This window comes from Balaenoptera borealis (assembly GCF_965194805.1).
Source record: "Balaenoptera borealis genome assembly, chromosome: 10".
In the NCBI taxonomy this organism is placed as follows: Eukaryota; Metazoa; Chordata; class Mammalia; order Artiodactyla; family Balaenopteridae; genus Balaenoptera; species Balaenoptera borealis.
This window is the reverse complement of record NC_138874.1, coordinates 98,910,009-99,144,011: the sequence shown is the minus strand read 5'-3', so window position 1 is coordinate 99,144,011 and position 234,003 is coordinate 98,910,009. Positions and strand designations below refer to the sequence as shown.

Here is a 234,003-nt window from a genome sequence, read left to right as displayed (position 1 = left end):
AAGACATAAACTACTGATTCAAGAAGCTGAGTGAATCCAAGACAATAAATCCAAAGACATCTGTGACAAGACACACTGTTATTAAACTTCTGACAACTAAAAACAAAGAAAAAGTCTTGAAAGCAGCCAGAGAAAAGTGTAGATATAAACAAGATTATTCTAAAATTTATATGGAAAGGCAAGTGAATTAGAATAGCTAAAACAATTTTGACTCCATCTGCTTGATATTAACACTTAGCATGAACTCTATCTTATACAACTCACAAAAATTAACTTGAAATGGATTAAGGACTTACATGTAAGAGCCAAAAACATTAAAATCCTAGAAGAAAACATAGGGAAAATGTTCCTTGACTTTGGTCTTGGCAATGATTTTTTTGACTATGACACCGAAAGTGCAAGCAACAAAAGCAAAAATAAACAAGTAGAACTATATCAAACTAAAAAACTTCTGCATAACAAAGGAAACAATCAACAAAATGAAAAGGCAACCTATAGAATAGGAGAATATATTTACAAATTGTATATCTGTAAGGGATTAATATCCAAAATATATAAAGAACTCATATATCTCAATAGCAAAAAAAAAAAAAAGAATTAATCTAATTTTAAAATGGGCAAATGTCCTGAATAAACATTTTTCCAAAGAAGATAACCAACAGGTACTTAAAAAGTACTCAACATCACTAATCGTCAGGGAAATGCAAATCAAAGCTGCAATGAGATACCATCTCACACCTTTTAGAACAGCTACTATCAAAAAGATAAGAAGTGCTGGTGAGGATGTGAAAAAAAGAGAATCCATGTGCACTGCTGATGGAAATGTAAATTGGTACAGCCACTATAGAAAATGGTATGGAAGTTCCTTAAGAAATTAAAAATAGAACTACCATAGAATCTAGCAATTCTATTCCTTGGTACGTATCTGAAGGAAATGAAATCACTATCTCAAAGAGATATCTGCACCCCATGTTCATTTCAACATTATTTGCAATAGCCAAGACATGAAAACAACCTAAGTGTTCATCAACAGATGAATGGATCAAGAAAATGTGATATATACGCATATATAATGGAATATTACTCAGCCATAAAAGGAAGGGAATCCTGCTATCTGCAACAACATGGGTGAACCTTGAGAGCTTTATACTAAGTGAAAGAAGTCAGTCAGAGAAACACAAATACTGTATAATCTCACTACATGTGGAATCAAAAAAAAAGAAAAAACAACCACCTGAACCCATAGAAACAGAGAGTAGATTGGTGGTTGCCAGAGGCAAGGTTGGGGAAAATGGGTGAAGGTGGTCAAAGAGTGCAAACTTCCAGTTATAAAATGAATAAGTTCTGGGGATCTAATGTACAGCATGGTGACTATAGTTAATAATACTGTATTACATACTTGAAAGTTTCTGAGAGTAGATCTAAGAGGTACTTACCAAACATACATACAAAAAGATAACTATGTGAGGTGATGATGTGTTAATTAACCTGATTGTGGCAACCATTTCACAATATACATGTATATCAAATCATCACACTATATGCCTTAAATTTACAGTGTTATATGTCAATTATATCTCAATAAAGCTGGGAAAAAATAACTATAAACATATACACACTCACAAGTTTCTTGTAAGATGTTATCATTGGGAGAAACCAGGTAAAGGGTAGACAGGATCTATAATTATATTAAAGTAAAATATTTACTTAAAAAATAGGTCAGGGGGAAAAAAAGGAATCAGAGCTACCCTTGGAAGACACAACTGTGTTCCCCATTCATAAGTGCAGAATATTTTATGTCAAATGAGTGGGCCACATGGCAGTATGGCTGAGGTGACTGTGTCTGCCCAGAAACAGAATCTAGCACATGTCTACACGATTGCCCTAAGGAAACATGATTAAAGAAAAGAGGGCCCAGCAATTGGTAGCATGTGTCCCAGGGGCCCAGGTAAGGTCATGGGCATTGTCCTTAGGAGACCAGACTGCAGATGAGGTTCGGAAGCAACTGGGGTTTGCCTGTTGCTCTCTCAACAACCCTCTCCTCCCTCCCAGCTCTCGTGGTCCTCCAGCCATCTAGCTTGGATTTCTTTTAATCCTTTTTTTTCCCCAATAACTTAAAAAAGTTTAAATAAGTAAAGAATTAACACAAAATACAGAGGAGAAAAAAAAAAATAAAAACCATCCAAATCCCAGCTGCTACTTATAATACCTTGGTTGATATATACACACAAATACACCTACTCTACCCACTTCAGGCCCTTAATTTGTACTACCCTCCCCTCTAGGGTGAAGTCAAAGCATGTCAAGTGAAAAAGTATATTATCATAATGCAGAAACCTCCTGCATAAGGTCCTATATCACATGTGCCTCTAGCAAAGAATATTCTCCCAAGCTACATTTTATATATATATATATACTTTTTTTTTTAATAAAAAATGAGACCATACTGAACAGGCTGTTTTGTAACCTCTTTTTCACTCAATAGTGAATCATGAACATCTTTCCAGGTCAATAAATATGCTTTTACAATATTTTAATGGCTACACAATATTCCACTGTATGACTGTACCATAATTTATTTAACCAGCGTCCCAAAGGTACGCATTTAAATTGTTTCCAAATATTTTTTGCTGCTGTAAGCAATGTTACAATAAACATCCTGGAGCAAAATCTTAGCACATCCTTAATTATTTCCTTAGGATACCTTCCTGGAAGGGAATAGCTGGGTATACGTTTGCACATTTTTAAGGTTATAAAAAGGTTTTGTCACATTGTCCTGCAGTTAATTTGCTCCCTTTCTCTGTATATGAAAATGTCCCACCTCCTCTCCCCAACACACAAGCAGCAGCCGAGTCCCCAACACTTGGGTGCCATTCTAATTTTCAAGGAGCTGCCAACTAATTCCTGATTGGTTCTTAACTGATGCTAAAGGTTTAGGCTAATGACAAATTTCGGACCTTTCCATGGCAATTTGCATTTTAGATGTGGGTGTCTAGGAGGGTGGTGTGTCTCTTTTAATGGACTCTGCCTCTGTAACATCTGCTGCTGGCACTCAGAGATTAGAGGAGGTACTTTTGGGGTGTCCCCAACTATTACCCACCACGTTGGAGGGCAGTTTGCTGAGAGCACCCCTGTCTCCACCCCTTTTGGGAAGGAGTGATTCCATTAAAAAACAGCAGAGGGCTTCCCTGGTGGCACAGTGGTTAAGAATCTGACTGCCAGTGCAGGGGACACGGGTTCGAGCCCTGGTCCGGGAAGATCCCTCATGCCGCGGAGCAACTAAGTCCATGAGCCACAACTACTGAGCCTGCACGCCACAACTACTGAAATCCGTGTACCTAGAGCCCGTGCTCCGCAACAAGAGAAGCCACCGCAATGAGAAGCCGGCTCACCGCAACCAAGAGTAGCCCCCGCTCACCCCAACTAGAGAAAGCTCACGTGCAGCAACGAAGACCCCATGGAGCCAAAAATAAATAAACTTAAAAAATAAAATAAATAAATAGAAAAACAGCAGAGCCTAAGTCTCTCAAGGTACCCACCCACCAGGACAGACGCATACCACCTCTACTTCCAGGATCACCAACTTCAGTGGTGGCAGCACCCCCTTCTAGGCCATCTCTAGAAGGCACAGGATCTGTTCAAATTCTGCACAGGATCTGCACCTTGCCATCCTTCCTCCAAGTAGACACGTGGTCCAGGTCCCTGATTGGCCAGGCTGCCTTTGAGCCACATGTAGAGAAAAGAGCACTGGTTCTGAAACCAAGGAAGTAGGGGTCTTGGATCTCAACTCTTCAGCAGGGCAGCCAGGGATGTGGAGTAAAACCTCTTTCTTCTGTGTCATTCATCCTGGCAACAGGGAGAAGGGATGTCCTGTTCCATGTCTCATGCAACCTAGCAGGATTGGACAATGGGAAAATGTCTGGTGAGAGAGCAGACTTTGAGCCCTCAGGACATGCTTGCCTTGCGTTTATTATCAGTGTTCTTGTTAATAGTCCCTAACACGTACCAAGTGCAGACCACCATGGGCCAGGCACGTATTGCTTAACAGGTATTAGCTTACTTAATCTTAACAAACTCTATGAGGTAGGTGCTAGCATTATCCCTGTTTTACTGGTAAGCAAATTAAGGCCCGTAGAGGTCAAGAGATTGACCAAGTCCCACAGCTGGTAAGTGAGGGAGCTGGAAATCTGACCCAGGTGGTCTGACCCCAGAGCCCACGTTCTTAGCTACTATGCAAAACTGTCTGTATAGTAATCACAGTGCCATCACCCACCAGCCACTGAACACAGATAAACTGGGTGTCTGGCATGGTGCTGAGAACTTGAAATGCAGAGTCTCACTTAATCTCCTCCACCCCTGATGAACTGGGGATTACAGTCCCTGGTTTACAGATGAATAAACTGAGGTCTGGATAGAGCTGATGGCTTGTCCCAGGGCCAGGAGAGCCCTGATCACAGTCGCTCACACACCACTTCTCCAGTGGCCCGCAAAGCCCTGATAAGCAGTGACCATGGGACGCCAGGACAGCATCTGTGTACTCGCTCCCCAGGACCCCTGGCAAACAATACCCCTCCCACTGCTCCCTGGCTTATCTCCTAATTAAGCATTTTGTCAGGGCAAGTGGCTTTTTGTCCTTGAAACAGAACTCCTCTTTCCTACAGAAGAAAGCAATTTCCTCCATGTCAAAGTTGCCAGTTCCTGGAGTGGGGGCCTGGGTGACACCATCAACAACGTGACTGTGGCAGGGCCCATGGCCTTCCTACCCCTTCAGCCTTCCTGAGGGCTCCCGTCTTATCTGCAGGTAGAGCACTATCAGTTTCCAAAGCCAGCAGGCTTTCTCTATTTCCAGAGAAGAGAAGGGACAGCTTTCAGGCCCTGGCTCCATTTGGGAGGCTAGTCCAAACTTGCAGCTGGATCAGCCTTCAAGGGCCGATGGACTCTCCCTTCCACGGGGATCTGTGTTCTGAGACCACCTATGGCCTCAGGGTCTCAGGGTCCTTTTTTAATCTAAAAAGTTCTATATTTTTACACATAAACACATTTGAAATGACACAGAAGCAAATAGCGTAAAAAGTACAATTCTCATTCATCACACCCGCCCATCGCTCGCCGCAATCCTTCCAGGTTTTCCTTCAAACATTTGCATTCATCTGTGCAAACATAAATATATTGTTTTGTAGATGTATACTTTTCATGCACAAAAATCGTATAGTATAAATTGTGATTATTTTTCACATAAAAAATATATCTTGGTGTTCTTTCCATCTTTTTGAATAGGTGTATAGTATTCGATGGTATGAATGTGATTTCCCCCCCTCTATGTTATTTAAATGGTTGTTTTTAGTTTGAAAGGGGAATATATGCATGGATAAATTAAAACAGTTCAAAGGGGTGTGTATGGTGTCTGTCTTGTCCACTGATGTATACCCAGTACCTAAAATGGTATTTGACACATGGCGACCCAGTAAACAAAGGGTGCCTCCCTCCTGCTCCTGGACAGTCACCACAGTCACTTGGTCTCCGGTATATCTTGAAGATATTCCGTGCACACACAAGCACAGCTGCCAATACAGTCTGTGATTTAAATACAGCCCCTCATCGCCTCCTTTATTCCCTCCTCCTACCCCCATGCAAGTTGGCAGGGGGCAGAGCTTTGAGGGAGAAAACAGTCCACGTGAATGCGGGTCATCCCACAAGCAATAAGACTGGGTGGAAGGAGTCATGGCTTTGGCGTTAGTAGATGTGGATTGGATTTCAGCCTCCAAGGCTGACTTCACAGTTGCTTCATGGGTAAGGGTGGGTGACAGCCACATGGACCACGCAGGGGTGTTCTGCAGAAGCTGTGAGAGACATGTGTGTGGAAGCAACAGGCACATGGTAAGCACACAATCAGTTGGAACAGGTGACAGGACGCCGAGCCAGCTGCTCTGTGTACTGCCCTGATGTGGAGGAGTCCACTTTTTCCAGGAAGTAGGGGAGAAGTCAAAGTTTTACTTCTCTGAAATCAGATGAGCCTTTAGAGCAATCTGTTTTTAAACCATGGTTTACTGCCATTAATTTGTCAGTTAAGACTATATTTGAGGAGTTACCAGGTACCGGGCGTTGTACTAGATGCTTGAGATACAAAGAAGGAAAAGTTTAGGTGCCAGGATCCCCTGTTCTATCAGGGAAGAAAGACACAGCCATTAACCTGTATTTCTTGAGAGCCTACTCCAGGTATAAAGCATACAGCAGTGAACAAAATGGACAAAAATGCATAGAACCTACCTCAGAGGCTCAAACAAATGCAGATAGACACACAGTGGGTGGGAGAGGGTGCAGCTAGCCCAGCCTGATGGGGCAGGGAACGGCTGCACATAGAGACAACACTTGAGATCAGTCTTGAAGGACAAGGGGAAATTCACAAGCAACCAAAAGGGGAAGAGCATTTGAGTCAGAGGGAACAGCCTTTGCAAAGGCACAGAGGTGTGAAAGAGAACGGCACGTTTAAAGGAAGTCTGAGTGACTGGAGAGCTGAGAGGCTGGGCAGGTGTGGGAAGGGGCCGTCACCAGGAGATGAGGTTGGCAAAGTAGGTCAGGAAAAACTATGAAGGGCCCTGTTTTAGTTTCCTATTGCACTTAGCACTTAGTGGCTTAAAACAATACAAATTTATTATCTTACAGATCTCAAGGTCAGAAATCTAAAATGATCTTACTGGGCTAAAATCAAGGTGCCCACAGGACTATGTTTCTTCTGGGGGCTCTAGGGGGCAATCCATTTCCTTGACTCTTCCAGCTTCTAGAGGCTGCCTACATTTCTTGGCCTGTAGCCCCTTTCTCCATCTTCAAAGCCAGAAGTGTAGCGTCTTCAAGTCATTTTCTCTTTGGCTCTCTCTCTTGCCTCCCTTTTTCATATATAGGAACCCCTGTGGTTATATTGGGTCCAGCTGGATAATCCAGGATACTCTCCCATCTCAGGATCCCCAGCTTCATCACATCTGCAAAGTCCCTTTTGCCATGTAAGGTAACTTATTCACAGGTCCCAGGGATTAGGAGGCAGACATTTTAGGATGTATCCTGTATTCTGCCCACCACAGGCCTTTGAATTAAACCATGTCAGAGACTTGGACCTGGCTGAGTTGTGGACGGAGCCCTGTTTGCAACGTGGGTTTTGGAGAGCTCATCTTGGTGGGCAGTGGGGAGGATGGGCCTAAGTCCCGAGAGGCTAAATAGGGGAAACCTGTCAGGAGGCTGACTTGATGGTCCAGGAGAAAGAAAGGGACCAAATGAAGTGAGTGGAGGGGATAGTGGACTTGAGAGGAGATGTGAAGAACTTGAGAAAGATCTTTCTAGAAGTCAAGACAGAAAGGGAAGATAGAGCTGAAGGAAGATGTTTCTTGTATTTGCTTGTTGGTTGATACTGTTTTATCTTTTAAGATAAAATAAAGTGCCTAAGTGTGATTTTTGGCTGAGGGCACAAGACAATGAATGAGAAGGGAGATTTTGAGAAATTAAAGATTGAAATAAATGTTATGTAATTTTTTAACTCGAAAACTTGTGTCTGCCAGGTCTCTCAGCTGGGGAACCGCCTTCATTTTCTTTCATTCTGCTCAAAACTTCTGGCTCTAAGATAAAAATTCACTAGAGGATATTTCTAAAAAACGTTCACCCAATATCAGTTTCAGAAGAGGCACGCTCTTCCTGTATATATTATTTTAAATCTTTTTATATTGGCTTCTTCAAAAATTTTGAGGTAGGGGTAACTTAAGCCCTCTAGTTCCAGTGCTTTGATGACATAAGAGCCTTATGACAAGTTTACTTTATGAAACCACCTCTGACACTTTCCATATCAGTGAGAAGAGTTCTGGAATCGGAATTGAAGACCCGGGTTTGAGTCTCAGCTACACGCACCTATGTGACCTTGGACAGGTCACTTATTCTTGCTTCCTCTCTGTGAAACGAGAATAATTATAATACCTGCCCACTTCACGGTGTTGTTATATGAGAATCAGTTGCAACAGTCCACAAAGAGCACTGTAATTGGTAAAGCACCATATAATTTGGGGGCACTATTGTTATTTTCTTCATGCCCAGACTTCTTCTGTTATTTTTCCTGAAGATTACATTCTATTCCATCTAAAAGTAGGGAAAGGAGCTTTGGGCAAAGCCAGGTAAGTCTCACCTGGCCATAGGGGAGATGGAGAGGGATGAGCCATTTGCTCTGGCTCCCTTTTCGCAGAAGGGGCTCCTGCTCACCTCACAGGGCTCTCTGCCCTCGGGGGGCTTACAGTCCAGTGGGGGAGTGGAGAAGCGAAGTGACAATTACCACCTGTTGTGGTAAGTGTTGCAGATGTCATCTGAATCTTTGGAGAGCAGATTCTCCCAGAATAGGAAATCTGATGCTGGGGACTGGTGGCCAGGGGTGGCTTCTAGGGAGGTGATCATATACTGAGTTCAGACAAACAAACAGGCAGGCAAAGGAAGGGGAAAGGGCATTCCAAGTGGAAGAAACAGCATGTGCAAAGGCATGGAGGTTTTCAACAGTATCATAGGTTCAGGAGCCTTTGATGGGACAGCCAAATTCACAAGGTTGTTGCCAGCTCATACTTTTATCTTACGGGCCTCCCAAAGCCCAAAGTCCATCTCACTTTGTTCTGATCTGGCCTGACCATCCTGTAGGCTGCATCTCTGCCCTGGAACAACTGCACACAGTTATGGAACTCAAGGAGCTCTCAGCTGGCCAATCAACCTTGACTCCTTTACCATAGAAGTCTTAGGTTGCAGCTTCATCTCCTGGAATACATTCGCCTTGTAAAGAGCCAGTCAGCGGCCATGAGTTTCTCACTGAAGGCAATTTTGCTATTAGGAAGAAAAAAAGCCTCTGACCCCACCCCCGTCCATCCTCTCCCAACTCCCTGACGTGAGTCCGTGTCATTAGTTACTGCTTTGGCAGTTTTATTATGGAAATGACATATTGAAATACAAATTGGGACGCGTACAGTATAATTACTAATACTGCATATTCATTTCCTCCCTTTGTTACTGTTGAGTCCCCATAAAGCCCTCTTACCAGCCATATCCCGATCCTGTGTGCAGTTGGTTCTTGTCTCTTTTTTTCTGAGGGCAAGGCACGGCTGAGAGGGGAAATGCAGCCAGAGGAAGTACCTGCCTTCCCTGAGAAGGGCTATTTTTGTGACAATGCTGAGCTGACGCGGCAGTCGGGGCCTCCGAGGTCCAAGGGCTTCCCAGCTCTTCCCAGACAAACAGCTTGCAGACTGAGCCAGACACGGGAAGTCCCAGACAGGGGACCTTTCAAAAAAATTGAATGCAACAAAACAAACATCTTCAGTGACATGGGGTCCGATGGTCCAGGCTGGACTCTGCCACCCTCCAGGGCCCCTGACCTCTCTTCCCTCAGGAGCTTCTCAGGAAAAGGACGTCACATAAGTTGGTTAAAATGACCACCTGCTAGAGCTGCACAGTCGGGCATTCAGTGCTGTGTAGCCTGCCCCATCTCCCTTCATGGCCTTGGTGTCTGCCCCTCCCCAGAGGAGCACTGTGTTGCAAACACACCTCATTGTAACACACAGTCACTTAGCAGATGCACCACTTTGGGCAAATTTGCTTAATCCATCTGTACCTCAGTGTCTCCATCTGTAAAGTGGGGCTACTAGTAGTGTCCATCTCACAGAGGTGTTATGAGGATGAAATGCCTTAATACAGATAAAGCATGTAGAACAGAACTATTGTACTATAGATTTATTGCACAGATGACCTCAATTAAACCCTTTGCAAAGTGGCTTTGAGAAGTGACAGTGGGCCAGTTCTAGGCCCCAAGAGGTCTTACCCACTTCTGTTCTGTTGGAACCCTGCCTCTGCCATGAGAACAAGCTCAGTCCAGCCTGCTGGACGATAAGAGACTCAGAGCTGAGTTAGCCTTCTTTTCCCAGCTGAGGCCCCAGGCATGGGAGAAAGCCCAGCCATGAGCAGCCCACAGGTGACCCACGACTGACCACAGGAGCATAAATGTGGCCATCTTAGACCAGAAGAACCACCTAGTCAAGACATAGACTCGTGTGCTATTTATTTGTTTCTTATATTAAGCCACTGAAGTTGGAGGTGGTTAGTTATGCAGCCATAGCTAACTAATGCAAATAGTAAGCTAGTAGTGTACTTTCTCCCTCCCCTCATACTCACTGTCTGTATACCTTGATCTATTGCCCATTTAGACTAGAGTCCCCAGGGACAGAAAGGTAGTAAGGTACCAGGGCAAGAACATAGGCCCTGGAGTCGGACAGAGTTCAAATTCCAGCTGTGGCATGGACAGAGTTTGGAGTTGTAGCAAGTAAATTTTGCTCTATTACACGGGAGTAATAACATCTATCATATGAGGCTGTAGTAGGGATTGAATCAAGTAGTGGACAGGGAAGAGTCTGGCACCCGGACTCTCCTTCTCTTTCCACAGGAAGCTCAGTGTCTTGCGCATAAAATAACATTCAATACATGATGACTGAAGTCATAACTTTCTTGACTAGGTTGAGCTGTTAAGCTCAGTTACCTGATGCTCAAAGAGAAGGCACAGGTCATAGCCCCATTCAAAAGCATAACGGGAGTGTTCTCCAATTAGCCAATGATGATAATCCAAATACCAAAAATAACAGAAATCCATGGCATTTGCTTAGTGCTTACAAAGCACTTTCACATATATTACATTGTTGAATTTCACATTCACTTTGTGGAGCCCCTGAGGATCAGCATTGTCCCCATTGTACAGCTTCCAGGAGTATCACTGGGGGTCAGTGCTTTGCCCTTTGATACATAGCTCCGAAGTGGCAGGACTGGGACTCCAAGGGCCCACGCTGCCCCTAGTAAACCAGCTGTTGCAGCACTGAGGGCCCATGAAGAGTCCCGCTAATGGTACATTAACCTCTGCTTTTCTGTTTATTGAATGCAGATAGCTTAAAGTGAAATGTTCCTCATCTCCTGGAAACACAACTCAGATCTCACCTTGGCTCAGCACCAAGGTCTTAGGCTTTTTCAGTCCAGGAGCCTTTTTTTTCTGGGGCGAAGAAACTCTCATTGTCCTCATCACTCACTGCCAGGAAAAAAAAAAGGACCCACAACAGTTCGCAAGGAGAACTATCCAAGTCAAACTCTGCAGCTGACATGCAGGCAGCCAGCCGATTGCACTGAGGGCCCTTCCTCCACCATTACTGGGAGCATCCTCTCCAGCCACATTGCTGGACAATGTGTCCCAACAGCTGAACTCTCCAAGGATTAGGGTGTTTCTTGAATAAAGATGAACTCCTTTCTAGAAGGACTGTAGGAAAGATAAGACTACCCCCTGCAATGTCAGTCAGCGCACATACAGAGCCCTCCCCGTGAGTAGATTTCTGTCCTTGGTGAGATGAGGGGTTGAGAGGTAGGGATAGGGGATATGAAATGTCAGCGAAACAGTAAGGTTGGTTTCTGCCTTCCAGGAGCTCGAAATCCAAATGGGTCCTGGGAAATGCCCTTCTGGGGAAGCCATCTCCCGGAAATTGGTCAAAAGTGAAAAAGCTATTTGGACAAAGATATTTATAGCAGTGATTCAGAGTGACGAAAATCTACGAATTGCCCAAATGCCCAATAAAAGAGAGCTGGTTAAGCAAACTTTGCATTATCAAATTGATGAAATATTACTTTATCATTAAAAAGGATAATAATGAAGTTTAAGTAGCTCCATGGAAAAGTGCATATAAAATAATATTGCTTAGAAGAAAAGTGCAAAACAGTTTCTAAGCAGTCACACTTGTGTAAAATCATATATGCACAGCAACAATGATTGTAGGAAGATGTCATAAAATAAAAATAGTTGTTTTAAGGTAAATGGGACTGATTGTAATTTTTTGGTTATGTAAGCTTAATACGCAGTGAGAAATCTAGAATGTAGCAAGAGAGAGACACATGCTGCCTGGCTTTTAGAACACTGTGCAAAACACCAATAGTGCAAATGAGAAGAAAACAAGCGGATAGTAGTGGGGGGATTATTGTGGACTTTGAGTGGCTTAATGATAGATCGCTGCTGAGTTGGCGTTCCCAGGGGTATTTCTGGGGACCCCCTGAAATACAAAGCCATACCCACTGAACATACAGCAGTATCTATGATGGGATTTCAGATACAAGGCCAGCATATTAGGAAAGAGTTTTGGAGTTCAGGGAGGTCTATTTAGTGCCCTTCAAATCACATCAGTAACATATTTCTCATCCATCACTTGGAAGACTGGCCTCAACCTGCATTCAAGTTCTTTTGTTTCGTTTTTTAATATAAATAGCAAGCACTGCATAAAGATGAGAAAGAACAAAGATGAGCAGTGAGAAGGTGAGCTGTGCATCCAATTTCCTTTGAAGAAGCCAGGTTTTATTATCAGGATGCTCAATGTAGGATGTTTCTGGGGTCAAAAGGAGGTCAGTGCATGTATCCCCTCTAAATAGCTTCTCTAACTCAATGGTTGGTGCCCCACATTGCACAGCTTGAGACTCAACCCATCTGTTCTCAAACTTTAGTCTGAGATGGACTTCAGATGCTTGATAAATAAACAGATTCAGGGTCCCACCTCCTGATTTAGACTACAAACTATTTGTCAACAAGCCTGTCAGGTGACACTAATGCATGTGGTCCTAGGACTATACTCCAAGAAGTATGGAGCTTAAAGATTTATTTTATTTATTTTTTTTTTATAAATTTATTTAGTTTAGTTATTTTATTTTTTGGCTGCGTTGGGTCTTCGTTGGGCTTTCTCTAGTTGCGGCGAGTGGGAGCTACTCTTCGTTGCGGTGCGCTGGCTTCTCATTGCGGTGGCTTCTCTTGTTGTGGAGCAAGGGCTCTAGGCGCGCGGGCTTCATTAGTTGTGGCACGTGGGCTCAGTAGTTGTGGATCACGGGCTCTAGAGTGCAGGCTCAGTAGCTGTGGCGCACAGGCTTAGTTGCTCCACGGCATGTGGGATCTTCCCAGACCAGGGCTCGAACCCGTGTCCCCTGCATTGGCAGGCAGATTCTTAACTCCTGCGCCACCAGGGAAGTCCAAGATTTAGTTTATTTTAAAGTGCAAATCCTAACCCAGACTTACCACCCCATTTGCCTCCTTGAAGCCATATGGGTCATTTTCACTTTTTAATGAGGAAACAGGAGGGAGAAGGAAGGAAGAACCCAAGAGCATAGGATGCTGAGGAAAAGGGGGGAGGTCTCCCTCCCCCAGAGGGGAGGCCAAGACAGGGAAACCAAGGCCCTTGCACCCAACTTTACTGATGTCATCTCTGCCACCATTGGCCAATGGTGTATGACGTCTACCATCTTGTTATGAATGGATTGGGGTGTGAGTTTTGGAGCTCAGGCTGGGGCAGGCACAGGAATGGAATGGGGCTCTGGTTGCCTCTTTGATCCTCTAACTTTCTCAAGGTGCTTACAGATAGAAAGAGAGAGACTGATTTAAATCAATTATTATATTAAAAAACACCCCCAAAACTCAAGAGGGAATAATACAAGTATTGCAGGAACTGTGGCAGAAAAGGGAATGACTAAAGCTGCTTGGGGGCAGGGGGAAGGTGGGGCTCGTGGATGATTAGTTGATGGCCTATTAAGGGCCAGGCATCATATAAGACAGTAATTTCATCCTCATAACAACTCTGCAAAAGGAGGTAGTCTTTTATGTGGATGAACCTATATCTCAGAAAGATCATTTGTACATACAACATCGTACAGTAGTGATTTGGATGCAAATCTGTTTAACTCTGAAACATGAGGTGTGATCTTCCCCTAGGATTCATTTGACTGTGATCTTGGGTGAGTCATTTCCCCTCAGGTTCCTCATCTATGACAACAGGGTTGGGCTCCCTGTGTGCCGTCAAGGTCCTCCCAGTTCAGACCCTTGAGGAGCCTACCAAGACCTCAAGTGGGGAATCACTGGACCCGAAAGAAAAGGAAGATCTTGCTCTCCAAGAGGGATCATTGCCTTCCAAAGAGGAGTCATCATGAGACTGGACACCTGCCCCACCTCCACCCACGCTGCCAGGCTTTAGAGCAACCGCTCTTAGACCTGGGTGAGAGGTGAGCATGGACGGTCCAAAGCCAGGAATATTTCAGCAAGTTGCAGCAAAACCACCAGGGAAACAGGATGAGGTTTTTTTTTTTTCTGGTTTCACATTTTGATCCTGATCTCCCATCTCTTTTTGAAACTTTACTGATCCTCAGTGCAGTGTGGGATAGAGGAAGTCTCTTTGTTAGCCAGTAAAAAAATATTTTTGGCCACTGGTGGCCTCAGCAACCCCCAGTGGCTACACAATAAATGGGCTGGGAGGAAGGCAGAAAGGTGGGGATCCTCTCTGGGAAGGACCACACATCAGGCTTAACCTCCCATAGCTCAAATGCAAACAGAAGGAAAATCAACCCTGGGCGGTGTCAAACCTCTGGCTCAAGGCTGTTAGGAAAAGAAGAGATCCCCACCCTCTATGCCTGCCACCGCCCCCCCCCCAAAAAAAGCCTCCTAGGTCACCAGAAAACAACTCTTCTGCTGCAAAGCCACACCCATTCCTGCCCCAGCAAAAGGACTGCACATGAGCCCCCAAAGTGCCTGCCACAAGCTCAGAGAAAAGGACATGGAGACTGATCCTCCCCTTCCTGGGGCAGCAGCCATGGACAGAGCCCAGGTCACAGAGGGCTCAAGGGCAGCTCCAGGAACAGCCCCGGGCGTCCTCACTTCAGCTGCCTCACACAAGCAGCTGTTCAGGGTTGGTGACGTTGGTGGCAGAGCCCCTCCCCTTGGCCCAGATTATTTCTCTCTCTCCATGGACAAACAGGCGCTCTAGGGGACCCCATATGATGCTTTGACACCCAGAACCTTAGACCAAACATTTCCCAGCTGTGGAAACAAGCAGACCGGCTGTGGCTCATCAAACCATGGGGAGCAAAGCAAAAGACACCTCACATTTGGACCATTCTAACACAGCTGGAGAGTAGCCTTAGCTTCTTCTACTAGTAACAGTAGCGAAGGCTTGCTAGAGACATTCATATGGGTAATCTTATTTATTTCTCAAAGTAGCCAGGTGAGGTGGATAATAGTTACTATTCCTATTTTTTTTTTTTTTTTTTGGTAGATGAACAAATTGAGGCTACGAGACTTTAAGAGGTAGAAGCAAGACAAGCACCAAGGCAGTCTGGTTCCAGAGCCTAAGCTCTCAACCACTACGCCGAAGGGAACTCTGGGTTCCTCTCGGAGGTGGAAGAAATCCACGATGTCCTCCATTCCATGATGACCAGTTAATGGGAAGCTTTTAGAGGCCCCTCTCCCTCCTGAGAAAAGAGGGAGCGGTTATCTCAGAGTTCAGGGGGCACATGTTCATGTCGGGAGGGGGAGTGGGCATGGGTGGGAGGTCGTGTGTTCAGGACCCTTGGGGTCGGCAGCCTTGGCTTGCCAGGGGCTACTGGCCCCTGGACTGCTGATCAGAGGCAGAATCTAGGCCCTGGGGCCCTTTCCCCTCAACACCTAGCTCTCCTCCTCCAACACATTCTAAAGCTTAGCTGTGTGAATGGGCTATTGGCTGCTAGGGTCACCTGTTCCCTCCTTTGGGTCCCAAACATTTCTCCAGAGGCCTTCTAGAAGTAAAATGGGAAGTGTTAGGGATCTGGGGCACCACAGCAGGTCTGAGGGGGAGATCTCTATCTTTTTCTCAAATCCAACCCGAGAGGTTGCCACCCAGCCTTGAGGTCCTCCCATTCAAGGGCAGAAAAAAATCTTGTCGGGGAGAGGGGAATTAAGTGGGGTGTGGCCAAGATATGGAAGCAATCTAAGTGTTGGCAACAGGTGAACGGATAAAGAAAATGTGGTGGCTTGTGTATATGTGTGTATATATGTATGTATATATACACATACATATATACATGCAATGGAATATTATTCAGCCTTAAAAAAAAAAAAGGAAATCCTGCCATTTGTGACAACATGCATGAACCTGGAGGGTATTATGCTAAGTGAAATAAGCCAGACATAGAAAGACAAATGCTGCATGATCTTACTTATGTATGGAATCTAAAAAATAGTCAAACTCATAGTAACAGAGAGTAGAATGACAGTTACCAGGAGCTGGGTGGTGGGGGAATGGGAGAGATTTTGGTCAAAGGGTCCATCTTTCAGTTATAAGATGAATAAGTTCTGGAGACCTAACGTGCAGCTTGGTGCCTGTGGTTAATGATACGGCTGTATAGTTGAAATTTGCTAAGAGAGTAGATCTTAAGTGTTCACACACACACACACACACACACACGGTAACTGTGTTAATTAGCTTGATTGTGGTAATCATTTCACCATGTCCATGTATATCAAAACGTCACTTTGTACACTTTATACAATTTATATTTGTCAATCAAACCTCAGTAAAGCTGGAAGGAAAAAAAAAAGGGGGGATTGTGGCATCAGCCACTGCCAGATACCTGAAAGCCTATCACAAAAAAGAGATTAGAAGTAGGGCTTCAGAAGGCACAGAGAGTGCGGTGGATGTGCATCCTAGGCAGGCGGGTATCAGCTTAACATAAGAAAGAAGGTAGACTACTTTCTTGTTGTTGTTATTATTACTCTCGCAGCTGCCTTTATTGAAGACAGCGTTAAGCTTTATGCTAAGCACTTTTATCTACACTGCCTTAAGTAAACCTCCTGACCACCTGGGAGGTAGACGCCTACAATTAATTAGTGTCCCTACATCATGGGTGAGGAGTTAAGCTCAGTGAAGATCAGTAACTGGTTGAATGTGGCTGAGTTAGCAATTGGGAAAGCTGAGCTCCCTATCCACACCTGGCTCCAAGTCCACACTCCTTTTTTTTTTTTTTAATTTTGTTTATTTTAAATTCATTTATTTTTGGCTACGTTGGGTCTTCGTTTCTGCGCGCGGGCTTTCTCTAGTTGCAGTGAGCAGGGGCTACTTTTCATTGCAGTGTGCGGGCTTCTCATTGCAGTGGCTTCTCTTGTTGCGGAGCACGGGCTCTAGGCACGCGGGCTTCAGTAGTTGTGGCATGCGGGCTCAGTAGTTGTGGCTCGTGGGCTCTAGAGCGCAGGCTCAGTAGTTGTGGCACACGGGCTTAGTTGCTCTGCAGCATGTGGGATCTTCCTGGACCAGGGATCAAACCCGTGTCCCCTGTATTGGCAGGCGGATTCTTAACCACTGCGCCACCAGGGAAGCCCCAAGTCCACACTCTTAACCTTTAAGCCCGTCCTCTTCCCCACCCTCTAGAGGTGATGGTGTGCTCCCCGTTCTCAGAGGTATTCCAGAGATGCTGTAACTTGCCTGATCACAGGAATCATCCTAGATGTTCCTCAACATACAGCCGCCCAGGCCTCACCCTGGAACCACAGCTGAACCTCCGGGGAGGGCCCCAGAGTTTGTTTTTAACAGGCACTAAGCCAGCACTGAGGAAGCTGGACCAGATGCCCCTCAGGGCTCCCAACTCCTGTGTGGGCTGAGATTTTGTGATTCTATTTTTAGGCAGGTCTTTCCTGAATCAAAGTGTCAGACTTTCTGGCACCTTGTGATGGCTCTAGGGCACCTGAGCTGTCTTCAGAGCTGCCCTGATGCCCCAGAGATACAAGGAGCCGGGCTGGGAGGAACTCTGGGCGCCAGGAGAAAGCAGAGGGAAGCCACATTTGCCGAGTGGAAGGGGGGTGGGGGAGGTGAGAGGGAGAAGACCTTTCATTTCCAGCTCTGAGGGGGATTCTTGGTTCTTTCCACACTGAGGCCAACAGTTGAGAGCCTGTCCTTGCTGTAACCCTCCCTTGCAGAGAAGCTATCCCTTATCCGAAAGCGTGGATGGAGGGAGGGAGGTTTCCATGGACCGTTTTCCTGACTGCTTTGGTGGGATGGAAGATGGCTTTTGGGAAATGAGTAGAAGGGACATTGTAGAGAAGTCCTGTTTCTAGGAGCTTCTGCAGCACCAAAATGATGGGCGGGGATGGTTGCTGAGCCTCCCTGAGTGCTTGTTTTGTGCCAGACACTATGCTGATCACCCTATAGGGCAGCCTCTCAGTTAACCCTCATGAAAGTCTCAGGAAGTAAGTACCATGACTGCTCCCATTTTACAGATGAGTTAATAAGCTTAGAGAGGTAAGATTACTTGTCCCCAGCCCCCAGTACCTGGCAGAGCCTTCAGATTTCACTGATAGGGATACTGCACTCCTAACCACACCACATGCTGCCTCTCAGGCCCCCAGAGAACCTCAATGTTTCTTAACCTACATTTGGATCACTGACTTTTGAAGATGTGCCAAAAGCTATTATTTTGTTGTCACAGCTAGTGATCAGTAATATTTGCCATGGCCCAAGTACTATTCTAGGTGCTTTGCACTGATTCATTTCATCCTGGCAACAACCCTACAGGGTATCCCCATTTAACAGATGAGAAAACAGAGCCTCAGAGAGGTTGAGTAGCTTGTGTCAACAGTTGTAAACTGGCATAGCCAGGCTTCAAATTCGGTGAGTTTGACCCCAAAGTCTATACCATTAATCATTATTCTATACTGCTTTACTCCAGGAAAGCACACGCTCCCCCGCCATGCAATACACACACTACTGTGTACTTAATTTCAAGGGATATAAGGCTCTTCTGAAATCCTCTGTTGGGGTCCAATTCTAGGGGGTCCAATTAATTGGGGTCCAATTAACAATAACTATGGATGAATTTTACCTGTCCAGGAAGACCACGTACTGGAGGAGGGGCGCACAGGCCTAGAGTCTTCGGCCCGGCTGCTCTGAAGCTCTCTTTCCCCATTCACCAATCCTAGATCCTGGAGTCTACCTCCAGCCTGGTGAAAAGGTCAGCTCTAGCCATGCCTTTCTTTCTGAGAGGCCATGCTATTGGGCAACTCCGTCTCACGCCTGTCCCCTTGCCCTGAAACTGCTGGGCCTACATTTGCCTTCCTGCAAGGGTATGAGCCAGTGGTCAAGTCCAGGAAGGTGGGGCAGGTGAAGAAAGTTCTACAACTAGATCACAGGTATCTTAAATTTTAGTTTATATCAGAATCACCTGTTCAAAAGCAGATTCCTGGGCTCCACCCCCCCAAAGATTCTGATTGAGTCCATCTGAGACGTTTTTAATAAAGGCCTCGAGTATTTCTGACGAGATGGCCCAGTGACCAAACCTCTGATCAAGGCCAGAGTCCACATTATCCTCCCTGTCGGCAGTTGCACTTAAGAGGAGGACTCTTGGTTAATTCTACTCATGCTTGGGGCAGGGCAGGGGCTCCTGGGTTTGTACACTGAGCAGGGAGGGAAGGAAGGGGCGGTCCTAGAACTTCTTCCTGGTTCTGCCTCCCAGAGTCCCTGCGGGTTGCCCCACATCAGTCACTCTCCCTTTCTTCCTCTCTCCCCGTCACCAGTGGCTGGCCTTTACCAGGCCTCCACCTGAGTCCCTGCTCTGAGCTGTGAAAGCTGCTGAGGGTTACAAGACTGAATCTGATAGGATGAGACATAGTTCCTGGCCTCAAGGGACCAAAGTCTCATTGAGAAGGTGAATAAGTCAAGCGAGAAATGTCAGTGAACCTGGGGCTTTTGAAATCAGGGGACTGTGGGAGCCAGAGCCCAGCCCAGGGGCAGGGAAGCAGAGTGTTAGAGAAGGGAGGTGATTCCCAGTGAGAGGCTGCAGTGAACACTGGTTGGGGGCATAGAGGCGAACGGTGGGGAACCTGGGAAGTAGGGTAAATAACTGACTCTTTTTTTCTGGGGATGGAGGTGCTTCCCAGGACGCAGAACTTTCAGTGGAAAGTCCTGGGCAGACTCTATAGGGAAGGCAGGTTGAGATCACCTTCAGAAGGCCCCAAGTGTTCCCCCAAGACACACGAGAGCCCACCTGAACTCTTCATGACACTCTCCATCCAGGGAGGAGGTGAAAGAAAGCTGGGGTATCTGGAGATTTGGGGACCCACTTCTGAATATGCCAGACTGTTTTACAAACCTTGAAAGGTCCCTTGAAAGACACAGAGGCTGGACCAGTTCACCTCAAGTTTCAAGTAAACAGATGAATTACACTCCAAGAAACAGGAGGAGGAGTGACAACTAAATTAGTTCTTTTTTTTTTTTAAATTAGTTCTTAATTGAGCTCTTACTATGCGTCAGGACTGTTATAAGTGTCTAATAGGTGCTGTCCCATCTAATCCCCATAACTTCCTGGTGAGGCAGGTTCCGTTACCCCCATTGGACAGATGAGGAGAAAGAGGCACAAAGGGAGCAGGTCACCTGCCCAAAGTCACACAGCTGGCCAATTGCTGAGCTGGGACTTGGACAAAGCACACCTTAACTGAGGAATAAATAAAGATCCACAGGATATTTGCTCTAATTGGTCAATGTGAAACGCCCCAACATTTTAAACGATACTCACCTGTCACAGAGGTTTAGAACCAGCATGAAGAAATGACTTAGGCCAAGGCACAGCATTTTTTAAAAAAAGGAAAATCTAACAACTAGAGACATCAAAGTGAGTCTTCAGAGTTTAAGCTGCATTCTGAATGGCTAAGTTGAAGCAAGAAGCGAGAGCTTCAATAAACCTGTTTTTCTAAACAGAAAGTTGCTTTCTGGTTGGGGCGGATAGGCAGCACTTGAAAAACGAACGAAAGATCGGTTGAATTTCTGGAGCACGGTGAATAACAAAAGGGGCCTCTGTCATTCTCTGGGTCCGGCAAGGTGACACTGCTAATCCTAAAATCGATCCCACAATCGCACAGCCAGGGAGAGGCCCCTGTCCCAGGAGTCCTCACCAGATAGTCAAACAGTCTGAGTCAGGAGATGAGGCTACATCTCACACGACAGTTTCCTTCTATCGGGAAGAGGAGGAACTCTATAGCAGTGTTTTTCAAACTTTCTGACCACAACCCACAGTAAGAAATATATTTTCTGGTATAACCCAGCATGTACATATGTGTACCTGTGTTTCAGAAAAACATTACTCACCCATATTAAATGCAGTGTGCTCTGTTATTTTCCGTTGTAACCAGATTCATTTGTTTGAAAGCTGGTTGCAACCCACTAAACTGATTTCACTACCCACAAATTGTTTATGACCCACAGTTTAAAAAAAACTCCTCGCATTGTGAGCAGGGCCAGGGAAACTGAATAGGGGGTGTTAATGACAGGAATTTATACTGGAGTCATTATCTCTACCATTGTGCCTATGAATAGTGTTTTGTGTTTACCCTACTTTTATCTAAACAGCATTTGTCAAACTGTGTCCCATGGATTACCTTTATTCCGGGAGATTTTAATAGATATTTTCCTCCAAAGTGGTTCTGTGGTCAGAAAAGTTTGGGAAATGATACATACTGTAGCCACATGTGAATGTCACAATGTAGTTAGCATGTTCAAGGCTCTGAGAAGGTCTGCAGTGAAGGACCTGATTAACTCTGTTTACCCAGGCTTTCCTAGACTTTTTTTTTTTTTTAACCACGCAGAGCCCTTTATTCCTTCCAGGAGCACTGGTGTCCTCAGAAACCAGTCAGGGTCAGGCTGCTTCACACTCTCCTTTGTGATCCTTACCCTGTCCCTGTGAAGCTGGGGAGACAGGTATTATGGGATACTGTTGGAACAGTCAGTTTGCCTACTTATCTGCTCTCCCACATCAAGTTGGGGCCAGAGTTGGGCCAGAGCCAGACCTCCTGACTCTCAATCAGATGGGGGAGCCCTGGGGCAGCCCTATGGCTCCTGAAGGGCCGCTTTCCCGAAGGGCCACCCTGAGCTGCATCCAGGGCCAGTGGAAGGGTGCCGAGTGACCCAGGAGTTCAAAGCTCAGCCTGAAGAACCTAGAGCTGCTCAGCATCCCTAAACAACAGGAGCTAAAAGTCAGGAGTGGGTGGCTAATCTGCCTGCATATTTGCTGTGTGAGTTACTTAACCCCTGTTCAGGGGTGAAGGGGAGGTGAGGACAAGACTCACATCCCCTTCTTGTCTTCAGGGCAAAATGAACATACTCTGCACCCTGTCTGCACCTTACTTTTTAACTTAATGATGGATCTTGGAAATTGTTCCCTATTAGTACGCAAAGAGGTTTCTAACTCTTTTTACTGCAATATATATTATGGCCCTTTATGGGTGCATCATAATGTATTTAACTAGCCTCCCACTGATGAACATGGATCAATTCCAGTGCTTTCTATCAGAAGCGATGCTGCAGTGGATACTTGTGTACCTAAGTTGTGCACACCTGTGTGAGCGTGTGTGGGATAAACTCCTAGAAGTGGAACTGTTGGCTCAAGATACAGAGGCTTCTTTAGGTGATGTTGGAGGCTGCCTTGTGACGCTGCTCTGGCAGGGGGATCCCAGGAGGAGACTTGGGGTTTCCTTTTCTCATGTTTAATGTTTAATCCTGGCCAACTTCACACATTGACACTGGACTTAGGAAACATGCAGTGTTAGTTCTGTTCTGTCCTAAACCAGCTGTGTGATCTTAGGTCAGTCACATGCCTAACCCAAGTCTTTCCCCTCCTTTGTAAAATCAAGTTGTTGGAGCACATGATATGAGGACCTACCAGCTCCTTATTCTTTGTGATTCTGGTAGGTGTTCTTGCTGAGTTTTCCAGGAATGGGTAAGGGCAGCACGAACTGTTCTTACCTTCTTGTCTTATCTCTGTTCTGAAGACATTTCTCATTTATAAAATGGCTGGTTGGGACCAGGTTTTTGGCCTTATTCTTTGGAAGAAGCCAACTAGGCTGTCCTTCAGTAGGTAAATGGATCCATAAACAGTGGTACATTCAGACAGTGGAATATTATTCAACACTAAAAAGAAATGACCTGTCAAGCCACGAAAAGACATGGGGGAACCTTAAATGCACATTACCAAGTGGAATAAGACAATTTGAAAAGGCTACGTACTGTAGTATTTCAACTATATGACATACTGGAAAAGGCAAAACCATGGAGATAGTGAAAAGATCAGTGGTTGCCAGGGGTGAGGGGGATGGGAAGGATGAGTAGGTGGAGCACGGAGGATTTTTAGCGCAGTGAAACTATTCTGTATGATACGATAATGGTGGGTACATGTCATTATGCATTTGTCAAAGCTGACAGAATGTACCACATCAAGAATGAACGAAACCTGATGTAAACTATGGATTTGGGGTGATAATGATTTGTCAGCATGGGTTCATCAGTTTTAACAAATGCACCATTCTGCTGTGGGATATTTGTAGCGGGGGAGGTTGTGGGGGGCACAGAGTATATGGGAATCCTCTGCACCTTCCATTCAATTTTACTCTGAACCTAAAACACTCTAAAAAATAAAGTCCATTAAAAAATGTGAGCCACGTATGTATTTTTTTCCATCAAAAAGTTAAGATATAATTCACATAACAGAAAATTAATTCCTTTAGCGGGTACAGTTCAGTGGTTTTTAGTATATTCAAATGGTTGTGTAGCCATCACCACTATTTAATTCTAGAACATTCTAGTCATCCCCCAAAAGTTTGAAACCCTATATCTGTGAGCAGTTGCTCTCCATTCCTCCCTCTCCCCAGTGCCCTTACAACCTCTAACCTACTTTCTTTCTTTCTTTTTTTTTTAATTTATTTATTTTATTTATTTATTTTTGGCTGCGTTGGGTCTTCATTGCTGCGCGCGGGCTTTCTCTAGCTGCGGCGAGCGGGGGCTACTCTTTGTTGCGGTGCGCGGGCTTCTCATTGCAGTGGTTTCTCTTGTTGCGGAGCACGGGCTCCAGGCTCATGGGCTTCAGTAGTTGTAGCACGCAGGCTCAGTAGTTGTGGCTCACGGGCTTAGTTGCTCCGCAGCATGTGGGATCTTCCTGGACCAGGGCTCAAACCCATGTCCCCTGCGTTGGCAGGCGGATTCTTAACCACTGTGCCACCAGGGACGCCCCTAACCTACTTTCTGTCTCCATAGATTTTATATGCTTTCATTTGTCTTGGGTGTATACCTAGAACTGACATCGTTGGATCATATGGTAACTATATTTAACTTTTTGAGGAACTGCCATACTGTTTTCCAAAGTGGCTGCACCATGTTATTATTTCTACCAGCAGTGTATGAACTTCTCCATATCCTTGCCAACACTCACCTGCTTTGCTTTTGTTTTTGTTTTGTTTTGTTTTTAGTAGTCATCCTACCAATGTGAAGTGGTATCTCATTGTGGTTTTGATGTGTATTTCCCTGATGATTAATGATGTTGAACATCTTTTCATGTGCTTTCATGTGCATTGGCCATTTGTATATCTTCTATGGATAACTTCTGTTCAGATCCTTTGCTCATTTAAAAAAATGGGTTACTTATCTTTTTATTATTGAGTTGTGATAGTTCTTTATATGTATTTAGAGACAAGTCCTTGATTGATAAGATACATAATTTGAAAAACCTTTCTCCTGTTTGTGGGTTGTCTTTTCACTGTCTTGATTGTGTCCTCTGCAGCACAACAGTTCTTAATTTTGATGATGTACAGTTTATCTATTTTTGTTTTGTTTCTTGCTCTTTTGGTGCCATATCTAAGAAACCCCTGCCAAATTCAAGGTCACAAAGATTTATCCCTATGTTTTCTTTTGAGGGTTTTTAGAGTTTTAGCTCTTACATTTAGATCTTTTGTCCATATTTGAGTCAAATTTTGTAGATGGTGCAAGGTTAGAGGACAATTTCATTCTTTTGCATGTGAGTCTCTATTTGCATCAGCACCATTTAAAAAATTTTTTTTACTTTATATTGGAGTATAGCCGATTAACAATGTTGTGATAGTTTCAGGATCAGTACTATATGACTATATGACTTCTTTTCCCCACTGAATGGTCTTGGCACCCTTCTTGAATCAATTGACTATAAGTGTGAGGGTTTCTTTCTGGACTTTCAGTTCTATTCCATTGATTTATATGCTTATCTTTAGGCCAGTACTACACTGTCTTCATTTCTGTAGCTTTGTAACAAGTTTTGAAACTGGGAAGTGTGAGTCCTCCAACTTTGTTTTTCTTTTTAAAATTGTTTTGGCAATTCTGAATCACTTGCATTTCCATATGAATTTTAGGATCAGCTTACCAACTTCTGAAAAGAAGCCATATGGGATTCTGATAGGGAATGCACTGAATCTGCAGATCAATTTAGGAAATATTGCTGTCTTCACAACATTAAGTCTTCCAATTCATAAATATAAGCTGTCTTTCCATTTATTTAGGTGTTCTTTAATTTCTTTCAACAAGGGATTGCAGGGACTTCCCTGGTGGCGCAGTGGTTAAGAATCTGCCTGCCAATTCAGGGGACACAGGTTCAGGTCCTGGTCTGCGAAGATCCCACATGCCGCGGAGGAATTAAGCCCGTGCTCTGCAACGAGAGAAGCCACTGCAATGAGAAATCGACACACCGCAAGGAGGACCCAACGCAGCCAGAAAATAAATAAATAATTTTTTTAAAAAGTTAAAAAAAAATGTATTGCAGTTTCAATGTACAAATCTTGCACTCCTTCTGTTAAACTTATTCCTGAGTGTTTTATTTTTGACACTATTGTAAATGCAACTGCTTCTAAATTTCATTTTCAGACTGTTCATTGCTAGTGCATAGAAATACAATTGATTTTTGTATATAGATCTTTTTAAAATTTAATTAATTAATTAATATTTTATCTGTTTTGGGTCTTCGTTGCTGCACGTGGGCTTTCTCCAGTAGCGGCGAGCAGGGACCACTCCTTGCTGCGGTACGTGGGCCTCTCGTTGCAGTGGCCTCTCTTGTTGCGGAGCACGGGCTCTAGGCGTGTGGGTTTCAGTGGCTGTGGCACGCGGGCTCAGCAGCTGTGGCTCATGGGCTCTAGAGCACAGGCTCAGCAGTTGTGGCGCACAGGCCCAGTTTCTCCGCGTCATGTGGGATCTTCCTGGACCAGGGCTCGAACCCGCGTCCCCTGCACGGGCAGGCGGATTCCCAACCACTGCACCCCCAGGGAAGTCCCTGTATACAGATCTTATATTCTGAAAACTTAATTTGTTTATTAGCTCTAATAGTAATTTTTTGTAGCTTCCATAGAACTTTCTGTGTAAAAGATCTGCCAGTAGAGATAGTTTTACCTCTTCCTTTCCAATCTGGATGTCTTTTATTTCTTTTTCCTCCTAATTTCTCTGGCTAGAACCTCCAGCACAATGTTGAACAATGGTAAGAATGGACATCCTCGTCTCACCCTTGATCTTAGGGGGAAGCATTCAGTCTTTTATCACTGATTATGATGTGAGTTGTGCACTAATTTAAAATTGGTGGCCTAGTAGCCACATTTTAAAAAGAAAAAGGCAAAATTAATTTTACTAATCTATTTCATTCAACCCAATATATAAAAAATTTCAGGAGTTCCCTGGTGGCCTAGTGTTTGGGATTACGGGCTTCCACTGCCATGGCCTGGGTTCAGTCCCTGGTCAGGGAACAGATCCTGCAAGCTGCGTGACGTGGACAAAAAAAAACAAACATGTTATTTCAACATGGAATCAATATCAAAATTATTAATGAGATATTTTATTTTGTTTGCATACTAAGCCTTTGAAATCTGGTATGTATTTTATATGTTTAGCGCATCTCAATTCAGAGTGGCTAAATTTTAAGTGCTAGTAGCTACCACAGTGAGCAGCACAGGTCTAGAATATGCCTGGATCAAAGCAATAATAGCTAATAGTTGCTGGCCACTTACCACAGGCCAGATACTCTTCTGAGATATTTCATGTATTAACTCAATTTATCTTTACAATAACCATATGAGTTAATGAAGGCAGAGAGAGGTTATGTTACTTGTCCCAAATTGCCTAGCTGGAGAATGACAGAGATGGGATTCCAACCTGGGAAGTTAGATTTTTTATTTTTTATATCAGATTTACCATGATCTGATTCATATACTATAGAATTCACTCACTTCAAAGTGTAAGACTGGACGGTTTTTAGTACATTCACAGAGTTCTGCAATCATCACAATCAATTTTAGAACATTTCATCACCCCTGAAAGAAAGCCCATACCCATTAGCAGTCATTCCCTAGGTAACCACCAATTTACTTTCTATCTCTATAGATTTGCCTATTCTGGACATTCCATATAACTGGAATCATACAATATGTGGTCCTCTGTGACTGGTTTCTTTTATTTAGCATAATGTTTTCAAGGTTCATCTGTGTTGTAATATGTATCAGTACTTCATTTCCTTTTATTGCCAAATAATATTCCACTGCATATGTATACCACATTTTATTTACTCTTTCATCTGTTGATGGACATTTGAGTTGTTTTCACTTTTTGGGTATCACTTTTTGGGATAATGCTGCTCTGACCATTCATGAGCAAGTGTTTGTGTGGACATATGTTTTCATTTCTCTTGGGCATATATCTAAGAGTGGAATTAATGGACCATATGGTAACTCTGTATTTAACTTTTTGAGGAACTGCCAGATGATTTTCCAAAGTGACTGCACCATGTTACATTCCCACCAGCAGTGTATGAGGGGTCCAGTTTCTCTATATCCTCACCGATATTTGTTATTATCTTTTTGTTTCTAATCATCCTAATGGGTGTGAAGTGGCCCAGTGCCTAAACTCTTAATTATTATTCTACACAGGAGAAAGTCAGTGAATATTTTTTAAATTAATGAAGAAATAAACACATCTTGTCATTGTCAATTATGTGTTCTGAATAATAGAACAAATGGCTCAAAGCTTACTAAAAAGGAGCTTTAACAGAAGAGAAGAGTGTTTTCCTCTAAAATAGTGATCTCCTGGTTATATCTGAGTCACCCGAGGAGAGGTTTAAATGTGCTGATTCCCAGGCCCCATTCTCACAGATTGATTTGGTAGGTAAGATGAGGGCCCTGGGAATCTGTATTTTTAAAAAGCTTCTGCAGGTGATTCTGAATGCAGCCAGGTTTGGGTGGGACCCAGTAAGCCTAGAGGCCATTTAGAGTATAGGGTTAGCCTAGAGGCCATTTAGAGTATAGGGTTTACATTTGCAATAAGCTAGTCACTGGAGTGCCTTTCAGAAAGGCAAGGCTGTGGGAAGGGCAGGAATCGACCTGGCTGAGGTTTGGAAGCTGATGCCCCACTCAGGGCTGTATCGCATATGCCAGAGGAAGAAAGAAAAGCAATAACGAAGGCTCATTGAAAGCTTACCTCGTTCTGCCTAAGCCTTGACGTGGAACACCTCATTTAATCTTCCAAGCAAGATCTTAGGAGGAAGGTACTTTTAATTATTCCTCCGTTATAGATGAACGAACTGAGACTCAGAGGGATTGAGATGCCTGAGGTCTCACAGCTCAGTAGAACCAGGCTTCAAGCAACGTCTGTTTGTCTCCACTCTGCCAGCTTCCCTCCCAGGCCATTTCTCTACCCTGGATGCACTCCAGCATTCTGGCGGAGTCAGGACACAAATTCAAACACGTGGTAGCTAGACAGGCCAACAAAGAAAGGAGCGAGATGCTTGGGGGGGGGGGCGGTGTATGGAGTGGTTCTGGGTGACATGTCAGTGTGAGGAAGGGCAGGGGGGTAACAAACAGGAAAAAGAAGTGGTTCTTTGTGGCAGTGCCTCTGTACAGTTTATGAGCCCTACAACCGACCCCATTCCTTCCTGCAGCATTGCATGCTTGCCCCAGAACGCCCTCCCACCTCTCCAGAGAGACTTGGATACAGCAAATATTCCTTAGCATCTAAGAATCAGTAGCAGATGCTTTCAAATGCTATAGCTCACTTAGACATCACTTCTAGATGAGGAAACCAAGGCTCAGAAACATTAAATCATTTGCCTAAACTCGCACAGCAAGTAAGTTTGCAAAGCAGAGGTTCAGACTTTGTTTTCGACCCCCAGTTCATGCTCTTTTCCTTTTAGTAGTGATTCTTTTTTTTTTTTAATTGAGTTATAGTTGATGTATTACATTATATTAGTTTCAGGTGTACAGGATAATGATTCCATATTTGTACACACTGCAAAATGATCACCACAATAAGTCTAGTTAACATCTGTCTCCATATATAGTTACAAAACAATTGTTTTTTCTTGTGATGAGAACTTTTAAGATCTACTCTCTTAGCAACTTGCAAATATGCAGTACAGTATTATTAACTATAGTCACCATGCAGTGGTTCTTAATTTGGGGCAGATTGTGAGTCCCTTGGAGAGTCTGATGAAAGCTTATCTTCCCAATGTTGTGAGTGATCATCCTGCATGAGTGTGTGTACTGGGGGCTCATTCACAATGCTTCGGTTCTAGGACAATACCCAGACCCTGGTTAACATGCTCTGCTTTGCTCATGCTTTGAGGGACCCCCTCCCAGGAGCAGCAGTTTCACAAGAACATATTAATGCCTCTCAAAGACAAAGGCAACTTAAAAGAGCTGGTTCATCACAGAGCTGAGTCCCTTCTTCACAGACCCAAGGAGACCCGGAAACCATCAAAAGCTGAGGCTGGGAAACCCGGCTTCCTGCTTCTGGCCTCAATTTCTCACCACCATTACCACCATGACCACTAAAAATAAGACTAAACCCTACACACGCCCTCCCCAAGTCATTCTCCTTGTGATTTATCTCCTTGCTTCCTGTTGATCTTGAAGGTTGTTTTATTTCACAGCCTCTGACTTCTGTTCACAGCCCACTGGGCACTCCCCCAGCTTGAGAAGAAACAGTATTTAAAAAAAAAAAGGCCGAGAGAAGGAGAAAGGTGGGAAACAGCAGGGTAGTGAGTGTCGATGTCCTGCCTCTGTTCATCCACTTTGCTGGGAAAGTGGGAATCCCCCTCCGACCTGCCAGTGTGGATGCCCCCGGGAACCCTGGTCCAGACCCAACTCAAAGGCTGCCAGGGCCAACCTGGACGAATCTTGCTTACTGGTTTGACAAATGTCCCCACTGTCCCACCGGTGGTTGTGGAGACATGGAAGGCATGAACTCTAAGTGAAATTATTACACAAGCTTAGGGGAGGACTATGTTACAAGACATATGATTTTGGGGACAGTTGATGAAAAATGCCCTTTGCCCCTCTCCATTTGTCCCCTAGAAAACCACGGACCATTGGCCGAGTTTTCTGATTTGCCCCCCAAATACTTCTTCCAGCCATGATTTCAAAGTCCGTCCCCTCCAGGAGATGTCCCTGAGGCCCCTCAGTAAGATTTAACTCCACCCTCTCCCAATCTCTTAGCCTCCCCTTTGCAACGTTCGTATCTGTCTCCCTTGCTGGATCGTGAGCACTTGCAAGGGCATGCATGACCTCTTAATCACTCTTTTTAGAAATTACACAGCTAGTAAATGTTTACTGTGTGGAAATATCAGAAAATCCAGAGAGACTTCGTCTCCAAAAAAAAAAAAAAAAAGACAAAATTTATCCACAAAGGCTTGTAACATTTTGGTGATCTTTCCATTTTCCTATGCAGACACACACACACATACACCCCACATTTACTCAGAGCTTAGAATGGAATCATATATTCTATTTCGAGTTCTGCAACTCCTTTTATGCCCGCTCAATAATCTTAAGACATTTTCATATCAACATTTTATATTATTGGAAATCACTGCAGAGTGTTCTATCCGACAGTTGTAACACAGTTTTCTCAACCAGTCTTATATTGCTGGACATTTAAGTTGTATCTAGTTTTTTTTAACAGCTTTATTAAGATATAATCCACATGCCATAAAATTCATCCTTGTAAGGTGAACAATTCAGTGGTTTTTAGTACACTTACAGGGTTCTGCAACCATTACCACTAACTAATTTTGAACATTCTTATCACCCCCAAAAGAAACTCCATAGCCATTAGCAGTCACTAGACCCCTAGACCCTGGAAACCTCTAATTTACATTCTGTCTTTATGGATTTGACTATTCTCAACATTTCATATAAATGGAATCATACAATATGTGGCTTCCTTCATTTAGCATGGTGTTACCAAGGTTCATCTGTATTGTGTCGTGTATCAGTACTGCCTTTCTGCTGCTGCCGAATAATATCCCATTGTACATATAATACCACATTTTGTTTATGCATTCATCAGTTGACGGACATTTGAGTTGTTATACTTTTTGGCTATTATGAATAATGCTGCTCTGAACATTTGTGTACAAGTTTTTATGGGCAAGTATTTTTCAGTTATCTGGGGGATATACTGAGGAGTGGTATTGCTGGCTCATAGGTTCACTCTATGTTTAACTTTTTGAAAAACTCCAGACTGTTTTCCAAAGTGGTTGTACCGTTTTACATTCCCATTAGCAACGTATGGAGACTCAGATTTCTCCACATCCTTGCCAGCACTTGTTTTTGTTTACCAATTTTTTTTTAACCAATTGGTTTTTAACCCCACACAGCACCCAGACCTGTCCCTTGACTATAGGAACTGCTGAATCCATGTTTGCTTGGCTGATCATGTGCTTTTCCTGAACCAATTTTTGCTTCTTTGAAACTCATCTACACACTTTGTCCCCCAAACGCTAAGCCAGATCCAGCTTCCATCCTTGGAGATGGGGAAGGCTTTGTGGAGGAGGAAGAGTTTAATCTGGAAGACAGTTGTAACAAAGAGCATGGATTTGGGAGCAGGATCAACTGCTTGAGACTTTAGTTGTATCACCTGTTAAGTGGGGGATGATAACAGCATCCTACCTCATCCTACCTGTTATCATGATAACAGCATGATAACCTACCTCATGAGATGATGCAAATCAAATGCTCAGCAGAGTGCCTGGGAGGATGAGGAGCTGGTTCTCCGATGAGCTGGGGAAGGACACGCCACTCTGAGGAAAGAGCACTTGCAGTGACCCGTGTGTGAAAGCAAGTGTCTGGAGCCAGGGGAGCAGCTGAAGTGTGGAAATAAAACCAGGCTGGTTCCCCAGTGGGCTCCTTGAACGCAAAGGAAGTTGGATTTCATCTTTGCCATAAGTCATAGATTCTGGGCAGCGTGTGACAGGACCACGATTTGCATTTGAACGAGCTCCCTCTCCAGGAGTGTGAGGTTGGAGCAGAGAAACCAGTAAGGGCACTGTTTAAATGAATTTAGGTGAAAAATGAAGAGCTTAGACTAGGGCCAAGACAATGGGGATAGAAAAAGGGGCCAAAATGGGGAGAGATTTAGGAGGTAGCACCAATGGATACGATGGCCATGTGGCCTCTGTTATGGCAGAGCGTTCTACAGATCTCACCTTACTAAACCCTCACAAATCTGCAAGGAGGTACCCACTTTCCCAGTTACAGATTAGGAAACTGAGGCTTGAAGAAATTAAGTGACTTGCTCAAAGTCATAGCACAGGTATAAAATCTGAACCCAGGTCTGCCTGCTCTCTTTGTCTTGGTGTCTCTCTGGGCAGGACTTAGCTGTATGGGGCACATTGGAAGGGTTGGGAGAGCAGCGGGAGGACAGTTCTTCTCCTTGAGAGGCTTGGCTTGATTGGCAGCTCAGAACTCAGGTGGGGCAGGCTGAGGGCTGGAAGGCCTCTCCGAGGAGCAAGACAGAGGGTGAAATAAGAGGATTTGCCCAAAAGGAATTGAGATGTTTCTGATCCTCTCTCTTCCCCTGGGGGCTGGGCACAGCATGAAGCCTTGGAAACGAAGTGTGTTCAAGGCAGACCATGACCCAGCTCGCCCACGTCTGGAGTAAGGGTGATGACGTGTGGGCCCGGGAGGAGGGCAGGCAGCCCCTACTTCCTCCCTCGTTTAGAACCCCATCCTGGAGTGAGACCTAGATCCTCCGGGCTTGGGGCCATGCTGGGAAGTCACAGGGCTGGTGGCTGAGGCCAGGCTCTCCCAGATAGCCTGGGGCCTCTTCCTGAATGCTGCCAGCAGCGGTGGGGGCGGGGGGTGGGGGCGGAGACCCCATCCCCTTGCAGGAAAAATGAACACTCCCAGCAGGTGAGCTGAGGGGCGGTGTGGACGTGGCACAAGATGCCCCACCGACTGAGTCGGGGATGAGGGAGGGGCACCTGGAGGGGGGTCCCAAGCTGTCAGGCCTCACACAGAACGGGGCAGCCCTTTGCTTCCACTTTCCCCCAGGCCCTGCTCCCCACGGCCCCCTTCATGTGTGCATCAGCCTTTGTCCACGAGGCCCTGCTCACTCAGCCTAAAGTTAGCGGAGGCCCAGAGGGGGACATGGCAGGGAGCCATCTGGTCTTCTCCCAAGACCCTCAGACCCCACCCCCAGTGCCTCGCCTGCCTCATCCCAACCACCCCCTGCTTCTCTGCCCCAGGGTCTTTATCCCTGTTTACTATCTTTCAACTAGGCGGCCTCAATACCCTGCACACAGAAAGCCAGCCAGCCAAGCGTGGCGATCCCAGGGCCCCCTCTCCTGCCTCTCTTTTCCTCTGGGTTCAGGGACTGGGGCGGCGGGGGGAGAGAGAAAGGCAGTCTGCAGTCTCCCCTCCAGCTAAAAGTGACCATGGCCGTGGTCTCTTTGCAGTCAGCTGTTTCCGCTGGACCATAGCTGGAACTCCTGGGATGGCAGTCGGTGGCAAGCAGGTGCCTGTGAGTGAGGGGCGGGGTGGTGGGTCGGAGGCCCGGGGTATGGCTGTCATGGGACACGTGTTCTCTGATTGACTCTGGGCCTGGCTCAGTTAACCCTTCTGCTTGGAAGTGTTCTAGGTCACCAACAGGTGTGTCCAGTGACCCCTCCCAGAGCGTCACTGGACACTCAGCCACATCTCTCTGGCCACACGGAGGCCCCCAGCCACAAAGAAGGGAGGGGGAGGCAAAGAGTGAAGAAGGAGGAAGAGGAGGGAGACAGGAGTAGGAGGGGTACAGTCGGGGTGGGCCGGGGGTCCCAGGAGGAGCCTTACAAGCCCTTCAGTGACACGCGGACGCCTGGGGCGGGCCAGCGCCAGTGCAGGCGCTGGGCTCACACTTGCTTAACCCCCAGCATCAACCCTACAAGGCAAACATGCTCACGCTCACTTTAGAGCTGAGAAAACTGAGCTTGGTGAAGAAATCTGCCCAAGGTCACTCAGCTGGTCCTCGGCAGAGCTTCCGGCTCCAGAGTTCACATGTTTGCTTCCTTCTGGGCCGCTCAGCCTCTGCCTCGCCTTGTTCCCTCCCCCAGAGTGGAGTCCACAATCACGGCCCTGCACACCCACGACCCGGCGCCTCCTCACCAGGCTGGGCCCTGCCTTCTCCAGGGACGCACTTGGCCCGGTTTCAGGCCCCAGATCTGTTCTGGAAAAGCCTGCCTCACAGCAGGGATCACGGGAGCTTCCCAGCGTGACAGGGCCCAGCCTCCGTCCTCGGAGGAAGCTAGAGCAGAACAGATGGCTTCAGAGAGGCAAGACTTGGGGGTCCCACGCAAGGAAGAGGCGACTTCTCTCAGGAGAGACCTAGGAGCTCGAAAGGATCGGGAGTCAGAGACACCAGCCTTTGAATCCTGACCCCCACTTACCACTGTCTTGGACAAGTAGTTTAGCCTCCACGGGTCTGAGGTTCCTCACTCAGAACAGGGTGAGTAATATTGCAGTCTGTCCCCAGGGGCATTGCTGGGAACACAACCGGCTTTAAAAAGCACCCAGAGCACTGCCTTGGACATGGCAGGGGCACCATGCATACTAGCAGAGGTTATCATTCCTGTACTTTCTACCCCCAGACTGACCTCTCCCGGGGCCACACCACACACTCGTGGGCTCTCAGGACAACATGGCAGAGTTTTGTTCACCTGCACACAACATGGTCTGGCACTGACCTGAAGCTGCCCTCCTGGCAGGGTTGTGGGCTCACCTGCTTCATTCATCAGTGTCAGATGTCCTGGGGGCTTCCACGTGAGGGATCAGCCTTAGCTATAAAGAAAGGGGAACTTCAACCTAATTGCTGACCAAGGTGGACAGCCAGCAGCTAGTTTATGGGTTCGGTCCCTCCCAGTCTCCCTCTATCCCAGCGAGGGCAGCTCTGGTCCTCTGCAGAGGCCCTGCTCTGTGTCCCATGCACACACTGCTCCGACCAGGGCAGACAAGCCCTGGGTCCTTGTCCATGAGCCGACAGCTTGGTGACGGTTCCCTGCCCATAACCTCTCAGTATTTGTTGCTCCTTTTCTTGGAGAGGAGGCTGAGCACAGAGAGAAGGGTGGAGAACCAAGCGGGGTGGGGTGGGAGCAGCCACGAGCTTCAAATGCACAGACCACACCCAGCGAAAAAGTCCTGCTGTTCACCAGATCTTCACCTTTGGCAATAAATTGATGCGAGAGATCTCAATGCCTTCCCCTACCTCGAAGTATTTCCTCACAGTATTCTTTCAGTCACAAATGGTTGAAAGATACTTCCTAAGAAGTTGACATTCTTCTTCCTTTTTATCTGAAAGGATGGTTTTGAGTGCCCCTATGGACTGGAGCCCCGCTTAACGGCCCAGCTGACCTACCTCTCACTCCAGCTCTGCCTCTGATGACAGCACTGGTTCCTTAGCTTCCAAACCAAGGAGAATTCTCTATACAAGGAAATGTGCCTTAGGAGATGAGATACCCATGGAGCAGAGTTCCAGGGATTCCCCAGGCATGAATTCTCAGCAGAAAGGACAGTGTTGACCAGAGAATCCATCAGAAGTTTGTTTCCTAAGAGGAATGGAGCGGCCAAGGCTGAAAAGGAAAGTGGGGTAGGGGAGTTAGGGATTCAGTGCTTTCTCCTCTAACCCCAGCCGGTAAACCTGGCATGCCAAAGAGCTGGTCCTGCCCTGGATCAGGTCCCATCTCGCAGCAGTGAGGAGGCCACCAGCTACCTTTGGAGAAAAGTACTCATGTGACAATCAACGGCTGGGAGGGCAGCATCAGGAGAAATCTATATTTGGAAGAGGACACTGAACTGGGTGGGTGACTCCCTGGCTTATCAGGCCCCCGCAGTCCAGCGTGGCACCAGGGCAGATGGGCTGTCCGATCTCCACCCTATTGGGCTTGGTTCAGTCCCCATAAGAAGGAGGGCCTTGTCCTCACACACTCCTGTGCTGTGTCATACTACTCCATTGACCCCACTGGCCTCCGTATCACAGCCAGCTGCAATGGGAAGAGAAGTTGGCTGGCTTTCAAAGTCAGGGGTGAGCAGAGGCATGGCCCTGCCTGGACTGGGCACATACTGGCCATGGCAGAAGGCAGGGGAGGTGTTTCTGAAGGAGCATTAACACATTTGATTCCAGGGGATTTAAAAGTGAGTTAAACAGCTCTGTAAGAATTCATTCAACTTGGAGTATTAATCACATTTCTCTCTGGTGGCGAAATAGCCATGGCTTAGATAAGTCCAGGTAGCAAATAGTTGAGAAAGCTTTCCATTTCCCATGGAGATGGCACAGCTGTGACCTCAGGCTGACATGTGCTTGACATGCACCTCTGACACTTACTAGCTACTACGTGACCTTGGACAAGTTATACATCCTCCTTGGGTCTCACTTTGCTCATCTGTAAAACGGAGAATAAGTTTTGATGAAATTAAACACAATCATGTATGTGAAGGACAGAACCTAGGACATAGCAGGTGCTGAATGGCTGTGTCCTTCTTCTAAAAACGACCTTCCCTTATTTCTCATTGTCTTTATCATCTCATTTAACTAATTTGATATTAATTGACTAATTCTGATTATTTATTATACCCTGTGGTGGTTTTTAAATATGACTACAAATTCTTTGACACCTCTCTCTTCAAAAGGTGAAGCTGAATAGCCCTCCCCCTGAAGACTGGCTGGACTTGGTGACTCACTTCTAATGAAGAGGCTATGGCAGAAGTGAAGGTGTATGACTTCCCGGGCAAAGTCATAAAAGGCATTGTGTCTTCTGCCTTGTTCTCTCTTGGATTGTCTGCTCCATGGGCCACCCTGTCCTGAGGCAGCCTGTGGAGAGGCCCATGTGGGGAGGATCGAAGGCCTCCCACCAATAGCCAGCACCAGCTTGCCGACCCTCCTGGAAGCAGGGTCTCCAGTCCCAGTCAAGCCCTCAGAAGACGGCAGCTCTGGCTGACATCTTAGCTGCAACCTCTTGAAAGATCCCAAGCCAGAATGCTCCTGAATTTCTGACCCAAAGAAATATAATCTGCGAGATACAATAAATGTATATCGTTGTTTTAAGCCTCTACACTTTAGAGTAACTTGTTACCTAGCAATAGCTAACTAATACATATCCATTGCCTTCCAAAGAGGTTTTGAAACTGCATCTAGGGAAAGGCATAGTTATAACTAAATGGAAAGCTATTAGAACAAGATTTGAAAGATGAGAGTGGACTAATAAATGAGGTGGATTTAGTTACGAGTCTGACTGTCCCTTTAACCAGACAATCTGGTTGAAGACAAAACATAGCTCAAGGCTTCTTGGAAGCCAAGGCAAAAGTAGAAATTTGATGGGTCATATTAAGACTAATTTTTTTTTCTTTTGGCTCTAAATGAGGATCCGCATTTCACATGTGGGCCTTTAGATAAACAGCCCCACACAGTGTGGTGGATGGTATCGTGGTATCTTGCAGACATTCTACCTACTGTAGATCACACAGAGCATGTTTGAAATGGTGAGCATACAGTTCACTTATAATGATGTGCTTTCTGACAGTTTTCAGGAACTCTTGACATTACAAAAATAGGGGAAAATATACTGTATTTAAAAAATTTTTTACAAAAAAAAATATATAAAAGGGTTTATAGTGAAAAGTCTCCCATCCCTGTCTCCTACAGGGCAGTTCCCCTTCCCATGGTCAATCTTCTGTGACTGATTTCTGGCTTAATTTTCCTGGGATATTTTATATATATACAAATAATATATATTGTTTGCTTCCTTTATTACATGAATGGTAGCATAAAATAGGCACTGTTCTGCTCTGTGCTTGTCATTCAATATTGATATATGACTTAAAAATAACATTTACCCTAATTATCATAATTTTTTATTTTCTGAGTTTTTAATATTTTACTCAAAATTTGGAAATATAAAAGAGTCAAAAAAAAAATAAAAAGCACATGTAATCCCAGTACCAAGATATCACCACTGTTAGACTCACAGTTATAGAGAACAGATTTGTGGTTGCCAAGGGGGAGCAGGAGTGGGGGAGGGATGGATTGGAAGTTTGGGCTTAGCAGATACAAACCATTATATATAGAATGGATAAACAACAAGGTCCTACTGTATAGCATAGGGAACTATATTCAATATCCTGTGAAAAACCATAATGGAAAAGAATATGAAAAAGAATGTATATATGTGTATAACTGAATCACCTTGCTGTACAGCAGAAATTAACACAACATTGTAAATCAATTATACTTCAATAAGATAAATTAAAAAAAAAAAGATATCACCACTGTTAAATATACTCTGTTTGGGTGTATTCTTTCCTGTCTTTCCCCTATGAATATGAAAGTGTATAATGTGTTTTATTATTCAAACTGTAGAAAGAATTTTACTTTCTGGGCTCCCTTCCCATTTACTTTTACATAACCCCTTTCCTTCTCCCCCACTGTTAACAATTATATTGTGAGCATATGCAGGTTTTTCTCATGAAGCATCTTTATTTTCTTACTAATGTTTTGCCCAGCCCAGGACTGATATGAACCTGTCTTTTCTGGGACTTCTCCATGGTGCTCTGAGAACAGTTCAGACTAACCTCTGACACCAGAGCATCCCCAAGATGGAAAACTGAAACTGTGAAGCATCATTTAAGCTTGTTCATAAAGGACTTTCTTAGATTTCCAAGGTCAGACAGTTAGGGCCACAAAGGCTGCAGATGACCAACCCCCTATGTGATGGCACTCAGCTTTCAAGGGACAAAGAGAGCTAGGAAATGTAGTCCTTTCCAGCAAGAGCCCCAAAGTTAGTTGCTTCCACGAATACACCTTAGAACCTACAGGATTCTCCAGGAAGCTGCCTTAAGTCTAGGCATTCCCACTGATCTTGAAGTTGCTGCTCTGGAGTAGCCTTGTCTGGGAGGAATCAATGGAACAGTTCCTTCAACCATCACCTTCCCAGGGCACAAACCACACCTTCCAACAACAAAGTTTCTTACTGGAAAAGAGCAAGTTACATATGGTTATGTGTTCATTCCTTGTCATCTTCTGCCCTTCTTTTTCAAAGACTGGAAATCTGGTCATAGTTGTACAAAGAATTCTGAAAAGAACAGGAATGACAACATTTCAAATGGATAACAGTGAAAGGGATAAACCATCTATAGTTTCATCTTTTTTTCTAATATGTATTCTCTTCTGGCAGATAAAGGAGACCAAAGAAAGTGATAATACTAACAATACCAACATTAATTGAGGGCTTACTGATACTGAGCTCCATGCTAAGTTTTGTGTATATTACAATTTCACTTAATTCTTATAATCATCCTAAGAGGTGAGTACAATTATTATACCCATTTTAGAGAAAAGTAAAGAGCCAGGAATCAAACTCAGGTCTCTATGACTCCAGAGCATAAGCTCTTAATTATTAGACTATCATGTTCTATTACTGGACAAAGAAAAAAATGCTACAACAATTTTAGATGTGGAAATTTCAGGGTATTATTGGTACAATTGTTTAATTAGATAATATGTACCACATCATGTGCCATAGATAGAGTATTCTAGCACCAAAGTGACTGAGAGGGAAAGAAAACATGAACCCTGTATAATGTAATAGTTTCTTTAACTGATGTCTGTTGCCCCCAGAAAGTCATGTAAATGAAGAAGATGAATAAGATAGCAGTTATCCTTGGGAATCAAAGACAGTAGAAGTATGAGCTCTCAAGTTTGATTACGTAGGTTTCAACCCCAGCTTTTGCCACCTTAGGCACCTTCTCTAAAACTTTAGTTTTCTCATCTGTAAAATGGGGGATAATACTATCTATCTTGGAGGTTTGTTGTATTAAATTAATGCATCCATTTAAAGCCCATGGTGCTCAGTAAATCCTAGCTATTACACTTCATCCATGGAGTTATAATGTGCCAACAACTTCTGTCAATGATAGCAGTCTTCAATTAAATAAACAATTAGCAAAGATCCAATGGGCAATACAGGAATTAAAAAAAACTGCACTGCTCATCAGGATGTAGTGGCTGTATCACTGTTAATTTAATATCACACCTGTAGTGGTGTTTGCTGAGAAAAGACCAACACCCAGTCTTCTATTCTTTTTAGATCCTCTAAGTTGTCCTTGGGTTCCCAGCCAAAACTACATTGTGTACGTGCACAGGAAGCCCTCCCCCACTGTAGATTAGTGATTGCAGTGGGGCTGCCCAGGCAGTCTGCCCTGGGTAAACTCTTAGTCACTTAGAAGCCACTCTAGCCATGAGACAGATAGGTTGGGGAAGGCTCCTCTGACATTGCTGCAAGTTCTAACGCTTGATTTTTCTACCAACTGACAAGAGGGTTGCATTTGGTGAATAACCTGGCGAACAGTAAGAAACAGACTTGGAGTTTGAATCTTGGATTTACCACTTATTATGTAGCGATATGATGCAATTTATTAGCTTCTCCCTTAACCTCAGGCTCCTGTCACTGCGGGAATGGGGATCAAATGAGATAATGTAATTCAAACATGTAATACAATGCCTACGAGTGGTAGGCACGTGATAAACTGTAGCAATTATTATTATTATTTGCTGTGCAGATCAAACTAGGAACTCCAATCAGGATTTTCACCTCAAGCCACTTCCTGACTTTGGCCATTTAAGGTATATGAGAACATCTTTTTGCTATGTACATATCGTTAACTTGTCATCAACATGTACAGTAGCGTCCATCATAAGCAACAAAAATGCAGCCTCTATGTTTGACCAAGCATGGTGGAAGACAAAAGGATGAACAAGGTGTAGTCTTTGCCTTCCCAGAGTTCACAATCTTGTAGGGGGGACAGATAATCAACAATGGTAATTTAAGACAGGCTGAGAGAAGTTTGACCCTAAAGTGCCACTGGAGTTTGGTAAAGAAGGAAGTCATTTTGGTGAGAGTAACATCTTTCATCAATGGGGCCAGGTGGAGGGTGCCTGGAGAGCTGGGAAGCTACCTGAGAGGCTGCAAGCCCTCTGCGGGGTAAGCAGGTTACGGGAGATGGGTGCAAAGAGGTTCTGTTTGCCAGGGAGTGGGAACAGGTGTTCTGTGGACAGCTACTGGAGCAGAGGACAGAATGATTCAAAGAGAAGATGATGACCAACCTGAGCTTTGACAGGTAAGGGCCCGAGGAAGCCATCCTCTCAGGTAGCAGGCTGGAGGAGTGGACTGAGGGGTCATTATGCGGGCAAGTGTGGTGAGACAAATCAGTGAGGCCTTCTGACTCGGGGGCAAAAGGCTGTTACCACAGCCGGAGGGTCTGGAGGACGTGCCATGTGGAATCAAAGCTGTTTCGCCAGCCTAAAGTCAGAGCCTCACTTATTCCAGCAGCAGCAGCAGGAGGGGGAGGAAACGCAGACCACGTGCTGATCCTCTCCTTTCCAGGTAGTACTCTTGAGGAGCATCTCCTAGTGAGCCCCAGAAGAGGGGCCAGACTCGTCACTAGAGCTCATTTTTCTGAGTGAAGCTGTGCCTTCAGATAGAGACAATGAGTTCCCAAGGAACACAGGGCCATTTTCACAGCTAGTGTTTCAGTAGCACTTGGCCCTTGTCCTCCCAGGTAGGTTCTGGTGTGAAATATTAATAACCCATTCTGGCTGCCCTGCTGAGTCTTGCTGTCACATGGGGCTGCCTCCATTGTGAGAGTCAGGCCAGGCCCCTGCCTGTCTCTGCAGCACTCCCCTCCCCCACATCGGCCGGAGCCACTGGACCCCCTCATGTGGGTGTGGGCTCCAGGACGAGTCCTGATGAGGCAGGAGGAACTAAGGTGGCTCTAGCTCCAGGCTCTGGGACTCACTCAGCAAGAAGCCACACCTGTCTCCAGGCCCCTCATGACCTTGTATCTTGGCTCCGAACCCTGCTTTGCTCCTGGGATCCTGAGCAGTATCACGTGCCTCAGCTCTGATAACAGGATCCCCATCTGTCATTCTCCTTCCATCTGAGTTTCTGTCCTGAAGTCTGAACTGTACTCAGGCCCCGTAAGCCCGAGGTCCTGCCTTGATCTTGCCCTTGCCCCACAGGAAGTGGAGGAAGCGTTGCTCTTGAAGCTTAGCCTGGGGCTGGGGCTCCTACACGTGCTAAAAGACTTCTGCAGTCCTGCTCTCCTGCTCCGGTGTCTGACGGACACTTACATTTCCCAGATGCAGACCGCTTTACCGGATTGTGCTCTTGGTTGACTGCCACGTCTCCAGATTCCATGCTTCACCTGCTGGGCTGGACTTCCTACTAGCCGCTTCAGCTTAAGCTGTTGCCCCAGCGCCTGACTTGGCTCAGTGACTGGGTAGAATTCCAGAGCTTGCCCCACCCAGTCTGCCCTGTTCTTCTGCAGTTAACTGAGCCATGCTTGGCTTGACTTTAGCAAGCGTATGGGCATGTACTCTTGCTCAATATCCACCTAAAGGTCAAAATGGAGACATGAGACCATACTTATACAAAATCATTTCCCACGCATGGTTCTACAATATAAAATTACTTAAAAGATATTTTAAAAATGAACCATCTCAATTACCACAAAACTCATTTTAAAGGGCTTAATACAGCCAAACATCCAGATGCAGTGGGAGCCTCGCCCCTCCCTCTCCCCCTCTTCCTCTCAGCACCGAGGCCCGGTAGATAATATTTGGAATACATTTTTGGTTGTCTGAATAGCCTCAAATGACCTTTATTTCAGTTGAGACAATTGAAGCCAACATTTCCAAAATAGAAATCAGGTAGGAAGTAATGTTTAACCTTAACTTGTTAGTCCAGTGAACACCTTTGGAAGAGTAGGCCTGTGCCAGCCAGCAAGTTGTCTGTATCTCCATGTTGTCTCATAAAACCGAGGAGGTCATCTACTCTGAAGTCAAAGTCTACCTAACCAGTCACCGCTGAAATCCAGCGCCTAGAGCGTTACTCAACAGGAAAGGGCTGAGTTATAGAGTGCAGCAACGACTTCCTCCATAGCTCCTGCTCAGTAAGAATCTTCAGAAGCTATTGCTTTTGGAAAAAACAATTAGTTTAGATCCTGCCTATGAAAGAAAGTGCCCTTACATTAAGGAAGGACACATGCTAGTCTGGTAAATCGTTGAAAGGCGTCTAGCAGCACTGCAGCTCCAGGTCCAGGCTGGGACTGTCACTACCACTTTTTTTTTAAACCCAGAAAATATCATTTAAGTCAAGAGGACCAGTGGGAAATCCACAGAACAGTCTACCTCTTATAACCAAACCACTTCCTCATTTCCATCCCCATCGGTTAGGATATTACTGCTTTGGGAAATCCAAGTTTTTTCTCGAAAAATCTCAAGTCTAAATATCAACCTGATAGGACATTCTTTGGTCTAAGAAGTCCAGTAATTAACACAACAAATTGGTCCTTCCATAGGGCTCACATACTTACTGGCCTTTTGAGGGAGTCTAATATAAGTAGACAAATAATGAGGAAAAATCTTGTCTACAAGATTTTGTGCTACATATTGTTATTTCAAAAGCATATTAAAAAATTTAGAATCATTTCTTAGAAATTTATTATTATTTTTGTGTGTGTGAAAGCAAGTTTATTTAGACAGATACACATTCCACAGGCAGAATGCGGTCCGTCTCAGAAGGCAAGAGACTGAATGATTTCTTAGAAATTTGATATTCTTCAGTGAACATCCAAATTGGATTAATAAAATCAATACTATTAATTTTAAGGTATAGTGAGGAACTAGTATTTTGTCTAGTGACAGGAGTTACCTGGGACTGAAAATAAGGAATTTTTTTTTTTTTACTATTATAAGCAAGGTCAATGCTGGCCTGAGAATGACAAAACCTAAAGTAGTTTGTGTAGGAATAAAACAAAAGCTAGCTTAATCAATAACCTTCACCATTGCTTCAACATCAAGACTTAACCAACCAGAAATTATATAGGCCTTAAAAATAATTGTTGACTGGAGACATATCCATCTATCTGCTGGATAAGACATATAACATTTTTTGCTATGGAAGGAATATCTAAAGGTATCAGTTTGTCATTTAAGGTATAAATGGCATTTAAAATATTACAGGCTGTAGCACTAAAGAAACCATCATCTTGAGGGGAAACATAGAAGACTGTCACAGAGCATCTAACAGACTTGAAATTTTAGGAAAAACAATTATTGATAAATAATATACAGGCTCCGTTCCGCAATATGTTTCTCTTAACTATTCCCATAATAAAGTTCTAAACATTAATTTGCAGGGAATTTTAGATAATTGTGTATCTGTTCCTAGGTTACGATCCAATGGGCTTCCAAGGGAGACTGTAGCATAGCAGACAAGTGTGAGACGCAGACTTGAAGACCTTTGCTTGAATCCTGGCTAAGCCATCTCTGAACTGTATGTCAGGCAAGCACAACTTCTCTGGAGGACTGATTCTTCCTAAGTCAGAACAAGATAACTAGGCTGTAAGGCATGAATGAAGTAATTTGGTATTTATAAACTTTCCCCAACCTTATTTTGCATCTAGTAATGCTTAATCAGAAAAAAGTTGCAAATCCAAGCTCATAGATATTTTGAAGGAATTTCCCTCAATTAACTAAAACTAAATAGAGACCCAGGGTTGCCCCCTAATGGTCATCTCTTTGAAAACTACTGAATTTGCAAATTGTTTTTTCTATCCAGATTTCTCCCAAAGGCTTGCTTATCCGTGTTCTGATCTCCAGCATGTACACTAGATTTTTCTCCAAGAAAGATCATCTCCAAGTATGTTCATTTAAATAAAATTGTAAGTAGGTACAGTATATTTATCTTTAAAACTGCTTCTGTAACTAGATTAAGCAGCCTTTTCAGATTTTTAAAATAACTTTCCTTAGAATATCTCTCCTTGCCCCCAACATTGGGAATTTTAAAAAAAGCAAAGATAAAGAGCGTCTACCCAAGCCTTTTTTGCATCTTAAGCAAAAGTATGGATATCTTATCTTCCAGGTATTATGGTGAAGGTTAGCTGGTTCTTTATCCTAAAGGATGATGTTACCGCAGGTTGTTCCCACTTTCCAGGTATTCATCAATTTCTTCATTCTTGGGGTAATTTGTTAAAAAAAAGTCTTCCAAATCAAAAGTTAATGTTTTATCCCAAATCTATATCCCATCTTATATCAAAACATAAATTCACCACGGCTGGACTTAATAGTCCACATTAAGTAAACTGCCTCTCCCCCCAGAAAACATACACTGGAGGCACATAGGGTCTGGCACTAGCAATTTTAGAAATCTGAATCTCTGAGTGAAATACTAGCACCCCCTTTTTGTTTTCTGCAAGCCTTAGTCTCTATCTACAAAATGAGGATAATATCATCTACTTTCTTAGGATGTTGGGAAGGCCAAATGAGGTAATACATGAAAAGCATTTAGCATAATCTTTGATAAACAGAAGGCACCAAAAAATGACAGATATTATGTTATCTCCCCCCAAAATGTCAGTTATTGAAGCAGGCATTATATTACCACTCACAGGCACGAAAACTCCTCTGAGGAGTTATATTCTACAGTGGTTTCTTTTTGAGACCACACCTCAACAATTTTCAGTGTGTTCTCCATAGGCACTGAGTCCCTGCTGGTGGTATTCGTATTGGTGAAATGGGACCTGCTGAGACAACTAGGTTGAGAACAGTCTAGAGAGGAGAATGATAAGCAACAAAGTCTTCTAAGTTCTGGGTATTTCACAACAAACATGGTGGTGCCTCGCAATCAAGAAAAGGGAAGTTAAGTTCAAGTAGAAATATACAGGATTGTTAGGTCTATTGCACCCTCTAGTGGCCACAAAGAAGATTGTTCTTTTTAAAATCCTAGTTTGGTCAAGACTGCAACTTTGATACTTCACCCTGGAGTTTAAAAAATAACCCACTTGCCTCTATGTGTTTTCTGCCTATGTCAAAAAAAAAAAGAAATGCTGATGTTAAGAAAAACCAATGCTGTCACAATACGATCCATTTGGTTCTCTTTATTCCCTGCTGAACGAAAATACTAATCAATAGAGGAAAAGGCACAGGCAACATTACCTTTCATGCTATATGGACTCTCAAGTGAGAACTGAAGATAATTGCCTTTGTTGCTTTCTGAAAGGGAATTTTGAAATGAGCATCTTTCTAAAACAGCAGTTTTTCACCAAAGGATTATTTACAAGCCAAGGTAATAATTAAATATGCCCAAGACTATGAATCTATCCTCTGCCCAAACCCTTCATTTTAATAATGGGTAATTATAGCAAAAACTTCAATTAACCAGAACCCTCAATTAACATGACTTCCCCTCTTGCACTTTATTTTTAGGACAAAATGGTAGAAAAAAATCACAAGAAATCACTCATGTGAGGGATTTGGTTTGAAAATCTTCTAGGACAGATTATGCTATGTTTAAGTAGAAAAAAAAATCTTGAATACAATTACACTCACCCCATGATAACCAATACACAGGAAATACATACATAGCTGAACAAGAGCTAGAAGGGAGTAAAATATTTTGTTGAATGTTAATGTGGTGGAATTGTAACCTCTCTACTCTACTATCTTCTTTATTGTTACATTGTTACATAAATAAAAATCAAAGAGAAGTAATATATAAACTCAACACATATTCTGCAACATTTTCTATTCTACATCCATAGATTCTGAGACTGAGAATCAGAATCCTAAGTCCTTCAAAGATCTCTAGATGTCAGAGAAATAGTTAAGGTTGCCATATCCTATCAAGAAAAAAAATAGGTCACTTGGGGAATATTTCCTCCAAAATGAGTTGAAACAAGAAGGGTTTTGTATAGTTGATTTTCAACTAATTTGAAAATAAATGTATTAGGACATTCCTTATTCAGAAGTGTCAGTCTTACTCAAAATCTCACTGCAGTACAAAACTCAACAGCCCACAAAGTAATTCAGGATAAGTAACCACCCTTGAATTGAAAGCTCTTGATACCAAGTCCATCTATTTAAAATACTGTTTATTTGTGATTTTACATTAATTAGCATTACATCTAAGAGCAATATCAGATAACATTTATACATTTTCCACATGACACAGAGGTTCACTGGCTCATTCTTTATGCCAAAGCAAGTAAATAGAGGCATTAGCAAAAGGTGCAAATAGTTCACTGTTGCATTTAAAAAATATTTATGCACATTGCATTCATTTTATATATATTTTTAAAAAGTAATGGAAAAGCATAGTTCACAGGTTACTGTTTCTACATACGTTGTAATACAACATAAATGATGTAGAACATAAAAGAATCCTCAAATACAGAATTAAGCAACTGAAAGTTTCCACTAAGATTAAAACACTGATTCCAGTAGTTAGTGAGATCTAGAATGAACTTTCCAGGCTCCGTTTCAACTTTGCATCATCATACACTCACAGTCAAACAGAACCAGCCCCAGAACACACTATAATCAGTGTAATTTTTTACACACCAACTCACCCTTCAGAAATACTTTGGATTATTTTTACCCACTGACTATTTTGGATCATTGATTTTACATTGATTTGTGACATGACTTGGGTGAAAGGGAAAAAAAACTATATTAAGCCTAGGTTTAAATTTGTATTTACATTAGAAAGAAAGTTAACTGAAAAGATAAGAAAAATTGGTAAAAATTAAGAAGTGGTAGTTTTCTCACAGTGGGGGTGGGATTAGACCCACTGATTTCTTCTTGTGCTGCCTTCTGAAGATACACAAGTTAAAAGGAGGATTTGACCCTTTTAAAACTCAAATATCAACTAAGAAATACAATGATTTTGGCAGAGAAGCAGAATTTTAGAAATTTGGGACACACGTCAAATAAATGACACTTCAAATCCTATCATGACTATGAATCATTATCGAACTAGAATTCTTCTTCTCATGACACCTCTCTTGTTCCCTTCATTTTTCACTTTCTCTCTCATTCTTTTCCTTTCCACTTGGTTACTTTATGAGGGCTTCTTCATTCATTAGCGATACTAAGAGAAAAATACATTATAAGGTTCAAATATGAATCCTGTTATGCCTTTAAATGCTCTAATCCCCTTTTGATACCAAGTCGCTGGATTCTTTAATTATATTTAAGTATACTTAGTACCAAGCAGCCTCAAATGTGCTCTACTGTTAAATGATTGGCTAATATGCTTAGACACTTTTATACTGAATGGTATACAAACATCTCAACATACAAAAATCTTTTTTGCCAGAGTTAAACTAAATAACCCATGTTATGTGTATAAAATCCCCTCTGTTGAAAAATAAGGGGCTTTCTAAACTAATAAAAAAGGAATTTTTCAAAAATTATAGTTTACTAAAATGACGTGTTTTTTTTGCAAACAAAGTTACTTCAGGTGAGGAAATTTTATACTATGAATAAAATTCCAAATGAATCTTTTCTTAAATTTAAAAAAACAATTATGTGCCAGTGTATACTAATGCTATAGATTCTTATCTTAGAAGCTTTTAAAGCATTCTGTTAATGCCCATTTTAACAATGGGAACCCAAAAGGGACAGTCAATAATCATGATAAAAAACTATAATCTGCTTACCAAGTGAAGCAGGTTTTGAGAAACAAAAATTCTCTCACTTGTTCACTGGTAATTTCTTTCCAACAGATATTACGTAGAAGGCCTGAAGTAATTCAGACAGATATCTGTTTGTGGTGATTATAATAATACTTCATGAGGGCAGAGCTAATCAAAACTAGCAATTGTTTAAAAATTCAAAACCTTTTTTGGACATACGAAATGAGAGATGAATTTGAAAGTGTTTTTCATAATATGTTTTTCTTTTAGTAAAACCTCTTTCCAGTTCTTAAAGTCCAGTTTGCTACATACCCCCAATCTAATCTACCACTGCATATTAATGATCAACTTAAATGTGGTTTTTAAATGTGCAACATCACATTGTAATAATAATAATTACAAAAAAGACTTTATTTAGGCTTCAACTTTCTCCTTTTTTTTGTTCTTTTTCAGAAAAGAAGGAGTGCGGAATTTCTTCTTTTTCTTGGATGGTGATTTTGAAGGTGAGCCTTCAGGTGACAGGACTTCTTCAATTTTTTCTGGAGACTTAATGGTAATCTCGATGTTTTCTATGGTGGTGCTTGTAGTTAACCTGCTCACTCGCTCAGCAAGCTCGTCTTCAACACCATGCACATCATCCTTGCCGTTCACTATCAGGACAGGCATGTCCATGGAGATGAAGCTCTTGGAAAACAGCTCATGGTTTTCTACAAAAGGGGAGGATTTTTAAATTTTATATAGTCAACATCCTTGTTTTATTTTACAAAACTGACATGTTTAAGCAATGTACTTTAATTCCAATAAAGATAGATCATTATTTTAATAGACTATGGGCCTATTAGCATAAAGTTAATGCTCTTAAGTGGTATAAAGAGGACAAAGTTGTTAGACCAAAGAATGAAGGCTGGATAAGTCCAGTTTGATGACTTGACAGTTTCACTGTAAAGCAAGTCAGTATAAATGAGGAAGACAACATACGTACATTTTTCTTTAATTTTGGGGTCACTGGGCAATCAAAATTGAAAAAGATTTCATGCTTCTGATTGGAAGACATATGACAAACCAATTTTAATTTCACAAATTCTTAAGAACTATAGGTTCCCAATATCCAGATTAAGGTAAGTCAATATAAATGTTGAACAAAAGTAGCACCCCATTTAATAAAAAATATAAAATTATTGGGAGCTTTAAGTAAAATCCATGGTAAACTTACTGTATCAGGTGTTCAATTTCTTTATATGAAGACAAATGACAGAGGGACAGACTCTAAAGATTAAGTCGGTGAAGGCTATGGGAAAGTACATTGAATACCTTCTAATTTTTCAGGGATATTTTGCGGTGACTGAGTTTGAGACTGAATTTGTGAAACAGATGAAGCGTCATCTGAGAGTAATTCCTGCTCAGCATCTGTTGGATAAGAGTTTAGTTAAAAGCCATGCAAAACAAAGAAGCATAAGATTTCAGCGAGGTTAGTGCATACGTCAAATACCTGCATACACAGGGATGATAAACTCCTCAGCAATGAGCTGAGCATGCTAACAGTTATCCCACGTATCGATAATTATGCAGTAAGAGGAGGTTAATGTGTTAACATTTCTGGCTGCTACTGGTAATTTTATACACATGCTTTAAGGAAGCATGGCTATTGGAAGCCCGGGCAAATGATATGTATGCATTTAACTTTTGCTAGAGTGTTAGAAAACCAAAATACATTGAGCAGCCAAATGAAAAGAAATATGAAAGCTTCACCAATGATGCTACATTAATGAGGCAGAATGCCTCACTGAATTTTTGATCAATATCCAATTAGTGATTCCTGTCAGCAATATTAGTGAGCTAATTCAGGTCATAATGAACGTGGAAGAAACTATAAAGTTATATATAAAAGGTGATGGTTCTATTGTGCAATATTTGTTACCTGGCATCTTTAGGCTTTCAAAAAATAAGAGATTAAAGAGGGACATTTTACAAAATACAAAAACAGAGAAAGTTTCCAACCTTATGTTAGAATAAACAAGTTGAATAGTATCACCTAACATTTAGTGTAATTACATTAATGAGTCAGGATGACTTCCTTTTGTGACAAAGACACTAACACACTGATAAAAACTGTTCCCTGGATGATCCAGATGTCATTAGTTCTTTCTACATGATATCTAACTGGGACAAAGATTCTTTAACTATTGGTTCTGTTTTGCATAAAAATTTCAACTGCATGTTGAAGATGCTCTAAAGCAGAGGCTCTTACCCTCTTTTGGGGTTACAGACTTCTTGCCCTCCACCTTGCACCCTTGCCTTCCTCAAATCTGTATTGTACAAAATTAAGCATATATTTTTCAGATGGCTCATGGACTGTCTGAAGCTTATCCAAAGACCCAAGATTGAGAACCCTTGCTATAAAGAATCTCTTATTCTTGAGAAAAAGGGAGCTAATATTCAATTGGCATTTTCATGAACAATTCTTAAATACAAGCCTTGCTTAGGGTTCTGAAGTCAGATAAAAGCAACCTCACTAGAGTGCCCATGTACTTAAGGAAAGTCACATAAAAATTCTAGCAGTTTGCTTTATATTTTGATTTTGAAATTAAATATTGACATCTTAAGACATCCAGTAACAATAGAGATTTTACAAAGCATTAAAGCCACATACTTATTAATCTATAATTATGTCAAAGTAGAAAGTTTTTTTAAAAAGCCACATATTCTGAATGTTTAAATCTATTAATGTATCTACATTTACTCTAGCTAGTGATTCTTTACTCATCCGGGGATTTCACTTTACTATAGAAGACTTTTTGCTAGCAATCAGATTGCTTTCTGAGGAAAACAGTCTTCTCTACATGTTAACATAGATGGTGTGTGGTAGCTACTTGCATTTCAGTCCTACTTCTACTCAAGTAAGGACTGGGAGAGAGGATATGGAAAAACTGATTGTAAAAGGAACATTAAAAAAAACCCCTGACTGCTCTCTATCATCCAACTCAAGAGGCTCTGTCAGCAGTGTGGCTATCCTGGGCTTAATCTCAAAACGAACTAACCTTCCAGTCCTTGCTGTTTACGTTCAACTGCCTTCTTATACTCTTCAAGTTCTCCTTCTGTGAGATGACTGAAGGGGTTGGGAGGAGCTGGTGGGGCATGATCGTCATCTTCAAACTGCATGGTCTTGCAAAGAAAAACAATGGCTTGTTACCAAGAGCTTTACTTATATCTATATATTTATTTATATATATTTACATATATACACAACTTCATACACACACACTTAAATGTATATATGATGTTTGTGACGCCCCATCTCACAACAATCATAAGAAATGATAAAGTAACGTGCTTTGTTTAAAATATTCATATCAGATTAATGCTTTTAGACTACTGATCCAATAGACTAAAATTGCCAGTGATGTTTCCTCAATAAGCCTGCATAGGTCAATTTTAATAACTCTGAAAAAAAACTAAGCCAAGTTCTAGAAAGCTTCATATAACTAAGAAATATCTTAAAAACCAAGAATTTCAAAAAGCCTTTGAAAAAAGTCTTAGAAAAATGAAACTATACCAAAAGAACTTTAAATGTGCTATGAAAATAAACTTGTACCTATTTGCTCTAGAAAAGAAATTAATGAGACTTACAGCTAAACCTGGCAGATTGAACCCATGCATTTAAAAAAATTCCTCCCAAAACCCCACTAAAATGATAGTAAACGAACAACAACAAAAAAGTATAAACTTTTAAGGACAAAAGAATGGAAGATGAGACAACAGAGGATGAGAAGTCGTAACACATTGTTGGAAGATGGAAAGCAGGTGGAAGAATGGGTGGAAGAGCTGAGAAAGTTGAAGCCTTAGCCTTGCAAAGGAACAACCTGCTCATTTGCCCTGTGGAGGCCTGGTAAGGCTCAGGTATCACAGAAGGTGCGGTGAAGAAAAGCGGGGACAAGTTAGAAGTGTAAATAAGGAACAGACAGACTCTCAGGTCCCCTTTCCTGCTCCACACAGCTGAGCATTTACTTCTTTCTCATCTCTGCAGAAGATCAGAGGCTTATTCTTCAGAACAACTGATTAGGGGACACAAAACATAGCTGAGGGTTCCCAGGATGATGGTGGGAGACTGGCAAGAGACTAGAGAATTCTCTGGATAAATTAAATGACCCCAGATAAACAACTACAGATACTAACATTTGGGCATTCCTGAAAGAATCAACCTGGTCCACATCCAGTCACCCTACAGTGGAGCTTGCCAGTTCCCAAGCCCTGCACACACCTGAAGCTTCTGACTAGCTTTCAGTGTCTCATTCTTAAATACAGACAGACTACCACGGATTTCCAGACACTTGAGGAAAGTTTCCAACATGGAGGAAACCAGAATTAAGAAGAAAAAGGGAACTCAGAAGAAACAGACAATAAAGGCAGCCGAAGAAAATTTAAAATTGATTCCCTTAGAGCAATAAGAGAAAATACTGTATCCAGAAAGACCAGGATGTTATTTAAAAAGGAAAAAAAAAAAAAGGAACATTCAGGGAATAAGAAGTCTTAAAAAGTAAAAAAAAAAAAAAAAAATCAAAATAGAAAATTAAATAGAAGGCTTAGAAAATAAAGTCAAGCAAATCTCCCAGGAAGTAGGATTAAAAGACAAAGAGATATAAAATAGGAAAGAAAAAAATCAGAGGCTTAGTCAAAGAGATCCAACTAACAGTATATATATATCCTGACAGAAAAAGAAATTGAAGGGAAAAGGACTACTTACTGAAGAAATACTTTAAAAAATTCCCAGAACTGAAGGACATGACTTTGCAGACTGAAAAGGGTTACTACATGCTAAAAGTGGAGACTAAATAAAAATTACTACAAAGCACACCATCATAAAATTTCAGAACAGCAGGAATGTAGAAAAGGTCTTAAAAAAAAAAGCCTACACAAAGGTACACGAATCACAATACTCTCCTACTTCTTAACAATGATGGAGTTAGGGGATAATATGGTGATGCTTTTCATTTTATCTGTAAACTAGAATTCTGTATCCATTACATGCACATTTGAAGGTAGAATACAGGTTTTCAGACTGTTACCTCCTATGTATCCTTTCCCAGAAAGCTATTAGAGGATGCGCTCAATGATAAAAGAGTAAGAAAGGAGTCTCCTTTCTTAAGTAGGAGACATACGATGCAGGAAACAGGACTACATGGTGAGAAGCACAGGAATCCTCAGGATGGGCCTGTACATCTGGCTTGAAGAGCACCTAGTCCAGATCTGGACCAGAATGACAATGACAAAGGGCTAGAACTGAGAGATTACCTGTTACCTCTGACCCTATGGAAAATAATATTAAGAAAAGTTTGGGAAGAACTAAGCCCAATGTATCCTAAGTACTAAGCCAATGAAAAAAGGAGGCAACTTTTTCTCCAAGGGGAGAAAAGTTGTATAAGAAAGGAAATGTCATCATGGGATACTACCTGGCTCAGCAGTAAGCGTTTAAAAATATAAACACTGAAAGCTGACTAGACAAAACATTGTGGTATGACCTTACTGGGAGAATGAAAAAGGGAAGCCTTGTGTAAACAGGCTAAGTCCTCATAGTCCATAAAAGAAGTCACTACTGTCTTTCATTAATTCTAAGATGCACTTTTCTCCCACATTTTCTGATCCTGAAATTGGGATTCATCTTATAATTGGTTTCTTACAATTAGGTTTTTTCTCTTTTAGTGATACATAAAATAATGGTACTTCTCATAGTTGATGAAATAGATTTGATGAAATACAGCTGACGTCTAAAACTGATAAACCAAGAAAAAGCAGAATAAAGATGCTCTTTAGAAACAAAGGTATATGCTAGAATAAAGTCCTTGCCCCTAGAAATTGGGAACTGAAGGTGACATTTTAAGTCTTGGGGATTATTTGACTTTTTAACTTGTGTTTACATTAACTTTAGTAAAGACAGATATTCATATTTAAAAAGCAAAGAAATTAATGTGAAAACAAAGATCATATTGCTTTATGGACTTACAGAAGGAGGCTTATCCACAACAATTCCAGCAAGCAACTGAGATTGTGGTCCTGCTGTTTTCAAGTCATATCGATTTTGTTCTCGAATCTGAATTGAAAAACAGTAACAAGTTCTTGGGGGCAACTCTGCAGGTGACCTTTGGCTTACTATTTGACCCCCCCCAGGGTAAGAGCCTCTTTAATTCCCACCTCCACAAAGCCCTCTTTTACCATCATAACAACTCACATTAATCTCCTCCACTCTTCTTGATGTGTGATTTCCTATTGTCTTACATTGTTAGAGGACTACATTTTTCACTAATACAGCAGAAATATGTCTAATACTTCTTCCCTGTACAGCCCGCTCACCAGAAACTAGAACAGAGCTGGAGGTATTCAATACAACCTAAAATTATACAGAATTAAATTTCAAATTCTTCTGTATTTAAACCTCTAAGCTTAGCATTAATCAGATTCAGTCACCAGTGATTTAAACATAAAACAGCATAAAAAGGCCTCCTCTAGTCACAGAAGATCGACCATGTCTTACCTTATTTCTCTTTTCTAGTACTTCATTCGGGTTTGTGTTTAAAGGAACAAACTGATTTGGATCTTCAATTTTGATAGGTGTTCCACTACTAACTTTTGAAGAGTCCTCTGCTTTCATCCACTAAAGAATCAAAAATTTTCTAGAATGAAGCTTTGTGTTAAGGAAATATGGTAGGTTCTTGACAACTGTTTATTGACTCCAGTGGGTGGGTGCATACACTGTTAATATTTTAAAGAATTTCACTGAGTAGTTTTTAGTGGTCAATTAGTGTATCTCCCATACTAGTTAGAATCAGCATTCACTTAAAAACAAACAAATGTCATTACTATTCACATGAATACTAAATTATGCCTATTTAAATTTTTTTCTTTTGGCATTTTAAATATGTTGGTGAAAATATTTCAAGCATATAGAGCTTGATCTCACATTAACTCACATTCAGAGTTGCCACCTGCATTCAAGTTTTAAGTGATGATGGCTAAGAAGTCATCAAAAAGGACTCAAGAAATCTCTTAAGATTTAGTTTTCCAGATTTCATTTTTATTTTTGGCTGACAGAATGGGCCAAGCCCCTGACCAGCATTTTACAAAGGGGATAATCTTGTAGTAATCTATAGTATAATGGCACCACAGGGGTGGAAGAGCCTTAAATAATTCTTCTCATTTACCCATTATATCCCTTAAAGAAAGCTAATATTCATCAAGATTAATGATAACTGGCCATTAGTTTCTGTCAATAAAATTAATTCTGGGAAACTTATGTTCTTTTACTAGAAGATAAGAAATCAATATAGACTAGGGGAAAAAAAAACTTTGACGCCTAGGTATTTCCATATTAAATACTACTGATTTATATGATAGGATGAACCAATTTTGAGTATCTATAGAATATTTAGTGATAAGCACTCCAAAATTAAACCAAATCTGAGACAAAATGCTGAAAAATTTAAGATAACCTGTATCTTTATCTACAAGATCTTGCCTATGTGCAGTAATTCGCAAAATCTGGCACCGTTAGGTGTTGATAACTTTTATAGTTCTGATTCACAAGTACAATATAAACTACAAAGCAGTATCATGCAATGGGTAACACTGGGCTCCAGAGTCAGACTGCCTGCATTCAAACCCTGATTCTACCATTCACAAATGATTAGTTAATCCCTCTGTGCCTCAGTTTTCTCATCTATAAAATGGAGGAGAAAAACAGCATCCTTTCCATATTAGGAGAAGTAAATGAGATAATTCATGTACGGCACTTAGAACAAAGTGCCTTGCACAAAGGTTACCTGATAAGTTATAGCGATATTATTGTTAATGTTATATTCTACTTCCCCAATATTTTCAACATAGACCATTCAATTCATCAGTAACTAGGCAAAATATTTAGTAAAGGCAAACCACGTAAAGTAGGGGCATACTGTGATTTTGGTCCTGGGACTGGTCTCCCCATTCCGAGACTCCTCAGGCACATTCACTTTCATGTAGGTATTTGGTGAGTTCAGCCATCTTGTTTTTTCACGCTGCTGCCTCTGTGCCATGTATTTGAGAGGAGAGAGTGGCACTGTATCATCTTCAAAGGAAAAGGCAGTCACAGTTGCTGGGATCTCCACATCACTCTTGTGCCTAGGCTTTTCTCGAATGAGAGGATGCCTGTAAGCATAGCCTGTTCTATATCCCTAGGGGAGGGAAAGACCACATTTGAAGCTATCAAACTTGTACCAAACACAGCATTTAGAGTCTAATTCTTTAAACAAATGATTCAATAAGACCCTTTTACAGAAAAACAAATAAAGGGAAGATCCTTCCAAACTCCATATAACCTCCACATAACACTAGAGTTGAAAATTAAGCAAATTTCAAGATCTGGTTAAAACTGATTTCAGCTGACAAAGCAATTTCCACTCACACAACTGTTCCTGACAAAGGTAATTTCAAAACTGCTCACCAGAAACATTTTCCTAGATATAAACTGGTTTTCTGGAGGCCAAATCTCAGTGCTCATTTAAGTATTTGTTCCTGGGTCTGAAGGCAATCTGCCTTCTGACTCTTAGTGCAAGAGGCTAATAACTAAGATAAGATGACAGTTGCATGTTTCACTGATTCTTAAAATACACTGAATTCCTTCCTAGGGTCACACTCTGGAGCAAGGAGCGTGTTCCAAAACCAAAGGGAGATGGAAACATCTGCTCTTGAATCTGGAAACATGAAATCAAGGTTATGTTCAATTTTTCACCTACCAAATTGTCCAGAGTCCTCATCAGCCCTTCAAACTCAATCTCGCCAACCTTCCATTTTTGATGGGAACCCATATTCACTCCTCCTCCTCCAGATGCTGCCACAGTGTGAGTGGAAGCTTTATACTTCTGAAGATCCAGTACAAGCAGATTGTCTACTCCACCTGCCCCTGCTAATGCCCGCACCTGTAATCAATGGCAAAATATAGAGGCACAGGACTGTAAAGACTAGAATGAGTATTTCACTTTTAAAGAGGCATAAGGTTGATTCAGCAAATATCTGTAACACTTCCCTCTGGGCTGCCAACAAAGAAATACACTTGTGAAAGCAGGCAGCTGAAGTATCTTTTCCATCTATCTATACCTTCCAGGACTCTGACCCTCCCTGATGGGAAACACATTTAGAGCCATACCTTTTAATATACTTGAAGAAACTGAATTCTCTTGCCAAATTTTAAAGTTCTTTCCTTGTAGTTTTCCCATGGCAATCCAGTTAATACTTTTGTTGACAGTTATAATTTTAAAGGAATATAAACACTATACTGTGAATTTAAGAATATTTAGGCAGAAGTCAGCTCATTATCTCAATATAATTAAGTTTTTCATACCCTCATTTGAGAAGAAGAGCGACCATTAAAGCAAAAAAGAAAAAAAAAAAGGTGGTTGTTAAGACAAGTTGGTAGAAAAAGTTTTTTCCCCCTTTTTTGCGGTCTTTCCAATAAATTCAGATTATTACCATTTACTTCAAGAGAATCTGCTTGATTTTTCTTTCTTTTTTTTTTTGAAAGACTTTTTAAAAATTAATTAATTAATTAATTTATTTATTTATTTATTTATGGCTGGTTGTGTTGGGTCCTCGTTTCTGTGCAAGGGCTTTCTCTAGTTGTGGCAAGCGGGGGCCACTCTTCATCGCGGTGCGTGGGCCTCTCACTATCACGGCCTCTCTTGTTGTGGAGCACAGGCTCCAGACGCGCAGGCTCAGTAATTGTGGCTCACGGGCCCAGTTGCTCCACAGCATGTGGGATCTTCCCAGACCAGGGCTCGAACCCGTGTCCCCTGCATTGGCAGGCAAACTCTCAACCACTGCGCCACCAGGGAAGCCCCTGATTTTTCTTAAAGGGGGAAATTAGGGCCATTAAATGCATTCAGCTTCTCTGGGGAAAAAGTGGCTAATAAGTAATCCATTATAATAATGAGGCTGAGGCTGTGGCATCGCTGGAAACTTCATGAGTTCATAAAACTTCTGGCACTGCTCTTACACTTTTTATAAAAGTGGCCACAGCACAGCTGATCTCTGATAACTGGTAGTCACCTTTGTTTCTCAATTAGCACCACATCACTAGAGGGTGAAAATGGAGAAATGTGCAACTATACCATCTTAAAAAGTAGGATTATGAGGAAAATGATGTTTATGAAGAACTTAGATTTGGTGTGTGTGTCTGTATATGAATTTTAATTTTCTTTCCTCCTGTTTTCAATTCAAGAGATACCTCAGTTGACCCTTTTTTACTCAAGTGAAGCAGAACTTCTCTTAAAAGACAAAACAAAAAGCCACCAACTGATAGAACTCTGGAAATAAGTAAACACAATACCCAACACAACAAATAACAAAGCAAAAAACAAAAAAAGAGGGGGGTAAACAGTTTTTCTTACCTGAATCTCACAGGCTATCTGCACATTAAAAATGTAATGAAAAGCCTCCTCAACTGTTTCTCCAAGTGCTACCACACCATGATTTCTGAGTACCAGCACCTAAAATAGAATCCCAAAGCAATCACTTTAAATAACTGGCATAGCTCACACTGCTTTCATCAACAGTAACAGCAACAAAAATAGCTCCTTAGATAGAAACTCTACTACATACCTTACAACTTGGCCCCAGAACTTTCTGCAGTTGAATTCTCTCCTCCTGTTCATCAAGTGATCCTTGGTAGTCATAATAGGCGACATCTCCCAAGATCAGGGACTCTTGAGAAATTGGAAGGATCCCGCACTTCATGGAGGATACCTATTTGGTTGGGTTCATGCCAAGATAACACACTTAGTTACTAACTACACCTTCATAGGAACTGGATTCTTCAGTCAGCTCAGGAAGCGCTGGCCTATTCACTGTGTTCACCATTCCAGCCCACCTCCCACTTTAGTTCTTCACTTCTTCAAGAGAAAAAAAAAAAGACCTTTTGGGGATACTACTCAATTTACATGCTGTGCCAGATATTAGGAAAGAAGCCTTGCTCTAAAGAACTCAATGACCCCATTATTAAACTGATGAGTTCAAAAATGCAAATGCTATCTCTCCAGTTGTTTCCTAGAACAGTAGCATTTACTCCAAAGGGCCTTTGGCTTTCTGGATATGCAGAGGATTAATACTTTGAAAATAACTTCAAACGGTGGGGTCTGAAAGAATGAAGATTATAAAGTATCATGTAATGAAAGCCATGAAAAACTACACTTCCCAGGGTCATTGTTGATTTTGGCCCTTCAGTGACTTACAGCTGCCGTTGCAAGGGTATGGATGTGTATCACACACTTAACATCAGGACGTGTTGAATAGATTGCGGCATGGGGACTGAAGCCTGTGTGGTCAATTTTCAAATTAGTACTTCCCTGATCAACCACTTCTCCTATTATATTGACTTTCACCTGGAAAAATCAGAAAGACACAGTTAACTGGCACACGTGCATCAAAGTTTCCTGTGTTTCATGAGCTAAACCAGGGGGTGGCAAACTTTTTGTCAAAAGCCAGATAGCAAATATTTTAGATTTTGTGGGCCTCTGTTGCAACTACTCAACTCTGCCACTGTAGTATAAAAGCAGCCACAAACTACTGTAAAAGAATGGGTGTGGCTTTGTTCCCATAAAATTTTATTTACAAAAACAGGTAGTCTGCAAGAAAACTTAGCATTTAGCAAGAAGCACAGTTTCCAAGAAACTGAATAACTTAAGCTCTTCACTGAAGGTCTGGATAAGTCTGGCATTTACTGAACTGGCTGGAAAATGTTCATTTGCTAATTAACACTATAGCACCAGAACCAATGTAGTTCCTACTTTTCTAGAGGCCAATGACAGTGGCTCGGGGTACAATCATGGACAAATAAAATACTAGAATGTCAGACCCTATACTCACACCAACTGAACTTTGTTTAAATCTAGCTATAAAATATACAGACTTGTGTGTGTGTAGTTTTTTTATTTTTTGTTTTTTTTAAAGAAACAAATTACAGAGAGTTCAGGGTGAAAAAAATCAAGATTCTCTTCAAAACAAGAATAGGTTAACTGATTAGACCAATTCATTTATTAGGCTCTTCAACTACCCTGTTTTCTTGAACACTAAAGCTTTTCTTAAAAATCAACATTAGCTTTCCAAATTCTTCCCTGTTCACTAGTAAATGTTCTTCCATCCATACCTTTTCTTGTTCTGTCCTGTATTAAAAGCTAAAATCTGTCAGAAAAGTACAAGGAATCACAGAAAAAGTAACATAGGAATGAAAATTGTACCAAATTGGAGGCTGTGGCTTCAGAAAAAGACAGGCCTCTGGGAATTATTATTATGTGGTCTTGCTCCTTACTTATTCTTACCTGGGAGAAAGAAAAAAAACCAAAACAATACAGATTTACTATGAGGTGTTCATATTTTGCAGTGTAAACATGACTAGGAATATATTTACAATGAATAACTGTAAGATATCTGGGGGGAAAAACAAAGCAGAAATTAAAGCTGTGCAACATGAAACTTTCCTTGAAAAGTTTTCTTCCCTCAAGCCCTCAAGTGCTTGCTAAAAAATTCTGACATTAGTTTCTCATGTACTGGACTTACCTAAAAGTGTTATTTTGGGGGTTCTAAGGTTATTTAGGGTCAGCTACATGCAGGAGAAACGAATGCCAGCATTGTTCAACCCAATACAATATGGAAATTAAGGGGAAATGGGCAAAGGAAAGAGAATAGATTCTCTTCCTAGGAACGAATTAAGGTGGAAATGGAAGGGGAAACCAAGGAATAGCTGGAGGAAGGGACGAAAAGTTGTAGGAAGACTGCACCTCACATCTGTGCCATTTTCATCACACAATATTTTCATACTTTTTGCTTCCAAATATTGTCTTGTGTCCAAGTGTGGCAACATGAAAACAAGATGATGATGAATGGGAAAAATATATTAAAAAAATAAAGATGAGAGAGGAAACTTCCCTGGCCCCCTCTATTTTCCCTGCCCCAAGTGCTTTTTAAAGCATTTTTTAACATCACTGACTCCCAGATATAATTAACACAGAGAGAGAAAATTCTGCCAGGAGGATTTCTTCCTGGATAGGTTCTGTGACTGGTCTGAATTAAGGAAACAACGCAGATAACAAATGGAGAAGAACGCTGGGGTAACTGCAGCCTCTCCCTTAAACATAAGGTTTATATCAGGATGAGGTTGTGGTCCAGCGTGCTAGGTTCAGAGAATAAGGCCTGAAAACCAGACTTCTGAGTAAAGGTGAGGAGAGTATAGCTGCCTTTAAGTTGGGATTTTAGAAAAAGGAACTGAAAGACGAAGGACTCACTGAGATGTATGTATTTGCCAGGTGGGCCCATCCAAACAAATCTGCAAGTCTGTATAGGCTGGCAAGTTTACAGCGAGTAAGCTTTTCTCCCTTCATGTACGAGGATGTATCCGTCCCAGGAAGGTCATTGATAGGTGTGACCATGCCGAGACCTAAAAGAGGAAAAATTGTGGAGAAAGATTCAGGTCAAATAATTCCTTACCTGAAAATTAGTTGCCAGGAAGCAGCCTGAGTCCGAGAGTGTCCCAGCCTGTAAATGATGATCTGAACCTTATCAGCCCACACAATGTTGCATTAGCTTATCTTCCTTCAGAGAAGTACACTGAGAGTAAAAATACGTATCAGCTATCGCCTTGCTGTTTCATCTAGTACTTGTTCGAGAGTGATGTTAGGGAGTCAGGCTCACACCACTGGGGAAAAATGGTCACAGGATCCCAATGGTAAAAGCGTTACTAATACTGAGGTTATTGCTAATTTTATGATGAAAAGATCTCAACAGAAAGCTATTGTACCTTTCTAATACCTCTTCTGACTTTTATTCAAACAAAAAATATTTAAGAATGCAGTCAAACAGCAGTCTGGTTTCTGCCCTCACCAAACAACAAAAACTAGTCTTGATCTCTAATGACACAATTGCTGAATTCAACTTTCGCTCAGTCTTCATTCTCCTGGATCCCATTTCCCACCTCTTTCCTAGACTTCTTTTCCAGGCCTGTGTGGTACTATCATGGACCTCTTCTCCCTTAGCCCTTATGGACTCTTGTTAGGATGCATGGCACATGACAGATAATCAATGTTACAGAAAAAGTGAACCAAACTAGCTCAACATTTCCTGTTGCTTCTGATAGAATGTTTCTCCCAAGCTGGAAGAGTGAGTGATTTTGGAACTCATCGTTCTCACCATCCATCCGCCACCCCCGCCATCACCACATTCAAACCTGTTGCTAAGTCTTCTCTCCTCTTCCTTGGCTATGCCCTTCTCACTGATCTCTTCCTTCTTTTACCCGCAACTACTACTTTAGTTCAAGCACTTATAATTCACTCTGGGACTCTTTCAAAGATTCTTTAACCAGTATGTATGTCCCAACATACTGATCCACTTAGGAGTTCTACCCTCACCTTGCACGTTCCCACCATCATGTCTCTTTTCATACCATTCCTCTATTTGTGAAGTATTTGAATTTGTTGAATTCCTGTTTGTAAATCTTTAACCAAAAAGAAAAAAAAGGAAGTAACAAAGGAAGAAAGAGAAGGAAAAGAAAAGTCCCTGACGGTCTGGGACTCTGTGTACCTGCCCTGGTACAGCAGTGAGTTCTGTGCATGTCTCTCTGAGATGTAAAGTGCTTGGACTCAACGCCTTATGATTCTTGGTATCCTTAGTGTTCAGTCCACCAAATTGGTGCTCTCGCTAAAGAACTGTTGAATGAATAAAATGGCCTAAACCCTTTTACACCAAGTTCTAACTGCTCCATCCTTTAAAGTCTGGTTAGTTGAGGCCTCTCTTCTTCCACAAAGTTCTCTCAGTCCACTTCAGCCAACAATCAATTCCAACTCTGAGTTCATGGCAAGATGACTTAGAAAAGGTCATTAGACAATTTCTTACGAGCTGCTTTGTAATTTTTTCCTCTACAGTTACCTTGCAGTTTTAATCTTTTGTGCATTCACTGTATGTCTCCTCAATTCAAATATGCATTTATCTGGGGCAGGGACCACATTTTATAACTATTTTGTAATCCTCACAAAGTTTAATAAATGTCTGGTTGGTATGAAAAAGTAAGAGATCCTAACACTATGTCACTCTAACTATTAGATGTTATCAACTTAAGGTCTGAACCAGATCAGAATATGCTGCTAGAAATGTGCAGTGTACAAAGTAGAGATGAAATTACGGTCTTTTAAACTTTACGAAACTGACGTACTGAGGGGAGGTGAAGTAAAGCCCGAGAAAGAATTGGCCATGATGTAATCTGCAATCTGTTGTAATGCTAGTAATCCAGTTGGATTGTGGCCTTTCTTCATCTGTTCTTGAATAAGGCATTCCAGGTCTTCCCGAAAGGCCTGTAATACACAAAAATAATCACTGAGCACATGCATCTCGCTTGGAGCAGAACGACCCAAACATAACTTGCTCTGATGTAATCAGTCTTCTTCCCCCATCCCTCTCTTGAATAGCTTTTATGTACATTATTTTAAAACAAATATAAAACACAAAACAATAAAATTAAAACACTGGAAGAAGAAGCAAGAAGCTTGCTTTCAGGGGAGGGAAAATCATTAGGCATTCTTAATCTCAAAGCAAATGAGCTATTACAACATCTATAATAGACAGGTATAGGTAAAAGCAACTTTGTTAATAATATGCAACTAGAGCACCAAGTACAGACTGATGTAAAAAGAGACCCATTCCTTGCCTAGCAGCTCATTATCTAGGTTAGGATAGAGTTCTTATCTGAATGGGGCATGACTCTGACTATAGCAACTCCCAGCAAAAGTTTTCACTAAGACATAGTAAATCATGGCTTCCATTTTACGGTTTCCATGGCAATTCCGTAGCTCTATAAACTCTGCAAGCAAACTTATAAAAGCTGAGAGCTGATTACTCCCCTTATGCAACACTGTGCTAAAGAAAGAACTTTTCCCCCCAACTTTGGGTACTGTATGTTCCTGTTCTGGAGCGCTGCTTCTCTTTCTTTTCTTTTTTTTTTTTTGTTTTTTGCGGGGGGCGGGGTATGTGTGGCAGAAGCAGTATTTATATAAATAAAAATACTGAACATTAAGAGAAAATTTTCTATTCCAGTAACCCTTGAGTTGCTAATATGATTCATCATTTGAAACATCTCCCAATCCTTCACATTAGTTGAAATAGCTGGTTTTGTATTTCTATCACACCCATCCAACACTTATTTTATTAAATTCATCATTTATTCTCTTGCTCATGTTTATATTCATTCATCTTAAACATGAAGACTCTTGCAATATAAACCATCTAGACCTTGCTCTTCCATTTGAGATTGGTTACATGTATAACAGAATGCCCTGCTGGAAATTAAATTCAGTTTGTTCCCACTTCACCTAAGAGGGAGAAGGCAGAAAACTGCTTTGGAAACATTACCTCCAAGAGGGGTAGATATAAACACCATGGAGATCACTGGGAAATCCTCCTTAGAAGAGTGACTCTCCTTCAAGTCGCTGAGAGTAGCCCTCCTCTATAAGGCTGGAAATAAGATCTCCTGGAGCAGTTGCTTAGACGTAGCTTTGCTTAGAGGATGGCTGAATACCTCTGAGGTTTTCAGAAGGAAGAACTTTTAAAAAAAATTCAAATAATGGCAGAGAAGCCCATGGTGAAAGTGGAAATGTGGTTGTGAGGCTATGAGGTAGTAGTACATATTAGAACCAGTACTGACTCATGCTCGTGTTGCTTTTAGAAAACTTTCAGCTCATACAGCAAATGGATGTTTGAATGATTAATTTTAAAAATACTAGTTGTGACCATATTTGAATTCTGAGTTCATAGAGCAGTTTATACCAGTTAAACATGGTTTTTCTTTTACAAATTCAAGGTTTATTAAATGTAAATCCTTAGCATAATTATAAAAAAATTCTAAACATCTAATTCCATTGACTTTTATCTAGTTCACTTAAATACATGATTTAAACCGGAGAAACTATCGTATAAAATATTCTCTACAAAGACACATTACATTTATCAGAAAACTCCATTAATACATGTCTAAGACCTTGTGAACATAAAATGGTTGTGAGCTGCATATAAGATGGATGGACGCATTCATACTGATGAATAACATGAGTGTTTTACCATGTTTAAGGCTGAAAGGAAAAGAATCTTCCAGATATACTCATTTATCTTTATATAAACTACAGAAAACTTCTAGATACCTGGCAATGGGCCAAAATGCTCTTCTGAAACTTCATCTTCCCTTCAAAACCAAACTCTATTTAAACCTTCCACAGTTCAAAGCAGCTATAACCAATATTCTTTGATTCAGTGCAAAAAAAAAATTTATACCTACTGTATGTATCACAATAGCTCTGAGAAGTAGGCATAATTTATTTTATTGAATGCACCTTATGTTATTCCAGGAAGAATTTAAGGCAGATTCCATAGATTAACATGACACAAAAATAAATTAAATATAGGTAAGAAAAATCAAGCTAACGAGAAAATAGGCATATGAAGGTAAGATAGAGCCAGGAATGAGGTTAAGATACAAAGAGCATACTATAAAATTGTATCATTTGCTAGAGATGGGCCAACTTTTATCTAAAGTCTCCAGCAGCCAACATGAATCAACACAATCGCTCAATATGCTGGTTTACAAGGGTTTTAAGAAAAAAAAAACAAAACCCAACTAGTTGCTCAAGAGAATCACGACTATTTATGACCCTGATGAGAAATTTTTGCTGGGTGGATTGAGAAAGCTAAATAAGAGAGGTTGAAAAATTCGTTCACAGAGGTCACAGAGCTGGTAAATGTCAGAGGCAAGGACTCAGGTCAAATGCTTTTTTTATCAGTGAAAATGCTTTTTTTACTTCCATTTATCCCATAGTATGGTGAGTACCATCCTAAAGCTTTGAGATGATCCATGGTGTCACAGAGGAATGTATAAGCCCTTCTGAAATTAATTAAGAAAAAAGTATGAATTTCCCCTTTAAGGCTAGTGAATTGCTTCTATGCAGTATAGGAGAAGAAAATAATTTTCAAAGTAAATGAAATGTCCCCAGCCTTTTTATATAGTTGACAGTGCTTCAACAGATATGAATTCTTCTATTCCAAAAGATTTAATATTTTTTTGTCATGAACATTTATAACTCAGTTATTATGTTTCAAATATTTCTGAAATATTGTTCAGATAATTACCTAAGCCATAAAACAGTCAGTATAAAATTTACTAATGATATAAAATTGTTTCAGCTGGTTTTTAAAATTTATCAGTAAACTTAAGCTTTCGTTAAAATAATAAAAATTTTGCTTGTCTTTATGGTGGATAGTTAATCATATTCCTACTAAAATTCAATGATAATAAAATAGTCCTTTACAGTTGATTCATTTGAATCTCACAACAAAGTCCTGAAATAGGCAATGACTTGCTCACGGTTACACAGCTAACAAGTAAATGGAATAAAGATTCAAATCTCGAATTCTCAGTTGGGCACAGATATTTGCCTAATTTTATCAGAGATGGGTTCTATCACTGAAACCAAACACAGGCATACCTTGTTTTATTGCACTTCAGTTTATTGCACTTTGCAGATATTGTGTTTTTTACAAATTGAAGGTTTGTGGCAACTCTGAGCCGAGCAAGTCTATCAGTGCCATTTTTCCAATAGCATTATTTTAAAATTAAGGTATGTACATTGTTTTTTTAGACACAATGCTACTGCACACTTAATAGACTACAGCATAGTGTAAATATAACTTTAACATGCACTGGGAAACCAAAAAATTCGTGTGACTCACTTTATTGCAACGTTTGTCTTATTACAGTGGTCTGCAACTGAACCTGAAATATCTCTTAGGTATGCCTGTACAACTAATAAGGCAGCAGGTGTGCTGTGATCAGAAATATGAGTAAACCTCTTAGGCTAGATTAGAGCATTAGGTTATAATGATAGATAAAGCAAAAAAAATTATACAGCAGATCTTGGAGTACCAAAACTTGCCCTCTTATAGCTAGGAATCCTCCCACCAAAGCAGAATGAGAAACTCACTTATAAGCAGGGCAGCAAGATCACATGCTGGGGCTTCTGAAGTCAGATTAAACCAACAATTCCCTAGGGTCTCTACTAGAGAAGAGTCAGGTTAAAATATCAAACAACACATACACATATGTGGTTTTACAGCATAAACCGTCTTCCTTCTCAGATAGAGAAGAACAGAGAAGAGAAGGCAGTTCCTGAATACATGAATACATGAACATGAATAAGGCAGAGTGCCATCGGGGTGATAGATTCTTTAAGGCCTTCAAAAACCAAAATATAGTCTAATGAATTATGATTATAATCTTCAAAGTGTTGTCACAAAAGCATAAAAATGCTTTAAGTTAGTGATATTGTATTTAACCCTATGTATACATTTCCACAAAAACAGTTGTCTACTATGTGCTAGGCACTGCACCACATGCTTTTATGTTATTCCATTAAACTGTCACAACCACCATGTGAGGTCCATTTTTACCAACAAGGAAAAGTGAAGCTCAAGTTAAGTGAGTTTCCTAATGTCACATAGCTATTAAGTGGTGGTGAGCCAAGATCCAAAACAAACACTATATGCATATATGCATGTATAAAACATTTATATAAACAGATTAAAACTGGAAATGATGAGAAAATGGGCTGACCTCTAACTTAGGTCACAATAGTCTGGTACTCCAGGATCTCTACAATCAGTTAGGTCAATTTTTGGCTGTATCTCCCATTACTACCTCATGCTCTGGTAGCCTATGAGGTTTGCTGAGTATTCTCTGATCACAACTTGTACTTTTCTATCCTTGCTCACTGTATTTCATCAAATGGAAATGCTGGCTTCTACTGTTCCTCTACCAGATGAATTCTTACCCTTTACTCAACACTCGTCTTAAAATGTCACCTTCTCCTTGAAGTCTCTCCTTTAATCACCACAGTTAGGAGGGATCTCCATACTTCTTCTCTTCTCACCCCACTTTGAATTATTTTAACATTTGCCTATACTACAATTAGGGTAGCTACCATGATTGTGATTTATTTTTCATACTCTACTATACAGTAATATCTGATGGCTGGGACTGTGTCTTTCACACTTCTAGAGTCTCCTGGACACAGTTATTCAGTGCTCAATTATTATAATCGTAAGTTAGAGCTTCTCTTCTATATTTTCCTAGATATAAGGAAAGAATGCAAAGAATCTGATCTCCTCTTGAGTTAATGATAGCAAAGATCCATTTCATAGGTTATTAGCACTGGAATCTGAAGTTCTAGAAAACAGTCTTAACAGTCTGTCACTTGAATGAGAAACTCCTCCTGTGTAATAAGGCTTGTCCATCACCTAATGGGAGAAATTCAGTTTTTTAAAATAAGAAATGAATCTTCACAGAAGGTTATACATTTTTGAAAAGTCATTTAATTCTTCAACTCAAAGAAAATCCTACTTGAAAACTTGGTTTGTCCCCAGAACATTATAGTTTGGACAGCTCTCTCATCAAACACATGTCCAAAAAAGTGTGGTTAAAAAAAAAAAAATCACTAGGTGAAAAACAAAATGTTTAAGTTAGAGAGAGGGTGCCTGCCTTTAAAGCCTTCTCTGAATCTCACCCGTTTCATTTGATACTTCTCCTGTCAATGTTGAAGGAGTGATCCTGTAAACTTTGAATTCATAAAGGTATGGATAAAAATAAACTTGCAAAAACACAAAAGATTCAGAGATTTGAGATTCACGTAAGGTCAGAGTATACTTTAAGTATACTCTTAAAGTATATACTTTAAGTATATACATATTCATGTATACTATACACCAAAAGTAGGAGTAATTTGAAACATCAGATCTTAAGGCTTCTGCATCTAAGATCAGAACTTTCAGGAGAAAGTGGCAATAGATGAAAGATTTTTTATTTTTAAATCACAGAAAAGAGAACCAATTTGATAAAAGAAACTGACTTGATGTGATTATTTTGGTTAAGGCTAAAAAAAATTACATAGACTGACCTATAAGTAATGTCTAACTTACGAAAATCAGTTAACAGAATACTGATAAGTATCAGAACTGGATTTTAAATATCCGCATCTGGATGTTCTACCTCATAATAATTACTAGAAAGAAAAACTGGAGCAAAAAGAAAAACAGATTACGGACTTGCTGCTCCCAAGGCACCCTGCAATTATGTTCTTAGATCTCTCCTAAAGTGAGATTAGGAGCATAACAAACTTACTTAGAATTTCTCCATTAAGAAATGTATTCATTTGGAAATAGATTACCACTGGTCCTGTTGAAAGGAGAAAACACAAATAAACCCATTTTTCTTCTGGATGATCTTTCTCCTCTATCTATGTGTCTCAAGTAATATAAAGCTAAAGGTTAGAATAATATCTTTTCTTAAAGCTGGTATGAAATAAAAATGCAAACAAAGTTAATAAAGAATACTTGCATCTGCAGCTTCCGAAGTGACCAGATAAATCATGGTAATTTTGACCAACTATTCTAACTGAGGTGATCTGTTAACATTTTAGGCCTTGATTACAGTGATATTCTAACATGTATATGGCTTTGAAGTTTCTGCTACCTTTAAAATAAGTTTGAAGCATTACACACTGCCCTTTTATTAAGAAATGTTAGTGTGTCATGTGCCTGAGCAATCACCACCTACACTCCTATTGTCCTATCTTTCAGAGTAACATTACACACTTCTGTTAACAAGTCTAAATTGCTTCTTATAGTGATATGGCTTAAGAACGTTCATTCTTTTTCTGAAACCCACCAACTGATTGTCATTTAAGCAGTCAAGTTCAGTAGGAGCTTGTTGGACAACATTCAAGTGTTTAATGACTCAAAGCCCACTCAGCTATTCATATATCCATCCATCCATGTATTCAGAATTTACTAAATATCTACTATGCACAATGTGCTGTTAGTTTTCAACTTACATGATTCTTTAACTTTGATGAGGTCCATCATTTAATTCTAACAGTTTGCCCTGGACACTTCATTCCGAGACAAGGGCAATCATATATATGTCATCAGAGACATATATATGAGGAATATATTGGTCAAAGAAAACTTATGGATTCTCCCTAGTGCATTAACAAAATCTCTAGCTAAACAAGTTTACTCGCCAGCCCTTAATTTCTAAGACAAATACTTTCTTAAATTAAAAAAAAAAAAAAAAGACAAAAGGCCGTGAAATTCCTAGAAAGAAGTAATAACTTGGAGTTAGGATGAGACAAATTGCTCGTATTTTCTCAGCTCAAGGCAATAAGGTGTCACGCTTGTTATCCAAATTTACAGACACCAAAATGTCTTATGATTCGAAACTCATCTTGAGTTGGGTTGAATTAACTTGAGCAAGAGAATTTGAAGAAGAATGAAACAATAATATATGAGTGGAATTTTTTCATAGTTATTGAATGCTTTAAGTGGTACAGCCTAGTGGGTAAGGGTGTGAGCTTTGGAGTTTACATACAGACCCCACCATTTAACTAAGCTTGTAAAAACTTCTGCAAGGTGTTTAATGCCTCTAAGTTTCAGTTTATTCCACTGTAAACTAGGGATAGTAATACTTCTTTGATTGAGTTGCTTTGAGGATTAAATAGGATTTGATACATAATAGGTGCCTGGTACATAGTAAGTGCTTTAAAAAAAAGTATTATACTTTGCTTTTATTAGTTTCTCTCCTGATTTCCTTTCTTCCCAAATGAACTCAGCAATTAAAATAGAAGGATTACAAATTTGTTTCTTACAAACATGAATTAGTAATACCTTTGATTTTGATCTTTATTGGTTATGGGTTTTGTCTAACAGAATGAACCCCAATATCCACAGGAGACACACAAAGGTTTTAAGAAGATTATATTCACAGAAACATTACAAGCTTGGACTTAAAGAAACAAAGAGAGTACAAAAAGGAAAGAGGTCTTTGAACTCTAAAACCTCTACAAGAAGGAAACAGGGTGAGAAAAATACACAGTTGCAAACACAGGCTACCTTTTAAGGAAAAGGAAGGATGATTCAGAGAGTGGAACCAAAAGCTCAGAGGGCAGAGCCAAGAACTAGGGAGACTGATTCCTACTAAGTAGAAGGACTGAGTCTTCATCAAGGGAACTGCCGAACATTTGCCCAGACGAATTTCAGAATTGCTATGGACCAGTGACTTCTTTGTACTCCCAATTTTCTCCCTTTTTGAACAGGAATGTCTATAGCAGTTATCTTTGCCTGTCCTACCACTGGGTGTGTGTGGGGCAGATAACTTGTCTCTTTAGTTCTCCGGTCTATAGACTGAGAGGAACTGTACTTAAGAAATTACACTTGAGTATCATCTATACCTGGACCATATTTAGATGATGATATTCTGGATTCAGGCTAATGTTGTAATGGGATGAAACTTTTGCAGGGGTGTTAGGAGATGGTGAGTGTATTTTGCATGTGGAAGGAAGGTAAATAAATTGTGGCAGACTGTGATACTTTTAAAATACATTATGATCAGACAGTGGACAATCCTCCCCTCAAAAGGTGGAGCTTAATTCCTCTCCCCTTGAGTATGGGTTGAACTTAGTGACTCACTTCTAACTAATAAATATGGTGGAAGTGATGGTGTTCAATGTCTGAGATTAGGTCATAAAAGGCATTGCAGGCTCCTCTTTGCTCTCAGATACTTCCTCTGGGGGAGAACACTCAAACAGCCTCAGGTTAAGGTCCATGTGGCAAGGAACTGTAGCCTTTTGCTGACAGTCTTGTGAGTGACCCATCTTAAGACCAGAAACTTCCACCCCAGTCAAGCCTTCAGATGCAGCAGCCCTGACTGATGTCTTGACTGCAACTTTATGAGAAACCTTAAGCCAGATCCACTCAGCTAAGCTGCTCCTGAATTCCTGACCCACAGAAATGACAAGCTATTAAAAGCTTGTTGTTTTAAGCTGCTAGGTTTTGTTATTCAGCAATACAGGCCACCATATATCATCTCCTGTGGTGAAAAGTTTGTTGTATTAAAAGAAATTTGAAAGTCATTGTCCTAAAACATGGCTGAAAGACAAAATGTATATACTTTTCCAAGTCTTTCACAAACAAGATTTTAAATTCACTAGCAAAGATCTAGGAAAAAAATGATCAATCCACAATTCTTTTAAATTTTCTTTGTTTCTCTCTGGGCTAAAAGTTATCACTCTTGCTATATGAACATGGAAATGACAATCTATATACCTGCCCTTTCCCATTCTTTCATTAAGTTCCCCTGGGCATAAGTAAAATTGATACTCTTAAGCCAATCTACAAGTAGCAATACACAAGTAAAAACATTAGGTAATCTCCTCACTGTTATACTGTCCTTAGTTTAGTGGAGAAATTATTTTTTAAAAACCCTGGCATAGAAATGTAGTTTGGTACTTTTTCCTTTTAAACTTTAGTTAGAATTGAATGGTCCTCTTTGGAGCACTTTCCAAAGAAGTCTCAATATGTAATAATCTTGAACAAAATATGAACTTCATCTCTTTCTTTCAGTTACTTTATTCTATATATCACCATAATCCTTTGGCTAATGAGTTTGTTCTTCAAGTGGAGTTTCTTTATAGAAGGAAATATATCTATATAATTAGCATGCTCTTCAAGTATTTATAAACATAGAAACTAGTCTGCATAAAAGAAGGCACTGAACTTTTAGTCCCTCATGATGAATTTTCTGGTTAGTCTCCTTTTCATTGGGAAAAGGGTTCTTTAAGGGTTTATTTAAAGGATAGCTTTACATTTAAGCTATACTTAAATTCCTCAAAGCTTGCCTTGCTTTTATAACTTGTACTTGCTTTTATCTAGGCCACTGATATAGGAGAATTACTCAGGAGTGGAATTCCCCTTTGGCTTTGGACTCAGCCTCTGTGATTAAATCCACAAGGACACAACAAAAATGATTCACCAGGGCCACCTCAGGCAGTTCTATGTCTTGGTGTTTATTTCAGTGCCTAAGTTGGAAATCTAATATAACCCCAACCTGGGCATCGTGTGTCTATGTATGCTGAACTCTGTCTTAAGGGGCCCATGATCTTCATTATACATAAAGCTATGAATTCATTTTGCATGTTAAATCAAGCTGTTCACTCATTTTCTAAAACTTATATGTGACCTTTACAATTCCACTAAAGGTTTGTAAGAAACTTAACAAATCACTTGAATATGATTTACAAAGTCTGGATATTACTGTGCGGACAGAATTTTCAGCTTGAGTTAAGGTTAGAATCCATGTTTAATCTAGTTAGTTTGGTGCGTATGCACATATGTGTGCCTACATTAGGTGTATGTAACATTAGGCTGCCAAATCACAGACATCCTCATGAACCTTAAGTCTTCCTATGCTGCTCTGAGTGTCAAGATACCCAAAGGAAGAAGAAAGTATGTTCATGGGGTGTATCTATTTCTTGGTTCCTAACACTTCACTCATACCTTTATTTTCTTCACAGATATTCAGTCTGTAATGGGCATCCTTGAGTTCAGTAGCATCTTTTGCCCCCCTTTAATGAAACATTACACTCAGAAATCACTCAAGAAAATTTATCCCACCAAGACGATACTAGTTTATTATTGAAGCCTTGCAAATTATATTTATAAATTAGGTGCTTATTTTGCCTCTGAAAGATTGGGGACAACTAGTCATTCTTCCTCCACCCCTCTTCTAACCTGAGAGTATCATTGTATTAAGGTTTCCAAAGAGGAAGAAAAATTATAGCCTTCAAATTATTTTGACTCACCGGACTTTGCAAGATCTGAGTAACTCGTTTCCTCTGCTCCATCATATTGAAGTCTTGCCGTAGATCAGGAGACATGTTCCTCTCCCTTATGTATTCTGGGTCATTTTCATTGATGCGGTCAAAATACCTCTCTTTGTGAGGCGCGCTGGGAGGAGGAGGAGTAGTGACCACGCCTTGGCTAGCATCTGAACTCATGCTTCAAGTCTGCAATTCTCCTTGCTATCTGCATTAATAAACAGAAAGTAGGACATTCATAATAAATTCATTATTAAATTCAAATTTTACATAGGTCATGCAGCACTTTTTTTTTTTTTTTGCCCTCAGAGTAACAGTGGCAACTTTCTTTAAAAAGTAGCTTTTCAAAAAATATTAGAACAATTTTTTAAGGTAAAAATATCTTAGATTACAATGCTAAATTGGAAATTGATATTTTCAGAGCTAGTGGAAACTTGTGGTTCAATTATAATAATGTCATCAACTGCTATATGAATTTTTTAAAGGAGCAATGATCAAAATATCCAAAAGTAAAATGTCACACCTAAGACAGCAAATTTTCACAATTAGTGATTACTGTTAGTGGAGATTCTCTTTCCTCTCTTACTCATGCTTTTACGTTAGACCAAACTCTGGCTATATTTAATGATCACTATTTTATAGTGAATGTAGTTTTAGTTTATTAACACATGAGAGAAACACAGTTGTAAGCTTTTCAAATGATTCAATAAGTTCCAGGGAAAATGTAGGAATTACTAAGTTTGCCAGACTATATAACTTTAGCAGATAGTGCTTCAAATCCAAGTAAGAAAAAATAAAAAGCCATTCAGAAACCACAGGAACAGCTGATTCATTTAATTATTACTGACACTTAGGATAATCCTTGACTTTATGCCAGGGAAACAAATTCATTTGGGCTTTGCTACAGCTGAGCACCTAATCAACCAACTGTAGCTAGATCAACAGGACAGTTATTTAACATCCATCCCCAGCCCCAGGCTGTGATGGCTTGTGCTAGAAGTTGATGAAGTCATCTAACCTGGTGCTTCTCAGATTGTCTGTGGTGAAGGACTTTCTCCAATTTGCTGTAAACCAGTATTTTTGTAAAATACAAAATAATGCATTTAGATATCACGGCAACGTCAAACTGCACGAAGTTTCTAAACACTTAATATTATATTCTGTACTTGTCACGGACTGCAGTCTGCAGACTGGCACCGGATCCTGGACCACATTTAGAGTATCACTGACCTAGCAGAGAGTAACAGACACTGCACACTGAAGGAATGCTTCCTCTAACTTTTAGATGTGATTTGGCAAAAGCCTAAATCAAGAGAACAGGACACCACTGATTAGTGTATCCCTTTACCTAGTTGTTCTTTTGAACTGAATGTAGAAAGTGCAAAAAATGTGCAACAAGGAAGAATAAAAGGAAACAAATTTTAAAAAAGAAATTGTAAAGACGGTTTTGCTTAACACAATTTTCTCTACAGGTGGTAACAAATGCAACCTGTTCAATATAAATGACTGGGTAACAGAAAAAAACATTCTCACTACAAAATGGTATTTATTCAACTGATTATTTGCCTAGTAAGAAGAATCACTTCATAATAAGGGAAATTAAATGTGAAAAATTCCAAGTATTTTTTTTCTATTTATGTAGAAAACTAAGGGGAGAGAAATATCTGTGGACCTGAAACTCTGCAGATTCTTCACAGTCTTGGATTCCCTCTCAGCAGAATAGTTTCTAGGTAGATCCAGAAGGGAAAAGGCAAGGGCCACCTTTTTCTTAGGGATCTGAATCCCTGATAAAGACCAGAGATACCTGATCTCATCTTTTAAGCACAATAACAACCAGTGAGGTTACTGTATTTATCTCTAATAATAGTCTTCTCTGATAGAATTCATTTCTAAAGCTGCCTTGACTCAACTTAGCCCAAGTAAACTCACTGCAAAACATTAAACATTCTTGCATTAATTCTGGTCCTGGAAATGTAAACTTATTCTGTTAAATAATTTTTGCAAAACAATGTTAAAACTGTTTTCTCTTACTTGCCAACATCAATCTCATGCAGAACATTCTAAAAGCTACCTAAATTATTTTAGTGTACTACCCCAAAAATTCATGAAATATGGTTAAAAACACTTTATATCATATGGCTTTAATGAAATTCTGATTTTTTGACTAGAAAGCAACTAATCAGTGAAGGAAATGTGAAAAATAAGCTTTTCTATAACTGAGTCTCCCACATCCTAATTCATTAATGTAAAAATTGGGAGAAAACACTCAACTAAAGAATGAATATCTGATCATTATATGTGTTCTCCACAGGATACATGGCCATTTTTTCTTCTTTTTAGTATAACATCCACTATTAATGGAATGATCCTGGCCATATTATATTCTTCCAAAAATTAGGTTTTTCTACACTGTTATTAGACTGGCACTAGCCTATGGTATTTTATTTATTTATTTATTTATGGCTGTGTTGGGTCTTTGTTGCTGTGCGCGGGCTTTCTCTAGTTGCAGGGAGCGGGGGCTACTCTTCGTTGCTGTGCGCGGGCTTCTCATTGGGATGACTTCTCTTGTTGCGGAGCGTGGGCTCTAGGCGCACGGGCTTCAGTAGCTGCGGCTCAAAGGCTCTAGAGCGCAGGCTCAGTTGTTGTAGTGCACGGACTTAGTTGCTTAGCGGCATGTGCGATCTTCCTGGACCAGGGCTCGAACCCGTGTCTCCTGCATTGGCAAGTGGATTCTTAACCACTGCGCCACCAAGGAAGCCCTAGCCTATGGTATTTATCATCATCTTGCTATTATCCAAAAATGTGGTGCACACAGCACCAACTGTAAGAAACTTATTTTCATATCCAGCTGGGTTATCAGCAGTCTAAAGGTCTAACCAATCTTTGGAACATAGTTTTCTTAGAAGCTTTTTATAATAAGGCCATTTGAGCTCCTTAAAATAGTTTACTGCTAGCAGATAAAACTTTCAAGGAGAATGAAAGTTTTTAAAAAAGCAAACAAACAAACTCACATATATTAGTAAATGTCATGCTGCTCTGGCCAAGTACAGACTAAGTGGGTACTCAATAAATGGGACATCAATTAATAAAGAAATCAATTCTGTTTAGTTTACCACACTAGGTCACTGGCTATGAATAAGTCATTTTTAAAAAAGAGACTCCACAAATATTGCCTTCAGTTGGATTTTAACCTATTCCTCAACCCCAAAAAGCTCTATTTAGCCTAATGGAGGAACAGAGTTAGATAATAAGCTTATGTCTAACTGAATTTGCTGATGCTTATAAACTAATTTTATTTTTAAAACACAGCAAAAAGCAAGGAACTGTTGTAGTAGATTCATTTTGTTGTCCCAGCACTGGTTTAAGAAACTGATAATAGAAACATTGATAAGTAAAAGCTTAGAGTTTAAAGAACTCTTGATGAATGCATTTTTAGATGAGTAAGGTAAAGAGGAAAATGTATCTAACCACCCGTTTTAATAATAAAAGAACGTATTATATACATGTAACATTTTATATGGTTTATACCATGCTCTTACACCTTTCTATCTTATTTTACCTTTGCAACTACACAATGAGATAGAGGTTAATAATCTGGAGGTTCAGGGGATTAAACATCCTGACAAAAATCACACTGCTTATGTCATAGGCAATATTCAAAGCCACAATTTCTGCCTCCTAGTCCACTTTACAATGAAACATATCATAAAACATAAGAGGGCTACAAAATTTTGAGACTTTTCGTCTACATTCTGTCCTAAATATTAAACAATTCAGAGTTTATAGAATCTGTCAAAATTGAGGAAATGACACCAAAAAGGGGAAATAGGATTAGAAATGACTCAAAACACTCTGACCTTTTTAAAACTTCAAAAGCTCATTATTGAACAGACTTGTGGTTGCCAAGGGGGAGAGGGGTGGGGGAGGGATGGATTAGGAGTCTGGGATTAGCAGATGCAAACTATTATATATAAAATGGATAAACAACAAGGTCCTACTATATAGCACAGGGAACTGTATTCAATGTCCTATGATAAACCATAACGGAAAAGAATATGAGAAAGAATGTATATATATATGTATAACTGAATCACTTTGCTGTACAGTAGAAATTAACACAACATTGTAAATCAACCATACTTCAATAAATTTTTTTTTTAAAAAGCTTATTTAGCATGGCTTTTTAATACAAGAAGTTTCAAAGTTTTATGTACTTGGAATAAGAATTGAGAATTTATAAGAAAGATATAGAAATAAAGAATAAGAACACTAGTTTGCCATTTTGGTGCTCTTCTATACCTAGATACTCAACACTAAGAGTTTTACACAGATTTTTAAGCCAATCATAAGCAACAACTGATTATTTGCAATTTTACATACCAAATACTACAGACTGAAGTGTTATTTCAAGCCTGGAAAAAACTTAGGATCCACAAGATTATCTGAAATAAACATAATTCAGAAAAAAAATAAGGGAAGCTTTCAGCATTATTTACAACAACCAAGACATGCAAACAACCTAAGTGTCCATCCACAGATGGATGGATAAAGAAAATGTGAAACACACACACAATGAAATATTACTCAGCCATAAAAAAGAAGGCAATTCTGCCACTTGAAACAACATGGATGGACCTAGATGGCATTATGCTAAGTCAAGTAAGTCATACAAAGAGAAATACCATATGATCTCACTTATATGTAGAATTTAAAAACATCAGACTTATAGAAACAGAGAGTATAATGGTGGTTGCCAAGGGCTGAGGGGTGGGGGAAATGGGGAGATGTAGGTCAAAGGGTACAAACTTTCAGTTATAAGTTCCAGGGATCTAAGGTACAGCAGGATGACTATAGTAACAATACTGTATTATATATTTGAAAGCTGTTATGAAAGTAGAACTTTAATGTTCTCACCATAACAACAACAAAATAAGTATGTGATGTAAGGCTGTGTTAACTAACCTTATTATGGTATTTCACTATACATGTATCAAATCATCACATTGTACACCTTAAACATATACAATGTTATGTCAATTATATCTCAATTATATAGTTACCCATAAGACACATATCACCAAATACCATTATGGAAGATTAGGATACCAAAAGGAAAAGACTAAAGAATTTTTACTCAACCTAATAAATTTGCTTATACAATATAAAAATAAGTGGTTTCTATGCTTAGAGAGAACTCCTAAATTAGTCTGAAATAATGATAAATGGGCCACAGTTAAATAACGTGCTGTATATAAATATATGTCAGAGGTCCTCCTTCCTTCCTTCAAAAATATTTATTGAGCATCTACTATGTGCCAGGCCTTGTACTAAAGGTATGGATGGAATGTTGAATCAAATCCTTCTGGGAGCTCCTAGAGTAGCTCAGAGGTGTCTATAACCCAATGAAAAGGATTCTATCCATCACAAGGGGAAGCTTCCTAGAGAACATAACATTTTCTCACACTAAGGAAGGTACAGGCCCAGGGAAACAGCAATGTGCCAGGGAATAAAGTTAGCAATGGGATAAACAGCACATCTTACAGAAGCAATTGCTTAAAGATTTGGTTAAAAATCAGTCCTACAGGTAACTTAAAGCATTTAAATACATTATTGTTATAATAAAAAGTTACATGAGTTTTAAAGAAACAGGTGAATTTCACACTTGCTTAGAAGGCAATGCAAACTTACTAACAGACTGATAAGGCAAGCCAAGTAGTAATTTCCTACCATTTCTCAGAATTTCGTACAATATCAAGTGAAAAATTGGGTTTCCAAAGTGAAAACTTTAAACTTAATGATTACTCTAGTAATCATTACTTATTAATGCATACACTCTATTCTCCTTCACTAAAAAGTTGACCCAGAAGTTTTTTCATAGTATTTTGTAATAAAGTTCAGTAGTTTTACTAAGACTAGGAAATCAAGTTATTTGATTTCCACTAATTCACCCACTAATGTTACTTTACCCACTAATGTTAAAATATTTCACCCACTAATGTTAAAATTTCACCCACTAATGTTAAAATATTCTTTTCTGGGAGGTGGGGAATAAAGTAGTCTAAGGAAAATAACAATATTAATAGGCCCCTAAAGATAGCAGCTAAGTAGACTTCTTTAAACAGAAGTTTTCTCCTCAAGCTAGTTTCAAGAGTAAGATTTTAGGTCCTTGAGCTTAAAAAAATTCAACAAAAACTAACAAGTCATAAGCAGTATATGTAAAATGGTACCAGTTTTATTAGTCTGAAGCTGATTTTTCTCAAGTTGTTTTTCAAGCTTCTAAGTCAGAAATGCCACAGATAATGCATGCGAGTTCACTTAAACCGGGTGTGAAAACCTTTCTACACATTTGTATCAGTCTTGCCTGACCAGAGCCCTTATTCCATCCTACCAAGAGTTATTGTTCTTAAATTCCATCTTTTAATTTGATCTGATTATGTGTCTTTCTTATAACCTTAAATGGCTTCCTGTCATCCATGGGATAAAACTATTCGTGGCTCACTTGTTTTATCTTTCCCTCATCACCTCAATACATAGAAAATACAATTGCTTTGTCTGTAATAGAAACATCCCAGCCTAAACTTTCACAAATATAATATAAAGAAAACCCCAGTAAAACCCACCAAACTATCTTTACAATGCTCCATTACAAATTCTTTTGCTTTTCTTCAAAATTACTGTATACATAAAGAAATTCTAGTGATTCTCCAAAAGCTTTACAATATTGTTTAAAATGGCCCTTGCAAGAGAGCCTTCTCAAAAAAAGGTGAAGAAAGTGTACATCCATAGGCAAAGAAAAAAAAAAGAAAGAGAACCTCAACCTAAGTCTTATACCTTATTAAAAAATTAACTCACTTCTAAATATTAACCCAAAAGAACTGAAGACAGGTATTCAAACAAAAACTTGTACGTGAAATGTTCATAGCTGCACTATTCACAAGAGCCAAAAGGTGGAAACAACCCAGATGTCCATCAACTGATGAATGGATAAACAATAAATATGGTGTTGCCACATAATGGAATATCGATCCATGAAAGAAATGAAGCATGGATACATCTACAACATGAATGAACCTCAAAAACATTAGCTAAGTGAAAGAAGCCAGACACAAAAGGCCACATATTATATGATTTCATTTATATGAAATATCCAGAACAGGTAAATCCATGGTACAGAAAGCAGATTGATGGTTGCCAGGGGCTGGGTTGTGTGGGGGGCAGAAATGGGGAGTGATTGCTTAATGGGTACTGGGTTTCTGTCTGAGATGATGAAAAAGTTCTGGATCTAGATAGTGGTGATGGCTGTACAGCATTGTGAATGTACTTAACGCCACTGAATCATACACTTCAAAATGGTAAATTTTATGTTATATGTATTTTACCATGATAAAAAATTAACTCAAACTAGATCAAATTAACTCAAAATAGAAACTATAAAGCTTTCAGAAAAAAAACAGAAACTCTTCAGGATTAAGGCCCAGGCAGTGTTTATAGATTTGACACCAAAACATGGTCCATAAAAGGAAAACTGATAAATTGAACTTCCCCCAAATTTTAAATGTTTACCTGCAAAAGACCCTGTTAAGAGGATGAAAAGACAAGCCAAAGACCATGAGAAAATATTTGCAAACCATACATCTGACAAAGGACTAGTATGTATAACATGTAACAAACTCTCAAAACTCAACAGTAAAAAGAAACCAAACAATTCAATTAGAAAATGGGCAAAAGACATGAACAGCCATTTCACTGAAAAGGATACATGGTAGAAAAGCATATGAAAAGATGTTTAACATCATTAGTCATTAGGGAAATGCAAATTAAAATCATGAGATACTACTACACAGGTGCCAGGATGGCTAAAACAAACAAAAAATAATGATAATCTCAGATGCTGGAGAGGATGCAGAGAAACTGGATCCCTCATACCTTGCTACTGGGAATGTAAAATGGTACAGCAACTCCTGCAAACAGTTCGGCATTTAAAAAAACTAAATACGCAACTATGAAATGACCCAACAATTGCTCTCCTGGTCATTTAATCCAGAAAAAAGAAAACATATGTTCACACAATCTGTATACAAATAAAGCTACTATGGACATTTGTAACAGTCAAACACTGGAAATAATCTAGATGTCCTTCAACAGGTGAATGATGAAACAAACTGTAGTATACCCACCCTATGGAACATTATAATAAAATGGAATGAATTACTGATACACAACAGCCTGAATAAATCTCCAGTGAATTACACTGAGTAAAAAAGCCAATACCAAAAGGTTACATACAGCATGATTCCATTTATATAATATTCTTCAAATGACAAAATTATAGAAGTGGGGAATAGATCAGTGGTTGCCAGGGGTTGGAAAGGAGTATGCTCTGGAGGGAGGGAGGGAGGGAAGCAGGTATGGTTCTAAAAGGAGGTATGGGGGCTTCCCTGGTGGCGCAGTGCTTGAGAATCTGCCTGCCAATGCAGGGGACACGGGTTCGAGCCCTGGTCTGGGAAGATCCCGCATGCCGCGAAGCAACTAGGCCCGTGAGCCACAATTACTGAGCCTGCGCGTCTGGAGCCTGTGCTCCGCAACAAGAGAGGCCGCGATAGTGAGAGGCCCGCGCACAGAGATGAAGAGTGGCCCCCGCTTGCCACAACTAGAGAAAGCCCTCGCACAGAAACAAAGACCCAACACAGCCATAAATAAATAAATAAATAAATAAAACCCAAAAGTTAAAAAAAAAAAAAAAAAAGGAGGTATGGTTATCCTTGTGGTGATGGAATTCTTCTATGTCTTGACTATGGTAGTGGATACATGAACATACACATGTGATAAAATTGCACAGAACTAAACACACAAACATACATACATACAAGTGACTTACAAGCAAAACTGGGAAAATCTGAATAAGACCAGTGGATTACCACAATGTCAATATCCTGACTGTGAAATTACACTATGGTTTTACAAGATGTTACCATTGGGGGAAAGTGGATGAAGGGTGCAGGATCTCTCTGTATTAATTCTTATAATTGCATGCAAATCTACGATTATCTCAAACTTTAAAAGTTTAATTTAAAAAAAGTCCATTCCATAAGAATGTGATCAACTCTACAGCAGAATAAAGCTTATATTGTAGTTATTTTTAGATATCTTTTGTACCAGAATGTATTTTAAAAGCAGTTCCATCAATACAACTAAATTGCATCTGAATAAAAATGCATACATTCTATTAGCATCAACTGGTCACTGCAAAATACTTCTCATGATGATTAGTCTAGAGCAACTTTGGAACTTAACATCTGCTTACATAGCAGTTTACACAAGTCAAGGACAGTTAGAATAAGAAGCCCCCGGGAGACAAAATAAAATACTGTAAAAAAGCATTTAACAGATACTGTTCAGATTTCAGTACTAGGCTTTATAAGCCAAGGGACACAGCAAGGGGAAACATTAACTCAACTGTTGGCTTTGTAAAGGAACTTTAAAAAATCTTGCTGTGGTCAGATCAATTTAAATATGATTGTTTTCTATCAGAAATTTTCACTTAGTTGAAAATAGTTAAAATGTTCTAGGAGCCTTAGCTGATTATCAGACTAAAAATCTTCTAATTATATTCTAAAAATTTCCTTGTATGTAATCCTGTCAAGAAGAAAGTAGAGTGGTGCAGAGTACTGGACTGAGGACAAAGAGACCAGGACTCAAGTCTTTGCACGTCCACCAAGTACTGTGTGACTTTAGAGTAGCCATGGCACATTCAATCAGTAAGTGTCTGAGCATCTACTACGTGCCAAGGTCCTACTATGTGGAGATAAAAATAGCAAATAAGACACAGTTCTTCCTGAGGTTTGCAGTCTAGTGAGGAATACGAAGAAGTAAGTAAGCAATTACATCATAAAGTTCCCAAGATTAACTGTAAAATAAAAGGGCTATCTCAAAAGACCCTTCAGATTTTCCTAGTTCTAACATCCTATGGTCCTACTGGTATCCCCTGATCTAGTGCCATAATGAGGCAGATAAGGAACCTTGATACAGCTCGGTATTCATAACAGCTAGAGATTTTCCAACAATAACTAGGTATTCCTTACTTTAGTGATGGGTCATCACAGCATTTAAAAACAACTGTCAGTTACTGAGCTCTTACTATGTGCTAGCCACTGGAATTTAAATACATTAGCTCATTTGCTCCTCATAATCCTATGAGGTAGGTGTTATTATCTCCATTTTACTGATGAGGAAATAAAGTCACTGAGAAGTAACTTGTTTCAGGTCCAAGAGCTAGCAAGTGGTGGACCAGGGATTTAAATCTAGTCTGTTGATCTCTAAAGCTCATGGACTTAATCACAACTCAGACCCAGGCAGGGGTAACTAGTAGTTTCTTTTCAAATGCCAATTCCAGCTATTCGGTGGCACTGAGGGGTTGAATAGGTTTTACTCAGGCCCCAGAAGAAAAAGTACCAGAATTGCCATGGCTTAGAAGGGAGTCAGGCATCTTCACTACTGCCCCCTAAGGAAAGATGTTTTAAGGGAAGTAAGTGGTAGATTCTAGTTTCTCTTAACCCTGAACAACTAATTCTAAGCATAAATATTCCTGCTTCCAGGTGACATTTGGAACAACTCAGTTCTAGGGCTCCTTCTCTTTAAAATTAACCAACCCTATTTTTTAATACCACATATACACAGTCATGCTTTCTACTAATTCCGAACAATATAAACACCAGTGCAAACAAGTATGAACTCCATTAGGGGAAAAAAATTAGTCTTTCAACAATGTTCTCTGAATTGAAAATGATGCAGAAGACAGATTTTTAAAAAAAATAATGTTATAAAACTTGTTAATACTATGGGTTTTCCTCTGGCCATGCAGATTAGAAACAAGATATCAAGCATAAACAAAATTCTAGCTTTAAAAATCTTATCCAAATATTTATGCAGTAACTATCCAATATGTATGTTTAAAGAACATTAGGTTGAAGACAAAATTAGATAAAACACTTTAGAATGATGGCTTTTGAACTTTTTAAAAATGGTAATCCACAATAAGAAATACATTTTATATTGTAATCACATACAAATACATGAGATGTATAACTGAAACAAATTCAGGACATGATACTTTCCTTTACTATGTAGTATATTCTGGTATTTTCTACTTTAATCTCTTCCTTTTTTAAAAAAAAATGCTCATCAAATTGATTTATGATCTATTAATAAGCTGTTGTAATCTACAGTTTGAAAAACACTGCCCTAGGAACTCTAAGTCATGATCAGATGGGAAATAGAAAGGAAAAGAAGAATGTGTGTGTGCATGTGTGTGTACGTGTGTGTGTGTGTGTGTGAGAGAGAGAGAGAGAGAGAGAGAGAGAGAGATGGGGGGAATAAATATGTGCTAGAGGGATGGAAGGGACTAAGAAATGATTCCTTGATTTTTTTTTTTTTTAATATTTATGGCAGATTATAGCAATAAGATCCTAGTGCTTTGTGGGATAACTAGATTTTCCTCCATCTGGGCACTTAGAAAGTGCCACCTGTACTACCCAATGTCAGGGTTTTTTTTTTTTTTTTTTTCTTCATTTTTCTTGACTCATATCTACTTCTAGTTCAATTTTCAAGACCTCTTTGCTTATGTTTGTAGTCCCCACAACAGCAGAATACTCCACAGCATCAGCTGAATTGAATTATTTTACTGTATCACAGCTCCTTCCAAAACAACCTTGTTTGTGTTACTTCTAGACTGGGAATGGTAAAAACAACCCTATGAAAAGTTATTACTTACAAAAAGTCTTTCCAAACTTGAAATTCTTGGTAGATTTAACAGCTTTCTCTAGAACATAAGCAAAAAGATGGCTGTACTTTCAAGTACCAGGCCCATTGTTTGGTATTTAAAACAATAATCAAAGATATGCCAAGACTTCAAAGCAGCATATTTGGTTAAAAACAACAACAAATGCTAGTTTATTTAGTTTTTCTTGATGAAAGTTACTATAAAACTGTGAAGGTATTTAAAGTTCTAGAAAACAACTTGGACTCTGCATAAACTATGACAAGCCACGTCAGATCGACCACTGAAATTTTGTTCATTTTAAACTGCAAAATACATGAACTACTTTCAACTGCTAGCCAAAATTTTATATACAGCTGACATAGAAATTGATAGATATGGAAAATTGAACAGAAGTAGGTAAAAGTCAAGAAAAATGAAAAAAGAAAAAAAGGCATTGAGTGGCACTGAGTAATACAGATGGCACTTTCTAAGTGCCCAAATGGAAGAAGATTTAATTACCCCACAAAGCACTAGAATCTCATTGCTATAATGGCTACTGATTCTATGAGAGCTCTCTTGGAATTTTTCAGACTAGATTCAAGGAACACATTTCACTGATGAGAGGAAACTATAATCAGAGGTGTTGAATAATTTTTCTAAAGCTACAATTTTTCTAAAGCTCAAGTATCAGATGTTGCTATAAAATCATAATAATGACATTTATTAGTATTACCATATCATTCACAGACTGCCCCATGGCCATAATTTACCCTCAAATGAAATATAAGAAAAAAAACAAGGCCCACCACACACAGTTTATGCAGGTAATTTATAAATAGTATTGACTGAGAAGAATAGACTATAAGGAAAGCCTAAAAATCCTAGTGCTTCTAAATGGATTTAATGTTATGATTGTCTGTCTGTCTAGCATGCACAGAAAAGTAGATGTACAAATGAGGTAGTTGCATAGTGGTGGTTTGCATGACTTAAATACCTAAGGAATACACTTTCTTTAAGTAACTAGATTTTTAATGATTAAGAAGTATCTACTAACATATTACCAGTAAATGAAGGATCTGTCTTTTCATTTAAATTCTTTGAAGGCTTTGAAGCAAAAATTAAGAGAACAACCAGTCCAAATCTCTTGTTTTCTAGGTTAGATAACTAATGAAAGAGGTCTTCATACAGAGACATGCCCAATATCATACACCTAACATCATCAGGGTGATCTAAGTTCTCCTAGCTCTTTATGCCACACAATATTGCCTCCTCATAATTGGCCTTGTTTTCTATCAGTACTTAGCAAACCAGATAAGTAAGATACACAAGGACAAGGAGTATTAGGACATGGGCAGACCAAGAAGCTTAATGAAGTAGGCAAAGATGAGTAGTATCATAAAATATCATGAGACATTCCATAAAATTTTGAGTTCCAAACAAAGAGGAACTAAATACATGCAGGGTAAGGGCCCTTAAACTGGTTCAAGTTCATCTGAAAACACCACCACATGGGCAATGATCAGTATGTTGGAAGTTGTAACTGTTAACCTAGCAGATGACTGCTATGTCTTAATTAGAAGTTATCAGAATGACATTGACTGTGCCCTGGGTAACAATAAATTATGTTCAAGTTCACATTTTTATCTCTAAAGTTAATTTAGCATCATTTTGAAAGAGTTGAGGGCCTTTAACTATTTATAATGAAACAAATCAACCCTCGGAAAAAGTTTATGTTGGCAATAATTCCACTGTATAGATTTAAAAAACTGAGATTTAATAATTTGCCTCAGACTACCAAATATTCTTCACCAAACAAGAAATTATTCACGGTTATAGATCTTAATTAGGTGTGGAAGAGTTGACCAAAAAAGATGGAACGGCTCAAAGGACTGTTATTTCCTAGAAGTATACACAGTTATTACAAACTTAATTACTGTCTTTCTTTACTGGGGCACCTGAAAATATATTATAGGATCACAATATTCAGCACCAAAACAGAAATGGTAAATATTATCAAGGTAGTAAAATAAAAAAATCTTGTATGGTTACCAAACTGGTATAAATGTGAAAATTTAACTCTCTGTGGTCTATTGCCAGAATCCTAAAATTGATCCAAATGGTCCTTAAATTTCTGAATACTATTTTTGCTCTTCTGAAATGACTTCTGCTGAGTATATCTTTAAAATAAAACTATAAACTCTAAGCTTCAATACAAAAGTCTAGGAAAAAATGAATCTATAGTTGATTAGCAAAAGATACCATTAATCTGGGCCTGAGTCAAAAATGCAACTTAACTCAAAAAACTAAAAGTAGAATAACAGGGCTTCCCTGGTGCCGCAGTGGTTGAGAGTCCGCCTGCCAATGCAGGGGACACGAGTTTGAGCCCTGGTCCGGGAGGATCCCACATGCCGCGGAGCAACTAAGCCCGGGCGCCACAACTACTGAGCCTGTGCTCTGGAGCCCATGAGCCACAACCACTGAAGCCCAAGCGCCGTACTCCGCAACAAGAGAAGCCACCGCATTGAGAAGCCCACGCACCGCAACGAAGAGTAGCCCCCGCTTGCCACAACTAGAGAAAGCCCGCGTGCAGCAATGAAGACCCAACGCAGCCAAAAAAAAAAAAAAAAAAGTAGAATACCATGTGATCCAGCAATTCTACTCCTGGGTATATATCCAGAAAAATGAAAACACTAACTTGAAAAGACACATGCACCCCAATGTTCATAGCAGCACTATTTATAATAGCCATGATATGGAAGCAACCCAAGTGCCCAGCAACAGACAAATGAATAAAGAAGATGTGGTATATATATATATATATATATATATATATATATATATATAATGAAATATTACTCAGCCATAAGAAAAAATGAAATTCTGCCATTCGCAGCAATGTGGATGGACCTAGAGAATATTATGCTTAGTGAAATAAGTCAGACAGAGAAAGACAAATATTGTGTGATATCACTTATATGTGGAATCTAAAAAAATACAAATGTATATGCAAAACAGAAACAGACTCAGATACAGAAAACAAACTAGTGCTTACCAAAGGGGAGAGGGAAGAGGAGAGGAGCAAATTAGGGGAATGGGATTAAGAGATATAAACTGCTATGTATAAAATAAACAACAAGGATATATTGTACAGCACAGGGAATTATAGCCATTATCTTGTAATAACTTTTAATGGGGTATAATCTGTAAAAATAGGGAATCACTATGTTCTACACCTGAAATTAATATAATATTGTAAATCAACTATACTTCAATTAAAAAAAAATCTGACAATGTCAAGGAAAAAATGCCAACAATAATAAAACAAACTAATAACAGTAACAGCAACCCTTTATATTTCTAAGGGTCTTGTACTTTTAATGGAAGTTGATAGCTGGCTCAGCATTTATTAAAAAAACATATAAGAAAAGCATCAACTGGAAGGCACAGCTATGAGAGTATTCTGGTCTCAAACTGTTTTAATAATAAAAGCTATACTGCTAATTAACATAAACTACTTTAGCAAACATGAAAAATACATCCTGTGCTTGTATAATTGGAACATAGTAGTAGTTCTGTATAACCATAATACACGTTGTTTAAGTAGGTGCTTGCTAGGTCACACTGAGCAGGGTGATCCAAAGACCAAAGGCATTCACTGCTGGATAAAGCAGAAAATGAATCTAACTTCTTTCTCACTAAGGTATCAGCAGTTGATGAAGAATATTTTATTGATCAACATTACCTGTTGCAAGCAACAGAGAGCTGGACTTCTGTACGTGAAGAGTAGGGGCTGGGGAGAAGAGAGTCAGTCACTTGCTTAGACATTGGTAGGACTGGAAATAATGTTCACTGGTAACTTGAAAAAAATTTTCATTATAAATAGGTCAAATTTACCAGTTGTAATGGCCATGCGAGGGGCAGAGTTATAAACTTGAAAACATGTACAAAAAGTTCAGAAGAAGTGTATTTTCTTGAAGCCTAAACTCTATCAATTTTTAGACTTAGCTCAAATTGTTCCCAACGTGAATCATTTGGAAAAGCAAATATAAGACTGATTATATATATATATATATATCTTATAAAATGATGAGTAAAACAATCAACCAATCAACCGTAGAGAGAGGCAGTCTCTCAAGTATCTTGCAGAATCCAAAAACACATGGCCTCAGTGCCTTTACCCTCCTTTCTACAAAACACGATGAACGTTCTGTATATATTCCCTCAGTCATCATTTGTCTTCAACATGGAGTGTATTGGAAATGGTTGGGAAAAAACCAAAAGGTGGGTTTGTTTTTTTTTTTTCCCTAAGAGAAAGTTGACGGAGACCAGTGGATTGATTACTCAGATGTGCCTCTAAGACATTTAGTTTCTGTTATTATGTCCCCTGGTATCAGTGAAAATTTTTAAATTGAGATCCAGGAAACTATCCAGAACTTGACAGCTCATGATAAATGAGAGGTTTAAAAAAGTGGAATCAGTGGAGATTATGATTTTTAAAGAAAGATTCATTGCTCTCAATTTCTGGAGATACCTTAAATCTTTGGCTCTTTACTATTTAGTAGTTCTGGAAAAAAGCTTTTTTTTAAAAAACAAAATTACATGTGCAGCACTGAGCTTGAAAAATTTAAAGCCATTGCTTTTGACATTTTCTTGAGAGCAATGTTTGAGGAAAAATCACTCTTACCTATTACTGCATATCTACTCTGAAACCTCAGGAAACATTTTCCAAAGTGAGTATCAGAATACAAGTAATATAGAAAACTTAATTCCCTCAAATTCCAATCTTACATATACCTATTTTTCAAAATTTCTGAACTCAAGAAATTCTAGTTCTTCATTCTGAAGAAATGCAAATGATCCTACAAAAGCTCATTATTAAAAATGAGTTGAGTTTGCAAAACAAAACATTCACCCAAAAGGCTGGTCTAGAAAACTGATTTGTTATAGTGGATGGTACTTCTAATGGTCCATTCCTAACGTGATTGTTGTGACCAGTGAGGGACAGAAGGGAGGCTGGCACAAAAAATATGAGGCAAAGTTCCTTATTTTAAAAATTGGAGGAAAATATACAAAAAAATCTTAAAGAACACAAGGTATGAGTAAGTTCCAAGAGTTCGTTTTGATCTACTATCAGGTATCCCAACTAAAGACTTCTGGCTTTCATGATTATTACTTATAACATACAGCTGCAAAAGTCAATCCAAAAGCTGTAGGTAACTCAGTACATCGTTACTGCAAAGAAGTCATTTGAAGGAGTTCCTACCTCTAGATTTGGCTGGTAAGGAGGATTTCAAGATCATCACAACCTCATCTGTTTTCTTTCTATGGAAAGTCTAATACTGAGTCATGAAAATGCAATTTATTAAGCATAGGTAATAGTACTTGAAAATTATTTCCAAAAATACTGGCCATAACCCACCATTTAGAACTCTGATAACAGTTTTAAGTGGAAGTCCATGCAAAGAGATGTTTATCAACCTTGAAAATCTGTTTTTATAATAAAAAAACTATTTTTGTGGAACTAGCTTTTTCAAATGAATTATCCTTTAAATCTAAAGTTTGATATTACATCCTGTACTGGGTTGAATAGTGTCCCCTAAAATTCCTATCATTACCTCAGAATATGACCTTATTTGAAAATAAGGTCTTGGGACTTCCCTGGCAGCGCAGCGGTTAAGAATCTACTGGTTCTATCATAGCTGAAACTCTACTGGTTCTATCATAGCTGAAACACTTAAAGCAGTTATCAAATTTTAAAATATTCCAGTCTGATGGAATGTCTTTTCATTAAGCAAGAGTGGATTTAAAAAGCCACTCACTCTGTTTATCAGGTTTCTTGCCATGTGTACATACAAGCTGCATTTCTGCCCTTCTCCCCACATTAGGGACCACTAAACCCTAACCTGCAGATTCAGCATCATGCCCGGCTCTGGGCCCCCAGGATTATGAGAAACCTTAAGAAACTAGTGTAGCAGCTCAGCATCAAGTTAGTCTTGCTGCTGCTGCTCCCACTCTGATGATTGACTTTCACCTTAGCCATACTTTTATCTGATTGTTAATAATCAAACTCTGTTAATCTCTTAGCCACTCCACTCACTCTAAAGCAGCCTAAATCCCTTTCTTGTTTTTCTATCAGGTAACTCCAAATACTTTCAAAATTGAAGATCTATGCCTGAACCCTCTTTCCCAGGTCTCAGTCTTAGACCCTTCTATCAGTTTCTACCATTCCCTAAGGTAACCTGATGGCTCACACCCTGGCTTACAGTAGAGGATTTCTGATGCCATGCAAACTTCCCTGGTATTAATTCCCCATCTAGGCTTCTACCAATTGCCACCCTTTGCCAAAACACCCTGTTCCTATGCACTGCCTACAGGTCAGGGTTTGAAACCTACTGTCCAACCTCCCTGACAGTCCATACACCTGGGCTTTTTCCTACTGCCTGTTGCTAGGAATCTGCCCTGTCCTCAAGGGTCTGCCTGGATTCCAAATCTTTGTCAGGCATTCAGCCACTCCGACTCTGTTACTGACACCATCCTTCTTAGTAATTTAGCTTTCGTGTTTTTCTATTAAACAAATTACACCAGAATTTTTAAAAACACAATTTTTGATGAAAATATGTTTTTATGGGGAGAGAGGGTTAATGGCCAGTAGTCAACATTTCCTGAGCATCTACTATTACCTAACATTGTTTTAAGAAGGCAGCATGTTTTAACTCATTTAATCCTCATAATAACCTTAGACAGGTAGGTGCTATTACCATACTCATTTTACAGACAAAGAAACAGCATACAGAAGTTACGTGTACAAGGTCACATACCAATATCTGTGCAGCTATGATATAAATTCAAGTAGATGGGCTCCAGAACCTGTGTTCTTAACCACTACACTATAATTGCTTCTCTACCTTCTACTACCCTATCCCCATCCCTAAACTCCAATGATGTTTTCAAATTTTGAGTCATTTCAAATTTATACCTGTTAACATCCTCTGGTAAATGTCTCCAACTCCTCCCCTACCCAGCCCCAAATCTAAGTCCCCACCTCTAATGTGAACTCTTTGACAAGATATATGTTTTCATAGGCTGTATTTTCTTACGATGAAATTTACCTGAATGTAAAAGCAAGAAGTACAGGGTGTGACACTCAGGAATTTGATGATTAAATCAATAATAAATATGTAAAATCCCCTGGTCATTCATCAAATTTCATCCTCTACAAAGTGTAATCTAAATTACAACTGTAATTGTGAGCTTTAGAAAGAGGTGAGGGGAGTCCTCTGGATCCTACTATCTAGATTATATATGCCCCATTATTTCATCTAGAACTGTGTTGGACATTTACTGCGATATAGGTTTGTCAATTCATTTAAAAAGGTCTAGGCTCTGACCTGGTATAAAATAAGACTTAGCCTTGCAAAGTAGGTCTAGTCAATATGAATAAGAATCCTGAAAATGTGTGCAGACATTTTGATATTTTATGACAATTCATATAAGAGAAACGAGATCGAGATTCTTTTCTGACATGAACATTGAGGAGACTGAAGATGATGGGAAGATAAAGAGACAACCACCCAAGCCTCTAAGCCACAGCTGGAAACTGGTCTTAATAAAAAGTAAAAGAAAATCTGAAAGAAGACCTAAAAAGGCTAACTGTCCAATTCACGGGAAAAGAGAAAGCATTAAAATAACTCATCGTTTAACTTATGGAGGAAAGTATATCAAAAACAGCGGGCTGAAAAATACCTTTGTAAGAATAACAGAGAAACAAAACATTTATAAGTCCATATAACAACTCTTCCAAGAAATAAATACTGCCTTCCTTAATATTATCTAATTACAGCCCAAAGAGGAATAGCATCTCTAGAATTTAAAGGGGTTAGAGCTCAATAGGATATAAGGTATTATTACATCTAGTACTACCCTCATTTCTCCATATGAAGAAACAGGTCCCAGGAGAGAATCTGACTTGCCCAAGTCCCTCAATTTATCTTACTCAAGATTTTTCATATTATCTGGAGCAGCATATGATACACAGAATGTAGATCATATGATCTATCAATGTAAGAAAAGATTTAAATATGAACTACATTTTAAAAATTCCTTTAACTAAAGGTTTTGGCAATAAACTAATTTCAAAAGCTACTGTACGTTAAATAAAATGTTAACTTTCATGAAAAAGGAAAATCACCTAATGCCTCAAGCACCAGTTTCTTGATTTTAAGGGGTTTGTAGGTATGCATTCAGGGTTAAAAACACACAAAACAAATTTTCTTGATGTGTGCTTTCATAAGAATTGAGTCATTTATACCATTTTAAAATAATGAGAACACTTCTCTTTTAAGCTTTCATGGTAATTCACTAGAGAGAGTAAATTTTATGACTCAGCTTTTTCTGCTCACTCACACATGCCTGAATGGTCCACTTAAATTGCTTGCTATATTTTAAATTCAGGCCTGGAGTAGGATTCTTGTTTCTCTGAGGCTCACGAAGACTAGACTCACAGCTTAGTTCTACAGTGCCTGTTTAGCTGGACTTAAAGCCTACATCAAGTAGTTTACTGTCAAAATAAAAAGCAATCTTCATGGAGCTTAGTAACTTAAGTAGCTCTCCAGAGTTTGGTAAATATTTTGTGTCTACTTTTTATATCTATTGTCAAGGAAGGGTTCTATAGAGTGGTGAAGTATTATTTTACACATCTAAAAGGTACTATGGATACTACAATCCTTCAGGTTCATGGTTACAACTGAGAAGCACAAAGCCCCCTACCATAATTTTCCAAACACACCATTTTCTTAGTCATTCCCAAGTTTGTTTGTTTGTTTGTGTTTTAAGCATCCTGGAGTCCCATCTTAATCAGGCTGGGGTTTTTTAAAATTCAGGCTCTGAAAATAGCATGGAAAAGGCTTTAAATATACCCCACAGACCTAGAGGAAAATGATGACCCTCCCAAACAAAAGCCATTTCTCTAACTAATGCTTTGCTCACCTTATTTCTCACACACTTGGACTGTTTTCCCTGCTCACCTCCATCCATTCAAATCTTCCACACTTTGTGGTGTGTTCAAAAATCAACTCCTTCCACGATGGCTTCCCAATCTCCTCTGTCAGAATTAGCGCCCCCCCCCCTTAGTGTTCCCAAAGCACTTTGTCATAGTCTGTGTTGCTTTTGAATTATTTGAGTATGTCTTTCTGCCCCAGTAACTAGGCCAACATCTTTTTCCTTTCTTCACTGTCTACTAACAGTTATACTCAATAAGGGTTTATTAAACTGAGTGAGGTGAGTAGGGCTATTGACTCATAATATCCCATTCTCTAGTCTTAGAGTAAACTAGGGCAGAGAATCTAGAGCAACTCTTGAAAAGTGGGCTAATCATGGTTTGATAAGAATGGCCAGCTACCCAAGATGGTTGAGGTAATGAAAAAGTAATCACAAAAAAGTATGAAGGTATAAAAAGAGCAATTAAAAAAAAACTATACCTACTGCTGTGTTCTGAGACCAGATACAAATGGTGCTACAAAATGTCATCTTAAAATAACCAAAAAACTACTTATTCAGTCAATCAGTAAACACTAATACAGCTGTTAGGTAAAGAGTATAAAGAGATATAAAGCACAGATCTAGGTTCTGCCCTTAAAGACTTCCCAGTTTTAACTATTGAGAACTAAAATTCTCTACTAAAATTCTCTATTGACCTCATGGAAAGAAAACTGATCATAAAAACCAGTTTATGACAAATGCCAAATGAAAGATAAATGTAAGATATCCAAGAGTTGCTGAGGATTGCTGATAAACAGAATTATGGATTAAGACAGTAAGGGAAGATTTCAATGAAGAGGTAAGGTCTGAGTTTCACAATGTATAAAATGAGGTGGTTTGAAATAGATGACCTCTGGGCTTACCTTCCAAATCTGAAATTTTATTGTAGTCTTATCACATAATTATATCAATAATAGTGACTTGATATTAACTAACCACCCCCTGAATAGAGTTTTCTTCTTAATCATTATGAAAGTAACAGCTTTTAAAAAGCTGTCAGTCCTCAAGTAAGCAGTATTATCAAATTATTTTAAATATAAATATCCAAAACCAAATGTGATATATCTCACAAGAAGTTTTGGTATTTTGTAAGAGAACTTGAGTTGGAGGCTTTTTTTCTTTATACCAGTTTCTTGGTGTGGCTTCCAAAATTCAAAACGGGCTTTTAAGTGCACACTTTTTCATACCCAAAAGTTGTATTTGAAATCATTTAAATTATTCTTGTCTCTCTGTGGATAGGAAGTGAATAGAGTAAACCTGCAAAAGTTCATCACCACTATTAAAGCACTTTTTTCTTTGTTCTTTTTAACTGTCATGGCTTTTGTACCCAGCAGTTACTGATGATCAAATGTATTCTGAAGCTCGGCCAAAGTTTTTTTTTTTTCTTTCTTTTTTTTTTTAGGGCAACACTCAAAACAAAGCAAATATTGGCTTAGTTATGACACTTGTTGTTCTAATACACTAATAGCCTATTGTCCACTGTGGTTGTCTCAACAAGATAATACATTGAAAAACAGCGTTTCCTGATAGGAAGTGAATTCCCACTGTGTGTCACAGGACCCTAGCCAAAAGCGGGGCTCTAAAGGAGAAAAAGCAGTCCCTTCTGAGATTGCATACATAACAGACCAGAGTAATGATTAGACTTTTTCTTCTCTCTTGTTTAAAAAGGCTTTCTGCTTCAGCTCAAACTACAGTCTATTTGACTGATTCTGCTATCATAGGACTGTTTTTCTAAAATGGTTTCAAATGTTTTAGACAAAGTTTGTTCAACATCCTGTAGGCAGCAGTATCCTGCATATTTCTGACTCTGGAGAATTTCCTTAGTCGTAAATGCCACAATGGATAAGGTGACATGACAAAGAAGATATTGGGATGTGTCATAAAGACACAGTGTGACCATTTTCAAGGTTAGTTTCATACAAGCAATTGTTTAAGCCATTATAACATACAAGGTACAATAATTGCAACGGTAGGCAAAAATTGGGGCTCAATTAATCCACACATCACAAATGTGCTTATTTCATTTAGAATTTGATTAGTGAGAAACTGATGTCACTAGCAGATCCAGACACAGAAGAGTAACTGACACTACCCTAACAAGACATTAGTACCCCTTTTTAAATACTGAAAATGTACTTTTTTTCCATCTATTTTCACAGACTCAAACTTGGAGAACTTTCTCTGCCCAGTTCCACTTACCAGTGGATATTGGAACACTCCAACAATAGAAGAACTAAGAACAGTTGTCATTTTGGTACAGTCCAGTGAGACTGTCTCTGTCATCTAGGTTCTCCCACCTTTTAATGCAGTGCTTGCCTCCTAGAAGGTCCTCAACACATTTTGCTAAACTGAACTATGTCAAACAATTGATATGAAAATTGACACAGAATTCTAGCATTATTTGGATAACAAATAATCTCTCAGGGTTTAGGGAAGTATACTTATTCAAGGTATGTCAAGCCTTCGGCTAAGAAGCTAGGGTGTCACCAGCATGAAAACACACAGACTCCCCTACCTCCAGGCCAAGAAAATGTCTTTTTATCTTCCTGTTGTAATTATATAAATCAAACGATGAATTCTTATTCCATTTTGCTTTCAGGACAGCTGTCGTTTGATGGAATTATAAGAATAAAATTGTGAAACAGGTAATGTTAAACATCCTACGTGTGATGCAGCAAAAATTCCTGCTTCGGTTACTTTATAACTTTGCTGTGTAACTTGATAACTCTGCTGGCAGGATGGTAGTGCACAGTTCACCTCTAAGGCTGCTTCCTCAGCACCAAGTCAGAAAACTTTAGCTATGTCAAGCAACATCAATTTTAGCATTCAGTGAAACAGAGAGATGGATTAGAGGGCTAGAATGTGAAAACAATTTAAACAAGCGGACCGAAGCCAAGTTTCAAAGCCCTCAGGATTAACTCTGAATGGCTGGATTCATTGAAAATTACAAAGATCCATTTTAAAAACAAACATCACCTCAGAATCTTCTCCTCAAGTATTCAAGCTTGATAAAAAGATTTGCTTTTACTTCTGGAATGGATTTTATACTTTTGAAAGTAATTTTTTAGAAAAGGAGAGTTTATGTAAAATATAGTATACAATTCGACTTCTCTCTCTCTCTCTTTTTTTTTTTCCACATTCTTAAACTTTCAAATAGCTTAGGCCATATGGCAGGTCAAACAAATTACAGACCACACAATACACACAAAAGATGTTTTTAATTTAAATAACAGAAACTTCATACAATTTGGGTTATACAGCTTAAGTCAATATTAAAAAAAATACTATGTAACTATTACAGCTGGAAGGGACACTAAAACTCATCTATTCCAATCTTTCATTTTATACTCAATAGATGGTAAAACTGAGGATCAAGGGGGTTAAGTGACAGGCTCACAACCTCACACTCCAGTTACCAGACTTTGAACCCAATGTTATTTCATTAATCTGCTGAAAAATGACTCCTAGGGCAGTCTTACCCACTCATGAATGGCTGGGACAGTGGGGCCTACTTTTGGTGTTCTAGCCAGAGGAAGTTAAGTTGGTGAGGGGTTTTTCCATTTCCACACAGCACTATCACCCCTTTCCAATAGCACCTAGGTTCTGGGTTCTGTCCCAAAATGGAGGTAGGAGAGAAGGCTGATAGCCTAAGTATATCTGATGGGGAGAAAGGGAACAACTTGGAAATAATCCATATACCTATCAAAAGATGAATGATTAAATATAGTATACCCATCCATACACTGAAGTACCATACAACCATTAAAAAGAATGAGGCAGATACATAATGGTGTGTGTAGTATAATTTTATTTGGATTTTTAAAATCCACTCATATTCACAGAAATTTTCTGGAAAAATAGAAAAGAAACTCCCCACTGGAGCACAGCGTTCAAAGATTAGGGTAAGAAAGAGCCGTTTTGTCATATGCCCTTTATATTGTTTCATCTTTTTACCATGTGCATTTTTTAAGTTATAAAATTAATACTTTTTAGAAGTACATTAAAGCAGAGAAGGGAACTTCTCTAGAGCCCTGGGAAAACTCTGAGGAAGACAAAGATGGGGTCTATCAAGGGTAATTTGATACTCTGTATCTAATCTACGTGATACACAGTTTATTTCTCTAGAAAAGACTTCCTAACCCTTTTCATGTCACGTTAGTTTTCACTAATACAGTGTGCATGAATAAAATTTGTATAGCATACTGGAGTAAAGAGGAGGGGGTTTGGGGGCAGCTATATAATAGGGCTAAGTAAAAAAAAAAACCCACTCCATTTTCTCTATATTACATAATTATTACAAGAAAAAAATAAGATAGAGTATTATTAGATATTAGCTATTGACTATCTACAAAATTTCCAAATAAAAATCTATCTAGAAAATCTTCTAATTTCAGTATTTAACAGCAAACTAGTTGGCAAGCTTTGCTCTGGAGCAACTATAAAAGTCTAGGAGTAACTATATTCTCCTAGAGTTCAAAGGGACAGTAGAGGTCATCTAGCTCAGTGGATTGAAACACATTTTTTAAAAATAAATCAGAACAGAAAATATAGCAGTGTGTGTTTTGCACTGTTAAGAGAAATTTATTTTAGAGATTAAGTGGTGTGTATGTGGTACATGTATTGGGTCGTGATGCAAAATATATTAAAAAAAAAAAAAAGATTGAAAGCCACTTACCCAAGGCTATACAACTAATAATTGTACACTGAGTATAACAGGCAATGTTTAATAAATGTCTACATGACACCTGTGGCAAGAGGTTCACCTAGTTCCTGCTTGAAAATTTATTTTCTTGTTGAGGACATCACTTATATACTAATTCTACTGCTCAGATATTAAACAGTAAATTTCCAAAATTTCTGATATATACAATTTATTTGAAGCAAAGCTTTAGTTTTCATGTCATTTGTAAGAATGACAAATGCCTTGGTGCCTCTTAATTCCCAGCCTAGTGCTTTTTTGTATGATATCAGGCTTTTACTTTATTCTTACATCCTTGTGATGTTAGAAAATAGCTAAACACATTACTACTACCAAAGAGTAGTAATTCAGCCAAGAAGAAGCTGAAGCAAGGAAATCCTAGGAAGTTTAAGTCCAGAAAGGATGACACAATGCCACCCCTGCAAGCTTTACAGAAATCTGCCGTTTTCAACCCGCAGCTTTAGATTTCAACTAAGGCAAATGATTCAACTTGCTTGTACTGAATGGGTGTGTTTGCCCCACAAGGGGACACAATGAACACGCAAGAGAGGAAGACAACAGTACAGACATCACAAAGCACAACCTCTCTCCCAACGTGCCCACTTTGATCAGTGCGTAATTAAACACTTCACAGGCATTTAAAACCCAACTACAAAGAGAACTCCAGTATGCGAGAAGAAAGGTTAGACCCATTTGCAAAGAAATATTGCTGAATGTGGACCTCACTGAATAACAATCAATCTCCTATAGTTCAACTTACCGTTCACGTCACAAACTCTAGAAAGAACACAGAGGCACAGACAAGGCACAGAGCAGAACTTTGGGCTGCAGCCTTCCCCAACTCCTCTGACAAATACCCAACAGCAGGAGGACAAAGCATCATTATGACAGAAATAAAGGCTCTTTAGATGCTGCCTTTTTTTAATTCAATGAACCCACTCTTACACACAGAGTTCATGCCACGATGTCTCGAAATACAGTATTGCCAGATTATGCTATTAATGAGTCCAATAAATTCAGTGAAATATTTTTAAGCATTTTTATCTTAAATAACTAGCACATTTGAGAGACTACCAGTATTTTCCTTAAACAGTCAATGTCATCCCCCAAACAATTAAGAACAATTCAGTAAACAGTTCAAGGGGGGTAAAAAGCGAACTAACAGGGAAAAATTTAAGTGAGTGATAAAGCCACAGGCTCCTCCCCAAGAAGAATATTGCACGTTGCTAGCAGCTGGCACAAAATTAACCATCTATCTTATCTATGCTTCCCCCTAAGCTGTGAGCTATCGGTATTACAATAGACAATTTTGTACTTACTTATTAAGAAGAATGGAAGCTGCCGCACATATCTTAAGCTGGTTTTTGTGTGGCAATTCTGATGCAACGCTGCCCTAAAAATGAACTTTGTTTTAAACAGTGAGATATCCACACGGTGCGGTTAGAGCAGGGGTGGAGCCCACTCTGGGGGAAACAACACACCCAGGCCGACTTCAGTGAGAGCAAACGGCACGTTAATGTTGCCACAACGTTTTTCAGTGCCTCAGAGTCAAAATTAATTGGGTTAAACCCTCTTCATAGAAATGGGGGGAAAGTTCAGCTTTCCTGCCATGGAATGAAATATAGACATTTCTTTTTCGTGAGGAAAGTAAAGATAAAATGCAAGGTGGATCACGCAGCTCAGCCAACAAAATGTTAGGTGGAAGTGGACTACTGTAAAGGAAGTCCAACCATGCCAACTGCTAAGTTTAGCAACAGCAGCTTCTGCATATCTCAAGGTGTCAGCAACACTGCTCTAGAACTTGACTTTGGCCTAGATGGCCAAGACAGGGGACCTGAACATTATCAAGCATTACCTATCCTTCTCTACCAATGCTCTAGTTCTCCTGGCAATACAGAAACAATAAAAGCATTTTCTTATCAACTAATTAGCAAGAATTGCCTTCAAAAATAAGGGATTTGACTGATGCTTTAATATTGAAATAAACACATAAAAGGGGAAATCATTTTGATGAAAATCATTAATACGCATACTATGCTTTAAAAAATTTGCAATCACCCACTTTTGCAAATAATTCCATAAGTTTTGATTTTTAATTTTTTTCTGATTTATTTCCAAATAAGATATTCAGGAGGATGTATACGTACTGTCTAAAAATCTTTCATAGCGTTTAAAATTTCAGTTATTGAAACTATTATTAAACATCCGATTATTGTTCAAAATGATTTTAATCAATACTACTTTCTGTATGCACATTCAGAGACGCACCAACAGTTACTTTTAACTGAACTCCTATAACCCATGAAATAAAAAAATAGGTTTCTCAGTAGAATACCCAAGCATGTAAAAAATAAGCTATATAATCATTTACATAGAATTTAAAACAAACAATGGAAAAAGCTTTGGGAGAAGACCAGGAAAATATTTTTAATGATACATGTTGTCACATTACCCTCTCCAACTGCTACTCCCTCACACTGGAACAATAAATCAGTCTGGAGTATTGAATATTTCAATATTTTGAGAGATGGCCTAGAACACCCTCTTTCAGCATCCTGCGGGTAGGTGCTGACTGATTTCGTCTGTTGTTGGATTATGAGGTCACTCTTGCCATGATAAGTTAACCCGTTCCAAAATCCTCCTTTCATAGTCCAAGTGCCTGATATAATTATTTTTTTCATCCATATATATAATTATGAATTGCCTGCTGCCATCCCTTGCTCTTCCCCACCTAACCCCCAAACTGAACAACTCAAAGGTAGCAGTTGGATATTACATTTGAAGAATCCCATCTTGATACTTTCTGGATTTGCACTGCTGGAAATGTCTGTTTTCAAGTCAAACTTCACTTTCACAGCTGCAAAGGAAATGACAAGAGAAGAAAAACACAGCCAATACATATCAGCAATTAATTCCATCCACAACTGCCCAGCTGTTTGTGCATGGAAGAATCAGTCTGTTTCCTTTTGGGGCTTTCACCACTGAAAATTGATACTGCATATTCAGAGACACAAGCTGTTTGTAACATGTCAGGAATGTGCACAAGATCACACAGAGTTGAAGAGACAAAATGAAATCCAGATCTAGTTTTCTTGGGACTTGCCAGTATTATTTCATAGCTTAAAAAAAAAAGAAAGAAAGAAAGAAAAGAAAAAGAAACCATAAAAACACCTCAATCACAGAGAGAGGAAAATACACACAAAAATATTATCCTGTCTGAATATCACCCTACCAATAAGGAGGAAAATCTGCCAATGACATCAGATTTAGTATCAAGAACAGACACTCTGATTTATTGGCATAGACAAGGTGTGACACTGCTCGGAATCCGCATGTCCCTAGTACACTAAATCCAGCCAATACTTTCTGGACTACACAGCTGCCTGCCCAATGTGTAGTTAGTCCTCAAAACAAAATCCTTATAAACGTGAGAGTTGTTGGGAACCAATGCTTTCACCAGTCATGTAGAAAAGCAAGTTTTTCTTGGTTAGTTCTGACATTATTTGGCACCTACAAATACCTGCCCGTTTCAGGGATTCAGGTAAATTTACAGATCCAATCTTCTAGTGTAACAGTCAAGTAATCAAATTTCTCCTTTCCTCTCCCATTCAGTTTTGTGGGTTTTAAATAAAAATACTCTCTACTGAGTGCCAGAGACTCGTGTGCAACTCAAGAGGTATTCTATCCCCTTCTCTCCCTGCACTCCAACTCCAATTTTATCTCAAAATGTCTGTTTCACTTAAGTCTTGTAAAATGTCGTTTTGTTACATTGTATTTTCAAATATACAGTGAGTCAAATAACTGTGTTTTCAGTATGTAAAATGACTTGTGGTTAATTATTGTCCTGAAAGTTAGAGAAAAGAAAAAGATGACATTTTTAGAACAAAATAATTCAAAACATATTTAAGCTATTTTACTGTTTTTTTTTTTATATGACACTAGGTATCCCATGATTGAATTCATTGTTCTAAGCACCTCCCCTCTCCCCTTTTGCTGCACAAGAGTTCACGTACTCCTAATGCCAGTATATTTTCAAGCACAACTTGGATGGCACACTCAATTTGGGCACCACTAGGGGATAGGGCTTAACCAGTGAAAAGAAGAAAAGCTCTCTGCTCCAAGTATGAGAGAGACATTCTGTAATCTTCAGAATGAAGATGCTCTCAAGTGCCAGAACTCAAACCAGCACAATGAGAAGCTGTCTCCAACTAAAGTGCTGTGAAAGCACGAAGTGTGATTTGTTAAAGAAATAGAAGGCATCTCAAACAAGTGGTAGACTGAAAACAAAGCACAAAACCAAAAAAGGGTTTTTTCCATAACAAACACCATCTGATCGAGGATATATCTGGGGTAGGAAAGGGGAGGAGAAGAAAAGTTTAACCTTTGGCTGATGGTGACACTAACTTATAGAAATATGGTATAACTATTAGTGACTCAAACAGCCACAGAGACGAGCTTTGCTTGGCAAACTTCAGCTCTGTGGGACACAGACTAGTTTGAAATGTCTAAGGGAAGGAACTTCCCCACCTACAAGGTTGGCTGAGGAAAGAAAAGGTCTCTCTGAGCTGTTGAAATCAGGTCACTTAAACTCATGATAGTCTAACTAGAGCCTTGGGTAGCATTAACAAAGACCATTCAGGAGAGGAGGCTGGAGATACGAAATTGTCAGCTCATATTTAAAGTGATTTTTTTCCCTCAACAATTTATTATGATAATATTTAATACTAATATATATGGATTTACTATTTTATTCTTAAACATTTTACATATACAGCAAATTTGAAAGAATTTTACAGTAAGCACCATGTATGCACTAGCTAGATTCTATCAGTAACACTGTACTATACTTATTTTATCACATATCTCTTCAACTACCCATTCATCTTACCATCCATTAATCTATCTCACCTTTCGTGCATTTAAAGTAAATTACAAGCATTAGTATACTTCCCCCAAATACTTCAGCACACATATCATTACCTAGAGTTCAGTATTTGCTTATCGCTTTTTTCTTTTGATGTAAAATGTACATACAATGAAATACAGAAATCGAAGTGTACACTTGTATAACCCCAACTCCTGTCAAGATATAGAACATTACCTTCACCCCAGAAAAGTTCTCTCATGCCTCTTCCCAGGCAATCCCCTTCTCCCACATTCCCAGAGGCAATCACTATTTTGATTTTAAAAGTGATTTTAAACAACTCCAAGTAGTCATGCCTTCGCAACCTGTGCATCAGAACATTCTCCACTACGTCACATAACTTATACTTGGCTGAACAAAATGATCAGATATGAACCAAATAGATGGAAGGAGCCAAAGAAGAAATCATAAAGTTAAAAAGAAGTGTAGACTCATCTGCTCCAATTACTCAATTTCTTAGGTGAAGGAAACAAAACTTACAAAGTTTTGGCTGCCTGTACCAGTCATCCAACTACTCAGTAATTTATTGGGTGGACCTAGTCTAAGGCTCTTAGGCAGCAGCCCTACACTTCATTTTAGGGTGAAGAGAACAAACTTTGGAGATAATGCTGGTTCAGAGGAAGAGCTCAACCACTTACAGGCTATACATCTTAAACAAGTTTTTTGGTTTTGTTTTTTTTAAACTCCTTTGAGTCTCAGTTTTCTCATCTGCAAAACAAGGAAAATCTTAATTCATAAAGTTTTATGGATTAAAAGAGATAACATTTGTAAAGTGCCCGGCATATTGTAAGTGATCAAAGGAAGGAAACACAGGAAGTGGAGGGAAGATTGACAATACGAAGCACAGTTCAAGAATATGCACTTTCACATATTGTTTCTAAGTCCTTGTGCTACCCCGACATTTGCTCTCATTTTGCATATATATGCAAAGAAAATAACAGCACTGCGGCAAGCCGTTTTTCACATCTAAAAAAAAAACAAAGGCTACTCCTTTTCTGTTTGCCTTTATGACAGAACTGGAGTGGTGGGGGGAGAGACGCACAGACTTTTGACTTCATGGTGACTATATGTACCTTATATCCTTACCTGTCTTTGCATAAACAGCTCCCTTTGCCTGGACTGATCTTCCTTTTATCCACCAAATGAGACGGTACAGTTAAAATCTAACCTACTTTCCTGATTTACTCAGAACAAATTTAAAGCTCCTTCATCTGTGTTTCCATAATGCTTTAAATAACAGCATTACAGAACTCCTCATCCCAGCAGGCTGCTTCCATGTGTTTCCCCTACTTGAATGGGAGCGCCTCTGTATCCCAAAGCCTAGCACAGAGCTTAGCACACTGAAACCATCCGTAAGTATCTGCTGAATGGATATGCCTGGGTAAATCCGTATTCGGTTACGGTCAAAGTAGCAAAACAACTAAGTCTGAACACTCACCAAAAAAGGAAAGCAAAGTGCCAGAAAAATGGGGGGCAGGGAGATGATCACAGGGCATATTAAAAGGCATGAAATTTAGAAAAGATTAAAAGCCAACTGTGGACTTCCCTGGTGGCGCAGTGGTTAAGAATCCGCCTGCCAATGCAGGGGACACGGGTTCGAGCCCTGGTCCGGGAAGATCCCACATGCCGCGGAGCAACTAAGCCCATGTGCCACAACTACTGAGCCTGCGCTCTACAGCCTGAGAGCCACAACTACTGAAGCCTGTGCATGCCTAGAGCCCGTACTCCGCAACAATAGAAGCCACCGCAATGAGAAGCCCCCACTAGCCGCAACTAGAGAAAGCCTGCGTACAGCAACGAAGACCCAAGGCAGCCCAAAATGAATGAATGAATGAATGAATAAAATAAAATAAAAAAATAAAAGCCAACTGTGTGTAAACTTTTGTGTTCTCAAAGAAGTGACTGCCACTAAGCAGCTGAAGTGACACTGGAATAATTCAGTGTGCTGTGTGCTTTATATACTTATCCCATGCACCACCCACGACAACCCTATCAGGCAGTACTATTATGCTCCTTTTATAGATGAGAATACTGAGACTCAAGCAGGTTAAGCAAATAAGGTCACACAACTAGTGGCAATGGAGATAAAAAGCAGAGTAGTGATGTTTCATTACAAGTCATTTTCATATTAGGCCTATTTTACACACAGCGTGGGGAGGCTCTGCATTAAAGAAGACCCAAACAGTTGAGGGGTAACCAAACCGTGCAAGAGATTCAACAGAGGGAGCAAAACTCAATGGCAGAAAAAAAGGCCTAGACAAAAAACAAACCAAAGCTGAGGTGATAAGAGGTGTGTGACTTCTACGTAGGAGTTATTTTCACAGAACAGTTCGCCGCCCGGAGTTATGAAACATAAGCCAGAGATGGCCCGAGAACATGCAGGAGTGCGAAAGAGTAGCTCTTACTCTCGGCATGGCTTTTTTTCCCCAAACTAATTGTTCTCAGAAGTGATAATACAACATGGATAACTCCTTGATAAAAATGCTGACCATGGTGTTCATGCTTCAGAAGATAATGAGAGCCTTGCCAAGTTGGTGAAATGAACTCTTCTCTGCAGGCATCTCTGGCTACATTCTGTAGTTTCTCCTTTAGGAATACCCTGGTTTTGCCTCCCTTGCAAAGATGGATTTATGAAGGAAAGCTTCCTAGAAGCCTCCACCTTGAAGTTTAAAGCCTCAAGTCCCACAGCCCTCTGGCTTACCTCCAACATAGCACTCATTACACTGACTCACAATTGGCTGTTCACGGATATAGCTCTCACATGTGCTGTGGGAACCTGCAAGGCAGGGTCCCTCAGGACCTAGCACAGGGCAAGTTCAAAAAATATTATGGACGGTAAATGAACAATGTCCTTTGCCTATTTAATATTTGATAGATGGTTATCTGTCAAAAGAGGTAATACAGGCTTTAAAGAGGAAGCAATTATAAAAAAGTCATATTATAGAAAAGGTTGGGGATAACTCAGACTTGGTTAATGTTCAAAACAGGTCTTTTTTTCTGGATTTAAAAGAAATGTATTCAACATAACATACAATGATTGGCGAGTTAAGTCTAATGGAGCTGAGGCTGAAATTCAGTAAAACACTGGGTCTAAGATTAGGCATGATCCCAATTTAAGACAAAAATTAACCGAACTAGTGAGCTTATATTGTATCTGAAGGTTGCCAAACTCCAAGTGGAAAAAAATGTGACTTTGACTCAACTATGGCATAATACTTCCAAAAACAATGCATTTCATTAACCACCCCTTAAAAGATGGCAAAGACTACACGAAAAGAAAAAAACACAGAAAAAAGTGAAGAATAAATATTTACGTGCTATTAAAAAACCTGCATTCACAAATAATTTTTGCTTTGAGAAAAAGTCCAAAAACAGAACAGAAAACAAGCAAAAATAAAATGTAATATGGCCATGCAACATATGAAACATTCATGACACGTGCAATTTCTTGTTAAAAGTATTACTTTTGTTTTGATCTGCACCATCTAAGGGTATGGGACTATGCAGCCATTTTTTAATTGTTGCTTTTTCTAAGTATGAGGAAAAAACTCTTTAGTTGGAAAAATATGTGTCATATTTCAAATGACTTACCCAGTAAAAAAAGACATACCAAATTAGTTTTTTAATCTTGGGGAATTTAAGTATTCTCTTCCTTCCAGATTCAAGTACTTAGCTTCAAAGACTTCTAATAAGACAGGTAGGAGGCCAAGCTGACAAATCACAGGATTTACAGGACTAACAATCTTACTTCTCCAGGATCAAGCTCTGGAGCAGGGGTCTAGCATCCGTGGCCTGTTAGGAACCAGGCCACACAGCAGGGGGTGAGAGGTGGGCGAGTGAGCAAAGCTTCATCTGCTGCTCCCCATCGCTGGCATTACTGCCTGAATCATCCCCCTCCCCCAACCCCACGGTCCGTGGAAAAACTGTCTTCCAGGAAACCAGTCCCTGGTGCCAAAAAGGTTGGGGACTGCTGCTCTAGAGCACGTGCTGCCCAACCATGACAAGAACCACATCCCATCCTCTAAAACTAAAACAGCTCTGAGTCACCAAATCCTATCATAAGCTCTTTCCAAGACAGGGCAAGAGACAGGTTTAGGAATTTTCTCCCCATCTTCACTCCCATTCCTCAACGCCTCAGTGAAAGTATCCATGGATGGTTGGTAGATTTGCCAACTTTCTATTTCCTCAGGCAAACTGACAGCATGCATGATAGGAGGTTTAATTAAAATAAAAACAAACACAAAAACAAAAGTAGTCTATAAACACATCTCTTCTTTGCATCTGGAGACACTTCAGTTTACTGCATCATACTTCCTGCCCCCAAATATTACTAAAGTTGGAGAATATCAACTTGTTCTGTGCCAAATCTATACTATACTGATTTTAATCTACTCTGATTTTAGATTTTAAAAAATTATCTGTAAATTCTAAGTAGGTTAGTCAATTCATCAACTAATTTCTCTACTTTTCTGCTTAAATTCATTTATTCTTTGAACAACAACTCATTCAACACCTATCATGTGCTACAACTGAGGAGGTGGTACAGTTGGAGAATGCAAGACATGAATGAGACATGATCCCTGATTCTAAAATACTAGCAACTTAGTGGGTTCGGGGAGGAAGAAGGGAGAGACAGTTTCTTAAAAATTTATATAGTATACTGTATTATTATAGATGTATTACAAACTCAGAAAGGAGCCAATATGAAAGATTCCTGAGAAGTTGCACTGGAGTCTGGTCTTAAAAGGATGAGTAGGTATGAGGGGTGGGGGGTAGACAGATATGCAAAGCAGCATACTTAATAAACCTGTCCTTTATCACATGGTTTTACTTTAAATAAAAGTATTACAGATTGCCATTAATACAAAAAGGAAATCAAAATTGTCACTAGTTAACAGCTTAACAGTGGTTCATATAATTTAAGCTAGAGGAACCCTACAATCTACTAGCAAACCATATAGTTTTGTACCATGTGCTTTTGCTTTCACCCTAATCTTTTGACTTGCATGCTAAGAAAAGAAACTCAAAAGCCATTTATATCCTTTCTTGGAACAATGCTTGTTCTTACACTGCACTAACCAATGACTTAGAAATAATTAAGACCAATTATCTTGAAGCCAGTCCAACTGCAATCTGCCACCGTATCATCATGAAAGGAGGCTTAAGAATGCCCTAGGTTAACACAAAGGTCAGTAAACAAAGACTTGGTCCACCTGGCACAGATATACCACACCCTATGAGCTCAAAGCCTTAATGGTATCAAGTATAAAGCATGGTTGATTCAATGGGAGGGGCTAGGAAAAAAAAAAGAAAAACACAACTGATCACAAGCATTGTGTTTGTAAGGCACCTAAATGCTCAAGTTCACTGGCCCAGAAAGATGCTGATACATACGAGAAAGATTACTTTTGTGGATTGGAAAATTTGGCTAAGCTGATGAAAGGTGAAAAGAATGCCATGTTAAATAGCTGAGAATAGACCACCCATTTTGATCAAGTTACTACTGATGTGAAGATGCCGTAAAGTTAAAATTTAAGATATGTTTCCACATCAAAGTACACATAAGTAACAAATCTCCCATTTTTATGGAGAATATTATGAAGATCATTTACAATGCACACTATATGACAACCTGAGTGAAAAAAATCTAAAACAGAAAAATTAAAGTAGGATTACTTACATTATGTGACTTCTTTATTCTAAAGATTCCTTTGCCAGGTTCTTTTAAATAGTAATCTCCCCTGCATTTAATATATTAGGATACAGCCAATTTTTTAGCGCACATATTTTACGTAAAGCAAGCACTATCTGTACTTTATATTCATGAATTCACACATATAATACCTAAGCTCTGACAAAAAAGAAAAAAAAGACCTCCTGCAAAATGTTTGAACTGAGAGGTTTAATCCTAGTGTAGGAATTTCTCAATGAAACATGTATCTTTGGACAGTGTATAAGTAACTTCCTCAAAATATTTAGAGAAAAGGGAAAAAAAAAAAACCTTATGAGAACTGCTCTTGAGCCTTTGAGAAGGGAGGTGACTAGAGCAGTATAAAAACTGGGTGGAAGAGGAAAAAGGAGGGGCTAAGACAGTAGATGAAGAGACAACTAAGGAGCCAAGAGATAAGGAGGATCAAGTAACTGCTGCAGCAGTCTGAGGCCGGCACACCCACACGGAGCTATGCGGCTTATTTCAAGGGGGTGGAACACTGAGCAAGTGAACAATTTTGGTTTTGTTTAACTGAAAGGTTGAGCAATCCTACAAATGGGAGAAGGAAAAAGGGGTGTTTTTCTAATATAGAAAAAGTTAGGATATAATAAATGGCTATCATGTTTAAAACTATTAAACGAAAAAGAGAAGTAAATACCTTATACATGAAAATGAAAAATTGAGACCTTTGAGGAAAAACACTATAAAGTCCATGTAAATCCAGAGCCACGTCATTTATTGATTGTCACGATAAAGCTTTTTATCCTGTGGACTACACCATCCTTCAAACAACAAGATGCCGGCAAAGTATACTGACAAGAATTTGGGGGGATGTGCATCAGTGTAGTTTTTCTTCAATCCAACTTTTGATTTGGCAGCTTATAGAAACAATTCTCAATGGCTGAGTTTCAAAAACTTACTCCAAGATAAGCAGGACTGTGACTCCAGTGGGCTATTTCCAAGTTGCCAAGCCATTAATCTAAAACAGCTCTCGAGTCCTTTAAACTGATTCCTGCTGGTCCAATATAATAAATGACATGATGTTTTAAATAAAAAGGGGAGAGGGAGGGGAAAAAGAAGGTCCAAACAGTACCTCTGAAGTTGCTGTTAAGTTAAAAAAAACCACAAAAAACTGGAAGTGGGAAGCAATAAGATAATACACATTTACTACTATATTTTTCAATCATGTGGCTAGAAATTACAGAACGGATTTTGGATAGGCCTTCTACCAGAAGCAAATTACTTTCTTCAATTTAAAGTTTAACAGCTATTTATTACATTTGCTACACTCTCAGAAATGAAAGCTGATGACAACCCCCCCCATAAGAGATATTTCAAGCTTTTTGCAGATGATTTACTACATTAATCACATCTCTTCATTCGTCTGGGCATTAATGAATACCTTCCTACAGGAATTGGAAAAGGGATACTGCATAGTCAAGTGTTTGCCTTTGTCATGACACAAAAGATGTACCTGATAAACCAGTAAATCAGTGCACCTAGATAACCAGTAAGCCATCAGTGCACCTAGACCTAGTGTTTTTAGTACAGTCAGAACAGAGCAACCAGCTGCAGCTTTAGCATTCTGACTCGTTGGTTTAACAACAAAAATCTGTAGGTAAGGCTCAAAGGAGCAAACCTCTCTCAATATAAAGTCATTACACAGATCATACCACTATTAAGAAATACTCATGGAACTATTCTTTTATTTCAGTAATTTCAAAAAAACTAGACATTTAATTACATCGCAAAGCAATATAAACAGCTTAAAACTTATGAAAGAATTCCTAATCAGAGTCAGTCAATTTACCAGGGTAAACTGGATCAAAAGGAAAAAGTAAAAGTTGCCTAGTCTTCTGAAAATGATGTTATGAAGAAAAAATTGCTAAATTAGAAATCAGGTTTTCTTCAAGTCACAACTTACAGGGGTAGACAGAAAGAGAGTTCTTTCCAGAAAGTAGGGAGTTGTTATTAGACCTCCCTGCCACCACCCTCCTCTCAAAAGTCAGAATCCTGAAGGGTAATACCCTCAGTTAAAAGGTAGACAAAAAAAAAAAAAAAAATCTGTCCACAAACAGAGGGAATTTAAAACACACACACACACAACCACCAAAAAGCCTTATCTGTCTTCTCCAGAGCACTGAGTGGGAAAAGAAAAATCTCTCCTGAGAATCTGTAACAACAGAGGTCTATCCTCCCAAGAACTCGGGATTTGAATTTACACACCATCATGGTCCACAAAACCCCACGCCAAGAGAATAACCTGAAGTGGTCTTACACCCCCACCAGACACCTGGCGAAAAGGAAACATATATTTCGAGAAAGGTGCTCTCAAAAGTGGGCTACCTAAGGATTCCCACAGATAAAATCCTGCCAAGTTCAAAATTCAGAATTACAAAGCACATGCGTAAACAAACCACATTAAACAAAAGTCAGCAGAAACAACAGAATAGAATTTGACACCTCCCCCAAGCCCAGAACTGCAGACAATAGAATACTGAGACATAGACTGTAAAATGAGTATTTTCACCATGTTCAAAATCCTTAAAGATAGAATTAGAAGCATGAGAAAGAAACAAGATGTTATAAAGACCAGTAGATTTGAAAAGTTACTGAATAATTGAAAAAAACGTAATGAATGGAATAAACAGTAGACTAGACCCAAGTGGAAAGAGAATAAGCTGGAATACAGATTTGAAAAAACTAGCCAGACTGAAGCACAGAGAGACGGAATATGTAAAAGAGAGGCTAAGAAACATAGAAAATAAAGAAGTCCAACATACTGGAATTCCTAAAGAGGAAATAGGACAGAGGTCATGTTCGAGGAGATCATGCCTAGAAGTTTTCCACAGCTGTCCAGAGACAAATCATCTGTAAAGGACTGACAATTAGATTTGCAGTAGACGTCAAAAGAAAAAATAAATATATGTCGTGAGACAAATAATATTTACAAAGCGCTGAGAGAAGATAACTGTCAGTCTAGAACTGCATATCGAACAAAACTATCAAGAGTAAGTAAAATAAATCACTGTCTCACTAAAGTGTTCGATAAGCTCATTAAAGGAACTTTCAATTTCAGAAAGAAATTAAAACTGGAAGGAAGAGCTGAGATGGAAGAAGGAGTGAGGGAAGAAATTGGTAAACAAGTGAGTAATTTCAAAAATGTTATATAAAACAATTCCAACAACAAATGTAGGGGGTTAAAACAAGAAAGAACTAAAACCCCATCACATAAGATTGGAATGGAGAATAAGAGTTAAACTGTTTTAAGATCCTTATATTGTTCAGAGGGGAGAGAGAGCTATTACCTTTGTCTAGAATATTTTCAAAACCACTAAAATCAGTACTAATAAAACATGACACCCTAATTCTGCCTATTAGTAAAAGATCTGAACAGGTACTTCGCAAAAGAGAGTATCTAAGTGACCAATAAATACATAAAGAAGTGCCCAACATCATTAGTCATCAGGGAAATACAAATTAGAATCATAATGAGATACTGCTATCTACCAATAAGGTTAAAATGAAAACAAACACAATAGACTGTTAATATCAAGTATTGGCAAGGATGTGGAGCATCTGGGACTCTTGAACACTACAAATCCTTGTGCAATTAGTACAAACATTTTAGAAAATTGTTTGGCATTATCTACAAAAGCTGGACACACACCTGCCCTGTAATCCAGCCACTCCTCTCCCAGGAACAGATTCAACAGAAAAACATACATATGAACACCAAAAACAACACAAAAATGTTCATGGCAGAATTGTTTTTAATAGCTAAAAACTGGAAGCAATCTGAATGGCCATCAACGAAATGGGTAGATTATTGTATGTTCATGTAATGGAATACACACAATGAGAATGAACTATTGTTACATGCAGCAACATGGGGAAAAAAATGTTGAGCAAAAGAAGCCAGATACAAAAGAGTAGACAGTAAGTGATTCCATTTATACAAAACTCAGAAGCAAGCAATGCTAAGCTATGGTACGTCAGGATTACAGCTACCTTGCAGGGAGGAGGAAATGCCTGAGAAGGCATATCAGGGTGTTCCTGGTGTTCCGTTTCTTGATCTAGGTGAGGTTACACAGGGTTCACTTTGTGTATATTCACCAAGCTGTAGTACCTTATGATTTGTGCATTTTTCTATGTTATGTTTAACTTATACCTGAAAAAATTAAAACAATTTAAAAGAGAGAAAAGCCTCCTCTCTATAGCAAAAAAAGCATATACAAATATTGAATCATTATGCTGTACACCTAAAAGTAACATACTGTTGTATGTTAATTATACCTCAATAAAATAAATAAATATATATTTTTTTAAAAAGCAAACAGTTCATCCTTCATTAATCCAGTCTATTTGTCATGGTAGATCTCCATACAAATGGATATTCCTTATTTCTCTACAAGCACCTGGATTTCATCTGTGTATTACAGCAACTATGTGCACTACAGGAAGTTTACTCTGTGTGAAGTATAGCACCAATTTGCTTCATTCCTTATAAAAATACTTCTTGAAGATGCTCTCATTCTGTGTTCCCAAAGGAAGGCTTAACTCCAGTCAATTCTCTCACTTAGACTTCCCCAAGGCCAACTAGCAGTAAGAGAAAAAGAAGACAATCCTTTTCTGCAATGTCCTACTCCAATAAAAGTGAGGGTCACTGAATAAGTCAATCCATTAGCCCCTACCACCAGTCCACTACCTACAGTGTCAGGAGGCCACCAGCCTTACCTGGGTCTACTTTGGCTGTAGTTTGTGGCTCTGCTGGATGAGCCTAACCATCTGTAACACTGTGGCTTCATCCTTCTAAATCAAAAAGCTCAACTGGCTTACCTTCTTTTCATCTTTTGTATTATATAGTGGGTGTTTGAAGAAATAGCCATTAATATAATGAGAGAGACACCTGCATTTTGTTCTAGCAGAGAACTCATGCTCCAAAAATGTAAAATACAGCTGAAGGGACCTTTAAGGTCATCTAGTCCAATTCTCTCTTTTCACCTGTGAGAATTCAGGGCCCTAAGGCTGCTACCTAAGGTCACACAGAGTACTCATCTCCTGACTTCAGGCCAGTACTCTTTCCACTCTTATCATAAAAGTTAAAGTTGCCATTAAGGAAAGAATGCTCAAATTGGAATCCTCTTTCCTATGGAACTTGTTGATTGTCATTCCGCTGAATCATCAATAAACCATTCCATCCCAACTGAGATGAGATACTGAAAAACATTTCCAAGCTATCTGTTTAATGTCAAAAAATGAATTTGCACTGTTGAGAGCAACTTATCGGTGTAACAGACATTAGAATATAAATCCCAAAGAAGGAAGGAGCTCTGGGTAATTAGTATTGTTCCAGTGGCAATCAAAGATTTTTAGGATGGTAAGATGAAAGACGTAATATCCTGAGGTTGTTCTGAAGCTTTAAGAGAGAATAAAGTGGTAGAATGGTTACAATACAGAGCAAGTATTTAGTTCTTTGTAAAGGAATTGTCTGGTTTATAAAAGAAATAGAACTGCTTCAATTATAGCATGAAAACTTCCAAATGTTCTTGGGACCTTCTTTAAAAAATTTATTCAGAAGGGGTTTCTCCTTGTCATTCAGTCTTTGCAGCACACATATTCCATATTTAATTCACTCTCTGCCTCTAACCCAGTATTTTACTAATGTTCACATTCTAACCTGGGCATATATCCAAGCCCTTGCTCCATGCAACACTGGAATAAACTTTAATATATTAGGAAATTAGAAAAATGAACAGGAGGGAAAGCAAATATATTTTCACACAAAGTACAGGATACAGCTGTGATCTGTCAAGCTTATGGGACTATCTCCTTAGCTAACAGCAAAGTTACAGGACACTCCTTAGCTGAACAGGAAGTAGCAACCTAAAAAGTATAAATGTTCCCAAGCCCCAATTCTATTCCCTTCCCTTCACATATTCAGCACACACTCACCCTTTGACCAGGCCTGTGTTGAACACACGCATTCAATTAGCCTTGATGAAGTGTCAGTAGTCTATGGATGACAAGTATTTTTGAGAGTCCACAAGAATAACCTTTAACCATGACGTCCCCAAATAAAAAAATCTATGTTGGTTGTACTCTTCTGAGGAAAGAGGTTGTAGTAAGAATGACAAAACCAGCCTTGGCTCTTAAGAAATTCATGTTTGTATGAATGATCTTTAGTTTCCCATTTCTGAAAGTTGTTTCCATGGCATCAAAATATAACTAAAAAAAAATAGAATTTCCTTTCATATCCTTTGCAGGACACTATGTAAGCTCACAAACAAGACACCTAACCCAGGCCCAGGGCAACAGAGGTGGAAAGGGAGCATTTCATAGTGGAGCCAACGTGTGATTGTAATATATAAAATTTATATGAGACTTATAAATTATATATATTTAATTTATAAATTATAATTTCAAAGGATAAGAGTTAGCCAAGCAAAGAAGCAGTGAGAGAGTGTTCCAGGCACTAGCAGCAGCATGAGCAAAAGCAACGGTGTATCTGGGACCAACGATAATTTAGCAGTAGTACAGCAGATCCTCCCTAGAGCTCCACTTTATTTATTTTTAATTATTTTTTTTGGAGTATAGTTGCTTTACAATGTTGTGTTAGTTTCTACTGTACAGCAAAATGAATTAGCCATACATATACATATATCCCCTCCCTTTTGGACTTCCTTCCCATTCAGGTCACCACAGTGCATTAAGTAGAGTTCCCTGTGCTATACAGTATGTTCTCATTAGTTATCTATTTTATACATAGCTCCACTTTAGAATGGGTTTGATACTGAAAAAGTCAGTTAGCTGGATACTTGGGTGCTGATTAGAGGTGCTCAAGTGAATCAACAGGAGATCATATTCCAAATGGTAATTCTGCGTATATAAATAAGAGAGGCTCAAAACAAAGGAAATAGGGATATGCTCAAATGGGTGTGCTTAGAGAAGGGAGGAAGCGGTGAGCATTTTAACCAAGAAAACACTATAGAATTACTTTCAAAAGAATACCCCTTTTAATTGCTTGATTTTCCCAGCTTACCTTTTAAATCAATAGGAGGAGAGCACACCAGTGTTGCCACAATCCTTACAAAGTGTTATCACCATGGGTCTGACTCACAAAAACAGAGCTCACTCTCAAACAGGAAGTCACCATCTTGTCAATTAGATGGTACACATTAGAAATGAAAAGATCAGCTGTATGAAAAAAACAATTAAAAAAACATGTGGAATGGAGAGAAGGAACTCTTTCTGAGATTTTGCTCTCTGCCACCACAGGCTCCACAATTTATGAACAGCTGGGAAATTTCCTTTTCACAGGAAAAGGATGAGTTCTTAGTTCACATTAAAGTGGAAATGACAAAAACTGACTGTATCACACAGAAAAAAAGGTGTTTCCTGAAGAAAGGAGACAGAGCACAGCCTTTATTAAAACACACACATGCACACACACACTCACACACACACACACATACGAAAAGCAAAATACATGAATACAGCAAGCAGAAAAAAATCTTTTTCAAGAGATAAAGGAGAAAACAACTAAACCAAGGAAATGTTTCACATGGTAGGAGTTAGCCTTAGTGGGATAATCATTTTGCCCCAGTGGGTTATCTCAAGTGCAAATAGGCTTAAGGGGAATGATAAGAACATATTTGCACTTTATATTCATGCAGGGATTTTTATATATATTTTAAAAAATAAATGTCTAGTTTCAGTTTTTCTTCCACACACACACACAAAAAGGATCCATGTTTCATCACTAACTTATCACAAGTTCTTATAGTTAAGATTATTTCAAAGAATTGATGCTTGAATGGTTTGTTCTTTAAATAAATTATACTAATTCTTAAGCATATTCTTTCATTCAGCAAAAAGTATTCTCTGAGTGCCTATCCTGCACTAGATACCAGTTTACATGTTTGAGACACAGTGGAGTACAAGCTTCCTGCCCTCTATGAACTTACACTACTCACAACGGTGAAGGGTATATTTTAAAAATTGCTTTGTCTAGTTTTGTTGTACTGAATAGTAGCAGTGATTTTAAAACTTTACTGCAAAACAGAATCACATGAGGAGTTTTTAAAAATCCCAGGCTGCATCCCATTCCATTTAAATCAGAATCTTGGGGGTGAGACCCAAACATCAGTATTCTTTTAAGCTTCCCAGATGACTTCAAAGAATAGTCATATTTGAGTACCGGTGAACTAGCACATTGGTTCTCACTGAAGAAATGAAGATAAAAATAAAGAATCCCTAGAAATAGATTCCTCTATGTTCTTCTCCTAATCCTACCAACCCAAAGTAAGAAGATTCACTGGGCATACAGGACAATTTTCTTAGTGGGGAGGTGAGATCTACTTGCTATCCACATCAGCAACTCCCCCACCCCTCACCCTAGTCAAAATATAATTCCTTTAGGGGGGGCTACCAAGCTTGCCGTTTCTGCCTTCTGCTAGGACATCTGGGATAAGTGGGGACAAAAGAGTCATCATGGAATATGCTGACATACATGAAGCATATAGGGGTGCTTCTATAATATGATAATCATAGCATAAGAATTTGTTTAAAAAATTCTGCTTATTGGATCATTTTTTTATATCTTAGGATCAAAAAGTCACACTGAGGTTCAAATTAGCAAGAAGGGTTTAGGCACCATTAACTCAAGTATACGTTTGAAAAAAACATAATCCAAAATCAAGATGTTTTGGTTCTCAATGGGAAGAATACAGGTAAAATCATTAGGAAATGCCCAAATCCAAAGGTAGGTATTATTAATAATGTTGTGGAATTAAAGGAAACAAAAGCCAAAAGACAGACAAAATTAAAGTCTTCTATAAAGCAAAATATAGTCCCTTTAATTTTCATATTTCTATATAAGTTTATTTAAAAAGCAATTTAAATTAACTAGTAAGAGCAAAATGGAACTAAATTTTTCACCATGAAAGGTCATTCCCTGCACTTAAATATCTCATAAAAGCTGATTTATAAAATTCTAAAGAGTTCCCATTCTAGACCTGCACAGATCTTTCTAGAGAATATACTTGATGATATCTTAAAAGTTGCATCTAGAAAGTCTGTCATTACCTAGTTTACAAACCCTTGTGCTCCTCCAGTTCACTATATCCATCAGACTTTACAGCCAAATCTTTCAGGCATGTCACTGATCCATTCCTGGTTGTTTTCATTTCACATGTGAGTCACAAGCATTTCTCAATATTTATGCCATGTGTTGTAATATCCACCATACTCAGTTTTTAGTATACATCTTTTCGAAGTAAATATTCTAAATGCTTTAAGCATGTCCCATTAGTATGTCCCAAGAATGTACTTGGTAATAGTCCATGATTTAAAAATAACTATTGGAAAAGTAACATCATACACAGACACCACAAAAATCACTATTTCTAAGATGGTAGAACCATTCATTACAGTATATTGCCTGTTAACCAAACAATACATTTAATCTCTTTTGACATGTTTATGTACAAAGTTCAACCCACGTTACAAAGAATACATTCCAAGTTGAAGACATCTTTCTTTCATCTATGAGTAGAGAGATAAAGAGATCTAGCGGCGAAAAACAAAGACACCTCTTGGTTAAGTAAAAATGCTTTCCCACATCTTTTCAAAGGAAGGAGAAGTTTCCAGAGCAAGCTATTAGGGAAAATTACTGGCAATTATTTTTGGATACATAGCAACAATGTAATACACAGAGAAAAGTTAGTTGTCACATAATAACCAATTAGAAAAGTGTTGGGTGGGATGGGGTAGTGAAGGGGAGAGCTAGGGGTGTGAGGGAAGAATATGCAAGTATCACAGATTTCTTAAGAGTCTGTGTCACTGAGTCGCTACCCTCACCCCACCTCTTATCAACAAAGGCATCAAAGGATTTTTCAGCCAAAGGAACTCTTGAGGAAATCATTGGAAATAACCTATTAACCACTGTTAATAACCTAGTGTTTCCTTATAACACTGACCACAGGAATCCAAACAACTTTCTAATAAAGACATGGGTCTGGAAAGAACCAAAATAATCTAATTATAATTTTATCTTCCCATTAGTATCGCCGCTGTCCAAACAGTCCTTTTGGAAGCTGAAGAAAACCAATCAAAAGAAACAGTTCTCCATTTGTTCTAGATACATGATGAGGGTACCTCTGAGGAAGGTGAGCTATAAAGTAACTTCAAGTTTCACTTGGGAGGGGTTGGAGGGTTGGATTTTAAATTTATGGCAGTGGTTTTAAATTCAATACTTTTGTGAATCTATTCAGTGTTGACTGGATGAAAAATCTGATTTGTCCATTTCCCACTGCCTCTGTTAACGCTTGGTCAGAACAAATTAACACCCTAAACCACAAAGTGCATTTTTCACTTTCTATACCAAATCCTGGAATTATTTTGCAAAAAATTCTATTTCTTCCCAAAGCATAAGGAAAGGTATTCTCCTACTTCTAAAAATTGTACCTACTATTGTTTGTGAAGGGGGAAAAAATCCTCAACTTCAGCTGGGCTGTAACCTTCAAAATAATTTTAATTCCCAATATAAAAGGAGGTCAAGACTAATTTTTTTAAACCTTGCTAGGTCTCACCTGTACTTTCCTGCTTTTTATAAGTATTACTGTTTGTGCCTGAAATTGATCATTAAAGGAACCAGCTGATTAGAAAACATACCATTCAATCCAGGAACAGAAAGTTTGCAAATGCAAAATGGAAGTCACTCTGGTATGCAATTTATTCATGGAACTAATTATTTGAGGCTCATCAGAACCCTTTTGAATTATGTCAGCTCAAGGATTAAGGCTTTCCCTCCAGGTCTAAGCCTTGGAACGGAGAGAGGGTGACAGTTATGCAGCTAGTTATCTCATTAAGAACACTTGGGATTGTGATGTGATTTTTGGATTAATGTCTTTGTTGATGTATAAAAACCTGTTTGCAATTCAACAGCCTTCAGGTCATAAGCTCCTATGCTACCACAGGCACTATAACTGTCTGCATGTTTAGCTAGGCCAAAAGATTTCATAGTGGTTAGCTTGGATTTACAATAAGTGTTCCATTTTACCATTACTGTCTAATTCCATTAAGAAAATTGGTATGATGAGCTTTTATGTCATCTAATAAAACATACTGTGCAAAGAAAGTCTAGATTGCAAAAAGATTACACAGCCCCTTTTATGCATAGTGCCTTCTAGTTTACAATACACTTTCATACCTATTGTTTCACTTTATGCTCAAAACAACTCTAAAATTATACCTCCATTACACAGATGAAAATCTATCAAGGACACAGAGTTAATAAATAGCATGATTAGGACTGGAATCCAAGTCTTCTGATGCTTGCCTCTTTATTCTTAGGCATACTTTAGAAACTTAAACTTTCAGCATATCAGTTTTTTATATTAAGGTTTCCTTAAACTTACAATATGAAAAATCAAGTAAAAATAATAAGTTATTAACATTGTAAATATTTATAAAGACTTGAACCTTAGATAATCCCATCACCCCAATAATTTATATTGTGAAATTTTTTCAGTTTTGTTTTATTGTGATAAAATACACATAACATATAATTCACCATCCTAGCCATTTTTAAGTGTACAGTTCACTGGTATTAAATACATTCATAATGTTATGCAACCATCACTACCATCCATCTCTATAGCCCTTTTTGTCTTATAAAACTGAAACTCTATCCCAATTAAGAAATAACTTCTCATTTCCCCTCCCAGCCCCTGGTAACCACCATTCTACTTTCTGTCACTTCAAGTGAAAATTGTAGAATCTCATATAAGTGGCGTCATAAAGTATTGGCCTTTTTTTGACTGGCTTATTTCACTTAGCATAATGCCCTTAAGGTTCATCCATGTTATAGCATATGTCAGAATTTTCTTCCTTTTAAAGGATGAATAATATTCTATTGTAAGAATATGCCATATTATGTTTGTCCATTCATCCATTGATGGACACTTCACTTAGGGGCAAACCCGATTTTTGATTGACTCTGCCAAACATGGACCACTGTACTCAGCACTTAGCCCAAAATACACGTATTTTAAAGCAAAGTAATGTTCAGGAAGTACCACATGTAGTAACTCTGAAATTAAGGGTAAGAGTGATAAGCAGCTGAGTGGTCTATGTAAAGACACTGATTTACCACTATTTTCTACATCCACACAATGCCAAAATAATTCAGAACACTTGGGCAAGAAGTTCAACAGTTCAATCAAATACTGTGAATACATCTGCCTGGATGTTTTTATCACTACAGCTTTCTCCTGTTTCTTGTCTTTCTGGGATTTTTTCCAGTTTGACATCACGTCAATCAAGGAAGATTTCAGCAGCATTATAACAATTAATACTATTGGGAACTCACTAGATGCTAAACACTTTACTTGGATTTCATTAAAGAATGAGAAAATTAGCTCCTCAAGACCGGCTTTCTTCAAAGTTTTGTCACAAGTTGGGTGGTAGTTCCAGAATATGAATCTAGGACCTCTAACTCTAAATCCAGTGCTCCATCCATTACACACAAATAATATTAGCATTATCTGATAGTACTAAAATAATTTGTGACTAAGAGTTACAGCTCTTACATTTTATACTACGTTCTTGAGTTCTGAAAATGTATTATTATAAAAACCATACTCATATTTACATACCATTCCCCAGAAATTTAATCACAGTTTCTGAGGTTTCCTTTCATACATTTTCTCAGCATATAGAAACAGAAACATTCTTGTTCACACTTTTTTAAAGAAAACCTCATATACTGTATATTCTGTTCTACACCTTAGTTTTTAAATTAATAATTATGTAATGGATATTTTATTCTAAATCAGTATAAACAGAATGATGCCATTCTTTAATAGTCACGGTGAATGATTATGCCATCGTCATCCCCCATTTTCAGGTTTTTTTTTTTTTTTTTAATCATAACCAACTCTGCAGTAACAGACATCCTTGTACATATAACTTTGCACACGTTTTGGAAGTAAAATGTAAGGTAAATTCCTAGAAATGTCATTGCTGGGTCCAGGGTTAGGGACATTTAACCTCTGATAAATATTGACAAATAACCTTCCGTGAAATTTGGACTTATTAACAGTCTCATCACCACTGTACACATTAGAATTAAAGTTTCACTTATAATTTCTGTTCCAGGGGAATCTTACTCATTTCTTTACTCAGTGAAAACATTAATGCTCAAGGAAAAGGAATCAGTGGTTCTATTAACTTTCCTGCAAGATTAGACTACTAATTATCAGTGAACGTTCCATTTACGGTTTTTAAGTTAAAAAAAAAATCAAGCTAAAAAAACAAATAATTCAAGTACATTCTGTGATATAAACTTTGCTACTTTAAATTTATAGAAAAAGAATAGTCTTGGTATTAGAGCATAGCACTTGATTCTAATAGAGTATTACTAGAAATGCTGACATAAAATACACCTAAACACCCAACAGTGACCTTATAGAATCCAGATAGACAGTTTCTAATAGCAATAACCAAAAAGATAGTATATTGAGGAGTGCTCATTGAAAAGTGAAAAGCTTTCATATTCCATATTATTTGCCATAAAAAAGAAATATTCACATTAAGTCCAAACAGAAACTGGCATTATTTAAATTCACCTACCTTAAAGTGAATCTAAAAGCATCCTTTTTATTACTATTGAACTAAACGGGAAAATGTAGAAAGACGACTAATGGTAAATTGTTGAGTTTAGTTTTCCCCCTTCTACTATGATCTTATGCTCTCAGCCATCTGGATTGTATTTACTGTCCTTCTGGGAAGCTACATTTGCTCACTAACAAAAGTAAAAGCTCTGTCTTTCCTATTGTGTTCGCACAGTTATTCCCATGTGCCAGGCCAGGTATTCTGCCCACCTCAGAATGGATTCTTTAAGGCCTCATGATTATTTATTAACGCACCAGAATATGCTATACTTCCTTACAATATTGTTGTTTCTGCACTACAGTTGAACAATGGTTTCTCTAAGCTGTAAGGAAATTCCTCTGTCCTACTCCAACTTCTCCAGCAACCCTGTCACTGTAAGGGCCTTAGTGCCTGTGATAGTTAATTTTATGTGTCAGCTTGACTGGCCACAGATGTCCAGATTAAATGTTATTTCTGGGTGTGCCTGTGAGGGTGTTTCTGGATGAGATTAGTATTTTAATCGGTGGATTTAGTAGACTGCCCTCCCCAATGTGGATGAGCATCATCCAATCCTTTGAAGGCCTGAATAGAACAAAAGGTGGAGGAAGGAGGAACTCGCTTTTCTTTCTGCCTTACTGTTTGAGCTGGGACATCTCATCTCACCTCCTGCTCTCAGACTGAGATTTACAGCATGGGCTACCCTGAGAATTTTAAAATTAAAAATTAACTTATTTTTAAAATAACTATACTTCAAGAACACTGCTCCTGCCATGAAATTCCATTCCCCAACACCCCTCTGTCTGGTCTCTGTATTTATGACTCTGTTTCTGTTTTATCTTTGTTCATTTGTTTTGTTTTTTAGAGTCCACATATAAGTGAAATCATTGGTATTTGTCTTTCTCTGTTTGACTTATTTCACTTAGCATAATACCCTCTAGGTCCATCCATGTTGCTACAAAGGCAAGATTTCATTCATTTTTATGGCTGAGTAATATTCCATTATATAAACATTATATATATAATATGTATAACATTATATATATATATGTGTGTGTGTGTGTACGTGTATATATATATATATATATGTATATATATATCAATATACCAATCACATCTTCTTTATCCATTCATCTATTGATGGGCACTTAGGCTTCTTCCATATTGGCTATTGTAAATAATGCTGCAATGAACATAGGGCTGTATATATATTTTGGAATTAGTGTTTTCATTTTCTTTGGGTAAAGACCCAGGATTCCACTGTCTTTAGGATGACAAATACTTCATCTCAGTAGTCACAATTTGTGACCTATGGACAAGCCTTATGGCATATGGTAAATAGTACTTCAGAATCATACCGGATCTCAGCAGTGCTTGGATACAAACCCCAAACAAACGAAAAAAGGGACACATTATCCTGGATTATGACAGTATTTCAGGTTTTACTCTTTTCCAATATTTTAAACCAATATTTTTCAAACCAGTATTTTATAATGCTTCATCAAGCATTATATGTATGAAGTTCTGGAAGCACAAACATAAAAATATATGATTCTTACTGTCAAGAAGCCAATGGTCTAATAGGCCAGAAGACACAATAATACAAAATGATAAATACCCGCATAAGGTCTCCCATAGGATATACTCAAACTATGAAGTCTAATTTCTATAACCATAAGTTTCCTTTTTCTACTAAGTATTTAGCAAATTTTCTTATAAAAGATACATAAGAATATCTTCCCTAATTCTCATTCCTTCTAAAACAGAAAAATCAATCCTTCCTTTGAACTACCACAGCTGTTGAGCTGTACCTTCTTACCACTTTGTACTTTATACCATAATTATTTAAGTACACAGCATGTCCTCTCCAAGCGACTTGATATTCCTTGAGGAAAGGATCTATTTCTGATTTATCTTTGTATCCTTTATCCTGTTTAAAATATTTAAAATATTTTAAAGAATTAAAATATTTATTGAATGAAGAATTCAGAACCCCATGAAATAATTTGAAAAAAACATCTTAGTTTCAAGGGATTATTGTAGCTTTTAAAATTTCCTAGTCTACTCTTGAGAGAACTTATTCAGGGGAAATATGTGGCTTCCAACGGTGATATTTTTTTCCCCCCTCAAAGAAAGATAGGTTCTTTTCACCATGTCATTCTTCCTTGGTTGAAACATAAAACATCGGACTAATTTAACCATAAAAGTAGAGTAACAGCAAATGGGTAAGTAAAATATATAAACACACTCAAATATAACTTACACAGTAAAGGTAGAACATCATAAGGAAAGACTAGCTATACTTTAGAAATAGGGTTGTTAGAAAATACTAAGGTGGGGGATCAATTTCTTTACATGATAATGTTATAGCTTTCTCTGAAAACATTAATTCAGATACAGTTGAAAATAAATCCTCCTTCTTTCAAAAATATACATGCACAGATTTGAAAAGTTTCTATTGCATGATTTTAAAATATCAAAAAACTTGATGAATATATTAATCTTATTTTTTTTAGTGCTTAAAGTTATTTAAAGAAAAAAAAATTCATCTGGATTTAAAGGCTAAGACAACCTCAAGTAAAGTTACAGCTACTACAAGAGCAGAAAGTGATGTCCACCTGTAAAGAGCAAGCAGATTGACTAAAAACTGAACTGGCCCAACAACCATACAGACCAAGGTCTCCAGCACACAACTGAAGTGCAAACAGAATTACTATGTCCTCCCTAGGCTATTCCACAGCCTGGAAATAAGTTTTTTAAATCAACATTCTTGACCACTGAACCAGGATTAATCATTACTGGCCCAGTGCATGTAATTTGCCGAAAAGCTGAAATACATAATAATTCATGAAAAACAAAATAAAAAGTGACCCATTAAAACTCTGAAGTAAAAAAACATGCATTCTACTTTTTTTCTCAAAGTTTTAATAACTAGTTTAGGTCAAATTAATTTAAATTTTCTTTGGTAGGTATATAATTTTAGACAAAGAACAAAATCAATTTGTTTTACCATTAGTGGAAACTTTCTTATGAAATAACCGGATGATGGAAATTGTTGAAGAAGTACTTACTTGTAATTACCAGGATAATTAGATTTGGTTCCTGAGTTTAAGACGTGAAAAAACTGATGGAAAAAATTACCAGACAAAATCAGTTATGAGTAAGATTATTATTAATATTGTATTACTGTGCTAAATCTAAACTAAAATCCACATTACATGTAATTCTAGAATATTCCCTGACTAATAATAGCATTATTTTAATTGAAATGAATTATTTTTTCTCCTTTTAAAACATGAGGTTTTTCTGTAAAAATATTTGTAGGATTATTTCTCACATAGGATTTCTCTTACAGGATTATTTTATTTATAGGATTTTTTTCTAGTTCACCTAACATATATTCCTAAACACCTCCAAGTCACTTGGGTCAAACCGAATTTGACAAACACGTTGCCATGAACAAGCAGAACACTTTTGTACTAGTCAAACCTCCTGAATGCCTGGGCTCTTTGTAACCTTCTGGCTCTGCCTCCCTCCCGAGATAATATAGAATGTTAGTATAAACTAACTAATAGTTATTTTAATATAGTTGTGTTTTAAATCACCTTATTCTTCTTAATGTTAATGTGGTTTCTAGTTTGCCCACAGAATAGGCAACTGTTTTCTAATTATGACAAGCTCCGATACAAACAGTAATAATGTCTTTAAGAAACAATGTTGTTTGAAAACTAGGACAGAATTCCTTACCTACAATTATCTAATCACAAAGTATATTTTCAAAAAGAATGAGGCCTCCTTTTGCAACATATAAAGTCATAAAATCTTCGAGGAGAAGATTTTTCTGAGATAAGGAATTTAATACAGGGCTCATGGATCCCAAGAGCTTCCATGGATAAACTTCAGAAAAATTAATTTGGATTCTTTCAATTTAAATACAAAAATTATATGTGTACTTTTCTGGGGAGAGTCCATAGCTTTCATCAGATTCTCAAAGTAGCCTGCGACCTCAGAAGAGTTTAGGAAGTGATCTAACTAGATTGGGAGTTTTAAGTATGGTTTCTTTGGTACATGCCTATCAGCTGTGAGGTTATCTATCACGAGTAACTTCTTGCTGATTTAAGTACTCAAGTTTGTGAAATATTTGCTTTTTGAAATATATAATGGAGCAGACCTAAAATTATCTTTATATTAACATAACTCTCATTTACTTGCATTTCTTATATGACAGAGCCTCAGAGCAATGAATTTGACCATAATTCTGAGCACACTTGTAGAAATGTGCTGTGCATGTGAACATCCTACGTTACACATAATCCTGCAGAAAAAAGCTTGAGAATATCTGATTTGAACCAACGTCCTCATTTTATAGATGAAGAAACTTAGGCTCAGAGATTTTAAGTGATTTGTTCAAAGTCACAGAGGAGTCCTGGCACTTCTACCTATGTAATCTCAAGTAGGGCTGGGATTAGAACGGATCCCTACAAAGGTACTTTTTAGTCTGGATTGTAGCTATAAAAAGAATGACTTTAGACCTTGATATCTGACAAAGTTCCATCCTGGGCATACTTCTTTCACTCTCACCTTCACCTTGGACAACCTCATCTGCCTCCCACGACTTCAACTATCACTCTCCTCTCTCATTCACAAATCTCTATTCCCAGTCCTGTCAAACTCCTTGCTTGCGCTCCAGATCTATATGTCCAACTGCTCACTTTATATCTCCTACTGCTGTCCAACTCTCAACCTTCACATGTTGAAAAATCAAACTCCTATTTCCCACACATCCTTCTACAGAGACAGAAGAGATCTTTGCCACAGTTTTCTTTCTCTATGCCAGAAACCCCAGAGTTTCTTTAACTGAACCTTTACCTCCTACATCTGGGTAATAACCAACTCCTTCTGATTTTACCATTTTTCCTCTCAGGGCTTTTCCTCTCTCTCTCTCTCTATCCCTGAGACTGCTGATTTATTTCAGGCACTCATTCTCTCTCTCCTGGAATACTGTAATAATTTCTTTGCCTTCAAACTTTCATTCCTCAATCTACTTTCAATATTGCTGCCAAAATGAGATTTTTTAAACCACTCTGACCACATCACTCCTTTTCCCATAAATTCTTCAATGGCTCCCCATTTTCCAAAGAATAAAATCCAAATTCCTTAACATGGTAAGTAAATTTCTCCATGATATAATCTTTGCTATAAATTACTATCTGCTTTATACTGCAATGAAATAATGAGTACTTAAATTTGCAATTAACTCCTAATTATGGATAACCATTAAAAAATTACTGTAGAAGTATACATATATCAACTGGTACATATATTAATTGGTTGTAGATGTGTGCTATATAATCCTGCCAGTGTGAATTTGTTCAATCATGTTTCAGATAAGCTGGCCTATTAATCACCTCCCAATCTTGGCAAAAGTGTTACATGATCTATCTTCACTAGGTAGAGAAAAAAGCTATATCACATTTTCCCACTGAGTGTATTCTCATCCAAAGCTCACTCAAACAAGCATCGCTGGCAATGTCTAACATCTCTTTATGAGATAAAGGTTGGAAATGTGTGAAAATATTAACTTCCCTAGTGATTTACCTAAAAACACCATTAGTATTTGTGGTGGGCAGCCTCTAAGATGGCCCCCAATGAGTTCACCCTCCTGGTGTGCACACTCTTGTGTAGTCCACTCTCACACTGTATTATGCTTGGCCTGAGAAAGCAATAATAGCATATGACAAGTGATGGTATGCCTGCAAGATTAGGTTATAAAAAGACTGTGGCTCCCATCTTAGATCCTCCCTGCCCCCGCTACACCCCACCCATTCCTTCTGGGGGAAGCCAGCTGCCATGTCTTAAGGACACTCAGACAGCCCTGTGGCAAGGCTCACGTGGCAAGGAACTGAGGCTCCGGTCTTGAGGAACTCAGGTGTGCCAACAACCAAGTGCATGAGGCTGGAAGGAGATTCTCCAGCCCCAGACAAGCCTTGAGATGGCTTAAGTCCCAGCCAGCAGCCTGACCGCAACCTCAAGAAAGAGCCTGAGACAGAACCACCCAGCTAAGCTGTTCTTGAATTCCTGACCCACAGAAACCATGAAATAATAAATGTTGTCTTGAACTGCTAAGTTTTGAGGCGATTTGTTACATGGCAGTAGGTAATTAATATATAGTATTTTGGGTTTGGGTCAGAGAGTGCTCATGTATGCTTTCCTCTTGGAAACAATGAGGCACACAAATTCTTTACCCATCTCTAATATTTTACCAGAAATTCCTTAAAGCAGCATTTGTCAAACTTGAATAATACACCAACTTTTAAAGGAAAAAACCCAAACACTAAAAAAACAGAACCAAACATGTGACCTTATGATTTTGTCCCATAATGATTAGAAGAATGTGTAACTTTCAGCATTGAGTAAATCAATATATAAATAACCCTGGCCATATTTTATCTTCTAATAATAACTTTACTAATTTTATTGATTTTATAAAAATGATTCATGCACAATGTTAAAATTAAAAACTACTAAAACATTTCTGAAAAGTTGATAAAAATCACAAATCTAACAACTCAGAGATAAATTACTGTTAACATTTTGGTAAACATCCTTCAAACACACATAAGGACATCTATCTCTTCTTATACACATACACATTCATATATTCAGTTTTACATACTATATATGCTACTCTGAAACCTAGCAGTCTCATTTGTTGTGACATCTTTCTAAGCAAATAAAGATCATCATTGTTAACAGCAGTACTGTATTCCAATGTCATATGTACTTATCAAAAGTTACTTGATCAGTTCTTTTCAAACAAATTCAGGTTTTTTTCCTAGTTTTTCACTAGTTTACAGAAATAATTTTCATCCTTATGCATACAACTTTTTACATGTTTGCTCTGCTCCTGAATTCTTTGGAGTAGGATTTAGTCAAAGAGCATAAAACATTTTAACACACATGCAAACCTTCAGAAAGGGTGCATCAAGACAATGTGCTTTTCAAGAGCATCTAGAGTACAGCAGCTGTCTTTCACATCTGTTTAAAAACAACACTTAATAATGGGATAGTTTGTAAGGGCTGCATAATATTCCAGTAGTACTTAATGACTAGGGGCAAATGATAAGCAAATGTTTTAACAAACAAGATACAAAATTGTTTTTACACTGCTGTCCCAGGTTTGAACACTAGTTCTTAAAAGCTACTATGGGTTCCTTCATTGTCTCTCTCTTCCCTCACTTACTGGCCAGTTGCAAAAGATCCAAGATCCAGTGCGGGATCCAAAGGCCCTGAGGGATGGAGCCACTGTTTGGATGGGCCTGGATCTCAGAACCACCCCTCTCCCCATTTACACTGAACTACACATAGTGAAAAGTAAACCACTGCATTAAGTCACTGAATTTTGGAGATGTTTATAAGCACCGATAGCCTACTGTAATATATTAGGCTCTTTCTGTGGGATGATTTATTCCTGGTTTTTATTTACTAACTTGTATCTGTATTTCCTAAACATTTTACAATGGGCTTGTATTATTTTTACAGTCAGAAACAAACATTATTTCAAAAAAATAAAATACACACATGCACACAATATATGTTATGATATGGCAGCAATTTCTTTGGATTTACATAATTTTTAAATCACCAAAAAATTATGATTTTAAAAATAAATATTATATGCCATTAATTTCTTAAGAGGCTGAACTATGTGGCTAGTTACTATCTCAGTATGCCACAAAATTTCTTCATTCCAGTGTCAAAGAGCAGCAGAAGCCCTGCAGCAGACGGAAACAGTGGTCAAGTGATTTGTAAATGGCTGGCTATATGACTATGACCTTGGGCAAGTCTGGGAAACATTCCACTTCCTACCATGTCAAGTGAGAAAGCTGAACCACATGACCTTTAACATCTATGAACAGTTCCTTGCACGTAGCATTTTCTTACTTTCTTATGATGCACCTAGTGCTCCTATAACTCTCCGTCCCCCAGAAACCCACCTGCTCATTCTCAGAACTCAGTACCTGGCCATTTCTGTAAAGCAAAAAAGCACTAGTCTGATTAACCACGGGCCAGGAAGGGGCTGGGATAACAAAAGAATCTGTATTGTTTGAGGCTAAAGCAACACTTGCTTGAAGAGGGATAGTCTGATTCTCCTTACCTAAATTCTCACTCCAGTAGGCTAGTCGTGACACTACTTTTGATTGCTGGGCAATGATCTGCACACCCCTCTATGAAACACTATCCTCCTGCCTTAAAATGCCAAAATGAATTTAGAAGATCACATATATGACAGTACCACAGAGAGTGGGAATCATCTATTTAAAAGCTGAAATGAATGGTAACTACACTAATGGTGATCACCTTGTAGTATATTCAGATGTCAAATTATAATGCTGTACACCTGAAACATATAAAAAAAGAAATATAGGTCTTTCTGGAAAGGACAAGCAGTATGGAGTTGAAGCAGCACAGGTGATCTGAAGCTGCTCACGAATTTCATGAAGTCTATGGTAGAAGTTAAGAATGACAAGGCTGGGGGCTTCCCTGGTGGCGCAGTGGTTGAGAGTCTGCCTGCCGGTGCAGGGGATGCAGGTTCAAGCCCTGGTCCGGGGGGATCCCACGTGCCGCGGAGCAAATAGGCCCGTGAGCCACAATTACTGAACCTGCGCGTCTGGAGCCTGTGCTCCGCAATGGGAGAGGCCACGATAGTAAGAGGCCCGCGCACCGTGGTGAGGAGCGGCCCCCGCTTGCCACAGCTAGAGAAAGCCCTCGCACAGAGACGAAGACCCAACACAGCCAAAATAAATAAATTAATTAATTAATTAATTAAAAAAAAAAAAGAATGACAAGGCTGTCCCTGAAGCTTGAAGCCTGGGCATGGCAGTGCAAGCTGAGGCCCCTGTGCCGGTGCTACAGAGCCCTTCCCTAGCAGTGAAAGTAACACCAATCTCCTTGGACACGCCCAGTGGCAACTGCCTAACAAGTCATTACTACAACTATTACTACAGCTCTATGAAATTACCTTTTGTTGCACACACAGTCACGCTTCCTGGCATGGCCCAACCCTGGAGGCTGAGCAGGATCCACTCCCGTCAACCACCTCATAGACCCAGAAGCTCAATCCCACCTCTCAACGACTAACTTTTTTGCCTTTTCTCAAGCAGGGGCAAAGCACCTTTCTTATTAATCTCTCTAAACCATAAAGGATGCTGTTGATGCTGCATATACATGACTCAGGAAGGCTACTTACATGGCTTTTGCCTAAAGACTTTCTGGTAGAGCCTACGCTGAGGAGCAGTCCGAGCCTTCTATGGGTGGAGCCTTCTCTGGGTTAAGCCTTCTCTGGCCAGGGGGGTTTTAACGTTCCCCTGAAATAAAGAGTCTGACCCCATTTTTGATGTTTGACTAATTTTTCCTCCCAGTTTTATTGCGGTATAATTCTTATTAAAAAAAACTGCACATAATTAATGAACACAATTAGATGAATTTGGATGTATGTATATACTCATTTTCCCCATAGCCAAGGCCTTTTTTTTTCTTTTTTCCTTTTTCCTTCATTTAGGTTGGGGTTCTGTTTTACCTTGCTGTTGTTGATTCATTTATATTTTTGAATTTTATTTTTTTTATAGAGCAGGTTCTTATTATCTATTTTATACATATTAGTGTATATGTCAATCCCAATCTCCCAATTCATCCCACCACCATCACCCCCTATATTTTTATGTTTTTCTAATAAATCTTTTATTTTTCTAATTTTATTTTATTCTTTATACTTTGTTATTGGTCTGCTCTTTTTGACTTGCTCCCCCCCCATTTTTTTTCTTTTTTCTATTGTGGTTTTGTTTTAGCTTGTTGCAGTTGTTTCAATTATATTTTTATTTTTCCTAATATATTTTTTTATCTCTCTAATTTTATTTTATTTTTTATTCTTTGTTATTGTACCGCTCCTTTTTCTTTCTTTCTTTTTTTTTTTTTTTTTTGCCATGCCACGCAGCTTGCAGGATCTTGGTTCCCAGGCTGGAGGTTGGGCCCGAGCTCCTGTGGTGGGAGCGCCGAGTCCAAACTGCTGGACTAACAGGGAACCTCAGACCCCAGGGAATATGAATCAGAGTGAGGCTTCCTGGAGGTCCTCATCTCAGCACCAAGACCCGGCTCTACCCAACTGCCTGCAAACTCCAGTGCTGGACGCCTCAGGCCAAACAACCAGTAAGACAGGAATACAGCCCCACCCACCACCAACAACAAAAAAATGAAATGACAAAAAGTATGTTACAGACGAAGGAGCAAGGTAAAAACCTACAAGACCAAATACATGAAGACGAAATAGGCAACCTACCTGAAAAAGAATTCACAGTAATGATAGTAAAGATGATCCAAAATCTCGGAAACAAAATGGAGAAAATACAAGAAACATTTAACAAGGATCTAGAAGAACTAACAAGCAAAGAAACAGTGATGAACAAAACAATAACTGAAATTAAAAATACTCTAGAAGGAATCAATAGCAGAATAACTGAGGCAAAAGAACAGATAAGTGAGCTGGAAGATAAAATGGGGGAAATAAGTGCCGGAGAGCAGAATAAAGAAAAAAGAATAAAAAGAATTGAGGACAGTCTCAGAGACCTCTGGGAAAACATTAGACGCACCAACATTCTAATTATAAGGGGTCCCAGAAGAAGAAAAAAAGAAAGGATCTGAGAAAATATTTGAAGAGATCATAGCTGAAAACTTCCCTAACGTGGGAAAGGAAATAGTCAATCAAGTCCAGGAAGTGCAAAGAGTCCCATACAGGATAAACCCAAAGAGAAACATGCCAAGACACATATTAATCAAACTATCAAAAATTAAATACAAAGAAAAATTATTAAAAGCAGCAAGGGAAAAGCAACAAATAACATACAAGGGAATTCCCATAAGGTTAACAGCTGATCTTTCAGCAGAAACTCTGCAAGCCAGAAGGGAGTGGCAGGACATATTCAAAGTGATGAAAGGGAAAAACGTACAACCAAGATTACTCTACCCGGCAAGGATCTCGTTCAGATTTGATGGAGAAATCAAAAGCTTTATAGACAAGCAAAAGCTATGAGAATTCAGCACCAGCTTTACAACAAATGCTAAAGGAACTTCTCTGAGCAGGAAACACAGAGAAGAAAAAGACCCACAAAAACAAACCCAAATCAATTAAGAAAATGGTAATAGGGGCTTCCCTGGTGGCGCAGTGGTTGAGAATCTGCCTGCCAATGCAGGGGACATGGGTTCGAGCCCTGGTCTGGGAAGATCCCACATGCCGCGGAGCAACAAGGCCCGTGAGCCACAATACTGAGCCTGTGCATCTGGAGCCTGTGCTCCGCGACAAGAGAGCCCACGATAATGAGAGACCCGTGCACCGCGATGAAGAGTGGCCCCCACTTGCCACAACTAGAGAAAGCCCTCGCACAGAAATGAAGACCCAACACAGCCATAAATAAATAAATAAATAAATAAATAAACCCAAAGTTAAAAAAATAAAATAAAATAAAGACTTAAAAAAAATGAAGAAAAAAAAAAAAGAAAATGGTAATAGGAACATACATATTGATAATCACATTGAATGTAAATAGATTAAATGCTCACCAAGACACAGACTGACTGAATGGATACAAAAACAAGACCCTTATATATGCTGTCTACAAGAAACCCACTTCAGAACCAGGGACACATACAGACTGAAAGTGAGGGGATGGAAAAAGATATTCCATGCAAATGGAAATCACAAGAAAGCTGGAGTAGCAATACTCATATCAGATAGAATAGACTTTAAAATAAAGACAGTTACAAGAGATAAGGAAGGACACTACATAATGATCAAGGGATCAATCAATCCAAGGAGAAAACATAACAATTATAAATATTTATGCACCCAAAATAGGAGCACCTCAATACATAAGGCAAATGCTAACAGCCATAAAAGGAGAAATTGACAGTAACACAATAATAGTGGGGGACTTTAACACCCCACTTACATCAACCAGACAGAAAAGAAATAAGGAAACACAAGTTTTAAATGACCCAATAGACCAGATAGACTTAATTGATATTTTTAGGACATTCCACCTGAAAGCGGAACAACACACTCTCTTCTCATGAAACGTTCTCCAGAATAGATCACATCTTGGGTCACAAATCAAGCCTTGGAAAATTTAAGAAAACTGAAATCATATCAAGCATCTTTTCTGACCACAACACTATGAGATTAGAAATCAATTACAGTAAAAAACACAAATACATGGAGGCTAAACAGTGCACTGCTAAATAACCAAGAGATCACTGAAGAAATCAAAGAAGAAATCAAAAAACACCTAGAAACAAATGACAACGAAAATACGACGTTCCAAAATCTATGGGACGCGGCAAAAGCAGTTCTCAGAGGGAAGTTCATAGCAATTCAAGCTCACCTCAAGAAACAAGAAAAATCTCAAATAAACAATCTAACCTTACACCTAAAGCAACTATAAAAAGAAGAACAAAGAAAACCCAAAGTTAGTAGAAGGAAAGAAATCATAAAGATCAGAGCAGAGATAAACGAAATAGAAATGAACAAAACAATAGCAAAGATCAATAAAACTAAAAGCTGGTTCTTTGAGAAGATAAGCAAAATTGATAAACCTTTAGCCAGACTCATCAAGAAAAAAAGGGAGAGGACTCAAATCAATAAAATTAGAAATGAAAAAGGAGAGATTACAACTGACACCGCAGAAATACAAAAGATTCTAAGAGACTACTACAAGCAACTAGACGCCAATAAAATGGACAACCTGGAAGAAATGGGCAAATTCTTGGAAAAGTACAACTTTGCAAAACTGAATCAGAAAGAATTAGAAAATATAAACAGACCACTCACAGGTAATGAAATTGAAACTGTAATAAAAAATCTTCCAACAAACAAAAGTCCAGGACCAGATGGCTTCACAGGTGAATTCTATCAAACATTTACAGAAGAGTTAACACCTATCCTTCTCAAACTCTTCCAAAAAATTGCAGAGGGAGGAACACTCCCAAACTCGTTCTACGAGGCACCATCACCCTGATACCAAAACCAGACAAAGATATCGCAAAAAAAGAAAATCATAGACCAATATTACTGATGAACATAGATGCAAAAATCCTCAACAAAATACTAGCAACCAGAATCCAACAACACATTAAAAGGATCATACACCATGATCAAGTGGGATTTATCCCAGGGATACAAGGATTCTTCAATATACACAAATCAATCAATGTGATACACCATATGAACAACTGAAGAAGAAAAACCACATGATCATCTCAATAGATGCAGAAAAAGCTTTTGACAAAATTCAACACCCATCTATGATAAAAACTCTCCAGAAAGTGGGCACAGAGGGAACCTACCTCAACATAATAAAAGCCATATATGACAAACCCACAGCAAACATCATTCTCAATGGTGAAAAACTGAAAGCATTTCCTCTAAGATCAGGAACAAAACAAGGATGTCCACTCTCGCCACTATTATTCAACACAGTACTGGAAGTCCTAGCCACGGCCATCAGAGAAGAAAAAGAAATAAAAAGACTACAAATTGGAAAAGAAAAAGTAAAACTGTCACTGTTTGCCGATGACATGATACTATACATAGAAAATCCTAAAGATGCCACCAGAAAACTACTAGAACTAATCAATTAATTTGGTAAGGTTGCAGGATACAAAATTAATGCACAGAAATCTCTTGCATTCTTATACACTAACAACAAAAGATCAGAAAGGGAAATTAAGGAAACAATCCCATATACCATCGCAACAAAAAGAATAAAATACCTAGGAACAAACCTACCTAAGGAGGCAAAAGACCTGTACTCTGAAAACTATAAAACACCGATGAAAGAAATCAAAGATAACATAAACAGATGAAGAGATATACCATGCTCCTGGATTGGAAGAATGAATATTGTGAAAATGACTATACTACCCAAAGCAATCTAGATTCAGTGCAATCCCTATCAAATTACCAATGGCATTTTTCACAGAACTAGAACAAGCAATTTTACAATTTGTATGGAAACACAAAAGACCCCGAATAGCCAAAGCAATCTTAAGAAAGAAAAACAGAGCTGGAGGAATCAGGCTCCCTGACTTCATACTATACTACAAAGCTACAGTAATCAAGACAATATGTTACTGGCACAAAAACAGAAATATATAGATCAACGGAGCAGGATAGAAAGCCCAGAGATAAACCCACGCACCTATGGTCACTTTATCTGTGACAAAGGAGGCAGGAATATAAAATGGAGAAAAGGCAGCCTCTTCTATAAGTGGTGCTGGGAAAAATGGATAGATAATGTAAAAGAATGAAATTAGAACACTTCCTAACACCATACACAAAAATAAACTCAAAATGGATTAAGACCTAAATGTAAGGTCGGATACTATAAAACTCTTAGAGGAAAACCTAGGCAGAACACTCTATGACATAAATCACGGCAAGATCTTTTTTGACCCACCTCCTAGAGTAAGGGAAATAAAAACAAAAACAAACAAATGGGACCTAATGAAACTTAAAAGCTTTTGCACAGCAAAGGAAACCATAAACAAGACGAAAAGACAAACCTCAGAATGGGAGAAAATATTTGCAAATGAAGCAACTAACAAAGGATCAATCTCCAAAATATAAAAGCAGCTCATGCAGCGCAATATCACAAAAACAAACCACCCAATCAAAAAATGGGCGGAAGACCTAAATAGACATTTCTCTAAAGAAGACACAGAGATGGCCAACAAATACATGAAAAGATGCTCAACATCACTAATCATTAGAGAAATGCTAATCAAAACCACAATGAGGTAACACCTCACACCAGTCAGAATGGCCATCATCAAAAAATCTAGAAACAATAAATGCTGGAGAGGGTGTGGAGAAAAGGGAATGCTCCTGCACTGTTGGTGGGAATGTAAATTGATACAGCCACTATGGAGAACAGTATGGAGGTTCCTTAAAAAACTAAAAATAGAACTACCATATGACCCAGCAATCCCACTACTGGGCATATATCCTGAGAAAACCATAATTCAGAAAGAGACATGTACTACAATATTCACTGCAGCACTATTTATAATTGCCAGGACATGGAAGCAACCTAAATGTCCGTCAACAGATGAATGGATAAAGAAGATGTGGCACATATGTACAATGGAATATTACTCAGCCATAAAAAGGAACGAAACTGAATTATTTGTAGTGAGGTGGATGGAGTTAGAATCTGTCATACAGAGTGAAGTAAGTCAGAAAGAGAAAAACAAATACTGTATGCTAACACATATATGGAATCTAAAAAAAAAAAAAAAAAAAGGTTCTGAAGAACCTAGGGGCAGGACAGGAATAAAGATGCAGACGTAGAGAATGGACTTGAGGACACGGGGAGGGGGAAGGGTAAGCTGGGACGAAGTGAGAGAGTGGCATGGACATAAATACACTACCAAATGTAAAATAGATAGTTAGTGGGAAGCAGCTGCATAACACAGGGATATCAGCTCGGTGCTTTGTGACCACCTAGAGGGGTGGGATAGGGAGGGTGGGAGGGAGATGCAAGAGGGAGGAGATATGGGGATGTATGTGTATGTATAGCTGACTCACTTTGTTATAAAGCAGAAACTAACACAGCATTGTAAAGCAATTATACTCCAATAAAGATGTGAAAAAAAAAATGTGGCTTCCAATGGTGATATTTTTTCCCCCTCAAAGAAAGATAGGTACTCCAATAAAGATGTGAAAAAAAACCCTGCACATAATTAATGAGTACAATTAGATGAATTTGGATGTATGTATATACTCGTTTTACCAGCTCCACTGTCCAGGTAATAAACACATCCATCACCTCCCCCCAAAAATGAAACAAGACTTTGAACTTTAAAAGGAAGATGTATTTTCTAAACTATGAAAGGGGATGTTTACATGAGAAATATCAAGGCTTGGAGAAAGTATAAAGAATTCCAAGACTGGTAAAAATATTGTACAGTTATAAATTGACTCCACTGTACAATGCTGTCTCACTGTAGATGGTTAAAAAAAATAAAGGAAACCAATATAAGAAAAGCTAATAAGAAAAGAGGGCTTCTGGAACAGTTCCATAACAGAAGACAGCTGGCTTTGTTGGGGACAGCGGGTGGCATGAGGGAGGAAAAAGAACAAAAGGAAAAGAGAAGATTCAGAAAGATTTCCTAGTCTAGGAAAAAAACAGTGGTTCTCAAATTTGGTCTCCGAACAGCAGCATCACCTGAAAATTTATTAGAAATTCAAATTATTGGGCCTTACTCCAAACTGCTGAACCAGGAAGTGTGGGGTGCAGCCCAGCAAGCTATGGCTTAAGCCCACCAGCTGCTTCCAATGCAGGCTGATGTCTGAGAACCATCAGTCTAAAAGGCTTCACACTATCACTGGCAGTAAGAGAGCCGGTCCCTCTACAGGTAACTGGGAAAGTTAGTTCCACACGTGCAGTTTCTCTTTCGTCAGCTCATCTAGCTTGGCTGTAAAATTTTTGATCCTGTTTCTGTTGCTGAGCAGCTCCTTTCTGGTGGAGTTAGTTATCACTACAATCTTTAGGCTTCCTCATTAAGCAATCCTATGGATGAAAGTAAACTGTGTGGATAAGATATTTACCTTATGTTCCATAAGAGAGTAAGTTTAAGGATCTTGTACTGTCTAACATAATACTAAAGGGAAAAAAAATTTTATATTTCAGTAAAAGAATGTCTCCCTCAATTCCATTTGGGGTTTGATGGTCTAGTCATTAAATACTACTTAGTTTTAAACATGCCATTTTTAGTTATTCAGCAAATGGCAAGCCAAAGCTAACAGAAACATGGTCTTCCAAATACAACTGAAAATAAAATATTGTCTCATGGTTTAGTTTGGTGGTTAATGGGTAAGACAGCTATTTCTTTTCTTGTAGGAGGTTATATTTATACATTACATATCCCAAAACCTGAAACATGGCTGGTTAAGCTTTTTTGGTTTAATTTAATGTATGCACTGGCTCACACTAAGCTTGAATATATTTAGTATTTTTTATTACTCACAATACGACACAACTTTCCAGTTTTCCAACCTGGGGATGATTCAAGATCCACATTTAGCTGTAACATTTTTTAAAATTCTCAGATGTCATTTTTAAGGAATTCATGAAAAGCAAGAAATGCTTAAAATCCATGATGTATATTCAGGTTAGAGAATATAAATAGTAGGTTTTGATATAGATAAGTAATTTGTTTATCTGTAGAGTGTCATTGTCTAAGTTGACAGTCTCAAAACCTCATTTCATAGAACAAATTTCATAGCAGTAACTTGGGTTACTGAAATCTTTGATTTTCCTTCCAGTTCAGGTAAAAACAATTACAGACTAGTTTAATTGCTACTAAAATGTCTCTTTACCTAATAGTTGAATTTAAAACAATTACATTTTATTTTATTCTTGAAAAAATATAAAATTAGAAAATAGCTTGCTAAAGAAATTATCTGGCCTATCAAAAGTAAATGCAAATTTTAAAGTATAAGAAAAATTACATTTACAAAAAACATCAAAATGCCCCTAAAATATGAATATCAATGTAAAGACATACCTCATAGAAATGAACATTTCTATGTAAAATTATAAAATTTATATGTAAAGTTGTCTTACAATTTTAAAACAAAAGTTTTAAACACAAGCATTCTATCCCCCAGGCTAAGATATCTATAACTGCCAAATATAATTTTAATTGTGATTTTAAAAAAAAAAGAGTAATCAGGGCTTCCCTGGTGGCGCAGTGGTTGAGAACCTGCCTGCCAATGCAGGGGACACGGGTTCGAGCCCTGGTCTGGGAAGATCCCACATGCCACGGAGCAACTAGGCCCATGAGCCACAATTACTGAGCCTGCGCGTCTGGAGCCTGTGCTCCGCAACAAGAGAGGTCGCGATAGTGAGAGGCCCGCGCACCGCGATGAAGAGTGGCCCCCACTTGCCGCAACTAGAGAAAGCCCTCGCACAGAAACGAAGACCCAACACAGCCATAAATAAATAAATAAATAAATAAATAATTTTTTTAAAAAAAAGAGTAATCACAAAAATAAGCTCTGAGATCTGCTAACACATTACTTAAGGGCATTATTTCCCCCCAGTATATTCTAAGAAACAAGAGTTCCATGGGATATTAATACATTTTATCAGAGAGACTGATTGATTTATTGATTTCCCTGGTCTATGTGACATATTTAATTTGCGATACACTGAGGTTTTTTTTTTTTTTTAAGGTAAACCCAGTACTTAGCAATACTTCTCAGTCTTTGCTATGCTAATGTTCATTATGAGCCTTTAAGAGAAAGAGTGCAGAAAATAGTTTCCCAAACATATTTGGAACTATTTTTCCTGGGAAATCTTTTAGAACTAACGATCTACAGAACATACTGTGGGAAATGCTACTCTGGGGCACGAGGTTTCTAATGTGAACATGAAAGTGTATATTAACACTTATACAGGTTAACTTTGAGGATAAAAAGGAGTCATATTAGTTCTTCAGGTCTAATCCCCATGTATGTTGTTTGAATTCTTTTTCATTTGTGCTAAGTTGTCTTTCACTAAGCCTATCTACCACCACACCTTAAACAGAGTATTAGTTTAAAGCTAATTCTACACAGAAAGTGAGTTGCCTACCTTTACTAGGTTTAACCCATCTGCACTTCAGTATCTTTCTTGTTCATAGAGATTAAGGGGAAGCAAGTTATGATCCCAGGAACTCAAAATAGAAATGAAAAACAAATGAATACAATACAATGAACCTACTGTTCCTGCTGTTTATTATTTATAAAAATGCATGAAGTATCTGCACTACATATAATACAATGTTTATACTATATACATTTCAATATAGCACATGAGAATTTTAAAATTAAAATTTAATTTATTTTAAAAATAACTATACTTCAAGGATACTGCTCCTGCTATGAAATTCCATTCCCCAGAAATGGGCTCATCTGATTAGCACAGCTGATCTGCCAGCTGGATGGATCCCAAGTAAATTTCAAACTGGCATTTGGCAAAATATCCCTGTAGCCAGCATTTTACATGGAATACAAACTAAAGATGCATTCCGGGATTGCCCTGAGAACCAAACAATTGTATGGTAAGATGAATACATTCAACTTATCCTCTTTATGCTAAATTTACAAGATGAGCAGTTTAAATAATACTTCAAATTCTTTGCTTCAATTCTGCTTACATTCATTCTGTGTAAGTCTGTTGATGTCTAACACTGGATTAAGAAAGACTGCCATCTGGTAGTTATAGCAACCCTTTACTAACTTGGTCAGAAGTTGAAGACCATGAGCCTCAAAGAAATGCAAACCAGGTTTATTACTATAAATATATCAAAATCTTTTTTAAAATAGTCATTGAATAGGGCTTTTCACTTAAAGAGAAACATCGTGTGTGGTTGCACACTCATGCATTACATAATCGACCTACAAAAGTCAAGTTTTAAAAGGGGTTAAAAGGATGAATGAATTAAATAAGCAATTAGGTCCACATTCCCTTCACCCACAAGGCTGCCACTGTCCCTTTTATAAAGCCTAGGGATGTGAGCCAAATTAGTCCTACTTGTTGGCCATTTAACTCTAACTTCCCTTTATCATGTGTGTTCTTGGGTACCCATTTTTTCCTCTCAATGAAGTTTCATAGGTAAGCAACACTTCAGATGAAGAGTTAATTACAGTATAAAAACACTAAAAACATGCATACAGCACATGAGCATACCCAAAGTGTTTCCAAACTCATCACAATCTTATTAAACCATGAAGGAAAGTCAGAGAGGTAGAAAGACAATGATTATCTCAGATTCTATAATTTCCTAGGGTTACACAGTTAGGGGTGGTAGAGCTGGGAAAATTGAATCTACACCACCTACTTAGAAATTTTATTTTCTTTCTAGTATATCACAGTTTCTTTCCGGAAATAACAGTATTTTACAGTTTACACAGCTTTTAGTATTATCAATATAATGTGTGTACATGTATAAAAGGGCTTTGCATTTTTGAATTTGCCCAAACCTCCCTGTGGCCCACCTCCAGTCTAGTTTCACTCCTTGAACCTCTTTGATCTTCCTTTTCTCCCCTTATTTTTTTCAAAAATTTGCTTGAGCCTAAGTGAAGGCAGCAGAGTAAATACAGCATCCAGCCTTCCAGAGCACTCATGAGTTATGACTATATCTACTCTAATTTATAGACAAGCATGCCAACACATGGACTATTTCCCCTTGCTCTCATTCTTAATGCAACAATGTCAAGGACACAGCCATTAAACGATGACCTAGGATTATACAAGACTTATCCAGCTCAATACGCTTATTCTATCCCATTATTTTACTTCACCCCCTTTGTCTATAAAAAGCCCCTTCCTTATACGGCCAGTCTCTGAAGTCTAAGATTTGATATTCCTGGCATTCAGAGTTCTCTTCTTGTACCTCTTCCTGAAGGCATCTGAAACATTCTTTGTTGATTGACTTTAAAGGTGGAAGGGATGCTCTTTCACAGGAGGCTTTTAGATTATCTGTCCTGCTCAACAAGCTGTCAATAAGCTTAAGTCTCTCCATTAATGTCTGGGCCACTCACTAGGTACTAGACAGGGAAGGAAAGCGACCTGGAGTCAGGAGCACTGAAGTCATTCACCAAGACAAAGGAAATCAACTTAAAGATCAGTCAACACCATTTGGCAAGAGATCCCTTTACATAGAGCACTCTGTTTCAGACTAAAGTACACACATAGTTAATGGAAAACATGAGTAGAGCATAATAAAGCAGAAAGAACAATGGCTCTGGAATCAGAGAGATTTGGGATGGAATCCTGATTTTGCCACATAGCTGCCACTAGCTGACCCAGGGCAAAGTCACAATGTATCTGAATCTCTTTTGCCATTTATAATTATCAATCTTGAAGAAGTGATGTTAGGATTCAAGATTTTATGTAAAGTATCTAGCACAGTATCTGGTACATGGCCAGTGCCCAATAAATAGTAGCTATAAATTTATCTTTTTAATCACCTACCTTCAAGAAGAAGCTAGTCAGGAGATAACAACCGTTAGAGGTTGTGGGCAGAGAAATTTTTTTTTTAATTCCTCATGAAAATAAATAAATACATAAATACATACATACATACATACTTACTTCAAGAATTGGGAGAGTTAGAGAACAAGGAGAGACAGTGGCTGCTTGTAGGCAACAGCTCTCAAAACAGCACTGTAATACAAAGTGGCCCAGCCAAGTCAGCTGGAATAGCTGTAGCTAAGGCATCCTGAGGGAGCATTTCCCTGAACCTCTGCAAGCTCCCAACAGTAAGAACACAACATAAACTCTCTTGTCCTTATAATAGCATTGTCCAATAGAAATAAAATGTGAGCCATAACTGCTTTTATTTTATTTTTTTAAAATAAATTTATATATTTATTTATTTTGGCTGCGTTGGGTCTTCGTTGCTGTGCGTGGGCTTTCTCTAGTTGCAGCGAGCAGGGGCTACTCTTCGTCGCGGTGCGCAGGCTTCTCACTGCGGTGGCTTCTCTTGTTGCGGAGCACGGGCTCTAGGCGCGTGGGTTTCAGTAGTTGTGGCTCACGGTCTCTAGAGCACAGGCTCAGCAGTTGTGGCGCACGGGCTTAGCTGCTCCACGGCATGTGGGATCTTCCTAGACCAGGGTTCGAACCCTTGTCCCCTGCGTTGGCAGGCGGATTCTTAACCACTGCACCACCAGGGAAGTCCCCATAACTGCTTTTAAATTTTCTAGTAGTCACATTAAAAACGTAAAAAGAAACAGGGTAAATTAATTTTAATAATATATTTTATTTAACCCAATATATCAAAATATCATCATTTCAACATGTCATAAATATAAAAATTGAGTTATTTTACAGTCTTTTTCTTGTACTAAGTCTTAGAAATCTAGTGTGTATTTTACACTTAACAGTACAGCTCAATTAATTCTAGCTACATTTCAGGTGGTCAGTAGCTACACGCAGCTAGTGCTTGCTGTATTGGACAGTGGGGCCCTACAATCCTGACACCAAGCCTGGGCCCAGTCCACAGAATCAACCCCAATACTTGTTACTCACTACCCCACTAGGGACCTTGAAAGCCTTGTTATTAAAAGATCTCACTTTTAAAATGTAAACATCTCTGGAAAAGCAGTGAACTAATTAACTAACATTTCAACAGAGATTATCTGATACAGGTTAGCCACCTGGAAACGCAAGAGGAAGAAAGCAAAAGAAAGCAAAAAAAGGGGGTGCTGAGAAGGGAATCTTAAGGAAACCAAGGACATATTTTGCCTAGTTCACAGGTTAGCCTAGATTCATGCCACTTAATACATGGCACAAATCTTCTCTAGGTTGCCTAGCCCTAGATTACTATTATTATATCAAAAGCTCACAATCAGTTATGACAAAGATCTACACAAGAGTGTAACTAGTAACACCTGTAGGGAGCTGTAAGAAATTGGTAGAGAAATGCCAATCACGTCAATTAACACCATTTCTTGATTGCCAATCAGCACAGTGTATTCCAACCAGGTCAGTGCCTTCAAAATTCCACAAACCTTTAAGAACTTTTATAGTAAATAAGACCTCTGTCAGGGGTCACTAGAATAATGAAAAAGTCTGGACAACTTGAAAAGCTGGTAACTATAAGAATCCCCTATCTCAGGTGTCAGTGACAACAATCCATGCATTTGGACAATTATGCCTTCAGTTACATTGTTTGTTAACGTTCACCTATAACTGTAAACAACTTTCAGTCAGGTAAGAAAATGTGTCATGTGGTTTGCTCTTTTGCAATTCAAAAACTGCTTTCAAAGTCTGTAATGCAAAGTGCAACCAGATGCTATTGGCAAAGAACTGAATCTTCAAACGTGACCGATTTCCAAGAACATTACCACAGATATGGGCTACACACTGGGTGCACACAAAGCTTTGAAAAGTTCATATCTAATCTAATCATCTATTCAGAACACTCCACGCTTTCCCACATTTCAATGAATTATAAATTTCTCAAAATGCATAGCAAATCAGAAATATATGTATGATTGAAAACTCCCTCCTAAATAGATTCAGAACATGCTATACAGCTAATGACACAGAAAGTCCCCGTTCTATCTAAAAATACAAATTGATGTTAATGTCTGAGCAAGAACAAAAGGTCATTTGCATTGTAACATAAAGCTTAGTCACCAAGTGGCAGCTTTCCTTCCATTTAGAAGTTTTCCTCAGTTCCAATTACTACACAAGTTTACAATCATCAGTATACTATTACTCTGAAGACAAGCCTTCTGAAGTAGATGCAAAACATAAATTCCAAATTGCAAAATCCCTTGCAGTAAAAAGATAAAGAGGTATCTTTAATAATTGAGATTTTTCTCTTAAATAATTGAAACAAATTTTAGAAATATTTGCAGGTGCTATTTTTACTGATTACTGAAATAAGTATACTGAAATAAAATTGGCAAAATTCATTTCTATTTCAACAATGTAGGGTACGAACTATTTCACATCATTACTTTGTGAATCTTTCAGATAATGGTCCTGAATTAAAATCTCAATTAACCACAATGCTTAGGGACTAGTTTGTTCTGGACAAACACTGAATCCCAATCAGTTTAATAAACGGGATAGGTTTCTTTACTCTATTTCAACATTTATTTTAGGCATACCTACCTCCTTCCTTATTCCTCTCACAAGCAGGGATTTGGGAGTGGGGGACATAAGCAAGCAACAATCATTTACTCAACACAAACTTATTGAGCACCTCATAGGTACCAGATACACAGGACATACTTCACATACATCATCTTATTTAATCTTCATAGCAACTCAAGAGATAGGTAATTTTATCCCAATTTTACACATGAATAAAGTAAAAAGGCTCAGAGAAGTGAAGTAACTTGCTCAAGGCCAGCAGGATTCAAAGTCAGATCTGTCCTATTTCCACTACGCAGTGCTGACTCTTCCTTTTCTACCCCAGCTCTCTTCACCTACGCACACCAACTGAAGCTGCCCTCTAAAGTTCTCATTCAGTAATACTGGCATTTCTTCAGCAGTACTAGTTTCTGTAAAGGCGAAAAATTGTTAAAACAAATATGATTGAGAATTGTTTTTTCTCTATGGAGTTTTTCATTTTCCACTCAATTATAGAAGAGCATACATAGAGATAGATGGCAAGACTGTAGTCCCCCCAAAATAAATTTCTAGTGGAAGAATCCTCAACACTGATGTGGGACAAAAGAGAAAGATGTTCTAGAGCCGTAATGTCCAATTTGGTAGCCACCAGCCACATGTGACCACTGAGTACTTGAAATGCAGCCAGTGTGAACTGAGATGTACTAAAATGTAAAATAAGTACAGGATTTCAAAGACTTGGTATATTGAAAAAAGAGCAAAATACTTCATTAATCTTTCACTAAATCAATATTTCAATTAATCAACACTTCATTAATATTGATTACATGTTGGATATTTTTAAATTGTGTTCAATAAAATTCACACGCTTCTTTTTATTTTTTTTCAACATGGCTACTAGAAAATTTTAAATTACACTTGTATTTTGGGGAAGGGGACAGCAGTAGTCTAGGGCCTTCATATGAGACTTCAAATCAAACTGTGTACAAAAGCCATCCCTGAACAGAAGGTCCAAACCCTTATGACTAAACCTCTTAAAAGAAAATGTAGTGGGCTATCAAAACACTTTGGAGAAACCCATAATTAATTATTCTGATCATAAATGGTAAATAAATGTCAATTCTTATAGTAACCAGCCAAACATGTGGCCTTCTCACTTATGTTCCTCCAAAATCTAAAAGCCATCATTCCAACTTCTGGTTTCATATACATTCGTGAATACATTTATCTTTATTGCTTAAGACTTGTGCAAAATATTACAGTTTTCCCTCTGAATGTTGATTGTAAGTACAGTAGACCAAAGAAGATACAGGAGTCAAAGTGCGCTGACTTTAGCACCCACCTAGAAGTCATTGCTTCCAATACATCCCTGAAACTCCCTTGTGTGCTTAATCATTTGGTTATCTTCCATTAAAGGACCCAAGGAATTTCAGGTAATTGAAGCGTCTATTTAAAAGACATTTTATTCTCTACAGACCAAAATCTCAGGGAGAAGCACCAATAGAAGCTTTTAAAAAATCAATAATTAACTTAAAAGAAACATGACATGGTTTTCATAAAATTGACCTATAAGGTTTTAAATACAAATACTGTCATCATGAAACACAGTTAGCCCCCAAATAGTTTAAATCAACTTAAACACTGAACTCAAAGTTCTCCAGAAAGTACTCTGACCTTGTACCTACTCCTATTAACATTGGCTTAAAATCAGATCAAAACACATCTTTTATACTCATAGTAAAATCAAAAGCAATTATATTTTATTTACACACCCACCATAATAATGAGTCTTTTCAGTTCCTGAGAAGGATGTATTACATAAGGCCATATGTAGTAAATATTTTGAAAAGACCAGGTTATCTTGAACACTGCCTACTGAAACTGTTGTCATGAAACCAAATGCTATACCAAAACACTGAAAAAAAAATCTGATAGATTCCATTCAAAGTCCTTGGTATGATGCAACATATGATGGCTAAAAATCTTATTTGATAAATGAGTTTAATCACAAAATTATACTAAAACATTAACATTTCTAATATGACCAATTTCTTCCTTCGCTGTGCCTTATGTAATGGGACACTTAGTTGAAAATAATGGAAAATTGGGGCCATAAATTCTATCATCTATTTTACTGAAACAAATGACCTAAAACTTTTTCTTTTCATCAGAGGGTGGAACTGTTTCTCATTTAAATATGTTCTTTTCCAGAAAGAAAAAAAAAAAAAAATCAAGGCAGCCAAACACATCTAGTTTGAGTTTTTAATATAATGTTCCTAAACATGTCAGTAACATTTACCATGTACATGACTTGCTTCAGTGGTGAGCATGCTTCAACTGGAACTATATATAGAAGATCAGCATAGCTTTTCGTCAAGATAACAAGAAAGTTCACGACATGGTCCAGATTTTTAGAAGAAAAACTTCTTTACAATACACTCCCTAATTCAATGAAAGATTAAAACAAAGAAAGGTACCAACTATTTCTTGAAAAGCAGCTTCAAATCCCTAAGAGATGAAGGTCTCCCATCCTGCCTAAACCCTGCTCTAAGGAAGGTCAAGTGGAATTCTGGTGAACTCCCTCACCCTAGAATTGCATGAATGGGTTAAGATGGCTGGTAATGTGATAAAGTAGAAAAAGCACTAGGCTGAGAGTCAGGAATCACAGTTGTGAGTCTAGATCAGCCACTCTGAACATGTCATTTCACTCAATCAAACCAAGTCCTTCGCCCATAAAAATGAGGTGAGGGTTTCCAAAATTCTATGAGTCTAGATTTCATCCTCCTCTTTACTCTCCCAAACTTTGCCTCTCCAAATGATAAAGTTTACAGAGAATTCCCACTTCTGCTCATAATAGAAAGTCTGAATGATTCAACAAAGGCAGAATTTTAGCATCCAATGAAACCTGCAAACCTGTGGAACCCCAATTTCTATTACTGGGGAAAATTCCTTTTTATTGGGTCATGGGGGCAGAGGTCAGCTAGCACCAGTTTGCTGATCCCTGCCTCTCCCATAATTATCACCCCCTCTCCCATCCACCAACATATAATTTACACAGCTGAGGGGTGAGGTCTCTTCCAATTATAATGCAGCTAAATTTTTCACTTTGAAATGTGTATCAAAGGCCATAGGTTCTGTGCCCCTTGTCTCAATTCCTGGGTCTTGAATGTCAATCATATATTCAAGATTGAATGTCAATCTTTGCTGCATAATACAGACCTGTATAGAGGGTTTCAAATTACAATCTTGATTAGGAACAGGAATAACAGATTTTGTATCACCCAAAATCTTGATCTTAATATTTCTGATCCAGGAATATAGGAGGGGGAATGGGAAGTTATTGTTGAATCGGTATAAAATTTCAGTGTTACAAGATGAAAACAGTTCTGGAAACTGATGTTGGTGATGTTTACCCAACATTATGAATGTATTTAATACCACTGAACTGTACACTTAAAAATGGCTAAAATGGTAAATTTTATATTATGTGTATTTTAGCACAATAAAAAGTATTGGCAGACACCCAGGACTCCAAGATGGCATCAGTTGCACCAGTGAAGAAGAAACTCATGGATGTTAAAATAGGGGAGCTGCCAAGTTGGATACTGAGGCAGGATTTTGCCCCTAAGGGCATTGCCGGAGTGTTCCAAAGAGGTTACCAGTGGTATGACAACAGGTATGTCAACGTGAAGAAAGGAAACACTGCTGGGGTTTCTACAGTACTGGCAGCTTAGGTGCTTTTCAACTACTGCCTTTCTTAGAAGGAACTCAAACATGAGCAGCTCTGCAAATACCACTGAAGAAGGCCCAGTGCAGAGGACACACGGTGCTTTCCTGACCATGACCTTTGCCCGACACTCCTCCTTGAGGAACCTGATCACTGCTGAATCTTTTCATATGTTAATTGAAAACAATGACCAATAAAAGATAACCAGTGCAAAAATTTAAAAATACATTGGAAAACTTTTTAAAAGGACCTTTCCACACATAGCACAAATATGAAACTATTATTTACAGTATCTCCATAGGAATGACATTCTATTAAATACCATCGAAAGAAGAAAAGAAACCAAGTCAGGTAATCCCAAGGCTTGGGAGAAAATCTTATGACTTGGTGGACAGCCAAAGGCAGAGTCAACAAAATAATGCCAAGCACTAAAAAACGAAAAGTAAAGTTTTAGAAGCAGTCCAGTCCAGCTGGCATATCAGGGTAGATGCACAAAGATGGGAAAGGCTGACCATTCTTTTTCTTAGGTACTAGAGAATGTTTTTGCATGGGAGCACTTCTCAGCTGGAATTTGCTTTGTTAGCATGTATCACTTCATAAAAGTTACTTGTCATTGCCTAGGGTAAAATATGAGTGAAAGATGATTACAATTACCACCTCCCACTTTCCATACCTTTGCCTTAAGTGGAGGGGAAGCTAGGAAAGCACACTCTTTAATAAAAAGAGACAATGAATCTAGAAACCACACCTATGAGAAGAACAGGGCTGGCTATTTCCCCAGGTTGTTTTGAGCCTAAAGCTATATTTCTTTTGCAGCAATTCAACCACCAGGTGTAGGCAGGCAAAGCATTGATTCAGGAATTTAAAAATAAAGAATGAAAAATATCTCTTGAATAATATACAAGGAAGAAAGAAAGTGTAGTAGTTCAGGGATGGAGTGACAACTTACTTTCACTTTATACTCTTTTGTGCCTTTTGGATTTTGTTTCATGTCCTCATATTTCATACTCAAAAGTTAATTTCAAATATTTTTAAATGAAATTGATTTCGTAAAAATGTGACCCAAATAGTAAGTTTACCTTAGAAATCAAGTTAATAAAATCATTCTTGCTTTAAAAACAAATCAGCGAGTGCTCTTGTTTCTGATTTTTAAACTCTCATTATATTGTAATGTCCATAAAATATTTTTTAATTTTATTGAGTTGTTTTTGAATAGGTTATTTTAAACATTACTTAATACTTAGAATTTTTAAGCACGAAAGCAAGTTTTATACTGCAATATTTTAGAAGTCAGTTCTGTCAAATCTGCTATCTTCTTTCAGCCATTTATAAAAGCACTGTGTCCTAATATAACACTCTCTTTGTAAATGTTTTATTAATGGGAATTACAAACAAACAAAAATGGCCCATCATGCCTGTAAATAAGCGATGAGAAACATCAGAGGAGCCAAATCGTATATTAGTTGTTTCATTAAACAAATGTGCAAAAAAGTCTTATTGGATTGGATTCTCCACTAAATTTACACAGAAAAAAACAAATGACTTTGCACGTACTTCTTTTGACATTTCTAATTGCTTCTTACAGGTGCTTACCATGTGTTACTTTAGAATTTACAAGATAAACCACTAAATGTAATAAAGGGGAAACTTCAAGATGGCACAATGACTTCCTGTAATGACAGCGTACAATACTTAATATTGCAATGCCCAATACTACCTTCAGTTCTTTTTTATTATTCCACTACACAAAAGTTTAAAACGAAACACAAAAGCACAGCATAGGGAGGCAGTTTCATTTGGAAACAAAAATACTATTCTTTTGCCAAAATGATGACTATTCAACCATTTCCAAATGCACAAATGAAAACATATCCAAAGATTGGAAAATTGAGTAATAGCTGACAAGCAGTAAAAATTAAAGAAGATTACGAAATAGTCACATTTCTAAAGTCTTTTATGTATAGTAAGGAAAAGATACATTCAAGACTTGCTGAATCCACCTAATTTCTAGTTTTACAGGTGCATCTTGCCTCTGTCATAAATCAGAGTATTCGAAATGGAGTAAAACACAATATTTAAATTTCTATCCCTGGTGATCAAATGTTCTCTCAACATCTGAACTGTTCAGCAAGTTGTATGGATTTCTGTCTCCAAAATGTCCCATTCCTCCCTTTCTAACCTCAAAGCCATTGCCTCAGTTCATTTGCTTATCTCTCAATGCTTCCTAACTTGCCTCTCTGCCAACACTCTATCACCACATTCTTCACAACAACAAATCTCAGACACATCTGATTATGCCTCTCTTTAGCTAAAATAAGTGCCACAGAATAAAACCTAAATTTCTTAAAATAGCACCCAAGGCCTTCATGATCTGGTGCTATCAACCTTACCTTCCTGTTTTCTCTCCCACCACATCCATCCACAGATCCACATGCCTTTGCATAGCCTATTATTTTGGTCAGTAATTTACTCTCCTCTTCAACATTTAAGAGATCCTCTAAAGCTCAACTCAAATTCCATCCTCCTCCATGAATTATTTCTTCCCATTGGAATAAACATTTCCCTTTTCTGTGCCCACCTGCACTTCCTTTAAACTGTTGCTATAGCATTGCTCTCAGGTTGGTGCTGGAGTCAGTTACATAAGTGTCTCTTTTTCCCACTATGGTTCCGGTCTGGTTCTCTCATATGCTTCCCTTAAAATGCTGAAAACATATCAAGCCACTCAAATAATATGGACCTCTGTTCTCCAGATGTTTTTATTCTAATAAAGGAATATATGAATATATGTATATTCATAATAAAATTAGGGGGTAAATTTTATGGTATGTGAATTATGTCTTAATAAAAAAATAACATTAGGGTAAGTGGTACATAAAAGTTAAAGACAATCCTTTCCTGTACTTCCTCAACAGGCAACTCTTTGATGGTAATAATGTTTTTAAGAAGGTAAATATCATCTTGGGTTGTCGAAAAAAATTGCTGGGAATTGAGTTCTCCATATTTTTTAATTACAGGCATGCAGAAAAAAATTAAGCCATCTTTAATGACTTAAGACCTAATAAACTTATTTATAAACTGGTTCCTGCTCTCTGAAACCCATAGAAATGATAATAATAGAGCCTTCTTTTGCTTATCTAGGTCATCTCCATGAAATTGGGTATTTAAAAACATTTAGATTCACCCATGACTTGCCACCAATAGGATCACAAACTGCTTCCTGATTTCTACCTGAATGATATAAGTATCTTAACTCTGCCTCTTTAAGCAAACCAAGCTAAACCAAGTTTAGTGTGGTAATTCTTGCTTCATCAACTTTCTACTGGGAAAACAGTTTGATTTTAGAAATAAGATCCATGTAAGTTGTTTCAGTTGTTCTTGTGTACATATGGGTGTGCACATATACTTTTTTTCCTGGTATCTTCCTCTAAAAATTGAGATATAATTCACACACCATAAAATTCACTTTTAAACTTACAATTCAGTGGTTTTTAGTATATTCACAATGTTGTGCAACCATCAACATTATCTAGTCCTAGAACTTTTTCATCACCCCAAAGGGAAACCCAGTACACATTAAGCAGACACTCCCTATTTCCCTTATCCCCTGCCCCTGGCAACCACTAATCAATCTGCTTTCAGTCACTATGGATATGCCTATTCTGTGCATTTCACACAACTGGAACCATACAATATGTGGCGTTTTGTGTCTTGCTTCTTTCACTTAGCATAATGTTTTCAAGGTTCAACCACGTAGTAAAATGTATCAGCATTTCACTCCTTTTTATGATTGAATAATATTCCATTGCATGGATATACCACATTTATTTACCCATTAATCAGCTGATAGACATTTAGGTCGTTTCCACTTTTTGGCTATTATGAATAATGCTGCCATGAACAGTGGTGTACAAGTTTTTGTGTGAACATGTTTTCACTTCTCTTGAGTGTATAATGTAGGAATAGAATTGCTGGGTCATAATGGAAACTATCAATATGTTACTACTTTTAACCATTAAACCACATTAACTTTTGGAGGATCAGTCAAACTGTTCCATTTTACATTCACATACACATTTTTAAGGGCAGTAACAACACTTTTTGTTTTCACATTTTGCTTAAAAGTAAATTGTTCTGTCCCTAGAGGAAAAGATTTCCTTTGGGACTAAGTGTCCTTAGAAGTCAAAGTAAATTCTAGATTTTACAAGACAGATTAAACCCCTCCAAAGAATAAAGATGTATACAGCAATACATCAAACCCTTACTACAGCAAAGTTTATTCTAGTCATCAAAGGCATTAAATATGCAAATATTTTTAAATGAAAGAGGAAAATAATGACAACTCCCAATTTTATACAGTCAGCCAATAACTATGCACTGATCTCCACTCACAGAAACATCTACTCCAACATCACTCATAGACATTTCAAACTTAATATGTCTCATGGGACTTCCCCAGTGGTCCAGTGGTTACAAATCCGTCCTGTTATGCAGGGGACACCAGTTCGATCCTTGGTCGGGGAACTAAGATCCCACATGCCACGGGGCAACTAAGCCCGTGCACCACAACTACTGAGCCTGCGTGCCACAACAAAGAGCTCGCGTGCTACAACGATAGATCCTGCATGCCACAACTAAGACCCAACACAGCCAAAAGATAAATAAATAGTTTAAAAAAAAAAAAAGATAACAACAAAAAAAACTTAATATGTCTCAAACTGAACTTCTGTTCTCTCCTACTCCCCAAAACAGTTCCTCCTGAAAACTTTTGCCTACATCCCAAACCTTGGAGTCAAGTTTGACTTCTTCCACTCACCTATACCCAACATCCCAGTCAGTAAATTCTATTGATTCTATCATCCAGATACATTCCGAATCCACTCAAATCTCACCACCTCTATCAGATACAATCTTTCACCAAGATTACTGTACCACTATGGTCTAGTGTCAAAACACAGCCAAAACAATCCTTTTAAAACATAGGTCAGATCGTGTCCCACTTCTAAGGGTCATCCAGTGGCTTCCCAACACCAAGTACCACATGCTTGGTATTCCCTCTGCCTGCCATGATAGTCCCCTTGATATTACACAGTCATCTCAGTACTCGAGGGAGATTTGTTCCAGGACCCTGGCGATAGCAAAATCTGTGGCTACTCAAGTCCTTTACACAATATAAAATGGCCTAATATTTGCATATAACCTATGCACATCCTCCCATATACTTTAAACCATCTCTAGATCACTTATAATACCTAATCCAATGTAAATGGTATGTAAATAGTTATAAATACTATGTAAATAGGCTCTGGTACACAACAAATTCAAGTTTTGCTTTTCAGAACTTTCTGGAATTGTTTTTCCCAAATATTTTTGATTTGTGGTTGATTTAATCTGCAGATGCAGAAGCCACAGATACAGAATACCGACTGTACACGTTCTCTTACCTTCTTCAAGTCTTTGCATACATGTCACCTTCTTAGTGAGGACTTCACCTAGCCACTCTATTTAAATTTGCCATTGCCCACTAACACTCCCTTTATCTTCCTCCCCTGCTCTATATTTCTCCATAATATTTATATTAACAAAATATATACTTCACTTATTTATTTCTCTTTACCTCCAAGAATATAAACTCCATTAAGGCAGGAGGGTTTGTCTGTTTTGCTTACTGCTGTATTCGCAGCACTTAGAACAGGGCCTGGCACATAGTAAGTGCTCAATAAATATTTGTTGATTGAACAAATGAACAAGTGAAAGGAAGCATAAAGCTGCTCAGAAGAGCTAAAAAGAGGCCAGAGAAATATTTATGAGGAACTAATATACTAAACATAATAAAGTTGTGATGGGAATGGAAAGCACCATTTCTAGAAAAATATGCTACAATGTTTCTATAGTTGGCTTTAAGAAAAATTGCTATCCTTGCCTATTTCATTGTTTTCAAAAAGGGTCCATCCATTGTCTATTGCCAAGGGCCCTTAGCTTCTGAAGAACTGAAAAAAACTCTGGGAGTTGACAAGTTCCTAGAATGATGATGTCCTTTTCTAAACTGCCACATATACACGGAGCCAAGGACTTTCATGGTCTTGGCTTTCTATTAGATCTATTCCCAGGACCATCATATAGTACAATCATAGGTTTCTTGGCTACCTTCCAGCTAAAGCCACTAATTGGTAAACTCACCTTCCTTAGAACTACAATCACAGCATCTTCAAACTAAAATGTATCTTAAAATGATCTCAACCCCTTACGTATTTTATATATTTAAAAAACTACAGTGAAAAAGAAATACTGACTTGCTCAAAATAACTTGAATAGTTACACTAAGTATTTTTCAAATAGTAAGTGATAAATACTATTAAATCTAAGAGAATTCAGACACTTGGAACAAATTCTCTAAAATCCAAAACCAGACAATGTTATTTATAAAAGCTAAGTCGAAATTATACCTCATAGTATCAACAACTCTATCTATCCACACATTAAAGTTAAAAGTTATAACAGAACCATCAATGAAACTTTACTCTGGCATTCAGCAAACAGTAAATGATGGATAAATTTGGATTTTAAAAAAATGTACACCTCTTCCCCAAAGGAGGCTTTCCTTGTCCAGTGTTGGGAATGATGAGGATTTCTAAAGTCTTTTTCAAGTACCAACTTTCTTAAGCATTACTGGCTTCAAAATAGCAGTAGAAGGATGTTTCTATGAACCAATCATTTTCACATGGGGTTCAGAGAGAACATCTGTTAAAAGGTACATGATTTTCACCACACCTACCACTCTCTCCCCCTTCCCCTGCAATATTCTAACACACCTCCTAGGGAAGTGTGTCCTCAGCACTGTTTCTGATACGAGTATGTTGCAGCCTTCAAGTGCCTTACAGTGAGACGAGACTGAACCACGATTATAAACTATCTCCTGTCATGCTACACAAAAAGGATTACTATTTTCATGGACAGTAATTTCTTGCCAAAACCCTTTCCATGGTCTGCATCTAGTGAAATCCTACTGTGCCTTTAAAGGCCCACCCTTATTCCTCTTTCCTGGGGACCTTTTTCTGACCATTCCATCCATGGTGCTCTTTTCTTGACCAGATGACCTACGGCATTTGTCATCTGTACCTGTCATTTAGCATTCATCACACACTGGCAAGTAACATCTTTTGTATAGTCGTCTTAGTTGTTGCTGGCTTCTTTTACATTTGACTAGATAGAGTCAGAATCCCAAAGAGTTACATAATTGATATTCCTATGGGGATTTTCTGGACAATAACACTTTATGCTCTTACATGTGAAGGGAAAGAGTCAGAAGTCCCAAAAGAGTAACTGGGTTTTACAATACACAGCACAACCATCACTGAACTATAATTTTAAAAGCTTTGGGTTATACCAAAATAATGATTCCCAACCTTTTAAAGTAATAAGGATGCCTTTTAAGATCAAAATATGTTTTAAAACACCAAAAACATATTCAATATTAGTCAGGTGTTAAATTTCTTTTAACTGAGAATACATGCATTCAAAAGTATAAGTACACAATGTGAGGTATGGTACTCATTTGGTCTACAGAGCATACTTGATGCGCACAAGTTGAGGTTCCTCCAGGACCAGACTAGCACATGGTTGAACGTTATTGTGCTGTGGACATGGAATATTACTGCCACATCAAAAAGTACTACTACCTAAAAGTATTTAGGAGCAAGCAAAATATAGAAAGACTAACAAATCCCTACCTACCCCCAACTCTGCTCCTCCCCGCAAATCCAGCATAAAATCCTTCAGTAACTTAACCCTTCCTCCCAAGAAGTAGCAGACTTTAAGCAATGTGAAACAATTCAATGTTTCAATAATAAACTTTTCTTGTGGTTTTAAGTTAATAAATAATATAGCAAAAGGAAAAAGAACATTATAGACAAACCAAATAGCAAATATTGAAAGTCCATCTCTCATATATTTCCTGATTCTAGTGAAATCTCAATCCCATTTACCCATTTCATCACCCTCTTAAAACAAACAAACAAAAACCACCAATATTTTCCAGCAGAGGTAGAAATATCATTCTAACCTCAGTTCAAGTCCTTTGTGCAGTCACCAACAAGAATGAGCTTAAATAAATAGCAGTAGAGCACAGCGTTTAAAGGAATTAGCCCTGGGCTCAAGTCTTGGCTCTGTCACTTATTAACTGTATGATCTTGGGCAAGTTACTTAACTAAACTTCAGGTAATTTATGTAAAGTGCTTAACATGATCCTTGGCAGGTTTAAGGGCTGAGAAAAGTGGTTACTGATTAATTAAGTAATTATATATAATAGATATATAACAAAGATATTCTTCTTATCATAACAAAGTTTCCTTTCAATTCCTTCTTGTCTGGCTCTGACGGGTCTATTCCAGGTATCATAAACCTCCACTCTTGACCTATAACTGGTTCTACAACCTCCAATTCTACCCATGGCTACTACCATAAGCAGTTTCTGGAAGTTAGGGAAAACATAACAAAAAACAAAACAGGAGGCCACTTGAGTAAGCCAAAACAACAACAAAATCCACTTTGAAACAGTGAATTCACTCAAGTAGGAATCACTGCCTTAGAACCTGAGACAAAGAAAAAGGCAAAAGAAAAAAACAAACCAAATTATTCAAATACTTTTAAAACCCTTACCTCCAGTTAAACAAATGATTGACAATTTGAACCCCAAACAAATTTTAAACAACATTATTATTGTCTGCAGGACCATCAATAACCAGCACTACTAATGAAACATGCCTCATTAAAATACCTTTCTCTAACACTTCTAATTTAACAATGATTTAACCATTGCTAGACTATTTTTTAACATTAAGTCTCAACAATTTCTTCAAGTTTCTCCTTTCCCATGCATTCCAACAAGGAGTGAATTAGTTCTTCATCATGTGGTTAGGCCTCCTGCTGGGAAGCATAATTAAAATTAAGCAAGCAACAATTCCACTTGGTGCTAAGATCCTGTCAAATCCTTCGATGAAGTTGAGTCTGGTTTCTCCAGGAGCCAGCTGAAAGTTCTGCAACAAAAACTTGGGGCTGCTCAACTCGATGCTGGCCATTCAGTAGATGGCACTCTTTCCTTTGGGCCCAAATTACAAAAGCACCAAGAAGCATGTTCTGTGACATTCAGGTGTGATACAAAACAGGGATTCCCTCTTCAAAGCACTTAACTGGTCGTCACAATCCCTCCAGAAACCCATTCATCAAAAGCTGATGGTCCAACCAGACACTTTTAAAGAGCCCAAGGAAGTTCAGATTATAAAACATCAAATACAATATAAAATCACCTAACTCAAGTGATTACCAAGTAATCAGCTTCTCAGAGCCTTTTCTATGTCAAGCAGATACACCTTTTATTCAGGCATAAAATTTTCCTTTCCTATTACATTCTGCTACAGAGGCGACAGTCTTTCAGTGGCTAGTGACCAAATCTTGTCTATTAAATATCTCATTAAGGTATTTAACGACAGCAAAGTGTTCAGAGAACTATGATTTTGTCATTATCAACGTTCACTAAGACCAATGAAAGATATATTACTTTTGTATTACTTTCAACATTTTTGGTTGAAAAAATTCATGTAATCTTTGATACCCACTTAAAAAGAACCAAACATCCTAATATAAAATTACTGTACATCTAGTTTTGCCAAAAAAAGGGGTTTAAATAATATGGATTTCTGATTCATTAATGATATGTCTTTTACTTTAATACATAATGGCTCCCAACTATTACATGACAAGTAAGGTTTCTTACACTTCTGTTTCAGAGATTTTTTTTTTTTTTAATTTAAAAAGCAGACAGTTGTGGAGAGAGATGGAAGGAAATTCTTTTTAGTGCAACCTCCAGGTGAAAGCCAAACTTTTCAGCAGTCACACAGGAATCACCTTAAAAATTCCACCTTTCTCTAGGAGAGAGAAAACTCAGTCCTAGCAATAAAAGTCAAAGGAGAAAGGCAAGGTAAAAGGAACATTGTTTTAAAATTAAAAAAAGAAAAAAAAGCATTGGGAGTAGGGACAAGAAATAAGAAAAATATATCGATTTCATTGCCAATCTCTTTCGCCTGTCCACTCTCGCCCTATGCACTTAAGCCCATTCACAACTCCACTTGAGCTCTATCACCCTTCCCCAACCACTTCCTTAGATATTAAAAGGCTGACCTTACAGAATCTTTTTCTTATGTACTAATAAGACAAATGAGATTAGAAGTAACAACGCAGCTTACAGTTGCTGGCTCTAATTTCTGTAGGATTAAAAGTAGAGTGTTCTTAAAGAAGAGTCCCTGGGGAGGCCTTGATCCCAAAATATACTTCTTTAGACATACCAAATAAGCCTAACTACCTTCTCCATGAGGATACTGAGTAAACCTATCTTTTTGCTATGGCATTTAGTCATTCCAGCAGATCAAAAGATGACAGGATAAGAATATTGTATGGAAAGGGGAAAAGGAAATGCTGTCCTTGCACAGGATGAGCTGAGCCATTGTGGAAGAACTTCACAGAAACATTGCTGATGGTGACAAATTAAAGGCATATACTAAGTCCCCAAGACACTGATAAAACTCAGCACTTCTCCAACCTGACTGCTTTCTACATTGTTGGAATTCCAGCTCCCCTAGCAGGCAAACAACAATAGCCATGAGAGCTGAATTAAACAGGCTCCTGAACTCACACATGCACTGTCCTTTCCTCTTCCATCCAAAGTAAGCACTTCCTTGGTGGGGGAGTGAAAAATTACAAGAACAAATTCAAAGGGGTATAAGAGCTAGCAAAAAGAATAAAGTAACAATTTCATGTATGTTACTTAGAATTAAGTTTTCATATTACTTGCCTTAATGCACATTGTGAGCAACAAATTTTTTAAATTGTTTTATTAATATATACGGTGTGCTTCTTGAGACATTGCTTTTAAGAACATATGTTGTTGTTATTGCCCTTAAGTTTATAAAAAGTGTTTTTACCCCCTGGCTGGCTGGTTGTGGGAAATTTTTTATCTTATGGAAGTCAGTATGCCTATGGCAGAAAAAGTGAGCTGCATAACCCAAGGTTCAAACTGTAGTCTTGTTTGAGGAGGTAGCAATCTTAAATGCTAGTTAATGTACTGCTATACACCAATATCCTTAGGCCCAGTTTCAGGCAATTTAAAACAAGAGGTTTCAAAGTTCATCTTATATCAGGGTGCCTTACCATTTCCAATTAAGCTTTAACTAAAGCCAACTTTTAAAACAAGTAATTGTAAAGTATATGGTGGTGAAACAGATCAGCTTGACATCAGGTAAAAAGCTCAAGTTAGATCTAACCTCATTATAAAGATATAACTATATGTCAAAGTCTAAACATCTTTCATAATAACATTTCAGCTATGGCATAGTTAAAAACTAGTCTATACAATCTTCCTAAGAAGGAAATTTACAAAAACAAAAAGCCTTTTAATATCAGGGATGGGTTTCATCCATTTTATACCTTTTGGTGATCATGCAACTACTTTTTGAGCTATGCTAGACAACTCTGAAAGCCACATTCATTCTTTAAGGTTTCTAGGATACTCTTTATTAAATTGTGCCTTCAGTGTAGTAAGTCATGTCCTAGAAACCTAAAAGAGATTATTAACGCAGCTTTTCAAAGATACCCAACAAAGAATAGTTTAAAGAAACAAGAGACTGATTCTCATTATCTATGCTATCATCTAAGACTTTAGGGTAAGTTAAACAGTACTTTCTTGACATTCAAGTATGTTTTCAACTGTGCAATTAACTTACTTTTGAACTTGATTTTGCGACTAGTCCACATATAACAGATCAACATTAAAATACACATGAAATAAACAAAAAACGCACACACCTTTTCTTCTCCAACACTTTCAGTTAATTTTCAGTTAAAGTTGCTGTTCTATGCATGCTGTTGGTATTCAAATATTCACTGCATGAATGCCAAGTGAATCATTTCTAACTAACCTGAAAGGAAGGGCATACCCCAAGTAGTATGGTTACACTCATGTGTGTCCATAACTAGCTACTGCTAGAAGAAAAAAATAAATTCATCTAACTATTATACATAAGGGATATACAAGGGATAACAGACTTTTTTCTTTCAAGCCATAGTCAATGAAAGGCTGATAACATATAATTTAGAGAAGATTCTTAATATACACAACCCATTGCAGTAAAAATTTGAGATTGTCTTGGCTTTCAGCCAAGAAAATTTAGTCACTAGCAGGACCTGAAACACCTCGTAACAATCGCATCTAGAAATACTGGGGCATGGACCCCAAGATCAAATGACAAAGCATTAACATAGAAGACATGAAATAAAGTATCAGGGCACCCATTTTGAATCTCAGTGACAAGACACAGTCTATGACTGCTCAATTAATTTCAAATAGGGTGTCTATGTTTAAAAGAAAGAATAGTACTCTTGATTAAACATTTAAAATGTTTTCTATTCAAACTCTACAAGTTTAATATTTCCAAAGGAATCTGAAACAGCAGTGAATTTTAATTATAGCAAAAACATATTAGCATTTTCAGTATGAGAAACAGATTAGTGACCTGTGTCTTCAGTACCGTTTGAGCTTTCTTAATTCAACGTATGCTTGTTTTTAAACATTTTTTCCTAATATTACCTTTCACTAACTTGCCAACAAAGGACATATTAGCTCTCTACAATATTCTAAACATTATGTAAAACAGCTACTAATTTAGGTTATAATTAATTTGCCTGATGTATCCACTACACTGGTGAAGCAGCAACACACAGTTCCTTGAGGAATGTGAATGACAAAGTAAAAGCCACAAGTGACATCTTTCCATGTAAGGCTAATTTTAAGAGGCAACTCAGGTGGAATTTCGAACAAACTTAAGTTAAAATTCACCTCAGGTTAATATGTGGTGTTGGTAATCAGAAGATGAGGCCTACTGATTTAGTGCAGAACCAGAATCCCTCCAAGGGCCCTGCTGGACCATCTGGAGCCCTACACATCTGGCAAGCTTGAAAAACAAAAAAGACTTTAATCTTTAGTAATTAAAAAGATAACATACTACAGCCCAAATTCTAGCATCCTAGCTAAACATATGTTGTGTGAAAAGAGAATCCTCTTCCAAAGTCAAAAGGTGATTCTACTTTTAACGCAGATTACCACCATTCACATTTAAACACAACTTGGTGGTACTAACACAGGAGGGTGTTACTAAACAAGGCATATGCACACCTGTAGTCTTGGAGATACTGTGAAGGTACTTCATTGATTTGCTAGAATTACCACAAGTGTAATAGCAGCAGGGGCTACTAGTTATGCGGGCTCACTCTCAAGCCAGGCTCTGGGTTCAGAACCAGCCCGTCTGTGCCTAGTAGCTGTACAAAATACTTAACCTCTCTATGTCTGTTTAGGCACTGGGTTGTCATGAGGATCAAGTAAATTAAATCATATAAAACTGTGCCTGGCACAGAGGTAGAGCAAATAAATATTGGCTGTTACAAATATCTGCTGAGTCTTCACTTGCTGGGTTGCAGGATATAGCCACCTTCAAAAAAAATGTCATCTTATACTGACGATGATAAACACATAAAACACTGAGTACCAGACTATATTCTAAGCACTTCACATATAACAACTCAGTTAAGATTCTGATATTATCATTCCCCAACATTTTACAAACCCAATTTGTTCAGAGTTGGGTTTTTATGCTTTTATGTGACTTCTTCCTTCAACAGAAATGCTTCTTTTACTCTGATGACATACATAAGTGCTGCCCTGTACTGCTAACCAACTACTCTGAGATACGAGAGATTAAACAGCTAACAACCTGTATAGGCTTGAGTGTGACAAAAACACTGAGACACGACAGACCTACTTCAGGAGGCCTCACAACCCCAGAGGTTGGGCCCCACCCTGTATTTAGGTTTTAGGATTGTGTATAGGAGGTTGGCTGATGCTGTGTCCTCTTAGTCTCAAAAGATGTTCTGGTTTTACCAAGACCAAATCCACACTTCAAACATCATTGAGCAGAACCCACATTCATCCCAGTGTAACATTATTGAAAAAGGGGGTTAGAAATAGCAAAGTGTACAGTATAATTTTCTCATTCATTTTCGGAATGTAAAACTTATGTTCTGAAAATACAATCTTTCTATTATGCAAAACAGTTCCTAGATGTCATATGATCACCTATGTCATATGTCAAATGTTTACCAACAAACATTTTCTTCTATCATACCTGTAAAAAGCTGCAACATATTGAATGCCTCATACCCAACTACCTCAAGAACTCTTAAATTATGTTTAACATTCGAAACAGATACACCAATTTTTTTCCTTAAAAGCAACTAATACCAACATGCCAACATTTGCGGTCAATTTAAAGAGTTTTAAGAGCACAGACTGAATTCTTTGGAAAAATGAACACTTAAATATAGCAAAAGTGGCCATTTTTTTTTCTGGTCTTCCCTCTGCAAAGTTAATCTGCTCAATATAAGCAGAGGAAAATGAGTGAGTTACAGTGTAATTACAATGCAATGGAGACTCAGATATAAAAACTTTATACATAGTTATAAAGTAACTTAACCCTATAAATGAATAGGTCCCATATCTTAATTACACATTTTTAAAAAGAGTCAAGCATCTTATTTAAAAACGACAAATTACGTTGTGTTCTTAGTTTACTCTCTTTAACAGTCTCATTAGAAGTCTTCTAAAGTCAAAATTAGGATGTACCCGGTATGATGCAGTTGCACTCCATTCCAAGAAAATCAACCATTTCATACTGCTAAATCTAACATGTTGTACAATTTAACATAAACGTGCCTGCACGTTTATGTAGCTGATTCCTACCCCTCCCCAAACCTTATCAACTCCTTCACCAAACTTGCATATAATCCTCACTCAAAGCCTCTTGGTTGAGTTAAATTCCATTTCTCGCCATACCTTTCTAGCAGGTCAACTGCAACAGCACATGTGCCAAAGAAATGAGTGGTTTTACTCACGCTCCCATTTTAAACGGGCACCTACTTGCAATTAAATCTCTGCAACAAAAAAGTTTACCTGAGGCCATTCCTGCCATTCTAATAGAGGCCTAGCTTATTCTACCTGTCTCTGTGGTCTTGCCTCAGCTATAATAGCATACCCCCAAAGAGGCTGGACACCAGCAAAGCGGACCTGCTGCCAACTCTGCCTGTCACCCCGGGCAGGAAGCGCAACCTAACATGTATACGTTTGTAAGGGTGGGGTGGGTGTGGGTCGGGGGGGATGGGAACGCAAATTACAGGAGAAAGGTTTGGTTGAATACTTTCAACTTGTAACATAAGTTGTTTAAATGAGGAAAACAAAACTAACCAACACTCCCTCCCTTACCTCCACCCTTTCCAAGCGCGGGAACCTACCACCTTCCTGGAGCGCACCTTCAGTGCTTAAAGTACCCCGGGCCACCGACGCTTCAGCCAGCTCTTGATTTTTAGAACTCCCCGTCCTCCGGGAGAAACCAGAGGACGCCCGAAAGACTCGGGCCCACCCCCGGCGTCCCGAGATCCTCCCCTGCAGGTCCACCCTCTTCGAACCAGCCCGAGGCTCCCATTCCAGTCCCGGAGGAAGAGGGGTCCACCTGAGGCCGCAGGGGCAGCCAATAGGCAGTCCCCTCCACCCCGCGAGCCGTTGCGTTCCCCACCCCCGCGCGACCCCCTGGAAGGGTTCCCGCAGCCCAGCCCGCGCGGGCGCCCGCCGTCCCCGCCGGGAGGACCGGCGGGAAGGCCGCGCCTTCTCTCCCCTCAGGATTACCTCGCAGCGCGAAGCCGGCTTTGTGCTTCCCTCCCTCCTTCTCCGCGGCCGCCGGGGCTGCAGCCGCCGCGCGATCCTCCACCGCCGCCTCTTAAGCGCCGCACGGCTCCAGAGGGGAGGGCAGAAGGGGAGGGGGCGTGAGAAGGGAGGGACCTGGGCGCCGAGCCCTGTGTAGCAGGAAGCGGCGACACCTGGGTCGCTCTGCCTCTAGCTCTCGCTCTCTGTTTTTAAAAAATATAATTTAAACCCCCCTTCTTTCCCCTCCCGCCCAGCGGCCCCGCGACCGTTACCGGCAGGCGGCTGGCGCTCTGGCGGGACTGGCCGAGCGCCCACCGAGCGTCCCCTGGCCCCGCCCCTAAGGCCACGCCCTTAGGCCCCCAGGCTCCCCCTGGCTCCACCCCCACAGGCCGGCCCCTCGCAGCCCCCGAACGCTCATGGCCCCGCCCCTCGGAATCACAGGATGTTCCTGGCCCCGCCTCATCAAGGCCCCGCCCCGCGCGGCCCCTCGCGCCCTCTCGCGCCCCTCCAAAGCTTTGGTCCCGCCCTCTGCGGCCCCCTCCCTACCTCCCCTCACCCTGTCTCTGAAGCCGCGGCCCCGGGCCCCTACTGGCCTGGCCTCTGGGAGGGCCTGGTGTGGGGCAGCTGCCTAGCATCTCTTCAACGTCCTCCCCGCTAGGCAGCTTCGATTAGCGGCGTCCCCTGAGGGTCGGAGGAGTAAACGACCCCGACGGAAACCAGACTACAAGCGGGAGGAGGGGAGCCTTGGAGATGCCGCCCTCCCTAACCTGAGCGAGCCACCCCCGCCCAGCTCCCGAGGCCGAGACACAGCTTTCCGAGTCAGCTTCAGCCGCCCACACCGGCTGCTGGGTCTTCAGCGGGAGGCCACTGCTAAGGTTCCACCTCCGCACGCCCCCCGTAGGAGGGGCCTGGGTATTCTCAGCACAGTTGCCTTTGGGGGCGCCTCTTTCCCCTGCTCACCTCCACTGAGAGGCCGGGCAAGAGCTCTCTCCATGAGCTCCACTTGCATCTGTCGAGGGTTTCCACCCCGACGTTGGCCCCTGGCCTTGAGACCTTATGAGAGCTGATCTCTTGGAGGTGAAAAGTCAAGGCACCGACAGCCTTCAAAATGAATTCGGGGCCGGGTAAACTTTGCACTCAGTGGCAGGGATGTGGATCCATCCACAGGTGACGCTGGGCCGCCCACCCCGGCCGCCCAGACACGACCTACTATAGAAATAGACCTCCCAGCAACGCTCACCTTTCTCTACCACCCACGACTTGCACATCCCTCCCGCATACATGTCCTCCACAGTCACGAATCCACTACCAAGCACACCCTCCGAGCGGCATTCCGGTTATTCATGGTCCCTTGGGTCAACCCCACCCTAACACACAGCAACAAACTTCATTCCCCACGCTTATCTCCCTGCGTTTCCAAGGTACTGGCGACAGTCCCCTTCATTTCCTTCCTCTTCTGCAGACTCTCTTCTTCCCCCTCAAATACTTCATGCCATCCCCCTCATCTTCATTCCCTCCCTCTTCCCTAAAAATGTGCTAATTAAAATGTAGTTTCCTCTTCCCACATACGAAGTGTGGGAAATGAATCTTGGCTTGGCACAAACTGTTATTCATTTATCCTCGTTTTCTCTCCCCACTGGACTAAAGCTACAGAAATTTTAGTCTACCACCATATCCCATATGCTCAAAATCTAACCATGCCTTATGGTTTTTAAATACCCCTAAAGGATCGTGGGTAAGGCTTCCTGGCTTTGGGAAGAAAATATTTAGAAAACGCTCGGCCTGTCATTTTATGTGGCGTTTTAAAATATCTGCAGTATTTGAGAGAGATATTGGGAGTGGCTAGATGTTTTCTTGCATTTAAAAAGCAAAAAATGAAAAAAGCTTGGCACGCATCAAGGTTAGCCTTTTTATGAATAGCCCCCCCAAAATGTGTTAGGGGTACATATCAGACAATAGTCTCCACTCTACAGGACATTTGCCAGTCACAAATCTAGACCCCCCTCAGAGGAAGACAAATTAACATAATCCATTTTAAGCATGTCTGATGAGCAATCCTTTCCATGATCACTCCCTTTCCCACAGTTTTTGGACAAAATGGATAAAAGATTTGCTTACCCACTGAGGATCCAAGGCTTTCTTGTGTCCAGGGTAGTAGACGTGTGTATCTTCTAGGTGTGGATTCTGCAGTGCTGCACGGAAACCCACTGCAGCCTCAGACCGGCGGTGGCGGCGGCAGCAGCAGCAGCGGCGGCGGCGGCAGCAGCAGCAGTGGCGGCAGCAGCTTCTCCCAGCACTGAGTAGTAAAGTGAGTGACTTTGGTAGAGACTCCACAATTACCATTAGGCACTTGCTTATGAGAGAGGAGGTGGAATCTTTCTTAAAGGAATGGGTTTTGTTTTTCCTCTCCACTATTGCTTCATAAAAGGCAGAAAGGGTGGAAGCAGAGAGTTTTTTTGGACTGAGTAAGGCAGTACAGCTGTAGGAGGTCAAGGTTAAAATTAACTGGGTGATCGAGGGACCAATGTAGTGTGAGTCAATGAAATGCTAGAAGCATTAGTTTTAAAGAGCCCTCCTAACTTCCAACACTGGGGTCCATGGCAAAAATAAAGCCATGTGCCTTGAAACTGAATAGTATTTTGTGTTAATATTTAATTTCCAATCATTGCACTACAATGATAACTATATAAAAGAAGGTTACTTAGTATTTAATACAAGAATGTGAAAAGAATAATACATAAAATAAAACTGATTTACATGATTGGAAACAACAGAGTCCAATCTTACTAATACTTACAAGCATATCTGGAATTTCAATGAATGTCAGTATTAGAAAATATATTACTGTAAATCAACTATACTTCAATTTTTTAAAAAAAGAAAATATATTACTGACAGATACCACTTTGTACTTATAAAAATCACAATATTATTTATAGAAAAAACAAAAAAATCTAAAATAATTTAAGAAAATAATAGCAGGGTACTATTTCAGTGGCAATTCAAAGTTCAGCAAAATTAAGGAGCTCATAAGTAGATAACTTTAAATGCATGCAAATTTACTGTTTACACTATTAGAATGTGATGTGTCCACATATGAGGAAATTGAGAGTCTGCATTATAACTTTAAATTTTATTTTAGACAATATTCCTCAATTTAAGCACTCAACATCTGTGATTTTTTTCTTCATAGGTAAATGAGGAGGTGTGGTCCCAAAATATGAATAGAGAAAAATATGGGAAATATTCTGCAATTGATTTTTTTGCACAGCCTTTGTTAACTACCTGTGTGATCTTGAGCAAGTAAGTAAACTCTTTTGTTCCATAGTTCCCTACTTTGTGAATTGAGGATGTTGGATTGAAATTTTCCTTTAGCATTCCAATAGACTATGATTTTATGAGATTTAAAGGTTTTTTTTGTGTGATTTAATGCATGTATCTTTCAGTCTACACTACTTTTCCTGAAAACTTGGATTAAAAATAAATTTTTATTTTAAATGTGCAACCAGAGTTTGTTATTTACCACCATTCCAAAATTATTTTGCAAATCAAATATCATTTTTGTAAAGCGAAAAAACAGTTTCATCTGACTCATGATTTTGTACCCAACTATGACAAGTTTTCCTGAAGCAGGACCCTACAGTATTGCTAAGGATACTGACTGGCTGGAGCACAAAATGTATGTTTAATAGCGATGAGAACATAGTTAAAAAAAACTGGTGCATCATTGGATGGTAGAGTTGGAACAGAATTTAGAGCTCACCGACTCCAGCCCTGTAATTTCACAAGTGGAAAAAATGGAAACCCAGAGAAGCAAAATGGGGACACAGGGAAGTTAACTCAGTCTCCACTCTTCCCATACACATAAATCAAATAAACAGCACGTATGACCATATACACTGTTTCACACACCCACGCTGGGGGCTGAGCAAGACCTGTCACAACAACAAAAAAGTAGTTTCACTCAGTGACACTATTGGTGTACATGTAGTATAAACTAAAGAGATATATCAAACAAGTGCTTATAATATGTGTAAATATTAACACAAATTTTGCCTTCAGGCTTGGAGATGTTTATGCTAGAAAGTAAAGAAATTTGTCCAGGGGAATTTTTTTTTTAAGTGACCTCTAAGGAAACTCACAACAATTATTTGCAAACTCTTACTTATCTTCCACACAAATGACAGGGCCTTGCCCTTGTTTCCTTGCACCCATTGGTGCCTCTGTTCCCTTTAGTCTACATCCTCAAGCATACCTGCCAAGAGGAGAAGTTCATTTTGGAGCCAGGCAGGGGAAAGTACTGTAGAGATTTAATTCTGGCCTTCAGAGATGCTTTTTGGAAGTTGCTTTTGGGGCTAGATTCTAACATTTTTCCTTAAATCCTGATTTGGTATTCCTGATAAGGAACCTGGCACTAACCTAAGCCCACTCTCCCTAGTTTCAAAGGGGCATTACCTTAGATTAGATGACATAGCAAAATCAGTGTTTTATATACCTGGCAAGACAATTTGTCAACAACATTTTTTCTTTAAAAAAGCCTCCTAGGGACTTCCCTGGTGGTGCAGTGGTTAAGAATCCGCCTGCCAATGCAGGGGACACGGGTTCGAGCCCTGGTCTGGGAAGATCCCACATGCCACAGAGCAACCAAGCCAGTGCACCACAACAACTGAGCCTGCGCTCTAGAGCCAGCGAACCACAACTACTGAGCCCATGTGCCACAACTACTGAAGCCCGTGCGCCTAGAGCCTGTGCTCCGCAACAAGAGAAGCCGCCGCAATGGGAAATCCACGCACCGCAGCGAAGAGTAGCCCCTGCTCGCCGCAACTAGAGAAAGCCTGCAAGGAGCAGCAAAGAGCCAATGCAGCCAAAAAATAAATAAATAAAATTATTAAATAAATAAATAAATAAAAAGGCTTCCTATAGGGAGAGAATTGAAGGAAATTAGTTGCCCAGTTTCTTCATCTGTTTTTATCTTGCTCTTCTGCAAGGAAGGCATTTCATTTCATCTACCAGGTGGTAACGGACAATGAATAAAATGGCTGTTATTTGTATAATTCAAAGCAACCCCTCAAAATTAAATGCATTTCTTTGTATCTTCCCCAAGGTACTGAGCACAGTCTCTTATATAAAGGCACTTAATAGATACTTTAAAAAATGAATACACAAATTAATGAAATGAATAGCCCCCAAAATATCCAGAAACTGATTACAAAGTGTTTTTGTTTGTTTGTAATTTGGATTGTCTAAAACAACTGACTCCATTCTCTACTTCCTTTTTCTAACACAGTCATGACCTAAGAGAAACAAATTCCTTTCTGGAGAGCTCTTTAGGCATGCCTGATTTGTATTCTCCAATTAAATTGTAGCCACAAATCTCCACGTGAACTCTGGGTAGATCAAGCAGTAGCGGGAGAGTCTCTCTGCCAAGAAAGCACTGGATTAAATTTCAAAATTCCGGTGCTCTAGTTCTAGTTGGGAAACCAACTGGTTATGTGACCTCGAACAAGTTTCTCGACATGCTTGTGCCTCAGTTTAGCCATCTTTTAAGTGGTCGTGGTGTCTTATAATACCTGCTGTCCCTGCTTCATAGGGTGGTTATGAAGTTCAAATGATAATAAAGGAAAAAATGCTTTGAACTTTTCAAAGTACTTTGTAAATAGAAGGTATTATTATAGGCAGATGTATTTAAAATCAACTATCTAGTTCAAGGTACTTTACCCTAAACAACCTGTTTTACTACTTACTGGTTCGGAAAGCAAACAGGTTAATCTCTCTCCCTGTGTGCGTGCGTGCATGCATACACACACACACACACACACACACACACACAGGCTCGCACACACACACACGCATGCACCCTGCTGCTCCCAATTTAACAACTTCTCAGCTTTGAGCTTTTCCCCTTGGGTCGGGAATAACATCTGCAATATGAAGAGCTAAGAATTTATATAGAGATCCCTCTTCCATCCTTTTCCCCCAAATTTACCTTTTTAAACCTCTCAGACCGAAAAGTAAACTCAGTGAAGCACAACAGCCTTTTAATACTTCCTAATGTCATGTATTCAATCAGTGGGGTTAGATGAACCATTCATTTTGAAACTTGGCCATGATACATACGTTTTGATCACCCTTTTGTGTCAAGCGAGTCTGGAAAGTACTTGGAGAACAGAGCAGGAAGGACTGACATGGAACTCATGCTAATGAGTTCTCCTCTCCCCAAGGAGATAGAATCAGGGCGATACTCAAGGATTCATCAACATATTTTATTAGCACTATGTGACCTATATGGCTTATTTTAAAGGAATTACCTCAGTTAAATGCCTGACAGGTCCTTATACAACTGTTTAAGTAATCAGGCCTGATAAATTTCTGTAACGTTTATAAACTATCACCCTCGGAGTCCTCCTTTTTTTCCGAAAAGTATTACTTGTCATTTATTCATTTTCCATTTGGTGAGTCTTTTAAAATCATCATGGCTAAATAAATAACTGCTAATACACAAACAACTAATAAACAATTGCTATAAATAAGATACTCCAAATGAGAGGCCCACACATAGGTAGGATAAAAACTCACAAAAAAGCAACTTACCAGTTTCTGTGGAGAGAAATGTAAAATGAATACAAAGTATGCAATTGCTATGTTAAACCTAAAATACATCATTTACCTATATATCTTATCATCTCGTGCCTTAAAATTTCAGCTGCTAATCTTTTTTTTTTTTTTAGTGTGGCTGTTATATTAACATTTTTTTTTTAAATTAATAGTAACCTTTTATTTATTTATTTTTTATATATTTACTTTTGGCTGGTGTTGGGTCTTCGTTTCTGTGCGAGGGCTTTCTCTAGTTGCGGCAAGCGGGGGCCACTCTTCATCGCAGTGCGCGGGCCTCTTCACTATCGCGGCCTCTCTTGTTGCAGAGCACAGGCTCCAGACGCGCAGGCTCAGTAGTTGTGGCTCACGGGCCTAGTTGCTCCGTGGCATGTGGGATCTTCCCAGACCAGGGCTCGAACCCATGTCCCCTGCATTAGCAGGCAGATTCTCAACCACTGCGCCACCAGGGAAGCCCAGCTGCTTATCTTTAATATATATTACATGATCTTAAAACTGGGTGTTTTAATCCTTATGACACTATTTCTAGAATGTGATCAGGAGCTACCTGCAACAAAATCACTTGGAGTGTTTCCTGAAATTCTGGTTCCTGGACCCTATCCTTGAATTAGAATCTTTTAGGATGTGGCCGTAGATTGAGGGTTTTTTCCAAGCATTCCAGGTGATTCTCATGTGCACCAAATTTGAGTACTGCTATCCTACAGAAACAATGTACTGTGTGTAGAATCTCAGAGACAGGATGAGAGAAACATAGGTGGCTCCTTTTTTATTATGTGAGAAGGGTTCAGAGAAGGACTAACACCGGCTCCACCCTTTCTACAGTGTAAACTTGGGCAAAAATTTTAATCTCTCTAGGTCCTAGTATCCTCATCCATAAAATAATTCCTGTTCAACCGTGTTGTTGTGAGGATTATGTCACACAACATGTCAATCATAACATATGGAGAGCTTCTACTCTAGAGCCTGGCCCGTAATGGAACTTAAGTATATGTTCATTCCTTCTCTCCTTGTTCAAAAATGAGTTTCCAGGTGGTTTCTTCTTGTCCAGTGTTTTAGTATGCTTGGTAGAGGAATACAAACTAGTAGTTTAATGAGAGCTAATATTCTGAGTACTTATGGTATGCCATTGCTAAATACTTTATACTCATTATTTCATTTCATACCCAGAATAATCCTTAAACATAGGGACTATTATTATTTTCGGTTAAAGGGACTGAGGCTTGTAGAGGATAAGTAACATGCCCAGAATCTCAGAGCAAAGAATTAGCAGAGCAGGGATTCAAACCCAGGCATTCTGGCTCCAGAGCCTGACTGTTTATAATGCCGTATGTTTTGAATATTCTCTAAGTGGCTTAGATTCCAACATAGGAGCCAGTCTCTTAGAAGAAAAAAGCAACTGCAAAAATGGAGTTTATAAACCTGCCAGAAATACAGACAAATGAATGCCATCATTTGCCTATCTTAGAAGCCTTTGCCAGTTGCCTATAACAGAGTATGGCACATAGTAGGTGTTCAAAAGTATTGAATAGATGTACGGCAGACCTTTCACCAGCATACTATTTAAGCAGGTGACATATCTAAGCCCAAGTTTTAAATTTTCCAGATTTTCTAGATCAGCTTATATTCTGACATAATGCAAGTCACTAAATTTCAGAGCTATGGATAATCTTACCATTTGCAACAAATAGTTCTTGAGCACTTGCAATGAACTATGCACAGTTTGGCACTTAGAGGATTATTAAAAAAAACAACAACACAGCAACAAAACCTTGAGACATAGCTAGCCTATGCCCTAAACACCCAGCTGGAAAATAAAACACAAATGCATGAAGCAACCAGACTGCAAAATCACTACATATGAGGTAATAAATGTAAAGCTCCTAGCGAAAAGTAAACAAGCAATAAATTTTATCAAAAATATTATTACCAATATTATATTATCAATTATTATACATAATATTTTCTATTTCAATAATCATTGTCATAATTATTATAGTTTTATTAACAATAAGAAATAATAATTGTTATAGCTACCATTTAATGAGTAATCATGTGCCAAGTATTGTGCTTGGTGTTTTATATCTATATATATATTTAATCATCTTATCAATCCTGCTAAATTAGTGCCATTAACCATATTTTTTAAATGAGGAAACTGAGGCTCAGAGAGGTTAAATAACTTGCCCAAGGCACATATTTGATACCTATTCCAGAGTCAAGGTAAATAGTGTACTCAAAGAATCCAAAAGGAGTCAGGGAAGAGAGAGATCAATTCCTGCTGGAGAAAACAGGGCGTATGAAGAGCAGAACTGTGACAGGGGAAAGATGGAGGAGAAGGGCCTTTGATGACAGAGGTGGCAGGAGCAAAGGTATGTGTGTGAGTTTCCTGAGACAGGTCCCCTAGCACTTTGCTCAGGCCGTACTCATGGTGAAGCACGACTTGGGTCTCTTCACTGAGCAGACAGGAAAGTGTAAAGAATGTTGGCAGAACAGCAAGTAAACCTGTCTGCCTGGAATGAAAAGTTTGTGTGGGGCAAAGTTAGAATACATGTAGTCCCCAAACATGACCCTGAAAACTCAACCTTCATTTATGGATAGCCTGTTTAAGTAGCCCCATCTCGAGTTACTTTCCATTAATACACTCACTTCTTTTCATTCATTGAGGCAATAGCATTCTTTGAACTCCTATTATGTGCCAGCCACCAGGTGCTAGGGATAGAACAATGAATAAAGCAGACAAAAATCCTTGTACTCATGAATTTTATTGTACTGAGAAAACACAGATGTTAACATGTAAACAAGTTGACAAGTCAGGTTATTTCAGATGCTAAGGACTATAAAGAAAAGAAAACATACCATTGACAATGACTAGTTAGGAAGGATGAAGAAGGCCTCTCTGAGGAGATGACATTTGAGCTGAGACCCAAATGACCTGAAGTTGTCAGCTGGAGAGAAAAGCAAGTTCAAAGGTCATGAGGCAGAATAATCTTGGTATGTCTGGGAGACTGAGAGAAGGGAATGGTGGTTGAACACTGTGTGCAAGGGACAAAGCTCCCCAGAGGTGGCCAGAGTGCTGGGGGTGGGGTTGGGGGGGGCGCTGGGCTGGATCATGCAGTTCTGGGAGATCAGGGTGAAAGTTTGACTTTTGGGAAGTTTTAAGCTAAGGAGGGATTGGGTCTCATTTACATTTTTGGCATTTTGCTCTGGCTGCTGTGTGGAGAATGGGCTCAAGAGGGAAGTGATTAGGGACTGGGAGGCCAATTAGGAAGTTATCAAAGCCATCCATGCAAGAGGAAATGGGGTCTCTTTGCAGGGGTGGCTGTGGAGATGAGGAGAAGTGAATGGACTTGGGGCACGTTTTGGGAGTAGAGCTGACATGACTTGAGAATGGATTCATGTGGTGGGTAAGGAAAGGGAAGGAAAGAGAGAAATCAACCCAGAATGACCTCTAGGCCTTTGGCCTGAGCATCTGGGTGGAGAGGGCACCATTATCTAAGACAGAGAAGACTTGAGAAGAAAAAGCATGACAGGTACAAGTGAACACTTCTGTTTGGTCATGTTAAGCTTAAGATCACCCTCTTTCTTCAGAATGCTTGCTCCACTCTAAAATTATCTTGTTTATTTTTCCTATTTGTTCATCATTAATTTCCTCCCTGTAAGAATCTTCGAAAGAGCAGGAACTTTGGTTATCTTGTTCATTGTTGGATCCCTAGAGGCCAGAACACTGACTGGTGCAGAGTATGTGCTCAACAGCTATTGGGATTTGTTGAGTCCCATTCAGTGAGTGGTTCTCAAACATACATCAAAACCACCTGGGAAGCTTATTAAACGTTCAGTATCAGCCCCTGCCCGAAGCCCTCCCCACCAGAACTCGGCTTTAGTGGGTCTGGGATTGCACTCAGGAAACTGCATATTTAGTCAGGACAGGAGATGGGCAGTGGTCTACAATCTAAACCAGTGGTTGAGGTATATTAGTATTCATTCAAATATTTACTTTAGAAACCACATTTCAGCACCATCCCAAAAGACTGAAGAGTGTGGCTTTAAGAATTCAATAGTATATTCTCAAGTGCAGTTAAATCATAAGGTGTTCATTTTAAAGCTTTTGAGAGAAAACCATTGAAAGAATCCTGGGGTCCCTCCCACCTCATTTGACTTATGTGCTCTCATTGCAAAGGGTCTCGTAGGAGGCTCCTTCATGTGAAGAACAATGGCTACCTGAGTGTGGAGACAATCCTCCTCTTCTTCCACATCTCCAAAGTGTGTCCTGCACCCATTGACAGGTATGTGAAATGTCTTTACTTGGTGATTATAGTAAATGTATGTTTCTGTCTGCACAGCATCTGTTCCCTTTTCCACTAAGAGCACCTCAGTATTCCTTTGTAGAACCTTTTTTCATCCCATTCTTGCAGTGGCAACCTTCCCTTTCCCTGAGCAAGGGGTTGGCCTCAAGCTGGACCAACCAGATGTTCTCTCCCTAGCATTTAAATATTGAATAGAATGACACAAAAACTTAAGGAGATGAGAGTTCATTTTGAATGAGGCCCCTGAGGAGAATGTGATTAGATGCTGCTGCAAAGATCTTGCTTGACTTGGCTCCTGTCCTTTCCAAGACCTGATTCTTCAGCTTTACCTTCAATTTTATGAGCCGTGAGCCTTATTCTTCCAATAAATTCCTTTTGCCTAAGTTAATTAGACTGGTCTCAGTTGCTTGCAATGTAATCTATGACACAGCAATTAAAAACCTTGCAATCTGTCATTCGAGGTAAAACTTTCAAAACAAACCCTTCCTGAAAGCAGTAATACATTGACCTAAGTTTTCATTAAAGTGTAAACGTCTTATAGCAGAGACTGAACAGGCAGATGAGAGTGAAAGGGCTCCGTGGCTTGACATTGGTTCCACCACTGAGGTAGGAAAGAAAAGGATGGCTGGGACATGACACATAATCCCACTTTACAAATCTGCCCTGAATTTACACATGAGATAAATAGCTTGCTGGAAACTCTCAACACTTTTATTTCATAGTTCCTACTCAGCTCTCCCAGCTTCTGAATTTCTGTCTTCAGGCTAAACTTTCAGAGTAAGCCTTTCCAAAGCAGGGCATAATTACTGGGACACGTAAACCTAACACATCAATTTATGAACATGAGAACTCATAATATTAAATTTAGTTCTCATTTCCTTCTGTGGCCCCTAGGGGGAAAAAAGAACATCCTGTCCTTTTAATCATTTCTGTTAAATCCTAGTCATTTGTTGACCTCTCCCCTCCCCCCATTTAAAAAAAGACCTATAACTCTTTAAGACTCTTAAGAAATTAATAATTTATGTGTTGTAAGCAATATTTTTTTGAACAAGTTTCTCACACCCTCATTCTTAGTGATTAAGCCACAACAGACAAGATGCTGAACAAAGCCAAGAGCGTGCTGAGTGTGAACCACATCCACGGAGGATAAGGAGCACGTTATAGTTTAACAGGAGTAATAAAAATGAAATCTAATCACTTGCAGATTGTACGCAGTGTAAGTGGAGATCAAATGTAAAAAACAGTCTCATTAATTTAAACATTTTAATTTTTTTTTTTAATTTTTATTTATTATTTATTTATTATGTTTATCTTTGGCTGTGTTGGGACTTCGTTTCTGTGTGAGGGCTTTCTCCAGTTGCGGCGAGTGGGGGCCACTCTTCATGGCGGTGTGCGGGCCTCTCACTATCGCGGCCTCTCTTGTTGCGGAGCAGAGGCTCCAGACGCTCAGGCTCAGTAGTTGTGGCTCACGGGCCCAGTTGCTCCGCGGCATGTGGGATCTTCCCAGACCAGGGCTCGAACCCGTGTCCCCTGCATTGGCAGGCAGATTCTCAACCACTGCGCCACCAGGGAAGCCCTAAACGTTTTAATTTTTAACAGCGGTTGCTATTTGTGAAAACTAGCCATAACAATATTTGGCTATAAATCTGTACAGAGTCTGCATGGTCATTTTCCTCTCATATGAGAGGGGTGGATCACCACTCTCATTATTAAAGCATAAAATAGTATTACAAGCATTTGCTGAGCACTTACTATATTCCAGGTACTATTCAAAGTGCTTTATAATATAGGTGTCTCATGTAATCTTTACAACAGCCCAATGAGGTATTATCCTATTATTCCTGTTACAAACAAGGGAACTGAAGCACTGAGAAATTAAGTAATTTGCCCAAGATCAAAGAGCTGGTAAATGGCAGAGGTTGGGTTTTAAATCCAGGCAGTAAAATGACTACAAAATCTGGGTTCTGAGCCCCTTCTCTTACCACCTCCCAACACTGCTTAGCCAATTAGTGAAATAACACCTGGTCTTTCCTTCCACCTGTACTTGAGGCCCTTCTAACCCTCACTTTGAATGTTTGAAACTACATTTTGAAAACTATGTGAACCAAGTAACCAAAATAAGTAGGCTTTCCAGATGCCAAATTACTTGGATATTAATTGTTAACTAAATGGTGAGCCTTTCCAGCAGCCTTGACAGAAATTTACTTACCCAGATTTTACAGTAAAATAAATAAAATAGTAAGAATTTAGAGATAAAGTAAAATAGTAAGAATTTAGAGATCTAAACCAAGTCAAGTCTCCAAATGCATGAGCAAGGCCTTTGATTTTCAGATTCTGTTGAAGGGTTTATAAGTTGTTACAGGGGATTTGGGATGGAGGAATGGGTGGCGATCTCTCACAGAAGAGTGGGTTCTTTTTCTGATAGGTGGTTTTTACTTCTTTGCCAGAGAGATAATTGAGAGACCAGCCTGGGACTTGCATCTGTACTCACCTGGGTACAGAGTGAGGGTGACACATACATTAAACAACTTATTCTCGAACATTCAGAGGCTCTGCAGATACAGCGTAGATTTTCTGAGCCGGTCTCCCTGCAGTCTGGCCATGGCACAGCATGCTTCAGCCCAGAAGGCGGGTAGTTTCTTGAAGACTCTTCTTAGTCTTTTTTCTTTTTCTTTTCCTTGAAATGAGTTGTAGAATTGATCCAATCCTGACTGCTGTCTAAAAGACTGCCAGAGTTTTTACAGGATGTACCTCTAGTTGGGCTTGGCTTTTGTTTTTTTCTGGGAGTATGCCAGCTCCTCTTCTCTCATGCCATTACTTTCTTTACATACAACATTAATACTCTTATTATTGGATTAGGAATCCAAGGCGTTAAAAAAAAAAAAGAGAGAATGTAGGGTGACACCAAATGGTCCTGCCCTTGGTGCCTTTGCTCTTAGAAGAGACAGGAGGAGGGAAAAAAAGGAAGAGATGGGAGGGCAAAACAAAGGCATGACTCCCTGCCTCTAATCATGTATTTGTTGTGGGGTATCAAGGTGGAACCTAGGTTAGCTAAAGGCACAAACAAAGGAGTGCAGACATATCTCGGAGATATCGTGACTTCTGTTCCAGACCACCAAGATAAAGCTAATATCACAATAAAGAAAGTCACGCGGATTTTTTGGCTTCCCAGTACATATAAAAGTGTGTTTACATTATACCCCAGTCTATTAAGTGTGCAATAGCATTATGTCTATAAAAAGGTACATACCTTAATTTAAAAATACTTTATTGCTAAAAAAATGCCAACCATCATCTGAGCCTTCAGTCAGTAGTAATCTTTTTGCAATAGTAACATCAAAGATCACTGATCACACATCACTATAACATATATAATAATAATGAAAAAGCTTGAAATATTGTGAGAATTACCAAAATGTGACACAGAGACATAAATGAACAAATATTGTTGGAAAGATGTCATCAATAGGCTTGCTCGACGCAGGATTGCCACAAACCTTCTATTTGTAAAAAAAACATGCAGTATCGGCAAAGTGCAATAAAACAAAATATGTCTGTAAAAGGGATTCAGAATTATGTAGCTAAGTGCTAGAAAGACTACAGTCATGGAAGTATGTGTGTTCAATGGAAAGGTCAGTGGAAGAGTCACCATGATGCTTGGGTTCCACACTAGTTAGTTGTGAACTTGAGCAGGTTACTTAAGGATTCTCAACTTCTGTTTTCTGATCTGTGAAATGGGTGTGGGAATCAAATTATACATTTGTAGACTTGGAAAGGGACTCAGAGGTCATTTGATCCAGCCTCTGATCCACTGCAAGAATTTTGTCTACAGTATTTTTGACAGAAAACCAATCACCCAGCCTCCCATGAAAGGGCACTCATAATCTCTTTATTCTCCTTAAACTGAGCTAAGTTCTGTGTACCTCAGGAGGTACGTCAGGACCTCCATTCATTGGCCATGGTTCTTTCCTATGAAGTTCTGAGTTGGCAACTTGGATGGCGACAGAGATAATACAATACAGTGGAAAGAGAATCGGATGAGCCTGAGTCTGGATCCCAACTCAAGCACTTACCTAGCAGTGAAATCTTGACCATTGCATCAGTTCTATGAGGCTCAGTTTCCTTATCTGTCTAATGGAGAAATTGCAACCCACCCTGCAAATTTGTTGGGACAATTAGAAATAATTTATGTAAAATGCCTTCACATAGAGAGTGCTTAATAGAAAGACCATTAAGAGGATTCTTCTTCTTAGAATATAATAAAATCAATATCTAGTGAGGCCTGAGGAGTCTATGGCATGTCCTTGTTAATGGTTTGTTCTGAAATTTGTTAGCTTTTCCTCTTGTTCCAGTCCTAAATAAATAACCACTTCCTATATATTTCAATGCATTTCCCTTCCCAATAAATCTTCTCTTCCTTGTACAATTAGGAAAGGGGAAAGGAACATGAATGCGGACTTAGTGAAATTGTAGGTGAGTGTATGCTAACCATTTAAGAAAAAAATCCACAGTAGAGGTGGAGTTTAATCTTCACTCTGAAACATGAGCAGCTTCTGAGTTTTGCTGTAAAGAAATCATTTGCTTCTGAAACAAAGCATAGTTGCTAAAATGTGCACCGGGAGGAGAGATTGTGGCAATATAGGGAACATGTTCACTTTACTGGGGTGAAAGGAATTCTGTGAGTTAACCCAGAGCTGTGGATCCCACAGTCAGTCAAAACTTCATAGAGAGTTTCCTTAGGAGTATAAGCTTCAAAGTGTGTCCTCTTAAATTTGGTCATAACTGTCAAAAATTAAAACATATGACTCTTTGATTAAGTAAATCCACTTAAAAGACACTACCTTACAGGAATCCTTGCTCATGCATTTGAATGAGATAATTACAAGGATATTCACTGCCATGTGGTTTCTAATAGCAAACAAAAGAAACAACGATCTAAATCTTTAAATAGGAGAACAGTAAAAACAATTTTAATGGATCCATAAAACAATACTATGCAGCACTGATGAAGCATGATGTTGACCTTGATATACTAACCTGGCATGGTGCCCGTGATATATTGTTAAAGGAAAAAAGTAGGTTGTAGAATAACATGCTGAGAGTAATGTCATATTTGTATATATACATACATACATATGTGAATGTACATATATTTGCATGTGCAAATAGGTATAAATATATGTTATATGTTTTAGAAAAAGGTTTGGAATGTGTACATGAAACAGTTAATGTTAACAGTATGTATTTACTTCTGAGAAGTGGGATTAGGAGGGTGAGGGACATTTTGATTTTTTATTTTAAATGTTATATATTTGAACGTTTTTATATGTGTAAATATTATTTGTATCTTTTTGAAAAACAATGACATGAGAATAGCTAAATTCAGAAACATACATTTAAGCTCTTAGTTACCTTTTCCTAAGTTTCAGGAGTCCTCCTTGGAGAATACCTTTTTAAGGGAAATGGATAAAGTTAATCTGTTTCTTTTGGATGAAAAGAGTCTCAGAATTGAAAAATCATCTTGTTTAACTCCCTAGAAATATACCCTCCTATCCAAATCCTCAAGTCAAGGGAGGAATCTGGAACCCCTGACATCCCAGGGTTTCTTCATACCTTTCCACTGCTTCCTTTGGACCTCAGAGAAGGCCAAAATTTTAACTATAGAGTGCAAGTGTTTTCCTTGAAAGGAAGTGAGATTTGATCATCAGATAACTTTCCACAACCTGATGTGTGCACTTGGGGTTAAGTGCTGGTTACTATGAATAAAGCTCTGTGGCCCAGGAGCTCGCCTTCTCAAGTTCAGCACTGGAAACATCCGTCACCTACCATTTGCCAGATGAGAGTTCAGTTGATTAAAGAACGATGTTAATGAGCACCTGGGTTTGAGTTTTTTCCCAAGGGACAAAATTGCCTCACACACAAAAAATACTCTTCACTAAACCAGACTTCATCACTAACTCCAGCTGGTTGCATCTTGAAACTATTCCACTAGTTGTAAAGGTTAGGGAACTAGAGGGTGTGTGTGATTGGTTAGTCATCAATTTGTTCATTCAGTTATTCATATATCTCTTCATTCAATTGTCAGCAGTAAAACATTGTAGTCAGCAGTCAGCTGGCGGCTTTAGAGTCAGAAATACTTGGGTTTGAATTCCTGGCCTGACACTGGTTATAGAATCTTGTCAAATTACATAACTATCGAAGCCTCCATTCCTCATCTACAAAATAGGGGTAGTTATCAAAAGGTTGTTGTGAGGAGTTTTAGAAGAACATTTAAAGAGCCTAGGACAGTACTGGCACATATTATACACACAACCAAAATTTACTACTGTCATTTAAAAAAATATTTATTAAGCACCTATGGTGTGCCAAGTTTTGTGTCAGATTCTGAATTTTTAATATGATTAGGATATGATCCTTGCTTTTAAGAGGGTTAAGCTTAGATCAGAGGTGAATTCAGGGACTTCCTGAACTTGGATGGGAAAAAAAAAAATCACATATCTATTATTCACTAACCACTTAACTGAAATTTAACATTCTTTTAATTATGAATTTATACAACAAATCACAGAAGAATTCACAATATGTGTGACTTTGTCACCCACAGAAATCACATTGTCATAGCACATTGAAGTTCTGCAGAAATTTTGAAATTTTATTTTGTGCATCATTACTTCAAAATTATAATAGTTATTAGACCCACTGCTGGCTCTGGGAATTGTGTTAATAAAGAGGCATATACATAGCTATATCTAAAATTTTATAATTTGAAAACTATATATTAGTTTATTTATTTTGTGGTCCTATGTATTGTACTTTATGCATTTAAAAACATTGTTTTGAAATGCATACAGAACATAAATTTACCATATATATACCATGGTAAATGTATGAGGATGTCCATAAAAGCACTATTAATCACAATGAAAAACAGAACAAAACTACATCTTCATCAATAGAAGAATGGATAAATCAGTGGTGGTATATTCATACAATGAAATACCACCCAGCAATGAGACTGAATAAACAGTTGCTACATTCAGCAACATGGGTGAATCTCACAAACATAGATTGAGAAAAGGAAGCCAGATGTAAAACGGAACATACTGTATGATTCAATTCATAAGAAGTTTAAAAACAGGCTAACTAATCTCTGGAGTTAGACATCAATATAGTGTTTACCCTTTTGTGGGGTGGTGGCTGGGATGGGTATGGGACTTTTGGATTATTTATTGATCCAGATGTTAGCAATGTCAATGTGTTCACTTTACACAAATGAATTGAGCTATCCATCTATAGCACTTATTTATAGTTGTTGTTGTACTTTGGTAAACATTTACTTTAAAAAGAGGGGTCCATAGGCTTCACCAGTCTACCAGAGGGATTCATGGCACAGAAAAGATTAAGAACCTCTGGTCTAGGTGGAGACACAAATCCAGAGAAATTACTATAATACGAGGTTTCATACACACCCTAGATGTTCTAGGCCTTTCCTGATCCCAGTATTCTATTGATCTCTTAAGTATAATTCATACTTTTGAGACCAAGAATCCTGTATTTGTACATTGAAAGTATGGTCACTGCAGCTGTAGGAAAGGAATTACAAATTACTGTGAAAACAGAGAGAAGGGAACCATTAGTTTTGCCAAGGGTGGTCAGAAAGGAATCTCATGGAGGAGGTGATATTTGAGTGGGACCTCAAAGGATAACTCAACTTTCAACTAAAGGGCTTCCTGTCAGAGGGAGCAGCATCAGGAAAAATATAGGAAGCATGCTGTTTGGAGAACATTGAGTCATCTGGTGTGGCTGGATCCTGGGGAAGATAATTGGGGATGGGGGAGGAGGGGGACAAGTGGGAGATACATGAAAGACTGTGTATCATGCTAAGGGGAAGCAACCAATACTGGCTGTTTGTTTTTACTTGTTGTTGAAGGAAAAGTCATAGAGAAGTGTGCCTAAAACATAAGTATACAGCTTGATAGATTTTCACAAACTGAACACATCTATTTTACTAGCACCCCAATCATGAGATAGGACATTAACAACATCCCAAAAGCCCCTTTCATGATCCCTAGCAATCCCAACAATTGCTCCTCACTTTATTGAGGTAAGATGACATGTAGAAAGCTATACATATTTAATGTATACAACTCAATGAATTTGGAGATAAATATACACCATGAATCCATCACCACCATTAAAGCCATAAGCATATCCATCACCTCCCAAATCTTCTCCCACCCCCTTTATTATAATTATCATTGTGTGTGTTGTAAGAAAATTTAACATAAGACATACTCTCTTAGCAAATTTCAAGTGTACAATACAATATTGTTAGCTATAAGAACTATATTATATAGTAGATTTCTAGAACTTATTTAATCTTGCAGAACTGAAACTTTGTACCCTTTGACTATCACCTCCCCACTTCACCTTTCCCTAGCAATCACCATTCTACTCTATGCTTCTATGAGCTTCACGATTTTAGCTTCCACATATAAGTGAGATCATGCAGTATTTGTCTTTCTGTGTCTGGCTTATTTGGTTTAGCTAATGTTCTCCAGGTCTATCCATGTTGTCACAAGAGGCAAGATTTCCTTTTTTTTTTAAAGGTTGGATAATATTCCATTGTGTGTATGTATCACGCTTTCTTTATCCATTCATCTGTCGACAGACACTTAGGTTGTTTCCCTATCTTAGCTATAGACAATAATGCTACAAAATGAACATGGGAGTGCAGGAACTCTTTGAGATCCTGATTTCAATTCCTTTGGATAAATACCCAAAAGTGGGATTGCAGTGTCATACAATAATTCTATTTTTAACGTTCTGAGGAAGCGCCATACTGTTTTCCATAGTGGCTGCACCAATTTACATTCCCACCAATAGTGTATTAAGCTTCTCTTATCTCCAGATCCTCACCAATACTTATCTTTTGGGGCTTTTTAAAGAAATAGCCATCCTAACAGGTGTGAGGTGATATCTCATTGTGCTTTTGATTTGCATTTCCCTCAAGATTAGTGGTGTTGAACACCTTTTCACATACCTGTTGGCCACTATTGTGACTTCTAACACCATAGATTGGTTTTGCTGGGTTTTGTGCTTTATTTAACATATGTACTCTTTTGTGTCTGGTTCTTTCACTCATGTTGATAAGTGAAACATGATGTCATTGTATGTAGTTATGGATCATTGCCACGTAAGTTTTAAGCAGGAGAATGGCTTGGGCTGACCTCTGTGTTAGAAAAATCACTCTAGCAGCTTGGAGGAGGGTGGGGTGGAAAGATAAGAAAGAAGTTCCACTCAGGGAACTAGAGCAATAATCGAGGTGAGAGATGATGAGGGCTTGACCCAGGGTGCAGGCAGTGGGAATGGAGAAGAGGCAGACAGATCAGAGTCACCCTGAGCTCTGGAGAAGCAATTCAAAACATATGTGCCATTTACAGTGTCCTTCAAACACAGAGGAGAGAGCTCAGAACCAGATCAACATTAATTGACCACAACATTAGTTTCGGTGTTTGTCAAGATTTAAGTGAAACAAGCTACATTCCTCTAAGAGTCTATTGTCATAGATGACAAGGATGAGACAGACCAAAAGCCAAAGCAATGTGGATAAATGAAGCCTATCCCTCGAGACTTTAATGGTCTCAAATGATATTGGAGGACTTTTGCCGTTGAGCTATTTTTCTTAAATATTTTTTGAGTAGTGGAGTTTCAACATAAAATTTAGATTAGTTAGAAAAACAAAATCAGGATTGAAGAGACAGCAGGGATAGGGGAGAATTTTAGCAGAAATTTGGGAGAAATGAGGCTGATGAGAGTATGAGATGGGTATGTAGGGTAGAGAGATGGGGAGATAGTTGGTGAAGCATGAAGTGAGAGCATCTATCTTATTGTTATGCTTCTCAAACTCAGGTATGCACACCCTTGACAACGTGTCAGGAGGGACCTGAGTCATCTGATAAATATGGTACATCTTGCTGGAGTGTCTCCAGGGTTGAGGAGAAGGATGCCATGTATATGAAAGCAAACAATATGTTATGGAATAGAATACAAATTTTATGTGAAGTGTCAAGATAAAATACAAGACTTCAAATAATTTTCTAGCCAAAATGCTTTGACCGGGGACTTCCCTGGTGGTCCAGTGGTTGAGAACCTGTCTTGCAATGCAGGGGACACCGGTTCAATCCCTGGTTGGGGAACTAAGATCCCACATGCCTCTGGGCAACCAAGCCCACGTGCCACAACTAGAGAGCCCGCCTGCCACAACTACAGAGCCCACACACTCTGGAGCCTGCTTGCCACAGCTAGAGAGAAGCCAGTGTGCTGCAATTAAGACCCGACACAGCCCCCCCCACACACACACAAAAAAAGTAAATAAAGCATTGCCTCTGCTTTAAAAAAAAAATGCTTTGACCTTCAGACCCAATGCTCCCCTTTGCATTCATTACATGGAATTCAGAGGAAAAGTTTTAAGAAGCCTCATCTCCATCATTCCCAACTCCATGCTGCACTCCAGGATACTAGGACCTCCACTGAACTCAGTTCCAGATTGGGTGTTGTTACTCATTCAATAACATTCCTCTCTTCCTTTACTCATTCATTCCAACAATATTAAGTAAGAGCTTACCACATACGAGGAGCTGAGAGTTGTTTTTCTCGTATAATATTGTAAGCTCCAAAAAGGACTGTGCCTTAAAACGAACAAACAAACAAACAAAACTTAGAGTCCCCTTAGCATTTGTCAAATCTTACATATATCAGATGTTCTATTTGTTGACGTGAAATGAAATGAGATCTTTGCAAAAACCCGTGGAGAAGTTAGGAGAGAGACAATAAAGGAGAGAGAATGGGATGAGTATATGTGAACTAACTGCTAACCATATGAACCAAACATATTGTTTCATCCATGAACAACTCTGAGATAGACTTTAAATTATATCCATTTTATAGCCATGGAAGTTGAGGTTGAGAATGAATAAAGTAACTTGTTTGAAGTAACACAGTTAGTGACAGAGCACAGATTCAATCCCAGCTTTGTCTGATGCTAAAGTCCATGGAGAACATTTATGGAAGTGTAAAATGCATATCCCCTTTGACCCAGTAATTCTACTTGTAGGAATTTATCCTCGTGATCTTGTGATTTATAATAAGAAACATATATTTGGTCTACGTCCCATTTCTGGCATACAGCTCCTAAAACTCTTGGAATTTCCTAAGTGATGAGAGAGATAAAGATGTCTTTTGTTCTGTTAGCGAGGTGACTTGTGTATCACACCTAAGGATGGAGCCTGGTTGCCGGAGGAGCAAACCACGTGATTAGAGGGTTGGAACTTTGAGTCACAGCCCCTTCCTTTTCCCCACCTTGAGCTTAATCACCAATGGACAATGATCTTCATTCCTCTGTAATGAAACCTCCCTAAAAACTCAAAAAGGATGGGGTTCAGAGGGCTTCCTGTTTGGTGAATATGTGCAGTTTCAGGGAGAGAGGCACTCTCAGAGAGCACGGAAGCTCTCTGCCCTTTCCCCATACCTTGCCCTGTGCATCTCTTCTATCTGGCTGTTCCTGAGTTGTACCTTTTATAATAAACCAGTAATCTAGTAAGTAAAATGTTTCTTTGAGTTCTGTGAGCTGCTTTAGCAAATAAATTGAACCCAAGGAGGGAGTCATTGGAACTTTGAATCTATAGTGGTCAGTCAGAAGCACAGGTCAGAAGCATCTGGAATTGTGATTGGTGTCTGAAGTGGAAGACTGAGCCCTTAACCTGTAGAATTTGATGCTATCTCTAGGGTAGATGGTGTCAGAATTGAGTTGAATTGTAGGACACTCAGTTGGTGTCAAAGAATTGCTTGGTGGTGTGGGGAATACCACACCCCGCCTCCGCATTGTAAATTGGGTGCAGAATTGATAATCCTGTAGATATACTGAAATAAGTGCTCAAAGATACAAACACAAAAATGTTCATTTCAGTGCTGACTACAATAACACTAAACTGAAAATAATCTAAATATTCTTTATTGGTGAATTGGTTGAATAACTTAAGGAACATCCGTACAGAAAGAGGCATAGTTATATATACTGATACAGAAGGCTATTCAAGATATATTGTTAGTTGAAGAAAAACAAGTGTAGAACAGCATACATTATTTGATTACATTTTCTCTTTTAAAAAACAAATGCATAAATCATATATGCATGCATGTATAGGCACCAAAAATTCTAGAAGACTACCCAACTTTAACAGAGATTACCTCTGGGGAGGTGATGTGAAACTCTGCTCAGGTGAGAATGAAGAGAGAGGTCTCTTTTTTCCACTTTATTTTCTTTATAAATTATGTGAAAGTAAATTTTAAAACGTGACTATGTATTACTTTCATAATAAAAGGAAACAAGTTAATAAACTGCATAAAAATAAAGCCTTTTTTTAACACTCCATGATGCATGGAGTAAGTAAAAGTCCCAAGGACAGGGAAACAGGAGAGAAGAGAGTTGAAAAAAAGCAGAAGGAGCTAAGAGGCAAAAGAATCAAGGAAAGGAGAAATGACAGCATTAGGGAAGCTCATGCCAAGGCTTTTATTTTTATTTTTTACTTCTTATTAGTTTCTATTTAAACAATAGAAATCTAGTGTCTCATGGTTCTGGGAACTACAAGTCCAAGATCAAGGTATCGGCAAGGTTAGTTCCTTCTTGGGGCTTTGAGGAAGAAGCTGTTCTCTGCCTTTCCCCTAGCTTCTGGCAATCTTTAGTATTCCTTGGCTTGTAGATCTCTGCCTTCATGTTCACATGGTATTCTCCCTGGGTGTGTGCCTGTTTCCAGATTTCCTCTTTTTATAAAAACACTAGTTATATTGGATTGGGCACCCACCTTACTCTAATATGACCTCACCTTAACTAATTACATCTGCAAGGACCCTATTCCTGAGTAAGGTCACTTTCTGAAGTACTGGGGGTTAGTTAGGACTTCAACATGTACATATTTCAGCCAGGAAGGAGGACATAAAATTCAACCCATAAAAGCAGATATAAAATTTTTTGTGATCTGTGTGGTGTGCAAAAATTTGAACTTTAGGGTTTTGCATATCTCCACTTTAGAGATAAACCAATTTTTTTCCTGTGAAATAATCAACACACTAGTTTTAAAGTTTTGGTCAAAATCATATTTTATGCAAAGGAACTCTGGGAATATTGAAAAAACTGGAAGAACAGATATCTCAAGTTGATTGGAGATCAATATGAGCTGAGTGGAAGCTTGAGATACTGAGAAGAACAATACATAAATACTTGGTTTTGGTTTTCTTTCATTTGCTGTCTACTTACCCTGGTTTAAAGCAGGCTAATGCTTTTGGCTGCCTGAATGCTCTGAGATTTTACCAGTGAACCTTCACAATTTTACTGAAGTATAATGAGACTATAATAACTGTATGTATGCCTATAACAAACTGTACAGAGTTAGACACTTCTCATCTCTCTCTCTCTCCCTCCCTCCCTCTCTCTCTCTCTCTCTCCTCTCTTCTTTCCTATTATTTTTTTTAATTAAAAGAAACTTAACTGTGGTAAAATACACATAACAATAACCATCTTAACCATTTTTAAGTGTACAGTTCAGTATTGTTCAGTATCTTCACATTGTCTGCAGCCAATCTCCAGAACTTTTTCACTTTGCAAAACTGAAACTCTATACTACCCATTAAACAACAACTCCCCATTTCCCAGTGCCACCAACCCCTGGTAACCACCATTCTACCTTCCATCTTTATGAATTTGGCTACTTTAGATACCTCATATAAGTGGACTCATACAGTATTTGTCGTTTTGTGCCTGGCTTATTTTACTTAGCATAGTGTCTTTAAGATTTATCCATGTTGTAGCCTGTGTCAGAATTTCCTTCCTTTTTAAGGGTGAATAATATTCCATTATATATATCACATTTTATTTATCCATTCATCCATTGATAGACACTTGGGGTGCTTCCAGTTTCTGGCTATTGTACAAAATACTACTGTGATCATGGGTGTACAAATATCTCTTCAAGATCCTGCTTTCAATTCTTTTGGATATGTACCCAGAAATGGAATTGCTGAATCACATGTAATTCTTTTTTTGAAGAGCTGCCATACTGTCACAAGGCTTTTAAATTGTTATATACTTACTGCTTGGTTAGAAAGATAGAAAGCAAGAAGGTGGCTGTTTTTCAAGATATAAACCACACAACACCCAGGGAAGTAGCCTTGCCATCAGTAGAATCAAGACCTTTTTTTTTAAAGAACTCTATGACACCTAAAGCAAATGTAGGAGTATTCTCTAGGCTGTTTCCCTGAGAAGTGGAGAAGGAAAAGCAGTTGCTGACTAAGTTGCTTAAGGATCTAAGTATTTTCTGCTAGGAAATATTTATCCATTTGGTAGAGCTGCAAGTTCTGGGGAGTGCTCTCATTAGAAAACAGCTGATGATTCCAGGAAAACTTGGAAGAATCACCATGGTGATGGAGAGTGACCCATTTAAAGTGTAAGGCCTATTGTGAGTTGAACTTCAAAAGATGTCTGTACAAAAGTTTCTGTTTCATTTTTCGTTGGACAAACGATATGAAATAAGGTAACATTATTATTATTATCTCCATCTCTCTTGCAGTCTAATGTACTAGGGAGATCCTTTAGCGTCTAGTCCTGGCTTGGCTACTCCGTGGCTGCCAGTGAGTCGAGCAGACCACTTAAACTCTCCAACCTCACAGGGTTGACCTAAAGAGCCTCTAAAATCCCTTTGGTTTGTGGATTTACTTCTATGCATATTTATAATTGCTTTTTGTTCGCTATTTACTTTCTCTGGAACTTGGCTGTAAAGCAAACTCACTTAATCAGACACAGTGGAAAATGAAGAAATAAGCCAAAAGATGCTGAATGGACAAGCACAACATCAAAGTCCATGTACTAAAGCTCCTTCACGTTATTGCTTTCCTGGGACCTCAGGTGCACAGGGTTGTGTTGATCACACTCGGGTTCACGTAGTCTTTCTTCGTTAGTCTGGACAAGGCCCTTCTCTGTTTATCTTACTCTATTATTTTCTTCTCCTTCATCTCCTATCCCCCTTCTCATTTCCAGCACTGTGCTTGATGGTATAAATAGACTATTGTATTTAATTCTAATGGCAATGCTATAAGGTGGACAATGGTGTTATCCCCATCTTACATATGGGGAAACTAAGGCTTATGGAGATTAAGGGGCAGGGGAAGAATTTCATCCAGATAGACAGATCCAGAATCTACACTTCTAAACACTACACCATCTAATCAGAAAACTTGTTTAAAATACAATTTGTCTCTAAGTTATTCTGAACTGCATGTAGGAAACTCCCCCTTCCATTCTTCAAAGAAAATGTTAACAGATCTATTTTGAGGCATTTTGCTTTTCCTCATTCATCTTTTGCAGAACTTGATCACCAACTCAGGTCACCAACTCTTTGGATTTCCTTTTCCTCCTTTCCATTTCTCTTGAAAAACTTGGAGTTATAATTGTCAGCTTGGCCCTTGACTCTATTGCTTGCTGGGGACATAACTGAAATGCAAAAAGATAGCATTTCCTCTCCATAAACAGAACACCTTTCCTCTCACATTGTACTCTTTCTGCATCTCACTTGTAAGAAGACAATTGCTGATGTACAGAATATGCTCTTGAAGTCACCTTTCTCCCCTGGATGAAGAGTGTAGGGATTTATAATAGAATGGAGTGCACATCACCTTTTAGGTAAATCCACTTTAAATTGATGGTTAGCTAATGTGATGGCCACTTGACATTCCTGGCATTCTTAACACAACTCTGATATGAGAAGGTACCAGATTGTTAGGGTAGGCTGCATTTTCTTTGTGAGCCCTTGTGGGAGGGGAGGACATTCCTGGGGGAGATGCAGGGGCAGAAGAGGCTAAGGGCTTTGTTGATTAGGAAGATTCTTCCCACAGTAGTCTGAAGATGGATTACCAGGATGGGGAGGTCAGATCATAGTTGAGAGGAGCCAAACTACAAATATTAATGATAATGATGATGATGAGCTTTGGATCCAAGGTTTAAGGTAAAGATAGAATGGGAGAATGCCTTTTGAAGGGGGTGATTGAGAAGATCTACAGTGGGACCATATAAAGGTGCCCAGGTCTGGTTGAGTAGTTCAGGATTTTACCCATATGTGGAGACAGAGCACCCCGGGGCGGTCCTCCTGACTGGTGCCAAGCATCCATGAATCCAGGCCAGGGCCACACCCTGTCCTTAGAATCATCTCTTTACTATCTTCTTCCCAGTTTTAAGGCCATGCTGTTATATAATTTGGATATAACAGCCAGAGGTAATGTTCTGCTTGAGACAATCATATTTTATGTTGGCTAGGTTTGACGGGGTAAAAGACTTCTTTCTTCAAGTGAGCATTTTATGCTGTTCATTGTAGAAAGTCCTTGCGGAGACATTTTTGCAAATGATGGAATCCAGCTCTTCCCCTAAGAGAGTGATCCCTAAGAATTCCCAGACCTTGCAAGAAAGTCATGCGCCCCCAGCACTAAATTCATTTAGAGTCCCATCAGAGCATTCTAATGCAATTTTTATAAAGTGTCTTTTATTTTGTACTTGGTTCCCATGTAACAAATGAGTCAGTGATTTTCAAAAAATTTAAAATGTATCCAGAACCCTTTTTTTTTTTTTTGGTCTTTGTTTTGAACAGCCACGCAGAAGCCAAAACCAGTAACCCTGTCCTGTCTCCGCATTGCTTTGCTGTAAAGATAGCTTCCCTCTGTACGGATCACCATGGTTCCTCTGACAGGAATGAGCAACTCTCAATCAGCCAAACTGTTGACCAGGTGAAAGAAGCACCTCACAAGTCTCTGTAAAATATTGCCCAGGAATTATCTTTAACACTGTGTGCTCTGTTCCGGGAAGGTCCGAAAACAACAATAATTTAAAAAAGAACTTTAGGGCTGATCTCGGTTCTCTTTGTGATTCACGAGGTATTCTACACTAGGGTTTCTTTGGAAGCCTCTTCTTGTCAGTTTAAGTAGGGAAGCCGACTGGAGCCTCACCATAAAACGGTGGTTGGGTACAATAAACCCCTGAGGACTAGTCAAAGACGGATTCACTTGATGCCAAATTCTTTTCTATCACCCAAGAGTGGCCAACGAGACCAAAGGTGGGAGTGGGAATTCACCAGGGTTTTCAACAAAGCGTTCCAATAAATTAAAATACAAACAACCTTTGTTAGAATGAAAAAAAAGTGTTTGTAATGCTTGTTGGTTAGAGCGCCCTCATGTGTCTCAGCGTGGTAGTATCATTTCAGGGTTTTCGAAGGGCATAAAATGCTCTTCTAGTCACACCAACACCATTTAATGGCATTCTTTTCCTTCCCATTTGTTTCCAGGGCCACAAATGAAGCTCCTTCTTCTTTAGGTGTTAGAATTTCCAGTGTGATGATTATTTTTTTACCAGAGGCTGCAAGCATAAACAATTTCAGTTTTCAGAGTCTACTTATATGCATGTTCAATAAATACTTGCTGAATTAGTGCTCATTTAAATCTCAGTTTCTGCCCCAAAGTGAAAATAATCCCAGTGCCCATCATCTGGTGAATGGATAAATAAATTGTGGTAACCCATACCATGGGATGCTACTTAGTAATAAATAGTAAAGAACTACTGACATATACAACAACAAAAGAGTGCATATTGTAAGATTCAATTGATGTGATACTCAGGAATACAGTAATATCAAATCAGGGGTAGTCAGGGGCTGGGGGAAAGGGGGTGGGATTGGCTGCAAAGGGGTACAAGGGCACTTTGGGGGGAGATGGAAATGTTCTATATCTTATTTGATGTTGGTTACCTGATTGTATACATTAGTCAAAGCTCAGAACTGGCATTGGTGGTATGATGCTGAGTATAGCTTCTAAAACTCATCAAACCGTACACTCAAAAAAAGTGAAATTTACTGCATATAAATTATACTTCAATAAGCCTCACTAAAATTTTTTCAGTTCCTCAAAGAATCACCATGGACTTCTTCCAATCTACAAATCCCCAGCGCTTCTGGGTTAGCCTCTTGGCCTCCTTTTCTTTGCCTATCTGTAAAAGATACCAGGATGAACTCTTATGAGTCTGCAAGTTCTAGTCCAATTCAAAGCCCCAGTGGGACCAGACTGCATTCCAAGCAGTCTGCTCCCTGATTCTGCCATCGTGCCGGAGACGGTGTGTGCAGTGACACGAAGCCTCCCTGGCATTTGGATATTGAAAAGGAAAACTTCAAAGTTCCAGGCCAGTGCTAGCCCTGCTAGCAACAAGCGGAAACCCACCGAGGGGAACTGAGATCTGGGCCCTGAAGGCAAACTTGTACTGTCAGTTTGCTGGCTTCCCTCCCTGACAGACAACAGCCAGTTGTTCCTGGGCAGAAGCTGTGCCTTGTTCAGACCACCCATTAGTCACAAGACTGAACATTCCACCCCAGGCAGCAACCAACATCTGATTCTAAAGCAAACAACTTTGGTTCATTGGCTTCCAAGTGTTCTACCCACCCTCATCCCCAACAGTGGTGACCCACAAATGTTGATCCAGGCCAGTGGCTCTTAAACGTTACCGAGCTGAGAATCACCTACCTTACTAAGACACTAAATCGTATATGTTCTCACCACACCCACACACACAAAAGTAACTATGTGAGGTGATGGATGTGTTAATTAAATTGATTAGTAATCAATTAGTAATTTGATCAATTAGTAATTTGATTAGTAATCATTTCACAGTGTATACAGTTACATTAAATCATGTTCCATACCTTTTAAAAATCACAGCCTAAATATAACCAGTTTTTATTTGTCCATCATACCTCAGTTAAGCTCAAAAAAAAGAAGAATCACCTAAGGAGTATATTTTCTAAATAACAGTTCCCACTCATACCTGAGATTCTAGTGCAATAGGTCTGGGAGTGGTCCCTGAAAAATGCATTTTTAAAAATTGAATATTATATAAGGTTCAGGTGTACAACATAGTGATTCAATATTTTTATAGCTTATACTCCATTTAAAGTTATTATGAAATAATGGCTATATTTCCCTGTGCTGTACAATAATATATCCTTGTTGCTTATTTATTTTATACAAAGTAATTTTTTTAACTTTATTGGAGTATAATTGCTTTACATTTTTGTGTTCATTTCTGCTGTATAAAAAAGTGAATCAGCTATACGTGTACATATATCCCCATATCTCCTCCCTCTTGCATCTCCCTCCCACCCTCCCTATCCCACTCCTCTAGGTGGTCACAAAGCACTGAGCTGTTCTCCCTGTGCTATGCGGCTGCTTCCCACTAGCTATCTATTTTACATTTGGTAGTGTATATATGTCCATGCTACTCTCTCACTTTGTCCCATCTTACCGTTCCCCCTCCCGTGTCCTTAGGTCCACCCTCTACGTCTGCGTCTCTATTCTTGTCCTGCCCCTAGGTTCTTCTTCTTTTTTTTTAGATTCCATATATATGTGTTAGCGTATGGTATTTGTTTTTCTGACTTACTTCACTCTGTATGACAGACTCTGGGTCCATCTACCTCACTACAAATAACTCAATTTTGTTTCTTTTTATGGCTGAGTAATATTCCATTGTATATATGTGCCACATTTTCTTTATCCATTCATCTGTTGAAGGACACTTAGGTTACTTCCATGTCCTGGCTATTGTAAATAGTGCTGCAATGAACATTGTGGTACATGACTCTTTTTGAGTTATGGTTTTCTCAGGGTATATGCCCAGTAGTGGGATTGCTGGGTCGTATGGTAGTTCTATTTTTAGTTTTTTAAGGAACCTCCATACTGTTCTCCATAGTAGCTGTATCAATTTACATTCCCACCAACAGTGCAGGAGGGTTCCCTTTTCTCCATACCCTCTCCAGCATTTATTGTTTGTAGATTTTTTGATGATGGCCATTCTGACTGGTGTGAGGTGACACCTCTTTGTAGTTTTGATTTGCATTTCTCTAATGATTAGTGATGTTGAGCATCCTTTCATGTGTTACAAAGTAATTTTTATCTCCTAATCCCCTACCCCTATCTTGCCCCTCCCTCATTTTTTCTTCCCACTGGTAACAACTAATTTGTTCTCCATATCTGTGAGTCTGTTTCTGTTTTATTATATTCATGCATTTTATTTTTCAGGTTCCACATGTAAGTGATAGCGCAGAGCATTTGTCTTTCTCTGTCTGATTTATTTCACTAAGCATACTACCCTTTAGATCTATCCATGTTCTTGCAAATGGCAGAATTTCATTCTTGTTTATGGCTGAGTAATATTCCTGTGTGTGTGTGTGTGTGTGTGTGTGTGTGTGTGTGTGTGTGCGCGTGCACGCATGTATCAATCACATTTTCATTATTCATTCATCTGTCTGTGGACACTTAGGTTGCTTCCATATCTTGGCTATTGTAAACAGTGCTGCTATGAACACTGGGGTGCATGTATCTTTCCAAATTAGTGTTTTTGTTTTCTTCAGATATATTCTCAGGAGCAAAATTGTTGGATCATATGGTAGTTCCATTTTTAGTTTTCTGAGGAACCTACATACAGTTTTCCATAGTGGCTGCCCCAACTTACATCCCCACCAACAGCATACTAGTGTTCCCTTTACTCCACATCCTCAGAAACTGCATTTTTAATAAGCACCTCAGATGATTCAGATGTAGGAAGTCTAAGAACCCCACTTTAAGAGATGATATAGGCCAAGAAAACTTTTATTTTTAGGCTTTTGTTTTTACTTCAGAAAGTTGAACAATTTCCTTTGGAAATACATGGCCTACAAAGTGGTTGAACAGCACCGTGATCAAGAGTGGGGCTCTGGAGTGGAGTTCCTGACTTCAAAGCCCACCTCCACCTATTTTTATCCGTGAGGCCTCAGACAGCTTACTTAATCTCTCTACAGCATGTGTGTAAGAGGGGGTAAGATCAAATAAGCTGACACTTACAAAGCACTCAGAATAGTGCCAGAAAGCGTTAGATAAACATCAATTATCATTCTGTCTGGATCAATAAAAACTGAGGGGAATACTGCAAACTGTGAACAAGAGAGTTATTTCAAGGAGCTTTTCATTTAAAGCTTGGACATCTCCAAATACTTCAAATGATAGAAGTAACTATAACCACTTTATGTATGCCAACTTTCCTGCATTCCTAATTTCTTTGCCCTGTTTTAAATATTAAACATATAAGCTGAAAAAAAACCCTGACTTTAGCAGTACCCTTCTTTGATTGATAGCTTAAGACAACTCATATATTAGCTTACATAATATATGTAAGTATAAGTTATACGTACTCTTTGGTGATTCTTAAACAGAGATGCAAATCAGAATCATGTATAGAGCTCTTGAAAATTACAAAATTTGACTCAGTAGAAATTGGGGTGGAGCCTAGGGAATCTGAATTTCTAAAAAGTTCTCTCCATAGTTTGGCTGTACATTCCAAACTACTGTTACAACAGGTGATGGCTAGGATAATCTACCTTATTTTATATCTTAAGAAAAAGACCAAGCATGTTAAATACTTTGCCAAGGTCACTCAGTGAATTATTTGTGGAGGCGGGAGTTGAATTTTGGTCGGTAGTTCTAAGGTCAATATTCTCTCCGCTACAGTTTATACTGTAGAAGCCACTTGTATAGGGAGGGATAAACATAGTAAATTTTTATTTGCTTATGACATAATACTCTGATGTGAATTTTAAATTAGAGCTGCTGATCTGGGATTCTGAATTCCTTTTAAATTCCACCTTTCACCCTCTTACCTGCATGTCCCCATTTACCAGTTACCCCCATTAAATCCCTGGAAGTGTAAAAGAGAGTTGGCTCCTGTGGAGCCTGGGTCAAACCCCTATGGGAAATATGCTCATGAACTTGAGGATCCTTTCTTCTTCTCCACTCTTAGAGCATAAGAAACTCTAAGACTATGGTTTCGTCATGGACAAATCCAAGATAAACTGGCACACAAAGTTAGGAAACGAGGATCCCCTAAGATCATGATCCTAAGACTATTATCCTGTAAATCATCAACTGACAAGTTACTGGGACATGAATCAGGAGAATATCCAAAAGGCCATGCTAGTGGTTAAAGGCCGTGGCATTTTGGTGGCCTCTACTCTGGGCTGAGGTTTTTGTGGGCTTCTTTTTCATCTTGGGACATATGTGTGACCTATAAAGTCCCACAGAAATCATTTTCTTTCATGCATTATCAGAGAAGAAAATCTGTCAGTCTGAGGTGGGAAGGGAGGTGGCCACCAGTCAAGTGAAATCGTTCTGCTGAACTTGAGCCAGGGAACCAAACTGGGGCAGCATCATTTCACTTACAAAATGGCCCAGCAGGCTGGACTCCCTGCCTGCAGACCTTCACACATCACCAACCCCTTGAGAATAAAACAGATCCTTTATTAGTTACTTCTTGGCATCCATTGGCTGCCTTCCTTTTACATTTTCTGTTGCCCATATTTCAATATCCCGCCTTTGCATTCTGCTCCTGCCCCTGTTAAAATACTGTTGTTGGTTTTTTTTAAAAAAGATCCCTTTTAATCAGATAGCTCCTGCTGGCATGAGCTGTCAGAGGTATTCATTTCAGTGGACTCTGGCATTATGCAGCATTACCGTGGCAACAAGATTTAGAGGCACGGTCCTGGCCTTGAACTTGTCATAGTCTCCAACGATGTGAACTCAGCACATATTACTCTCCAGCATATCAAGTTGTCATGCCAACCACAAACAATAAAATCCATCTCTCTCTTCTAGGGTTTTAATTCAATAACTTTTAAAATTGGTTCCTTTTGTAATTCAATTGGCCTGAAATGTAATATATGAATGCATGTGTGTGCGCAGGCACGTGTGTGTTTAACCAGTCACGAATGGTCTTCCACTAAATGACTGGAGATTGGAAATAAAATTTAGGGCAAAAGTTCATCAAAAAAGCAAAGAATAACCAGTGCTGGATCTAACAAAAGGAGCCTGCAATTTTGGAAATTCTGACACAGAGGTAACTAAACAAAATCTTAAGAACTGACATCTGCCCTTAGTATATATGGGACTCCATTGGCACTGCTGCATAACACATTCGATACCCAGAGTAGCTGCACCCCCATATGTATTTAGAACTCCTTTGATTAGTTTTTTTAACATCTTTATTGGAGTATAATTGCTTTACAATGTTGTGTTAGTTTCTGCTGTATAACAAAGTGAATCAGCTATATGTATACATATATCCCCATGTCCCCTCCCTCTTGCCTTTGATCAATTTTGAGTACAAACCAACTTCAATTCCTTAAAAGCACTCTTATTTTTATATTTACATTTTATTTTCCTCTAAACCAGAAAGCTTTGTAGGAAGCTGTCCCCTTAGAAAGTCTCTTCAGGCAGGCAACTATTTTTATCATTTTAACCTCACAGAGTAAGAAATGGAGACACAGAGAAGTTAGGCAGCGTGTCCCCAGCCCCATGGCTAGTAAGTATCAGGACTGAGGTTCAAACCCAGCAGTGTGGTTCCAGTCTCAACTTTGTATACTGCTTCATTGGATTCTGGTTGACTGTTTGAGCTTCTTTGCAAAGTTTTATGTAAGAAACATCGATTACCTAAAATCACAAACTCCTTGAAAGCAGAGACCAAATCTAACACTTCTATGTCTTTCTTAGTTTCTAGTTGAGTGCCTTTCACATAATACTTATTCAGAAATATGGTTAGCTTGGTAAAGATTGATCTAGGAGAATCCTAGTATACCAAATTCAAGGCCATTTTGAAAATAAGTTTAAGTTGTAACAATAGGGGCTATCATCACCTCCAACCCATAGCCTTATAGAGACCAAACTCAACTGAGAACAGAACCCGTGTTTCATGGTGTGATGGATATTTTTTTGGCCTCACGAGAGACACTTTCTACCTTTTCCCCCTGTGTTCTTTGTCCAGGACATGGAACTTTTATAGACTATACCAACCGGGGTCTGTTGCCCTCTGGCTTTGCACTGGGCTGAAAGAAAATGAGAGAAAGGTTGGGGTATTTATTCCATAGCTTACTCCTTGCCAAGGCACAGTTTGGTAATATTTGCTTCCCTCTAACGAAGACCATTGGTTCTACTGAGCAGCTCTCTCCCACAGTTATAGCTCTTGCTGGGATGTAATAGCTTTCTGCTAGTATTAGTTCCACGATGCTTCACCATTCTTTATTGGTGTCCTGTAACTGAGTGAGTTTTTTTTAATGTTTTTTAAACTGAAGTATAGTTCATTTACAATGCTGTGTTAGTTTCAAGTGTATAGTAAAGTGATTCAGTTATACATATACATATGTATATTATGTTCTTTTTTTAAAAGAATATTTATTTATTTATTTTGGCTGCACTGGGTCTTAGTTGTGGCACGCAGGATCTTTGTTGTGGCACGTGGAATGTTTTAGTTGCGGCATGCAGACTTCTTAGTTGCAGCATGTGGACTCTTGTTGTGGCATGCATGTGGGATTCTAGTTCCCCAACTAGGGATCGAACCTGGGCCCCCTGCATTGGGAGCGCGGAGTCTTACCCACTGGACCATCAGGGAAGTCCCTATATATATATAAATATTCTTTTTCAGATTCTTTTCCATTTTAGGTCATTACAAGATATTGAGTATAGTTCCTTGTGCTATACAGTAGGTCCTTGTTGTTTACTTATTTTATATATAGTAGTGTGTATATGTTAATCCCAAACTCCCAATTTATACCCCCATGCCTCCCCACCCAACTATCCCCTTTAGTAACCATAAGCTTGTTTTCTATGTCGGTGAGTCCATTTTTGTTTTGTAAATAATTTCATTTGTATCATTTTTTTAGATTCCACATATAAGTGATATATGATATTTGTCTTTGTCTGACTTACTTCACTTTATATGATAATCTCTAGGCTTATCTGGGTTGCTGCAAATGGCATTATTTCATTTTTTTATGGCTGAGTAATATTCCATATATATATATACTACGTCTTCTTTATCCATTCATCTGTTGATGGATATTTAGGTTGCTTCCATGTCTTGGCTGTTGTAAATAGGTGCTGAAATGAACATTGGGGTGCATGAATCTTTTCGAATTAGAGTTTTCTGCAGATGTATGCCCAGGAGTGGGATCGCAGGATCAGATGGTAACTCTGTATTTAGGTTTTTAAGGAGCCTCCATATTGTTTTCCATAGTGGCAGCACCAGTTTACATTCCCACCCACAGTGTAGGAGGGTTCCTTTTTCTCTACACCATCTCCAGCATTTGTTATTTGTAGACTTTTAAATGATACTTCATTGTAGTTTTGATTTGCATCTCTCTAATAATTAGCAATATTGAGCATCTTTTCGTGTGTCTGTCGGCCATCTGTGTGTCTTCTTTGGAGAAATGTCTATTTAAGTCTTCTGACTGAGATTTTATTAATAGTCCCTCCAATAAATACATCATTTGCCTCCTGACAGGATCCTGGCTCTTAACCCTGTCATCTGGTCCAGTGCTTCTCACGTGAGAATCACCCACAGATCATGTTAAAATGCAGATTCTTATTCAGCAGACTGGGGTGGACCTTGAAATTCTGCATCTCTAACAAGCCCTCAAGTAAATGGACACTCCACAGGCCACACTTTCAGTAGCAGAAATCTAGTAGATGGTCTATAGTTGTCATTCGATAGGTATTTTAAGTTGAATAAAAGAATGATTAAATGAACAACTTGGATGCAATGCTGCATTTGTTAACACTGGTGGAGGCAGCCATGCCCTTGCCACACCTGTCATGTAATAACTTACCCCTGAGGTCCCAGTGTGGTTACAGCAGACCCACCTGGTCACACCAGGAAGCTCATGGCTGGCTGGACATCCTTATCTTTGTTCTTCTCATTGCCAGAGCTATCCTGGTGATTCTCATCATCCCTGGTTAATACTGTTTATGAAAAATAGCAACTACCACAACCAACCTCCAAGAAATTGAATTCACACACATGAATTTTTTTTCTTCACAGATAAAAGTAAAATATATATTTTCAACATCAGAATTGATCCCCCCAAGGGACAATCCTTGCTGAGTGAAAGATGGTAAAGAAGTTAATGGTTTGCCAAACAGTAATTCTTATTTGCTCAGTTTCTGTACAGTCTTGTACAAACAAGTTCTATGGGGAAAGGTAAGGTCACGCTCTAAGAGATTATTCAAAACAAGACCCAGATCAAGGCAAAATACACCTAACTGTGCCTGTAAGCAAATTAAGCTTTCAGGAGATCTGAGTTCCCTTTTACATGTAGCTTAGCAACACACACTTTTTGAACACCTACTAAGTGCCAGATGCTTTGCAGGCCATGATTATTTCCTTTGCTTTAGGAGACAAATCCAAAAAAATATTGCTACAATTTATGTCAAAGAGTATTCTGCCTATGTTTTTTTTTTTTAATTTATTTATTATTTATTGTTATTTTTGGCTGCACCGGGTCTCAGTCGCGGCACGCGAACTTCTTAGTTGTGGCATGTGAACTCTTAGTTGCGGTATGCATGTGGAATCTTAGTTCCCGACCAGGGATCGAACTTGCGCCCCCTGCATTGGAAGCACGGAGTCCCAACCACTGGACCGCCGGGGAAGTCCCTCTGCCTATGTTTTTTTCTAGGAGTTTCATGGTTTCCAGTCTTACGTTTAGGTCTTTAATCCATTTTGAGTTTATTTTTGTGTAAGGTGTGAGAAAATGTTCTAATTTCATCCATTTACGTGTAGCTGTCCAGTTTTCTCAGCACCACTTACTGAACTTCTCAAGTGTTTTAGGAAGGCATATTTAGGTTTTGACCATGGAGTCACTAATTGATAGATTAATGTTGATTGTTGTGCCAATTAAAAGCATTCTGCTAAATGCTGTGTGATATCCTAGATTATATCTTGGAATAGGAAACTGTGAAATCTGAATAAAGTGTCGAGTTTAACAGTAATAGATATGTTAATAGTAATAGTAATGTGCCAAGGTTGGCTTCTTAGTTTTGGCAAATGTACCACAGTAATATAAGATGCTAATGTAAAAAAAAAATCTGGGTGAAGCATATATGGGAATTCTCTAGACTATCTTTGCAACTTTTCCATAAATATAAAATTATCCAAAAAATTTTAAGTTTATTTAAAAATATCTTGCACATTCATGAAGTCTGATTCTCCAAGAACTCCTAGTAGCAACAACAGAAACTGTTTATTGAACCCATACGCTGGTTGGCATATTACAAAATGTCTTACCCATGTGTTCACGAACTGTTATGAAGTAGGTGTGGTTAGTTATCTTCATTTTCTAGAAACTTGCCCAAAGACACACAGATACAAATTGATGGAGACAGGATGTAACAAGCTCTGTCTAATCCCAAAGCCTGGGCTCTCAGCAACTCCACCACTCCACTGTTTTACCTCAGTTTGAGTTTCTCTGGGTAAAAGAGAATTATCACTTATTCACATTGACACCCATCTTTCATTTGAGTTGGTGAAACATGAAGCCAATTATTTACACTGCATCTTTAAGTAAACCAGAGTATCACTTTGAAAGTAACCAAACTTAACACACGGTCAAGTTGTCCACCTTTCTGCTTTGTTAAATTGGGCTCTAATTTTTCTGGAGGAGGGGGCTGGGAGGAGAGGCTGAGAAACGCATCTATTCCAAGGAGCTTAGGATGCTTGCAGAGCTAAGTAACTGGCCCTTTCCCCTTGGCTCCTGTCTTCTTTTGCCCATCATATGCTCACCTTGGGATGCTGGGCTTGATGCCCAGGATTCGCCCAGCACTTTTTAGTCGGCCTTTGGCCATGGATTGTTTACTCAGAAATGGAAAAAAGTAGCATGCCATTGCATGATACATGGTCTAGGGTCAAGTATGCAGCTCTATATGCAGAGAGAGAGAGAGTAACTGGTTCCCTTAATACAGTTACTGGAGAGGCCCTAGAATGGTCTTTGTTCCCAAATATCACTCCCACAGGTCCAGCAAAGTGCCTGTGATCAACTAATTCATGTTAAATGCAGTGCACCATCTGTCATGGCACACATCCTTCTCACAGCCCCTCACGATTTTGCTTAGGTACACCCCTTCACACATTCCATGGGTCTGTGCATCCCAGCTGGAGTTTAGTCCGCTTTAGTCCATCATTCATTCATTTGTGAAGGGACAAAAATTATTACACAGCAGAATTCCCACCCTTTCCCCCGTCTTGACAGCCAAAGATGATTGTGTAATTGTGAATGGCTCTGCCCTTTGAGAAGGATTCTGTCACTGCCAGCTGAATGGTTCTTTGGGCTTTCTAGATACAGAATCAAAAAGGAAGGGGAAGAGTAGGAAGAGGCATATTAACCAGCAAGAAAGTTTTTGAAGAAGATTGCAGGGTGGGGGCAGTTTTAGGGAATGAAACACAAGAACAGTCTTTAAGGCCCATAAGAAAGAAGTGGGTCTTAAAGAGATATCGCTCTGTACTATTTTTCCGTTCTTGGTGTTCAGAATAATACAGATTTAGGACCAGTCTTTTTTATTTTGCTTTTTGGCTGCATTGGGTCTTCGTTGTTGTGCACGGGCTCGTTCCAGCTGCAGTGAGCAGGGGCCACTCTTCGTTGCGGTGTGCGGGCTTCTCATTGCGGTGGCTTCTCCTGTTGCAGAGTATGGGCTCTAGGCACGCAGGCCTCAGTAGTTGTGGTGCGTGGGCCCAGCAGTTGTGGCACGCGGGCTCCAGAGCACAGGCTCAGCAGTTGTGGCGCACAGGCTTAATTGCTCCGTGGCATGTGGAATCTTCCCGGACCTGTGTCCCCTGCATTGGCAGGCGGACTCCCAACCACTGCACCACCAGGGAAGACCCAGGACCAGTCTTAAATGGATTAAAGACTTGAATATAAGACCTGAAACCATAAAACTCTTAGAAGAAAACATAGGTGGTAAGTTCCTTGACATTGATCTTGGCAACGATTTTTTGGATTTGACACCAAAAGAAAAGGCAACAAAAGCAAAAATAAACAAGTGGGACTACTTTAAAAAGCTTCTGCACAATAAAGGAAACCATCAACAAAATGAAAAGGCAACTTATAGAATGGGAGGAAAAATATTTGCAAATCATATATCTGATAAGGGGTTAATTACAAAATACATAAAGTACTCATACAACTCAATAGCAAAAAAAAACTAATTAAAAAATGGGCAGAGGAACTAGACATTTTTCCAAAGAAGACACACAGGGACTTCCCTGGTGGTCCAGTGATTAAGACTCTGTGCTTCCAATGCAGGGGGCCCGGCTTCGATCCCTGGCCAGGGAACTGGATCCTGCATGCCGCAACTAAAGATCCTGCATGCCACACAAATGGCCAACAGGTACATGAAAAGATGCTCAACATCACTAATCATCAGGGAAATGCAAATCAAAACTACAAGGAGATATCACTTCACACCTGTCAGAACACCTGTCCTAAAAAGGCAAGAGATAACAAATATTGTTTCTCACCAATGCTTGTTATCTCTTGACAGAATCCTTCTCCAAGGGCAGAAGAGTTCACAATTACACAATCCTTTTTGTCTGTAAAGAGAGGGGAAAGGGTGGGAACTCTGCTGTGTAATAATTCTTGTCTCCTCACAAATGAATGAATGTTGGATTAAAGCAGGCCAAACTCCAGCTTATCTCCAAGGGTTCCCTTGGAGATAAGGGAACACTGTGCACTGTTGATAGGAATGTAAATTGGTGTAACCACTATGGAAAACAGTATGGAGGTTCCTCAAAAAATTAAAAACAGAACTACCATATGACCCAGCAATTCTACTTCTGGGTATATATCTGAAGGAAATGAAATCACTAGAAAAGATAGCTTCACGCCTATGTTCATTGCAACATTATTTACAACAGCCAAGACAAACAACCTAAGTGTCCATCGACAGATGAACGAATAAAGAAAACGTGGGATATATCTATTATGTATATAATAGATAATTATATATATTATTTGGCCATAAAAAAGGAAGGAAATCCTGCCATTTGTGACAACGTGGATGGACCGTTAGGGCATTATGCTGAGTGAGATAAGTCAAAGAGAGAAAGACAAAAACTGTATGATCTCACTTACATGTGGAATCTAAAAAAACTGAACTCAGAAACAGAACAGGGACTGCCCTGGTGGTGCAGTGGTTAAGAATCCACCTGCCAATGCAGGGAACACTGGTTTGAGCCCTGATCTGGGAAGATCTCACATGCTGTGGAGCAACTAAGCCCCTGCACCACAACTACTGATCCTGTGCTCTAGAGCCCACGAACCACAGCTACTGAGCCCGTGAGCCACAGCTACTGAAGCCCGCGTGCCTAGAGCCCATGCTCCGCAACAAAAAAAGCCACTTCAATGAGAAGCCCGTGCACCACAGCAAAGAGTAGCCCCCGCTCACCATAACTAGAGAAAGCCCACGCACAGCAATGAAGACCCAGTGCAGCCAAAAATAAATAAATTTATTAAAAAAAAAAAAAGAAACAGAACAGATTGGTGGTTGCCAGAGGCAGGGAGGGGCGGTGGGGGAAATGGGTGAAGGTGGTCAAAAGGTACAAATTTCCAATTAGAGGATAAATAAGCTCTGGGGATGCAGTGTACAGCATGGTGGTTATAGTTAACAATACTGTATTATTTATTTGAAAATTGCTAAGAGAGTAGATCTTAAAAATTCTCATCACAAGGAAAAAAATTGTAACTATGCTAGGTGACAGATGTTAGCTAAACTTATTGTGGTGATCATTTTGTAATATTTACATGTATCAAATAACTGGGTTGTACCTTAAACGAATACAATGTTGTATGTCAATTATATCTCAATATAACTGAAAAAAAAATCATTCTGGAAAAGCATAACTTTGGGGTAATTGGTCTCTGAAAATTGTTAGTGGTCCAAAGCTGGGAGAACTTAACTTGTGACTCAGCCTTGCCCAGAAGCAACAGCTTACCAAAAGACAGTGAACAAAAGAGATGGAAAAACCAAAAACATTAAGAGACTTGGCATCAAACGTCAGTGGCTGCTAACAGCACAGAAAGGAAAGAATTAGACATTAAGTCCCTTCTGATGAAAATAAACATTATGAAATAGTCTTTTAAAAAAATCAAACCTGAATCTAATCAAGGCTTCAGATGTAATTTTCAATTTTTTTATAAGATGTTCAACTTTATCAATAAACAGGAAAAAGCAAATAATGAAATACTATTTTTTAAAATTTATTTATTTATTTATTTATTTTTGGCTGCGTTGGGTCTTTGTTGCTGTGCGTGGGCTTTCTCTAGTTGCGGTGAGCGGGGGCTACTCTTCGTTGTGGTGCATGGGCTTCTCATTGCAGTGACTTCTCTTGTTGCAGAGCATGGGCTCTAGGTGCGTGGGCTTCAGTAGTTGTGGCACATGGGCTCAATAGTTGTGGCTTGTGGGCTCTAGAGTGCAGGCTCAGTAGCTGTGGCGCACTGGGTTAGTTGCTCTGTGGCATGTGGGATCTTCCCGGACCAGGGCTCTAACCCACGTCCCCTGCCTTGGCAGGCGGATTCTCAACCACTGCGCCACCAGGGAAAACCTGAAATACTATTTTACATCCACTGAACTGTAAAAAAAAATGGAAAAGTCTGTAGTCTTCAATTTTTAGGAAATCTAGGGGTTAGGAAGGAGTGCGAGGAATATGGTAACTATGTCACAGGGAGGCAATTAGCAAAATCCAGACTGAAGGAAAGAAAGACACTTCTTCAATAAATAAGTTGCAAGGGGGAACGGGGGAAGAGAAATGAAAGGAGATCCTACTGATTTTTTGAAAAGGCCATTGTAATGTGGATCTTATCTGTATCCTGATTCAAATAATCTGTTAAAAGAAAGTAGACATTCATGAGACCATTGGCATTGGAACACTTATTGGACATTTAATGATGTTGAGGGATTATTGTTAATTTTTTAGGGATGTTAGTAGTATTGCAGTTTTGTTTTAAAAAGAATCTTTATCTTTTAGAGATACATCCTGAAATACTTGGAGATGAAATGATATGGTTTCTGGTACTTGCTTCAAATAATACTGAGGAGAGGTGCAGGGAATGTACCGGGAAATTGGCCATGAGTTGATAATTGTTGAAGGTGATCATAAGGTTCATTATGCTGTCTTTCTACTTTAGTATATGTTTGAAATTCTCCTTAAAAAAAAATTCAACAAAACAGAAAGTGAAGAAACAGGAGAACATGATGTGTCAGTTCTGCCATCACTGTTTAAAAAAAAAATCTTATAATGTCTCACTTTTCAAGATGGCATAAATCACTTCTTAAAACTTATTTCAACAACACTTGTTCAATAACACTTATACCACTTTTATTTTTTCCCAGTGGAGTTGCAGAAGAGACCCACTCTCCATTTCTTCCCATTTACAGATAGGATTTGGGTGGGAAAAAAAAAGGAAAGAAATACTACTCTACACTGTTTTCCCTTTTAGGTGTTCAGAAAATGCAAGTAAAGGACCAGAGGGTTGATTTTTTTTTTTTTTTTAATTTTTTGGCCCCACGGCATGGCATGCGGGATGTGGGATCTTAGTTCCCTGACCAGGGATTGAACCCGTGCAGTTGAAGCGTGGAGTCCTAACCACTGGCTGGCCAGGGAATTCCTGAATTTTCTTTTTATTTGTCAAGACAGTATTTCTTTGGCAAGGACTCTACCTCCCCTGGACCACCGAGCATCCAACTTTAGCAACAATGCATGTACTTACCACCAACCTCTTCCTCTCGCCACCAGCCACCCCTCTCCTCCTGCCAGCTCTGCTTTTTTGCCCACAACACTCTACTGAGCTCTGCCTGAATCTTCTAACTGATCTTCTAACCGCTAAAGTCAATGCATACTTTCAGCTTTTACTTAATGTCACCTCTCTGCAGCATTTGTCTGCTGCCAACTCTCGATAGCTGTCCCACATACTGACAATCCTCAGGTTCAAGGCTCCAGGTGCTTTCTATTCATTATTTATTTAATCCTCCCAACTTTAGGAAGGAGGTTTTATTTCCCACCTCACCCTTATTTAGTTTTGCTAAATAAGTAAACTGGCTCAGAGAAATTAGTAACTTATCTAAGTTCTTAGACCTAGAAAGTGACAGAAGTAAGGCTTAAGCTTAGAACTAGTTGATTCTGAAATGTTTACTATTATTATTTAATAGTTTAATAAACTATTACTATAAAAACATTTAATTATAAAATGTTATAATACAATAATTATTATATTAGTATTATATATATTACATATTTATTATTATCATGCCAGTGGCTTCAGCTTTCAGATTTCATGGACTAGAAAAAAATTTTCAACTTTTTTGGGTCTCTAATGTGAGGCTGCTGTGTGTGTGTGTGTGTGTGTGTTTGTATGCGTGTATAGTCGTTAGGACATTTAAAATATATTCAATGACAATATATTATCACTATCATTTAATTAAAAAAAGATTTCCCAAATGTATTGATATGGAAATATCTTTACAATCTGTTATTAAGTGAAAAAAGCAAGATGCAGGATGCTGCCTGCTGTATTAAAAATGAGTTTCTATAAACATATCTGCTTGTATATGCATAGAGCATATCTTGAAGAATAAGAAATCAGTAACAGTGGCTGCTTCTGGGTTTGGGAACTAGAACTCTGGGGTAGGAGGGAGGTGGCCTACATAATCAATATTGGAGGTTTTCTCACATTTTGAATTTTGTGCTAGGGGCCTCATGTATTAGCTACTCCAAAAATAAGTAAGTAAACGCAAAATAAATCTCTAAAAGAAAAGATATTGCTATGGTCTGAATGTTTGTGTCTCCCCAAAATTTGTTTGTTGAAATCCTAACCCCCAAAGGTGATTACAAGGTGTGGCCTTTGGGAGGTGCTTAGGTCATGAGAGTAGAACCCTCATGAATGGGACTAGGGCTTTATAAAAGAGATTCCCTTGAGATCCCTAGCTCCTTTCACCATGTGAGGACATAGCGAGAAGATGCAGGCTATGCATCAGGAAGGGAGCTCTTACCTGAAACCAACCATGCTGGCACCTTGATCTTGGACTTGCCAGCCTCCAGAACTGTGAACAATACATTTCTGTTGTTTATAAGCTACACGGTCTGTAGTATTTTATTATAGCAGCCCAAACAGACTAAGACAGGTATTTTAACATTTCCAGAAATATATGGCTAACACAATCACAAAATACTTCGAATAAATTTAACTTTACCCTCATTTTTCTCTTTTTGACATGGCTTGGTGAAAACTTGGTTAGGGTCTGACAGTAGCCTTCTAGCTGACCCTCTAGTTCTCACTGATCACTCCCCGGGAATGTATAGATGTGATGTCCTTAAGTCTGCCTGACCCACAAGTGAAGGCATCTCTTTTGGTTGTCCCTTCTAGGCACCCAAAATTCAAAACAATTTTCCCAGCATTAGAACGTAAATAGGGGAGTTAGGCTTCACTGAAGTCAGTGGTCTGAGATTAGGAACCTGGATTTGAGCAGTTCTCATCCTGATGCAAATTCTTGAACTTGACCACACTTCAGAATCAACTGGAAAGTTTGTTAGACTAGCATCCTCTTACAGACTGTGTCTCAAGGTAGGGCTGGAAATCTGAATTTTAAACAAGCATCCTGGGGATTCTGATGCACCACTATTTGAGAAGCACGAATAGCTCAGACTGTGTATCCTCATGGACTGAGGATGATGACTGAGTTTTAGTACTAATTCAAGCTTTTCCTAAAAAAAAAAAAAAAGAAAGAAAAAGAAAAAGAAAACAACAACAGAAAGTGGAGGTCCTGGGATCAGTGACAGTCAAAAGCCAAACAGAACAGTTCCCCTCCCCCTCTACGCCAGAGGTCAAACAGGATGTGTCTCAGATGGAGTCCACTGATGCAAACAGGATCTGGAGAGAAATAGCAATTTTTCCTTTTCATTCTGAACCTCCATCCGACCAGTTCCGGAAACAGTCCTGATTAGAGCATAATTGATTTGGATTCGGTGAGCAGAGCAGGCAGGCCTGCACACGGCCTTCCCGCACAGCACAAGCTGTGCAGGATCATCTGACTCTTTACTGCATTAAAAACAATGTGATATGACATGTGCTGGTTTTCTAACAACATTTGCAACCTAAGTAAGATCATATAGTCAATGACTGTGCCAACCGTACTTTAGAGAAACAGCAGGGCATTTCTACCCAGCCCCCAACAACAGCAAACAGACTCGAGGCATTGCAGTTGCATGAATACTAACTCTGGTCACACAGGATTTGGGGTCTTTTGCTGGTCAGGAAATGAACATGTATTACTTTCAAAGTTGAATCCGTTATTCCAGTTTAAACAAGGATTCTAAAGAGTTTGCCTTTTTGTTTTTTTCCATAACACACATCATAGAGTGACTATAATTCAAATTTATCGGAGATTGAAAAGACAAACCAAATAAACAAAAAAACCCCCATCGTACCAGAAGCCTGGGAGGAAACAAGTTGAGTCAGAGAAGAATTCCAGCAGGGACTTTTTGGTCAGTGTGTTAGACTTCTTACTTTCAAGCAGTTGTTTCCTCTTTTTGCCCCAGTCTGTGTCAAGATCCCACTGCATGGCAAACAGGACACCAGCCAACCAAGGAATAACTGCTAGTCTGAAGCATCTCTTAGGTCCACACCATAAATCCTACTGTCTGAATTTACTGTTCCCCAAAATTAAGTCTACACAATCCAATTATCCCAGAAAGTGAGAATACAAACAGTGCTATAAACACTTTATCAGTGAATTTACAGGAAAGCATAGGCATTCTGTCATGAAATATTCTGATATACAAGAGGTTTAATCCATAGCTCCAAATGGCTTAACTTTGCCAGTGTGCCATTTCATTTTGTTTTATGTATACCTGAAACCAATGTCCCTTATGATGAATAAATTAAAAACAACCCAGACATATATTCTATTAGATCCTTGTTTGTATCTTTTTCTATGATACAAAATAAATATGTCTGTGATAACTTTAATTTAAACCTTTGTATTATGGAAAATTTCAAGGATCATATATAAAGGTAGAGAGACTCATATAACGCTCCCTAAGTTTATGGCCAATGCCCAGCCTCCACCCCTAGCTTATTTTGAAGCAAATCCACATCATATCATTCATCTATAAATGTTCAGTATGTAGTTCTAAAAGATAAAGATTCTTTTAAAAACATAAACGCAATGCCATTATCATACTATAAAAATTAACGTTCTCTCTTTAATATCAACCAGTATCCAGTCATCTATTGATTTTTAAGCAGAAATCTTACAGAAAGTCATGCTGATGAAAAATCTAACAATTCCTGCGCTGCTACTGGAACTGTGTGATTGCCCTCACCCCCAATGCCCCAAGGCAAGGCTGCTTAAGAATCAGATGCACAAAAGTTCTTTCAAGGACTTGAGGCTGAATTCATGTGTCCAAACGTCGCCGGCTGCGGAGACCGGGTTGGATTCTCCAGCACTGTTGACTTTGGTCTGGATGTTTATCCATTCATTTTTCAGACCTCCAGTCGCTTGTTTATCTTGGCCATCCCTTTCCAGCCCAAGACTTCCCACACTCTGCCATCTGGCACCCTCTCTGGTTTCGTTCCCACAGCCCCAGCTCTGAGTAGAAACCTCAGCGGAAGCCCAGATCTTGCAAAGGTCCCGAGTGCTGGGCCCGTGCTTTGGTACCCTAGTTTTCCTGTTGAAAAGAAGGGGGCAAAAAGATATTTTGGAGAGGATTCCCAAGGTTCATTACCAAAAGACTATCAGTTGATAGATTTATAGTCATTGAATATCTCAGTGCCTTGGTGAATATTATCTCATTGTGATAAGCTTAGAAATCAAGTGTAGAACTGTACCTGGTGGTTCCTCTTTAAAAAAAAATCCACCATATAACGGAATATTCAACTTGCATCTTTAGACCTATAAACTGCGCTAGTCAAGATAGCAAATTTTTTAGCTATGAGGACTTCAGGTTTAACAGAGCACTTTAGATGGTAAAGAAAATTTTTAATCAATCCCATGCAAACTGAAGCAGCAGGGTTGCTGATTTCTGGCTAACAAGTCTATTCAACATTTCCTAAAATTGCTTCCCACTTTCCTGCTGTCTTGGGAATCACCCCTGACTTGTCAAACTTACCTGTCCTCGAGGGTTCTATTGATTACTCAGGCCAAAGAGCTTCCCTCCTCACTTCCAACAAGAGTGACACCATCTCCATCACCAGGATGTCTTTGACAGTTTCTGAGAACTTACTATGTGCTGGGCACTGTTCTTCATCCTTAGTGTATTATCTCACTTATCTTTAGTGTATTATCTCCATTAAACAGCTCCAGGAGAAAAACACATCACTTTATAGATGAGGGGAATAAGGAAAGAGTAGGTAAACAGCCAAGGGCACAGGGACAGTAAATGACAGAGCTGGGTCACATGGCTTAGAGGACCTCCCCTCAATCTTTAAGCTATATTGCCTTTAAAAAAAGATCATATCCTACCCTGTGTATCAACAACATGTGTATGTATACGTACCCTCTCCTTAACATAGGCTATATAAAATTAATTAGTGCAGTATCTAGCAAATACAGGTGGTTGATTCTCTATAAATGTTAGCTATTATTATTGTTGTTGTTACCAGCAATTATTTTTGCCTGATGCAGAATAGTCTCACTTCCATGCTGAGTGCAGTGGTAGATGCAGAAGTGTCATAGTCTGGCCTTATTGTTGCCAGATGTAGCAGATAAAAATACGGGATGCAATACATGGGGCACACTTATACTGGGAAGGTATTTGTTGCTTCTTGGAAATTCAAATTTAACTGGCATCCTGTATTTAATCTGGCAGCCTTAGTTGAGGGACTTAACATCAGTCAAAGAGGTGACCACAGCACTATGGAGGAGGAGGAGGAGGAGGAGAAGGAGGAGGAGGAGGAGGAGGAGAAGGAGGAGGAGGGGGGAGGGGGAGTGTTCCCTGCTCAACCATATGATGCTTATTAGAAGTGTTGCAGGAGTCCTGAGAAGGGAGGGCAGATTGGGTGTAGATTGGGTGTTGGGCAACCAGAGAGGGCCTCACAGAGGAGGTGGGGTTCCCAAAGCAGGCAGAATGGGCATTTTAAAGGCTTATAGGCCAAAGAAAGGATTAAGCAGCAATAGACCAAGTGCCTTCTAAAATGTGCTTATTATGGAAATAAGTTCACAGAACAGAGCTGAAAGAAAGGGAGATGTCCCTTTACGTTGTTTTTGAAAGTGCACAAGATGGTAAGTTGTCCATGACATTGATCCAGATGTGTTCAAACAGCACGGTTCCTGCAAGGCCAGAGGTGTCCACATTCCTGGTCTCTTGTTAGGAGAAGTGGAATAAGCACAGCTCTAACCTCTGAGGCCCACTAGGCCCCAGAATAAAGGAGTTCAGATGCGCTGAAGAGTAGGAGCAGTCTGTCCTTTGTTGGGGGTGAGGGGGTAGGGGAGAGCATAACTGCTATCGTGGAAAGATGCTCCCTCACAGGCAAAGGTGCTGCCTTAACCCTCTCCTGTGGAGAGTGAGGACCTTCTGCTTAAAGATCCCATGATGCATTGCATAGGGCAGAGCATTTATTCAGTGCCTGTGGAATACAAGGCATAATTCAATTCTCATAAGAATCCTATTGTCTATTGTAATCCTCACTTTATAGAAGAAGAAACAGAGGTTCAGAGAGCTCAGATATTTCACTGCACATCACTCAGCTAGCAAGTGGCAGAGCCAGGTTGCAGATTTAAGTCTGCCAGATTTCCAGTCCTGTTCCCTTTCTCCTCCACCATCCGCATGTGAGTCAGTTCTCTGCCAGTCATTTTTAAGGAAACACTCCTGTCGTCTGTCGTCCTCCACGTATGTGACAATGACTATGTTCTCACTCCTGGTGAATGTCGTCTTTGACTCAGATTGGTAACTGGATTACTCCTGGGTACTCAAGACTTCCTTTTTGACAGTGGGGCACGTCCGTGAGTCTTCACTCCCATCCTTGTGCCTTTGGGAGGGCAAATTCTTCCATGGTGCTTTCATCTGGATCCCTCAGGCATCTTTTTCTAGAGTCCTGGGGGGTCCTCGGCACCACGGAAGCCCCCTAAGAGGCCTCCGTCTGGTTTAGTGACTCCGAAGACCCCACCTGCCCCCAGATCCTCTGTATATGGTGCCTCCACCAAAGGAAGAAGAGGAATAAAAATGCATCTAATTAAAGTAACTTTCCAGGTGAAGGGAACAAAATCCAGGCTGATTACAGGCCAAGGGCAGGCTAGCTGCTTTTGCAGATGTCTAGAAAGAGCCCAATTATGACAAGGAGTAGAGGGAAAGACACTTCCAACCATAAAGAGCCAAATGTTGAAGTTGAAGGGCTATGAAAACAATCTATTTAATTTATTGGAACATGTTTTTCTAGCAGCTTTGGGTTAGAGCTGTGATTGCCTCCTGCAGGGATTTGTGACCTCATCCTTTCTTTCCCCCCACCCCACCCCGAACTGTAACTATAGGGTTTTCCCGTTATAACCTGACATATGGTTTGCAGCAGGAAGTGCGAAATCCCAGTTATGAGTAGAGGCTCAGGTTTCAGACTCAAGAGAGACTCAGGTGAGCTACAAGGAATGGCCTTTGTTTCCTATGAAAACAGAGTTGAAAAGAGAGCGTTTCGTGACCCCTTGGTTTGGAATGAGGTAATTAATTCTCCAGAAACTCCCTCTAGTTTCCTGGGCAACAAAATCAATGTGTTGTTGATAGAAAAACTGGGAACAATAAATTGGTTTACATTACAGATTTTCTTCTTTTTCTAAAATAGGGATTTCTTGCCCAACAACCGAAAATATAAAACAAAACAAAAAGCAAACAAAAATTTCAAACCACACACACAGCATATAAACACACACGGCATACACACACACACACACACACACACGCGCGCGCGTGCGCGCACATAAACTTAACTCTTCCTCACACCCTGTGACTCAGCCTCACTCTTAAAAAAATTTAAGTTTAGTGCTGTGTGAATATTACTATGCTCGAGAAGATAGGGAAAGAGAAAGGGATCCAATCCCATGCATAACTGTACACAGAACAAGAACATTTTGGGGTAATCTTCAGGCCGAAGACTCACACTCTGAGTGGGGTGATGGCAGGGTCAGCATATCAGAATTCCTGGGAGGTGTCAGAGGGAGGGAACTGGTATGAGATTTGTCAAAAAGTGTTGAGGATTAAAAAAATAAAAAAGACTGAGAAACTGGCTTAGACGGTCTTGGCTTTTATTTTTTCCCATTTCAAAACCAAGTAAGTAAAGTTTTGCTTTTTAATGGCCAATTTAAGAACTAGGTAAGTGGTGTGGTCTTCCTGGAAATCCTATTCACAGCACTTTCTGAACTCTTGGTTGAAATCAAAGTGTATTTTTCCCCTACCCCCTCCCTGGGGCAGCAGGAGCTTCTCACTGTATGGCCTGAGCACACAGACGCCAGAACCAAACTGTTTGGACTCTACCCTGGCTCTCTCACCTTCTGTATCTCATCACATTTAAGATGACATTGACTGTAAAACAATCATTATTTTAAGCCTCACTAAGAAAAAGAGCTGCCAACCAAATTATGACACAATGCTAATATGCCATCAATTGCAGGAAATATCCTAATTTCAGTGATGTTAAAATATGACAAAAATTTGTCTTAGAATTGATGAACAATGGCACTTGTTTAGGAAATTTAATCTTTCTAACTTAACCTCTCTCTGTTTCACCTTCCCACTTAAAAGATAAAAATAATAATGGTACCTACCTCATAGGGTTGTTGTGAGGATTCAGTGAGTTGGTTCACTTAAAATGCTCAGACCATTCCTTGACACATAATAAGCGCTGAAGCTGCTATTATTATATTCAGTATACACCACTCTAATTGACAGATACTTGCTCAAACGCAGGGTGGAGGTTCTCGTGGTCATCATTTCTGCTAGGGGGAAAAAACAGCATGGTAACACCCACACACTGCAAATTGTGATTTTAGAGAAATGAAAGCAGGCCAAATTAGAAGAACGGTAACAGATTGTTTCTCTCTGCCTTCGTCTCCGGGTGATTTCTTCAAGTACACCCTGGTTCCCATAGAAAAGTACTTGGCTTGTCTGGTAATTGTTCTGTTGTGGGGAGAGTTTTTGTATTCATGATGCTCTTGTGGATTATTTTTGCCAAATTTTTGTTGCTCTAAGCACTTCCTGGAGGCACCCCAGTCACAGGAGGGTTCTGAACTCAGAGGGATGCCAGGCAGGGTTTGGTGCAAACTATCCATGCTCTGCGTGGGCCAGATGGTTCCACACAGCAAGCACTGTCATTTCATTGACAGAAGTCAGAAATAAGCTGAGTTTTCCACGATAGCCCTAATAAATGGAAAAGTGAACAACCCTATCTTGATAAGCAGGCCCATGTTGAGACAACTCATTTTTGCAAATAGATGAACATGAGTGCAAATGAGAATTCCCAAAGTAAATACTGCTTAGATGCAGTTGACTCAAAATTAAAACCCGTAAGGGCAAGGCTCCAAGTCCACATATGTTTTCCAGACTCTTGGAAACTCTTGCATTTTGTTGTTGTCCTTAGCCTTCTGCTATCCCTAACTTCCTCCTCAAGTTATTGAAGAAATAGATATTTGGAAGAATAGAATGTGATCTAGCTGGCACTAATTTAAAGGCACATGTCTGTTTTTATACCCAACCAAGTTTGATCAAAAAAAGAAACTGTGTGGGAGTTGGCACTAGGGCTTAGGGTGCCTAGCTCCAGAGTTTGAGAAAAAGCAGTGACTGGGCTTTAGGAGACATAAATCCTAGACTCCCTTTTTGGCCCCAGGGTCACTCTTCACCATTCTCTGCTTCTTAGATTCCTCATCTATAGAGTCTCTCCTAGCCCTGAATCTTTATGATGTAAGGAACTTGTTTCTGCTGGGTACCTTTAAACAACACATGACAGTTAATTTTGTGTCCAGGTGTTTGGTCAACACTAGTCTAGATATTGCTGTGAAGGTACTTTGCAGTCATGGTTAACATTTACAGTCAGTTGATTTTAAGTAAAGCAGATTACTCTTCATAATGTGGGTGGGCCTCATCTAATCAGCTGAAGATCTTAAGAGCAAAGACTGAGATTTCTTGTGATATAAGAAGGAATTCTGCCTCAAGACTATAATATAGAAATCTTGCCTGAATTGAAATCCTATTGGCCCCGCATATTTAGTATTCAAGCCTGCAACACCAGCTCTTACTTGGATTTCCAGCTAGCTGGCTTCCCTATGGATTTCAGAGTTGCCAGCCTCTACAAATGCATGAGTCAATTTCTGAAAATAAATCTTTCTCCTCTTTCTCTAGATAAATATATTTCCTACTGGACCATTTGCCCTGACTCACCTTGCACTTGACCTCCCTATGTGACCTTCTCAGTTTCTGGCTTATTTTTCTGCACATGAACTTGCTTCACTTCTCACCTCTACATTTCTAGTTCCAACCTTGTGTTTTTCTCCTAGATGACCAAGGTTTAAACTTTCTTTTTGGCCCAGCTACTGTTTATTTCCTTGAATAAAACTTCCTCTGATCTGCCTCCAACTCTGAGACCTTACTGAGTGACCCCAAGAGACCTGAACAGGTATGACTGAACTCAGCTAGGTACACGCACAACTGTCCACATGCTCACAGCCTCCAGGGCTCCTGCCTTTTTGTGCTTCAGCGGCTTATGGCGTTCTTGCCCTACATACTTCTGCTCAGAAACCACATTCTTTACACAATGTCCCCATACTTTTACAAAGGGTTAAAAAGCAGCTGGACTCATTTCCATCTCCTGGGTATTGTATTTCTTGTTCATGTCGCAGGATATATGTGGTTATAGAAGGACATATTTATTAATTAAAAGGGAGTATGTATAGTCAGTTTTTGCTTATTCACAAGGGAGATTTTTAAGTATAGTTGTATGCCTGTGTGTAAAGTTATTTGACAGCAAATGTTTGCAAAGCTCCTGGAGATCCACAAAGGGCAGTTGCTTGGCCAATGCCAAGAATTATTAGAAACACAGGCTTTGCTATTGTTGACTCTACTCTAGAAGACTCTTATTATACAAGTGTTTGCCTTCATAAGGGGCACCTCACAGGAAGTCTAGGGCATATTCTCTTTTTTTTTTTTGTAACATCTTTATTGGAGTATAATTGCTTTACAATGGTGTGTTAGTTTCTGTTGTTTAACAAAGTGAATCAGCTATACATACACTAGGGCATATTCTGACTTCAATGCATTGCCTGTCGGAATCTAAAGGGTCCTACATATGGCCTCTCAGTCTGCTGTGTCTAGAAGACATTATACATTTTGTTCTCCCTTGTGCTGCAGTGGAATCAGGCCGAGTTTGCGTTATATAACACCGCCGTCTCACTCTGTAATGAGTAACTTCTGAGGAGGAGGCGGCAGGGGGAACAAAGCCACCTGCCCTTTGCCAACCCTTCCATGCTCTGCCAGTACACCTGCAGAGAACTCCAAGGGCTTGGCCTGGAAGAGAGGCCGCTTATTATGTTTCATTGTGTAGATGACACAGGGCCTTTCCAGGACAAGCCAGATGGAAAAAAATCTCTGCTTTGTTTCTTGGCCAGGTTTTACGCAAGGTCTCCTAGGGCTGAGGGATCGTTAAGCAGCTGCCTCGCTGAACCCTTGCCTTTCACTTCACCTGCTTTGAGAAATTTGATCGACTCAGAGAGAGACATGAAATATTCAAAGGAAGCTCCCAGCGACCAGTGTCTCAACAGCTTGCAGTGTTTAAATTGGGGACGTGTCACATGTTGGTTACACCTCAGTAGCATTTGTCCACAGTTCAGGTCTGACGCATCGGTGTGCTAAGTCAGACTGAAGTTTCATCACTGTTCTTAGTTATAAGGTAAGCATCACTCTCTCCCCCATGGTCTGCCACTCTAGGGTGGGAGAGGTTATCAGATAGGGCCCTTTCTGTTGAGATAGAGACCCAATTCAAACTGGTTTAAATGAAACAGGAAATGTATTAGATCAAGTAACTAAAAAGCCCAAGGCTAAACTGGCTTCTGGGATGGCTGGCTTCACGGCTCGAATGAGGTCAGCAGGACTTGGTTTCTCTCCATCTCTAGGCTCTGCCTTCTGTTTGACTGGCTTCATTTTCAGCAGTCATGTGGTGGGCCCCAGCAGTTCCAGACTCCCCCTTGTGGTAGGAAGGTGGCTGCAATAGTTCTAGCCTCCACAGGATAAATCAGGGGTCAGCAAAACATTTCTGTAAAGGTGACGGATGCAGAATATTTTAGGCATTGTGGGCCACACAGTTTCTGTTGCAGCTTCCAGCTCTTCTTTTAAAGTGCAAAAGCAGCCATAGATAATACATAAGTGAATGAGTATGGCTGTGTTCCAATAAAACTTTATTTAAAAAACATGCAGTGGGCTGGATTTGGTCTGTGGGCTATAGTTTGCAGATCCCTGGAACTAGAGAGTTGCTATTGGAAAAATAGCTGCCCAGCCAGGGGCTAATCTCCCAGCTTCCCTTATAATTGGGTGTGGCCACATGACTGAGTTCTAGCCAACACAACCCAAGTGGAAGTTATGTGGACCACTTCCGGGTCAAGTCTTTTAATAAGCCGCAATGCCCCTTCACACTCTCTTTACCCTCTTGTTACCGATCCTAGTCCTCGGACTCTTTAATCAACAGAAATTGATGAGCCCAAATGAGAATTTCAGGCAAGGTTTTAATGGGGTTCATGCTACAGCACAAGGGAGCGAAAGCAAGAAACAGGTACCCTTGCCCGCTTCCCGAGAGGAGGTGCTTGGGTCCTTAAATGGGATAACAACAAGGGTGAATCCATGGGTTAGGCACGAGGTGTAGCTCAGGTGGTCTGTCCACCCTCTTGGTGGTGCTGTGTGCAGGGATCACACGAAGCACCCTGCTTTTTCTCCCGGCACCTCAGAAATGGCAGTTTGTCTGTGGCCTTTTTGTATCTTATTGCTCATAATGGCCCCAACTGCGCATGCATGCAGTATTTTTAGTCTCTTATAGTTTCTTTGTATCCTATTGCTCAGGGAGAGGTTTGTTCAGGTGCAAAGCACTCCAGTAGAGGATCCCAGGTCCCAGCCTGTCTCACTCTGAGACTGGACACAGACGATGAGGAAGTTCTAGGAGTGGCAGAGCCACAGGATAAAGGAATCTGATTCCTGAATCACCGTGTGGAGGGGAGTCACTCAATTGACCAGGAACAACTGCCTCAGACTACAAGGAGAGTGGGAAATAAATTTCTATGTTGCTCAAATCATTATATACTTCATGTCTATTTTTAACAGCAGTTTACCTACCTTAAGTAATACAGAAATTGGTGTTAGAAAGGGAGTGCTAAGTAAGAAACACCTACATTATGTGGCATTCATTTAGCAGTTGTGCAATGAGAGACAAGAAAATAGAGTGGGCTGCAAAAATGGTGACCCAGGTCATGCAGTGGCAGAATATTTGTTCAGCTGTTGCCAGCAGTCATTTGGAATGCAGACCAAGATGAACCTGTAGCTCTAGGGGAAGCCATTAAAAAGAGACAGAATGTTAGTGTGTGTTAGAGTTGAGTTCCTTGCTACTTATAACAAGTTACTACTAGAAAAATATGAGCCCTGGCAATAATTGGCCAGTTTATAAGCAGAAATAGAAGGGACTGAAGAAAGCCTCTGAATTTGAAAAACCTGATTCTGGGTCTCAAACAGTAAGAAATAAGACCAGAAGAAAAAAATTAAAACCCCAGACTTGGAAAGGACAAAAGCCTATTAAGAATTCTCAGTTAAATATAGCAGTTCAACCCCTGCAGCAAAGATCAGATTAAGGGTGTAGCCTTTCCACTTGGGTCTATTGTTCAGCTGGCCTCAAGGTAGCTGCCATTAAGTTGTGAGAAAGCTACAGAGACTCAGAACTACATCCAGGAAAGAATTTTGGGTGTGGTTATTGGCATTTGGAATTTACTAGAAGCAAATAAATGAGAAGCTTACCAAATTTTTTGAGGGGATTGTATTACTACTGGAGTCACAAACCTGGGTGAAATAATCTTAAACTGGTCAAGCCTTACCCTTTGGTCCTAAATTTGCATGAGTAGAAAGTAGACTATGAAGGCTGTGGAATCTTCAAGGAGGGCATGTCAGAAATGGCCAAAAAGAATAGTGGGCAGGGCTTCCCTGGTGGCGCAGTGGTTGAGAATCTGCCTGGCAATGCAGGGGACACAGGTTCAAGCCCTGGTCTGGGAAGATCCCACATGCCGCGGAGCAACTAGGCCCGTGAGCCACAACTACTGAGCCTGCGTGTCTGGAGCCTGTGCTCCGCAACAAGAGAGGCTGCGACAGTGAGAGGCCCGCGCACCGCGATGAAGAGTGGCCCCCGCTTGCCACAACTAGAGAAAGCCCTCGCACAGAAACGAAGACCCAACACAGCCAAAAATAAATAAATAAATAAATAAATATATTAATTTTAAAAAAATTATAATAATGGGCAAGGAAGGATATCAGGAGGGTGGAGTAAAGGGGCCTAGAGAAAAGTAGACAGTGAATTCCTCCCAAAGAGCCGATTAAAGGACTAAGCAGGGAACTTACCCTTTCTTACCAGGCAGAATGTCTTCGTACTGTCCACCTAGCAGGGCTCCATCATGCTATTAACCCAGGACTCTGTTTTTCCCTTTCTTCCTTTTTCTGAACTGGAGTCTTATTGCGGTTATCAAGTCCTATTCCATCATGTTATAGTGGATGTGTGTTAGAGGCCAGGTAACTGGTCTTTTAGTTAATAAATCACTGGACTGTGAGGAGCCACATACAGACCTGAATGAGAAAACATTGCATCCTCAAGAATCCCAGACTCTGAGGTGAATGGAGTGACTAAATGGAGCTTTAGGTCGTCTTCCTTGAGAAGGACATGAGTGCAGGCTCTTTATGTGGGAAGAAGGGTGCAGATGGTCAGTTAGTGTCTGGAAGGGTGGACCATGATAGATTGAAGCTATTTACTAAAAATCTATTTCTTCTTCTTGAATGCATAGCTAGACCACACTTCCAGGGTTACATATGCAGTAGAACACAAGTACATGAGTGAGTTCTAGCCAAAAGAATGTGAGTGAAAGTAACATAAGCCATTTCCAGGCCAAGAAGGTCATATGTCACATCCTTGCTTCATTCCCTTTCTGTTGGCTGGATATAGATAATAATGAGATCTTAGACCCTGGAGAATAGTGCAGCCACAAGCTAGAAGGAGCCTGGGTTTCTGAATCAGCACATGGAAAAGAGCTGTCTTCAGATTGTTGAGTAAGCAAAAAATAAACTCCTACTGTTTTTGAGCATTTATGAAATTTTGTCACCCCAGCTTAGCCTACTTAATTAATACAAGAAACAAAATAGTCTCTGTGTCTGCTTAACCCTTTCTCTCTCTGAGGACTGGCTTTCGTTGCTCCTCTGTATGTAACTCAGATGTTAGCTGGAGCTTCCCTTCTCCTTGAGTTCTAGGTGAAACTGGAATGAACTCTCAATTCCTTGTCCTGTGGTTATCCAAAGACTTTTCTAAGATATCTCTGAATTCCCAGAGGAGCTTCTGTTCTTATGGATTTCTTTCCCTTTTGAGTTCCCCAGTTCTCTCTTCTGTTCAATAGTGACCAGACAAGAAACTCAACCCCTTTCTGATTTATACACACACCTACACATCACACACACCTCTTATTCACACAAATTCTTTATGAGCATGAGAGGCTGTACAGAGAAATTGGTGAGGAAGAAATGGAGGAAGAGCTTACAACCACAAGCTGTAAAACTTCAATGAAACAGTAGGTGTCACCATTCTTAAACCACCCACCCCTGGTGAGTTTCACTAGCCCTTCACTTCACCTTATCTCCTTAGTTTTTACTCTTTTCCCTTCCTCTTTCTCTTTCCCCTTTAGTTACACCAAGAACCAGACAAAAGCTCTTGGATACAGTGGACAGTTTAACAATTTGTCACCCTGGGAAGACTGATAATTGGATGACTTTTCAAATCCATCTTTGGAGGGGAGGCAATGCCTTGCATGGGGTGCATGGGGGGAGAACAAAAGAGGAACATCATACTCAGCCTCTGCTTTGTCTTCCTGAGCAATTCCACTCTGGCCCCAAACATGCACAGCTCACTGAGTAAAATAAAAGTATTGTGTTTAGCTTGACCCACTATCCTAAAAAGTTGTTTTAAAACCAATTCTCTGTTTTTATACAATCATGTTCCTGGTGGCTCATCCCAACCTATGTGGCTTATCAGAGTATCTGTTACAAACTTACACTTTTGTAACTGAGAGAAGTTTTGGGAACTTCAAATTTCCCATTTCCTTCACATTTCCAGTGGCATTTTTATAGTGAGGCTTCACTGCTGTTTATAGGTTGGCATTCCAGGCTGTGGCCTACCAACTTCCTCCTAAGACAGCATTGCTTAACTGTCTCCATTTTAGGAGAAAAACCAAGAAATATTTCCCTTTGTCTCAAGCAGTGTGGTTTTCTTCCTCCTCTGATGTCTCGGCACCAACTTATGTTTGTCATTGAAGGATTCCCTAAGTAGCTTATCAAGTTACTTTCCCATACAGAGATAATTTTTTTCCCTAAAATGAATTCTGGTAATAGCATAAACATGTTTTTCACTTTATTTTACATGGACATGATGGAATATGGCCCTTTTAGCCCTGGAACGCAATTAACTTTGAGCTCCAGAAGGGTTGTCATGTACCGTTGTACAGGTTGTACACCAAGTGGCTCTAGGGGGCACCTTTTACACTATGGTCTATGTGCTTGGTAATCCCTGGAGTTGTGTAGTCCACAACCTGTACAACCGTATGTTACAGACCTATCTCAAGGACCATCCACCATCCAACTGTCATCTCAATGGTCTAATTTCAAAATGGTCACCCATTGTGTGTCAGTTGTTCATTCCTGTCCAATCAGATATGCCCAAGTTAGAAACATCATGTTATAGACACATGGATCCAGCGTTTCAGTCCTTTTGGGGAGCCTATGTGGGGGCACTGGGGTTATATGGTAGAGAAGGTATTAGATGGGAAGGATAGATGTCTCAAAACATGGCATCTACTAAAAGAATTTGGCATTGGCATTGCCAAGGGCCAGTGACAGAAAAAATGAACAGCCAAAAGGCATATAAATACAGTCAAGCCAATGTTTTTAAACTGTGAGCTATGATCCATTAATGAGCTGTGAAATCAATTTAGTGAGTCACACTTTTAAAAACATAAAAATGAAATTAAAAAGATTAGAAGCAGAGAAGCCACCTCTAATAATGATAAACATTGTTTTGTGAAATTACGTTTTAGTTATTTGTGTACTGGATCAGTATATAAAGTGTGGATTATGGTGCAAAAAATTCAAAACGCCAAACCAAAATCCAAACCAGATGGTGATCCTCAATCTTACTTGCCAAGCCACAGGTTCGATGCAGGTGCCCTGGGACATGTATCTCAGAGCGTGTCTCTGGACCTTGTCTCCCCCGCTGCTCCTGCCATCTCACCTGATCTGCTTAGCTGACCCTTTATTTTGTACCTGGTTCTTGCTTCCCAGTCACCCATGTCTCAGACTGTCTTCCTCTCAGCTCCATGCCCAGCTCCAACTCTGGGGGGTCCAGGCTGGTTAGACTCCCCAGCATCCCCAGAAAGGGAAAGCTGGACAAAAGGCAGCAGTCAGAATCTGGAAGCCCAGCCCTCTCTTGTCCACTTTTCTTTGGTTCCTGAGCCCACCGTTATCTTGGCAGATGGTAAGTCCGAGTCTCTAGCCTGTAAAAGTAGGGTTTCAAGTTAGTTGTGCTCATCAGGGTCCGATATCCCAATGGCACTAGGTATGTCTCAGAGACTCACTTGTTCCCTGAACTGCAGCCTATTGCTACCTTTGCCTAATTGAAACAACTGGGCTTTTGCTTAAACTTTTCGCTGTACTTTCTGTGCTGGGGTGCTGCCTGGTGCCTAGATCTTGTAAACCAAGTTATCCTTGGAACTGGACAACATCCCTAACATCTCCTACCCCAAAGTCATAGCTGATTAGATCACAGATGAACACTTGTCATAAGGGCAGCTAGTCTACAGGCTCCCCAAAGCAGCCTATAAGTAGCCTGGTACAAAAGTTCTGCACAAGAGGATTAATAGTGATTAAGTAAACCAATCAGATGTTCTCTCTCAGAGCTTTGAACTCAATAAGAGAAAGTGAGAGAGTCAGTTGGTAGGAGGAACAACCCTCACCCCACAACCCCTCAGCTCATACTGGCAGGGGAATCTCTAGATACTGAAGCCTGCTGGAACCAGCCTGGAACTTTGGACCCTGTATCTTGTACCTCTGCCTGCCCCTTGGAAATCTTGGTCCTGGCATCATCCTGTCCCCATTGACCTAACACCTAGCCCAGCACCTGGGTCAAGCTAGAGGTCAATGGATGCACATATGAATGCCCTCCATCTCTTTTGGGTTGCGGTGTCTGTGGTATGAGCAGTTAGACGCCCTGACTGTGAGTTCTGGCTCTGCATCCTCCTATCTATGTAACCTTGGACAAGTTACTGGAATCCTCTAAGACTCCATTTTCTTCTCTGTTAAGGTGAGGGTGGTATTATTTACCTCTTAGGCTGTTGTGAAGTTTAAAATAGCAGATGTGTGAAAGCCTGTACTTAATGAGCCCTCTAAAAGCATTTAGTGCATCTGAGTATAAGGAAGTTACATGTTATATGAGGGTTGCACTCTGTAAGACCTCATGTAAGTAAAAAAACAAACAAATTTCATGAAGCAAGACTCTTCCTGGCAAAGGATAGCAGCCATCATGTTGGCCAGCTGGCAAGAGAATAAGCAGAATTTCCAATTCACTGGGCTCTCGGGTGAAAAATTTTGCAATTTTGAACAGATTTTTAATTTTAGAGTATTTTCAAAAAAATGTCTTTATGATTACCTTCACATTATGCACTTTTAAATATACCCCCAATCAAATTTGCTTAAAATACACTGTGCTCTATGATTTGAGAGAGAAGAAAATGAAAAATGCACACTGTGATGCAAAATGAATGGTTCTTCACAGTCCCGCACAGCTGCATGTTCCCGCATCGCATTAACCTCTGGATCTGCTCAGCCTTCACTCTGGAATTTTTAAATGTCATAACAGTGTACTTTCACAATAATATGCTTGTGTATCCCCCCACTTCCCCAAGTGTGTAATCTTGTCAGCATGTTTTATCTGGTGCCATATATCATGCACATGAAGAATCCATTTCCCCAAACAAAACATCACACACGTCCACAGTGTCTATAAATTTTGAATCCTGACATCGATGTTATTATCCTCTGACATTTGGATTGGCCTGACTTGGGCATAATTTGGGGGTGATGTTTTTAAGGAATGAAAGGGATGTCACTCTTTTCTTCCTGATGGGTTCCCTCTGGAGAAAGTGATGTCAGGAACATGCAAGACTTAACCCTGCTGGAGAAGGCCCCAGATGCTCTCCCCAGGGTACCAGGAGATTAAGCAGGCCTGATCTGTAAGCATTCCCACTGCAGGGGTGATAACAAGGTCATTCTGTACTTAGGTTTGGCTTTATAATAATACATCTGGCATCGATAGAGTTTCCTTCTTTCCAAGTGCTTTCCTATTTATGATCTCATTTTGCCCTCACAGGAGGAGGAAAGGGAGCTGGTTGGGATGAGCAAACCTGAGTTTCTCCTTCTCTGGGTCTGGGCAAGTCCCTTCTCAGGTTTAGTTTCTCCATCTGTAAAGTGGTATCAGAATTGCTATTGGGTGCTTAGGGTTGGATACGTACAAATGTGCCTGTGTATCCCAAAGCAGGGAAGTGCTTTGGGAAATCCAAAAAGCTATGCAGGCATACCTCATTTTATTGTGCTTCACTTTATTGCACTTCGCAGATGCTGTGTTGTTTACAAATTGAAGATTTGTGGCAACCCTGCGTTGTCAGATGATGGTTAGCATTTTTTTAGTAATGAAATATTTTTAAATTAAGGTGTGTGCATTTTTTTAGATATAATGGTATTGCACACTTAATGGACTACAGCACAGTGTAAAGGTAACTTTTATATGCACTGGGAAACCAAAAACTCGTGACTCGATTTACTGTGATATTCACTTTATTGCCATGGTCTAGAACCGAACTTGAAATATCTCTGAGGTATGCTTACAGACAGAAATGTGCTGTGATGATAAAAGTCATTTACACACTCTTGAAAGAATTTAAGAAATAAAACAGTAAAGAGGTTTTCAAGCTTTCTCTTGTGAAGACGACAGATGAATGGTGGTCATGAACAGAACACATTTCTTTTGTCGGTTCAGATTTTTGCTCTCTCACTTCAAGGGGTGCCTAAACTGTAGGTCAAATGCCTTTGTCTGTGTTGGCTTTCTCCACCTCATTCTCTTTCACTCAAGAAAGTGTATCAGAATGCAAGCAAGTGAGATGTTATTATAAGGGTAACCTTGATTTCACTCAATTTATTTTCATTCAATTTATTTTCCAAAAATGCAAACTCGGGATTCTTATAAGTAACAGAACCCCAACCCAAACTGACTTAAGCAAAAGATAAAATGCACTGACTTGTGTCATATAAGAATATGCAGGGGCAGATGCTTCTGTCATGGCTGGATCCAGAGGCACAAATGGTTTTATCAGGACTTAGACTATTTATCCATCTTTAGGTTCTACTTTAGTTTGTGTTGACATTTTCAGGCAGAATCGCTTCATGAGTGATAAATGGCTGCTGGCAGCCTTAGGTTTGTATTCTCAAAGATTAGCACCCTCTGTGAAAAGAGAGCTTTATTTTCTCAATACTGTAATTCTGGCATAAATCCTAGGATTAAGACTCATTGGGTTGACCTGGAAGCACTGCCCGCTTCCTGAATCAGCCGCAGGGTTCAAGCCAATGGGAGGTGCTGATTGGCTGGGACTATATTGTCTCCCACTCTTTCCACTATGGGGGGATGGGGGATGGAGGTGGGGTCAGTCTTGTCTGAACCACATAGACTGAGTGGGTGTGGGGTATTCCCTAAAGGAAAATTGAGGGGCTGTTATAAGAAACTAGGAGAATGGAAGCTGGGTGGGCAAAACCAACAGATGTTCTCTACAGTAAACATGATACTTAGACAATTATTTTTAAGAAATTACTTAAAACGTACATTACACATGGGTTGCGATTTACCAGGGTGTTAGAATAGTCTGACTGAAAACCTCTGATCTAGTTTGATCCTCTCTTTTTCCAGATACTCTTGTAGCTTGGTAAGTTTGTTTTTGGACATAATGAGTTGAAGTTTTATTTGTGATTTTGACACCTCATTAAAGGTTTTCTCAACATAAGGAGCCAACCTAAAGGCTCTTCGCACAAGTTTTCCAAGAAATAAACTGTCCTTCCAAAGGTGAGAGGATTGCTAGGGCCTCCTTTATATACATTGCATCTGTACTTCTTGCTATGTGAAGAAAACCTTACCAAAATTTAATGCCTCTGATTTCCCAACTTTTTCATATGCAGGAACAGTAGAAGGAAGTGCAAGTTCTGTCACCTGGATTTAGAGACAAGGAAACTGAAACAGAGAGAGAAAAGCAGGCTTATGTGTAGGCAGCATGGCTAACTACCTCCACAGTATGACTGAGGCACTTCTCAAGGCCTGCTATTTCTGGAAACCTCTAAAACAAGCAGTTTGTGCCACTGAAGTGCTTTCTTAATGAGATGTGTGTAGTTTAACTGGATCAAGGCATTACATCGCCTAGAGGCCAATGTATAATTAATGTTTTTCAGGGGTCAGTTCAATTCAACAAATAGTTATTGAGGACTTATTACTAGTTGTATCACTTAGGGTGCTTTTGGTTGCAAGGGAGAGAAAATCCATTTCCAACAGTCTTAAAATATAATACAGATTTATTGATAAGCCCAGTGGTAAGGTGGCCTTCAGGTGAGGTTTGATCCAGAACTTCACCAAAGACCCAGTTTCTTCTTTCTTCTCAGACTTCCAGGCTGTCTGCTTCACCCTAAGGCTGGCTGTCTTAGCATCACAGGATGACTGCCAGAATGTTCTGAGAGCTACATGCTTCCTTATTTACTTCCACCAGGAGAAAAGCAGTTGTCCAAGGAATTTATAAGGGTGAGGCATTTTTTTCCCCAGAGAATCTCCTCCCATCTCACTAGTTCAAACTGGGACATGTACTGCCTATTCCTAAACCAAACTTTGTGGCCCGGAGGATGGGATATGCTGGTAAACAAGGACCATGCCTGACACTCTCTTTCCCAGACACTGGGGAAGATAAGATGGGCTGGGTTGTGGGGTGGGAGTGGATAAGGGTCTTGGCTGAGTGTAAATCTGTCAACAGAAGGAAGGGGAATACATGCAAAAATTCATCTCATTAGGGGTTGTCTTTTTATTAATGAATAGAATGGTATTGAATATTTGTAACTACAACAAAAGAATCAAATTTCAAGGAGAAAAGAGAAGATAATTTTAATTTTGGATATACTGAGTTTCAAGTGCCCACAGAATTATTTGGGCAATACTGTTGAGCAGGGAGTTAGGAATAAGGACCCATTCATTACTCAGAAAGTCAGGTTTGGGCTGGAGATTTAGATAAGGTGGTTAAGGACATGACAGTGGAGACAAGTAAGTTCAGGTTGAGCGTCTAGGGGCAGTGCAGAGCCAGTGCCCAGGGGCAGTGCAGGGTGAGTGAGAAGGAACCCTGACACCTACAGAAGTGAGAAAAGGAAGGGGAACCCTGGGGGCTGGAGAAAGTGAGGAGAACACTGTATCAAGAAGGCCTGGGGAAGAGCAGTTCACGGAGGAGGGAGGGATCATCTCAGAGGCCAAGTTAGATGACCTCAGCGGTGTGTGCTCAGTTTGGCAGCTGGGAGGTCTGCGGAGGGATGCGGCAGGTGGAAGAGAGTCAGTGAGGAGAGACGGGGAAGGGAGGTGGTGAAGGCAGCGACAGGGCTCCTCACCCTGTAAGCCTGTCTCTGAAGGTCAGGGCGAGCTAGGGCGGAACTCAGAGAAGAGGGAGAAGACTATCTTTTTCCTGGCAGGGTCTTAAATGGGTTAGTGCTTTTTGTATCAGGCCATTTAACCTTTTGATGCTCCTCTCTCTGGACAAGGAGGGCAAGTGTGGGCATAGGGGGTGGAGGCTGGGGTCTACGACAGCTGGCAGAGCCTAAATCCTTCCTTCTCCTAGACGAGGTAAGGACTGGTGGTGCCCCAGGGTGACCATCCGTAAAGCGCCCAGGAACCCAGGTGACTTCCTGCTCTTCCTCTCTACCCAGACCAGCCCCAGGGCATCTTTGAGTGGCAGCTTGGGCATCCTGAGTGGTAGCGGGTATCTGCACTCCTCTCCACTCCCACCTTCCCCTAAAGGAAGTACTGAGGCTCCTCCAACTCCATACGAGGACCTCCCAGATTGTCTAGTGTGTAGACTACTTCCCACGATGTCCGAGCTTCCCCAGTCCTCTCCCTTTCATGCCTATCTTCATCTCGCCGCTCAACCTTCATCTGTTTCAAAAATCCCTATTTGAGCTGTGGGAGCATCTGGGCCTTGGGACGCAGCATCTGATGAACATCGTTAATAGGCTTTAGCCCCTGTGTGTCTTTCATCCTCCTGTCTCAAGGGACTCACAGGCCCTTCTCCTTTCTAGCTGTTGCTGGTAGTACTCCTGTGACCCACTTCTTCACTGCCTGTCCCCATGGAAAACACCCTAGGCCAGTGGGCAGTGCCTAAGTTCAAGCTATGGGGACTGGGCCCGTGCTGGTCAGTCAGCACTTCAGAGAGAAAATCTTAAGCAGGGTGTTTCTGGGACTTGGAGAAGGGAAGGGAGAGTTCAGAGGAATGCTTCACAGGAATGCTAAGATTAACGCCTCTAGTTAGTGCCCAGAGGCGCTCCTGCACTCACTGTCCTGCTGCATTGCAATCATCTCTGCACTGGCCCTCAGACCTGGGCAGTTTCTGGAAGCGTGAGCCACTTTTGAGGTGCAAGAAGAGGATTCCAGGAA

At 39.3% G+C, this 234,003-nt stretch overlaps 1 protein-coding gene and 1 long non-coding RNA gene across 9 annotated transcripts; both read right to left on the bottom strand.

Annotated features, from left to right (window-relative positions):
* Positions 1–46,841: 46,841 nt before the first annotated feature.
* Positions 46,842–169,398, bottom strand: ADD3 (adducin 3). Of its 8 annotated transcripts, none has more exons than XM_082408300.1 (15): positions 169,266–169,398; positions 74,143–74,365; positions 63,624–63,762; positions 61,705–61,856; positions 60,661–60,741; positions 59,656–59,805; positions 59,027–59,170; positions 58,816–58,914; positions 57,166–57,348; positions 56,347–56,604; positions 54,930–55,049; positions 54,402–54,488; positions 51,442–51,565; positions 49,715–49,810; positions 46,842–49,110 (listed from the first exon to the last, which is right to left on the bottom strand). In XM_082408300.1, exons 2-15 carry the CDS (start codon positions 74,335–74,337, stop codon positions 48,818–48,820), a joined length of 2,121 nt encoding a protein of 706 aa, XP_082264426.1. In that variant the 5' UTR covers positions 74,338–74,365; positions 169,266–169,398; the 3' UTR covers positions 46,842–48,817. The 8 variants fall into 8 exon arrangements, 7 of the variants coding, with proteins under 7 accessions (XP_082264426.1, XP_082264425.1, XP_082264429.1 ...); XM_082408299.1 differs by lacking the exon at positions 169,266–169,398 and adding an exon at positions 167,130–167,412; XM_082408303.1 differs by lacking the exon at positions 169,266–169,398 and adding an exon at positions 166,739–166,758.
* Positions 169,399–209,232: 39,834 nt separating this feature from the next.
* LOC309636204 lies at positions 209,233–224,464 on the bottom strand. Its single transcript, XR_014249300.1, has 2 exons — positions 218,792–224,464; positions 209,233–214,712 (listed from the first exon to the last, which is right to left on the bottom strand). It is a non-coding gene; the product is annotated as an uncharacterized lncRNA (long non-coding RNA).
* Positions 224,465–234,003: the final 9,539 nt, after the last annotated feature.

What these genes read in the sequence shown, in the direction of transcription:
- ADD3 (XM_082408300.1), bottom strand. Translation starts at nt 74,337, where the DNA reads ATGAGTTCAGATGCTAGCCAAGGCGTGGTCACTACTCCTCCTCCTCCC. An exon ending in TGGCAAATACATACATCTCA is followed by an intron (nt 60,742 to 61,704) that starts GTGAGTCCTTCG and finishes TCTTTCTCCCAG; the next exon opens with GTAAGAATAAGTAAGGAGCA. An exon ending in AAGCCACAGCCTCCAATTTG is followed by an intron (nt 59,806 to 60,660) that starts GTACAATTTTCA and finishes TGATTTTTCCAG; the next exon opens with GTGAAAGTCAATATAATAGG.